The sequence below is a fragment of the Octopus sinensis genome, linkage group LG9, assembly GCF_006345805.1.
Source record: "Octopus sinensis linkage group LG9, ASM634580v1, whole genome shotgun sequence".
In the NCBI taxonomy this organism is placed as follows: Eukaryota; Metazoa; Mollusca; class Cephalopoda; order Octopoda; family Octopodidae; genus Octopus; species Octopus sinensis.
In genome coordinates this window covers 33,853,881-34,141,380 of record NC_043005.1, presented here as the reverse complement: position 1 = coordinate 34,141,380, position 287,500 = coordinate 33,853,881, and the positions used below count along the sequence as shown (strand labels likewise).

General features: G+C 37.3%; 5 protein-coding genes across 9 annotated transcripts in view; 3 read left to right on the top strand and 2 right to left on the bottom strand.

Moving 5' to 3' along the window:
• Window positions 1–78,259: 78,259 nt before the first annotated feature.
• Window positions 78,260–104,463, bottom strand: LOC115215854 (molybdopterin synthase catalytic subunit). 3 transcript variants are annotated; one of them, XM_036505889.1, is made up of 6 exons: window positions 104,351–104,463; window positions 95,472–95,596; window positions 91,013–91,120; window positions 83,596–83,746; window positions 81,304–81,427; window positions 78,260–78,431 (listed from the first exon to the last, which is right to left on the bottom strand). In XM_036505889.1, exons 3-6 carry the CDS (start codon window positions 91,110–91,112, stop codon window positions 78,342–78,344), a joined length of 465 nt encoding a protein of 154 aa, XP_036361782.1. In that variant the 5' UTR covers window positions 91,113–91,120; window positions 95,472–95,596; window positions 104,351–104,463; the 3' UTR covers window positions 78,260–78,341. The 3 variants fall into 3 exon arrangements, with proteins under 3 accessions (XP_036361782.1, XP_029641052.1, XP_036361784.1); XM_029785192.2 differs by lacking the exons at window positions 95,472–95,596; window positions 104,351–104,463 and adding an exon at window positions 93,621–93,750; XM_036505891.1 differs by lacking the exons at window positions 81,304–81,427; window positions 95,472–95,596; window positions 104,351–104,463 and adding an exon at window positions 93,621–93,750.
• A 16,450-nt stretch (window positions 104,464–120,913) lies between these two features.
• Window positions 120,914–199,634, top strand: LOC115215501. 2 transcript variants are annotated; one of them, XM_036505887.1, is made up of 28 exons: window positions 120,914–121,065; window positions 125,280–126,950; window positions 128,292–128,478; window positions 130,295–130,438; window positions 141,183–141,311; window positions 142,943–143,083; window positions 143,894–144,074; window positions 144,332–144,460; window positions 146,150–146,240; window positions 148,442–148,532; window positions 152,884–152,970; window positions 154,560–154,692; window positions 155,469–155,607; window positions 157,047–157,203; window positions 158,263–158,382; window positions 159,590–159,780; window positions 162,039–162,211; window positions 163,445–164,285; window positions 177,799–177,901; window positions 179,157–179,294; window positions 181,745–181,897; window positions 182,978–183,159; window positions 186,009–186,237; window positions 188,095–188,344; window positions 190,108–190,409; window positions 191,879–192,309; window positions 193,707–193,809; window positions 195,102–199,634. In XM_036505887.1, exons 2-28 carry the CDS (start codon window positions 125,461–125,463, stop codon window positions 195,153–195,155), a joined length of 6,369 nt encoding a protein of 2,122 aa, XP_036361780.1. In that variant the 5' UTR covers window positions 120,914–121,065; window positions 125,280–125,460; the 3' UTR covers window positions 195,156–199,634. The 2 variants fall into 2 exon arrangements, with proteins under 2 accessions (XP_036361780.1, XP_036361779.1); XM_036505886.1 differs by having other exon boundaries at window positions 154,560–154,698; window positions 188,095–188,343; window positions 190,110–190,409.
• An 8,691-nt stretch (window positions 199,635–208,325) lies between these two features.
• Window positions 208,326–223,739, bottom strand: LOC115215944 (FAST kinase domain-containing protein 5, mitochondrial-like). 2 transcript variants are annotated; one of them, XM_029785327.2, is made up of 7 exons: window positions 223,639–223,739; window positions 218,739–220,293; window positions 215,974–216,089; window positions 215,271–215,427; window positions 214,711–214,873; window positions 213,711–213,843; window positions 208,326–210,500 (listed from the first exon to the last, which is right to left on the bottom strand). In XM_029785327.2, exons 2-7 carry the CDS (start codon window positions 220,273–220,275, stop codon window positions 210,420–210,422), a joined length of 2,187 nt encoding a protein of 728 aa, XP_029641187.2. In that variant the 5' UTR covers window positions 220,276–220,293; window positions 223,639–223,739; the 3' UTR covers window positions 208,326–210,419. The 2 variants fall into 2 exon arrangements, with proteins under 2 accessions (XP_029641187.2, XP_036361781.1); XM_036505888.1 differs by lacking the exon at window positions 223,639–223,739 and adding an exon at window positions 221,212–221,726.
• Window positions 223,740–236,811: 13,072 nt separating this feature from the next.
• LOC118764690 lies at window positions 236,812–250,396 on the top strand. The gene is made up of 2 exons (XM_036505689.1): window positions 236,812–237,049; window positions 249,158–250,396. The coding sequence occupies exons 1-2, from the start codon at window positions 236,996–236,998 to the stop codon at window positions 249,932–249,934; spliced, it is 831 nt and encodes a 276-aa protein (XP_036361582.1). The 5' UTR covers window positions 236,812–236,995; the 3' UTR covers window positions 249,935–250,396.
• Window positions 250,397–274,776: 24,380 nt separating this feature from the next.
• LOC115215847 (ganglioside GM2 activator) overlaps window positions 274,777–287,500 on the top strand; it is a 27,034-nt gene continuing 14,310 nt past the window's right edge. The window contains exon 1 of the mRNA XM_029785185.2: window positions 274,777–275,357. Within this exon, the coding sequence (XP_029641045.1) occupies window positions 275,270–275,357 (88 nt within the window). The 5' untranslated portion in view covers window positions 274,777–275,269. The remainder of the gene's footprint in view (window positions 275,358–287,500) is intronic.

Here is a 287,500-nt window from a genome sequence, read left to right as displayed (position 1 = left end):
CATCAAAATTTCATGTCAATTTATGCCTTAAACAGGTGGTGAAGTGGTAGAAACATTAGCATGTGAGACAAAATGCTTAGCACTTTACATTCTGAGTTCAAATTCTGCAAAGGTTACTTTGACTTTCATCCTTCCAAGGTCCCAAAAAATAAAATATCAGTCAAGTACTGGAGTCAATGTAATCAAATTACCCCCTCCCCTCAAAATGCTGGCCTTGAGCCAAAACTAGAAAGAATTTATGTTCAAAATACCAGCTTAATTATGACAAAGTTATTTTCCTAAATTCTTCATTATTTTCAAAATTAATTGAAATAAAAGCAGTGTATTTCAAAAGAATTATGGCAGCAAAAGGGTTAATGTCCATATTTCACTAACTGCACCACCTCCCTTCCAACATCATTGCTCCTTAAAGAAACATTATATGAACTGTCCTTCATGGAGAAAAAGAAATGTTTTGCTGCCTGCAAAAGTAATAGATCTCTAAACTTTTCTATTCTGTCTTTACCTTAGCTACAAAGCTTTTTTTAAAGATCATATTCCATTACTTATTAGGTCACCTAGGTAACAGAAATTATCAACTCAGGAATTATCCAAATATTTGAAAGACTGTATTATTGTTTCTTACATATATATATATATATATATATATATATATATATATACACACACACATATCTCAAGATGTAGGGCATCGCAGAGGAAATGACAAGGGACATTGGGCCTCATAGAGAAAATGACAATGGACCGAGATGTCTGGCGATGTGAGGTTCTTGAAAAGACCCTGCCATATCAGCAAAACTGAGTTCTAGAAGCGTTGTGTGCCCCACCCACATTTAACAAAAAAAAATGTTTCACACACCCTACCACAATAAACCAAACTATATCTTTTCATCTCTTCTCTTCCTCACATTTCCACTTCATGCACTATGCTTACCTCCCACACCCCAATCCTGTCCTCTTGACTCTGTCTCACTGTATCATATCATTGCTGTCCACTACCCCACCCCCACCGAGCTGTATGTTCCATCCATATATAACAAGAAAACTTGTCACACATCCTACCCCAACAAACCAATCTACATCTCTTCTCTTCCTCACATTTCCTCCTCCATACACTATTCCTACCTCTCATTTTCCAATCCTATCCTCATGGTCCTATTTCTCTGTATCATAGCTATCCAGCAGCCCCCACCCAACACTATACATACCCAGATTTTCACCACTCACTTCCCCACCCCTCCGCACTCTATAATCCTGCTCCTTTCGCAATATCCTGTCACTTGTATTATGACCTCTGTCTTTACATTCTGAGTTCTGAGTGGAATTTGAACTCAGGACTGTATTATGACCTTTGAACCTCAAGAGTATGACCTGGACTTGCCACCGTCTATATCTCTCTCTTCCTTTACCCAACCATCCCATTTATATTCTGATCTCCGTGCATATATTTACAAATATATTAGTGGCCAGGTATTTCTCCTGCAGCTGTCTTACCAGAAATATAGCATCAGTGGTGCTTTTCCCTGGCACGAACCCAAACTGTATCTCATCTAATGACTGACTCTATCCCTAATTAGTTGGGCTATGACCCTCTCCATGACCTTCATTACTTGATCCAACAATTTGATACGTTTGTAAATATTTGTATCTAAAGCATCACCTTTACCTTTGTAGCAGTTGACTATGGTGCTGCTACACCAGACATTGGGTATGACTCTTTCATGTATCACCTGGTTGACTATATGGGTGACTAGGCTATAGCCAACACTGCCAGATATTTTGAGCATATCTGTAATGATTCCTGATGGGCCAGGGGCTTTCTCTGTCTTCATACCCTTAATTGCTTTATCTATCAAGGTACTGTCAATTCCAATAGCTGGTCCTTCTGTTGGGTCGGCATTCAGCAGACTCTCTTTCTCTTATATATATATATATCACATGCATGTACACACATATACTACATGCATGTACACATTCATACAAACATACATACATACATATATATATATGTGTGTGTGTGTTTGAGTGTGTGTGTGTGTGTGTGTGTGTGTGTGTATGCATGTATTTATGAGTGTGTACATATATATATATATATATATAATATATATATATATATATATATACATACACACACACACACACACATAAATCTACACCACAGTGCCTAAATATATTCACACCAATACCTATATATATATAGTTGTTACTCAGTCAATATTACACATAAAACTGGCAACAACATTGATTCCATACAATTATGATGCAATTTCTTTCCTTTGTTTACTCATTTTTTATTTCAAAGATAGCTTTCGTCTTGATTTTTCAGTTTTTTGTCTGGCTGAAGACTGCACAATCACGATAACAGGAATGATAAGATGGCAGATGAAGCTACATTACCAAACATACATTAATGGTTGTCTGTTCATACTGAGGTTATGATGGCAACTCACCATAATTTAAACATTCAAGAGCAGAAAATTTATACATTTCTTTTATTTTATGTTGCATTTCGAAACAATTGTATCATTAGCTATAGGTTTCCACAAAACATGAGTAATAAGGGATTATCTGTGAAACTTGGGTTGAACAAATACTACACAGGGTACTTTTTTATTTGAGCCCATCAGTGTTTCAGTTGACTTGTAAGGTGATGGATACAGTTATTTTCAGTCACCTTCTCTAATACCTATTCTGTCTAATATAATGCTTATTTATTCACAATATTTTGAATTATTCATGCATTATCTTTTTTTGTTGAGATTTTGATGATGTGCATGTATATTTTTAGTATGACATGTCCTCTATCTCCTGCTTGATCATCCTTTACTCTCATTCAATGCAGCAACTATGAGCTGGAAGAGGCCTCATGGCAGACTCTACACCAGATGGCTCGATATGATTGGGGAAGATCTCCAGAGGCTTGACATTGCCTTGGAGGATGCAGAGGAGCTGGCAAGAAACCACCAGTGATGGAGAGGACTGGTGGACCTGGTCAGCTCTATGCATGATGACACCTCTGGGACCACTAACTTGGAATGACCCCAGTTCCTTCAAGCAAAAGTATGAAGCCAGAAGCTAAGTCGTAGGGTAGGTGTGAGAGACTGAATACAGCCAGCTTGTACATAAAATTGGTATAATATTTGGGCCTGATATGGCTGGTTTAAATGCTGAAAGATTAAGCTTCCTTTCAGACTGCACCATCACTGCAATTATGGAGGCTTCTTTTCATCTATTCACATTCTATAAATACAGGTGTACCATAAGGTTTGGTTATGTTCATCACATGCTTCCATATTAATCACCTCCACTTTCTGTCACCTCCAACAACTCTCATTCATGTACACATAATAACACACTACACCAATCATTGGAAAACTATGAAATGTGGGACTTTCTAAATGGCATGCTGAACAGAAAATTACCTTGAATTTTTTTTTGTAATGCATCCCACCTGATGATGGGCCATATCTCAAGTGACTCACTCCTTGAAATATTTGGCCCCTTCCTGCTCTACACCCTCCACATACAACCCAGACACACACCACAAACTTACACCATCTCCATATCAGAGCTATTTCCCAATAAGAATAAAGCTAATCAACAATACCCCCCACCTCAACAAACTTATGGTTTTGTGTCCTTTCTTAGAAATCATTGCTGTATCATCCAGGACAAAGCTAAATTCAAGCTTGTATCTATAAACACTCTTGACCACTATTTAGTTATCTAATTTAGTTTATTGACCAAGGAATTAATGCATTGCATTCAAATTTACTGCATCAATTTTCATCATCATCATCATCATCATCATTATTATTATTATTATATTATTATTATTATTATTATTATTATTATTATTATTATTATTATTATTATTACTGTCTGTATTTCTAGATTGAGAAAATTGGTTTTGGCAAAATAATATATATGCATATCATTGAAGAAGGTGTTTTTTTTTTGTTGTTTTTACAGCTAGACTTCCTATTGCTAACCAGTCAATAAAGCTCAACAGCAGCAGTAGCAGCAGCAACCACAGCAGTGACAACATCAACATTTAATGTCCCTGTTCCATGCTGGCTTGGGTTGGACATTTTGACAGGATCTAATGAATCAATTGAGTTCATATAATTGTTTTAATTCGTAGTCAAACAGATCTATGCTTTTGCATATATAAGATAACCTTGTCTATTGTGACTTCACTTTTCTTAGATGACATAGGCTGATTTGAGAGAATTTGATTGCTGTTTCCTACAGGTTGATCCACCAGACTACAGTAATGCAGTGTAACAAAGTTTGATTTGAAGGTCATGTGATCAATACTCCCCCTCCTATCTTATCTATATGGAAGCACATAGGATCTATGTGCTTCAATATTAAAGTCATACATGGATGTATTGATATTAATATCTCATATTTCTTTTGTTCCAAATTATAGCACAGGGCTAGCATTTTTAAGGGGAGGTGGTTTAGTCAATTACAGTGACTTGATTCATCATTATCATCAACATCATCATCATCATTTAATATCTATGTTCCATGCTGGTATGGATTGGACACTTAGACAGAATTCAACTTGTCAGACGAACTTGTCACACTCCCATGTCTGCCTTGGCATGGTTTCTATGGCCGGATATTTTCCTAATGCCAACCACTTTACAGGGTATATTGGGTGCTTTTTTTCAACAGCATTGGCATTAATGAGGTTGCCAAATAATTTGAAAGACAAAGAAAAGATGTCACAACAGAGTGTGTGTGGGGGGGGGGCATGGTATCAAGGAATGTGGCATTATGTCAGGTGTTGTTATGCAAGAATATAAGAGGGTGATAGAGGGATAGGAGCAGACCTCTTGCTGTAGAGGAGATACAACGGATACCCCAGTTGGAAAGACAGAGAAAAAGTGGTGGTGACAGGATGTCATATGACCTACTTTTCTAAAATTATCTCAATAATTTTCATTATTATTATTATTCTTTGTACTTCTAGATTGGGGAAATTGGTTTTGGCAAAATAATATATTTGCATGTTATTGAAGAAAGTGCTTGTTTTGTTCATAATCACCCTTTTGTATCTTGAAGGTACCCCTTAAAGATACAAGGGGGTAGATATGAGGGTAATAGGAACAATGGAACAGCAGTGGTTGGTGAGTAAGTTCAATGAACTCCAAAAAGATGAAAGGCAAAGTTAACCTCCATGGGATTTGATTTCAGAATGTCGAGAGCCAACAGAAATGCTGCTAAGAATTTTGACCAGCATGCCACCTTCTGTCAGTATCTCACTCTGAGATCATACTTTGGCATTTCTCATATTGATATCAAACTTAGTCATATGAAAGTAAAATGATACTATGTAACACTTATACTTGTAAGAAATATATGAGACTTTGCATCCCTTTAGTTTTAATGTTGTGAATATTTAAATTATTAGTGTCAATTAAGAGTATGTTACTGTAGTCATTTTGAATACTTTAATTAGTATCTTAACTGAAAGTACATTACTGTAGTTATCATTCTTAACATTTTGTTTATTGAGTGGGAAAATGTTCGAATGAAATTTGGAAACAATTTGGTGAGCTGACAGAACCTTTAGAACATCAGTACTTTCTGAGTTCATATTTCACCAAGGTCAGCTTTTCCTTTCCTGTTTTCAGAGGCTATGAAACAAGTACCGGTCAAGCAATGAGGTCATTATAATCAATTATTCCCCTTCTAAAAACTGCTGGTCTTTTGCATTTCTGGGTGTCAGAAATTTTATTGATGTTATACTTCATTCAATTGGTAGTGAAAGCCTGGTCTTGTGCAGCAATGATCAGGCTTTTGGTGGTAAGCTTCAAACTGTCTGTGCATTCTCATTTCAAGGTCTTTTTTTCACTTATCTGGTTAAACTTTTCCTTGCCCATCATTTCATTTGCATTTACACCCATATCTTTCATGGCATATTGCAGCAGGTCTTCATCACTATTTATCAAATACTCCGCAATCATTCTCCTTTCACTCCTTATACAATGATCTATACTAATTAGTCCTCTACCACCATTCTTTTCTTTTCATATACTGTCTGTTTACATTTGCTTTAGGGTGTAACACCGCATGCAGTATCATCAGCTTTCTCGTCCTTCTATCCAGTGTTGATATTTCCTCCTTAGTCCATTTGAGGATGGACACACTATATCTGCCCACCGCAACTGCCCAGATATTTGTTGCGGTAATCAAATTTTTGGCATTCAGGTTGGATTTCAACACCATCTTCACCCTTTTTTGATACGCCTCACTGATCTTGACTTTCATTTCTTTGTGTAGAATGTCATCCAGATCCAAAAATCCCTAAATATCTTTGTCCACTACTGCCAGATCCACCCATTGTCTCTCCTGATGGTAACCGCAGTCCTCTGCAGGATGCTTTCTTCCCTCTTTTCATATTAAGTACTGAGCATTTGGTAATCCCAAATTCCATACTGATTCCCCTAGCACACTTCTGGACTGTTTTGGTTAAGGAATTTTTTTCAGACTTCCCAAACAATTTCAGGTCATCCATAAACAGAAGATGGTTCAATGATGGGCCTTTATTCCTACATCAGTAACCCATCTTAACTTTCCTAAGTGTCATTGTTAGGGTATTAGTGCAATTACAAATAGTAACAGAGAAAACGAGTCACCTTGGAAGATACCCCTTCTTATATTAACTTCTGCAAGGAATTCATTACTTGAATACAATTTAGTTTTCCACTCTTTCATTATCATTGTTGTTGTTGTTAAGGTAGAATCATTTGCACACAGGGAAAAATGTTTAGCAACATTTCCTCCCTCTCTAGGTTCTGGTTTCAAATACTGCCTGGACTGACTTAACCTTTCATCCTTACAGAGTCGATAAAATAAGTACCAGTTGAGCGCTGAGATCAATGTAATCAACTTAACCCTCACCCCCCAAAAATTGCTAGCCTTGTGCCATAATTTGAAACTATTGTTGTCATTAACAAACTGAGCAGTCTGTTTGGAAGAACTTTCACGCCAGGGCCAATTGATAATTTCCAAAGGTCCCTTACCTGGCAGTGCTACCGAGGAGCTCTGCCTGTTCGAGATAAACTCTACCGGCATGTAAGTGCCGTCAGCCGGGCCTACCCGAGGTGTTGCCAGGACGACGAAACCGCTCTGCACGCACTCGTCCAGTGCCCGAGTATTACTGAACTATGGGTTTATGTCGAACAGCTACTGTCACATATAGGATGGATCCGGCTATCAGCTGAATCCATAGTGAGGATTGCCACGCCGACCTCCTTTAACAAGAAGAGCAAGTCAGTTTTCCTGTGCCTAGTGGCTGTGGTGAAAGAGGTTGTATGGTGGACCCATTTGAAAGGTCTAAAGTCAGACACTTTCCTCTTTGGTCAAGGCCTCATCAACTTTTTCAAGTTTCACTTGAAAAGGAAGATGAGGTTAGAGAGGAGAGTGCTGTCTGATAGCAAGTTTTCTGAAAGGTGGGTGAATTGTGCAAGAATGGCCAGTATAAATGGACCAATTCTGAGGTTTCGCCTGTAATTGAAAAAGGTATTATAAAAGGAGAAAGGGGCTCTTTACCCACCTTTTGACCAGGCTCCCGTGGCTTTTATGGGTTTTTCCACGTGAAACCTTTTCTTTTTTTCGAAGCATCTCCTCTATTGGGAGTTTTATGTTGTTATATTTTCATTGTTATACTGCTTTTTACTCGTTTTTTTTCACAAATGGACAAAACCTTTTGTAACCTTTCGTCCTGTTTTGTCCCTTTATGTTTTCCAATCATATTTGTCAGCCATTGTGGCCAATAAAATGAATTAATTATTATTATTATTATTTTTATTTTTATTATTATTATTATTATTATTATTATTATTATTATTATTATTATTATTAGTGGTGGTGGTATTTTGTCTGCCACTACATTCTGAGTTTAAATTCTGTCAAGGTTAACTTTGCCTTTCATCTTTCCAGGGTCGATAAATTAAGTACCATGAAACATGGATGTTAAATAATGGTGATAATTCATTTGAAGCATCACAATGTTATAGCAAAACAGTGAGTTTTGCTATGTGATTTAGCAATAAAACAGACTTTGTGTATTACTTATTATTAACGCAATTTTGCTTTTCATTTTATTCCTCATTCACATTGCCATAAGGATTTATTAAAACTCACCATTTTGCTCATATATACATTAGTGGCTTTACCTATGTCTAGTCTGGTAGCAGCTATAGTGAGAGTGGCAAAAGAAACTTGATGAGAGGACTACGCTTAATGTCTCACTCCATTTATCCTTACTAGTCTGTTTCTGAATACAGTTTTTTCAGCCTGTGTGATACTAATGATATTGTTGTTTTTAGGTTTGTATACATGTTTGTTTGTCTGGGAGTGAGTAGTATGTTATAGTTAAAAGCTGCTTTGCCATTGTTATTGCTAATGATGATGATGAGGATAACAGGGAAGAGGGAGGGGAAAGGAGAGTCATGATGATGGTGGTGCTCATCATCATTGTCCTCATCACTGTCATCATCATCATCATCATCAACATTGCCATCATTATTATCACCAACACCAATACCACCACCACCACCACCACCAAATTTACCATCATCAACAACATTGCCATCATTATTATCACCAACAACAACACTACCACCATCATCACCATCATCATCATCATCAACAACATTGCCATCATTATTATCATCACCAACACCGCTACCACCACCACCACCACCACCACCATTGTTACCATCATCATCATCATCATCATCACTTGTACTATCCTCATTATCATTATCATACCATCACCACCATCTTCACCATGATTATAATGATGATGATCATCATCATCACCATCATCATCATCATCATCATCATCATCACTCATACTATCATCACCAATGCCGTCATGCAGTTCTCCCCAAAATTCTGTTAAAGGTAGTGGTAGCAATTTCAGGATGACAAAAGTATTACAGTGGTAATGATCCTTTCAGATTTCCAGTAAAGAGGAATTTTCAAGTCAACTGGATGATGTTGTTTTGTACAGTGGAGCAGTAGTGGTGTTCATCTGAGATGCTAATGTGAACCATAATGTTATGCATTAAGACCTTGTAAATAGCCCAAAGCAGCTTAGAGTTGAAACATTTCCTAGTTCTAAAGAAATAGATAAGGAAATACTGTTTTGCTATGGGATTTTGGGGATAGACTTAAAATAAGGACTTTCCAGAAAAGTCTTCTGGGATGGAAAGATCATGGTGATAAAAGAGTAATTTCTAAAGGCAGTATTCTGTAACTATAGTTCTAGAAGGTTCTTTCACTATCTTTTCATTATTTTCTTCTTCTTTATCTCTTCGACATTTCTACTTCCCACCCTTCCACAATTTTTATTCCAATATTTACCCAATCAACACAAGAACAGATTGTTAAGTTCTCTAATGTTCAAGATTTTTGTCAGTCCACTTATATATAGTAACTTAGAACTCTCTCTCTCTCTCTCTCTCTCTCTCACTCATTTTTCTATGTTTGCTTAATTTTACTGGCTCTCCTGCATGTTTGTTTCATTGTTTTTTTTTCCTCTTTTTAGATTATTCTTTAGAAATTGTTTTAAGCTTTCTCTGTTTCTCTTTTCCCTTTCCTCTCTCTCTCTCTCTCATTACATATTTACATATATTTATACATACATACATACATATATATATATATATATATATATATATATGTATATATATATATATATATATATATATATTATATATATATATATATATATGTAAGTTATGTATATATATATATATGTATACACACACACACAGATATTCATACATATATGTATACACATATATTACACACACACACACAAACACATATATAATTTCTAATTCTCTCTTTCAATATTCATTTGTCTATTTTCTTTCTGTCTTTTTTCCTTTCTTATCCTTTTTTGATCTCTACCTGACACACTTTCATTACTTTACACACTATTTCTTTTTCCCTCTCTCTCCTCTCTCCCTTCATTTCTGTATTCCTCTCTTTCTTTTTTCTTCGATATTCCCTCTCTCCTCTCCTGCACATTCTGTCTTTCTCTCCCTTGCTCTCTCTCTCTCTTTCTCACTCTCTCTCTTTCTCTATCCCTTACCCCTTCTCTCTCTCCCTCAACCTTCTATCTCACACTCTCTACCCTCTCACTCCTTTTTTACCCATCTTTCTCATTTCCAAGTCCATCTCTCTCACTCTTTTCCTCTTCTATAATCCCCTCTCTCTACATCCCTTCTCTCTCTATCCCATCTCTCACACTCTCTCTCACTCTCATTTCCCACTCATCTTCTCCCCTTTGATTTACTCTCTCTCTTTGTCTTTCACCAATTCCATCCAACCCGCCATCCTTCCTTCTTTCCTTCCTTTCTTCCTTCCTTTCTTCCTTCCATCCTTCCACCCCTCTTTCCTTCCTTCCATTCTTTCATAATTCGTCAGTGTTTCACTGTAATATAAAATAAGATGAATTAATATCAGTCTTTAAGCACAATACTGTCTCTGGCAATCCCATTTTGGTAGAGATGGCAGATCTGTTCTGTTGAAATGATTGTAGATCAATATCACACCTAATATATGCGTGTGTGTGTGTGTGTGTGTCTGTCTGTCTGTCTGTCTGTGCCTGTGTGTGGACACCTGAGACATTAGACCAAGATCTGATTTAGAATTGCTATATTCAAAATACCTTTCATTTGTCATTGAAGTATGACTTGCCTCGTTTAAATAATGTAATTAAAATTTTTTTTTTTTACTTTAGTGATACAGGAAGAAAGAACAATATACAAGAAAAACAAAGTAAATAGTAAAATACAAAAATGATGATGTTGATGATGATTATAATATTGCTGGTGATGGTTGTAGTGGTTGTGGCAATGGTTGTGGTGGTGGTGATGGCAGTGGTAGTGGTGGTGGTAGTGGTAGTGGTGGTGGCAGTGGTAGTGGCGGTGGCAGTGGTAATGGTGGTGGCAGAGGTAGTGGTGGTGGCAGTGGTAGTGGTAGTGACAGTGGTAGTGGTGGTGGTAAAGCAGCTGATAAGGAGTATGAGGAAGAGGGGAGGAAAGAAAATATAACCAACAAACCAGAATGTTAAAAGGAAGGCAGCAGCAGTAGCAGTGGTGGTAGCAAGGTGGCGGTAATGAGAATGGTGACTAGAGGAGAGTAATGGTGGTGGTGGTCGTCGTCGTTGTCGTTGTCGTCGTCGTTGTCATCGTCGTTGTCATTGTCATCGTCATCGTTGTCGTCATCATCGTCGTTGCCGTTGTCGTCATCGTCATTGTCATCATTGTTGTTGTCATCATCATCATTGTCGTCCGTCATTGTCGTGATAGTAGTAGTAGTGGTGGTGGTGGTGGTGGTGGTGGTGGTGGTGGTGTGTGGTGGTGGTGGTGGTGGTGGTGGTGGCAAGGTGGCAATAGTGGGAATGGACAGTGGGAGTTTTAGTAATGGTGGTGGTGGTGGGTGGGTGGTTGATGCTGGTACTGGTGTTGGTGGTGCTGGTTTGGCACTTGGAGGGATATCCAGTTGTAAAAACCAAGCCAAAACAGACTATGGAGCCAGGTGCAGCCTCTGGTTTTTCCAGTTCTTGTCAAGCTGTCCAACCCAAGCCAGCACAAAAACGGACGCTAAATGTTGATGACGACGACGATAATGATGATGATGAGGATGACGATGATGATGACGATGATGATGACAACTGCCCTACATTTGGGAAATAGAAAACAACGTCATCCTATTTGGCTGTATACAGATGGACATTGGCATTTGGCCATCAAAGACATTTGTGGACATATCAGAGAATGGAGTGGAAACAAGAACCTTGTTGATTGTATGCATACAACACAGAGCAGAGAGAAGTAGAAATACAGGGAGGCCATCTAACTGATGGCTGATGGGTGGCCTTAACTGTAATCTTTTGTTTCTATTGAAGTAATTTTAAAATAGCACTTTTAAATATTATTGAATGTGTAGGTGAGAGAAGATTGTCTCATATGTTCTTTTACTACTGTTAATAATTATTAATCATTAGTCATTATCGCTCATATTAATCATTATCACTCATATTAATCATTATCATCTTACATTGTTCAATGTAAGATTGTTCAATCTTAAAAGATAGACTGACAAGATTTAATCCATAATTCCGGCTTAAGCTGGTTCATGACATATGGGCATTTATTTTTGGATTGCATTAAAAATAAGCATGTCTGCAAGAATTAAAGAATTGTGCTGTCAAAAACATCCACTGACTGCAATAATAAAAAAGACACTGCACATTTTCCAGTTTCAATAGAAAAATTGATATGCTGTAGTTGCTTGTGACAGCATTTTATAAAAATAAATATGAATTTCTAAAATTTTATTTCTGCTTAACTATAAATAACAACAGTAAAATTATATTTATGGCATTTATTTAATATAATTATTAGATACATTTCATTTTATTGTTTTGTCATTTTTCCTTCCTATATTGTGCAATCTAACAAAAAAAATTAACAAAATAGGTTGAAATTATGATTTGGTTAAATTATAACTAACCTTGTGGAATAAGATCAAAGACATTTATATTATTATGACAGTCCTGACTAATTATCTGCTTTTTTATGTTGGGTCTAATGACTCATCAAACTGATTCCTTTGAGCACCCCATACAAATAACTACTCTGGCAGAGTTGGCCGTGTTTTGGTACAGCAATTTTGGTGCCACCTGTTAGGCACTGTTGATTCACAGCTGACTTATTTGACATCAGACATTTTAATGCTTCTCTCCTTTTAATCTCTCTCTCTCTCTCTCTCTCTCTCTCTCTCTCTCTCTCTCTCTCTCTCTCTCTCTCTCTCTCTCTCTCACTCACTCTGTTTATGCATGTGAGCATATTTCTCTATGAGTATGAAGGGAAAGTGCTGATGCCATTAAATTGTCATACTTCTCTCTCTCCCTCTCTTCTTATCTCTATCTGCATGCATGTATGTATGTATGTATGTATGTGTGTATGTGTGTGTATGTTAGTTTGCCACCAGAAATTACTGTCCCCAAAACTGGTTGAATGTCCAGTCAGCTGCACCCAATTGTCTCAATTTAACTCTGACTTAGAGAGAATTTCAAAGCCCTTTATTTTAATTTTTTTCTTTTTTGCCAGATATTTTTAAATACAAGCTATGATCTTCTTTCAACATCATGGTATAAGCAGATAGGAATGCTGAAATTCCATTTGACTTGAAACAGTTTGCGTATTCACTTTGCAATTAAATAGTGTAATTAGTCTTTATCCATTTATTCTTTTAGTCCATTGTGTCAAAAAACAAAAAAGAAAATGTAGCCAATGGACACAAATGTATGCACAAATTGTATTTTCAATGGTGGAGTACAATCAAATAACTTGATGAAAGCTTTTTTTGCCAGGAGTGATGGTGAAAAGAAAGTATTCCTTTTGAAGGCAACAAAAAAGAAAATGTCAAAGTGTGATATCATGAACATCTTCGATTTATTTGGAGAAGCAAACAATTAGGGAACCACCAACAACAACAGCAACAGCAACAATAAATTATTAAAGGTGAGAAAAACAATGAGAATAAAAATATAGCTGTGTGCAATTGTTGTTATTCCCGCAAACTTGAACATGAACCTAGCTCTTCGCTTTCAGCTATCTTGAAGAGACATCAATGTTTTGACTCTGGTGTTTTGGCGTAATTGAAGCCTATTCAGTGGTAGATTACTGAAAAGGCAACTACTACTACTACTACTGCTGCTGCTGTTGCTGCTGCTGCTTGTTTGTTTGTTTGTTGAGCGAAGTGGTCTTCGTCCTCTTGGGAGAAGTCCGAAACGTGGTCCTTTGCTATTCGTAAGACCCGCAGAAGAGAAAGCAGGTCAACCACCGACACCAAGAGCATCGACAGATGGCTGAATGTGCATCCAGGCTCAGCGGTTGCGTAGGAAGTTGGGGACAAGAAACAGGAAGAAAGAGTGAGAGAAAGCTGGAGCGAAAGAGTACAACAGGGGTCGCCACCACCCCCTGCCAGAGCCTCATGGAGCTTTAAGTGTTTTCACTCAATAAACACACACAACGCCCAGTCTGGGAATTGAAACCGCGATCTTCCGGCCACGAGTCCACTGCCCTAACCATTGGGCCATTGCGCCTCCACTTGCTGCTGCTGCTGCTATTGCCATCACCACCACCACTACCGTTGCTGCTGCTGCTACTGCTGCTGCATTGACAGAATTTTGATTCAACCAATGCTGTCTAAATGGAGGAGAGGTCAGACATTCTTAGTTAGTTCACCTTGTCTACATAACGTGACATACTGCTTATACTGTCTTCTTTTTCCAGCAACATGACTGATATCTGATAGCTGATCTACTTTCAAAACATAGGATGTGGTTTCTCTGAAGAAGAAAAACATTGAAAAGTTAGTGGCCCATCAAAATAATGACAACCATCATGAGTTATTTGTTTCTTGAGTTATTTGTTTCTTAGAAAGAAACTAAGTTCAAGTTTGTGTTCAAGGAGACATTGAGGATGATCTACAAAAGCAAATACATGAAAAATAAAAATGGAGAGATTTGCGGTGATATTTGCTGAATTCTACACATATTTAGCATCTCTCACTCTTCCATTCCATAGTCATATTGATGGCTGAACTTCACATGAAAACCTTAGAAATTCTCCATCATGTTTTCAATTATTAACAAAGTATAATTCAGTGATAAGAGACCATTAATTAAAGAATGTGTGAAAAATCAAGCCAGTGTTACCATTGAATTCTTTCTCCAGAAACCATGGCTTCACATGTGAAATTCTTGTTCCTCAGTTGTTCAGAGAAACAGATTCATACAGTATTTGGTTTGGTACTTGATTTAGTCTGTCATCTATCAACTGGTCTAAATAATTCAGTTTGTCAACATGAATTTTAAGAAATGAAAAGTGGAAGTTGAAGATTCCAGAGAAACCCTACCAAAGTACATGATGCAGTCTTTGAACTTGTTGGACCCTATCAAACTGTCCACCTATGAAGGCATGGAATATAGACATTAAATGAAAGTAATGATGGTGATGAGGAGGAGAATGATGATGATGATGATGACAACGATAACAACAATAATGATGGCAACGATAATAAGGAGATGGTGTTTAGAATTTTAATGAATTGTTGTTGTTGTTGTTGTTGCTGCTGCTGTTGTTGATGTTGTTGTTGACAGAGTTATGGTGATGTGAGTGGCATGTCAGGTTATCAACAAAGAATTCTCAACAAAAATTCAAAACCAGTGTGTATAACCTGTGATAATCAGAAACCACAGTCATTACCATTTTTTTTTTTTTTTTTTTCATATAATTGAAGCCATTTATAATTATGTCTCTGTTCACTCAACAATTTGGGGAGACAAATTGTGGCCAGAACTTACAATTTCTGTCAAATGTGACATCAAAATACAAGTGGAGTGGTAGTAAGTGTACACAAAAGAATTTTAGAAAATGGGATGACTATGAGGACTTTGAGAACGAAACATGATTGAAACAAGATGTAGTGCAGATAATATTCTGTAAAATATTCTTACACAGAAGTTGGTATCTTTGGAGAAATCTTTTATCATTTCTCAATCAATTGCAGAAACATCTTCAGGATCCAAAAATGAATTTTAGAGAAGCAATTCCTGATCTTGACTGTCTGAAAGCCAAATTGATAAAATCATATGCATAGTTCTGTCAAGAAGCACTGAAAATGGCTAAGAATCAATGTGAAACATGGGGATTGACTAATGAAAATAGAAAAATACATTGTAAATGAATGCAAAGTAAAAATATAGCTGATAGTAAAAATATAGCTGATGGTGGATTGACTGCTGAACAGGAAACTTGTCACATCATGAAGGATATTATTGATCACCTGATTACAAAAATAGCTGAAAGATTTTCTCATGAGATTTAGGTTCACAGTTTGGATTTTTACCAGATGTGAAAAACAATGTTTCAGGAAATTTTGATGATGAAAAATGTTTTAAGTTAGTAAAAAACTGACTAAGTGATATAACTGGACCAAAAGTGTACAGACAGACAAAAATCTGTAGACTGTAAATAAGTAGAAGAACATGAACCAATTTTCTTCAATCAAACAATGTAATTGATTTGCTGACATTTATTATTTCATGCAATAAAAATGTTTTACCAAATTTAAAATCTGCAATGCAGATTTTAGGGTTTTTGTAACCAGTTGTGAAAGAGTTCTTCAGCAAGCTGAATTAATTCTAACATGCAGGAAAGCTGCAATAAATCAAGAACGACTTAGTAACTTGATAATATTAACTATTGTAAAAGATATACTAAATGCTGTAAGTTCTGATAGTTTAATTAATGCATTTGCAATAGTAAATACACTGAAGGTGTATATCTGGTATAATCATAAATACTGGAATGTTACCAGTAGAAGGTCTGGTTAAGTAAATAATTAAGGTCTGCTCCAAAAAATGACAGCTATACACACCAAACACATGCACACACACACACACACACACACACACACACACACACCACACACACACACACACACACACACACACACCGTTGGACAGTCTTTTACTCATAAACGTCCAAAATTTTGAAGAGATATTTCATTCACACCAGTTAAAATCCAAAATTTCCAATACTCATAAGAACACATCTTATTGCCTCAATAACTAAAAATAAAATGTTAATAATGACTACAACAACAACAACAACAACAATAATAATAATAATAAATGCCCTGATGCAATACTAGGCAGTGGTTCTCATAGCTTCTGATCTTAATGGATTGGAAGTGTTATCATGTACATTGTTTTGTCTTGGTATAAAAAATAGGCTACAGCAAATATTCTGCTCAATACCACAGATTTGCTTGTCAGTTGTTTGACCTTATCCAGTTGAGCATGTCCCTTAGTGGCTGACGATATGGGTATCTCTGATCACGAGCAGAAGTAGTGGGGCAGCATCGTAGCCATGTGTTGAGAGGGATTCTTTGAGGTTTGGATAATTCCCCTCTGGAAACATGGGTGTTTCGTTCATCATCCTTAAACAAACCTTATTCAGGGACCTTCTGAGTAGGATGGCTACTCAACCAGACAAAAATTCTAACTGGGCCCTACCTGCAAGGTCATGCACTGTTTATCTTGATATAAGATCACCATGTCATGCACATGTGGTTGTGCTGCATGTGCCTGGTGTACCCTTATCAGACAGGTGTACCCTTATCAGATTGGGCTTCATATAATTGTACCCCAGTGTTACTTTGATGGCATGCACTGCTCTCTCACTCAATAATATTAATAATAGTAATAATGGTTTCAAATTTTGGCATAAATCCAGGAAGTTTGGGTGAGGATGCAAGTCAATTATAATGACCCCAGTGTTTAACTGATACTTATTTTATTGATCCTGAAGGGATGAAAAGCAAATTTGACCATGGTGGAATCTGAGCTCAAAACATAAAAACAGATAAACTATAATAATAATAATAATAATAATAATAATAATAATAATGATGATGATAACAATAATACACACTAATGCACATTACAATCCCTTCTGATGAAAACAGTGTCTAAAAGGAAGTGGATAAACTATCAAAGTATGTTGAGACTAAAATATTCAAGATGTGTGGCATGAGGATGTTAACTAGTAGTTGGAGCATTAAGCATGATTAAAAAATATGAAAACAAACATAGAAGCCATACCAGGACTTGCAACTATACACTGCCCAAAAATAGCACTGCTAAGAACAGACTGCATCTTACACAAGACACTATCAATTCAATAGTATATCTCTCGACTCACTGGTGTAGCTCAAATAGAACAATCTTCACGCACAGTAGAAACACCTTATATAACAAACATCACTTAATAATCTAGAATGACACAACTTGCATGACATATAATATACAAGGTTAAAACCCAATAAAATAACAAACTCACATTACACACACAACAGAATGCACAATAGATCTGTGATGATAATAATGATGATGGTGATTTCTGATTTTGGTACAAGACCAACAGTTTTGAAGGGAGGAGTAAGTTGATACCATCGACCCCAGCACTTGACTGATACTTTATTTCATTGACCCCATAATGATGAAATGCAAAGTTGACTTAGATGGAATTTGAACTCAAAATGTAAAAAATCCAAAACAAACACCACAAGACATTTGGTTTGTTACTTAAATGGTTCTACCAATAACAATAATTAGCAATGATGTTTCTGCTATCAATGATGATAGTGGGGGAGATGATGATGATGATGGTGGTGTATGGGGAGGCAGGGACAGGAGTGGGGAATATACATATGTATATTTATACATATACATACGTGTATATATATATATATATATATATATATATATATATATATATATATATATATATATATTAAACATAAAGTTAAAGTTAATGCTTACTGCTCTATTCTTTAAAGTGTGCTTCTTTTTCTGATATATGTTATTTTGACAATATATATATATATATATATATATATATATATATATATATGTATGTATGTATGTATGTATGTATGTATGTATGTATGTATGTATGTATGTATGTATGTGATAGCAGTGGTTTTACTGTTATTACTGGTTATGAGATTAATGCTGGTGGGTGTGGGGGTAGGTAGTGGAGGAGTGCTGCTGTAGGAAATGCAGATTCTTGTGATGGTAGTAGTGCTGATGGTGGTGGGGCAGGTACTACTACTACTGCTGCTGCTGCTGTTGCTACTAGTTTCTTTATTATGCAGGTCTTCTTGAAGAGACAAGGATCTACAGTAAAAAAACCCATTCAACCCTGTTAACACCAACCCACATGAGACCACCAACACTGAAGTGCGCTGAGTGCTTTTTATGTTGCACCAGCAGAACTGAAGTCACCAAGTAACTTGCAAGGCAAGAACCCTTCACGAAGTGGGAGTGCAATATTGAAACAGGTAGCTTTATGTCAGGTGTTGAGAGGGATGGGCACAGGTGTCTTATTGTAGTGGATACATATGACTACTCCAGCTGGAAATGGAAAAAGAATGGTGGATATGAGATATCAGGATTTACTCTCAAGGTACTAGATGGCAGATAAAGAGAGAATAGGGACTGACAATCAAGGATGGATGAGTGGGTCCTTATAGATTTCAGTAAGGAAACAATATACCAAGAAAACCATTTTTGACTTCATTTTTAACCCAGCCCAAGAATTCTAAGCCATATCTTTTATCTTTTACTTGTTTCAGTCATTAGACTGTGGTCATGCTGGGGCACCAACTTAAAGAATTTTTAGTCAAATGAACCGATTCAGTACTTAGATTTTTTTCTTTTTTTTAAGCTCAGCACTTATTCTATTGGTCTCTTTTGCTAAACTGCTAAGTTACAGGGATATAAACACATCAACTAGTTGTCAAGTGCTGGTGGAGAACGAATGCAGACACAAAGACACACACACACAACAGGCTTCTTTCAGTTTCTGTCTACCAAATCCACTCATAAGATTTTAGCTATAGTAAAAGACACTTACCCAAGGTGTCATGCAGTGGAACTGAACCAGAGCCATGTGATAGGAAAGATATTTCTTTCTCCACAAAACAACTCCTTTGTTTATTCTAAATATGACAACTGAAGATAACAAGGTAGCTATAATAATGGCTTTTGGAATGGTGGTGGTGGTGGTGAATGTCATGGTAGTACAATATGAAATGTTACAATATCAAATATATATACAAATATCATACACAAACGATCAATACAACATATGAAATGCAGACAATAGAATATAATAGAAATAAATAAACAGCCACTGAGTATTAATAAATAAATAAAATAAACATACATACATATATATCCTCATACATACATAGAGAAAATGAGACACATACACACAAATGTATATTCACACATATACATACGTGTATGTATATATATATATATATATATATATATATATATACAGCAGTCAGTTATAACTAAAGAAATTTTCTTACAGCAGTCAGTTATAAACAAACTTTTGGTCAGTTAGCATCTGAACCACACGACCTCATTTTCCTAAGTTTCATATCTACATCTTTATCTGTATATTTACCTTCCCTAAGATGTCATTAATTGATTTGAAAACTTTTATATTATTGGAAAACCTATATAAATTAGCTGAAGATTACTCAGCATCTTAAATCTGCTGTAATATTTACAGCTTTTAATAAAATGTTGTAGTATGAAACAATTATACGAAATTATCGGATTCATTCTTGTTGCTTATTTTTTGATTATATATATATATATATATATATATATTAAACATAAAGTTTTTGGCTACCCTGTGTGGCCACCAAATTGGACAGCCACTTCCTTAATATTGTATGTTCTTCAACTCCAGTGAACATATGTAAAGAAAGTGACTCACTCTGTGAGGTACACTCACTCCACACAACCCATTCTGTCACTTTTCGAAGCAGACAGAGGCTTTCAAATAAGTAGAAGAAAATCATAGACAGAAGTGGTGAATTGTGATCTTGGGATGATGTGACTCACAATAGTGCCAAAAGAAAAAAAGCGGCACAATGCAGGACTGGAGAAGACCCGTCACCTTTAACCAGATATAGAAAGGTGGACATAAAGAAGGAAATGATGATGATGATGACGATGTCGACAACAACAAAATTGATGATGATGATAATATTCATGAAGATGATGATGACAATTATGATAATGACAACAATGACAACAACAACAACAATGATGATGATGATGATATATGTATATAAAAGTCTATAGATTTTCTGTTTTAAATGTCAGGACATTTTCATTAATATTAGCTAACACATTATTGTTGAAAGATGAACTCACAAAAGATAAATTGGAAAATAAATAAATAAATAAATAAATAAATAAATAATGATAGCCACATCAATTCAGATTAAAGATGTCAAAATAGTTTTGTACAAATGACAATTTCAATTCACCTATTCTGGATATTAATAAAAGTCAATAATGCGCCATTGACTGAAGTATAAAAACCATATCACTTATTAACCATCTTTTATATTTTAGTCAGATTTGTGTATGACAAAACCATAGTTGATTTGATGGAGATGCTTTTGTCCTTGTTATTGCTTAACCATCAAGTTAGACCTGACTGAACAGGCACAAAATCAAAAGCAGTCTGTCAATGCCTGTTAGGTGGATTTTGCTTATGCTATAATTTGGTATATAAATGTCGAGTCATAACCCCACATTCCCATCAGGCTAAGATCTACATTGGTGGCACTTTTGATTTCAAGCATAGCTACCAGGCTTACCTGAGTTCTTTTTCAAATGGAACCTTTAAACTTTCTTAGCTACATACATACACCACTTCAAATCCCAGGACATTCTCAATACCTTGTCCTGCTTCATAGTTCATGAGGGTATCCCATACAATGCTAACTATTTCACTTGTAATTTATGTTGCAGGGAACCACCCATAGTTCTATACCATTATAATACTTCATTAGTCAGTAGGGACTCTGGTGTAATATTCTCATGTAAACATATGTTTTATTCCACATTTGTTCATTATAAAGTCTTTATAACGCCTGCTAATTGTGACTGGATCTCTCTTACTCTTTTACTTGTTTCAGTCATTTGACTGTGGCCATGCTGAAGCACAGCCTTTAGTCAACCAAATCGCTCCCAGGACTTATTCTTTGCAAGCCTAGTACTTATTCTATCAGTCTCTTTGCTGAACTGCTAAGTTACGAGGACTCTTCACTTTTTATTCAAATAAGTACCAATTTCACCTCTCCTTGTATCATACTCTCTTTCTCTCAACATACTTTTCTTTTCTGATACCCCCACCCCTACTCCTTTACCTCAAAACTTATCTCTTCCTGCCTCTTTGTCTGGTCAGCTGACATTCCTAACTGATTTATGATCTGCTTAACAGTATCCTTACCACTTGTGACATCCCCTTTCACTAGGATGAGTTTAACTCTATCTTCTTCCCTTCTTTCTTCTCTTTGTTTCTTCTATTCTATCCTTTTTCCTTTCTTATGTTCTAGAAGTTATCCTTCCTCCCCTTCCTCACCCTTAATCTCATTCTGCTTCCTCTCTCCCTTTACCCATCGCTATCACTACTATAAGAAGCACATTTGCCAATCTTCTTTTGATGAGGGGAGTTGGATTTATTGTTATATCTTCATGTGACTGATTACTAGTTACATACCCACAACGTTCTGTACATTTCATTTGCAATTTATGGTTATTATGATTATGAAACCCTGAACTTCCTAAAACAGCTGTTGAGTTAAGAAATTACATATTTTTTCATATTTCATTCTGTACTTTTATTCTTTATATTTAGTGTTCCATGTAAATATATTTATATCAAGCCTATCTCCATTGCTATCTCCATTGCTATCTCCATACCAGGTTGGTTTGGATCTCTCTTACAGCTGCTCTTGACGGTGTGGGCCTTACTTTTGATGAAAAATTTGGAGTTTCAGTTAAAATCCTTCTGAGAACTACCATGTATTTTCTATAGTGAGCGTACCCAGCTCTCGCCTATTTTCAGGATATGCATATATATATATATATATATATATATATATATATCAAAATAAGCAACAAGAATGACTCCGGTAATTTGGTACGATCGTTTTGTACTACATCATTTTATTAAATGTTGTAAGTATTACAACAGTTTTAAAATGCTGAGCACTCATCAGCCAGTTATAGAGGTTTTCCATTAATACAAAAATGTTCATATCAAGTGGCAACATTATAGAGAAGGTAGATACATAGATAAAGATGTGGATTTAAATTTCAAGAACATTCGAGGTATTGGAGCCCATCAACTGACTGACTAAGATTCAGTTGTTCCAGACTACTGTAAGGTTCTGAGAGGGAAGATCAAATGAAAGGAGACAATAAAGATTTTCTGATTATGGAAATGGGGTAAAGGGGATGTCATAGCTCCATATAAGGAATTTATGTAGAAGACAGCATTGTCACAACTAAATGCCAATTACTACTATTTGATGAACAGATTTGGTGTTAGGAGAACTAGATCAATGTCAAATGGTTACAATAACATTCACAGAGAATGCAGAGACCTTACAAGCCCTATGCACATCATCACAACAGTTGGTCTATAAGTTCCAAGTACTTTGACACGTTAGAATAAAGGAAAAAATATAAATCTAAAATTTATTCAAATTTGGAGAAAGAGACTATCACTTATTATGAGTAAGCCTAGTACTTATTAACTGAGGGGAAAAGCCTTATTAATCAAGTGAACATATTAGGGGTCAAAATATATACTAAGAGAGATGGAAGAGGGAAAATCAAAGAAGGAAGATATTCATAGAATTAGTAGAAGGCGATATATTTTATAATATGAAGAGAGGTAAATTATTCAAATTTCATTGATAGTGAGTTGATATTAATGAATTAAAATATAGGATCTATTGGAAATAAAATTTACTACCTGCGGATAAAAGTTAATTAGTTAGGTAAAAATATCTTAGGTTAATTATATATTAAGAAATGGGAGTGAGATAATCAAGATGAACCAAATAGTTTCCCTAGGGACATAGGATTAATACTACTTAGTATTGGAGAACATAATAAAAAAAAAAGAATTTAATTCTAAGTTTGCAATGAGGTTATTTAATCATTTATGGGTATTAACCTAAAACCAGTATGGTATATTCGTTTCTATTTGGTTAAATATATTTTGTAAAGATATCTTAGACTAATTATATATTAAGAAATGGAAGTGAGATAGTCAAGGTGAACTGAATAGTTTCTTTAGGAACATAGGATTCATACTATTTATTATTCCTACTATTTGGGATTCATACTATTTAGGATTCCAACTATTTAGATTCATACAGTTTAATTTTAGAAAAAAGAATTCAATTTTAAGTTTGCAGTGAAGTTATTTTAGTCATCTATAAATGTTAAATTGAAAGCTAGTATGGTATATTCCTTCTTATTTGGTTATAAAGAATTAAAATTTGAAAAATATAGGAATATTCACAAAATTATTATTTAAAGTATTTAAACGTTCGGGTCGTACGATGTATACAAGATACTCACAGCTCCAAACGGTTGTTCAACAGATTTGTATTACTCTGATGTTTCAAAATTTCATAAGTTTCCATACAACAAAGTTGACAACCATCCCTACTATTTCTATAAGGTTGCGCTCTTCTAACTATATCCCATTTTATGTTGAATTCTATATTATTTGCTTTTAGTTCCCAAATTTTACTAGATGATGTTGTGCAACCTGCCTTATGTCTGAGCCTAAAAGAGGAAAAATGATTGTTTAAACGTTTTTTAAAATCTACCCGGTTGTTCGGTACATTTTAAATATGCTAAATGTAGACCCCATATGGTCTGACCACTGAGAAAAGTTGTTCTCAAGAAAATTCAGCAAATGCCAGAACGTTAAGCAAGCAAGACAATTAAAAAGATATAATATATATATACTTATAAATCTCTGTATATACATCTATACATATACATCTGTATATATACATACATATACATACATATATATGTACCTATATATATATACACATATATACATGCATACATATATTCATACATATATATACATATATATATATACACACACATCTGCTACCTAAATGACCAAGATAGTAGTAGGGGTGGATGCTCAGAGAATGTTACCACTAGAATAAGAATAGCCTCGGCAAAGTTTAGGAAGCTTCTTCCCCTACTGGCGACAAAGGGTCTCTCGCTCAGAGTGAAAAGAAGATTGTACGATGCATGTTTGCAAACTGCCATGCTTCACACGGCAGTGAAACACATGGGCTGTGACTACGAAGGACATGCGTAGGCTCAAAAGAAATGAAGCTAGCATGATCCACTAGATGAGTAATGTCTGTGTCTATGCATGACAGAGGGTAAGCGCCCTGAGAGAAATGTTGGACATAAGAAGCATTGGATGTGGCATGCAGGAGAGACGTTTGCATTGGTATGGTCATGTACTACGGATGGATGAGGAGAGATGTGTGAAGAAGTACCACTCCCAAGCTGTTGAAGGAATCTGGGGTAGAGATAGACCCAGGAAGACATGGGACGAGGTGATCAAGCATGACCTTTGTACGTTGAGCCTCACAGAGGCAATGACGAAAGACCGAGACCTCTGGAGATATGCGGTGACTTCGAAGACCTGACAAATTAAGTGAGTTCATGGCTTGCAGGAAGGCCTGCTGCGCTTGAGGAGACCTATTGTGTCAAGTTCATCAACATCAAAATAAAAATCGTATGGATGTTGTAGTTGTGATACCCATGCCAGTGGCACGTAGGGCCTCACAGAGGAAATGACGAAGAACGAGACCTCTGAGATATGCTGTGACAGTGAAGACCCAACAAATGAAGTGAGTTCATGGCTCGCAGGATGGCCTGCTGTGCTAACCTTGGATCGTAGAGTGACCCACTGTTCTTGAGGAGACCTATTGAGTCAAGTATGTCAACACTAACATCAAAATAAAAATCAAATGGAAATTGTAGTTAAAATACCCATGCCGGTGACACATAAAAAGCACTGTCTGAACGTGACAGATGCCAGCGCCGCCTGACAGGCATCCGTGTCAGTGACAAGTAAAAGCACCAACCGAGTGTGGCCGTTTGCCAGCCTCCTCCGGCCCCCGTGCCAGTGGCACGTAAAAAATACCCACTACACTCACGGAGTGGTTGATGTTATGAAGGGCATGAAGCTGTAGAAACACTGCCAGATCAGACTAGAGCCTGGCGCAGCCTCCTGGCTTCCCAGATCCCGGTCGAACTGTCCAACCCATGCTAGCATGGAAAACGGACGTTAAACGATGATGATAATGATGATATACATATATATATACATACATATATACATATATATATATATATATATATATATATATATATATATATATACATACATACATACATATATACATACATATATACATATATATATATATATACATATAAATCTATATATATATATGTGTGTATATATATATATATAATATATATATATATATATATATATACATACATACATACATATATACATACATATATACATATATATATACATATAAATCTATATATATATATGTGTGTATATATATATATATAAATATATATGTATATATACATATATACATATAAATGTATACATATACATCTATACTTATACATATATATATACATTCATATATATGTGCAGATGTAAAATATATATATATGTATATACATATGTGTGTGTGTGTGTGTGTCTATGCATGTATATATGTGAGATGATAGTTTCAGTATTAAACTGAAAGTATTATCTCACATTACAATAGACATGTTATTGTTTCACTTTTGACACATAATACTGAAATAGTGTAAGAGATTGCTCCGGGCTCACAGTAGGCAAGAAGTTGAGAATTTTTTTGGCCTATGACACTGCATAGGCCCTAAGTAATGCATGTGTAAAATTTGAATGAAATCGGTTTGGTAGTTCTCAAGTTTTAGTGATGCACACATAGATACACAGACAGACAGACACACACACACACTCACACACACACACACATATACACACACACACACACACACGCATACACGTACATATGTATATATATATACTTAGTAGAATTTGAACCCAGAACATATAGATGGACAAGGTGTTGTTAAACATTTCACCTGGCATGCTAACGATTCTGCCAGCTTGCTGCCTTAATATTAATAATAATAATGATAATAGTAGTAGTACTACTACTACTACTACTAATAATAATAATAATAATAATAATAATAATAATAATAATAATAATAATAATAATAATAATAATAATAATAATAATAATAATAATAATAATAATAATAATAATAATAATGATAATGATAATAATAATAATAATCCTTTCTACTATAGGCATAAGGCCTGAGATTTCATGGGAGATTTCAACTAGTGCATAATTAGTACTTTTTTCATTAACCCCAAATGGATGACAGCCAAAGTCAACCTCGGCAGGGTTTGAATACAGAATGTAAGGACAGACGAAATGCTGCTAATCATTTTGCCAGCTTGCTGCCTTAATGCTGATAATAACAATAATAATTCTCTACTAAAGGTACAAAGCCTGAAATTTTGAGGGAGGGGACTAGTTGATGACATCAACCCCAGTGTAATAATTTCTTTTTAATCTAACATTCTGCTGGATATTTAGAATGACACAGTATTAAATAAAACATCAGTACTCTGTATCACCGGCTGCCACTGATAAGGTTTTCTAATGATATCAATCTATATAACATGTCACTAAAGACAGAAAAACTTAATTCATTTCTTCTGTAACTAACACCTTTTTTATCCTCAGACTGATTTGATTTCATCCTTGATGAAAATTTCTCAAAAATGATGACAACTTTGCATAGAACTCTGCACGGTTTTCCCATTTTCTTTTACTGCCAATCATTGTACTATCAATACTTATAGATAGATAAGGCATTATTTTGTAGCTTTCTGGTTTATATATCAACAACTTTTGTATCTTTATCTCCCATGTTTCCTTTTGTTTTTATTAATTTAATATCTACTGTTCACAAGTGACTGACGACCACCTTTTCCTATCATTGTCTTATCAAAATGTCATTAACAGCTCTGCCATGTTGTACAACAGCTGACCTTTACAAGTACACAACAATAACAACAGCAACAATGTATTTTTATTTCTATTATATCTTTCCTTTTTAGTATTTTTTTGGTTATTTTATATTATTTATACGCTTATATTTTCATTTTGACTCTATTCCATTTATGAAGAGCAGAATATAATTGTTACCATATAGCATCAAGGAATAGTTTCAGTAAACACTTTAGATGGTGGAAAATGGAATTATGTGTTAGCATAACTGAGTAGTCACTGCAATAGCACAAAGGGTACCCAGTCCAATGAATCCTTCAGTTGAATTTGTTTTATAAGTGTGGTGGGTGAGGTCAGGGTACATTGTTGTTTTATACATTAAGTAGTCAAAATAAATGTAATGAGGATCAATATCATAGTTATTGATCACTCAATGTTTTATAAATGGTAGAGGACAGTATTGTGAGGAAAAGCAGCAATTAGCAAGATTTTTAACTTTGTATCAAGTTTGGTTAGTTGTTAAACACGTCCCTGTCTGAAAGGTTAGAAATAATGAATGTATTTGGGAACAGATCAACGAAGTACTGGTGAACTTGTGTAAATGGAGTGTTGAGCAAAGTTAGTAACTGAAGTAAAATGAGAAATTTCCAATTTCATGATATTTTCTCCCTACCTGTTTCAAGCCATTACATTGCAAGTATTGCATCATCTTTGGGAGTAAAAATTGGCCAGCATAGTTGTTGTTGTTGAAGTTAAGAGAGTTTGAAACATAGTCAGGTGACAGATGCCTTTTTTTTTTTTTTTTCAAGAAATTTTCCCTTGACTTCAACTTGATTCCAATTAAGATTGCTAATAAAATATCTGGATAGTTTTTGGTGTTTAACAATCAATATTCTTTTCTCTATTGTATTCTAAGTAAATTTTTTCCCTGCACTAATGTCTACCTTGATAATTTTCAATTTTCAAAACATGATGTCTAAACTGGGGCAAAACAAGTAACAGCTAATTTTAATTTCTTCATTTTAACTGCATGGTGCATAAATATATCAGAAAGGGAGCCACTCCAGCAAATCATGAAGAATCTATATGTTGACATTTTACATGTAGCCAAGTTTGGTGAATTTCATATCATGTGCCATTTTTCCATGATCCTAGATATTTAAAAATTTTGCTGCATCTCTAATCTTTTTGAAGTCTAAGGATAAATATTGATGTGCATGAGTATTTTCCGGAATGTAATTCTGGAGAAATGAAGGAGCAAATTTAACTATCTTGGCTTACTCATTATACCCCAGCTAAATTTGTCTTTTATATTCTCAAAGAGAACGGAGATAATTTTCTGAAATAATGTTCTCAATATGTTACAGTGTTTTTAATACATTTGGAGAAGATCATTTGCTTCGCTGATATAGTTCTTGTAAGGTTGTGAACATTTGTAAAAAATGTATTTCTCCTCAAAGTCAAAAGTGTAGTAAATCTTACTCATTGTGCCCCACCTGACCTAAGTAAGCTGCTTTTAAGAGGGTGGTCTAAAGTCTCCCTTGGTTTATTACAGAATCTTGCATACCATTATACAATATATCTTGCATATTCAATCATGGAAATAATACAAGAAACTAACTTTAAAAATAACAGCGAGACTTTATTCCTCCGTTAAAGTGAACCAAATACGATCAGAGGGGTGAGCGATTTTCATGACAGCAAGTCATGTCGTTATTCACCAGAGCAAAATTAATATAATAGGGCACATGTAACTAATGACAATCTGAGCTGAATTGTCCAAATGATGGGTGAACTACAACCACCAGAATTCATGATGTTTATTTCTTGATTCACTGTACTGCTTTGCAGAGGAATAAAGTCTCACTGTTATTTTTAAAGTTTGTTTCTTATATTATTTCCACAAGTAAACATGCAGCATATAGTGTATAATGGTACAACTGTTATCATCATCATCATCATCATCATCATCGTTTAACGTCCGTTCTCCATGCTAGCATGGGTTAGACGGTTCGACCGGGGATCTGGGAAGCCAGAAGGCTGCACCAGGCTCCAGTCTTATCTGGCAATGTTTCTACAGCTGGATGCCCTTCCTAACGCCAACCACTCCGTGAGTGTAGTGGGTGCTTTTTACGTGCCACCTGCACAGGTGCCAGGCGAGGCTGGCAACAGCCACGGTCGGATTGGTGTATTTTATGTGCCACCGGCACGGAAGCCAGTCGAGGCGGTGCTGGCATCGGCCACGAGTCGGATAGTGCTTTTTACGTACCACCAGACCAGGGATCCTGGCTGGTTCAATTCGATTTCAATTTCGCTCGCCCCAACATGTCTTCGCAAGCAAAGGGGGTTGGCATGGGTGCCTGTCGTACGGTCGGATTGGTGTATTTTACGTGCCACTGGCACGGAAGCCAGTGGAGGCGGTGCTGGCATCGGCCACGAGTCGGATCAGTAGTATAAAACCAAGAGAGACTTTATACCACCCATTAAAGGCTAAAAGTACATAATCTTAGATACTTGTAACATTTTTATTATTCATTAAAAAAAATGAGTGCAATTTCCATCATCAGCCTGCAGAACTATATCAGAACTACATTTTGTCTTAAATAATCAGATGAAAATTTAAAAAACTTGAAGCGGTTGGAAGAAATTTATCAAAATCCCTAAAATCTAAAAATGTTTGTATCATCCTTTTCTCAATGTTTTGGTGTTTGAAGGTGCTGAGCTGACAGAAACGTTAGCACACTGGGTGAAATGCTTAGTGGTATTTCGTCTGTCTTTATGTTCTGAGTTCAAATCTCGCCGAGGTCGACTTTGCCTTTCATCATTTAGTGGGGGGGGGGCGATAAATTAAGTTCCAGTTGCATACTGGGGTCGATCTAATTGACTGGCCCCCTCCCCAAAAAATGTTGGACCTTGAGCCTAGAGCAGAAAAGAATGTTTTGGTGTTTGCAATTACTTTCACATCTGACAGTGTTTTCAGGTTCAGGTCCTAAGCAGTGAGTTGATGTTCTTGCTACACTTCCAAACTAGGGAGTTGTCAATCTGAGATTGTTCTTTGTCAGATTAGAAAAAGAAATCTAATTCATGATATCACAATTCGCAGAAAATTTCTAAGAAATATGACTGAGCAATGACTCTTCCAATTAATTTCAGACGAGTTTTTAGTTATTTATTTGCCCCTAATCTACAAATATATAATTGTTATTTTATATAGATCGGAGCTTTTCAAAGTTATAAAAGAAAAACAGATACTATCTTAACTAATGTGAAATTTCCAGGCTTTATTTAGCTTATTTAGTTACAACTAAGAATATCATATCATTGTATGTGTTATCACTATGGCCACAAGAAGGCAGAATCATTAAAGCATAGGAAAAAATGCTTCACACTATTTGTTCTGGGTCTGTACATTCTGAGTTCAAATCCCACCGGTTGTAGGGAACTAGTAATAATGGTACACCCATCCCACATGAAAATGGAATAATCCAATCACTCTAAATAAAGAGAAGTATGCAAAGTACAAGAGTACATAGTAGGGAGTCAGATATAGTCATGTCTTTACTGGTTTTACTAAGTATACTGTATACTGAAGTGGGTATTATGATAATCCAACATTAAAAGGATTATAACACCACCAAAGTTAACTTTGCTCTTTATTCTTCCAGTTAAGTGTTGAACCCATGGTAATGACTAGCTACCTTCTCACAAAAGTATTAACTTTATTCAAAATCAGAAACTATTATTGCAGTCGTGCATCCACATTGACTACTTCCAGATGTACCATTCAGTTCTGGTTGCAAGGGTGAAAACCCACACAGGTACACATTAAATAATAGTAATGTTAGATAGTAACAACTCTTAAAGGTTACTACGGTAAACACAAACATTAGAAATGTTGATTAAATCATGTAAGAAGGTATATCCATTTGTTTATATAAGTCAAAGCTGGTTAGAAAGTGGGGTAACACCTAGAGCAATTCAACCTTTAAACATTGGCATATTTTATTTTAGATTGATAAGTAATTGTGAATAATAGCATCATTAATTATAGGTTCTAATTAACCATTTACTGATTCACTGTGAAAAATATTACTGCATCCACTGAAGGACTTGAGCTGCAACCCTCACAGGATACTCTGTAAAGTCCTGATGCTTTACCAAACAAGCCATGAAGAACTACAACCACAAGATGGAAGTAACTAGACAGATATGATTTTGACTAAGTAGATGCAATCATAAAATTCGGATCGAAATGGCTTTCTGATATTAATGACATAGACACAATTTATAGATCTGTTATCAAGATAGATGTAGTTTTAAATGTCAACTTAATAGAAATGTCAACTGACAGCTTTTAAATAATAGCTAAATAGAAACTAAAGTGTTTGGATAAATTTAGTCAGTTTGACTGGTGCCAATATTTTCATGTTGGCTTTTAAAACATGACACTTTGGCATGAACCACTGAAAGTCTTTACATGGCTGCTTGACCTGAAAGTAACAGCAGCCATATCCTCTCTTATATTACAGCCTACATTTTTAAGAAAAGAGTAAAACATTGAATAATGGCACCCTAGATATACTCTATCTGAAAAAAAAGGTTTGGATGGCCACAACTGGAATATCATTAATCATAGATCTGCAGAATTAGGGCTGACTTGGAACTAAACAACAACAATAACCATTCAGACTACTTCCCTACTTGGTCACTTAGCTAATCTCATTTGACTGTTGTTGAATATCTGTCTATAACAAATGTTTGATTACTTACAAATCGCTGTCACTTTATCAAAAAAAGGAAACAGGGATTAATAGCAATGTGATATGTTGTACCAGTTGTAGTTTGATTTAGCAGATTATAGTTGTTGGGGGAAAACAACAAAGGACAAGCCCTCTATCATTGAAACAATTCAGTGACCCCTTAGTTAAAGCTTTTCAATAAAATATATTTTATGTAAAATAATGGAAGTTATAATATGGTGGAATTACAGGGAATTGATACTTAAGGAGAGAGAAGTTTATTTTTCTTATATTGAGAAATCATAGTCAAACAATGAAAAGAGCATACATATATTTCCATATAATTCTTTTATTTATTCTTGAAATAAAGTCTCTGATAGCCACGGATAGCACTATTTCATCCTCTTTCTAGACTCTTCAGGATAACATAACTCAAGATTTTTAAATTAGTTGATCTAAAGTCATTTAAAAATTAAAAATGATCTATTTCATTTTTCTTCTTCTTCTAACAGCGGGTAAAAGAAGGGAAGAGAGATAGAGATAGAGGGAAAAAAAAACATTTTGCATGTTTTAGAAATATCGTACATGTTTCCTTTTTTATTTGTTTGTTTTTAAATAGCCCCAATATAGATTTGCCTTGTGTAATAGTTCTTTGTATAGATACATTTAATTTTTTCCCTTTGGACACTTGCACAAGCCCTTTGTATGTTCTTCCTGGGTGCAAATAAAAAAATATCTGACTGCATTTTCTTGTTGTGTTATCCGTTGGGGTGATTTAGAACCAGTGTCTTTTTATCTCATCTTGCAATCACACTCTGCCATCTGTTTCTGTTTTATAGCATTTGAAATCCATCCAGCATTTTATAAACATGTGGTGGGATTATTGGGAATTGTTTCTTCGGGGGAGAGAATGGAAGTAATATTTATTCATTAGTGGAAATATCTTTTTTTATCTTTTATCTTTTACTTGCTCCAGTCATTAGACTGCAGCCATGCTAGCGAACTACTTTGAAGTCGAACGAATTGACCCCAGTACCTATTTTTGTTAAGCCTGGTTCTTATTCTATCGGTCTCTTTTGCTGAACTGCTAAGCTACAGGGAAGTAAACACACCAACACAAGCTGTCAAGTGGTAGTGGGGGACAAACACAAACACAAACACACACACACACACACACACACACACACACACACACACACACACACACACACAGAGCAAACACAATGGGTTAGGGTTAGGGATGGGGGCTTCTTTCAGTTTCTAACTACCAAATCCACTCACAAAGCTTTGGTCAGCCTGAGGCTATAGTAGAAGACACTTGCCCTGGGTGCCATGCAGACTGAACCTGGAACCAGAATTTGGATAACTTATTGAAAGGAAAAAAATTTAATTCCAACAATGCTTTAAAACAGGCCTTCCAAGATTTTATTGACTCAAGATTGCCAGGCTTTTATAGTTCTGGGCTGGACAAGCTACTGCTGAAATGGCAAAAGTATATTGACAATATGGGTGCATACTTTGATGAATAAAACTATTCCTTGTATTTATAAAACATTAGCAAACTTTTTTTCTTTTCTACAAATTTCATACTTCACAAGCTAATACTAAGAAGATATTTTAACTATTTTTTTGTTTTTTATGTGTGCACGGTAGACTCATTTTCATAAAATGTGCTCAGCAGTCCATGCTATATAAGAACAAATCCCGGCACTTTATGGGTTAATAATAAAATATTGAAAATAAATCAAATTCCACAGTTTGTTGGCATAAACTTGGGAAAAATTGCTTACAAGTATGTCAACAGTTTTACATGGAGGTCACATCATCTCATTATATCTCCTGCAGCAGAAATAACCAATACTTGATATGTCTCATATTATTTAATAACTTTGTTACCATTATCTAAATGAAAAGTTTTCCCAGAAAGATAAAATGAATGTTCAACTTTCACCTGCCTGTCAGCTACTTAAGATGTGTGAATGATGACAACAATGTGCACCACCCTGATGATTTGTTATGATTGTATAAAATATCACAACCAGAAATACAAGTTTTACATCTTGTATGGCAATTCTCTTGCCCAAATTATAAACAACTAGACAGTAGATCTGAAAGAAGATAATGATAAAATACAGGACTTCCATAATATAGTTTATTTATAAATTTATAGCCTCATACATTATTCCAGTATACTGCCACAATATTGTAGTTGCATACACATATTCATACATATTTTTCCCTACAAAACCACGTAAAGTTTATCTTTCTATAAGTGCATGAGAAAAAATACTAAATGTGTTTTTTTCCACAAAATGTATTTGTAAAATATTAGTGCATCTTAAACACTAACAAATACAGTAATTGATACAATGAGCTTTGTGGCATTTTAATGTCTGTTTTTCCATGCTCCCATGAACTTGACAGAGACTTATGTGAAGCAGGATTTTGCAGCAGGAAGCTCTTCCTGTCACAAACCTTCACCTGTTTTTCAAGAAAGAAATTTTATACTCCACAGGTCTTCAAAAGCATAGAGCTACCAATCATGTCAACATAAGCTCCACTTTGCTTTCATGGTGACAAGAAAAATCATTATACAATGGGCTTTTTTCATTCTCCATCTACAAAATCCATTCACAAGGCTTTTGTCTGTCCAGAATTACAGTAGAAGACACTTGCCCAGTGCCATGCTGCTGGGTTAAATTCAAAACCATCTGGTCAGGAAGCAAACTTCTTAACCACTCAATAGTGTGTGTGTGTGTGTGTGTGTGTGTGTGTGTGTGTGTGTCTGTGTGTCTGTGTGTCTGTGTGTCTGTGTGTCTGTGTGTCGTGCTTGTGTGCATGTCTTAAAATTTTTTATACTCTCTGAGCAACTCATAAATTCTTCAACTGCCATGGGGATCATTAAGACCAGTAAAGGAGGACATAAACCATACAAAAAGGCACTAACATACAAAGAAGTGTTCAAGAAATCTCTCAATACTCAAAGGAATGTAATTTCTTGTAAAGGTTGAGTTCCTATAGATTTGGATGTAAAACACCAACTTTCTATGACTGAAGATAATCTTAGTTCAGATCATAACAGGCAATATAAGAAATATCATAAAGACAGCAGTTTTGACTAACAGTCACATCTGTACATATTGATATCATATGCTAACAACCACTTGAAGTTTGTTATGTTCTTGCTTCAATTGGCTCTTTGAAAAGTAATGTTTGAAATCTACAGAAAGGATCATTGCCAAAAGACCCAACTCCCTGATTAGAATTACAGTATATTAGTAATGAATGGAAAACTATGGGAATTCCAGAATACCAGGATTTCCTTATTTATAACAATAGACTTGAGGTATCAGAGAGAATTATATATTCACAACTAACCAGGCACATGAATAGTTATCTCGCAATATTATCTGGTTTAGGAATGGCTCTTTTGCAACATCTCTGAGACTGTTTCAGCAATTACACATCATTCAAGTTTTCTTTGTATTATCTTTTGCAACATGTGTATCTGCTATTCTCTCTCTTCAAAATTAGAAGGAAGGATTCTTCAACAAAATACTGAATTACTATGATTATCTGAATCTGGGATTCAGTCCAGATTCCATCACTGTGATGACCAATTTTAAAGGCGCAATAACCAAATGCTATTTGTGCATTTCTGGGACCATATAACGCTGTTTCAACCATCTGTACAAAAGAACATGAAGAACAGTTCAAAGGTTAAGACTGACCACCACTGCATACATGACTGATTATCAAATGAAACATTTTGCAGTATGTTAGATAGCAAGGTTTTTCTATTCTAAGATAAGGTAACGGATGGGTTATCTAATGGGGAATATGCCTAATGTTGAAGGACTGAAGGGCTTTAATGGAATATTTCAGTAACTCCTATCTGCTCAACACATCATCATATCCATACAGCAGCTCTTCTTGATATGGTTGAGAAGGCTTCATCTTCCATTTCCACCACAGTTATGGACTGTTCATCAGACCACCACTGATGATGATATTCTCACCAACAGTCTACATGAGATCCACATTCTGTGAGTTTGAGTAAACTAACCACCAAAGTAGGTGGATGGTCAATGGAATTATTAGAAAGCGTCAGACTCTGGTATCAATAGCCCTGATTATGGGTTCTTGTGGTAAGCCTCCAAGAAAATGAGTCAAATATCCCACAAAGGAGTATCAATATTGTCTGAAGAATCTGTGTGAACAATGTGAATGAAAAGAATTTCTGACTGTCATGACACAATGAATTTTATACGAATCCTCACAGTTATTGGCTTTTTTTTTTTTTTTAAAGATGTGGTATGATATTTTTCTGGGTGTCAGATAAAATTCCTGGTGGTATTTTTCTCCAGCTCTTTATATTGTGTTCAAATCTCACCAAGGTCAACTTTGTCTTTCATCCTTTTAGGATTGATAAAATAAAATACCAGTCAATTACTAGGGTCAATGGTATCAACTGACTAACTCCCTTCAAAGCTGTTGATTTGTATCTAATTCAAAAGCCATTTATAATTGTGTAAATAACTTTGTTCTCTTATAAAATAGTGAGTTACAAATTGATAATGTCATTTTAAAGTCTGCTACAATACAACAACACTTAGAAATGTCTTCCATATTGTAATGTCATTCTTATATTCACCTTCACTGCTGATCGTGTTACCTAGGTAATGTAATTGTCTTACATTAATTACCTAGGTTCTTACAGCAATTATTGTCAGTAGTTGAAAGACTTCATTTCATAAAGTGCTCTTACTGCTAACTACAAAAATTTAATAATTCATAAATTAACTATTTCTTTTCTTTTTTTTTTTTTTGAAAATGTTAATTATTAATGTTTCTGGGATTTTTTTGATTTTTTTAATTGCCAACATATTTTGTCCCACTTCACATTTCAATAATAGGGTTTTGTGCTTATTTCCCTGGTGTGCTTTCTACATATGATCTCTACCAGGGTGGCAGCACTAAGTGGTGATGTGCATAAATCTGTAAGAAAGCCATTCACTGTGTTTTGAGAAAATTTTATGCTGTAGCTGTATCTCACTACACCATTTGTTTACGGTGAGAAATTTTATCCATGGCAAAACACAATGAATGGCTTTCTTACCGATTCAAATATGCCCCAAACATATTTGAACTTTCCTGTTAGTTTGCTTGTGATCACGCAACATCACTTTGTGAGTCCATTGTCACCTAAGTAACCAAAGGTATTGACTACTTCTAGGGAACCAGTGGAAATATCAGCAGAAAACCAGTGCTATTTGAAGAAAGACCAGCACACCAAGTTAGAAACATTCCTTTGTCACTTTCACCATCAGAAATACTGTGATTGGACTCAATGACAATATTGTTCACAAATGAAGAAACACATGAGTCTGCACATAAAAGAGTGGACCAAAAGTCATGCACCAAAACATTTGCCATTTTATTTATATTATACTAGCTGGCCCCATGCTGTCAAAAACGATGGCTAATTGTGGGTTTTTTTTATATATATAAATAAGGTACAAAACCAAGTTTTTAGTTTAATAATTCTTTTATTACCAAATTTTTTGTGAAAAATCTATCCACAGCTAACATCCCTCAACTGCTGGTTTCCTTCAAAAGAATTTTTAAGTGTTCCTTCCTTCTTGACCATGACTAAATACGGGAGCTGGCAAGTAAATACCAAATACACAGAGTTGAAATGCTGTTTGATTTTTCTTTTCAGCATTGAATGTTCCCCATCCCTCTTCCATTGCGCACACACACAAACATTCACATACATCCCCTTTTTCACTGTTTGATTTTTTTTTCACTGTAGAATTTCCATCATCCCACTACCAGTTTGTCATCAATCTTTCCTTCCTTATTCATCTACCACCCCTTCCTTTCTCATTCATATGCTGTGACTGTGAAAAACACAAGACTATTATTCTAGTAGATTATTATCATTGTTATTCATTTTGTCCATCATGGAGATGTATGTGTGTATTCATTATTATTCTATTTAGTATTAGAAAAATTGAAGCATGTCTTTGACAATTCTAGAATGTATTGGACTTATTGTGTGTGACTTTTGATCCACTTCGTATATGGACAAAATTTTTTGTAAAAGACAAACACTCGCTCACAATAAAAAAAAATTCTCTCCATAGATGAAAGGCTGCTGACTTGGGCTGATGCAGTGTTTGGTACCAGACTACCACAAGTGTTGCTGTCAGAACACAAAGAACCAGAACAGATAGGACCAAATATTATGCTTGACTCTCTAACAATTCTGCTAATTATGGCCCTGGGTTGGTATTCATACATTCACTTTGAAAGTAGACCTCAGCAGGATTTGATCTCAGAGCACAGAGGTTCAGAACAAATAATACAAGGCATTCTTTCTAACTCTACCACTTTACCACCTTATAAAGAAATAAATGAATTAATTAATTAATTTATTTGTTATCTTATTAATTAATTATTAGAAACCATTATTTAGTGACAGAATTAATATTGTAAATTGGTTATAGTTACTGTATCAGCAGAAAACCAGTGCTATTTAAAGAAAGACCAGCACACCAAATTAGAAACATTCCTTTGTATAATTACCATCAGTAAAATCCAATATCAAGTTGAGTAATTAGAACCCTGCAATAAGATTATCTACACTAATTAGATATTACAGAGTGTTTGAGCCAAATTTGATAGTTTATATAAAAGGAAAGCAAAGCACAATATCACACTCAAAAATGATATTTTAAAAACTTTTTAAGTATCAACTAGATAATGGCTGGAAGATAACATTTTACTAACTCAAATTAGATGCCTTCAGCTTCCACTACAGCCTGAAAATGGCTCTAGAACCTGACACATGCATTCTCATTGTATCCTTGGAAAAATCTTTGAACAGTCCCTTGATCTTGGCCACTAGCTTAGCCTTGGTGTAGCAGGCAGAGTGGCTGGTATCTTTCTCAACCATGCACCACACATAGTAATCCATGGGATTACAACCGGGGAATTAGGAGACCATAAATTAGGGCTGGTGAGGTCGTAGAAATTCTGTGATATCTACTTCTAACTCTTTCTGAAGGTATGGTAAAGAGCCAAATCCTGCTACCTCACATAAGGCTTTCCGGCAGCAACCCTCTCCAGCCAGTGTTTGATCACAGTGTTCAGCAGCTTCACATAATCATCTGAATAGAGCCTAAGGCCCTGTTCAAAGATGTGGAAATGAATTCTGGCATGCAGATGCAGTCAGAACACTTGTTGTGTCTCTTCCTGCTGGCCACAGCTTCATAGTCCCCATTGCAGTTGTCCATATCATGATTGCAGTCTTTACAGTGTTTACAGAGCATTGAGCAGCATTTCGATGTTCAATGTGAATCCTCATGCTACAAGTAGCTCTTTTTCAATATTCAGATGGTTTCCATTTCTCCATGTCAGCTAACTTTTTCTCAACTACAACTTTAATCATTATGCTCTGTTCCTGAAAAAAAAAAAAGGGACATAAAAGATCATCAAATTTAGCCCAAACATCCAGTAGAGTTAATGAGGAAATCAGTATTTATAAAGTGCTAAACTGTTTTTTTTTATAATTAGTTTCCTTTAAGCACTATCAGGCTGACTAATGATCACTGGTAAACTCCTTCTCAAGTGCTTTGTGATAATATATCCCTTCCCACAGATATATTTTTTACAAGACATCATTTTGTCTGCTAGATACAGACAAGTACACCACACATGCCTGGACACAGGATGTAAAGTCAGAATAAATTGAACGAAGCATTTTGTCTGCTGCTTTAACAGTTCAGTAAATTTATTGCATTCTGTGTTATCATTTCAGTTTTATTTGAAACAACTCAAGTGTCACAACAAAATATGTTTTGATAGGGCCATTGTTAGAAATACATGGGAATTTTATGTAGCTTATTAGAAATTTATACTTGCAGAAAGATAAACATTTACGTACATAAATAAATGCATTCATGCAAGCATGTATACAAACATAGATACATACATAGATACATAGATACATATATATATATATATATACACACACACACATACACACACACACACACACACACACATATATATATATATATATATATATATATATATATATATAATCTATCTATCTATCTGTCCATCTATCTCTCTATCTATAGATACATACATACATACATACATACATGCATGCATGCATGCATGCAGGCAGGCAGGCATAACTGTGTGGTTAAGTTAACTTCCCAGTCACAGACTTTCAGTTTCATTCTAACTGTGTAGCACTTTGAGCTACCAGTGCCCTAGGCTGACCAAAGCCTTGTGAGAGGATTTGGTAGACAGAAACTGAAAGAAATCCATTGTATGCACACGAGTGCACATATGTGTCTGTGTGTGTTTGCATGTGCGTGCATGTGTGTGCATGTGCATATATATGTGCATGCATCTACACATGCACATGTGCATACATGTACACATAAGTACATTTATAACAGGCTTTCTTGAGATTTCTGTTTACCAGGGTGCAATGGGATTGATCTTCAAACCTCATGGTTACAAAACCCTAAATAAATCAATAAATGAAATACTTAAAGCTTTTTTAATGCGAATAATTCCAAAATGAAAACGTTTCCTATTTACACATGTAAATGGGTTGATGGTGTTTAACCCTAGCTCAGCCCTGACCAAACAGGTTTGTGATAAATGGCACTCTAATCATGACCATCTGTCTTTTTATTTTTCTAAGACTACTTTAAACAATGTGTCCTTTTATATTGTTAAGATGTAATTTGAGGGAGATATGTTTGCTCTTTCAAGGAGAGTGAGTAACTATATAGAGGCTCCCTCATTGGTTTGAAATAGACAAAAGATTTTTTAGAGCATCTAGAAACTATCAGAGACAGATAAATACCATTATTAAAAACTTTCCAGTGGTAAAGCTCTTAGACAAGACAGCATTCACATAGAACTATATAAGCATGGTGTAAACAGCTTGTAAGAAAGCTGCACAAATTGATCTATTTGATCCAGGAAAATGAATGTGTTGTCCAACAGTTCAAAGATGTATCTGTAATGCACTTGCACAAAAACAAAGGAAAAATAATGTATGTGATAATCACAAGGGAATAAATTAGTTGTGCATAACTGACAAAATTCTTGTGAGGGTGATTCTTAACTGCATCAATAAGCAGGTAGTAAACATCATATATTCTAAAACCCAATGTGGATTTCTGGCTGAGAGAGGCACAATTGACATAATTTTTGCCCTTAGGCAAGTTTTTTAAAAATGCATATAAACAAAATACTGACTTGTATATAGTCTTTGTTAACTAGACCAAGGTTTTTGATATAGTGAATCATGAGGTGTTTGGCAAAATTTTACTAAAAGTTGGTCTTCCCAATAAAATGAAAAGAGTAATACTATCTTTGCATGAAGAAATGATGGTACCAGTGATATCTAATGGTCAATGTTCAGAGGCATTTTCTGCTTCCACAGGAACTAAAACAGAGCTGTGTTTTAGCCCTGGTACAAAATTCTTCCAATATGCTTTTAAGGATTACCATGAAGGTGTAAAATTTCAGTTTTGCACAGACAGAATTTTACTAAAACTAAATGGACAACACTTCAGATTGAAGAAAAAAAAACAAAGAAGTGACTGTACATGATTTTCTGCTTGTTGCTGATTGTGCTTTGATTTCTTATATATTTGAAGGAATTCAAGAAATAGTTGACAGGTTTACTGTAGCAGCCTGTGTATTTTGGCTGATTATTAGCATTAAGAAGATTGAAGTTTTACTCTAACCAAAGCCTAGGACAGAACATACTCAAGATTCAAATGCAATGATTGACAATAAGCCAGTCAAATAGGTCAAGTCATTTAAATATATCTTGGAAGTATAGTAAACTTCAAGAATACTCTTGATGGTGAAATCAATGTTAGAATATCTAAGGCTACAAGTGCTTTTGGAAAACTGTCCCATCATTTAAGGGATGAACATGGTGTCAGTCTGAAAACTAAAATAAATGTATATAAATCTTGAGCACACTTTTGTACTGGGCAGAAGCATGGACTCCCAACTACAGACATATAAAGAAACTTGAAACCTTTCACATATACTGTCTGCACAATATCTGAAATATAAAATGGCAAGATAAGATGTCAAATGTCAAAATTTAAGAAAAATGTGATATTTCCAGGATCAAAAACATAGTGTTGAGAATTCAGTACAGAAGGGCAAGACATGTTTGAATGTAAGTGGTCATATTCTAAAAATTCTTTTGCATGGTCAACAAGTAGAGGGCTTCTTCAGTCTACATCTACCAAATCCACTCACAAGGGTTTGGTCAGCCCAAGGCAGTGAGACTGAACTCAGCACAATGTAGTTGGAAAGCAAACTTCTTAATCACGTAGTCATGTCTCTTCCTATATACAATTACACCTTCTCCTACACTATGTGGCTGTTACTTTATTTCATTGACTTACTAAAGATAATGAAAGACAAAGGTAACTTTGGCAAGATTTGAACCCAGAATGCAAAAGCTACAAAATATATTTATCCAACTCTCTAATGATTCCACCAACTGACTTGCCTTTTTCATTCACTACTGAACCAAAAACCACATGTATGGAAATTGAAGAATGTATTTTGAGATGCTTGTCTTAAAAATACAAACATCAACGCAAAATAATATGCTTTATTTTTTTAAGACAATAAATCAACTAATTGTGGAAAATTGCTATTGTGATTTACAAAATTTTTTATGTGTCAATTTTTTATTTTTTTATTTTAATTAACTGTCCTGATTTTATTTCATATTAACTCCTAAGGGGATTGGCATCTAAATTCTTAAAGAACTTGATTGCTTTTGTCCTCTTCCCCATACAGCTCACATTGCTCTTGAAATAAACAAACACACACGCGATTCTCCTTAGAACTGTGCAAACACACACAGATACACATAATATTTCTTTGAAAGAGATGAGCAAATAATGAATATCTTTATAATCGCTGCTAATTTAGAAACATTTTTACACAACAACAATTTTCAATGTTTTGCTCATTTGCCTTATTCACATTGGAATTCAACAAACTTGCGATAAAATTTTAGGTTTTAATTCTGATTCTTAAAATAATCATTTTGCATTATTTGGTCCTGAATCTTCTTTCTTTATCTTTTTGTATTTTTAACATTTTTATTTCATTTAAAAAAATTTTTTTAAATTGCTTGCTTTGTTCTGGTTTAAGTAAAATTACAAGCTTCTGACAGATAGATTACACTGGGCAACAAAAAAATTTTATTTGTCTGATGCCTAAAATATTTCAAAGAATTTGTAAGTGATTTTGCCTGCTAAATTCAAAAATAACATCAGTTTGTCTCTACCAGGTCTAGTTTTCTGAAACAGACCTGATAGAGTAAGTATTTTATTCGTACACAAGGCATATAATATGAATCAATAAAGAGAGTGTAACACAAAACCAAACAAAACAAAACAAATAAAAATTCAAAATTGAAAATGCACATTGGCAAATATGTTTGGCAGAAAATTCAAGGAATAAATTTACGCTTCTTTGTGCACTGTGAATGTTAAGCAACAGGAGTATCTCGTTTTAAACACCAGCAATAGTCCTTGGTACTGAGTTTCCATCTCCTTGATGTCTTGATGGAATTGTTTGCCTTGTTCATTGCTAGTTTTCAGGAAAACGACCAAGATGACTAAAAAGATAATTCCCTTTGATGCTCATATTCGCTCCAATATCACAAAAAGTTGATACCAAGTTGGTAACAAAGTTTTTATAGTTTTCACTTTTGTGTTTCTCAAAGCTAACCAAGCTGATAATTCATTTTCACTCATCATTTTCATGAAATTTGTGTCCTTCAAGAGCTTACGGATCTGTGGTCCATCAAAAATCCCTGCTTTAAGTTTTTCAGTCGTCAAGTCTGGGAAATACACCGCAGATATACTTGAAGCACTTCCCATTTTTGTCAAGATCTTTGATGAATTGCTTGATCAATCCATGTTTGATGTGCAAAGGGAGGAAAATGATCTTATCTCGCTCAACTAAAAGTTCTTCCGATATATTGGCAGCTCTACATGGAGCCATATTTGTTTGAGGCAACCAGTCTTTCTTAACATAATGGTTTACTCGGTCTCTACTATCCCACATGCAAAGAAAGCATGGGTATTTTGTACAACCAGATTGCTGTCCCATGAGGAAATTCACCATCTTTAAGTCAACACAGATGACCCATTTATGATCATGATACAGTATCTTCTATAAAATCAACTTAATTTCTTCATATCTTACCTTCAGAGTTCTTGAGTGGCCAAGTGTGCAACAATACACATTTTAAACTATGCTTAGAGTTGTCTATAAAAAGACACCATTCCTCTGCTTTGTATTCCTCAATGCCAAGTTTATTAAGAAGCCCACTGACATCTCCTGCAGTAAACCAGCTCTTCCTCTTATGTGAAGAAAGAAAGAAACTCTTCATGCCGACTCTGATAAAAGGTTATACAGACATCATCCTCTAAAAGATTCTTCTCTTTCAGTCAGGAAGCCAACAGTTTTGCAGAGTTTTGGGGGAGGTTCAAGTCATGAACTAGATCACTCAACTCTATCTGGGAGAACTGCTGAGGTAAAGTCTCAACTGCAAAGTCTTGATCTCAGCGGTCATCTTCAGGTAATGAATCTTCTTTGGTTGAGGGTAAAGTTATCTGAGGCAAGACATTGAAGGCAGGAACAGGAAGCTCTTCACTGTGTGGAACCGGTCTAATAGCAAAGGCAAGATTAGAATAGACAAGCGTTTGTCATTTTTTTTCCAGTTATTACCCTTCAAATTTAGGTTACAAAAATAGCAGTCGCCACGTGATTATAAGGCTCAATAACTTAAAAACTAGATCTAATAGGTCAAAAAGAAGGTTATATTTGGATTCAGGAGACCGATTTTGTATAGGAATGACGTCTATTGTCTAAACACCAAACACCTTGTAGACCAGTGTTATAAACTGATTAAAAGATACACATTATTTTACAATTGTTGTTGTTGCTGCAGGTCAGTCTTGAACAAATAGACTTATGCCTGAAAAATGTGCCATCTATGACCATTCCATCTTTTACTGGAACATTACACATGTGGGTTTATATTATCTGGCTTCTCTTTCTCTTCTTTTAATAGTGGGGTGTCATCTGATGATGATTTTCTTGCTATTTCTAGCAGGTCAAGCAACTGTTTAAAGGCTGAACAATAAGTTAAGTTGGTGGAGCACCAAGAACAGAAGAACATTGTCCGGTGCCAATATCAGAAACCATTAGTTTACAGTAGACTGGCAGAAAGAAATTGTAAATGGTGATCAAAATGCCATATGGTAGATCAAACCCTTTATATTTCAAGTTCAAATTTAGCTCAGGTCACCCTCAATGTTTATTCCTCTGGAGTTACTGAAATAAATATCATTTTTGGTTTTTATCCTTGGATAGCAACTGTTATTTCCTATTTGCTTACCCTTAGAAAGTATGAAAAGTGGTTAATATTTCTATCAAACTTTGCTTTTGTTACATTTATTCAAAACCTAAACAATCCCTCTCAACATATTGACTGTTATGCTCCTGCTCATGATCAGAAAAACACATCGTCAACTACTAAGGGACATGCTCAAGTGGTTATGGTCAAGTAAGTGACAAGCAAATCTGTGGTTCTGAGCAGAATATTTTCTAAAACAATATTTCTGATTCAGCAATTCAGCACTGAATCTATCTGAAATGGAAAATAAATTAGTTTCAAAACATTAATGTCCAGATTACAAAAGCAAAATTTGAAGGTAATAGTAGTAATTTCTTCTGATTTCTAGATAGAATCAAATAAGAAACAACACTTACTGACCAAAGACAAAAATAAATTAATTAATTAAAATTTTGTTACACAGTGTAATTTGATTTTACATGGATATATAATGAGGTGTTTTTTTTTTAGTTATTGAATGGCTCACATGAAACTGCTGTTAAGTCAAACATAACATCTAAAAACTTTGCTTTTGTTAGATTACCTTCAACATTCACCTTCAGGTTGAAAGTTGATATGATTTATTTCCTGGGTTTATCAGCTTTCCACTCACTCCAAAAATCATAATCATGAGTTCAATAACCTGTGCTATGCTGTACTGATGTTGTTAAATGAAGTTTCTATATTTTGCATTGGGAACAATCTTACTAACTCACTGATTTCTGCACCATCATAACATCAAAATCACCCTCTTCACTCTTCCTAATCCAGGATGCATCCTCAGTTAAAGGGGTTGATCTTCATGCACACAATAATGATCATTAGATGGTATTCTATGAAACCCATTTGTTTTTTTCCACATTGTATAGCATTTCAGGGAAGGTCTTGGATTGGAGATGAGTGATAGTCAATAGAGGCTAGTATGCACCACTGGATGTGCAATGTAAGTGTACATGCATGATAGAGTGCTTGGATGATGAGAGAAAAGTTAGGTATAAGAGGAATTATATGCAGTCTGTAAGAGAGAAGACTGTGCTACCTTGGTCATGTGATGCAGATGTCAACAGCTCCATAAAGGAGTGCTGATCACTCAAAGTGGATGGAACTAATGGAAGAGGGCAATCTAGGAAGACATGAGATGAAGTACTGAAAGACGATCTCAGAACACTGAACCTCATGGAGGAGGGGACAAAGGACTGAGATATCTGGCACTTTGCTGTCCTCTAGAAGACCTGTCCTCCACAGCAGAAATGTTAATGCCTCTACCCCTGCTGAAGAGGATTGGCCTGCAAGAGACATGTGCCAGTGCCATGTAAAAAACACCAATGCAAGTGCCACATAAAATAACCAATGCTGGTGCCACATAACAGCACCAGAGCCTGGCCGATAACTGATGAGGAATTCGTGACCATGGTTTGTTCTCTGTGTGTCTGTGCATTCAGAGCATTTAGTATGTCTTTTTATCCCTTTGTTTATTACAATACATTTTGACTTCTGAAAATATTCACTTAATGCAACACACTCCTTATTTTGACCAATATATTTTGACCAATATAATTACCATCATCATTTATATATATATATATATTACGTGATCACATGACTGACCAGACCATCAGATGTTGCTACACATCGCTGGTCACAATGTGGTCGCATTGTTTTATCCTTCGAACGATGCCACCCCGCTGGGTAAGCGAGCAGGCCATATATATATATATACATATATATATATACACACACACACACACATATATATATATATATTATATATATATACATATATATATACATATATATATATATATATATTATATATATATATATAATATATATATATATATATATATATATATATATATATATAATATATATATATATATATATATATATATACATATATATACATAAATATACATATATTATACATATACATACAATTATATATATTACTGTTACGGAATCCTACCTGCCGTCGCTCAAACTCTTCGGGAAAAACCCAGGACCCTACCAAGTCGAGCGACAACGATTGACTGGCTCGATCGATCGGGGAAAGTTCACCACGGAAAGAGAGAATTCGGCGGGGAAGAATGGCAGCAGCGAAACTGGCGACCGGAGATACCAATCAGCAACAACAGTAGGAAGAGACACAAAGAGAGACGGCGGAAGGCAATTGGCTACATTTAACAACGGTTTATACAATTATACAGTTCATAGACAAATAAGTTCAGATCAAATCAAAACAACGATACATCAAATCAAAAGCATTTAAAGAAAACAACAAATCAATACATTATACAATGTTCAAATCACATTAATGTTCACGATACAGTTCAAAGTCATTCTCCTTCTTTTAAAGTCTCTTTAGCACTGTTCTTTCTTTTCGACAAGTCTTTTACTTAATTCACAATGTCCTTTATGATCTCTTTTTTCCAGCACATCAACTCTTTTACATTTCAACATCAATACAACAATTAACACATACCGTACAACAGCCAATGCCTTACACCGTAGTCTCTCTCTCCTAGTTCTGTAATATCATCTGTCTGTCTTCCTCTACGCTGTCACTGTCACTCTCTCGCCTGTCATCTCTCAGATTGTGTGTCTGTCTTTCTCAACTGGCCGCTTCCTTCGTAATCCCATCTGCCTTGTTACCACCTCAGTTTCTCTGGCCGACTGACTCACAGATTCACAGCTCCTGCTTTTTTATAGGGTAGTTTCCTTGACCCTTCCCTGACCGGGAAAAGGGTAGGGGTCTTTCCAAAAGCCATCACTCTTTCGTGAATCTGACAGAACAAAGGACAATAACTTTAGATTGTAGACTTCCAGACTACACCCCAAGCAAAGTAGGTCAAAGCAGTTGTTCATGGATTGACCTACTCGTATCATTACAGTTCTATATTTAAGAGATATGAAATTATGTACATTATTTACATTATTTATATTTGACGGATATTTGTCTTCATCTTGTTTGTTGTTAACACAATGTTTCAGCTGATATACCCTCCAGCCTTTATCAGGTGTCTTGGGGAAATTTTGAACTTGGGTTCTCATTCCTAAGGTATTTTTTGATGTTATTATTATTATTATTAAGGTCACTGCTTGGAATCAAACTCGGAATCTTGGGGTTAGTAGCCTGCGCTCTACGCTATATGGCATAGTGGTTAAGAGCACGGGCTACCAACCCCAAGATTCTGAGTTCAATTCCTGGCAGTGACCTTAATAATAATAATAATAATAACATCAAAAAATACCTTAGGAATGAGAAGCCAGGTTCAAAATTTCCCCAATACACCTGATGAAGGCTGGAGGGTATATCAGCCAAAACGTGTTAACAACAAACAAGATGAGGACAAATATCCGTCAAATATAAATAATGTAATTATATATATACCCACATTCTCAAATCCTGTCAAACTATCCAACTTATGGAATATGCAAGATAAATGATAAATGATGATGGTGATTATATATATATATATATATTTCTTTACTACCCACAAGGGGCTACACACAGAGAGGACAAACAAGGACCGACAAACGAATTACGTCGACCCCAGTGCGTAACTGGTACTTAATTTATCGACCCCGAAAGGATGAAAGGCAAAGTCGACCTCGGCGGAATTTGACATCAGGACGTATCGGCAGATGAAATACATCTACGCATTTCGCCCAGCGTGCTAACGTTTCTATACACACACACACAAGTGAGTGGACAAACAAAAGAAGGGTATTCAACAAATTTATTGGGAGTTACATATATGGATTAAAACAGTTTGATTCAAATTCGTTGGTACTTCAAGTTTCAAGCATGATGCTAGTCTTCAGCCATTTTGAATTCAAAATGGCCGAAGACTAGCATCAAGCCTGAAACTAGGAGTACCAATGAATTTTAATTAAATTGTTTTGATCCATGCATATATGTATGTGTGTGCATGTACACATGCATACACACATAATTTTACAAACACCTGACTTTCTTTAAATGACAAAAAAAATTTAAACATGCTCATACTACATACTCAGTCAAACACCCTCACATATACATACATATATATATATATATATATATATATATATATATATATATGCTGGGACCCCCTTCAGTCATGACTGACCATGGGATTGCACCTAGAAAGTTACCCTCACAGGCACAAGTCCGGGTGAGGTTGTTTATGGAAGACCAGCAGTCGCCCATGCATACTGGCCTCCTCTCTCCATGCCACCAGTGTTATCCAAGGGAAAGGCAAAGGCCAATACAGCTTGGCACCTGTGACGTCGTAACTCATTTCTACAGCTGAGTGAACTGGAGCAACATGAAATAAAGTGTCTTGCTCAAGAACACAACACGCAGCCCAGTCCGGGATTCAGATTCACAACCTCATGATCATAAGCTCGATACTCTAACCACTGAGTCATGCACCTTCACACACACACACACATATATATGTATGTGTGTGTGTGTGTGTGTGTATGTGTGTGTGTGTGTGTGTGTATACATGTACACACACTCACACACACTATGAAATGTCACCAGGACTGCTGGGGTAGTAGTCACGACTTCAGGATATATGCAGACAAAATTTCTTTGTTTTGTCCTTTCCTTTTTTTTTCTTGTGCTTTTTTCTGATTTCAGTCATTGGTAACAGCAATAGAAAGAATGACAAAAGTAGGATGAATAGCACATGATTTGAAACATGATAATGAAAACACTAGTTGTGGGAGAAGGGAAAGACAAAGTAGTGACTCTTGCTTTTCCTCTCTCTCTCTCTCTCTTTCACTCTCTCTCTCTTTCCCCTCTCTCTCCGTTTCACTCTCCCCCCCTCTCTCTCTCACTCCATGCCTACAGTCATCAATAATCATAAACCTCATACACTTACTGTCCCACCCACAACTTGGTACATTATTACATTAGTGGTCCTTCTGAAGACAACTGGTTAAGGCCATCCCTTATCTTCTCTCTATATCTTCCCAAACTTCTTGTTCCATTTAATTTCCTGGTTGTCACCAAATGCTCATGGCTTTTTCTTCTCATATGGTGTAAAATGAACAATGCTTGTCAGTTAAACTTTCTGGAAGTCTTTGCTCCCTATAGATATGTCAAACAGTGAGTCACCTTCCGTATTCACCCAGCAGGAATCATTGTGAACTAATATTGTCTTGGCTCTGTACAGAGACGATGGTCAGTGAATCTTAAGTTATATGAATAACAACTCCATGGACAAGTTCAGGAAGGATCTGACAGAGATCTTCTAAGAATTCAACCTATCTATAACAGTTACCATCACTCTTTTGAAGGTCAACTCTAGGCCTGAAGATGGACAAGTGCTACCCATACAAGAAAACTGTGTATATATACACACAAACTCCAACCATGTCCCAGCTATAATTAGAAACATAGTCACAGGCATAAATAGAAGAATCTTTAAACCATCAGTGGATAGAGAGAGATCTTCAACAAGATTGCATCCCTTGCTACCACCATCATTTATAACAAGGCATTAGTGAAGAGTGGATTCACTGAGAAGTCAGTATGTGTGTGTGTGAGAGAGAGAGTTTGTGCATAGATGTATGCATGCATGGGTGGGGAGGTCATCCCCACCACACACAAACCTGAAGAGAGTCAGAAAGAGAAATCAGATTATCATCATCGCCATTTAACATCCATTCTGCATGCTGGCATTGGTTGGATGGTTTGGCATAGTCTGTTATCTGTTTTAGCTTGGTTTCTACGGCTGGATGCCAACCACTGTACATAATGTACTGGGTGCTTTTTTTTCATGCACCAACATCAACAAGATCACCAAGCAGCTTGTAAGACAAGAGAAAGTCCCCTCAATTGGGGATAATAGTATTTAGGGAGGTAGCTCTGTTCCAGTTGAGAGACTAAAACAATAATGGAGGAATAGAGATAAGTGTCTTGCTGTAGATGAGATACAAGAATATCCAGTTGAAAATGAAGGCAGAAGGAGACTTAGAAAGAAAGATAGAGATAGAGAGAGTAGGAGAGATAGTGGTGGAAATGTGTTAGGATAGCCATCTACTCGCAATACCAGAGGGCGCACACTCTCCTACCCTGATGTAATCTCCAGGGATACAGGCATCCAGCAACAGGACCTCCGTAATGCTATGATGGACCGTGAAGTCTGGCGTAACATAGTAAATTCCATTGTCTCGACCACGGTCGAACAATGATGATGATGATAGGATAGACTCTCAAGGCAAGTGAGAGAGAATATAGGTGAAGTGATACAGAGAATTGGACTGAGTGAAGGGACAGAGGGGAAATTTTCACAAGAATGTGAGGAGATGGTTAGATAGAATAGAAGTGACTTTAATAATTGAAGGTGAGAGATATAGGAATGACTCAGGGGGAGATGGGGTTGTGTAAGATATCTGAGGGCACTGGGAGAGATAGGAGATGAAACAAGTGTAATGGATGGAGTCTAGCAGAGAGGAGAGAGTATGGCTGGAGGAAGATAATAAGGAATGGAAGTGATTATAAGGATAGAGTCTAACAGAGGGTAGAAATCATGGCAGAAGAAGAGGAATAGAAATAGTTCTGGAGAGTGGGAGAAAAGGGGAAGGTAGCAAAGAGTTGGGGTGGGGTGGGGTGGGGTGGGGTACATAGTATGTAAGTATTCTGCTCTCAGGTTATTACAGTAGCTGAATAATAGCAGATATAAAGAAAGGATGAGTGTAGGAAAGGAGATATAGAAGCTTGACAGAGCAGTGAGAATGGAGGTGGGGCAGAGCTTTGCAGGTACAAGCATTTACCAGTGTGGTCTTAGGATTTCAATTCTCAGGTAGTGGGTGAGTTTTCTCAAGTACAGCAAAGCACCAGATATCTTGATCCTTTGTCATTTCTTCCTTGAGGCTCAGCATCTTGAGATTAGCCTTAATACTTCGTCCCCATCTTCCTGGATGTCCCTCTTCCTCAAGTTCCATCTAATTTAAGTGATCAGCAGATCTTTATGCAACTGTCCTGGTCCATATGCATCACATGATCGAACCAACACAATCTTTCCTCCTTCACACTACAGCTAATTCCTCTTATGCCTAACTTTTCTCTCAATACACAAACACACAGTCTTTCGTGTACATTGACATTGCACATCCAATGGGGCATACTAGCTTCATTCCTTCTTTGTTTCTACATGTCTTCTGCATTTAGAGCCCATATCTCACTACCATCTAGCATTGCAGTTTGTACACAAACTTCAAACAAACTTCCTTTTTCTTGAAGTGAGAGACTTTTGAATACCAACAGGGGTAAAAGCTCTTTAAAATTTTTCCATCCCATTTTTATTCTAGCAATTATACTTTTGGAAACCCTATCGTCCTCCACAGCTAATTAGGTTACCTAGGCCACAGAAATCATCCCCAATCTCTAAAGAGCCTATGGGTCATACAAGAAAATTAGTTTTCCGTGTATCAGTAAACTTTGTGACTTCTGTGTATCTTCCACACATGAACACTACTTTCTCTGCTAACCTTCCAACTATTTCACTGCACCTCTTGTGTATCCATAACTTCCACTGGGTACACCAAATGGAGTTCTTACCTACACCTTTCCTACATATCAAGCAGGGCCATTTTCCTTAAGATAGATAGGGTCCTGATAGTGTCCTTGCTTACTAGGAACTTGGTCTTTGCTAAGTTAACTTTAAGACACTTTGATTTAAGGTTTTGCTTCACACCTGGAATGTCTTTACTAATTTACTAATTCTGTTACAGATTCTGCTATGAGAGTAAAATCATCAGCATTTAGTAATTTACATGGGCATCCAGTCTTAAACTCCTCTGTTATGGTCTGAAAGATAATGGTGAATAGGAGGGTGCTGAGAACCATGCCTTGATGAACACCTATACACTAAATTCATCACTGTACTCTTGGCTAACTCTTACCTTACTAACAGTACTCCTGTATATGGCTTGTACCACTTTCACAAGCCATTCTTCTATCTCCAGCTTCCTCTGAGACCACCATATCACAGAGCAAGTTACCCCATCAAAGGCTTTCTCCAGATCAACAAATACCAAGTATAACAGTTTATTCTTAGCTACATACTTTTCTTGTTGTTGCTTGACTATGAAAATAGCACCAGTAGTGCATCTCCCTGGCACAAAGCCAAACAACATTTCATCTAGCTTAATTGTGTTCCTAATCAATTGGGTTACAACTCTCTCCATAACTTTCATCACCTGTTCCAGCAATTTGATGTTTCTATAATTACTTTTATCTAAGGAATCTCCAATACCCTTGTAACAGCTGATTATAATGCTGCTACACAAGTCATTGGGGCTTACATCTTCCTGAATAACCTGATAAACAATATGGGTGACTAGACAGTATCCTACTCTACCAGATATTTTATACATCTCCATGGTAACTACTGATGGACTAGAGGCTTCCCATGTATTGTTATCGTTAATTGCCTTATCTACCATACTGTTATCAATTAGGATAGCTAGTCCCTCTGTTGAATTCACAAGGGAAAGACTCCTTTTCTCCCATTTATTCTCCACATTTAATAAACTTTCATAGTAGCTATTCCACACCTCTTTCATTTTAGAATCACTAAGTGCAAGCATACCATTATCCATTCCTACACACTTCTTTCCCACAATATCTTGATTCTCTTTGACACTGTTTATCAATACAGAACACCTTAAGTCACTGATCTTCATGCTGTAAGACTTTAGCAAACCTCTTCCTTTTTGTTCTACCCTTGCTAGATAAACCCATTACCTTGCTTCTCTTTTAGTTTCTGACATGGTTCTTTCCTACCCCAACTTTTCTACTCTTTCCAAACCTGTTTCTTCACTTTTATGTTTCTGTCAACCTCATTGTTAGACTACCATATCACCCTTGATCTGGCAGAAGCTTTGCTCCAACCACAAAGTTGGTCTGTCACCCTTGGTAGATTATCCTGTAAGAATTTACAGGTATCCTTTATGTCATATGTCTCTTCTTCCTTCTCATTAAATGTTTCATTTAGAACATCTCTAAACCTCTGCCCATTTGAAGGATCCTTGACCTTCCATGACCTCCTTTTCCATATTGGTTTGCATCTCTGGTCCTTCTAGCCCTATGTCCAAAATCTCTAACCATTAAACTATGTTGTGGTGCACATTCTCCACCAAGGTAAGACTACGTTTATGAGCAGCAGCCTGTCCTAGTTTCTGGTGAGAATGTAATCAATCTGGCTTGTGTGCTCTCCAGATTGATAAGTGATCAGTTGACTGCCAGGTTTCCTGGAGATAGCATTGCAGACCAGCAAGTCATTTACATCACAAAACTCCAGCAGCTTTGTTCCCTCTTCATTTCTAGAACCAAAGCTGTAATCTCCATGAACGCCCTGAAATCCATCAAAGTGCTTCCCAACATGACCATTGAAGTCACCTTTTGTTATTGAGTTAGTTTACAGAAGGGATTCATAGAAATGATCCTTCTGAACAACTGCCAGTCTGACATGTGGAGCATATGCGAAGATGTCACTATTACATTAAACAAGCCTATTCTTAGCTTAATAATCTTATTACACACTCTGACTACTTCAGTCACCTTATTGACTAATTTATCTGCTAGAAGAATACCTACACAACCTATCCATCACTGCAGCCCACACAGATTTTGTATCTGTGTTCTTTGCCCACAAGCAACCTAGCTGAGGCTCCTCTCCATTGTATTTCTTGCATCCAGTACACATCTACATACCTCTGCTCAAGGATTTCAACAACCTTGCAAGGCCTACCTTTCATTGTGTTAATGATGATTGTAGCAGCTCTAAGTTTGTAGAGCTAGGGAGTAGAGGGGGATAGTTTAAGGAGTTTTCAGCATCTGGAAAGAAATAATCTTCAATTGCTTACCTATGGCAGCAGGTCCTTGTGCATAGTGTAAACAGGTATTGGCTGCAGCAAGAATTACAATTTCCTTCACTCCCATAAATCCTTCATAGGTGTGCAATATTAGTGGGGGTGAATAAATACAATTGAGGAAATGGAAAGAAAACTCTTGATAGCCACCAAATAGCTTTTGGCAATGGAGAAAATGCTCCATTTAACCTAGAAGTTTCAACCAACATAACTTAGGGCTCCCTGACACTAATTAAAAACATTTCCCAAGAATCCATAAACATTATGAACTTTTCAACCCCCATAATGCCAAGGTCAGATACATCTACTTAGACAACATTACACATTACAATAGAAACATATGCATACCTGCACAGCCTCCAGTATTCACCCCCAACCTGTAACTGTCTAAATATTATCAACATCCCACTGGGAGGATCCTGTCTCTCAAGAATTGTGCTCTATAGAGTCACTTACACTACATGGGCATGATAGCCAATGACTTCAAGCGAAGGTAGACACAGCATATAACTCCTTCAGATGCAGGGATAGAGATACCTCTACCACCCTGTCCAGTTTTAAGTAGACTCCATGGCTATCAGAATGACTTCCTTAACATCAAAGAAATATCATTGATAGAACCACCCCATATTCATCTGAAACTTGTTATTACCAACTCTGCCTTTGCAGGAGATGACACATACTCCATCAACCTATATCAATCAACAGAAAGAATGAACTATTTCATTGTTGCCACCAGTGGTATGTCCTGTTAATGAACTTCAAGCCGCTGGTAACCGACAATCCAGTTATACCACCTTAGGCCTGGCTGTTCTATACACAATAGCATGGTACTTAACTCCTGCCACCTGTATAAACTAAATTAAATCCATGCTGACAATCCAACCTACTACCACTAAATATTAATCCAGCATTTTCAAATCTGGTTACACTCACAGAAAGGCTGTTGCTGCAAAAGATAATTAAAAAATATTTTTGTTGTTTTTGTAAAATCTCAGAAAATGATTAAAAATTCACATTTTTTATTAAATTATTTTGTTATATTTGTCTATCTATCCAACTGTAAACATTTTAAATATTTCACTAACTTTTTGTTATAACTTGGTAAAAGGGTACATATTTTGTCAAAAATTGCCAAATTTGTTCCCACAGTCTTCTCCACTAGCCTGGAACAACACCTCACACTGTCACATGTAGCATCTAATGCAGCAAACTGTGTCACTAAGTGAACTATACCACAGCTTCCAAACTTAGCAGTGACAACTACCTGCTAACATCCTGTCTGACCACATGGACCAAAATGCAAAGAAAATAATTGATGCAGCATCAATTATTGTTGTTTCTCCTGATTTGAGTTAACCAATAGAGGCCTAACTTCTTGAGACCATATTGAATTTGTCTCATCCTTTTACACTCTTTCTAGATGCCTGACATGCTAAATTCAATCTACAAGCCTACAAAACTTGAAGTTGCATAGGATGATGATGATGATTTAGTGTCACATAACTGGCACCCATGCTGGTGGCATGTAAAAAGTACCCTTCAAACATTGGGCCTCATAGAGGTGATGACAAGTGACCAAGACTGTTGGCTATATGCCATGCTTGAGAAGACCCATCAAGCCAAGTGAAATCGTTGTTGTAGCCAATGCCAGTGTCACGTAACTGGCACCCATGCTGGTGACATGTAAAAAGCACCCATTACACTCTTGGAATGGTTGGCATTAGGAAGGGCATCCAGCCATAGAAATTATGCCAAATCCGACTGGAACCTGGTGCAGCTCTCCAGTTTATCAATTCCAGTCAAACTGTCTAACCCATGCCAGCATGGAAAGCAGACGCTAAATGATGGTGATGACGATGAAGATCCACACACACACACACACACATATATGTATATATATGAAGGTGTATGCCTAGTGATTAGTGTGTTGTACTCACAATCGTGTGAACGTGGCTTCACTTCCTCTCACATTGCTCACGGTTCATCTCACATTGCTCTGCAATCACTTTGATACCTGATGCATGGTACACAGTACACTTGTTCAGGCAATGGCAATTTAATGGAGGGAGAGAGCTAAAGTACAGCACATACATATGATCACTATAAACAAATCATGTGTGCAGGTTGTTCAGCAAATTACAGAACCATCTTTCTTGGACTACAAGAGACTATATCATCATCATCATCATCATCATCATATATAGGTAGATAAGTAGGTAGATAGGTAGATATTAGGCAGGTATGCAGGCAATCAGGCAGGTAGGCAGGTATAAGAATCAGTGTAATAAACTTAACTACCATAATTAAATTTTAAATTATTCTTGCAAATCCAGTTTTATATCATAATTGATATTGGTGGTGGTGGTGGTGGTGGTGATTCTTGTTGATATTCATGTTGTTGTTTAGTCCATACCAATCCTAATCAGTAAACTTGTGGTTAAAGACATTCCAGTTATGACCATCCTTGTATATCTAGAACTACATTAAACCAATGTATTCTTCATTTTCTTTGATGGCAGATTGTGATTTGAAGAAGGTTTAGCTAGTACTAGTTGTTATGTTAGTGATATTAGAGTTCTTAGCTGTAGTGGTGGTGGTGGTGGTGGTGTTGGTTGTAGCAGGTGGTGGTTTCATTTCTGATGGTACCTATAATTGTAGGGTGGTGGCGGTGGTGGTGTTGATGGAGATTGCAGCGGTGACAGCAGCAATGGTGTTGGTGGTGGTGGTGACTGTAGTTGTAGTTGTTGTGGTGATTATAATTATGGTTAGAGTGCTTGGCAATGGCTGTTGCATTGACAACTGTGACAATATAGTTCTAAATAAGATTGTGGTGGTGGTGGTGGTGGTGGTGGTTTTGGTGGTGGTGACAGCAGTGGTGGTGAGAATGCTGATAATATTGGTGATAATGGTGGTGTTGGTGGTTAAGATTATGATGATGAGGAGGAAGAGGATCATGATACTAATGAAAAGAAGATGGTGTAGGTGGTGGTGCTTGTAGTAAAACAGCTGAAGATTTCTTTTTCTTTTTGGTGATTTGTTTCCTTTTTATTTCCTCCGCTCAGCCACCACCACCAACTGCAACCATCACCACATCCACTAACACAGCCATCACTACCTCAACCTATATCACAATTACCAATGGCACAAGCATCACCACAACTGCCACCACTGCCACCACACCACAACTGCCACCAAAACCACCACCACCACCATCAATGCAATCACCGAACTACTAACACCACAATCACCATCACTATAATCACTGTCATCATCACCCACTCCACCACCACCACCACAACTATCATCATCATCATCAATACCACAGCTACCATCATTATCATCACCATTTCCACCATTGCCATCATCACCAGCATCAGCACTACTTCCACCAATATTCTTAATCGTAACATAACCAGCTGCTTCTATTCAAATATTACCAAATGTCATCTTAATCTTATCAGTAACATGAACAAGAACAGCATGAATAACAGTTGCAATGATAACAACAGCAACAATGCCCCTTGGTCCTTTGATACAAACTTCCTGTTTTGAAATGATCTCAGTTAAAGCCTTCTATCAAAATTTCATGTTAATTTATTTTCCAAATACTATTAACTTAATAATTACAATTATTTTAGTAAATTCTTCATTATTTTCAAAATGAATTTAAGTAAAAACAGTATATTTTAACAAAAATATTGTAAGAAAAGTGTTAATGAATAAAAAGACAGGATGGTCATAGCTGGAATCATTTAATCTGAGACGGCAACAACAGCGATAGCAACAACACAAAAAAAAAAGAAAAACTAGAAGGAATTTTAAAATTTATATTTTTGTTGTTTTTTCTGTTTTTGTCACATTTTTATTATTTTACCTTTTTGTTTATTAGAATTATTTTTTTGAAATTACAGAAGATGATTTTGATAAACATCAAATTGAATTCAGTGAGCAGAGAAAATGTGTGGGAGAAAGAAAAAGAGAGGGTATGTGAGAATGGGAAAGAGAGGGCAGGTGTGAGGGAGAGAGCATATGAGAAGGAAAGAGGAAGTATGAGAGGAATAAAAAAAATAGAGAGCATAAGAAAAAGAAATGAAAGAGAGAGTATGTGTGAGAGAAAGGGAGGGATATGTGAAAGAAAGAAAGAGAGAGTGTATGAGAGAGAGAGGGCGTGTGAAAGAAAGAGATACTGTGTGTGAGGAACAGAGAAAGTGGAAGAGAAAAGGATGCATGTGAGAAAGAGAGAAGTGAGTGCATAAAGAAAAATGTAAAGAGATGTGAGTGAGAAAAAAGGGTGTGTGAAAGAAAGAATAAGGAAAAATTAAGAGTGACAGAGAGTGTGAGAGGGTGGATTTGTTTAGTTGTTTATTTCCATTATAAACACAATGAAATAAAAATAGCAAAGTCTGGCTGAAAATAAACAACTATAAACAGCTTAAAAATATAAATTGAGGATTTGATTTTTATTATCCTTATTCACTAAGAAAAATTCCTAATTTCTCTTTCATTCTATTTCTATTTCTTTCAATTTTTTTTTATCATATATGCTATTTTTATTAAATTTTATGAATTTATTTAAGGATGTAATTAAAACTGACATGATTAAAAGTTCATTATCAAAGATCAGTCCATTTTTTTAAAATACATGCAGCCACTAATTTAAAATTAAATAAAGAAGGATAAGCCTTATAGTAAGGGTACTTATCTAAGTATATCAATATATGTAACCAAAACACTGCTAGCTCTTCATTTTTCCACTAACCATCACATTCTTCCTCACGCCATCTTTTACACCAACCACATCTCTGAAGGAATGGAATAGATATAACAGATAAGGGTGGGGTTGTTTCTCAGCAAATGTCTTGCTTGCCTTCTGTATTGCTGTCAAACAATACTTTCTTCTGTGTGTAAGATGATGTGAATGTATGTTGATTGGTCTCAGAGTGGTCAACAAGGGAGCTTTTATACGGTCAATGAACTTGCACAAATAGACGCCAAATCTCTAAAAAACATAACTTACCTGCTTAACTCTTTCGTTATTTCTGATGAAATGCACTACCTTTGTTTCAATTAATTTTTAAAATAATGAAGAATTAAATAAAATAGCTCTGTCATTATTAAGATAGTATTTAGAACATAAATTAACAAGAAAGTTTGATGGAAGGTTTTAATTTAGATCACTTTAACCCTTTCGTTACCATATTGTTTTTGAGATGCTCTGTGTTTCTTTCAATTATTTTAAATATTATAAAGAATTTAGTAAAATAACTTACTTATCATTAAGCTAGTGTTAGGAACATAAATTGCAACTAAGGTTTGGTGGAAGATTTTAATGAAAAACTTATGAAAACAAGACATTAATACTACAGAGCCAGAGCCGGTTTGGGCCGAGTTGGTAACGAAAGGGTTAAAATGGGAATTTTTTGGGTTTTTTTTTTATCTCAGAAAGATTGGTTTCAAAAAGGTTATATATACTACTGGCACTCCATCAGTTATGACAAGTGTTCCAGTTGATCTGATCAACAGAACAGACAGCTCATGAAATTAATGTGCAAGTGAGTGAGCACTCCACAAACATACATACCCTTAATGTAGTTCTCAGGCAGATTCAGCATGGCGCAGAATGTGACAAGGCTGGCCTTTTGAAATACAGACACAACTCATTTTCGCCATCTGAGTGGGGTGGAACAATGTGAAATAAAGTGCCTGGCTCAAGGATACAATGCACTGCCAGGAATTGAACTCACTGATGTAAGGCCATAAGTGGAACACCCAAACCAGAGTATAATTTCTGATATACAAAAAATGGGATGGTCATGACTGAAACATCTTTTATAATAAGGATCTGTTCCTCTCCCTCTCTTCATGATGAAATTTGAAGTCTGAATTATGAAATCCTAAACTCTGTACAGAGTAAAGATATACTATTCTCTTGTCTTCTTCATGGTGGTTTCAAATCTTGGCATAAGGCCAGCAATTTCATGGGAGTGGGTAGGGTAATTATATCAACCCCAGAGTTTAACTGGTTGTTTTATCAACACTGAAAGAGTGAAAGACAGAGTCAACTTTGGCAAAATTTGAACTCAGGATGTAAAGACAGACAAAATACCACTAAACATTTTGCCAGTTATACTAATGATTTTACCAGCCCACGGCTCTTCTTGTCTTCTTCATATTAAAATCTATTTCATTTCAAGATGATATTTGATATTTTGCATGTTAAATTTCTAATGAAAACATGTTCTGATCTTTGGAAACATATCTCAGACCAGCTGCCAGTTCTAAAATTAAAGGAATAAAGAAAGCATTTCTCTTCTAGATTTCTGAAGAATTCATCATTATCATCATTTAATTATCCACTTCTCCATGCTTGCATGGTTTGGACTGAATTTATTGAAGTAGATTTTCTGTTTCCTCATGACCAGACATATTTTTCATGGAAGATTGGAAATGATTGACACTGCTTGTTTGACAGTAATGGCTCTTTACAACTATCATGCAATGTCAAGATAAGGAGACAATAAAACACATACACACATGCATGCACATGCACACACACACACACACACACACGTTTGTGTGTGTGTGTGTATGTGTGTATACATATATACAAAATCTGATCAATAAGTATTCAAACTGATGCTATAAAAACAAAACTACACCACATACAAATTTGGTATTTAATCTCCTTCAAAGTAGTCCCCTTCAGAGGCCACACACTTAATCCAGTGCTGTTTCCATTGATGGAAGCATTCCTGGAACTCTTTTTCTGGGATAATCAGCACTGCCTCGTCACATTCACTTCAATTTCATTGACATCCTGAAATTTTCTTCAAGTGGGATTTGATTTTTGGAAAGAGGGAAAAATCACAAGGGACAAGATCTGGGGAATACAGTGGTTGTCGGACCTGGGGTATGCTATGCCTAGCCAAAAATTGCAGCACAAGTTGTGCTGAATAGTACAAGTGCCACTCACCGGGCACATGCAATTGTGACCTTTTCTGATGAATAGCATCCTGCAAATACCACAAAACGTTGCAGTAGTACTCCTTATTTACTGTCTGACTAAAAGAAGCATACTCATGATGAACAATCACCTCATTTGTGCTTTCTTCAGTTTTGGGGTCATAGCCATAGACCCACAATTGTATGTGTGTTTGTATGTATGTATATACATACATACATGACAGGCTTGTTTTAATTTCTCTCTTCCAAATCCAGTTACGAGGCTTTGGTCAGACCAAGGCTAGAGTAAAAGACACTTGCCTATGGTGCCACACATGTTGTTGGGAAACAAATTTGTTGACTACACACCAACAGCCTGTTTAAATACCGAAATGAGAGTAAACGAAGCAAAACTAGGACTAAAGCAACAGTAATAAGATAATAATATTCCTCCATTTTAAACAGGTGTTAATCATTAAAATGATGCAAGTAAATCACTCTGTTTTCTATTTTAGCAGAGATTTTATCAAAGATGTTTTTAGAAGTGTCTTAATTATAGTTTTAGTTAAAAGTTTCTTTTATTCAGCCATAAAATTGCTTGACCCTGCTATCAGTTTTCTCTTCTTTTCTGAACTATTGTACCAGTTCACTAATTAAGACTGAAATATATTCTCTTCAAATGTTTGGCTAACAATGAAATATTTAGTGAATGTGTAACTAATTAGAAAATAATAGCTCTAAATTAAGCCTGAAGCCATAACCTAGCAGCTGAAATACCAATATTTTATTCATTCAAACATTCAACTATTTTGAGTTCCTGATCATATATATGAAATTCTAGACAAGAAAAGAAAGGTATTTTCCAAGAGAGTTAATAAAACATCTACAGCAGAAGCAAAACCATGGCCTAGAATACAGGAGCAGATGGCAGCCATCTGATACTTTAAGCATTTAGTAATTATATCATGAGACTTATATCAATTGTCTAATATTGAACATCACAATACAATAAGATCAGTGGAAAATATGTGTAGTTCTTAATATTCTCAAAGATATTTAGCTTTTTTTCTCTGATATTTCTTTTTCTCTACTCCTACTTATACTTCACTCTCACACACACAATATTCTTGTAACACTGTCCTCTCTAACATTTCCTCTTTGTTCCTCTTTGGAGCTTTGCATAGTTTTGCATAAACAGATGATGACCTATACATACATACATTTATGTTTATATATATATATGTGTGTGTGTGTGTGTGTGTGTATACATATATACACACATAGACACAGACACACAGACACACACAGACACACAAACACACACGCTCACACGAACAAGTGGCTGTGTGGTAAGTACCTTGCTGATGAACCACATGGTTCCAAGTTCAGTCCCACTGCATGGCACCTCGGGCAAGTGTCTTCTACTATAGCCTCGGGCCAACCAAAGCCTTGTGAGTGGATTTCGGAGACGGAAACTGAAAGAAGTACTGTCTCAAAAGTAATGACAGCTTTGAGAACGAGGAAAAAACTCCCCATCGAAACAAAACTCTGGAAGAAAACCAAAACTTTCAGATAGGGACCATTGGACTCTTACACAAATTGTTAGAAAGAATCACAAAAGTACAGCTCCCAAAATTACTGCAGAGCATAATGACCACCTCGAGAACCCAGTTTCCACAAAAACTGTTCGCCAGGAGCTGCACAAAGCCTGATTTCACAGGAGGGCTGCAATCAGAAAACCACTACTTTCAAAAACAAACATTGCAAAGCATTTAGAGTGGAGTAAAAACCTACAGAATCGATCCCTAGAGCAGTGGAAGAATGTCATTTTTTCGGACGAGTCATCCTTTACCTTATTTCTGACCACTGCCTGAGTATACATGTGGAGACAGCTAAAAGAAGCATTTGACCCAGACTACCTTCTTCTAACTGTTAAACATAGAGGAGGATCTGTGATGATCTGGGGGGAGGGGGCTATATCTTGTAAATCTGCCAGCCCAATAGTTTCCTTTCATGGCAGAATTAATAGTCAAGACTATTTAAGCATTTTATCTGATCAAATTCATCCTATGGTTGTGGAGCTGTTTCCGGAGGGAAACGCAATCTCTCAGGATGATAATGCACCAATTCACACAGCTAAAGTTGTTACTGAATGGCATAAAGAACATTCTAGTGAAGTTGAACATCTTATCTGGCCACCACAGTCCCCAGATCTCAATATTATTGAACATTTATGGTGCATTTTGGGAAAAGAAGTAAGGAGTCAATATCCTCCACCATCATCACTACAAGAACTGGAGACTGTTTTAGCTGAAGAATGGACAAAAATTCCTTTGGAAACAATTCAAACTTTGTGCAAGACCATACTTCGTACAATTCAAGCTGTAATTACTGCCTATGTCTGTCCTACCTCATATTAAAATAAATTTGTTTGAAATTTTAAGGTGTTTCCAAGCTGTCATTACTTTTGAGACTACTTCTTGATACCCCAAATATTCCGGCTGTTTTCATTACACTAGTGCCCACCATATGAGCACCAACAATTTGACCTCTTTGAAAGTCTGAGAGATCTGTCATTTTAATTAATTTTAATTTCTTTTTCTTGTAATATCTGAAAAGTAGCTGCAATTTTAGCAAAACATATTCAACAACACTAATAATAAATCAAAAAACATAAAAATAAACAAGCTTTTGACGGTTTTATAGATATTTCAAAATTACGATGCTATGATGCTAGGTGTTTCCATTATTTTGTCCAACCCCTGTACATCACATAAAGCTATAAATAATAGTATGTCAATATTGGGTTGAAAAACATAAATACCCACACACACGCACATACATTTATATATGCAAATATGTGTGTGTGTGTGTGTGTGTGTGTCTATGTATATGTATGTATGTATGTATGTATGTATGTATGTATGTATGCATGCATGCATGTATGTATGTATGTAATCTATAAAAATTTTAACTACACTTTAAGAAATATAAGGACTCTTGAATTTGTGATTGATTCTATATATAGCAACAGGTGTGGGCTGAAAATATGCACACTGACTGCTACAAAGTATTGGAACATCATGACAATTTGCAAAGTCATTAAGTATGAAATTAAGATTTATACGGCACCAGGCTTTGTTGTGTAGTTATCTCTGTTACGGATGAATTCTTCTCATTGCATATCCAGTTACCTTGACACAACTGAAAGAAAGTACCTGTGGATTGTCACATTTTATTGAGCTAAATCTAGCTACAGCCTTCTTATCAACAGCATATATCCTAGGATACAGGTTACTGCAACACAATACAGGACTCTACAAACTGTATGATAGCTACAGTTGATCAGAACTCGTAGCTATGCTATTGCTACTATATGGATGATGTCATTGTTCAAGCGACAGCAGTTACAATTGTGAACATGCTTTCTTTAAGTGTGATGCATTTAGCTATCGGCATGCAGAGGAAACTTTAGAAAACTGCAATCGGAGGCATTTCAACTGATGGAATGCAAACTTTGCCAAAAGTCACATGTGCAAACATTTTCTCTCATATTCTCCTTGAGAAATGTGAACTTGTGATTGGCTTGTTCAAACCCATTTTTGATTAACATCTCTGATGGGACCTGCAATCACAAAGGCCTGTATTTTTAAAAATGTACATGTATGTGCATATCTGCTTGTGTGTGTGTGTGTGTGTGTGTACACATGGATATAGATATAATATATACATACAGACATAGGCTTGGTAGAAACAAAACAGGATAAATAGAACTCAGTCCATGAGTATGTATATATTTTTATTATTTTGAATCAATAGAAATGTGGCTTGAGGGATAAGAGTTTCATGCAAGGTACTTATCGCATGCCATACATAAAACTCTCAGCCCTTGAGACACATCGTAACTTCTGCTGATTAAAAATAATAAAATATATGTGCGTGTGTATGTGTGTATTTGTATATAGATATATGCACACACAAACAAACCTATATACAGGCATACTTCAATTTACATTGTCCTAAGTTATATCTTGTTTGACCTTCCATTCTTTTTATAAGAAACTAATGGAAAAAGTGAACTTCGTGCTGGTCTCAGTGAACATTTTTAAAAGAATAAAAATTAAAAACACAACTGGAAATGAAAACTGAAGTGGAAAAAATCAAATAAATCAAATATGAAAATATTTACAGATCCTTTATTAAAACAGATATAAGCAAATCAATGTTTAAATATTTTATTTCATATTTTGTTGCTTTACCAACTAATGTCTTGGAACCAATTACCAATGTAAGTTTTAAATATATATATATATACATATATATATATATATATATATGGATTTCACTGAACTCTTCAGTTGATAAAAAGTCATTCCAATACACCATGACATTTGAACCGTTTTTAACTTTTTTGAATTTTCTGTTTTTTCTTACTCTGTTTTGTTTCCTTGTGTTCCTTTCTGTTGAAGAGTGTAGGCTCGAAACATAAAAGACTTTTTCACCTTCCTGAGCATCAAACTAATACACCTGCTTGTTGCTTATGCACCTTCTTCGTCTTTGATTTTCTGTAATTTTCAACTATGTGTGTGTGTGTGTGTGTGTGTGTGTGTGGAGGCGCAGTGGCCCAGTAGTTAGGGCAGTGGACTTGAGGTCGTAGAATTGCAGTTACAATTCCCAGATCGGGTATTGTGAGTGTTTTTTTTTAACATAAACACCTAAAGCTCCAAGGCTCTAGCAGAGGGTGGTGGTGAACCCTGCTGTACTCTTTCACCACAACTTTTTCTCACTCTTTCTGTTGTACCTGTATTTCAAAGGGTCAGCCTTGTCACACTCTGTGTTTCGTTGAATCTCCTTGAGAACTGCATTAAGGGTACACATGTCTGTGGAGTGCTCAGCCACTTGCACATTAATTTCACAAGCAGGCTACTCCATTGATTGGATTAACTGGAATCCTCATTGGCGCAACCAACAGAGTGCTACAACAGTATGTATGTATGTGTGTGTGTGTGTGTGTGTGTGTGTGTATGTATGTATGTATATATGTATGTATGTATGTATGTATGTATGTATGTATTGATGTATTGATGTAAGTATGTATCTATGTATGTATGTATGTATGTATGTGTGTATGTATGTATGTATGTATGTATGTATGTGGCATCAAGCCAGTTTGGTATAGTCCATGCAGCTCAAAGTTAGATGAATAAAAAGAAAATAAGTAATAAGGATATCCACATATCAGTGCATTACGGCCATTTCAAGCAGCTCCATTTAACCAATCAATAAAAACATTACATCAATTTGAAATAAACCACTCTCCTTCGATGCAGACAAACATATAGATTTCCAACATAAAGGATAAACCATTATTTTTTAGCAAAATTTTATCAGTACAAAAGACTAAAATAACTGCATTGTCTCAATTTGCTATTTTTGTGGCAGAATGAATTTAGGCGGCGAGCTGGCAGAATCGTTCGCATGCCGGGCGAAATGCTTTGCGGTATTTCGTCTGCCACTACATTCTCAGTTCAAATTCCGCTGAGGTCGACTTTGCCTTTCATCCTTTCAGGGTCAATTAAATAAGTACCAGTTATGCACTGGGGTCAATATAATCAACTTAATCCATTTGTCTGTCCTTGTTTGTCCTCTCTGTGTTTAGCCCCTTGTGGGTAGTTTAGAAATTGAATGAATTTAGGGAAAAAATGTATATTAAAAACCTACTACAATTAGGGTGGCAGACGAAAATAATGGGGGTCAAGAAAGAGGAATGGTGATATAGCTACATTTGTATTTATCTTTATCACATTCATAAGATTTAATGCAGCCAGTTGTCTACAACCCCTTAGAATTCTAAGGAGTTGTCTACAAAGATAATGGTTTATTCTTTATGTTGGAAATCTATACAGTCATCTGCGCCCAAGGAGAGCGGTTTATTTCAAACTGATGTGATGTTTTCATTGATGAATTAAATGGAGCCACATGAAACGACCATAATGCACTGATATCTGGACATCCTTGTTACTTATTTGCAATATATATATATATATATATATATAATATATATATATATATACATCATCCAAAATGTACAGTATTATATATATCCATCATGGCTGATTTTAACAATCGGTTTCTCACAAGGAATACAATTGAATGTTAGGTAACAATCTGATTATATAACCTTACGCTCATCAAAGTTCAATGATATTGAAGAGAATATGGTGACTGCTCTGATACATATATATATATATATATATATATTTGGAAAGACTGGAAGAATGGTGGTAGCAGGGAATTGTAACAGACTGCCAGAAGGGAAGCTAGGAGACAGGTTTATTTAGACAGAGGGGAAACAGATAAGAAAAAATTTGCCAATGTTCTGCACTGTGAGAACTGTGAGGATGAAAGACTTGAGGTATTTCGTGTTGCAAGACAGTGCGTGAGAGAGAATCGTGATGTTGTAGGAGAGAAATGTGTCCGTATGGATGATGGTTTTCTTACACTAAATGAGGCTGCAAAGAGAGAGGTTTGGAGATGCCACTATGAAAGATTGCTCAATAAAGAGAATGAATGGGAGAAAGAGAGTCTGCTGAATGTCGACCCAACAGAGGGACTAGCTATCCAAATTGACAGTACCTTGGTAGATAAAGCAATTAAGGGTACAAAGACAGGGAAAGCCCCCAGCCCATCAGGAATCACTGCAGAGATGCTTAAAATATCTGCCGGTGTCGGCTATAGCCTAGTCACCCGTATAGTTAACCAGGTGATACATGAAGGAGTCATACCCAATGACTGGTGTAGCAACACCATAGTCAGCTGCTACAAAGGTAAAGGTGATGCTTAAGATACAAATAATTACAGAGGTATCAAGTTGTTGGATCAGGTAATGAAGGTCACAGAGAGGGTCATAGCCCAACTAATTAGGAAGAGAGTCAGTCTAGATGAGATGCAGTTTGGGTTCGTGCTAGGGAAAAGCACCACTGATGCTATATTTCTGGTAAGACAGCTGCAGGAGAAATGCCTAGTGAAAGATAAACCCCTGTACCTGACTTTCATTGACATGGAGAAAGCTTTTGACAAGGACCCCCAATCCCTTATCTGGAAACTAAGGATAGATGAATGTTGTCAGTAAGGTGAGGGTTGGCAACGAGTACAGTGAAGAATTCCGTGTAGAGGTAGGGGTCCATCAAGGATCTGTCCTCAGTCCCCTTTTATTCATCATAGTTCTCAAAGCAATAACAGTGGAATTCAAGACAGTATACCCCTGGGAGCTCCTCTATGCTGATGACCTTGCTCTAATTGCTGAGTCACTATCAGAACTAGAGGAAAAGTTTCAGGTGTGGAAGCAAGGATTAGAATCGAAGGGCTTTAGAGTCAATCTAGCTAAAACCAAAGTCCTAATAAGTAGGAAGGTAGACAAATCACAAACACCTTCAAGTAGATGGCCCTGCTCGATCTGTAGAAAAGGTGTAGGTAGAAACTCTATAAGATGCACCAAGTGTAAGCTATGGACACATAAGAGGTGCAGCAATGTCAAAAGAAGGCTAACTAGGAAGATAGTTTTTGTATGTGGCAGATGCTCAGGAGCAATAAACACTTAAAATGCTCTGAGACCAACTTCTGCCACTTTCCAGGGAGAAAAACTAGAAATAGTTGATAGCTTCCGTTACCTAGGTGACCAAGTCAGTAGCGGAGACGGGTGTGCTGAAAGTGTAACTGCTAGAGTAAGAATAGCTTGGGCAAAGTTCAGAGAGCTCTTACCTCTACTGGTGACAAAAGGCCTCTCGCTCAGAGTAAAAGGCAGACTGTATGACGCGTGTGTATGAACAGCCATGCTACATGGTAGTGAAACATGGGCCGTTACTGCTGAGGATATGCGTAAGCTCGCAAGAAATGAAGCCAGTATGCTCCGCTGGATGTGTAATATCAGTGTGCATACACAACAGAGTGTAAACACCCTGAGAGAAAAGTTGGATTTAAGAAACATCAGATGTAGTGTACAAGAGAGACGACTGCACCGGTATGGTCATGTGTTGCGAATGAATGAGGACAGCTGTGTGAAAAAGTGTCACACCCTAACAGTCGAGGGAAACTGTGGAAGAGGTAGACCCAGGAAAACCTGGGATGAGGTGAAGTACGACCTTCGAACATTGGGCCTTACCGAGGCAATGACCAGGACCTTTGGAGATATGCTGTGCTTGAGAAGACCCAACAAGCCAAGTGAAACCATAGCCCATAGCCTATGCCAGTTGGTGTAATCAGCTCATTTATGAATACCCCTCATTCATTGGACAATAAACCTTGCTTGTGAAGACCTTTTGAGGCAAGTGAGATCAGAATCAAAATAGTTGACATGGCCATCCACAATACCGCCTGATTGGCACTCGTGCCAGTGGAACGTTAAAAACACATTCGAATGTGGGGTGTAACTGGCCCACTTATGAGTACCCCCTCATTCATTGGACAATGAACTTTGCTTGTGAAGACCTATTGAGGCAAGTGTAAACAAACCAAAATCACTGACATAGCTGATGACAGTACCGTCTGATTGGCACTTGTGCCAATGGAACATTAAAAGCACATCTCAGCAAGACCATTGCCAGGGCCACAGATTGGCTCCCCTGCCTGTGACATGTGAAAAGTATCATTCAAGCATGATCGTAGCAAGCGCCGCCTTACCGGTACTTGAAAAGCAACATTTGAGCGTAGTTGTTGCCAGTGTCGCTGGTCTGGCTCCCATGCAGGTAGCACGTAAAAACAACTTTTGAGTGTGAGCATGGTCATTGCCAGAACCGTCTGACTGGCCCTCATGCCAGTGGCATGTAAAAAGTACCCACTACACTCTCGGAATGGTTGGCATTAGGAAGGGCATCCAGCTGTAGAAACTTTGCCAGACCAGATTGAGCCTGGTGCAGCCTCTGGCTCACCAGTCCTCAGTCAAAGGATCTAACCCATGCTAGCATGGAAAGCAGATGTTAAACGATGATGATGATGATGATGATATATCCAAAATTAGAGAATGGAGTAACATATGTTTTATAGCTAGCGGAACCTGAGAAGTACTAATTATACAACAAACTACTCTTCAGGCCAAGGATACCTTGATTATTTATTTATTTATATATACATACATATGTAAATGTATACACATAAACATTTTTATATACACAATGACATACATATACATATGTTTGTGTGTATGTTATTTTGTACATGTATGTGTAAAACTATGTAATTCCTATTAGAAAATGAAATATGTGTGATAGTGAATAATAATACTAATAAATTTTCCAACTTCTTCTTATCATCATCATCATCATCATCGTTTAGCGTCCGCTTTCCATGCTAGCATGGGTTGGACAGTTCAACTGGGGTCTGGGAAGCCAGAAGGCTACACCAGGCCCAGTCTGATCTGGCAATGTTTCTACAGCTGGATGCCCTTCCTAACGCCAACCACTCCATGAGTGTAGTGGGTGCTTTTTACGTGCCACCGGCACAGGTGCCAGACGAGTCTGGCAAACGGCCACGATCGTATGGTGCTTTTTATGTGCCACCGGCACGGGGGCCAGGCGAGGCTATCAACGGCCACGAACGAATGGTGCTTTTTACGTGCCACCGATACGAGGCCAGTCGGGGCGGCGCTGGCAATGGCCACGGTCGGATGGTTCTCTTATGCGCCACCGGCACTGGTATCTCAGCGGCAATTTCCATTGATCGATTTCGATTCTGATTCTCACTTGCCTCAACAGGTCTTCACAAGTAGAGTTTTGTGTCCCAAGAAGGGAAGGTATGCATAAGTGGACTGGCTACATCCCGTGTAGAAGGCCATGGGTTATGGTCTCACTTGTCCTGCCGGGTCTTCTCACGCACAGCATACTTCCAGAGGTCTCGGTCTCTAGTCATTTCCTCAGTGAGACCTAAAGTTCGAAGGTCGTGCTTCACCACCTCATTCCAGGTTTTCCTGGGTCTGCCGCTTCCACAGGTTCCCTCAACCGCTAGGGTGTGGCACTTTTTCACACAACTATCTTCATCCATTCTCGCCACATGACCATACCAGCGCAGTCGTCTCTCTTGCACACCACATCTGATGCTTCTTAGGTCCAGCTTTTCTCTCAAGGTACTTACACTCTGTCAAGTATGAACACTGATATTACACATCCAGTGGAGCATACTGGCTTCATTTCTTGCGAGCTTATGCATATCCTCAGCAGTCACGGCCCATGTTTCACTGCCATGTAGCATGGCTGTTCGTACACACGCATCATACCGTCTGCCTTTTACTCTGAGCGAGAGATCTTTTGTCACCAGCAGAGGTAAGAGCTCTCTGAACTTTGCCCAAGCTATTCTTACTCTAGCAGTTACACTTTCAGCACACCCGCCCCCGCTACTGACTTGGTCACCTAGGTAACGGAAGCTATCAACTATTTCTAGTTTTTCTCCCTGGAAAGTGGCAGAAGTTGGTCTCAGAGCATTTTCAGTGTTTATTGCTCCTGAGCATCTGCCACATACAAAAACTATCTTCCTAGTTAGCCTTCCTTTGACATTGCTGCACCTCTTATGTGTCCATAGCTTACACTTGGTGCATCTTATAGAGTTTCTACCTACACTTTTTCTACAGATCGAGCAGGGCCATCTACCTGAAGGTGTTTGTGATTTGTCTACCTTCCTACTTATTAGGACTTTGATTTTAGCTAGATTGACTCTAAAGCCCTTCGATTCTAATCCTTGCTTCCACACCTGAAACTTCTCCTCCAGTTCTGATAGTGACTCAGCAATTAGAGCAAGGTCATCAGCATAGAGGAGCTCCCAGGGGTATACTGTCTTGAATTCCTCCGTTATTGCCTGGAGGACTATGATAAATAGGAGGGCGCTGAAGACTGAGCCTTGGTGGACCCCTACCTCTACTCGGAATTCTTCACTGTACTCGTTGCCAACCCTCACCTTACTAGCAGCGTCCCTGTACATGGCTCGCACAGCTCTCACTAACCATTCATCTATCCCTAGTTTCCTCATTGACTACCAGATAAGGGATCTGGGGACCCTGTTGAAGACTTTCTCCATGTCAACAAAAGTCAGGTACAGGGGCTTATCTTTGGCTAGGTATTTCTCCTGCAGCTGTCTTACCAGGAATATAGCATCAGTGGTACTTTTCCCTGGCACAAACCCAAACTGCATCTCATCTAAACTAACTCTCTCTCTCTAATTAGTTGGGCTATGACCCTCTCCGTAACCTTCATTACCTGATCCAACAGCTCGATACCTCTGTAATTATTTGTATCTAGGGCGTCACCTTTACCTTTGTAGCAGTTGACTAGTATACTGCTACACCAGTCATTGGGTATGACTCCTTCGTGTAACACCTGATTAACTATACGGGTGACTAGGCTATAGCTGACACTACCAGATATTTTGAGCATCTCTGCAGTGATTCCTGATGGGCCTGGGGCTTTCCCTGTCTTCATGCTTCTAATTGCCTTAACTACCAAGGAACTGTCAACTCGGATAGCTGGTCCCTCTGTTGGTCAACATTCAGCACAATAACTCTGTGAACAACATCTGGTGAGTAATGCAGAAGCTAGGGATAGATGAGCTGTTGATGAGAGCTGTATAAACCATGTACAGAGATGCTGTCAGTAAGGTGAAAGTCAGCAATGAGTATAGCAAAATATTTAGTGTACATATAAGAGTTTGCCAAGGATTGGTTCTCAGCCCACTCCTGTTTATCATAGTCCTCCAGGCCATCACAGATGTATTTAAAATTGGCTGCCCTTGGGTGCTCCTCTATGCCAATGACCTTGTTCTTATAGCTGAATCACTACCTGAACTAGAGGAAAAATTTCAGGTGTGAAAACATGGTCTAGAATCAAAGGACCTTAGAATTAATTTAACAAAGACCAAAGTCCTAGTAAATAGGAAAACAGACAAATCCCTGATCCCTTCAGGGAGATGGCCCTACTTGATATGTAGAAAAGGTGTTGATAGAAATTCCATACACTGTACTCAGTACAAGCTATGGGTACACAAGAGGTGCAGAGGTATCACGGGAAGATTAACAGAGAAAATAGTCTTTATATGTGGTAGACATGCAGGTACATTAAACATCAGGAAGGTACAGGAAACAGACTCCCTCATATGACTGGTGGAATCCCTAGAAGTAGTAGACAGTTTCTGTTACCTAGGTAGTTCTGAAAGTGTAGCTGCTAGAAGAATAGGCTGGGAAAAGTTCACAGAGCTGCTATCTTTATTGGTAGCAAAGGGCCTCTCACTCAGAGTGAAAAGTATATTGTATGATGTTTGTTTATGAACAACTATAGTACATGGCTGAGAGAAATGGGCTATGACTGCTAAGGATATGTAAAGGCTTGAAAGAAATGAAGCCATGTTCTGCTGATAGGTAATGTCAGTGTGCATGTATGATAGTGTGTATATGATTTAAGAGAATAATTGGGTATACAAGGCATCAGATGTAGTGTGCAAGAGAGAAGACTGCTTTTGTATGGTCATGTGATGCATATCGATGAGGATGGCTTCACTAAGAAGTACCAATCTCTAATTGTTGAGGGAACATGTAGAAGTGGGAGACCCAGGAAGATGAGGTACAAAGTGGTGAGAAAGGATCTTCAGATGTTGGGCCTCACAGAGATGACAAGGGACCAAGACTTCCGACAATTTGCTGTGCTTGAGGAGACACGTCAAGCTAAGTAAAATCGTGGCTGTCCATGCATGCTGGCATATCCTCTACATCCCTCTCTGAGCTGAGAGATTCTAGTCTTATGGGCACTGGTGCCATGTAAAAGCATCAGTGCTGGTGCCCTGTAAAAGTGCCTGTGCTGGTGCCATGTAAAAGCACCCATTCTGATGCCATGTAAAAGCATCTGTTCTGGTACCACATAAAAGCATCCAGGCCAGTGTTACATAAAAGTGCCTGCATTGGTGCCATGTAGAAGCGCCCATGCCAGTGTCACAAAAAGCACTCAGTACACTCTGTAAAGTGGTTGGTGCTAGGAAGGGCATCAAGCCACAGAAACATGCCAAAACAGACAAATGGAGCCAGGGCAGCTCTCCAGCTGGCCAACTCCTGTTAAAACATCCAACCCATGCCAGCATGAATAGATGTTAAAAAAAAGATGATATATATATGTATGCATAATTATTGATTTAATTTCCATGTTTCCATGCTTGCATGGGTTGGTAGGAATTTTGTTGAGACAGGTTTTCTATGGCCAGATACCCTTCCTATCACCAACTCTCACTTGTTTCCAGGCAAGGTAACATTTCCCCAAGATCAGAATCACACAATGTCAAGGCAAAAAGACAGTAACACACACACACAAATACATACACACACTCATATATACACATATACACACACACAGTGCTCCTTTTAGTTTCCATTTGCCAAAGGCTAGTAGAAGACACTTGCCCAAGGTTCCACACAGTAGGACAGAACTGAAAACAATGTGGTTGGGAAGAAAACTTCTCACAACACAGCCACTACAGCACCTATATATACATATGTGTATGTGGTTAAGAAGTTTGCTTGAGAACTTTGAGGGTTCTGTCTCCACCACATGAACATTATTCTGTATTACAGCTGCAGGACATCCTATACCTTCTGAGTGAAATTGATAGACAGAAACTGAAGAAACGTGTGCGTGTGTATGTATGTGACATGTGAGTCCAAGTGTTTGATTTCTCCTTGTCTTTAACCTGCTTAAATTCTGTAAACACAGTGTTGTATGCTTACAGTGAACCACAAAAGCACATCCAGGCTTCTTGACGTGTTGCACAATCTTTGTTTGGGCTTTTTTTGTTATTAAACAGACTGGGTAAAATATAACATTGTTTAGGAACAGGTGAAGGCTGGTAAAGAAAGTGCATCCGGCAGCAGAAAATCTTCCTGAATGAAGTCCCTCCGCCTCATGTGAAAATGGAAGAGTGGACATTAAAACGACGATGATGATGGTGTATGTATGTTGCGAGTGTGTGTACAAGTGTGAAGTCCGTATGGTATATATGCCCCAAGGGGAAACAACTCGTGAAAGGGAATAAACTCAATTGATGAATTCAGCCACTCAATTAAACAGAGATCACATATTAAATATTAGGGACTCAATATAATTGATACCCCCAACATGGATGCAGTCCAATAACTGAAAGCAGTAAAAAGCTAAAAGAATAAATTTTAGAAGATTTATGTGAGAAATACATTTTTAACTTAGAAAAAATATTTTGAATTTCTTTTTTTTTAATCAAAATGATTAGGTTAAAGTATGAGACTGATTTACAGTTCATTAGTTTGGATCATCTGTTACTGTTTTATGTTCCTGAGCAAGCAACAACGACTAAAGAACAAGTATTACTCATATTTCATAGCTGAATGATTAATAGTAGGAAGGGCAACTATTTATGAAGAAATATGGAGAGAAACAATAAAATATTATCATCATCACCATTTTAATGTCTACTTTTCCATGCTTTTGCTTTGGTCAGGCAGAGTTCAATGAAGTAGATTTTCTACAGTCAGATGCCCTCCCTGTTGCCAACCCTTACCTATTTCTAAGATAATATTTCCTCAAGGCAAAATGTTTTCATGGAAGATTGGTTATGAATAACATTTATATAACAATCACGCAATGTCAAGACCATGAGACACAAATATATAAACATATATACATACATATATATGTATGTGGCTGTGTGGTAAGAAGCTTACTTCCCAATCACATGGTTCTGGGTTCAGTCCCAGTGTCTTCTACTACAGCCTCAGACCGACCAAAGTCTTGTGAGTGGATTTGGTAGACAGTAACTGAAAGAACACCATTGTATATATGTGCGTGTGTGTGTGCCTTTGTATCTGTGTTTGTTGCCCACCACCACTTGACAACTAGTGTTGGTATGGTTATGTCCTTGTAATTTAGCAGTTTGGCAAAAGAGATGGATGGAATAAGTATTAGGCATTAAAAAAATGACTTGGAGTCAATCTGCTTGACTAAAACCATTCAAAGCAGTACTCTAGCATGGCCAAAGTCAAATGCCTGACACAAGTAAAAGATAAAAGATATATATATATAGAGAGAGAGAGAGATAGATAGATAGATAGATAGATAGATAGATAGATAGATAGATAGATATACTAGACTACCCATGACTCGTTGGGTCACCAATAGTTCAAGATACCCGAAAAAACGTATATCTTGGGAACCAATTAAAGTGAAACTTGTTTTACTCTGTATTCACATTTCAATGGTATAATGGTATTTTCCCATTATGCGCCAGTTTGGCTGTATTAAAATTACAGAGAAGCACGCAAGCAAGTAATCACAGAGTTTTAGTAGTATATAGATACACACACACACAACACGTTTCTTTCAGTCTACCAAATCCACCCACAAGCTTTTGGTTAACCCAGGGCTATAGTAAAAGACATTTGTCCAAGGTTCCACACAGTGGGACTGAACTTGAAACCATGTGGTTGAAAGCAAACTTCTTAACTATAGGGCCAGGCCTGCAGCTAGCAAAGAAGGAAAATAAAATATGATCAACTATTCAACTGAATAAAAAAAACTTTCAAATATTTATGTTGTTTTATTCCCTTTTAAAATATTGGATATTGTTTAGAAAAACTGTTTATCACTAAAAATAAATTGTTAGAGCATTTTGAAATTGCAACATCCTTCCTTCTTCCAAAAGTATTCTGTATTTTCTTTCCACTCAGGTGAACTGTTCCGATAAAGTTCCTGGAAAAAATTAAGAAATGTAAAGAATTCTATAAGCATATGAAATTAATAGCAGCCAAACTAATAGACACAATTAATTGCAATGATTCTTCCCCTACTCACATTTTACATTTATTTATTTATTATTTTTTTATACCATAATGACTAAGGTAAGCAGATATTAAACTTTACAATAAGTCATGTTTGCATTTATCAGTCTGAAGATGATTTATTCACAATAAAATAAATTAAATCACGAATTTGTAGTTACGTCGTTCACTTCACAACCATAGGTTTCAGGTTCAGTCTCACTATTCAGTAACTTGGGCAAGTGACCAGAAGCGTAGATTGGCCATCTTGACTAAGAAGTTCTTTGCACAACCACTTGATTTTGGGTTCAACCCTACTGCACTACACCTTAGGTACAGTCGTGACTGGATGGCTAAGAAATGCATGCCCAACTGATTTGGGGTTCAACCCCTTGATCAAGTATTTTCTGATACCGATCTGAGACAGCCAATGCCTTGTGAGTGAAAAGTAAATGGAGGGAGAGGGAGAGAGAGAGAGCGATTTTGCTTTTTTTTTAAAACTGCATTTCTCTGAAAATTTGCTGAGCTACAAAACATGGCTGTAGTGTTTTTAAACCTGTCAAAAAATTGTCTACAGCCTCAACACTTCAAAGACCCTTATTTAAAAAACAGGTTAGGATTAGAGACACAAAGGGCATCCTGCTGTTAAACAATACTTCAATAACATGTCATCTAACCCCATATTGGCATGGAAAATGGATGTAAAAACAAATGAATGAATATGCATTTAAACCTGTTTAAGTCATTTCAGCATTCAAGAATTCCTAAGCCATTCCTCTTTGTATGACACCTATTCAATCCATTAGGGTCACCAATTAAGACCCGAGCCAGTCTTAATAATCTTCCCTCTGACTGAGGAAATGACATACAGTTTACTCATCTTGTTATTTTCTCTGTTCCCTCTACTCCAATCACAAACCAACAAGAATTGAAAAGCATCTTCAGTCACTGAGAATGAGACCCATCTAGAAATTTAGCTTTCCTCTCCAGCTCGAAAACTCTTATTGGTCTAAAAGGGATTTGACCCTAAAACACAGAAGATACATTTATGAAATCCATAAACCACAGTAGAAGAACCCACATCAGAAAGCAGCCACCCTAATGTAAAATTGATACATATCAAGAAGTCTCTTAATCCTGCAAGTCAATCTAGTATCAGTGGCAATATGGATATTCCTAGGTAGCTTTCGGAGTGGATGAGGAAAGGAAGGGTATCATCATCATCATTTAACATCCATGTTCCATGCTAGCATGGGTGGGACAGTACAAGAGCCAGCCAGGCCAAAACCTGCACCGGACTTCTGTGACTGTTTTGGCAGGGCTTTTACAGCTAGATGCCCTTCCTAACACTAACCACTCAGCAGAGTGGACTTAGTGCTTTTAATATGGCACAAGCACAGGCGAGGTCAGTTTTATAAAGGTTCTTACAGCTGGTATCTAACTGTAAAACGTTTGGTAATTAACAGTGCAGCATAGCACATTAAATTGTAACACTAATTTCATGAATAAGACTAACAACTGTCATTAGTATTGCAAACATAGTATTTGTGGGGTGTTAGGTATGTTCAATCATAACTTTCAACAAATGTTTTCTTTCTCAGGCTCTTAATTTCAGGTTCAACACTACATGATGAAAATATTTGGTGGAATAGAAAAGGAGATATTAGAACAAAGATGAGTGCAAGAATGTTATGTATAAGAAATATAATGCAGAGGTGAGTGCGTATGTATTTTGTGTATAAGAAGTCAAATACAAATGTACTTCAACCACATTCCTCAAAGACGAAGTACAGATCTTCTGGATGGGTAAACTGAAGATACCAGAATAGGTGGCAGAATTATTAAACTGAGTAATAAGCAATATGATATATCTTTGTTGTTTTCTGATGTCCTACTAATAGGATTGTCTATATGAAGTAAAGAACTGGTTTTAATAGGCCTTTAATGCAACCTCCTTTCAGAATTGACAACAGCAAAAATAACCAGCAATTTAATAATCTTGTTGGTGTCAAGAGATTAGTCTTTGCAATTAGTAACAGTCTACATTATGAGAGACATGTAGTGGAGTAGGAGATTTTGGAAGAATGGGTAGGGGAGAGGATCAAGGTCTGCACAGGATAGAATTGGAAGCAAAATAGCCTGTAAAAAATTTCATAGATTTATGAACATTTAAGAAAAGCGTTTTATCAATATAATTTTCTCCCATCTGCAAATGGTTTATAAACCTCAGCCTAGTGATGCCCAATTCATAGCCTTAATAAATTCCTTGACCATCCTTGAAAACCCATAAAAATATATAATTACTAGTATAGTAACCAATATGTTGCTTTAAGATAGCCATAGGAATCTTCAACATAAGTGGCATTTAGGAAATAAAAGCCTTCAAAGATTCACTGATTACTCAATGGAATTTTAGTTCTTAGTCCTCTCCTTTTCATCATCCTTCAGGCTATAACAGAGAAATTCAAGACTGGCTGCCCCTGAGAACTGCTATATGCTAATGACCTTGCTATCATAGCAGATTCTGTATCAGAGCAAGAAAAGAAATTCCAGGTGTGGAAGCAAAACCTGAAATTGAAAGGGCTTAACACTAACTTAGCAAAGACTAAGGTCTTGGTAAGCAGGAAAACAGACAGGATCCTACTCACATCAAGTAAATGGCCCTGCTTGTTATGTAAGGAAAGAGTAGGCAGGTTGTGAAACATGAACAGAATACTGATCATTAGGTTGATCAAAACTTTACCAATATCTGTGCGTGCTTGCATGTATGTGCATGCATGCATGTGCATATGTGTATGTGTTACCTTTTTCCAAATAGGCACTACAGCCTTCAGTGTATTAATGGCATATTGAACTGCTTCAAGAGATTCCTTGCGGTGTTCTGAAGAGATGGCTATAATAACACTTGCTTCAGCAACAGGGACTTCACTGCAACAGGTGGGAAAGAATAAATATATTCATTAAATGGAAATGTTGAGTAGATTAATCCAGCAGTCTTAGTTGCAGCAAAGCTCAAGGAAAATAAAAATTATGTATTTAACTATTTTAAAATATTCAAAAATATTACCTAGACAGTATTTTATAGCAATATTTTTTTCTTTGAGTGTGTGTGTGTGTGTGTGTGTGTGTGTGTGTGGACAGACAGCAAGCCAGCCAGATAGACAGAAAATCTTCATCATCATCACCATTAAAATTCCATGTTCCACACCCACATACATACATATGACAGGCTTCTTTTAGTTTCCAGATTAGAATTTGCTGTCACCAATTATCATCAACACTATTGCTTACATTCTTATATAATTAAACTAAGGGAGATGAAATGGCAGGAAAACATAATGTCTTGTCATAAAGGAAAAGGAAATATTGTTAAACAACACACATACAAGGTAGTATCAAAAAGTTCCTGGACTAGTTATGTTTAATAAAAAATAACTTATTTACATAAGTTTTAACATTATCTCCTTCGGAATAGTCCCACCAGCAGGGGTGCCGGTCAGGTAGTACTGGCATCAGCCATGACAGCAATTTTACTTGACTCAATAGGTCTTCTCAAGCACAGCACATTTCCCGACGATTGAAGGGAACTCTTAAATGGGCCAGTTATGCAACACTGGCATATGCCATAGCTACGAACTCACTTAGCTTGCCAGGTCTTCTCAAACAGTATATTTCCAAAGGTCTCGGTTGTTTGTCATTGCTTCAGTGAGGCCCAACGTTCAAAGGTTGTGCTGCACCATCTCATCCCAGGTCTTCCTGGGTCTACCTCTTCCACAGGTAGAGATCAGCACTTCTTTACACAGCTGTCCTCATCTATATGTAACATGACCATACCAGTGCAGTTGTCTTTCTTGTACACCACACCTGATACTTCTTGTGTCCAACTTTTCTCTCAGGGCACTTACACTCTGCCATGTATGCACACTGACATTACACATCCAGCAGAGCATACTAACTTCATTTCTTTCAAGCCTACACATGTCCTCAGCAGTCACAGCCAATGTTTCACTACCATGTAGCATGGCTGTTCACACACATGCATCATACAATCTACCTTTCACTCTGAGCGAGAGGCCCTTTGTTACCAGCAGAGATAAGACCTATCTGAACTTTGCCTAGGCTATTTTTATTCTAGTAGCTACACTCTCAGAGCATCCACCTCCACTGCTGACTTGGTCACCTAGATAACGGAAGCTATCAACTACTTCTCGTTTTTCCTCTTGGCATGTGATGGAAGCTGCTCTCTGCAGAGTTTCAGTGTTTATTGCCCCTGTGCATCTGCCACACACAAAAATTATCTTCCCAGTTAACCATTCCTTGATATTGCTGCACCTCTTATGTATCCATAGCTTACACCAGGTACATCTTATGGCGTTTCTATCTACACCTTTCCTACAGATCGAGCTGGGCCAACTACCTGAAGTGATTTATGGTTTGTCTGCCTTCCTACTTACTAAGACTTAGGTTTTTGCTAGATTGACTCTAAGACCCTTTCATTCTAGACCTTGCTTCCACACTTGAAACTTCTCTAGATCTGGTAGTGACTCAGTTATTAGAACAAGGTCATTAGCATAAAGGAGTTCCTAGGTGTAGCCTGTTTAGAATTCCTCTGTTATTGCCTGGAAGACTATGATGAATAAGAGGAGGCTGAAGACTGATCCTTGCTTCTAACTTCTAACCTATGTTCCCGCTTCCTGGCTAGTGTGTCCACCAGATTGGTAGGTGAACAGGTGACTGGCAGGTTTCTTGAAGTTAACATTACAGATCATAAGATCATTTGCATCACAGAACTCCAGCAGCCTGGCTCCCTCCTCATTACAGGAGCCAAATCCGTACACCATGGAAGTTTGCTGGATGTTGTCACCAGCCACAAAGAGAAAGTCCCTGTTATTTGTTGATGAGGTAGTCTGCAAGAAGGTGTCATAAAAATGATCTTTCTGTTCATCATGTAGCCTTGGCTGAGGGGCATAAACTGAGATAATTGTTGCTAAACCATATTGCAGCACTAGTCTAAGCTTAAGTATTCTATCACAGATTCTGACAACTTACAAAACCCAGAAAAACAAACTTTAAATAATCAGGAAAATCATGCTTACCCTAATCTATGTACAAGAGCGATTTTTCCAACATTCCATTTGTTGCGTATATCTTGACAAATTTCAAACATTTTCTTTTTAGCCATTGTATGGTATGCTTCATACTGCAAGCTTAACACCTCTTTGCCATCAAAATGATCACGAGTGGTACCTGAAATGCAATAAAGTGAACTCTTTATTGGTACAAAAGGGTGTTAACTAATGGACTTAAAAATATTGGATCACTAGTCAGATGTTAGGGAAAATATTTTTTTTTATATATATATATGAATATATAATATATTTCTTTGCTACCCACAAGGGTCTACACACAGAGAGGACAAACAAGGACAGACACACGGATTAAGTCGCTTACATAGACCCCAGTGCGAAACTGGTACTTTATTTATCGACCCCGAAAGGATGAAAGGCAAAGTAGACCTCAGCGGAATTTGAACTCAGAACATAACAACAGACGAAATACTGCTAAGCATTTCGCCCGGCACGCTAACGTTTCTGCCAGCTCGCCGCCTTCCTTATGAATATATAATAGCTGATATAAAGGTTATTGATTGGTTGATTTCTCCAGTCATGATTTAACTCATATGGGGAGAGAGGGGGGGAAAAGGAAGTGAAGGAGAAATAGAGAGAGTAAACATAAGAGGTACAGGATGAGTGAGAGAAAGAATTAGAGACAGAGGAAAGGATGAGAGGGGGTAAATGACAGAGTAGTTGTAGTTAGGGTTATAAAAATGAGAACTTTATTATAATTAAATTTTAAGGTAATAAATACTGTCTTAATTAGTATTCTTTTCATCATTTTATATAATTTGATAAAAGTTAAATTATAGTTGAGAGTATATACCATATTTCCTGATATTTCCCATAGTTGCAAAAGTATTCTTCCAAAGTTACCAGCAATATGACAGACAGGTGTGTGTGTGTGTGTGTGTATCATGATGATGAATGACACATACACTGTTAAATCTTTTACTTGTTTCAATGATTGGGTTACAATCATGCTGGGGCACCACTATGAAGGGTTTAGTCAATGAAATTGATTCCAGTACTTACTTTTAAAGTGTGATACTTATTCTATTGATCTCATCTTGCAGAACCGCTAAGTTATGGGGATGTAAAGAAACTAACACTAGTTGTCAGGTGGTGAGAGACAAACACACATGCATATCATTATCATCATCATCATCATTTTAATATCCATTTCCTATGCTTGTGTGGGTTAGACAAGACCATGTTCCCGAAGCCAACTCCCATCTATTTTCAAGTGAGGTAATAACCATCCCAGTTAAGTTTGTGATAGAAAGATGAGTGACAGACGGTTAAAAGTAAGGATATAAGTGAATGCAGTGGCTGGCTTACAGGTATGGAGGCATGGTCAATGTTGAATGTCAGTAGAGGTAAGGGAATGTGAAGGAACTAGGGATAGGTCAGGGAGGAAGAAGTAGCAATACAAAAAGGAGGAGGGGAGAGCAGTATTGTAATAGAACTGTAAAAAGGAGAAAGAGGGAGATGATGTGAAGTGTGGGGTAGAGAGGGGGGAGCACAGTGACAGGGATGGAGATTAGAGGTATAATGGGTGAATACAGTGGGTGATAAACAAAAAGCTAGGTGTCATTAATAATTGATATGAGATGCTGCTCAATAGTGATAGGGAATGATACTGAGAATACAGGGGTGGATGCTGAGAAGATGAACTGTGGGGATGGCTTAAGTGCAAGGCTTTATCAAAACAATATACTTTTAGGACTTCATTTCTGCCAAGATGGATGGGTCTTCTCATGTACAGCAACTTGTCGATCATCTCAATAGTTTATCATCACTTCAACATCTTAAAGTTGGTCTTCACTATTTTGTCTTGTATCTCCCATCTACATTAATATAGTGGACATAAAAACAATGATGATGTAGGACCTCCATCAGTCATTGTTTATTATGCATCTACATATGTATGTGCAAGCCTGGGTAAAACATTTTTGAGAAAATGAAGCGATTACCCAGACATGTAAGTTTCTCCACCTCTAGGCTACCAATGTTTATCCAAGGGAAAGGTCACTGATTTCAACTCTTCCAACTTGACACCAATGTTTTCACAGTTGTTGTCAGAACACAAAGAGCCAAAAAAAAAATCATGCAAGGTAGCCTATCCAATCTTCTAAGTTTTATTAATCCATTGCTCTGGATAAATACATTTTTTATTGACTCCATAAAGATGAAAGAAAATGTTGAGGCCTTTGGTTGGATTTGAGGCTTTTGGTGGGGGGGTTAGAACAAATACTATGAAGTATCACTTTAGTGTCCACTTTTCTATGCCTGCATGGATTTGAAAGATCCTTTTCCAAAACAACATCTTGCCGTTTGTTAGGTTTTGTTGTCATCTCCTTTGTCAGATTGTTCAAAGTATTTGGGCTGCCATTGGTCAGTTTGGGTGTTTTAACTATCTTAGTACTAGCAGTTGTTTCATTGTAAACTCCTAATGGTAAGATAGATGGGATATTTGTGTCAGTTAGTCAACATAGAGTATGACATTTTAGCAACAGCAATCCTTTCACTATGCTCCATGTAGTAGAGGAGATATGATGTCAGCATTTTACTACTGCATACTCCACATGATAGAACAGGATGCTGTTATCAGTCAACATTCTGTAGGGTGAACATTTCAACAACAGTTACCACAGGGTTTGGTGATGTCAAGTTACATGAGTCTGTATGACCAAGTGTGGTTGCTGGATGATAGTTGACAGCAGGTACTATATATCCTGCCCATAGGACATGGGCCAGCTAGGATTACAATATGTGTGTGTGGGGAGAGAGAAAGAGTGATACAATAAGACTGTAACATGTCCTCATTTAACACTGTAACTACAAAATATTACACTCGCTCCTCACTGCATGATATAATTTAATTTTTTGATCAATTTATATTTCAAATTACTCTCCCTTAACCTCTTTACTGAATTGTCATTAACGCTAATAATTTTTATTTTCATATGGTGCAATTTCACTTGATTAAACAGTCTTTTTGCTTGTGAGAAAGAATCTTCAGACCCTGGGCCTCACTGAGGAAATGACAAGGAAAAAAGAGATGTGGCACTTCGCTGTACTTAATAAGACATGTCAAACTAAGTAAAACTGTTGTCTTGCACATATATAGGCTTGTCCTTTCAGGTGCTGGTGCCACATAAAAAGCACCTGTGCCAGTGCTGTGTAAACATACTTGTGCCAGCACTATGTAAATGCACACGTGCCAGAGACACGTAAAAAGCACCCAACACACTCTATTAAGTGGTTGGCATTAGGAAAGATATCCACCTGTAGAAACCATGCCACAACAGACAATCGGAGTCTGGCCAGCTCAATGTCAAACTGTCCAACTCATGCCAACATGGAAAGCAGACATTAACCCTTTGGCATTCAGACTACTCTGCCAAATGCAATGATTATTAGCAATATCAGAGGAAGGTTAACATGGAAAATAGCTTTTGTATGTGGAAGATGAACAGGTACAATAAACACCAAAAATTGTCAATGGAGCAAGCTAGAGATAGTAGATAGCTTCTGTTACCTAGGTGACCAAGTTAGTAGCAGAGATGGATGCTCCAAGAGTATAGCTATGAGAATAAGATTAGGCTAAGCAAAGTTCAGAGAGCTCCTACCTCTGCTAGCAACAAAGGGATTCTCTCTCTCAGAGTGAAAGGCAGATTGTATGATGCCTATGTGTGAACAGCTATGCTATATGGCAGTGAAACATGGGCTGTGACAGCTGAGAACATGTGTAGGCTTGAAAGAAATGCAGCTAGTATGCTCCACTGGATGTGTAATGTCAGTGTGTATGTTCAACAGAGTGCAAGCATTTTCAGAGAAAAGTTGGGCATAAGAGGCCTCAAATTTAGTATGCAAGAGAGACGACTGTGCTGGTATGGTCATGTCATTCATGTGGACGAAGACAGCTGTGTAAAGAAGTGCCAAATTCTAACAGCAGAGGGAACCTGGGGTAGAGGTAGATCCAGGAAGACATGGGACAAGGTGAAGAAGCATGATCTTTGAACTTTGGTCCTCACAGAGACAATGACTATAACCAAGACCTTTGGTGATATGCTGTGCTTGAAAAGACCCATCAGGCCAAGTGAAATTGTAGTTGTGGCTGATGCTGGTGTCATGTAACTGGCACCCATGCAGGTGGCATGTAAAGAGCACCTTTCATGCATTGGGCCTCATTGAGGCAAAGTGGCTGAGCTCCTTTCAAGTGTTGGGCCTCATGGAGGCAATGACCAAAACCTTTGGCATTATGTCATGCTTGAGAAAAAGAGCCATCAAGCTGAGCAAAATCGCAGTAATGGCAGATACTGGTGTCACACAAATGGCACTTATGCTGGTGGCACATAAAAACACCCATTACACTCTCAGAGTGATTGGTGTTAGGGTGGGCATCCAGCCATAGAAACCATGCAAAATCAGACTGGAGTTTGGTGCAGCCTTCCAGCTTGCCAACCCTGGTGAAGCTGTCGAACCAATGCCAGCATGGACATTAAATGATGATGATGATGATTATAGAATAGGCATGTCAGGTACCCTTCCTATCATCAACCCATACCTGCTTCCAAGTAAGGCATTAATTCCTTATAACTAGACATGTTTTCACAGAAGATCAGAAACAAAGGACACCACTTTCATGATAGTGACATTCATTTACAACAAGCATGCAATGTCAAGGTAAAGTGACAATCTCTCTCTCTGTCACACACACACATACATATTACATACATAATATGCTTTACAAAGAACTTATATATATATATATTTATATATATATTCCTATGCAACCGCATGCATGCACACACACACACACCTAAATCTCTCTTGAAATAGCAGGTAACAGCTACTACTAAATATTCATATACAACATTTATTTATTCCATGCTTTCCATATTCCTTAGAAGATCATTCTACTTCATCTCATTAGTATTCTAGGAAACTTCTGATAAGTTACAATTCTGCTGCCTTTCATTGTTTCTAAGAAAATCAGCACCATACTCGACATCATATGTACACATCTCTCATTTCCTCCTCTTGTCTTCTAGCACAGTCTGTCATGTTGCATTGCACAAAATATTATTCTATGTGATATCACACAAGTGTTCTGCTCTTTAAACTGTTGTCTGTCTTTTGTGAGCAATGCAAAAAATAATAATAATAAAAATTTGCAGAACTTGTACTATTTCTTTGTTGTTGTAATGTTTGTTCATTTCTTATCATTCCTATTAAGCATTACAAAATTATTTAGCAAGCTGTAATGGATGGTTTTTTTTTCCTCTTGTATGTTCTAATATTCAATGAAGATTCTTTAATATTAGCAGACATATTTTATCGTGGTCATTTGTTGCAGATTTGAAGGAGGAGATTATAAATTACTTGTCTGTAAAAATGACAAAGCAGATCTTCTTCTACTGTACTGTGTTCTTTGTTTAGCAGAAAATTCCAGATGGCACCAATATTTTGAGTGAATCAAGTTATGATCATAATTATTCTCATCATGTCAACACAAACAATGATAACACACCTCTCACCAACACTATCATCTTCCTATATACAACCACCACCATCCCCATCTCAATAGATTCTTGACCATTTCCACCAAGTAGTACCACCTCCTGTGGGCAGTTGAAAATTTTATACAAGTACTAGGAGACAAGTTGGATGGTAGGGGAGTGGGACATAGACGCAACTGTACAGTTTTTTAAGTCTTTCTTTCTTATTTAAATGTAAACTCTAAGCCTATCGCCATACAACCATCATCATCACCACCATTTAACATCCGTTTTCCAGGGTGGCATGGGTTGGATAGTTTGATAGGGGCTGACAAGTCAGAAGACTGCACCAGGTTTCATTGTCTATTTTGGCATGGTTTTTACTGCTGGATGCCCTTCCTAATGCCATTCACCTTACAGAGGGGTCTAAGTGCTTTTTACATGGTACCAGTACCCGCAAGATCTGTTTTGGCATGGTTTTTTTTTCAGTTGGATGCCCTTCATAATACCAACCACTTTTCAAAGTGGCCTGGGTGCTTTTTATTTGGCACCAGCACTGGCAAGGTCTGCTTTGACATGGTTTTTACAGCTGGATACCCTTCTAAATGCCAACTACTTTACAGTGTGGACCAGCACTGGTGGGGTCACCAAGTAACTTGCAAGACAAAGAACCTTCAAGAGTGGAAGGAGTACTGGAGGAGGTGGCCTTGTGCCAGGTGATGAGAGGTTAGAGTATGTTAGAGGAACAGAAACAGATGTCTTGCTGTAGAGGAGATACCAAATCAAAGGAAGAGAAAAAGTGAGAGTGTGATCAAGAATGACAGTGTGAGAGTGCAAGAGAGAAAAAGGGTGAGAGCAAAAGAAAGATGGTGGTGGTGTGCCAGGGTATACCCTCAAGGTACAGGGATCAGAATATAAATGCTTGCATGGATCAGATGTAATTCACTGCAGCAGATTTTCTATGGCCAGATGCCCTTCTTGTCATCAGCCCTCACCTGTTTCCAAGCAAACGATGTTTGTTTACAGCAATCAGGTGATGTCAAGACAAGAAAACACATCCACATACATATATGTGCAGGTGTGGCTGCGTTATTAAGAGGTTTGCTTTCCAGTCACATAGTTTCAGGTTCGGCCCCACTGCATGGCACTTTTGCAGATGCCTCAAGTCAACCAAAGCCTTGTGAGCTGATTTAGTAGATGGAAACTAAAGGAATCATGTCATGTGTGTGTATGTGTGTGTGTGAGAGAGTGAATGTGTATGTTTGTGTCTCATTCTCATGATATCACATGACAGTTTAAACAATTATCACTGTCATTCATCTCCAATAGTCTGCAAGAACATGTCTGACCATGAGAAAAATATTTCCCTGCTTGGAAATAAGTGATGGTTGGTGAGGGAGAGGGTATCTAGCCGTAAAAGATCATCATTATCATCATTTAACGTCCGATGATGATCTTTTATGGCCAGATACCCTTTCTCTCACCATCCATCACCTATTTCCAACTGCCTCAATTAACACTGTCCAACCCATAGACATTAAAATGATAATTATATATATATATAAACACACATAAATTATGACATTTTTTTCACTTTCTATCCTTCATTTCTTTTCTCCATTTTTTTTTCTCTCCTCTCTTTTCCTTTCCTTTCCTTGTACAATGTGGCCGGAGCTGGTCTCTCACACCTTATCATGCATTATCTTGTAATTTGAGATTTCAAAGATGTGATTATTTCTTTTTAAAATTATACTGTAAGGTAGATATGAGAGGCTGGATCAGGCCAGTTTTAACATAAAACAGGTATAATATTTTAGCTCAATATCACTGGTTTAAATGCTAAAGGTTTAAACATGAATGACTAATTAATGTCATACACTAAAAACTCTTACCAATAAATAGTGATACAGCACCACAATTTGGTAAAGTGACAGATTTTGAAACGTCCTCAACATTCAATTTCTCATTAGATAATTCCACGATGTCAGTCATTGCAGAAACTAATAAAGAAAATATAACAAAAACCAGATAAAGTTAACAAAAAATAAAACCTATCAAAATGTTTAAATAATCATCATTTATTTTGTCTATGCAATCAGTTTAAAGATTTCTGGTCATCTTCCTTTTCTGAAACTACATCAAAGTTTTACGATCTTTTAACAGAAACTGAAAGAAGCCTGTTGTATATATCTATTTAGAAGTGTATGTGTGTGTGTGAGAGAGAGAGGGGGGAGAGAGAATGTGTATGGTTATATCTCTTTGTGTTGACATCACATGATAGTTGTAAATGAGTTTCACTGTCAAACACACACATCATTCATTTCTGATATTCTGCAAGAACATGTTTGACGAAGGGCAATATTACCTAACTCAGAAACAGGTGAGGGCTGGTGACAGAAAGGACATACAACTAGAGAAAAAATGCCTCAATCTACTCCATCCAACCCATGCAAGCATGGAGAAGTGGACATTAAAATGATGATGATGAAATCATCAAGTGAGTCTCTATGTAGTAGTGTGATCTACTAGAAGTAAAAGCCAAATTCCCTTCCTATAACAGCCTACCACTTTAAAAAGAGAAAAGACACATTTGACAGTGTAGTCTTAAATATACCAACAGAACTGATCTGGAACTAAACAACTAAACAACCAACACCTTTTAAAACATTTATTAACAGATTTCTGCAGAAACATAGCTAGTGAGGTTGGGGTTCTGCCCCAGGTAACACTTTTATGGGGATAGTATTTCGGGGTCTGTTGTATAAGACTGTATAGGGGGCAGGACAAGAGTTGGAGGGCATAGCATATCCAAGGACTACCCAAGGCAGTACACAATCTAGCTATGCCTTCATTGCTGGACAAGACAAGACCATCAATGAACTGTTTCTCAGTGTCAGATTTGCATTCTGAAATTCTGCTTCTCTTGAGCAGCTTGTGACAGACAAAATTCATTCAAGATGTCAAAATATTTCCATTAGTTACAACAGGCTCCATCAACATAAGGGTACTCTTTGTTTTATTGAAACTTATAGGTGCAGGTATGGCAGTGTGGTAAGAAGTTTGCTTCTCAACTACATGGTTTCAAGTTCAGACACACAGTGTAGCACCTTGGCAAGTGTCTCCAACTATAGCCCCAGGCCGACCAAAGCCTTGTGAATGGATTCAATACACAGAAACTGAAAGAAGTATTTCGTATGGCTTAGCTGTTAGGGTGTTGCACTCACAATCTAGCGATCGTGAGTTCAATTCCTAGACCGGGTGGTGCATTGTGTTCTTGACCAAAACACTTCATCTTGCATTGCTCTGCAATCACTTTGCACCTGATGTGCGGCACACAGTGCATCTGTTCAGACAACATTGATTTGATAGTGAGAGTGAGCTAATGTGCAGCACAAACATTTGATCACTATAAACATATCATTTGTGCATGTCATTCAGCAGAAACTGAATGCTCATACATTGTCTTCAATGGGAGAGTCCATCATATATACATATAGTGGGGGAGGGGTCATTGTGTCTGGGTTTGTTTCCCACTACTGCTCGACAACTGGTGTTGTTGTGTTAACATCTCTGTAACTTAGAAGTTCAGCAAAAGAGATTAATAAAATAAGTACCAGACTTATGATACTGGTTAATGCAATGATCTTGTTCTTTTAGGAGATATCATCATCATTTAATGTCCATATTCCATGCTGGTTTGCAATTGGTGGTTTGACAGGATCCAATGAGTACAAAAACTGTATCATGCTCAATTATCTATTTGGGTATGGTTTCTATCGCTGGATACACTTCCTAATTCCAACCGCTTTACAACATACTGGCTGCTTTTTTCATAACACTGGCACCAGTGATGTTTGCATGACTATGGACATTGAGGGGGATGTTTTATACTATGAGGTGAAGAATTAAGGGAAGGAACCTGAGCAGAACAGGTCTACTTGTTGTAGAGAAGTGACAAGTCAATTCACATTTTAGAAGTGAAGAAAGGAATGATTGAGATGGAGCTAGGACTTTTAATGGTAAGACATATAACTAATTTAGAGTGATGACACAGAACATGGGTTTTACATAATGGGAATTGATGTCGAAATCATTTGGATGATGATGATGATGATATTGATAAAAATTTGATTAAAACAAAAACAATTGTTTTATGAAAAAAACAAACTTCTTTTTAACCCTTTGCCCATCTTGTGTATCACCTGTGATACACAGGGCATATTTCTCTGACATCCATGCATCATACATGATTATAAATTTCCAGTTTTTTAAACCACCTGATCAACTTGTTTTTTATGATAGGAAAGTTTTATATTACCCAGAACATATGAAACGAGGACTAACTAAAAATCTGAAAACAAGTATGGACTTTTAGGACAAATGCTTTGGACAGGCAAAGTGTTAAAGGGTGTCTCAAATACTGAATATATTAAATTACTCATTGGATTATCAAACATGTTAAACTACTCATAGGATTATCCAATAGATTAAGGTACTCACTGGATTATCCACCACTGATTGGAGGAATTATTGCAATTTCATCTCCATTTGATAAACATATGGTTTCATCTTCAGACAAATATTCCTCATTCAAAGCAATTATCATGGACTGTTTCAGAGGCTTTAAACTAGAAAAGAAGAAATAAACAATATCAACACTTTAATGGTAGTAAACTAGTTTTGAAGTAGATTTTAAATAGCTGCGTAATCATATTTATCGGTATTTCTCAGTATGGTGGCAAATTGACAGTTATTAAAGTGTTAGCTACAAAGCCTTGCAGAAATGATTCACTGTACCCAGAGTTCAAATCCTACCAGTTCAACTTTGCCTTTTCATCCTTGATAAAACTGCAATTATTTTCCATCTATAAGTCATGCCTTGCTTTGTAAAATGTTTAATTTATTTAATTTGCTATGTCATGCTGATGATTTTTAATAAGAATGAAATAGTGTTATGCAGGAGTACTCATAAGAAGAAATCTTAAGATCTTCATAAGAGAAAAACAAAAAAAAAGTGATTATCTCCATTACAGAAACTAGCCACCAGGGCATACATACCACATGTTAAAAATGGATTGGCAGGCTGTAAGAATATTGGGCCAAATGCTTTGTAGTAGTTATTCTAGCTCTTTGCATTCTGAGTTCAAATCCCACCATAACTTACTAAGGTGATAGATTTAAACAGTTTCCCAGCTTGACAACATCACCACCTGAGACCTTAAATTATCTCAGTAGAGTTCACCCTATTGTAAGCATTTGGACCAGGTTTCTGAGGATACTCTCTCCCTCCCATTGATCTCTGAGGCCTTATAAAGGGTCATGGGCACTGTTTTCTCTCTTGATTATAAAAAAAAAAATTATTTTATCTCATTCGTATATTTATTTATTTCATGTTTTATCCCTTGTGCTATCTCTACAATAGTAGCTGATGTAAATGTCAGTTGGTTGGTCCCTCCAGTCATATAAAGGTAGGTGGAGAGAAAGAGTAAGAGATACAGAGAGAAAATTAAAATAAGAGAGGTACAATGCGTACACAACTAAGCTTGGTGGCAGGCAATGAGTTAAGGAATGTGACATACAGTGAGAGAAAAACAATCATAGAGACAGAGGAGGAAGAGGAGGTCAGGTCAGGTATGGAGGCATGCGCTGTTGGCATTTGCTTGGATCATCCTAGGCAACCCTCCAAGCAGTGTCCCAGTCAGTCCCCATCTCTGTGAAATTCATCCTCACCTGTTGTGACCATATGGAATGAGACTAATCAACATGAGCTGTCTGAGGAGCAGTAACCAATGTAATAGTGGCAGAAAAGAGAGAGAGAGAAAGATGATACAGCAGGTTTATGATCCAGAGGATGGATTGTGATGGTGGATAACTTTATATAAGTTAAAACCAGAGGGTAGGCTTATTGTGGATGAAGTTCTAGGATGGCTGAATGTAAAGTAGCAGCACTGTCCAAAAAGTGAGAAAAGTCCTTCATTGTCGATCTCATCTGAACTTTGTATAGGGTTACCATTCGTTACTGAAGTATTTTCTGACACTGAAAAGGCTAGTTAGTTTTTGTGAAGTAATCCAAAAGATGAGAGACAACTAGAATCTAGTGTGCAGCAATGAACTGTATCTTTCATGATACTCATTTTCAGCTAGATGAACTGAGATGTTGCGAACTGTGTTTTAGTTTGAAATAAAGTATAGCACTGCATGTGACAGTTATGAACTGTAACTTCTTCAATATGAACTTAAGTTACCAATCCATTCTAAAGTAACAAGACAGAATGACAAATTAACGTTGATTATGAGAAAGTAAAAGTGACATTTGATATTGTAGTTAAGTACCTCACTTGTTCACTTTACCTTGGAAAAGTCTCCAATAAAAAGGAAGTTAGTTGGTCAGTAGTGACAGATCTCGATGTGATACTGATTTCACTTCTATTTTCTCCAACTAATTCACGGCTTTTGGCAAAGAACAGCACATTTACCTGGAATTGGAAAGACAGAAAAAACAGGAACTGTAGTACAAATGGGAGGTAAGTGAGATTTCAGCAACATAATGCTGTCACCTCGACTGAAATCATTTATTTAAACCAGTGATTCTCAACCGTGGCCCATATAAGATTACGTGCAATAAATTGGGTATATTTTAACAATACACAAAATATTTTAACATTTTTAAAATACAATTCCCAATAATATTTAATTATAAAAGTAAAATAGAATTTTTTAAAGGGGAGGGGGGTCCAGTTGAGAAAAATAGGAATCAAAGGGGCCATAGGTAAAAAATTCATTAGAACCACCAATTTAAACCATATTTAAAAAGGTCTGTTATCAGTTTTTCTGTCCTTCTACTACCCAGATTCAGTTCAAGCAAAATAAGCACATGGCTCTATATTGAATGGAGCAGAAATGGTCGACAGATTTAGGAGATTAATTTGTGAAACATTCATTTGGAAAGAGATGTTTTGTGTCTAGAGGGGTGGTCATTTTTGGTAGAGAAGGATTGTGAGATCCCTGGATTTCTAATTATTTGCTTTTTCTTCCGAAACACAAAAAGGACATATCCTTTTCTAAAACTATTTTTCATTTGATTTTCCAAAGGAAGATGTGGTTTCTATGTTAAAAAAATGAACAACCCCTGAGAATACAATGTTTGTTAATATTACCAATGAAATGAAACTGGCAATATTATTTGTCTAACAATGATGTATTTCTTAATAATTTGTTTTTGTGTTCAGTTTTTCCAAAGGTATTAACAACAAAATGGAAAAAGAAAAAGCAGCCACTAAGTACTACAGCTGAATGGAACAAAATCCTGAAATACCGAAATCTGTTGGCCAATTACATTTCCATCCTGTAACGTTTGAGACATTTGGTGGAGTCAGACCACTAACTGCGAGATTCCAGTTTTCACTGGCAACTCACCTAGCAGAGGTAACTGGTGACACTCATGAAGGCACTAGGCTGTTCCAGCACATTACACTCGCCATCACCCATAGCAATGCTGCAAGCATGCTGGCCTGCCTCAATAGCCATTAGAGACATTTCCCAGTGCTTGCAACTTTTCAACTCATTTGTTTTGGTTTGTTTTTTGATTCACTCAATATAAACACCTTGACCAGGGAACAAAAGAAAATGCACCAGCCTGCTGGGTGTTAACAAGTATGTAGAAAATGAATATGAGAAAAAAAAAATGAGCTAACGAGCCTGACGGGTTGAGAGGGGACTTTCGAAAAATTCACATCTAATTTTTCCATCATTCCTCCCAGTAAAATGGATATGTATTAATTTCTTTTTAGAAAATCCCACATTTTTGGTTATGGTGGAACTGATTCTGAACAAAAAATGTTCAAATATCACATTTTCGAGATTTCAATATCTATATATATAAAACTGAGAATGTGTGTCTGTCTGTCTGTGTGTTTCCCTAAAACTTGAGAACTACACGACCAATTTCATTCAAATTTTACACCTGCATTACTTAGGGTCCATGTAGTTTCATGGGCAAAAACAAAATGTTCAACTTCTTGCCTAGAGTAAGCCCATAGCAAATCATATCTTCTCCACTATTTCAGTATTACGTGTTAAAAGTGAAACAAAAACATTTCTCTATTTTATGTCAGATACTTTCACTTAAACAATAAAAATTAGAGATAATAATAACAATTGAATTATATGTAGTAAGTAATAATTAAAATCAAACTAAAGTATAATATAATCGTAACATAACAAAAGTAAAAATAGCAATTGGTATAAAATTGCATCAATGATTTGAACTTGAATAAGTGGCTTCACATGAATGGGAATAAATTAAAAATAAAATTAGTGTGCAGAAATAGAATAGTCCTACAATTCCAGTCTGTTATATATTTTCAGTATTTTTATCACTAGCGATATCAAGATATAACTTTGTATTTTGTATTTTATGTGTAGATGTATATATATATATATATAGAGATGTACTTGTAATATGTACACATATACACATATATACATGCACTAGCACTATGACCCGGCAAAGACGGGTCATAATGCTAGTATATATATTGGTCAGTATTTCTAAACTCATAGTTATTTCGATCTTGAAAGGATGGACTTGGTGCAAACATAACTGTATCTATTATTATTATTATTATTATTATTATTATTAATATTAATAGTAATTTTTATTGACTTTTATAGCTTTATAATTTTATGAACTGAACCATGGTTTTAATTATTATTTTTCATCTCCCTATGTGTTAGTTTTTTTTAAAAACTATTAGCCAAATATGTATAATATCGGTGCTTATTAATATTAATATATACACTGATATATATTTTGTTTTATTTTGTTCTGTTTACCTTCCATTATTGTACCAATGAGTATTATATTATATAAGTGTAGCATTATGAAGTTTATGTATAAGTTTTTATATTTTACATTTTTATATTTTTATATTTATATGTATATGGTTAAATAATCTTTTTCACAATTATAACAAATTTAATTCTCTGAAGAGGCCGTGGGGCATCCTTGTTAATGCCTCATTTATACCTGCCTTTATGGCTTATAGGTTAAATGAGGTATGACTGCCCTCACTGCCGAAACAGCTGTCAGATTTGATTTAATTACATATATTTGAAATTTTATACTTATATCTCTTTGTCTATTTACTCTTACTGTATATTTTGTATAATGCCTTTGCTGATATGTAATGGTGTATTAAAGTATTGATTGGGTATCATCTGATAGTTGATGTTTTATTGATTTAAGTATGTTTCTCCATTCTCTAATTTTGTAGTATATATATATATATATATATATATATATATATATATATATATATATATATATATATATATATATATATATACATAGATACATATACATCTGTATATAACATATACATCTGTATATAAACATATACAGAGTGATTCAAAAGTCACCATACATAAAAACAAATTATTTCTTTATCAGAATCAGTTTACAAAAAGTTTTTTTTTTATTTAACTGTTTCTTATAAAACAATAAATTTTTCCTACATATGGCAACTTTTCAAACAGCCAGTATATATATGTATATATATACACACATACACACACATACATACACACATACATATATATATATATATTATATATATATATATATATATATATATACATATACACATATATATATATACATATACACATATATATATATATACATATACACATATATATATATATACATATACACATATATATATATACATACACATACATATATATACATATACACATACATATATATATATAAAAAAGGAAATGAAGAAAATGCTGACAAAATAATTTAAGTAATTTAAGTAATTTAATTAGGTGAAAGTTCTTTTTACCGGTTGCGCATTTGTTATGCTTATCAAAAGATGTTTTTTTTAAGAGAGATAGAGTTACTTTCTGATAGATTTTTTCCTCTTATCTGATAAGAGGAAAAAATCTATCAGAAAGTAACTCTATCTCTCTTAAAAAAAACATCTTTTGATAAGCATAACAAATGCGCAACCGGTAAAAAGAACTTTCACCTAATTAAATTACTTAAATTACTTAAATTATTTTGTCAGCATTTTCTTCATTCCTTTTTTATATATCATAACTCGTGTTCCACATCTCCTTTTTTAAATATATATATATATATACATATACACATATATATATATACATATACACATACATAATATATATATATATATATATATATATATATATATATATATATATATATACATATATATATATATATATATACATATACACATATATATCATCATCATCGTTTAATGTCCACTTTCCATGCTAGCATGGGTTGGACGATTTGACTGAGGACTGGCGAACCAATCTTGATCTGGCAGAGTTTCTACAGCTGGATGCCCTTCCTAACGTCAACCACTCCGAGAGTGTAGTGGGTGCTTTTACGTGCCACTAGCATGGGTACTGGCAATGACCTTGCTCGATGTTTTTTCACGTGCCACCGGCACAGTGTGGCGAGGCTTGTAACAATCACACTCAAATGGTGCCTTTTACGTGTCACCGGCACAGAAGCCAGTTAGCTGCTCTGGCAACGATCACGCTCGAATGGTGCTCTTCATGCCCCACTAGCACAGGGCACAAGTGCCAGTAAGGCGACGCTGGTAACGATCACACTCGAATGGTGCCTTTTACGTGCCACTGACACGGAAGCCAGTTAGCCGCTCTATCAACGATCACGCTCAGATGAAGCTCTTAGTACTCCATACCACGGATGCCAGTCATCAAATTTGATTTTGATTTCACTTGCCTCAACAGGTCTTTGCAAGCAGAGTTTTGTGTCCAAAGAAGGAAAGGTACACATAAGTGGGCTGGTTACACCCCCAGCATATGCCACGAGGTTATGGTCTCATTTGCTTGCCAGGTCTTCTCAAGCACAGCATATTTCCAAAAGTCTCGGTCACTAGTCATTGCCTCGGTGAGGCCTAATGTTCGAAGGTCGTGCTTCACCACTTCACCCCAAGTCTTCCTGGGTCTACCTTTTCCACAGGTTCTCTCAACCACTAGGGTGCGGCACTTTTTGACACAGCTATCCTCATCCATTCTCGCCACATGACCATACCAGTGAAGTTGTCTCACTTGCATACCACATCTGGTGCTTCTTAAATCCAACTTTTCTCTCAAGGTACTTACATTCTGTCGAGTATGCACACTGACATTACACATCCATCAGATCATACTGGCTTCATTCCTTGCAAGCTTACGCATATCCTCAGCAGTCACAGCCCATGTAGCATGGCTGTTCGTACACAAGCGTCATACAGTCTACCTTTTACTCTGAGCGAGAGGCCCTTTGTCACCAGCAGAGGTAAGAGCTCTCTGAACTTTGCCCAGGCTATTCTTATTCTAGCAGTTACACTTTCAGTGCACCCTCCCCTGCCACTGACTAGGTCACTTAGGTAACGGAAGCTATCAACTACTTCTAGTTTTTCTCCCTGGAATGTGGCGGAAGTTGTTCTCTGCACATTTTTCAGTGTTTATTGCTCCAGAGAATCTGCCACAGACAAAAACTATCTTCCCAGTTAGCCTTCCTTTGATATTGCTGCACCTCTTATGTGTCCATAGCTTACACTGGGTACATCTTACAGAGTTTCTACCTACGCCTTTTCTACAGATCAAGCAGGGCCATCTACCTGAAGGGATTTGTGGTTTGCCTGCCTTCCTACTTATTAGGACTTTGGTTTTAGCTAGGTTGACTCTAAGGTCCTTTGATTCTAATCCTTGTTTCCACACCAGAAACTTCTGCTCGAGTTCTGATAGTGACTCAGCAATTAGAGCAAGGTTGTCAGCATAGAGGAGCCCCCAGGGGAATCCTGTCTTGAATTCCTCTGTTATTGCCTGGAGGACTATGATAAATAGGAGAGGGCTAAGCACTGAACCTTGGTGGACCCCTACCCGGAATTCTTCAATGTACTCGTTGCCAACCCTCACCTTGCTGACAGCGTCTCTGTACATGGCTTGCACAGCTCTCACTAACCATTCATCTATCCCTAGTTTCCTCATTGACCACCAGATAAGGGATCAGGGGACTCTGTCAAAGGCTTTCTCCATGTCAACAAAAGCCAGGTACAGAGGTTTATCCTTGGCTAGGTATTTCTCCTGCAGCTGTCTTACCAAAAATATAGTATCAGTGGTACTTTTCCCTGGCACGAACCCAAACTGCATCTCATCTAAACTGACTTTCTCCCTAATTAGTTGAGTTATGACCCTCTCTGTAACCTTCATTACCTGATATAACAACTTGATACCTCTGTAATTATTTGTATCTAAAGCATCACCTTTTCCTTTGTAGCAGTTGACTATAGTGCTGCTACACCAGTCATTGGGTATGACTCCTTTGTGTATCACCTAGTTAACAATACGGGTGACTAGGCTGTAGCCAACACTGCCAGATATTTTGAGCATCTCTGCAGTGATTCCTGATGGGTCAGGGTCTTTACCTGTCTTCATACTCTTAATTGCTTAACCTACCAAGGTACTGTCAACTCAGATAGCTGGTCCCTATTAGGTCAACATAGGGTAGACTCTCTTTTTCCCATTCATTTTCTTTATTCAGTAACCTTTCATAGTAGCGTCTCCAAACCTCTCTCTTTGCAGCCTCGTTTAGTGCAAGTGAACCATCATCCATGCGAACACATTTCTCTCCTACAACATCACGATTCTCTCTCACACACTGTCTTTTAACACAAAATACCTCATGTCTTTGGTCCTCACGGTGCAAAACATTGGCAAATTTTTTCTTATCTGCTTCCCCTCTGGCTAAAAAAGTATCCTTCCAAAGTTGATTAGTACTGTTCAAACAGGATTCCTATCTAACAGATACATTGGGGACAACCTAAGATTGATATATGATCTGATGAACTACACAGAATCAAATGACATACTGGAAATGTTTTTAATAGATTTTGAGAAAGCATTCGATTCTGTTTCATGGTCATTTATAAACAAGACACTAGCTTTTTTTGGCTTTGGTGATGACATGATGACATGATGGTTCAATATTCTGTACAATGGTGCTAGATGTTGCCTGTTAATTAACGGTACATTGTCTCCTTGGTTCCCTGATGAGTGGGGATGTAGACAGGGCAATCCTCTCTCTTGATATATTTTTATCCTATGCGTTGAGGTCTTGGCTGGTCTAATAAGAAAAACACCAAGATATTAAAAGAATTACAGTGGATGATGGAGAATATCTGTTAACGCAATATGCTGACGATTCAGAGTTCATTTTAGATGGTTCACAAGAGTCTTTAGAAGCTACAGTAGACACCTTGAATTTCTTTTGATATATCCAGGCTTAAAATTAACTATGATAAGTCCCAGGTGATATGGATAGGTTCAAGAAGGAGTAGTGTAAGCCAGATACTTACCTAATTTAAATATAAAAGGGAACCCAAGTCACTTCAAGTTTCTAGGTGTAATATTTTCAATAGATTTAAAGGACATGGCCAAAAAGAATTTTGCAAATAAATTATTTGAAATTCAGGTAATAATTAATTGAAGGATGAAAAGAATAATTACACCAATGAGTAGAATTGCAGTTATAAAATCACTACTCATTTCAAAATTGAACTACCTCTTCCTTACTCTACCAAATCCACAGGGTAAATTTCTTCAGGAACTAAACAAAATATTATTTAAATTTCTCTGGAGTGGAAAATCGGAAAAATTAAGAGAGTTTTTGCTTGTAAGCCTGGTAAAGAAGGTGGACTTGGTATGGTAGAAGCTTTTGTTTACATCAACTCTTTAAAACTATCCTGGCTGAGAAAGTTGATGGACATTCACTATGAATCCATATTGAAACTCTTATGCCATGCTTCCTCCACAAAACTGAAAAATTTAGTTGTATTTGGTAATGTTTTTCTGAGCAAACTAGCTAACACTATCAGGAATTATTTTTGGCATGATTTATTTCTGCCTTTGACAAGTTTATAAATAAGATGGAGCCTAATTCATTTGATGAATTCATAACAGAACAAATTTACTTTAATAGAAACTTAAGGGTCGGAAAAGAGACACTCTTCTTACCTGCATGGTTTGAGAGAGGTGTTAGCAAGATTTGTGACTTTATCAATTTACATGGATCTTACCCTACCCTGGAAGAATTCCAGAATTTACTTAAACTAGATACAAATTTTCTCCAATATAATGGGCTTATCAGGGCGATTAAAAGCTACCAAACAAAGTTTAAAATAAGCAAACATTCTGAGGATAATACAGCTATCCAAAAGCTCATGTCTGTTAGGAAAGGTGCCAAACGATACTACTATGCTTTAAACAATGTTGAGACTTGTTTAATATTCAAACATAAATGGAAAGTGTATACTTGGTGAACTGGAATGGGGAAAAAATATTTTTACTACCTATAAAGACAACAACAGATACTAGGTTACGATGGTTCCAGTTTAGAATTAGACACAATATTTTAGCAACTAATTCTCTAAGGTGCAAGAGTGGCTGTGTGGTAAGTAGCTTGCTTACATACCACAAGGTTCCAGGTTCAGTCGCAGTGCGTGGCACCTTGGGCAAGTGTCTTCTACTATAGCCTCGGGCTGACCAAAGCCTTGTGAGTGGATTTGGTAGACAGAAACTGAAAGAAGCCTGTCATATATATGTATATATATATATGTGTGTGTGTGTGTTTGTGTGTCTGTGTTTATCCCTCCAACATTGCTTGACAACCGATGGTGGTGTGTTTACGTCCCCATAACTTAGCAGTTCGGCAAAAGAGACCGATACAATAAGTACTAGGCTTCTAAAGAATAAATGTGACTGAAACAAGTAAAAGAGTATTATTCAAGATTAAACTGGCTGAAAGCAACCTGTGCACTTTTTGTTAACGTGAAGTAGAGATGGTGTCACACATTTTCTGGTATTGTGAATGTGTACGAGTCTTCTGGCAATGCTTCTTAGATTTGCTGTATGAAAAGTGCATACATGTTCGCAACATGAAACTTGACCCACAGCTAATTCTATTCAGACTGAGAAAAAACACATATACCGATGGCATCTTTGACTTGCTAATTTTATTACCACATTTTTTTATATAAAAGCTAAGTGGCAAAAAACACTCAACTTCCAACATTTTAGAAAGCTTTGTGCATGACAGATATCTAATTGAAAAAAAAAAAAATAACAGATCATATAATGAAAACAAGCAAGATGAATTTTATAAAAAATGGAGGCTCTACCTTGAGTTGGTAAACACATGGTAGTCCTCTAGTGTTACTTCTTGTAGAACTGTATTAAGATTTTATGAGTGATTGACAATTGAGTGTGTGGTCTATTTTATTTTCTATTTATTTATTTTTTATTCATCCTGTTCTCTCTCTTTTTGTTTTTTTTTATTTTATTTATTAGTATTTTTTCTTTCTTTCTCTTTTTCTTAAAAAAGAAAGAAGTCCTGTTCTCCATTTGTTTTATACAAAACTTCACAGTCCCCTGGCTGTGCTGTTTCATATTATCATCATCATCATCGTTTAATGTCCGCTTTCCATGCTAGCATGGGTTGGACGGTTCAACTGGGGCCTGGGAAGCCCGAAGGCTGCACCAGGCCAGTCAGATCTGGCAGTGTTTCTACAGCTGGATGCCCTTCCTAACGCCAACCACTCCGTGAGTGTAGTGAGTGCTTTTTATGTGCCACCGACACAGGTGCCAGAGGAGGCTGGCGAATGGCCACGCTCGGATGGTGTTTTTTATGTGCCACTAACAGGGAAAATTGAAAATAAAAAGTTAATTTATATCATCATCATTTAACATCCGTTTTCCATGCCAGCATGGGTTGGACAGTTCGACTGTGGTCTGGGAAGCCAGGAGGCTGCACCAGGCTCCAGTCTGATCGGGCAGTGTTTCTACAGCTGGATGCCCTTCCTAACACTAACCACTCCATGAGTGTAGCGGGTGCTTTTTATGTGCCACCGGCATAGGGGTCAGAGGAGGCTGGCAACGTCCACAATCAGTTGGTGTTTTTTACATGCCACCGGTACAGACGCCAGTCAAGGCAGCGCTAGCATCGGCCACATTCAGATGGTGCTTTTTACGTGGTTTCACAACTACAATTTCCATTTGATTTTTATTTTGATGTTGATGGACTTGACTTAACAGGTCTCCTCAATCACAGCAGGTCATCCCATGATCCAAGGTAAGCACAGCAGGTCGTCTGCAAGCCACGAACTCACTTCATTTGTCGGGTCTTCGAAGTCACAGCATCTCTCCAGAAGTCTCGGTCGTTCGTCATTGCCTCTGTGAGGCCCAACATTCGAAGGTCATGCTTGACCACCTCATCCCATGTCTTCCAGGGTCTACTTCTACTCCGGATTCCTTCAACTGTTTGGGAGTGGCACTTCTTCACACATCTCTCCTCATCCATCCGTAGTACATGACCATACCAACGCAAACGTCTCTCCTGCATACCACATCCGATACTTCTTATGTCCAACATTTCTCTCAGGGCGCTTACCTTCTGTCGTGCTTGCACACTGACATTACACATCCAGCGGACCAAGCTAGCTTTCGAGCCTACGCATGTCTTCCGCAGTCATGGCCTATATGCATAGATATTTATATATCTATATATTTATATATATAAAGGTCAATATAAAAATTGGATGCAAGAGCACTTTGTACAACGAATTTTCAACCTGTTGGGGATGTTTCGTAATACCTCACAAAGTTGTCAACAAACTGTCATCTGGATCAGCTGTTTTGTTCGCTAAATTCCGTAAGAATTTTTATTTATCTACGTTTGTTTTTAAGTGAAAGAGAGGAGAAAGTGAAAGATGTATGAACGCGTATATGAAATGGGCCTGTTTGTGTGTGTGTGTGTGTGTGAGAGACAGAGAGGGAGAGTGTTTCACTTACATGAAAACACACGTTCACGCACAAACACACACGCACATACAAAGAGATGTATGCATATGTATTCATGTATGTACGTATACTCTCTTTTACTTGTTTCAGTCATTTGATTGCGGCCATGCTAGAGCACTGCCTTTAGTCAAGCAAATCGACCCCAGGATTTATTCTTTGGAAGCCTAGTACTTATTCTATCGGTCTCTTTTTTGCCGAACGTAAACACACCAGCATCGGTTGTCAAGCGATGTTGGGGGACAAACACAGACACACACACATATACATATATACGACGGGCTTCTTTCAGTTTCCGTCTACCAAATCCACTCACAAGGCTTTGGTCGGCCCGAGGCTATAGTAGAAGACACTTGCCCAAGGTGCCACGCAGTGGGAATGAACCCAGAACCATGTGGTTGGTAAGCAAGCTACTTACCACACAGCCACTCCAGCGCCTACATAACAACGCACCTTTTCACTTACTCTTTCTCACACGCCCATTTCATATACACGTACATACATCTTTCAAAAGGAAATTTTAATTTTTTACGGAAATTAAAGATCCCAGATGACAGTTCTCCAAGTCAAAACGAAAGATCGCCCCAATGTCTTTCTCGTTTTAAGGTAGCAGGGGTAGGGAAAGATATGCGGGAGAATTAGCAAGTGAAGCTGCTGCGTGGAGATACCTCGTTTGTTCAAATGACTCCTGGCCTGGCAATGTTACAGAGGAGCTTTACCGGTTCGAGATAAGCTCTTTAGACAAGGGTGTGCGCCTTCGCCGGTTTGTGCAAGATGCGAGCAGAACAGGTTCTGCACGCGATTGTGCAATGCCCCAAGGTGACTGAGCTCTGGGATTATGTCGAATACCTGCTATCGCATTCGAGAAGAGTACAACTGTCGAGCGAATCTGTAATTAAGATAGTTCCGCCGACCTCCCTGAATAGGGAGGAGCGAGCCGGTTTTCTCTCGGTAGTTGCTGTTGCGAAAGAGGTAGTATGGAATACGAGAGTGAAAGGAATTGCAACAGGCATGTTCATCTCCAGTCTCGAGTTAATCGACTTTTTCGTTTTCCACATGAAACGGAAAATAAGGCTGGAGAAGAAATGCCTGTCGCAAAGTGTGTTTCGTAAAAGATGGAAATATATAGCACGTATGTTGCGAGTGAAAGAACCTGTTCAAATGAGAATATAAAAGGGAGAAAGCAAAGTCTTCAGTGTATGTAGTTTGTGGGGTCGGCCGTGTCCTCCGCTTAATTTCTCGTAAATCACTCATTCTCATTTAATTGTATATATTGTAATTGTTTGTTTATTCATACGTTTCGTCTCATTCGATACCCAGACCCCAATGTTTGTTTTGTCTGTCCTCGTATCGTCCCCTCTTTTTCTCGACCTTATGGTTAATAAAGAAATTAGTATTTCAGGATCTGTGAACGCGTGACCTCTAACGCAACTTACATTTGTTTACAATAACACACACACAATAAGGCAGCAGTCATCAATTAATAACCAGTCTTGTATATATGTTAGGATTATTTTTATTATTAAAGACATACTATTGTTACAAAATATCCTTGTGGTGTTTGTTTCGACTGGCATAGTTTCGGTTGTACGACATGCGAAACTTCGCCGTTTCGACTTTTTACTTTCTGAAGTCACATCCCGCCGGTGTCAACTTTTGTCACAGACGTCACAAATATTTTTTCGGATTCGTACATTTGCGATAACTTTGCCATTCACCCATCTGGGTGTCGAAAGGGCCCGTCAAAGGCCATGATCGACTAACATACACCCCTCAAAATTACTGGCCTTGTGCTTATGCCAGAAACAAGAATTACTATCATAAATATTTTTCAAATTATATATTTTTCATTTTCCCATTATTTGTCATATTATTATTCGTTGTAAACACTCAAAAAAGAAATCCGCAAAGAATGAGATAGGTTATGAGACAGAAGATGTAACATAACTGTATACTAGTCAACGCGACAGTGGAAATGTTCGGAGTTAGGATCAACCTCTCCTCCAAAGTCCCATACATAACGGGGAAGAAATGCGGAGTAAAAGTAAAGTATAAGAACTAAAATTGAGGTTTTCATAGAATCGCAGTTTCCGCCTTATGAAATCTGAGAATGCTTAAAAAATAAGAAAGCAAAAAAACTACTTTTCTGTCGTGAGATTCGAAGGACATCTGTTGTAAAACACCGCCAGGGGAATGTTAAACATACCTTCACTAGGTCTTCTTTTTCTGCAAATGAGTAGTCCATTCAAAGTTTCATGTATGGAAGCACGTGTATTTCATTTCGCCATTTTAGCACGTGATTTAGCTAACCTAAACACTGCGAAGCTATTAGCCAGCTGTTTGTCACCACATCTCTCAATTACTTTGTCTCGTCGTCACGCATTTTTATTTATTTTTTTGTCTTTGTCGATATAATTGTGTACACAATATAATCCGATAGTAATCATACTTATACTTAAGTAAACATACTTAAACTAAATCAATTCTTAATGAACTCAGTTGCGTACATAACGTAACTGGCATTTGAACAATTAAATAGTTGGGCGGAGGTAAAAGCAATGGACCGCACATCCTTTGGGATTTTTGTTTTTTACAGGAACCCACTATGTCTAGTGCGGAGATTCCGAATCTGCAAAAAAAAATCTGCATTTCAAAATTTAAATCCCCCTTCCCTCATCTAAATTTCTTAAATTTTCACTTTTTTAAAAAAGTTTTGGGGTGGGGGTGGGGCAAAATATGTAGAAAAATACAGAGATTATGATTCAGAAAAAACAATTTTGTAAAATTTCAATTTTTCAAAGCAAAAAATAGATTAAATAAACACCCCCTCCCCTTCGTCCTATCACAAGAAGTGAAACTAAAGCGTTCTCTCTACTAATGTTTTCCTGACGAACCATAGCCCAACATGTGGTCAACGTAAAAATTAGATTTTATGTACACACAACTAAACGATATTAATTTTTTTTTTCTCTTTTGGTAATTCGTATTTACAAAGTTGATCCTCGGTTTGGCTGTTGTTTCTAGCTTGTCAGATTTCCAGTTGGAGCGGATTTAAATTTTGAAACTCTTTCTTTGGTAAATCGTGTTAAAATTTTGAAAACGTGTTTCTAGCATGTCAGGTTTGCTGTTTAGATACTTTTTGCGTCTGCTATTTTATAACTCTATGGAACATTAGTAGAGATAGCACTTTAATTTCACTTCTTGTCATAGGACGAAGGGAGGGGGTTACTCTCTCTTTTACTTGTTTCAGTCATTTGACTGCGGCCATACTGGAGCACCGCCTTTAGTCGAGCAAATCGACCCCGGGACTTATTCTTTGTAAGCCCAGTACTTATTCTATCGGGCTCTTTTGCCGAACCGCTAAGTGACGGGGACGTAAACACATCAGCATCGGTTGTCAAGCAATGCTAGAGGGACAAACACAGACACACAAACATACACACACACACACACACACACACATATATATATATATATATATATATATATACGACGGGCTTCTTTCAGTTTCCGTCTACCAAATCCTTGGTAGGCTTTGGTCGGCCCGAGGCTATAGCAGAAGACACTTGCCCAAGATGCCACGCAGTGGGACTGAACCCGGAACCATGTGGTTGGTTAGCAAGCTACTTACCACACAGCCACTCTTGCGCCTTTATTATTTTTTTCTTTTGAAAAATTGAACTTTTACAATTTTTTTTTCACAATCATAATCTCCGTATTTTTCTGCGTATTTCGGCAAAAGAAATTTTTTTTAAAAGTGAAAGTTTAGGAAAATGGTGAGGGTGTAGGGGGAATTAAAATTTTGAAATGCAGATTTTTTTTGCAGAAAAAAAAAATCCCTAAGGGGGGGGGGGTCAATTGTTGTAGGGTGATCGTGTAGAATAGCGTCGGAAATTATCTAGTTCTTCAAAACTAATTTCATTCGATGTAAGAACTTTTTATGGGGCCAATGCCCTCCCGGGATCTTTTCGGTTTGAACGGCAGTTTTTTCTAGTGGTGTTATATGAAATTGTCACCCATAATTATGACCCTAGTATCGATATATTGCATTTCAATCTGTTTTAGGGTTAGGGTGGGGGGAAGGGTATCATTTTTTTCTTCACAAATGTAAATAGACCCAATCTGTTTCTTAAACGAGAGACATATTCATACGGCACAGAATGTTTTTACCACAATAGACGTCAGTGATTGGTTGAAACTGCAGAAATTGAAGAAAAAAACAACACATATCTTACAAACTATAGAATTTTCTCAATAAAGCCAAGAGAAAAATATGTTTTATAAACACATTCTACCAGTATACGAAGTTTAACATTTTTTAGTTACCTAGAAATTATGTTAAAAACTGCCGTTCAAACCGAAAAGATCCCACATATATATATATAGTTACGAGGAAAAAACTTGGATCTTGTGACTTTTCCGAAGTCCTCTCCCCCACCCTTTGGAAAAGTTTTTTCCCACAAATTACTTTATAATCGTAATGTATTTCTATAAAATTTCATTAAAAATAACCCATTTTCCTAAAAGTTCCCAACCAAAACGAGGTTAACGGTTACTACATTTGTTTTCAATGAAGTTAAAAAAAGTGGATCTTTACCTTTTGACCTACAGATTTAAAAAATAATTTTTTGTAACTAAATACTTTCAAACTTCGGACACTAGTAGAATGTGTCATATAAAATATCTTTTTCTCTTAGCATTTTTGAGAAAAATTTATATTTACGAAGTTATTTCACGTACAAGTTATCGTATTTCGGTAATTTCAACCAATGACGTGTATTCAGCTGAATAAAATTACTGCTGTTGTTTGTCAACAAGAACTTCCGGCGGTGTATATTTCGTTTGTCATTGTTATTTATGAAAACCCTAACCCTAACCCTAGCCCTAAAACCGTAACCGTAACCCTAACCCTAAAACCTTAAAACCACTAAAAACGCACGAACGATGTCATAAATAACAGTGACAAATGAAAAATACACCGCTGATAGTTGTAGACAAACAACGGCAATAATTTTATCCAGCTGAATACACGTCATTGATTGGTTGAAATTACCGAAATACAAGAACTTTGACGTGAAATAACTTCGTAAATATAAGTTTTTCTCAAAAATGCTTTTATATGACACATTCTACCTGTGTCCGAAGTTTGAAAGTGTTTAGTTACAAAAAATTATTTTTAAAATCAGTATGTCAAAAGGTAAAGATCCGGTTTTGATGTTAAAGCCATCCTCCCTAACGAACTCATCGAAGAAACAAAGAGGAAAATAGTAACATATAAGACAATGATAATAATAGACAAGGCATACAAAGAACAAATCGAGAAGTGTCTACAACCCATCTGTCAAGACATCGAGTTATTGACCAGAGGGAGAAGATGCGTCACAGTAGTGGTGTACTTCAAAAATGAGGAAATGGCTATAAAACACTCGCTCCAACCAATAAGAACCAATGAAGTCATTTTATTACCAACTTATATGGGTAGGAGAACATCAAAAGTACTTATTGAGGAAATCCCACCAGAAATAAATTACATCTGGATTATCTCAGCCCTTCTAATGGGGCTTGAGGATAAAATCAAGATGATTGAAGCTTCCAGAATGCAACAACAGAACTGGCGGGGCCAAGAGCTAGAGACCATAGTCCAAGCGTCCCCCCACCCCCAGACGTTAGAAGAAATTGCAGAGAACATTCACATCGGAGAAACCACCTTGCGGGTAATGGTGGAGGGCAGGAAACCCAGATGCTACGAATGTGGAGAAAAAAGTCACATTCGGGTAAACTGCTCCACCCCCAAGGAGAAAGGAGAAGAAAAAAAGAACTAAAGACCAACCAGCAGAACTCCGGCACTGATGGTGTTCAACAAGCCGGGGGAAAGGACGGCTGGTCGGTAGTAAGAACCAAAAAAAGGGAAAATAATAACAACCAATCTAACCCTACAACAACCAAAAGAAAAACTCAGAACACTAAAAAAAATTACCTCACCCCACCACTATTCCCCCCAAAAGTCAACAATATCAGATTCCTCCCCATCCTATTCCCCCCTCGGCAATGAGTCCCCCCTTTGCCCCTCTAGTTCGGATTTCCCCCCTTTCTCAGATATCACCCCTCACCCGCCAAGCCTAGGCTATCTGTCCTCGATATCAAGTCCAAGAAAATCTAACGAATATAAGGAAATACTGGCTGCAATAAACAATGATAACGAACAATTAAAAAAAAAGGTTAAAGCTAATACCAACGGCGTCAATTTACAAGCATCACCACAAATCTCCAGAAAATATTGCCATTTATAAAATAGATAAATGAACTATCGCGTCTTAAAAAACTACCACCGAACTGACATGGGTCCTTCGAGACTTGATTTTAACGAGTTAGTGTACGAGGACCTATGTCAGAATATTACCCCCACGAACCAGTGAAAAAGAGAGTACCACTGACTAAGGTAAGTCCATGTCAAGCATTCACGTTGGATGTATAAATGTGCGTTGCCTGACGTCTAGTTGGAAGCAAGGACGCCTCCTAAATGACGTCAGGTCACGGGATTTAGATGTTACTACAGAAGTTTGAAGGGGCCAAAAGATCTGCTCCCGCTGTTTGACGGTTACGAGAGTTTCATCTCTCCGTGCTGTCGTCATAGCGGGAGCGGGGTGTTGGTCCTATTAAAAAGAGAAAAAGTTGATTTTTGCAGATCCAGAAGGTAGGCTGGTCGTCATTGACTTGACGTTCAGCCGTTGTAAGACTATCAAACCGGTTGCAATTTATGCACCTCAAGATACGGGGCAAACTGAGTATTATCGGAACCTAGAGAAGTTTCTCGGTACATCACATCCCTTAGTTGTGCTAGGAGACAATAACACAATCTGCGATTCACGCGTAGATTATGTTGGATCGTGTGTTAATAGGAGAAGTAATGCTTGCTTCCAGGATCTACTAAGACGTTTTGAGCTGATAGATCCATACAGACTGAAATTTCCGAATGCTCCATTGTGGACATGGGCAAATAGCGATGGATCTTCTAGGTCTTATCTAGATAGCGTATTAATTAGAAAAGTAGATAAGAAGATAGCTAGGTGTCCACAGTTTTATCCAGTCAGCTACAGTGATCACAAGATGGTCACCTGTATGCTCGACATAGATAAGTTATATAGAGGTCCCGGCTACTGGAAACTTAATACATCCCTTTTGGCGATTAAGGTGTACAGAGACCGGATTAAGATGATAATATTAAAAAGAAACCGGGTTTCTGAGAAAAAATTAATTTTTTTAGATCCAGAAGGTAGGCTGGTCGTCGTGGTAAGATTATCAGACTGGTTGCAATTTATGCACCCGCTGAAAACGGACAAAGTGAGTATTTTCGGAACCTGGAGAAGTTTCTCGGTACATCACATTCTTTAGTTGTGCTAGAAGACTATAACACAATCTGCGACGCACGTGTATGTTGACTCGTGTTCTGATAGAAGAGGTAATCTTTGCTTCCTGGAACTGCTATGAGCTAGCAGATCCTTATAGGCTGGAATTTCCGAACGCTCCATGGTCAAACAGCGACGAATCTTCCAAGTCATACCGAGATAGGGTGTTAATTAGAAAAGCAGATAAGGATATTGCTAGGTGTCCACAGTTTTCCCCGGTCAGATACAGTGATCATAAAATGATCACCTGTACGCTCGATATAGATAAGTTATATAATAGAGGATCCGGCTACTGGAAACTTAATACGTCCCTTTTGGCGATTGAGGAGTACAGGGACAGGATTAAGTTATTGATTCAGAAGGCATTAACAGGATCTGTTATTAATAACAAATGGTGGTATGCCCTCAAGTGAGCCATTAAATATGAGTCTATTAGATATAGCATAGGTTTAGTGGTTAGAGAGACTAGGAAGGAATTAGCATGAACTAAGGACTTAGAAGAAGCAATGGAATCTGGCTCTGCAGCTCAGGTGACGGCCAAGTGACTGTCGTTAAACCAGCATATGGGTTGAATTGTCAGAGTTAAGATTCGTGCATTAGGTTGTGAAGGAATCAAGGCCAAACCCTAACCCTAAGCCCAACGTGGCAACGATGGTACAATTTGATCTTTGACGAACCAATGAGGTTAGTTGATAAACGAGCCCGAGATGTGTGAGGTCTTTCAGGACCACTTCGCCCAGCTTTTCGGGGGGAGGGCGACAGTAGGAAGAACCTAACGGACTTCCTCGACTGGCTGTCGCACCTCTCGGGGCAGGACGCGGAGTGTTATGAAGTGCCGATCACGCTTGCAGAGGTAATTGAGGCTATAGCGGATAGGGCGCCGGGACTGGATGGTCTACCCTATGAACTGTATAAGAGTATGCCAGACTTGTTCGGGCACCTGCTGGCGAATGTCTATGCGAACTGGCAGCAGGAAGCGTTCTTTCCCAGATCTGTGCGCCGGGAAGTGGTGATGCTTATCAGAAAGGACCCGAACAAGGGGGATTGCATTGATAATTTTCGGTCCATCACTCTGCTAAACACAGAGTTGAAGATTTTGGCCAAAGTGTTATCGAAAAGATTGGCGCGTGTCGCGGATGGCTTGATCAGGAAGGCAGAGACATGTGCCGTTCCCGGTAGAACCATTCAGGATAATCCCCATCTTCTACGGTACACTGTAGAGGGGTTTAATAATGATTCTGGCAAGGGAGGGGCGGTAGTCCATTTAGACCAATCAAAGGCTTTTCATAGGGTAGACCATCATTACCTGGTGTCCATTCTAGCACAGTTTTGGCCTCGGTCTTGCCTTCTTCAGGTGGATCATTGAAATTGATCACATCGTCGACTCAGTAGTTCGTGACAATTCATACGTTAAATCTGACCTCATATCAGATTGTACTGTCCCCTCTGTGTTGCCCCCTTGTGGGAAATACAAAACTTGCAAAATGTTTAGCGACATTTCGTCCGTTCTTACATACTGAATTCAAATTTCGCCGCGATCAGCTTTGCCTTTCCTCATTTCGGAGTCGATAAAATAAGAACCAATTGAGCACTGAGGTTGATGTAATCGACTTAGCCCCTCCATCGAAACTGCTGGCCTTTTGCCAAAATTTGAAACCAGAAGGCTGTGAGCTGACAGAACCGTTGGCACGCTGCACAAAAGGTTTTTACGTTCTGAATTCAAATTCCACTCGAGATCGACTTTGCCTTTCATCCTTTCGGTGCGTGTGTGTGTATAACTAATACACCTGTCTTCGTCCTTTTTGTTTTTCTATAAATTTCAACTATATATATATATATATATATATATATATATATATGAATAGCCGCCCGCTATGGTACAGTAAAGGTCGGGGTTGTATGTCTATCTCATCTATTGTTTTTCATACGGATGGTGTCCAAGTATTTAGCATCATTTATTTATTTTTTTATAATATGCTCTCAGGAAATACAGGAACATCACAGCATTCTAATAACACATTTCCAATAATATAGATGTTTTGTTGTTGTTTTTTTTTTGTATATGTATATAAAAGAAAATATTTATTTCACGCAAGAATAACATTAGTAGAAATATAATTACAAACTAATCAAATATTGGAATTAATTAAATCAACTAGAATACTCCCGAAATTTGTGACTGTGTGTTTATTTTAGGAACTATCTAAAATTATTCAGTTTGTCACAACTTCTGTTCGAATGTTATGCTTTCGAAGGGAAATAACCTTATCTTCCCCTTTTATCTGTTGCCGTAAAGGAGGCGGGAAAGTGAAGTGTTAATGGTGGGCGGGTGGTTTATTTTAACTATCGAACGAAATCGGAGACATTATCACCATTTTTGAACAGAAAGAAATCATTTTATGGAGATTATAAATTTATACATCAAAATAGAAATAAGAACATACAAAAGGCGGAATTTCCACGGGTTAGGCGAATTATTAACAGCTGAGGAGGGCAGCAGGTGTAGTGGAGCGCCTGAAAAATGCATTTCGCTAATTAGTTTCTATTGTTATACACCTTGAGTTCAAATTTCATTTTACTTTTTATGCTTCAGAAGTTGGTAAAATAAGTAACACTCAACTATTGCAGTCGGTTTGATTGTGGGACGGTGCTACTACTATATACATCTCAGACTGTATCTATAATGAGTGGTATTAGGTTGTTCACTAACACAATCCAACCTCTGACCTACGAACGTGCTCTGTCCAAAAAAAGTGTATATAATTCTCATTTGAATAACTAACAAGATGTGACAAACATGAATAACATTATTTTGTGTTTATTTTCATACCACAATGACCTCCTGCAGTTAGGTCATTAGTTAGCCGTGTTCAAGTGGTAATTAACGAAACAGTGTGACGGTTTATTTCATTCTTTTCGTCAGGTTGAATATAGTTTCTTCATTTTGGATTTTTTTAAATATATATTAAATTATATCCTGAATTAATTATCTGTTGAAATAAAGTGAGAATTTCGCACTTTTACTAATTTCATTTTTACATAGCATTTCACAGAAGTTTTTTTACCGCGTCAAATATGCTAATAATTTGACTATTATTATCCTTTGACTGTATTGGTCATGAACATTGCTACGATTCATCGTTAATATTTTCACTTCTGTAAAATAAAGAAAGCCGGTTTAGGAAGAGAAAGAGAGAGAAGCGTGCAATAAAATTTTTATTTTTTATTCGTATTATTTATGTTCTGATTTCAAATTCCGTCGAGATTATTCTTTTAGAAGTCGATAAATTAAGTAGCAGTCAAGTACCGTGGTTAGATTTTATTTATAGATCATACACGATAAATGTATGATTTTTGCTTATGTTAAAAATATTGCTATTTTGAAATATGGAACAAACTAGCCAGAACGGGATTTTACATCTGAATGCAGCAAAACCCATTTAACCGTGATTACTAACTAACATACCGCCTGATGAGTCTGGAAAGGGCAAATTACCGTGTTAAATGAAATTTAGATGATTTCAAAAGCTTTTAAACTTGCGCGACATCATGGCGAAGAAAGGACAATTATATGGATATTATGTTTATTTGCTTTTGTTGTTCCTTTTTTCGTTAATAAAAAATGGGGAGTAGCAAGAACTTTTCCCCTTAATACTTTTCAGGTGGTTAGTATTTGTCAGTTTGAGAACCACAGTGTTAATAGACGTTGTCGTACATGTACGATAAAACGATAAACGTCGCTCTTTACAAGCCTGGCCAGGCCCGGTTTCCCGGGAGTATGTGTTCCCCCCAGCTGGACGGAACGCCAGTCCATTGCAGCGTTACTCAAGAAACAAGAGACTAGGAGAAAGTTGTGGCGAAAGGGTACAACAGGGGTTGCCACCACCCCCTGCCAGAGCCTCGTGGAGCTATTAAATGTTTTTGCTCAATAAACACACACAACGCCCGGTCTGGGAATCGAAACCGCGATCCTCCGACCTCGAGTTCGCTGCCCTAACCACTGGGCCATTGCGCCTCCATACATGTAATAAATTTGTAGATGAAAAATAAGGATTATGTAGTGCTCATGTCTTTCTCAAAGGATTTACAGTTGTAAGCAAATGAAATGGTTACAAACCGTGATCTAAAGCGAGCAAATAGTTTACTGAGAAATCCCTTCTACACTCAACTTGTATAATTTATTTACGTGAAATAAAGTTTGTGATTTGACGTGAGGAGAAAAGGTAAACAGCGTTTCCATATATTGCAATTTACAAATAACTGCAGTACCAATAAACCGGTATTTTTGTTTGCTACACAGGCACACCATATGATTTGATTTGTTGCGAATTGTCAGAAACTGTAGCACTTGAGTTACATGCTTCATTGCATTTATTTTCTGAGTTCATATCTGCCCAATTTTGCATGCATTCTGTCCCTCTATGGATGATGACATAAGCGCCATGCATGTATTTGAGTTAATCTAATCGGCTACATCTCCATTTAGCTCACTGGTTGTGCGTTGAATGTGGAAGTAACAAGAAACTACAACAATAACGTTCTAAGTTCCAATCAAATGTGTGTGAGAAGCTCCAAAAACACACAGCTGTTGAACATTTATTAATAAGTAACAACCCCGGCACATCAGATTTGCAGTGCTTCGGTAAGGTTTAGAAATCTGTGAAATCTTACAGTATTAAGTATTATGTCAATGCAGTATGGCAAATTGAGCAGGTTCCATTTAGTTTGCTCTCCAATCATTGATTTGTCTGCAGATTTTGTAATTATTGTAACAAAGATAATCAAATAATTACAGGTTTAGTCTGAAGATTTGAGATAGACGATAAGAGCTTGCAGTCATATAGACCTTTCTTCGCTGTGATGGCGGACAAAGTTTAAAACGATCTTGATTTTATTAAACATGAAATTTTGTCTACCTTTCTTCAATCTTTACGAGATACCCCACCCCTTTATAAGAAATACTAACTTATAGTCTTGAGGCGACTCAGGGAAATGGAGAAACATGCCAGAGTTGCTTTGCAGTAAGATCCATAATTCGATCGAACTAGAGCCACGAGTCATTGATTTGCTACCCAATAAGTCAATGACTTTTCCCCCCTCTATATTGTAGTTTTAATTTGTAATCATACAACAGCTTCTACAGTCCGTAAACTGGGCGGGTAGGCGAGTATTTAGGAAAAAAGAGAGACAACGTAATAAAGAATAACTGTTGCATGATGATTTTTGTGTAATGTCGCAATTTGTTCAGAAGATGAATATAAAATATTGTACTTGTGAAAGCTAGAATCTGAGCTAAGCACGATATCTTTTCAGAGAAATGATTAATGTAAGCTTGTTAGGTTCATGTATTTGACAATAGTATTAACATTCGAAACTAGAAATGTTCGCTAGTTTACTTTTATTTTAAAGCGCATTTTAATTACGGTAAATAATTTCATTACAGAAAGAATGGAAAGGATCAAAACTATCAAATCATTTCTAACGGCTACAAGGTGGCATTTTGCCAGGAACCGTCTTTGTAATTCATAAGTCTTTTTTTTTTTTTACTGAGCTTTAAATATATAATTTACTTTCAGCCATTACAAGTTGTTCGTTACTCAAGATGAAACGAACAAGCAAAGTTTTTTAATGAATCAAAAAGGAATAAAAGCATATTAGATAATGCTTTCAGATCAAAATTCAAATATGATACCTAATACCCAGTTAAATTCTAAAATCTATAAATATTTCTGTATCTCATGAATTGGTAAATTGCTTCAATTCTCTATTGCACTGACAATGGCGATATTCCAACTTTTACACCAACTCTATAACTAAACGAACAAGGGGTTCATCGCAGCCAATTAATTACCATTAAACTTAGTTTATTAATATTATTTGTTTAAATTATTTTACAGGAGGAAATTGGAATATATATATATATATATATGTGTGTGCTAGAGGTTAGACAGTCATGTAAAAGAAATATACTATTGGAAGTATACCTATTTATATCCAAATGCTTAATGTTGCAAGGCAATAGTACAATTGAATAATAAGTATAAGTGGAGGTAAACAAAAGTTTATCCAGATCTATTTATTAATTAGTCATAGGAATAAATAAATACATCTCTCTTTCTCTCTATATATATCTGTAGGAGTTACAAAGCTGTGGGAAGGTTTTGGAATATTACTAAATTATGTATTGGGAGAGTAAAATTTTGGTGACATTATGGATTATGTTCAAGTTACGTTATAGAAATTATTATTTATAATTAACTAAATGCATGTCATCGTTTCTTGTGGAACACGTTTCGTAGACAACTTTACATGCATAAAACTTCAAATATAATTTTTTAAAAAACTGTTATTTAATCTGAAACCAGCAAATCAGCTGAAGAAGAGCGATGAAGTTGATATAATTCAATAGACAGTCAATAATACTGATTTCTGATTTGTGAACATGTCCTATATCTAATGGCTATAAACAAAACAGTTTTACGCTCAGTTTTATGACAAATTATACTGAATCAATATGGTTAATTTCAAAAACCAAAATTTTCTGTTGATTTATTATGTTACAAACCTAAATTTTTGTTCGTTTAAAACATTAAAAATCAAAATTAAGTTTTAGCTTTGGCAACGAAACTAACAAGAAACCAGAAAAAAAAAACTTGTTGGCGGCCATATTGTACGCATGTATTTTCTTCCTGTCCATTGGGTGACGTGCAAAATAAAAATCTGCACAGGAGTCTTGCATTAAAAATATTGAGAAATAACCCAGATAGATGGTTTCTCTTGAATACATATAACTGAAGAACTCTAGAAAAATCTTTTTTGTTTTTTTTGTCTTATAAAATATTTAATTTATGGATAGGTGATAATTATTTTGACTGTGCAGTTTAAAATTTAGTTTATATTTTGCAATATTGTATTAAATTTTAGTTAATTCTTTCTATTTTTAATTATCTTGACATATTTCAATAAATTTTAATAAACACACATACATATGTGTGTATATATATATATGATGATGATGAATTGATCCGTGTAATAAGGTTCAACAAAGAGTACTCATTTGGCAAGAGTAAAATATTTTATACAATCACCTCACATGCACAAATAAGTTTACAAATTGCGCATAGAATAAATGAATGCAGTATGACTTAATCACCCAATGGAACTTGTAAGGTTTAATAGATAAGAATATAAAGTTCTTGCATTTCTCTGCGAACATGAATTGCTCAAAACTTGTACCCGTCACATAATGACTTAACTTCTTTTTTATATCTGATAAAATGTGTATAAAAATACATTTGAAAAAGTACTATATTCATAATATATTCCATTTAAAAAATAAATAAACAGAAGACAGAACCGCTTCCTTAGCTTTTCAATCCTTTTGCAATATTTAATATTCGATGTACGAATCTAAGAGAAATAATTCACTCTTTTTGTTAATAGGAATATATTTACACAGAGAACATAGCAATGGCGGTTACCGGTTAGCACCGGGATGTTTACTTAGCCTCATTCTGAAAGTGTGGCGGCAGTAGAATAACAGGAAAATGGTGGATACCAAAAACAAGCGAAATTCTTTAATATTTATTTATTCTCTGAAAATTTGACTACATTTTGGATCTACAGGTATATAGGTAAATATCCGAACTAAATATATCCAATGTGTGCTAAGTTTGATGATAACCCGTAACGTTTTGAGACCAGCATATATCGTTGTTTTCACTTGTCAGTGAAAACTGGCCCCTTCTAACACAGGGCGATGAAAATAGCACCTATCTTGCTTTATTATATTTTAATTTGCATGGGGATCAGATTGTCGTTATAGCTTTATTAAGTGGTAGAATGCTTTTAGGATTTTTCACGATCAAAATTACCTTTTCGTTTCCCCTGTGATTCAGCTTGTGATAGATAATGTGAGGTAGAAGCTCGTTCGCTTTTCTCTGCAAAGCAACTATCTTTTGCTTTGCATGCATTTATGCATTTTCTCTGCAACTATCGAACTTCTCTCTGAAAGATGCATTATGGTTGATATTCGTCTGCTGGCGATCATATTTATTTCCGAATTTCAGCAAGTTAGGTTTAGAACATGATTGAGATCAGTATATTTTTTAAACACGGGTTTTATTCCATCATGAAATTATATATATATATATATATATATATATATATATATACATGTGCATGTTCGATGTGTTGTTTTTAAAGGGTTAAGTGTGGACTGGAGTATTGTGTTTGAATATTTAATATTGCTTATATTGAGAATTATTTCAAGTATTTAATCAAAAAGTAAATTCACCAAGATACAATAGCATTTATGGTGACAATTATGGTCTCTTAAATATTGTGGACAATAAAGACTTATCAAATTAGTTTATCATTGCCATACAGAAAGGTCCTGTAGTACTATATTCACGTATTTTATCAAGAACATTACATATATAGTGGTCGGTTATAAAATAACAACTATTCAAAGTTGTCTGTTAGATAATGCGTATATTATATGTGTTTGTAGTGATTCTTATTTTCAACTGAAGGGGTTTGGCTGTTGTTCAAATTTAACCTAGTAATCAGCTATTACCCCACAAGTTTAGCAGATTTCAGCACCCATCGCACAGTTGATATTTTCTTCAAACATAATACCGTATTTATATGTTTTTGTAGTTGTAATATTTTCGTTTTGTTTTTTAATTTCTTCCGTTATGGACAGTATCGTTGTATAGATTAAAATTATTTGAATGTTTTATCTTATTTATTATTTTTTTGCAGGAAATTGGTCACATGCGAAGTTTATCTCAGCATCATAAGTTTCTTGTCATCAATTGTCATACAGTAGCAGTTGCCTTCGTTGTTGTTAATGCTACAATAATTATTTCTTACTGGAACAAAACCTTAAATTCATAATAATGGAGTACATTGAATTATGGGGTCTAACTTTTTTTTTTTCCACATAAAAATATTAGCTACTATTTAAGTGAATGCTTCTGCTATTTGAAATTGTCATAACATCTGTTCTGTTCGTCTTAGCACCTTCGTTATGAAAGTGAAATTAAAATGTTTCAAAGAAGCTAATTTTTCTGAATTGCTCTCTTTAACAGTGTCGCTGACAATTTATTTCCATCAAATAATAATCCTCTCTACAATAAGCATAATGCCTGCAATTTTGGAAGAGGGGTCTTTTTGATTACACCGACTCTGAAAGGATGAAAAGCAGAGTTTGAACTCAAAACATAAAGATCCGAAAGAAATGTCGCTAAGCATTGCATCCGACACGCTAACGATTCTGCTAGCCTTTACTACTACTACTACTAATGATGATAATAATAATAATAATCCTACTATACGTATAGGACCTGAAACTTTGTAGGGAGTGATCTAGTTGATTACACCGACTTCAGTGCTTGACTGGTATTTATTTAAACGAGCCTGAAAGAATTGAAAGACAAAGTCAACTTTGGTAGAATTTGAACTCAGAATGTAAAGGCAGAAGAAATGCTGCTAAGCATTATGTTCGATGCACTAACGGTTCTATCAGCTTTCAATAATAATAATAATGCAGTTGCAAAATTATTTGTTTTCTATTTTGTCCATTTATGGAACATTTTAATATCATCATAAATGTAATACATTTATGTCAACCAAAAACTAACGCTGCTCTACTTGCTCTCTTACCCAATTCCTGTCAATGCTCTTTAATGTACAATTAAATCAAAATATCAACTAATAACAAAGTTTAATGCTTTAGTGACCAAATCAAATATTATTATTACCATGACAACCAAATTTCCAGAAATGTCTACAAACTGTCACATGTTTAGGCTGTCACATTGCACTCCACTGGTCCTAACACTGCATGATGAGGTGTGCAGTAGAGTTCCACACCATACTGCAGCACAACTTTTAACCAACTCTGTCCTCAGTCTCCTTGCACACATGACTGATTGGAACATTCAACATTACTGATTTGTCACATTTGGAACATGGTCATAAATTTCTATAGAAGTGGTTATAGTCAATTGATTTAAGTATGACTGGTATTTTATTGACTTTGGATTGCTTAACCTCTCTGTTTTGTAGCTAGCAACACAGTAGGTAGTAACAAGTAATGAGAAAGCTGATTCAGATGATTGATGGTGGTAATTGGTGCATAATTGGATGGCTGACAAAGTTTGTCATGGCAGCATGTGATGTGAGAATGGACTGTAGGGTACTTACTGAGTCTTCAACTTCACTGCCTTACTTACTGTATATTGTCAAAAAGAAAATTACTTTTGTATTCTAGAATGTATCCTATCAGAAGGAATCTATTATTGCTTTAAATAGTTGAATGTTTCATGAGAATATTTGTCTAAGATCTTTTTGAAATTCCACTTCCCAGTTTTCTGGTCCACTTCTGTTTTGTAGAGGCTATCCGCTACCATTTTAAAGTACTTCATCATCATCACCATTATTTCAACATCCACTTCTCCATACTTACATGGGTCAGATGAAAGTATATTGAGGCAGATTTTCTGTGGTCAGATGCCCTTCCTATAGGCAGCCTTCATCTGTTTCCAAGCAAAATAATATTTCCCTCCAGCCAGACATTTTTGCAGAATTTTAGAACAGAATGACACTGCTTGTGATGACAGTGACATTCATTTACAATAAACACACAATGTCAAGACAAGGTGATACAAACACACACATACATAGGATGGGGTTCTTTCAGTTTCCATCAAGCAAATTCACTCACAAAACTTTAGTTGGCCTACGGCTTTAGTAGAAGACACTGATCAAAAGTGCCTTGCTGTGGGACTCCTAAAACCATGTAGTTGGGAAGCAAACTTGTTAACCACACAGCCATGCATTCTGAGATCAGTTGTGTTCAGTCTGTCCACCAAGTTTACATTACTCAACCAATGTTTCTCAAAGAAGAAGGTATGGATCATATTGTGGTCAGTAATTCTTTCTTCTCAGTTCATATAAGACTCCTGCCTTCTTTGTTGCAGTGTACATCTGTTGGTGTTTGTGAGTACATCTGCTGAGAATTGGAGATGTCAACAAGAATGTTGAACCTTCCACAACCACTGGAAATATTAGCATCACAGAGATCTCCAAATGATCCATGTAACCAGATGCCCTCTGGCTACCATTGAAGGAATCGGTAGGAATTAGTGAGTAAAGTGTAATATAGTGAATGAAGTTTCATTAACCATATACCATTATCATCGTTTTAATGTCCATTTTTCCATGCTGACAGATGAAACTTATTGAGGCAGTTTTTCTATAGCTGGCAGCTCTTTCTGTTAACACTGCTTACCTGTTTTCAAGTCAGATAATATTTTCCCTAAGCCTTCAAACAATGAACAGCTCAATGACTGGACATGTTTTCATGCCAGGTTGTAAACACTGATACTGTTTGTGTAGACACTGATCTTGTTTTTATATAGCCCACTAGCAACTTCAAGACAAGGGGAAAACAGAAGCACACACACACATATGACAGGTATTTTACAATTTCTGTCTTCCAATTTCCTTCACAGTAGATGACATCTGCCCTCTGGCACACACTGTGAATTAACCCTAAACCACATAGTTACAAAGCAAACTTCTAGTTTGCTTTTCGACCACATGGTTTTTGCTTGAAGCAAACCCAGTTACAAGGATTGATCACGACTGGATTGGCCATAATAGTAAGAACAGACATTTGTGGGCTTCTTTAGGTTCTAAGCTTTTTACATATACAATTAAATACTAGCAGGAAAATCTAATAATAGTTGATTATTAAATTGATGATTTTAAATAAATAGATTTTTAGATATTTCCTTTGTTGTAATCATTTTTATTTATTTATTTTTTCTCTTTTCAGCTTCAAGAACTAAAGATCTCAAATATCAACTTATCATTTATCCAACCTTTTTTCAATGAGTTTTCAAAGATGCATGGAAATTGGAAGACAGAACTTTTGACTTTAAAGGGCATTTTTACAATTGTTTAAATTATGTTTTGGTTTAAATTCTTGCAATGATTCGGAAGAAATATTTAATGAAATGCCAGAATTTTTCTCTCCAATTGAATATAAAAAGAAAAGGAGAAATCTCTCATTTTCTCAAAGAAGTCATTACTATTGGCCTTATAGAGAAATGAAAGCTCGTAAAAACACTTTGGCATTTCATAAATCTTGTCGTATATTTAAAGCTAAGTCAGTGTTGAAACTGAAAAAATTTCTCTCTAGCAATACCTGTTTGAAAGAACACAGAACAGTGCCCAACAGTATGGATGAGAAAGAAGTTGATTTTGTGGTGATCAAGTCTTGTGAAGATCATGGTAAAGATAAATTAGTCAAGAAGGTTGATGTCTGTTCTCCTCGTGAAGATGATTATGAGAATGGCAGTGACAGTGCTGAGAAATTACTTGTCACTGCAGCAGAACAAGTAGAGAAATCTCCCAAAATCTTATCGGCAACAAAAAAGATAACAGAAATGCACTCAGTTAGTGCCAGTGTAGAAAGTGATTCTGTGGTTGATACTGCAGTTGTTGACATTGAAGCAGAAGTAAATAAGACAGAAGAGAGTTGTGACCAGTCAGCTGTAGAATGCCAGGTTGCCATTATTGATGCTGAACCAGTTGAGTTGTTAAATGAAGCTGAAAAGAAAGAGATTTCATCTGAAGTAGAGAACAAAATAATTGAGGCTAATCTTGATAATCAATCTAATTTTCACAGTAATCCCAAAGAAGATGGTAAAGTTAGTGAGGTATCTTTTCATCAGAAAAACTTAGAAAATATTACTGGTACTATAGAAAACAATATATTTCCCCATACACTTGAAAACCAGGATAAAAATGGTGTTAGGGAACTTCCAATGGATTATAGCAATGAAAACCAAATTAATCAAGTAAAAAATTATTCGTCTAAAAATCATTCTTCTGCAGCCAATCATGGATCTATTGTTGTAGATAAGGAAAAATCAAAGTCTAGTTCCAGCAGAACTTGTAGGAGAGTGAGCAAAAAATCTGACTTTGCTAGCAACAATCAACAAAGGCAGCAACCAGAGGTAAAAGCAAAGAATGAAAATAACCAAATTTTTTTAGCTAGAACTGATTGTGTTGCAGAGAACTCTGCAAGTGGCAATGACACTTGTCTTTCTTCAAGAAGTGTCATTGTTACTCCTCCAAAGACACCCCCTTCCAAATCCACATCCAAACCTTTGAGAAACAGAACTAAGTATTTGCAGTGTCAAAAGAAAAGTTTTAAATTAAAAGATTCAGTTTTATCAAAACCTAGCTTGTCTGTGATAAAAAAGCCAACATTCTCAGATTCTAGTGGAATGTCTAACAAAACTTTTGCTACTAACAAGTCTGGTCAGTTGGACTGTGTCCAAAGCCAGCCAGATTTTCAGTTCATCAGTGATGAACTGAATTTTCTAAATTCAGAAAGTGGGAAGTTAGCAACCCAGCTTCACAAATCGGACAAACAGAAGAGACTAGAAAGAAAGAGGAAAGGATCTTTCATTCGTAGTATTTTGAAGAAAAATTTAGGGTAAGTATGTTAAATGGTAATTCATTATGTGCACAGAGAGTAGAAGTAATTAAAATGATGTACACATTCATTCTTGATACATTCTTCAATGATGAAATTGAACAGGAATTAGCATATTCTGGTTCGAATTTGCTGCACTGTATTAAGAATGAATATGTACATCATTAGGCGGTGCTTCAGCATGGTCGCAGTCAAATGACTGAAACAAGTAAAAGAATAAAAGATTCATTATTTTATATAAATCATCATTTGATGTCTACCTTCCATGCTGGCCAAAATAGAAGCTGCTGTGTCTATTTTGGCATGATTTTTATGGCTAGATGCCTTCTTAACACCTACCACCCTGCAGAGTGGACCGAGTGATTTTTACGTGGCACTAGCACAGGTGAGGTCAGTTTTGGCATGGTTTTTACAGCTGGATGCCCTTCCAAATGCCAACCACTTCACAGTGTGGACTGGATGCTTTTTACATGGCACCAGCACTGGCAGGGTCACCAAGTAATTTGCAAGACAAGGAATTGTGAAAGGTGAGGGGGCATTGGTGGAAGTGATCTTGTGTCAGATGATGAAATGTTAGGGTGTAACAGAGAGAGAGGCAGAAACGGGTGTCTTGCTATAGAGCAGATACATGGTAAAATTAATAAAGATCCAATTTATTTCTTGTACATGCTACTAAACTTCTGTGAAATGTATGTACAATTGTCCCATTGTTGGAATTTTGTTAATACTTTGGCAACATACCTGATGCTAAATGCCTACCATTTGCCCCTGTTTTGTTGAAGAGCATGAATGACTGGATTGAATGATACCAGACAACCAAATGAGAATTTGGTGGTTCATATCATGGCACTGTAAATAAGATTTATTTAGGTTGTTGATTATCTCAGACATAGACAATTTCCTCATGTTTCATCTGAATAATTTAACAAACTGCATGAATTTCTAGTTTCCATTCCTTTCACGAGAGACATAACTTTCACTCTCCTTGTCTCTTTCTCATCTCTCTTCTCTTAAGTTTCCTGGCTATTTAGAACTTTACTCATGGGATTGACTCTCTCTCTCTGGAAGAAATGACTTGTTGGTTTTGGAGAGGGTTACGCTTTGCTAGGCTTAGATGCCTAAGGCATGTTGTATGTCACAGGCCTTACGATTCCATCAAAATTTGATGCTAGCAAGGCAACAGAGCTAAACAACAACTATTTATGTCAATGTGTTGTATTTCATCCAACTCCAGCTGATACTGGAATAAGTAAACTATTGTTGAAAATGTGAAAGAAAAAGAAATTAAGTGCAATATTCTTAAGAGTTTAATGATATAAAATTTCTTTTTTTAAATTTTAGTGCCAAAAGAAGTAAAAAGTCTGAAAGAACAACAAACCCTCCTCCTGAGAAGTCAGATACAGAATCTTCTGAATTAGATTTGGAAATTGATTCAAGTTCTGACTTTGAATTTGAGATGGATCGGAGGCTAGAAGAGAATGCTCGCAAGAACAACCTCAGTGTAATGAATGTCAAAAGTATACTTCATGTAAGTAATGTCAAAAGTTGTATGGTGATGATTGCTGTATGGCAATAAGTTCCCAAGTCTCTATGGTGTTTACTGTGCTATGACAGTAAATTCTCTACAATTTACTTTCATTTCTCAGTTATAACTATTTCACTTTATATCTTTATGTCTATGTAACCAACATCTCTAAGCTACAGTTATGCTTGGGTAGGGCTAACAGGCTATATAACAACAGCTGACATCAACAGTCTAGTTAGGCAATGTGTGTGTGTATGTATATGGTGTGTGTATATATATATATATATATATATATATATTATATATATATATATATATATATATATATATATTAATGTCTGTTTTCCATGCTGGCATGGATTGGATGATTTGTCAGAAGTTGATAAGCCAGAGGACTGCGTCAAGCTCCAATGTCTGTTTTGGCTTGGTGCCCTTCCTAATGGCAATCACTTTACAGAGTGTACATGACCCATACAAACCCTAGCTTGTAAAGGTCTTGTTGCTTTTTCCTTGTAGTCTCTTACCTCTTCAACCTCAGGCCAGAGCCACTAGCTATCTAAGGCTCTGGTCTGAGGTTGAATAAGTGAGAGACTACCATATGGGGAAAAAGCAACATGATCTGTGTAAACATGGATTTATGCCAAAAGTTTAATTCACTTGTATTTTATCACTATCAACACAAAAGTTCTAGAATCTTTACTGAAACTGTTTAACAGTAAAATTTGCTTATTTCCTTTGAAATTTGCCACCCCAGGCATAAGTCAGCCAGTATTGATCAGTTGGGTTATATTCATGTTAGGCATTAATGCCTTTTATGAGATACATTAGTTTATGGTTCTAGACTGGGAAAATCTGAGAGCTATAGTTCAAATTTCAGTCAGATTTTTGCTACACAACTATACCTGCACCTATAAGCCAAGCCTATGCCTATTAGTCATACAAATTCTTGTCAATATTATAAATGTTTGTGAGGGTGGCAAGCAGTCAGAACTGTTATCATGCTGGGCAAAATGCTTAGCGGCATATCATCCTTCTATATGTTCTACCAAGGTTGACTTTGCCTTTCATCCTTTCGGGGTTGATAAAATAAGTTCAAGTTGAGCACTGGGGTTGATGTAACCAACTTATCTCCTCCCCTCAAACCAGTATTATAAACGTTTGTTAAGGTAGCAAGCTGGCAGAACTGGTAGTACACTTGACAAAATGCTTAGCAGCATTTTATCCTTCTTTACATTCTGTGTTAAGATTCCACTGATGTTGACATGCTTTTCATCCTTTCAGGTTGATAAAATAAGTACCAGTTGGTTGAGCACTTAGGTTTATTATGTAATTGACTTACCCCCAACCTGAAATTACTGCCCTTGTACCAAAATTTGAAACCAATATTATAAATGTTTGTGGATTGTCATCATCAGTGTATCATTTCTATTAAACAGTTATTGATTGTGTTGATATAGTCTGTTCACAATTGTTGTCAGGATCTGTTTATCTAGATTTGTGTCTACAAACTCACTCTGTCACTCATTTTCAATAAGTTCTACACATACATAGTTCATATTTACTGTAATTTATCTTCTTAATTCTTTTGTAATTATCATAGAGCATTAGGAAAATGCCTTGCAGTAAATGTTTTAGCTTATTGTTCAGAGTTGAAATCCTGCAGTGGTCAACTTTACCTTTCATCCTCTCAAGGTCAATAAAATAAATTAACAGCCAAATACTAGGGTTAATTTTATCAACTATCTCCTTCCTTCCTAATTGCCCACGTTGTGCCTAAATTAGAAACAATTATTAATATTTTAAACTTTTGTAATTTCAGACTGTGATTACTAATGAACATGTCATGGCTATGATGAACAATACTTTGAAATCAGCTGGAGAAGTTGAAGGTGAATTTATAGAAGCTGTCTATGAACCAAAGATGACTCGTTCTAAAATTAAAGAAGTTCTAGAAAAATCTGATGTAAGTATTAACAACAACTTAAGTAAAAAGTTTTGTATCTCTCTTGCAGAGAGATACAGCTTATAAAACACATTTAGTGTTTTTCTTGTTGATATACACCATATATATTTTGTGACCCCCTTTGGTCATTGATGACCATGGGATTGCACCTAGAAAGTTACCCTTCGAGGCAAGGTTGTTTATGGAAGACCAGCAGTTGCCCATGCATACCAGCCTCCCCTCTCCATGCCACCGATGTTATCTAAGGGAAAGGCAAAGGCTGATACAGCTTGGCTGAGCACTCCACAGACACGTGTACTCTTAAAATAGTTCTCGGGGAGATTCAGCATGACACAGAGTGTGACAAGGTTGACCCTTTGAAATACAGGTACAACAGAAACAGGAAGAAAGAGTAAGAGAAAGTTGTGGTGAAAGAGTACAGCAGGGTTCACCACCACCCCTGCCGAAGTCTCATGGAGCTTTGGGTGTTTTGCTCAATAAACACTCACAATGCCCGGTTTGGGAATCAAAGCTGCGATCCTATGACCGCGAGTCTGCTGCCCGAACCACTGGGCCATTGCGCCTCCACACCATATATATATATATATATATATATATATAGGTGCACATGTAGCTGTGTGGTAAGAAGTTTGCTTTCTAACCATATGGTTCTGGGTCCACTCCTACTGTGTGACACCTTGGCCATGTGTCTTCTACTATAGCCTTGGGCAAACCAAAGCCCTGTGAGTGGATTTGGTAGACGGAAACTGAAAGAAGTCTGTCTTGTATGTGTGTGTCTTTGTTTGTCCCCCATCACCGCTTGATAACCAGTGTTGGTGTGTTTATGTCCCTATAACTTAGTTCAGTAAAGAGAGCAATAGAATGATTACTGCTGTTGATTAGTTCAACTAAAATTTCCCAAGATGGTGCTGTAGGTTATTAATTTCGTCAACAGTTACTCTTATTCATCCCCACTGAATTGTGCCAAGGTGCATTTTGTAGCATGCAAGCATCTCTATAGTCTTTCAGAAATTCTGTTAATGAGCTTTTCATTGGTCCACAAAATGGACAACAGTTCCTCAGAGTGCAGTCTGCATCTTCTGGAAAGGACATTGTATGCTTGTGCATGTTTTATTAGAGACCAAGTGAGATCATATTTGATCTTATCCACCTTAAGTTACCACACAAAATCAGCCAAAGATGTGAAGTGTCTCTTGTTGATTTTATTGATATGGAAACATGGTTTCAATATTGGTTCTTGAATGAATCAGGCGTTGCACCAATGTAAATGTATGGCCCTCCTCTTGTGTGTATGGTGCACTTATATACAACATTGGTACTCCTACAGAGGTTTGTCAATAGACACTTTTTTTTTTTCTGCATGAGCATTTAGTTGCATTTGTGGCTCTTCTGATTTCATTTTCTGATACTGTTACTATGTAGGGTATATCTCTATTTTCGTTACTTTTCTGATGTGGCCGCAGCAGGTGCTTATTCTGATTGGTATTACTTTTCTTCAGATTTTGTTCTATATAATTGCTATTCTTTCTATTCATTGACCCAGCAGTAGTTTCCCTGTCATATGCTAGGAGCCCAGTTGGTAGGTTATTCGATGCTTGGTTCATTTTTCTATTATTAATGCAGTGTATGTGTTGTTCTAAGTCAGTGGAGTTTGTGTATCATACCTTCACAGTGTATCTATTAAAGATAGTATGGTATCTATTTGATTTTGGGAAACATTTATCTAAAACTGCAAAAGATTCCATAGCAGATTTTGTTGAAACACATGAACTGTAAATTATATATGAAGATGATGATGATATATATATCTGTATATAAACCAAAGTTTTAGTAAGTAGGAAAGTGGACAAATCACAATTCCCTTCAGGTAGATGGCCCTGCTTGACTGTAGAAAAGCCATAGGTAGAAACTCCGTAATATATACCTGTTGCAAGCTATGGACATGTAAGAGGTGCAGCAATAGCAGAGGAAAGTTAACTGAGAAAATAGTATTTTGTATGTGGAAGGTGCACAAGTACAATAAACACTAAAAGTGTACAGAAAATAGACACCATCAAATGCCAGTGGGGTAAGCTAGAGGTAGTTGATATCTTCCGTTAACTAAATCAGTAGTGGAGGTGGCTGCTCCAAGAGTGTAACTGTGAGAATAAGAATAGGCTGGGTGAAGTTCAGAGAGCTCCTACCTCTGTTGGCAACAAAGGGCCTCTCCCTCAGAGTGAAAGACAGACTGTGTGTGAACAGCTATGCTATACAGCAGTGAAATGGGTTGTGATGGCTGAGGACAAGCATAGGCTTGAAAGAAATGAAGCTAGCATGCTTAGCTGGATGTGCAATGTCTGTGCATGCACAACAGATTGTAAGCATCTTGAGAGAAAAGTTGGGCATCAGATGTGGTGTGCAAGAGAGATAGCTGTGCTGGTATAGTCGTGCGATGCATATGGGCAAGGATAGCTGTGTGAAGTGCCAATCTCTGACTGTAGGGGGAACCTGTGAAGGGATAGACCCAAGAAGACATGGAACGAGGTAGTGAAGCATGATCTTTGAACGTTGGGCCTCACAGAGGCAATGACTAGTGACTAACACCTTTGGTGATATGCTGTGTTTGAGAAGACTCGTTAAGCAAAGTGAAATCATCATTGTGGTCAATGCCAGTGTCACGTAACTGGCACGTAAAAAGCAAATTTTGAGCGTTGGGCCTCATGGAAGCTATGTGGCCAATGCTGGTGTCGAGTAACTAGCACCTGTGCTGGTAATATTCTGTGCTTCAGTAGAAAATCCATCAAGCCAAGTGAAATTCTAGTTGTGGCAGATACTGGTGTCATGCAACTGGCACCTGTGCTGGTGGCACATAAAAGCACCCATTATACTCTAGGAGTGGTTGGTGTTAGGAAGGGCATCCAGCTGCAGAAACCATGTCTAATCTGACTGGAGTCTGGTGCAGCCCCTCAGCTTATCACCTCTGGTGAAACTGTCCAGTCCATGCCAGCATGAACAATGGTTGTTATATGATGATATTTATATATGTATGTATATATATATATCTATATCATCATCATCATCATCGTTTAACGTCCGTTCTCCATGCTAGCATGGGTTGGACGGTTCGACCGGGGATCTGGGAAGTCAGAAGGCTGCACCAGGCTCCAGTCTAATCTGGCAATGTTTCTACAGCTGGATGCCCTTCCTAACGCCAACCACTCCGTGAGTGTAGTGGGTGCTTTTTACGTGCCACCTGCACAGGTGCCAGGTGAGGCTGGCAACGGCCACAGTCGGATTGGTGTATTTTATGTGCCACCGGCACGGAAGCCAGTCGAGGCGGTGCTGGCATCGGCCACGAGTCGGATAGTGCTTTTTACGTACCACCAGACCAGGGATCCTGGCTGGTTCAATTCGATTTCGATTTCGCTTGCCCCAACATGTCTTCGCAAGCAGAGGGGGTTGGCATATATATATATATATATATATATATGTGTGTGTGTGTGTAAACTTAAGTTTACACAAATACCCTATTGTCACTCATTCATTCATTCATCTATTTACTTTTGTTGCATCGTCAATTAGTCATTTCTCTAATTTTGTCACAGATTGGCTGACTGAATTTTCTAAGATTTAAAAATTCTATCTACTATTAATTTGCTACTTCATTAAAGTTATGTTTCGCAAAAACACCAAAACAATTATTTCTCTCCCCCTCGTGTTCTATCCTAACACCGGCATTGTCTCTCTCTCTCACTCCCCCTGTTTCGATAACCACTTGCTTCTCCAATCACAACCCTAACCCTCCTCCACCATTCCACTCTATATAAACTTGCTCTCTCGGATTCCTACTACATTTCAATAACCCTGCCAAAAGAATACAGATCCAGCCAGATGTTGTTGTTCAGATAAGGAATCTTGTTTTTTTTTTCAATTCAGTACATCTTTCACCTCTATTTCAGTGCAGAGCATAATCCCCTCTTAGTTCTGTAAACATAGTTTGCGTCATCCGTCTTATAAAACAAACCTAAGTTCACATGAATACCCTATCGTCACTCATTCATTTATCCATTTACTTTTGTTGCATCGTGAATTAGTCATTTCTCTAATTTTGTCACAGATTAGCTAACCGAATTTTCTAAAATTTAAAAATTCTATCTACTATTAATTAATATGCTATTCTTAATACCGGTATTGCTGTTTCGCGGTGCGCCTGCCCTCCCACTCCCACCACCAATTCCGGAAGTTCCTATCCTCTGACATCCTTCGGTTGTCTCCCATAAACACTTCTAAAGGTTTAATGCCATCCCCACGCCTACTTAGGGCCTATCTCCTATATAAGGTTGTGATCATATAGCGCATAAAAATGATGGTGTAGTGTATGCAGTTTGAAGGCTGTTGTTCATTTATGAATTCTGCCAAATGCGAGCTTCCTTTTCAGGTACATAACGCTGCTGTCCTCCATCCCAGGGTCACACGGGCCCACACCTCCCACACTTTTGGGGTTAGCACACTCAACGGTAGGTCTGGTGAGATTGTTGAGATGCTTGAACAGAGACATGTAGATTTGTGCTGCATCCAAGAAGTAAGGTGGAGAGGAGGTTCTGCTAGGCTCCTCACAGGCAAAGAACATAGATACAAGAACATCTGGGCAGGGAACACTGATGGAGTCAGAGGTGTGGGTATACTTCTTGCAGAGAAATGGGTTGATAAGGTAATCGAGGTAGTCAGAGTCTGCGATAGAATACTTAAGATTAGATTAGTGCTACATTGTTGGTTAGCAAGCATTATCTCGGCCTATACCCCTCAGCTGGGGCTACCTGATGGAGAGAAAGACCGATTTTATGACACTCACTTGCTGACTACCTCGTTGATGAATGACAGGGACCTTCTCTTTGTGGCTGGTGATTTCAATGGACATGTTGGATAACATGCAGGAGGCTTCCATGGCATACATGGAGGCTATGGTTTTGGTTCCTGCAGTAATGAGGGAACCAGGCTGCTGGAATTCTGTGATGCAAATGATCTTATGGTTTGCAATACTAACTTTAGGAAACCTGCCAGTCACCTAGTCACCTACCTGTCTTGTAGTCACACTAGTCAAATTCACTACATTCTTTCCAGGAAAAGGGAAAGGTGGCTACTTATAAATGCCAAAGCCTTTACAGGCAAAGCATGTACTTTATAACATAGACTAGTAGTTAGCGACTTCAGGATCAGGGCTAAATGGATGCCCAGAAGACGACCAGCATGGAGAAGAAGGGTCTGAAAGCTTAAAATTCCTGCTAATGGACAGAGATTCAGAGACATATTACTCAAAGCTTTTTACGAAATAGAAGGGGATATAACATTACATGATGTGGAAATCAACTGGAGGTTTCTACGGGACAACCTGCAGCCACGGACCAGATATGGATGGTGCAAAGTCCCCTCTTGACCCAAGATAACGTGGTGGTGGAACAGTGTTGTTGACAGAGCCATTAGGGAAAAGAAACAGGCTTAGAAGGACTGGAAGAACAGTGGTAGCTGGGAATGGTACCAGACTGCCAGAAGGGAAGCTAGGAGACAGGTTTATTTAGCCAGAGGGGAAGCAGATGAGAAAAAATTTGCCAATGTTCTGTGCTGTGAGCACCAAAGACTTGAGGTATTTCGTGTTGCAAGACAGTGTGTGAGAGAGAATTGAGATGTCATAGGAGAGAAATGTGTCCGCATGGATGATGGTTCACTTGCATTAAACGAGGCTGCAAAGAAAGAGGTATGGAGACGCCACTATGAAAGGTTGCTAAATAAAGAGAATGAATGGGAGAAAGAGAGTCTGCTGAATGCTGGCCTAACAGAGGACCAGCTATCCTAATTGACAGTGCCTTGGTAGATAAAGCAATTAAGGGTATGAAAACAGGGCAATCCTCCAGCTCATCAGGAATCACTGCAGAGATGCTCAAAATATCTGGCAGTGTTGGCTATAGCCTAGTCACCTGTATAGTCAACCAGGTGATACATGAAGGAGTCATACCCAGTGACTGGTGTAGCAACACCATGGTCAACTGCTACAAAGTTCAAGGTGGCACATTAGATACAAATAATTACAGAGGTATCAAGCTGTTGGATCAGGTAATGAAAGTCACAGAGAGGGTTGTTATTTATCATAGTCCTCCAGGCAATAACAGAGGAATTCAAGACAGGATGCCCCAGGGAGCTCCTCTATGCTGATGACCTTGCTCTAATTGCTGACTCACTATCAGAACTAGAGGAGAAGTTTCAGGTGTAGAAGCAAGGATTAGAATCAAAGGGCCTTAGAGTCAACCTAGCTAACACTAAAGTCTTAATAAGCAGGAAGGCTGACAAACCACAAATCCCTTCAGGTAGATGACTCTTCTTGATCTGTAGAAAAGGTAGAAACTTTATAAGATGTACCCAGTGTAAGCTATGGACACATAAGAGGTGCAGCAATATCAAAGGAAGGCTAATACAGTTCTATATTTAAGAGATGAGGAATTATGTACATTATTTACAATTGACGGATATTTGTCCTCTTCTTGTTTGTTGTTAACACCACATTTCAGCTGATATACCCTCCAGCCTTCATCAGGTGCCTTGGGGAAATTTCGAACCTGGATTCTCATTCCTAACCACTGCGCCATATGCCAGGCATATGGTGTAGTGGTTAAGAGTGCAGGATACTAACCCCATGATTCCGAGTTTGATTCTAGGCAGTGACCCGAATAATAATAATAACAGCAATATCAAAAATTACCTTAGGAATGAGAACCCAGGTTCGAAATTTCCTTAAGATGAAGGCTGAAGGCTATATCAGCTGAAACGTGTTAACAACAAACAAGATAAGGACAAGTAGCTGTCAATTGTAAATAAAGGAACGCTAACTGGGTTTTTGTATGTGGCAGATGCTCAGGAGCAAGAAACACTGAAAATGTGCTGAGAACTACTTCTGCCACATTTCAGGAAGAAAAACTGCAAGTAGTTGACAGTTTCCGTTACCGAGGTGACCAAATCTGTTGCAGGGATGGATGCTCTGAAAGTGTAGCTGCCAGAATAAGAATAGCCTGGGTAAAGTTCAGAGAGCACCTAACTCTGCTGGTGACAAAGGGCCTCTCACTCAGAGTAAAAGGTAGACTGTATGACGCATGTGTATGTACAGCCATGGTATATGGCAGTAAAACATGGGCCATGACTGTTGAGGACATGCGTAAACTTGCAAGGAATGAAGCCAGTATGCTCCGTTGGATATGTAATGTCAGTGTGCATACTCGACAGAGTGTAAGTGCCTTGAGAGAAAAGTTGGACCTAAGAAGCATCAGATGTGGTGTGCAAGAGAGATGACTGAGCTGGTATGGTCATGTGGTGAGAATGGATGAGGATAGCAGTTGAGGGAATCTGTAGAAGAGGTAGACCCAGGAAGACCTGGGATGAAGTGGTGAAGCACGATCTTCGAACATTAGGCCTCACCGAGGCAATGACTAGTGACCGAGACCTTTGGAAATATGCTGTGCTTAAGAAGACCTGGCAAGCCACGTGAGACCATAACCTGTGGCCTATGCCAGTGGTGTAACCAGCCCATTTATGCATACCTTTTTTTCATTGGACACAAAACTCTGCTTGCGAAGACTTGTTGAGGCAAGTGACATTGAAATCAAATTCGCTGATGTGTCCGATGACAGCACTGCCTGACTGGCCTTCCTGCTGGTGGCACATAAAAGCACCCACTACACTCTCGGAGTGGTTGGCGTTAGGAAGGGCATCCAGCTGTAGAAACTGCTTGATCAGATTGGAGCCTGGTGCAGCCATCTGACTGAGAAGATTCACGAAGACAGGGAAAGCAAGGATATGAAGGAAGGGAAAGCACCTGGTCCATCAGGAATCACTGCTGAGATGCTTAAAATATCGGGCAGTGTGGGTTATGTCACCTGCATCGTAAATCAAGTAGTTCAAGAAGGATTCATACTCAATGACTGGTCTAGCAGCACCATAGTCAACTGCTACAAGGGTAAAGGTGATGCCTTAGATAGAAATAAGTATAAGGGTATCAAATTATTGGATCAGGTGATGAGAGTTACAGAGAGGGTCATAGCCCAACTAATTAGGGAGAGAGTTTGCCTAGATGAGATGCAGTTTGGCTTTGTGCCAGGCAGAAGCACCACTGATTCTATATTTCTAGTAAGGCAACTGCAGGAGAAATATCTAGCCAAAGATAAACCTTTGTACTTGGCTTTTGTTGACTTGGAGAAAGCCTTTGACAGGGTCCCCCGATCCCTTATCTGGTGGTCGATGCGGAAACTGGGGATGGATGAGTGCTTGGTAAGAGCTGTACAAGGATGCTGTCAGTAAGATGAGGGTTGGAAACAAGTATAGTGAAGAATTCTGAGTAGAAGTAGGGGTTCACCAGGGATCAGTCCTCAGCCCCCTCCTATTTATCATAGTCCTCCAGGCAATAACAGAGGAATTCAAGACATGCTGCTCCTGGGAACTCCTCTATACTGATGACCTTGCCTTAATAGCCGAGTCACTGCCAGAACTAGAGACGAAGTTTAGGGTGTGGAAGCAAGGTGTAGAATCAAAGGGCCTTAGGGTCAACCTAGCAAAAACCAAAGTCTTAATAAGTAGGAAAGCTGTCAAACCACAATCCCCTTCAGGTAGATGGCCCTGCTTGATCTGTAAAAATGGTTTGAGTAGAAACTCCATATGATGTACCCGGTGTAAGCTATAGACCCATAAAAGGTACAGCAATGTCATAGGAAGGTTAACCGGGAAAATAGTTTTTGCATGCGGCAGATTCACAGGGGCAATAAACATTGAAAATGTACAGACAAGAGATTCCATCACATGCCACGGGGAAGAAACTAGAAGTAGTTAACAGTTTCTGCTACCGAGGCAACCAAGTCTATAGTGGAGGTGGCTGCTCTGAGAGTGTAGCAGCTAGAATAAAAATAGCCTGGGCAAAGTTCAGGGAGCTCCTAACTGTGCTGGCAACTAAGGGCCTCTCGCTCAGGACGAAAGGTAGACTGTATGATGCATGTGTGCGAACTGCCATGCTACACGGCAGTGAGACGTGCCATGACTACTGAGGACATGCGTAGGCTAGAAAGAAACGAAGCTAGTATGATCCATTGGATGTGTAATGTCAGTGTGTATACACAACAGTGTAAGCGCCCCGAAAGAAAAGTTGGGCATAAGAAGCATCAAATGTGGTGTGGAAGGGAGATGACTATGCTGGTATGGTCATGTATTATGTATGGATGAGGATAGCCATGTGACAAAGTGCCACTTCCCAACTGTGGAGGGAAAATGTAGAAGTAGATCCAGGAAAACATGGGGCAAGGTGGTGAAGCATGACCTTCGAACATGGGGCCTCACAGAGGCAATGACTGGAGACCAAGGCATTTGGAGGTATGCTGTGATTGAGAAGACCCGGCAACTAAAGTGAGATTGCAGTCATGCATGTCTGGCCCAGTTAAGACTCCTTCTCCCAGTCATTTTCCACATTTAATAACCTTTCATAATGGCATCTCCATGCATCCTTCTTCTCTGAGTCACTAAGTGCAAGCATACCATTATCCATTCGCATGCATTTCTCATCTACCACATCTCTATTATATTAGTTATTTAAAGGGCACAGTGTATGTCTTTAAGTGATACTAATAGTTTCATATGTTGAGAAATACTCAAACATAATCTTCAGGCACAAACCACATATCATAACAAACAAAACAAATTGAATAATAGAAGAAATGTGAAAAAAAAACAAAAAAAAACTGAAAAGGCAGCATATAGAAAATGCAGGAAGTGAAAACATGGAAAATGGAAAATTAAAACAAAACCTTAAATGTAAAAAGTAAAAAGGTAAGAGAGCTATCCTCCTTAGACCTTAAATTATAAGGCTGGAAAGATATCAACAAGTTAGTCAGGAACAGGTGGAATTTTCCAATTCTTCAAAATATATTTATACATATACTTGCAACCACTGAAAATTTTTGACCAAGACTTCAGTAGAGAGTTAGATCTGAACAGGATCTGTGCTCTTTCAGCTAAACAAAGCCTACATTTATTCAATCCATTAATATAAGGTGTGAATTTCTCAATTACTTTCCACTTCTTTCAAAGAACAGTGTATTTTGTTTCTGTCCTGTTTGTCGTTTGTTACGTTATCACTTATGTTACCTTTGATTTATATATATATATATATGCACACACACACTATACTTTTTTCTTAAGGCTGCTGCGTATTTTTTATTGACCTAATTTCATGTAGAAGGGATTGGTTAACCTGAAACTATTGCAAAAGATATTTACCTCAGGATGCTACACTGTGGGATAGGACCTAGAACCTTGTAGTTGTAAATCAAAATTTTTATCCACATGGCTATACCTTCAAAACAATTTATGTGCTGGTCATTACTTCAAAATTCTACAGTCCATTCACAAGTTTTCCATAAGTCTATTGAACATGTATGTCTCAAATTACCCTATTTCTCTGGGACATCCTGCACCTTTTTATGTTTTAATGTTCTGACATTTACCTTGCTTTGTTAAAGATATTTTTAAACACACTCTTGAAAGACAGTTAAATGAATTTCCTAATGAATTGAGTAAAAAAATTCACCTTAATTACAAATGAAAATAAAATAATGTTAAGCATTTATGTTTTATATATTTTACTTGGACATTAAATTATACTGTTTTTTGTTTTCTCTATTTTGTATTTTCCTTTATAACCTCTGGAATATTAATATTTTGTCAAATATTTATTTTTCAGGGAATGATGACTCCATGGCCATTGCCCTCCAACAAAATATCAGAAAGTAAAGTAAGTATCTTGGATATCCCTTTCAATGAAGATGAAGAAGATGATGACTACAACCCAGAAAAAGATACCACGGCAGAGGTGAGTACTTTATTGTTTGTTAGAAATATTCTTGCTGCTTGGTTTATATATTTAAGGAATTGGCAGTTGTGAAGTTTATATATTTGAGGAATTTAACCTCTCATCTTCTAGCTTTGCTTGAGATATGTGGTCTTGCAAGCTTCATGGGGACCTCACTAGTGCTGGTAGCACAAAAAAGCACCCAATACATACTGTATGTAAAGTGGTTGGCATTACAAAAGGCATTCAGCCATAGACACCATGCCAAAATCAACTGAAGCAACTCCCATAATCTGTTGTTCACTGGTAAATGTATGTTGTTGAAGGCCAGCTATTAAGATAACAAATTTTCACTGTATCATCTATAGGAATTTTTTCCCTCGTGTTCTCTGTATCATCATTACTGTCTTCATTCTTATCCATATTCAACACCATTTCACTAATTTCCCCATCACTCAAGGAATGCATAACAGGTGCATCATTGTCAATGTTTAGCATTTCTTCAATGTCTGCTTCTTCTAGCTTGCTTACAATTTCGCATGATGAAAATAAGTTACGAGTTTTGATATCATCTTCACCTCATTGGTGACATGAAATCCTCTGAACTCATTATCTATAAGGTCGGTTTCATCAAACATTGTTATTGGCCAAGTCCTGTGCCAAGCATTTCTTACTGTTGATTTATCAACATCATTCCAAGCATTCGCAACAGTGTTGATAGCATCCTTGACAATGAACTCTTTCAGTTAGTCTTGCATTCTTATTCCTTTGTTGACTGCATCAAGCATACAGTTCATAAAAGGATTTTTACAGTTGCTCTTCATGGAGTATAAAATTCCATGATCACAAGGCTATAAAATAGATGTCTCATTGGGAAGCAGAGAAGATGTCCAGGAACAATAGAATTTTACAGTTTTCTTCCAGTCCAGCTTACTTGCAATGAGCTTTTGCCCCTAGTACAAAGTAGTTATTGAACTAGTCAGAAAATATTTCTCAGGTTACCCCTGTTTTCTTGTTTGCGTAATAATGCACAGGTAAATTAACTAGGCCTTTCAGACATCTTGGATGTTGGCTTTTTCCAATGACCTCCAACTTCACCTTGTGTGTGCCTGCTGCATTAACACATCCAAGAATAATTAACCTTTCCTTAGCATCCTTAAAACCTGCTGGTGCTGTCTCATCTGTTGTTGTTAAGGTTTTTTTTCTTGGAATGTAGTGCCAATACAAAGTTGTTTCATCAGCATTGTTAATTTGTTCAGAAGAAAGCTGTTTGTGCATGACCCCTCTTATGACACGCTCCAGCCTCCACAGAAAAGTTGTTTTGTGGAGCTTCTCGGACTTTAGATTTCCGGATAAAAGATTGTGTACCTGTATCATATTTGGGTAGTTGCGATGTTTATTCTTTTCCTCTAGGAGTATTGGTGGTGTAAATGCACTACTTGCAACTGAAAATCAAAATGGTCTCATGATCTGTATTGGTTAACAAACTGTTGTTATTCCTTGCTGACAGGAATATTGTCATCACTAACCTCACCTCTTCTTCTAGATATCATAGAGTATTATAAAATAGCTGACTACTCTAACTACCTTCCTATTGTTTGTGAAAACTTGTACCTCTTTTGAATTAGTTTTTTTCTTTTTTTTTTCTGTAGATTGAAAGTGATGATGACACCGAAAGTTTAAATTCCTCGTTAACATGTTCTCCTAACTTGCATCTCATGAAATCATCCATGACAACATTGACCGAAAATTGCAAACAATCTTTGACTGAGACAGATGATGAAGATAAGAAGGTTAGTAATGATTCTGGACGAATACTTTTACCTAAGAGACAATACCTGAGTTTTTTGATGTGATTTTTCATTGGTATAACATTTTTGAATAGTACAATCATTCCCAGCAGGATTTGAACTCAGAAAGATTAGGTACTACTGAACTACGAAAACATTTATCCAGTTCCTCTCTCTTTTGTCTCTATTAACTCCATTGTTATTGTTAGATAAGTATTGATGATATTGTTTGCTCAGATTGAATGTTTTCATAACCTTATGAATATAATATAGTTATCTACAGTCATATTTAACATATTGGTTTATGTTTGGACAGGGAAAAGCAATATGCTACACAAATTGTCTCAAGAGAAGACTGTAAATAAGACTATACATTACTATATTTCATTCAGTGCTGCTTAATGCACCTTTAATTTATGAATATAGTAAACAGGAGTTGATTTAACTAACCATGACCCCAGCCAGTGTCTTCTGTTGTAGCTTAAGGTTAACTTGAGCCTTGTGTGTGAAACTGTGTAGATGGAAACAGAAGCTCATCAATTGAACTGTACATGCATTTCAGAGATGCATCCTTCTCTCTCTCGCTCTCTCTATGTGAATATACAGCCACTTACACAATAGGTAGACCCTTTGATCAAGCATTTTAACATTCCGTTATTGAAACCAACAAGGACATCCATCATATATGCACATCATTTAACTTGGGGCTTATGTCTTATTCAAGACAATGAAATCATTGAATGTACTTCTTCGTTGGCAGCAATTCGTGCTCTCCTGTTGTACTCTAATCACTTACGATCTTGTTTATCACAGGACGACGTGTCTGAAGAGACTATTGCCCGTCGAACTCGTTCAAAACTACCTTTGCATGACACATCTCTGACTGAGTTAGAGGCTCATTTTGTTGCTCCTGACATTACTGAAGACATGTATGACACAGAGTGCAATGACAAAGATTGGAAAGACTTTTTAAAATCACTCACCAAAAGTCAAGGTCAGTCAATTAATCTCTGTTTCTTTCTCTTTCATTTACTCTTCATTACATTCTCTTTCCTTTTCATTCTTTCTTTCTTCATATCGTCATCTTTCCTTCCCTTTCTTTTTACAGTGGTTCCTTTCCCACTTTAATCACATTCTTTTTTTACCATTATTCTACCTTTATATTTTTCTCTGTCTTTGTTCATATTTTTTCCTTTTATAATCTCTCTCTCTCTCTCTGCCATTCTTTCTCACTTTTGTTCATCATTACAGATGTAGAAGACCCTAGTGAAGCCCTTGATGATGATGCCAATGACCCAGAATATAATTACTTAGCTGAAGCTGAGAATGAACTGCCAGATGATGAAGACTTTAGAAATGATCGGTTGGTGCGTGTGTCAAGTAAGTTATCTTAACCCTTTTGATACTAACCTGGCCACAGGCAGCTGAAAATTTTTGGGTTTAAATGACCAACCTGGCCGTCGCCGGCCAAGTGTACCCATTGTTATTTAAATGTGAATTTGAACACAAATTTCATTAGTACATTCGTGAAAACACGTGATTTCACTTTGTAAATAGTTGAGTTATAGTATCTGACATTGTCTGACATGATATCTGAATTCAGTGAATTTTGGGAGATTTTTTTCCACATTTTTTCTGCGTCGATTTTTTTCAACTTTGAAAATGAATAAGAGTTTCATGCTATCAAGCAGTGATTCCGAATTTGAGAGTTTTTCAATGGAACATATGAAGAATTTGAGAAAAAGAATGAGTGAAGTACAAAAGCACATGGTGTATGAGATTGAATCAGATATTTCTGTATCTGAAACTGAAAGCAGTGATTCTGAAGAAACTGAAAATGGCGATAGTGACAGTGAGGACGATTTTACACCTGAATTTTTATTAACAGTTTTTCTGAGGAGATAGGGTCTACTCAGTCTTTCTCAGGAAGCAAAACCGTTAGACTACTGGAGGAGTCAATATTTTTCATCCTGTTCCTTGTACTGAATAAAGTTACTTAACTCAAAGATATTTAACTCAGTGGATCAGCTCTACTCCCTGGAAAACAGGGAATGACATGGAATGGTGATACAGTTCATTACAAAATGTCAGGTTGTACGGTCGATGTCGTCGTCTACTAGAGTTATCTGGTGTTGCCTGGGTACCAACTATTTGGAACATTTTTTAACATTTTTTTTTGTTTGACAGATTTTGTGATTCAAAGTAATAATAACTTAGTGATTATGAGTAAATTATTTAATGGTTAAAATGTAACCTTCATTTCCTTCCCTATCTATATGTTATCTCACTGAATCTGCAGAAATTCAATCTGAATGTCAAGCTATCAATCCATCTCAGAGATGGGGAAGAAGTGGAGTAGTAAATGTTTTGGATTCTATTACTTTTGTTTGGATTAAACAATAACGACTAAAACAATTATATATAAAATGTATATAACACTCACGTGCATGCACACACACACACATACACAAAAATCATTCACCTCTTCAACAAGACACCTGCTCCTGTCCCTCTATCATACTTTCATATTTCTTAGTACTATACTCTCCTCATGGGTTTTATTTTGTCTTGTGATTATTTGGCACCATGAAAAAAGTACTCAGTACACTCAGTAAAGTGGTTGGTGTTAAAGGCATCCAGCTGTAGGAATCGTGCTAAAGCAGTTATTGGAGCTTGGCACAGCTCTCTAGCTCATCACTTCATGCTGAACTGTCCAACACATTGTCAGTATGGAAAAAGAGACACTAACCCTTTATCATTTAAACTGACCGTATCCAGCCTTAATATTTTACTTCCTTTATGTTCAAAACAAGCCAGGTCCAGCTTCTTACACCTATCCCATAATATTCCCAAAGTAAAGAATCACATCACAGAAATTTCACAGCTATGAGATAATGCATGATTAATTCTAAATAGTGTGAATAAATAAGCATTACATTTGATTGTAAAATCTGAATACTAAAGAGTTAAAGGAAGGTGATGATATGAAAGATTAGAAAAGTCAGTAATACAAGTTGTTCTTTTTTGGCTGGTATCATTATACCAAAGTTCTGTTGTTTTTCCTTGCAGAGAAAGAGCTGCATGGTCTGTTGGATGAATTGTTTAATGAGGATGCAAACGAAGAAGAAGAAACTATGTTACAACCAAATATTTTGACTGGGTTTGTTGTATTAATTTGTTTTTTACAATTCACAGATTCCTATTTTTGTGTAAATGAGATTGTCATCTCATGTTGAAATATCAATCAATCTCTTTCTCCAAATTGGGCGAGCTTCTCACTCAAAAGTATATGTTGAACATATATTTCAATGAAACTGACGTGGTTGAGAACACTCATAAACACTGAGAGTTTATTGAATCTGTATGTACTGTATTTGATGGCATATAAGTTATGTTTTTTCCTCAAAAAACTCACTCTGGGTCCTAAATACAAAGTCTGGTTTATATTATTTGCTTTAAGGCATTAAAAACTTTTTTTCTGGATATGTGCTGTTGAAATTTGGCTGCATTTAATTTAGCCATACATCTTTTATGCCATCAGATACAGTATTACTGGGGAAAGAATGAGCTCCTTTTCTGTTTTTGCTACTTTTCTCTGTATGGAACAAACATTTTTTAAATTGGATTAAATCTCTGAAGATACTTGAATAGAGCAAGTATGGGAAAGTAGTGACTCTAGAGCAAGTATATATATAAGTGGAGACACTAGAAAATTTTTGGGTAGATGGCTTTCAAAAAACATGGGTGTCTTTGGCAGACATAAACAAACAGAACTTCAGATGTGTTAAATGGTTAAAAGTAGTTAACAATACAGATAGCTATGAAATGTGGTAGAGCTCAGATGACTCACAAGAATTAGTCAATAGTTTCTGTTACCCAGGTTATTTAAATAGAACTGCATTGGTAATTGCTAAGGCATTGATTGTTTCAGCAGTAAGGAATGAGCTGTAAAAAGTTTCTTTGTGAAAAAGGCAGTTATATGAAGCTTGTGCAAAAAATGTGGTGTTGAATGGTAGTGAGATATAGGCATCAAGTATGGGAGATGTGCAGAAACTAGGGTAAAATGAATTAAATATGATCTGTTAAAAGTGTAACATCACTTTGTATGAGAGGTAAAGCTGAGAGGGTAGTTGGATATTAAATAAATGAATTTTAAGTGTGCAGGAGAAATACAGTATACAGATGTACTGGCAATAGAAATGCTGTGACGATAGAGAAGATTTGTTTGACCAAAGAAGCATGGAGTGAGAGAGTGAGGTCAGACTCCAAAAACGAAATGATACAAAATTGCAGTGATTGGTAATTTTCTATCCTGGAGATCTGTCCAACTCTGCCAATATGAAAAAGAGGACATTAAAACAAATTCCATTCTTATTTCACAGTTGAATGGTTCATGGTAGGCAAGGAAATTTACTGTAAAAAGCAGTTGTTTCTACAAATAAATCCCCTCCACCTGTGTAAGCATGTATGAATAGGTGTGAAACTAAAAATATGGGATGGGATACCTTTGTCAATGTAATTTTTGAGATATGTTTACATTCATTTTTCCATTGATCAGTGGTTCTTGAACATTTTTAACTTATGGGATTCCTTTGATTACTATTTTATTCTAGTGGATCTCCATAACCATTTGATGTTTTAAAAACTAGTTTTATAGATACTTTTAAAATTCCTATTTTGTTTTTCACATGTTCTCATGTTCACCCAGCAAGAAACATGTTGGACTGTGTTAAACATTAGAGAAAAAAACCTAGCTGTTTCTTGCAATAGATACCTCTAAAGCAAATTTTTCTATGGATCCTTAAAATAATACTGTGGAGCCCCAAATTACTATTTTACTTGTGTATACCCACCAAAATCTTCTGGACCCTGGTTGAGAACATTGGAATAGGTGTTTGATTGTGTTTGTATGATGTCACTTCATAGGTTGGTCAAATGTCTACTGCTCCAGGTAACATATGACAATATCAGTGATCTAAAGGTAAGTAGACTAGACAAAACCACTTCAACTATCCAGTTGTTGCCTACAACTCAGTGTGACTAATTATAAATGGGTTTTGTGAAGGTCTCATGTTGAGACATTGGTGTGACTTAATTCATCTCTTCATTTAATACTATCACCACCACCCCATGGTCCTTGGATGCCTTTAGAGGAGTCCTTTCTTTTGTAAGTATTTGGATCCGGGTCTCTAGTTTGAAAATAACTCTCCTTCCCTCTCAGCCCCCACTAGTCTTGATGGGCCAATAAAGTGTTATGATTACTGTCCTTCCCTCCTGGCTAATAGATTAAAGAATAACATCTAGGAAATACAATCTTGATCCTGTTGGTTTATTGTGTTTTTCTTTTTTCTTTTATTTCAGGACTGATATTTGTAAATTTGGTCAACCATCAAATGTAGATATCACTGTTACACCTGAGCAGACTTTGATTATTGCGGAACATATGAAACAGGTACATATCCAACAAACATTTTATTGTGATAGGTTGCTATATTGTGAATCTGATTCTTCTCCAACACAATATTAAATCGAGACTATATATATATTTACATTTTCCATTAAAAAAAAAATGTCAGTTTTATAAGGTCCTTTACTCAACCATCCCATTTATATTCTGATCCCCATTCTTTGTTAGTGTGCTTGGCATTTTGCCACCATCTCTATCCTGCTGTCTCCCACTCTCTCTCCTTCTCTCAGATTGGGGTAACCATGTATTTCCTTTGCAGTAGTGTACTTGTTTCTGTCTTCATTCCTGATCTCTCTCTCTCTGGCCGGGTAACTTTGTACTTCCTCTACAGCAAGACACCCATATCTGTCTCACTATAACCTTTTCATCACACAACACAAGATCACCTCCTCAAATGTCTTCTCCCCTCTTGAAAGCTTCATTTCTTTGTCTTGCAAATACTTGGTGACCCTCTCAGTGCAGGTGCCACTTAAAAGTACCCAGTCCACACTGTAAAGTGGTTGCTGTTCATAAGGGCATCCAGCTGTAAAAACTTTGCCAAAAATGAACTTGCCTGTGCTTGTGCCATGTAAGAAACACTACTCACCTCACCTGTGCTTGTGCCACATGAAAAGCTCTAAGCCCACTCTGCTGAGTGGTTGGTGTTAGGAAGGGCATCCAGCTGTAAAAATCCTGCCAAAACAGTCACAGAAGTCTTGTGCTGGCTTCTGCCTGGACAGCTCTTGTGAAACTGTCCCATCCATGCTAGCATGGAAGGTGGACATTAAACGATGATGAATCATTTCACCCTCTCTTACATACTCTTGAAACCTTGACCTGCCTACACTTCCTGTTTTCCTGTCTTCATTCACTTCTACTCACCTCTATTTTGAGAATCCATCCTGACATCTTCACTGTTATTATCTCTTCTTAACTTCACCCTGCTCATCATCACCCTCTCTTGTAAAATATGAGTAACCTTGTAGCATCTCTACAGTAAGAAACCTGTTCTGTCTTGGACCCTTCTTTCATACTGATTCCTTATCCCATAGCATAAAGCCAACTCTTTATCTACTGTAGCCCTACTCAACTGAAGGGGATCTTAGTCTTGTTGGTTTGCATGGCCACCTCATAAATGCTGATGTCATAACTCAGTACTCTCTGTCAAGTGGTTGGAATTAGGAAGGGCATTCAGCCATAGAAACCATCCCAAAGTAGACAGTGGAGCACAATGCAGTCCTATGATGTTGAGAATTGAATAGTATAATGATTATAGCAGTTATTGTCACCTGTATCAGGTGATTATCTTGAATAGTTCAACTATCTTAGAAACAGGTATTTGATCACTGATCCTGTTTATTTGATCTTGAGGAAAATATTTAATGACTTATTAACTGATACATAGAATTCTACTTGTTGATTACAGAAGTTGATTTAAACTGATACATTTGTACATTATTATTATTATTAATAACATATCTGTCTTTATGTTCTGAGTTCAGTTTCTGTCGAGGTTGACTTTGCCTTTCATCCTTTCAGGGTTGATAAAATACTAACCAGTTGAACACTGGGGTTGGTGTAATCAACTTACTCCCTCTCCATAACTTACTGACCTTGTGCCCAAATTTGAAACCAATATTAATTACATATGGTGATTTAAAAAGATGTATTAGAATATATATCTCTTATTATAAAAGGCAGATTTTATCTGCCTCCCTTTGGGAGTTATACAAATCTACAATATAGGATTTCTTCAATTACAATTTACCTTGCATTTTTAAGAGTACAATGCATCGCGTCATGCCAGGTCCAGTTTTTAAAATTTAAACTCCAGTTAAGCAAAATTTACAGAAAACTCACATTCTGGTGTGTGTGTCAAATGCTTTTCTTAGTCTGGTTTACAGCACACGCAAACGCACACACACAGTGGGCAACGAATAAAATGAAAGTAATTGACTTACTGTAGTGAGTGATTCTTTCACTCTGCCTCCCACTTCCTCTTTCCACACAGACACGCAAATATATAAATAAAATTGTAAGCTAACGTGCGTGTGTGTGAGTGGGTGTGTGTGGGTGTGCGCGTGTGTGTGTGTGTGAGGGTGCGTGTGTGTGTGTGTGTGCGTGTGCGTGAGTGTGTGACAGGAAAGTTTTTTTACGACGAATATAACACCTATATCCAAGTAGCAGAAAGATAAGACAGTAAGGTGTGATTTGAGGGAGATTTGGCTGCTATTTCTACCATGTCTAGCTGCCATGTAGGGGTCTCCCTCATAGGCTCATACATACATATATACATAGATAAGACAGTAAGGTGTGATTTGGGGGAAATTTGGCTGCTATTTCTACCAGGTCTAGCTGCCATGTAGGGGTCTCCCTCATAGGCTCATACATACATATATACATAGATAAGACAGTAAGGTGTGATTTGGGGGAATTTGGCTGCTATTTCTACCAGGTCTAGCTGCCATGTAGGGGTCTCCCTCATAGGCTCATACATACATATATACATAGATAAGACAGTAAGGTGTGATTCAGGGGAAATTTGGCTGCTATTTCTACCAGGTCTAGCTGCCATGTAGGGGTCTCCCTCATAGGCTCATACATACATATATACATAGATAAGACAGTAGGTGTGATTTGGGGGAATTTGGCTGCTATTTCTACCAGGTCTAGCTGCCATGTAGGGGTCTCCCTCATAGGCTCATACATACATATATACATAGATAAGACAGTAAGGTGTGATTTGGGGGAAATTTGGCTGCTATTTCTACCAGGTCTAGCTGCCATGTAGGGGTCTCCCTCATAGGCTCATACATACATATATACATAGATAAGACAGTAAGGTGTGATTCAGGGGAAATTTGGCTGCTTTTTCTACCAGGTCTAGCTACCATGTAGAGGTCCCCCTCATCTCTCTATATATAAACGGCAGTTTGTCTGTGTGTGTTTCTGTGTGTCTGTCAGGTTGTACCCTCACCCTGACCACGGCTTTCAACCGATTCTGATGAAACTTGACACACACATAGCCCAATGTCATAATTCAAAACTAACGCAGCGAAAATTTTGAAAAGTTCCCCCAGTTCTGAAAAAAATCGATAAATTCGACATGGAGTCGAGAATCAGAAACACAAACCACAGACTGTCTAGGGGACGCAACTCGACCTTTTTAACTAAAAAAAATTTACCATCATTTTTTTTCCATTTTTTTGGCTATAACTCTCTAAAAATGCTTTATAGTTATTTCCCTTACAAACCCGAGCAACGCCGGGCGATACTGCTAGTTTATATATATTAATTAGACATGGTTTATTCATACTGATATATTGAATTGTTCATTGATTTAAACTGATACAGTAAATCATACATATACCATGTGTGGTGATTTAAACTAAAAGCAGTATAAAGAAAGAACGGCATCAGTATCCACCTATGTCTTTGTAATTGCACAATTTGCTAGAAGCAGCAGCCAAGTCTCCCCCATCTTTACACTCTTCTATCTTAAAAATGGAAAATACATTGGGCAATGTAATACTTGTGTTATATGTAAAAGGTATGATGGCCTCAGTTGGAATACTTTGACCCTAGGTTTGCTCAATCAGGGCAGACCTGAAATTAAATAATAAACAAGGCTCCTCATTAAAAAGCTAACAGAAAAAAAAACAACAACAAATGTCCCCTCATTGATGATATCATTACATAATTCTCATTGCCTCATTTCTAAATATTTTACTGTTTCTGGTGCCTTGCTGTACTCAAGAAGACGACTCATCCTCCACAGCAAAAGTTTTAAGGCTGCTTTCCCTGATGAATAGGATTGGTCTGCAAGAGCCTTGTATCAGTGCCACATAAAAAGCACTTGTGTTGGTACCACGTTAAAGCGCTTGTGTTGGTGCCAGTTTAAAAGCACCCAGTACACACTATAAAGTGGTTGGCATTAGGAAGGGTATTCAGCTGTAGAAACCAAGCCAAATCAGACTGGAACCTGGTGAGGCTTTTCTGTTTGCCAGCTCTGGTCAAACCATCCGACTCATGCCAGCATAGAAAAACAGATGTTAAAGGATGCTGGTGATATTTGATAGCATAACAGACAAATGGGCATATTAGATGCATCCCAATTTCAGCAGTGCATATTTAGGGAAAAAGTTTTCAGTGTATTAAAGCATGTAATATAGGCCCAACTTTGCATGTAGAATGTTGGATGATTTTCTTTTTCTGATATATTTTAGGAAAACAAGTGTGTCTTATGTGCCATCAAAGTTTTACAAAACTTATATGTATTATTCTAAAAGTTTTACAAAATTTATAGCCATGTGTTTGTTAATCGATAATTTTAAATTCTATTTTCATTTTGTTTCAGCACACCCAACTTCTTTGTCAGCTGGCACTGTTAACCCATGGCCAAGAGGATTATATTAATGAAAGCAATCAATGCATTAAATTTTTGGTAAGTTTATTTCACTGTTTTGCTGAATGGCAGACTCATGTAGAATCTATGTGAATGGCTTCCAACTGTTTCTTAATAAGTATTCCTTTCTGTGTCTCAGAAATAATGCTTATCCTGCAAGACTATAAATGTTCTACTTTATAATCATTTACTGACTACAAGTAGTCATCATTATTATTATCATTTAGCATCTACTTTTCCATGTTGAGGCAGATTTTCTATGGCTGGATGCCCTTCCTTTTCCCAATTCACACCTGTTCCAGGCAAGTAATATTTCTCATAGTCAGACATGTTATGGAAAACTGGAAATGAATACCATAGCTTGTATGATAGTGAAGCTCATTTATAACCATTATGTGTTGTCATGGTGAGGGTACATACATTTACATATATGACTGGCTTCTTTCAGTTTTTGTTACTAAGTCCACTCACAAGGCTGTGGCTGGCCCAGGGCTATAGTAGAAAACACTTGGTCAAGGTGACATGCAATGGGACTGAATCCAAGACCACTTGAAATGGCATCCAATTCTTCCTCAAATTACATAATATCATCTTAGGGAAGAAAGAAACCATTGGATAATTTATTCTTTGATACACTATGTTGGAAACATGATAAAGATGGTTATGGCTAGAATACCTTTGATCAAAAACCTCCTTGATTAGGAAGAGCTGACTTATGTTTACACAGTTGCTGCTGCCAATCTGTTACTTTAGTGGAGTATCAATATGTTTTTATTTATCTTTTCTTTGATTCTAATATATACTTATTTCTTTATTGCCCACAAGGGGCTAAACACAGTGGGGACAAACAAGGGCAGACAAAGGGATTAAGTCAATTACATCGACACAAGTGCGTAACTGGTACTTAATTTATCGACGATGAAAGGCAAAATCGACCTTGGAGGAATTTGAACTCAGAACGTAACGGCAGACGAAATGCCGCTAAGCATTTTGTCTGGCGTGCTAACGATTCTGCCAGCTTACCGCCTTATATATATATCTCCTCCGATGGATAGGCCTCTTGATCAAGGCAGGTATCTGCATTAGTTGGGGCAATTTATGACGATGAAGTTTTTGTTTTTCCCTTTGGTGCATAGATCTAAAATTTTTTCATAGCTTATTGCTGATGCTTTGTGAGGGTATTTCCAACTCTGTTGCACTAATGAAATTCCTCACACACACGCACATACTCAGCATGAGTGAGATATATATATATATATATATACATACACACAAACATACATACACACATATACACACAAAGAGTGAAAGAGAGTGTGGTGAATATATATAGAGATGGGGGGAAAGTTTACAATAAGAAAAACATAAATGGAAGAGATAAACAAATAGAGAGAGTGAGATCTTTTCTGTTGCTGTTACAGAAATTTTAAAATTAAATGCAAATTTTCAAATTTGGTATATTGATGTGCTTTTTCATGATGAATCCGATTTTGTGATTCATTTCATCAAAATAATCACTGTTCAAGAGCTAAAAATCATTGGCATCAGTTTCCTTCTCCTTAATATTAATTTTACAAATGATAAGTAATCCAATCCATTTCTTTTCTTTTTATTTTTCTCGTTTTCAGCAAGAATTAAAAATGTTTGGTAATCAGAGCCCAGCAAAAGACAAGTCAGTGTTCCTTGCTAGCAACTTGGAAGGATCCTTAAAAGTCCTAGAGGAATTTCAACCAAGTGTGAAGAAGGAGCATTTTTGTAAAAGTAATGTTAAATACAAAATTTGTGAATGTGTGTCTGGGTTTGTTTGGATGTGGTAGTGTGGATATTATATGTGTGCATGCTTATATGTTGTGTAACAGTTGGATATGTATTGATGCATCTATAAGTTCAAATATATATATATATATATATATATATATATATATAGAATATGCTGTTTGAAGGTTATTTATGTGATATGGTCCCTAATTGGTTCATTTTCTTATATTAGAAATTGTTTTCCTTGATAACCTCTTTACTAATGATATCTCAAGATAACAGAAAAATCTATATCTTTCAGTGTAGTATTGTCTTTTAATATAGTTGGGATCAGTTGAATATTGTAATCATCCAATGGAAAATAAAACAAAATATATTTGGGTAATAATCTCCAGATGACAATAACATTAGATGTGGCAGAGTAACATTAAGATCTCTTAATGACATCTGTTGGTCTAATATATAGTCATAGATTTAGAAATAAGCAAAACAAATGACTTTGTCATGGGACTATCAAATTAATTCCTGAATTTTGATGTGATATTAAACATTCATTTATAATATTATTATTTAAAAGTATCCAATATTTTAATGTCTAATATTCGGTTTATAATCAACATAAATATACACTGTGTTATCTGTGTTTTTATCTCTGCTCACTTTTAATTTCCCTTGCTCAAACTTGACATTTAATCACTAAAAGATTCTTCACCTTGTCTAAGTAATTTATAAAAATTGTTTTAGAATTACCCTTATGTTCTTTCAATTTCTGTTTGTAGGTTTATCTGAAGACCTAAAAAAGTTATTTGTGGCAAAGTCAGATATTTTCCTGTGTTCGCCATTGTTGCCAATATGTAGCTCCATCACTAAGGTTAAGCTCAGGAATCTTAAACATACCTTTTCTCCTGCTCAAGACAAGTAAGTAGTGGTGATTTTAATTTGTGTGTGTGTCTGTGGATTCTGATCTAATGTTTGTGTATCTAATTAAACAAGCATGCATTGGTACAACAAGATATATAAGAGTGGATATTCCTGAAACTCATGGTCAATTTTCCTTACTTCATCTCTGGCTTTCAAGTGTAGACACTGTTCCTTACAAGAAAATGCCAGCTGTTTTCCACCCAAGATACTTATTATCTATTTACTTATCTCTTTACCTTACATCACTCAGTCTGTTTGATCTCTGCTGTTCCACTTTATACATCAACAGTTTCTCACTTTTGACAAATTCAATGAAAGCAATGTTGTTGATTTTGATATTAACAAAGTTTTCAATGGTATTTGATCTAGGGACTAGTAAAGTTGATTGCCCATACAATAAAATTTGGTTTGTGTTAGCATGCATCAGCTGGCTGTATCTGACCCACATTCTTCCATCTCTGGTAAAATATCTTTTGTGACTGTTATTTTTCTCACATTCTACCTCAGCAACTGTCACGAGTTATTTCTAACCACCAAATTCTTTATTATGTTATATCAGTGTTCTTTCAGGTTTACATTATGTTACACTAAACAGATTCCATGAACCCCTTCCCATGTATTAGGGACAGTGCAGTTACTGTATACAAAGGCATTTTTGACTATGTCAAAATAAAACAAAATATAAAAAAACCAGCAACACTTATCTCATTAACACACTACAACCATTGTGCTGGTGTCTCGAAATAAGTTTCAGTACATACTGTAAAGTGGTTCACATTAGAAAGGGCATCCAGCTATAGAAACTATGCTAAAGTAGACATCGAGGCTCAAGACAGTACTTCAGCTTAGATCTTATCAAACCAGCCAACCCATGCCAGCATGGAATGTGAATGTTAAATTATGATGATGATAATGATGTGCTGTGTCTCCTTACTGTTTCTCTCTCTACTTTTCTAAAGTAAAATACTCCATGTTTCCTGCATCCAAACTGATCTGATGCATCCGGCTAATTTTCTTGTCATCTTCATAGTTTGTCAACCACCTCATACTTAATACAGTTCTTTCCTGCCTTACATCTCTCTCTCTCTCTCTCTCTCTCTGCTCACACAATCCTCATTCCCCCAGACATCAACTTACAGATGTTTAAGCTGGACATTGTGGAGAGGTGGAGGCTTCAAGCATTACAGGTGCTTCCCGTCCTCCTCAAATCAAATTCTCTAATCAATATCTATTGATTATTAATGTTCAGTGACTTGATCAGTTCATTACTCAGTGGCAACTGTGTACGTCTGCCTGAACAACCTCAGCTATTTCAATGTCTTGATTTACCATCATTTCTTCACACCCGTTATTAATGTCTCACAATGAGATAACTTCATGTTCATGAATTTACTAATTCCCCTTTTTTTTTTTGGCTTTTATTTTATTTATTGTAGTCTTTTAGCTTTGGGCTTTGAACAGTTCCGTCATGTGAATTCATTTAAAAGGTGTATGTACATCAGACAGTTATTATTACCCTGCCGAACTGAAAAGCAAATCCGGGCACGGCTAAAAAACCTTCGTTCCAAAAGAGCTGTTGATAACCCTATCAAGGTAAGTTCTTTGATAACAGATTTACATAAGATTGTGAAATAGTAGAGAGAGAGAAAAGAAAGACTGAAAAATAAGATTTTTTTGTCTTTTAAATAGTTTACTGGTTAAGACCTTTAGAAAAAGCATAGTTGAATGCAGTTATAGGTTACTGTATTGAATTTTGATCTTAATTGTGATTATGCACATGAAAAAAAATTGTGTCCCTGGGTTCTTTGTACAAAATCTGGTACAAGGAATAATTGAATCTGTGTTGTTTTGATAACAGTTACCAGCATTGTAAGGGAGTTTTGTGTATCCTTCTTGAATCTCAAAAAACTTTTAATCATCTAAATGTGTTTCTCAAATGACATCATTTGGAACAAAAATTGTCAGGGTAAATGGGTTTATGCTGACCTTTAAAGTGCCGGGACAAATTTATCACAGAATGAATTCTCTAAAGTCTTTAGAGAATAAAAAGCTAAAAGTTTTACATTTTATTGGTGACATTCAAATGGATGCACGGTGTCACAACTCAGACTGTCCAAGTACAAAATTAGAACTAGTTTTGATGCTACAAGAAATATTTCACAGAAACAATTCTGTCAGAAGATTCTGCTATTCTTTAGAATAGATTTCAATCAAATTGTCATCAATATTGACAAAAGACCAGAAGAAGAATGTGTTCATTGATTTAATGTTCCTGAGTTTTAAAGAAAGTGGCAATTATTTTGGTTGATGAAGAACATGGCCAACATGATATTTTGAAGTGTTGTGACAGCGATGTTATCATCATCGTCATTGCCATCATCAGATTCATAAATAAAACTCCTCATTCATGCGATGCTTTGCAATATATCTTGCTTTTTGTCAACAAAGAAGATTGGTATCACTTTAGTACTCTTTAGTTTGATGGAATCCCTTTCAAAAGAAATTATATCCTGTATTGATTATGCTTATTGATTGATGATTTGAAGCAGTTGGTTCCCTAATGAAATATCTTAGTCTGTTTTAGTCCTGTATAGTGTATAGCTTTGTGTAAACTCTGTTGGCGTATTTAATTATGTATTTCATGGTTTACAGGTTGTTGCACAAACTATGAAACTACCTGATGACTTTCCCACTGCGACACTGAGTCAAGCTCAAGGCTTCTTATCTCCCAAGGGAAGTTCACCTCACCCAGATGCTCCAAGCTGGTACAAGGTAAGTTGGATTAATTGAATGCTTTTTAACAATACTTTTCTGTAAATATTAGGAATAGATCTCAGACTAGTGTAATACATGGTAGGGGACAGAACAGTTTATAAAATGAAGTGACCTTATGATGAGTAAGTCTCCCGCCTAAGAAAAGCTGCCAGTTGCAAGTGTCAGTCATCCAGTTGAACCAACTATGTTTCACAGTACCTAGATTTAGTTTCAGTTTACATGCCACCGGCACTGGTAACACATCTGCAATTTCCATTGATCGATTTCCATTGAGGATCAGAATCGAAATCGATCAATGGAAATCGATCAATGGAAATTGCAGATGTGTTACCAGTGCCGGTGGCATGTAAGAGAACCTTCCGTTTCACGACCGTTGCCAGCACCGCCCCGTTTCGTGTCCGTTGCCAGCCTCGCCTGGCCTTCGTGCCGGTGGTACATAAAAAGCACCATCCGTTCGTGGCCGTTTGCCAGCTCTGTCTGGCACCTGTGCAGGTGGCACGTAAAAAGCACTCACTACACTCTCGGAGTGGTTGGCGTTAGGAAGGGCATCCAGCCGTAGAAACACTGCCAGATTTGACTGGGCCTGATGAAGCCTTCTGGCTTCACAGACCTCAGTAGAACCGTCCAACCCATGCTAGCATGGAAAACGGACGCTAAACGACGATGATGATGATGATGATGATTTTGTCTGCTAGTTTAATTCATTCATTCACAATATGTCTGCTTGTCTATGTTAGCATGGGTTGAATGAAATTCTGTTGAGGCATTGATTTATAACCAGAAGCCTTTCCTTTTGTTAACTCTCACCTGTTTTTCAAGTAAAGGAGTTTTCATTCCATTTACTTTTGCAAACAACAAAAGTACTGGAAGTACTGGCTGATATGTTGACCAGGAAATAACAACTGCTGCTGTCTTTAGGTTGGCAATTTTCTTTTTTTTTTTTTTTGTCTTTTCTTTTATGGAATCATCCCAAGGTTTTAGTGGAAGATATTTACATAAGGTGCCATGCAGTAGAACTGAACCTGAAACCAGGTAATTGCCAAGAGAACATCTTACATATGGCTTTGGTACATTGCACTGAGAAGGAACCTGAAATCATGTGGAAGTTTGTGGTGTGACATTTAATATTAGACTGTGTAATTACCATTTGATGGACATGTCTATGAAGTGAGTTTCTATTTTTCCCTGTCTTGTTATTCTACAGTTGATAATTGATCCTCCGTCCGAAAAGACCTCGCTGCTAACACGGAAAGCTACAAAACCCAACAGCCGTCGGAAGCAAGTTAAGAGTAAAAAACTAATTGAAAGTAATCTACAAACATCAAAGGAGAAATTGGTCCTCTCGTCACCTCCTACTCTTGCAATAACTAGCGTTAACTTGGTACCAACTGATGCGTGAGTATTCAATCTGACAATATGCTTATATCTTATAAATCTTTGATGTATACAACTACTACATATCAATATTCTAACAATTCTTTCATCAGTTCTTTTGATTTTGGACAAAGTGTGCCTGGTTGCATGATGCAAAACCATCTGTTTAAAAGTGTTTTTATTTTAACCTTCAATCCTAATTTTATGTAAAAATGTTATGTTCCAAACATTAGCTTAATGATGGAGAGGTTAGTCTACACAATTAGTAGAAATATAACTATGATGATAAAACTATTATATCTGTAAATGATGTTGCATTTAACTTTTACAAAGTTTACATCTTCTTTATGCCACTGTTTACTATGTGTGGCCAATTCTAATTGTCAGCTCTTCTATTAGTATTTGAGAATATCAAATCTGCAAGGAGGACACTACAATAAATTGGTTTAAACTCAGTGTTTCACTAGAATTAATGAAAAGAGAATTTAAAAGTTTTCAAGATCTGATTTCACAATTTTGAAGCCCTGAACTAGTTGACCATATAACATTTAACCTATTTTCTATTTTCACAAACTCAGTTTATGTCGGTTTAAATGTTTATTTATCAAGTGGTTTCCCACTAACTCACCCATCCATTCACCCTCTCTAATCCCCTGTCAACTTCACTATATACATCTCCATATAACTTGGGTTGAGTTAGCCATGGTTCTCTTCTAATGCAAGACACCTTTTTCTATCTCTCAATGTTATTCGCTCTACCACTAGTTGAGGGGGTCTTTTCCTGCAAGTTACTTGGTGACCTCACTGCTGCTAATGCCATGTAAAAAGCACCCAGTGCACTCTGTGAAGTGGTTGGTGTTAGGAAGGGCATCAAGCTGTAGAAACTATGCCAAATCAGACAGCAGAGCTTGGTACAGTCTTCTGACTTGCCAGTTCTTGTCAAACCGTCCTTCCCTGCCAGCATAGAAAACAAACATGAAATGATGATGGTATAAATAATTCTTCATGTCCCTTTTATCATTGCATTGTGTTCTTTAGTGAGGCATTTAACAGTACTTCTTTACTTTTTTTAATAAGTAAAGGGTCTACCAGACAGCAGACCCTGGTTCCACAGGGTTTATTTTTAACCTGGCCTGACAATGTCCTCTGGTTCCACAATACTAGACTGTCAGTTTTTCCTTTTCTGTTTTTTCCACCCACTAATCCTGAGAGAGATATGGAAGTAAAGTCCTCACACACCTCTTCCATAGGGTCCTATCAGATGCAATTATTATTACACTTTCCAGTTGGATTTCCTGCTTTGATTAACTGAGACTATGAATATTATCTAACCATCTTGTTCTTCAACCCCCTAGTCACCTGCCAATTGGCTTGGCTTGAAGAATCCATCTTGTGATTATTTCTTGCAACATTCTATTCACATATCCGTAGAACCAGCACTGTTTTATATTAATGCAGAGACCTGGAGTGACTCCCTGATCCCTGAGCTAAAGTCTGTCAAGTTATGTTACTACAGAGATCCTTCATAGGAACTCCATTTTGCTTGCTTGTATTTGCTGTTTTATGCTGCTTATATTTAAATGTCTTCAGTCTTAATTTTATGTCAGAACTTTTTGTTATACTTTAAACATCAGTTTTAAGATGAGTTGTTTTATTGAATCTTTCAAAAGTCTTGATTATTTTCAAAATTAATTAAACATACGAGCAGTACTTTTCATTAGAAATTATTCATTAATGGTTTAAAATATTGTAACTAATTAAGAAATCCTTAAAGTGATAATGTATGTATCATGGAACCTTGACCAGATACTGAAGAACAGATATTGTCGATGAATAGCAGTGTCAGCAAAGAAATTTATTTGTATTTTCTTGATCTGATAGAATAAGCATTTAAATTGCCATTAACCCTTTAGCATTTAAACTGGCCACATGTGGCCTAAATGCTCTACCTGTTTCATATTCAAACTGGCCAGATCTGGCCTCTCACACTTACCCTACAAATTCATCCTAAAGATAAACTATCACATCACTGAAACCTCAATGCTAGGTGATAATGTATGATTAATTCAAAACAGTATGTATGAATAAGCATTACGTTTGATAGAGTAATCTGAATGCTAAAGAGTTAAATCACACTTGATGTTGTGAAAATCAAAAAAATTCACATTAGATTGTAGTTAGATCGTATCTGGAAAAATTGTGATGAGGTTGACTTGGTGACAAACAAGAAGAAGAAATGTCTAATAATGAAATTATCTTTTATTTTGATCCACTTTTAGCCAAGAAATTTCTCAGAATGTTCACCTGATGTGTGGAGGGACAACATCAGAAGTTATACTCTCAGATTTCCGTCCAGGTCAGCTGTCCTCTAGTGCCACCACTCCATCAAAGTTAGCTTCACCATTGGTCAGTTTTGAACAAAAGGATTCTTCACCAAATCCAGACAAATCAGGTGATCATCATTTATGGTTTAACGTCCCATGATCCAGGCTGAGATGGGTTCAGTCAGTTAATTTATGTTTGTACTTCGTTTTTGGGAAGGATGAAGTGATTAGTGGGGCAAGTATTTCCACTATTGAATGATTATCCCTTTAGCCATTTAACTGTGTAGAAGGAGGGTGTCTGTTGTTACTCTGGCAGATGGAGGAAATCTTAGGAAGTTATGTCACAAATTTTTAACTACTGTTCTTGTTAGTAGTCCTTAAAAACACCTTTGTTAATGGAGCCATTTTGTGGTTGTTAGAAGCAGCAGCCACATCTCTCTCAAGTTATGTAGAAAAAGGACAATATTGTCTGGAGTACACAATGCTTAGATAGAAAAAAATGATGGGTTGATCCCAGCTGAAATACCTTTAATCATAGGTCTCAATCAGGTTTGATCTGGTGCTATAAAAAAAACAACCTTTATTCATGTGTCTTGGTCAGTTTTGGACCTATTGCTAGAATTAGATTGTTTTTACATCCCTATTACAGTTATTTGCCTTATTCTTTGGCCTTCATCTCTTTCAATCACCTTTTTGTTAAGTGCTCCACTATCATGCTACTACTACAACCATAGCATGTGTCATGTGGGTGTTTTGTGTGTCAGTGAGGGTGGTTGTGTGCTGTCATTCTGTTTGCACTGGTAATACATGTTAACTGGGACCTCTACAATTCCAGGCTAAATGTACCAAGTACTCTGTGGTGGTCTGCCGTCAGAGATATCAGCAGTTTGTGATCATCAAAAGCTCCACCCCATTTCACCCCCAGCTATGGATTAAATAACCTCTTTGCTTTGTGAGTGTTTGAGATAACATAAAGCCATTATAGAAGTATCAGAGTAGATCCCTGACACAAATGTCTCAGTGTTACATCTGAGTTTGACAATTTTCCCAGTAACTCTTACAACCAAAACTAGTACCAGACATACTACCTTCCTCTCCTCAGATCACTACTTCATACATGGACAACCCAATGCCTTATAAACTTTTCTTTCCTCTCTTGTTTTTTTTTTTGTTTTCTCTTACCCCAGTGAAGACACTCTTTCTGTTAGCTTCTAATACTGACTGACAGTGGCCACTATTGCTGACAATCACAGTAACTAAAGATAGTTTGTGTTGTGATAGAACTACAATAAATGTGATAATTGTAGTGGTGATAATAATGGTACCATTTTATCTTCAACTTTTTATTTTCTTCTCTTCAGAATCACCAGACCATGTTGCCAGTAGTTCTATCGATGTTATAGCCACAGTAGCCAGCCAGTTATTGTCAAATAGTAACTCTATTGTTAGTGCCAGAAACTCTGCTTTCATATCTGAAGCCTTAGCCAAGCAAAAAGAACTCCAGAAGACCCCAACCAAAAACCTGCTTCCTGTCTACGAAACTGTACAGTCAAAAGGACTTCCTTCAAGCAATAAATCTGCTGTTTTTAAGCACCTTGCACCCAAACCCCAACAGATTTCTCCACCTGGTTGTCGGCAGATATCTCTGTGTTTGGAGAAAAAGCGCAACAGTCCTCGCAGGCAAAAGTTGCAACAAAAGGCACGTCTTATTTGTCCGAAAGGAGTTTTGATAAAACCTCACTTCTCACCCACCAGCATGGCAGCTTATGGACTCCGGAAGCGAGCAAAACGGTCACCACGAATGACTACAAGGAATACTGAACCTCAAACCATTCTGCCTAAAAATGTTACCCAATCTCCAGGTCTTGAGAATGCATGTTGTAACCTCAGTACAAAGCGGTTAAAGGAAGTGTTGCCACTGAACCAAAGATCTTCAGTTTCTCTTAGACATTCAACAAATACTCTAACCAAAAATTTGAATGATTCCGGCAGCAGCGTTAAGAAAGATGACTGGTCGGGTCCAAAGACAGTAGAAAAATCTCCTGCTGCGCCTACCAGTCAAACAGAAGACACTGATACAGCCGGTACTGCTAGCAGTGGGATAACCAGCGGGAGTTGTTGCCAGTCGGAGAATGAAAACTGTCTCTTGGAGAATGGTGATAGCCATATTGCAGATTTGATGGCGGCTAGCAGCACAATCGGGTAAGATTTCTTGACTTTGTTGTTCCTCTCCAGGAAAATTTGTGTAAAATGTCTTCTTTTCAAGAGAATAATTTATTCAGACTGTTCACACCTCTCTCACACTATCTCTCACACCTCTCTCACAATATAAGAAATGATATTTTAAATGAGAGTTTTAGATTTATATATATATATACAAATTTATATGTATATATATATGTCAAGATTAATCAGCTGAAATTGCGAGGATGATCCGGTTCTTGACTGAAGATTGAAGGCTTCGAATGTCCTGTCCATGTTTTTTGTATTGTCTCCTAAATGTTTTCCATTCTTGTCCCAATATATATATATATACATATATATATATATATATATATATAGCGGCGTACGTACCCTCACTCTTATATATATATATATATATATATATATATATATATATATATATATTTAATTCCAAGTGAGTTAGAGGTTGTAAATCCAACCAACTAAGGGATAATATCTATCCAATATACTGCTGGTAGAATACCCAATTATTAATACACAAGTGTTTTTCCATTGCATGGCAATTACATTACCAAGTGTAATAAATGAGTGAGGGTAAAAAGTTATTTTACCCTTAATTTATACAGCAATAAGAAAATGGATAAGATCAAGAGGTGGTATTCATCAACTGTTAGACATTATATTATCTCTATTTATTTATTTAAAAAAAAAAACAATTATAACAATATACTTACATGTATAACATATTATGCTTTACATATATGAAATATAAAATACCGGTAATTATTGAAATATATAATGTAGAGCATAGAAAGTAGGATAATATCTAATAGCTGTTTCAGCCAAGAGGCCATAGTACCCTCTTCTACTTTTATCCTCCAGTGAACTGAAGTATTTGGTAGATAATAAAGTATTTGGGTGTGTCTCTGGGCTTCGTCAGAGAGTTTAGAAAGTTCATAAGGTTAAGTTATAAATACAAATACATACATATATATATACTTTTACATATACATAAATATACATAAACACATATACATATATTTAAATATATATGCATATGTATATGCATACAAAGGAATCAATTATTATTATTATTATTAGGTGTATTATATTATTCTTATTAGATAAAGTATAAACAGAGGTAGGAGAAAGTTATTAAAAGAGAAATAATAGTGCAATTTACAAAATCAATATATCTTAAGATTATTGTAGTTATGTAGGAATGAAAAGGTATATATATATATATTATATTAAATTAGAGACAAGACCACTATTATGCAAATCAAACAAAGAAAGACTTAAGCCAATACATAAAATAATTTATATATGCATACCTTCCCTTCTTGGAACACAAAACTCTACTTGTGAAGACCTGTTGAGGCAAGTGAGAATCAGAATCGAAATCGATCAATGGAAATTGCAGCTGAGATACCAGTGCCGGTGGCACGTAAGAGAACCATCCGAACGTGGCCGTTGCCAGCGTCGCCCCGACTGGCCTCGTGCCGGTGGCACGTAAAAAGCACCATCCGTTTGTGGCCATTGCCAGCCTCACCTGGCCCCCGTGCCGGTGGCACATAAAAAGCACCATCCGATCGTGGCCATTTGCCAGACTCGTCTGGCACCTGTGCCGGTGGCACATAAAAAGCACCCACTACACTCATGGAGTGGTTGGCGTTAGGAAGGGCATCCAGCCGTAGAAACATTGCCCGATCAGACTGGGCCTGGTGCAGCTTTCTGGCTTCCCAGTCCCCAGTTGAACCGTCCAACCCATGCTAGCATGGAAAGCGGATGCTAAACGATGATGATGATGATGATATATATACATACAAACAAACCCATAGATATATACGTATTACATGTGTTGAGAAGGGAGTATTATTGGAGCAGTTCATATTATTCTTTTTATATAATTATAATAATTATACACAAACATACATATATTTATATAAACATGTGATATGTTTTCTATTGAGGGCTTTAGACAATAGTCCACAATAAGTGGGTTAGAGTTTATATTAATACCTGTGATATTAGTTGGTACTACAAGTCATGTATTTCCAGGTATTAATCAATATACTTTATTATTTTCCGTTACTTTTTCTTTATTGAGTAGCTGAAATCTTGCAGGAAGTGGGAAAGGGCTTTTGGTCAGTCCCGTAATCTAATTGGTCATCTATTGTTTTAAAATGCCATGACTTTGTTATGGTTGGTTAATGGATAACCGATTACAAAAAACAAATTAGGCATATATATATATATATATATATAATATATATATATATATATAAAAATGTATATAAATAAAACAAAAACAAAATGTAGATGAATTCATATACATGTATGTATATTGTTATAATTGTCTTTTTAAAAAATAAATAAATAGTCATAATATAATGTCTAAAAGTTGATGAATAGCACCTCGATCCCCTCCATTTTCTTATTGCTGTATATATGTATTTAAATATATATATATATATATATATATATATATATATATATATATATATATATATATATATACAGGGGTTGGACAAAATAATGGAAACACCTAGCGTCATAGCATCATAATTTTGAAATATCTATAAAACCATCAAAATGCTTGTTTATTTTTATGGTTTTTTTTTATTTATTATTAGTGCTGATTAATATGTTTTGCTAAAATTGCTGTTTCTTTTCAGATATCAGAAAAAGGTAATTAAAATTCATTAAAATGACAGATCTATCGAACTTTCTGAGAGATCAAATTGTTGGTGCTTGTATGGCAGGCACTAGTGTAATGAAAACAGCTGAAATGTTTTGTGTATCAAGAAGTAGTCTCAAAAGTAATAACAGCCTTTGAGAAAGAGGAAAAATCTCCTTGTTGAAACAAAACTACAGAAGAAAACCAAAACTTCCAGATAGGGACCGTTGGACTCTTATGCAAATTGTTAGAAAGGATCACAAAAGTACAGCTCCCAAAATTACTGCAGAGCTTAATGACCAGCTCGAGAGCCCAGTTTCCACAAAAACTGTTTGCTGGGAGCCACACAAAGCCGGATTTCATGGCAGGGCTGCAGTCAGAAGACCACTACTTCCAAAAACAAACGTTGCAAAGCATTTAGAGTGGAGTAAAAACCTACAGAATTGGTCCCTAGAGCAGTGGAAGAATGTTATTTTCTCAGACGAGTCATCCTTTACCTTATTTCAACCACCGGCCAAGTATACGTGTGGAGACAGCGAAAAGAAGCACTTGACTCAGACTGCCTTCTTCCAACTGTGAAACATAGAGGAGGATCTGTGATGATCTGGAGGGAGCTATATCTTGGAAATCCGCTGGCCTAATGGTTTTCCTTCATGGCAGAATTAATAGTTAAGACTATTTAAGCATTTTATCTGATCAAATTCATCCTATGGTTACAGAACTGTTTCTGGAGGGAAACGCAATCTTTCAGGATGATAATGCACCAATTCACACAGCTTAACCCTTTCGTTACTGTATTTATTTTGAGATGTTCTATGTTTCTTTCAATTACTTTAAATATAACAAAGAATTTAGTAAAATAACTTAGTTACCATTCAGCTTGTATTAAGAACATAAATTGTGACTAAGGTTTGGTGGAAGATTTTAATTTAAAACTTATGGAAACAAGACATTTGTACAACAGAGACAGAGCCGGTTTCAGTCGGGTTGGTAACAAAAGGGTTAAGTTGTTACTGAATGGCACAAGGAACATTCTAGTGAAGTTGAACATCTTATTTGGCCACCACAGTCCCCAGATCTCAATATTATTGAACATTTATGGTGCATTTTGGGAAAAGAAGTAAGGAGTCAATATCCTCCACCATCATCACTACAAGAACTGGAGACTATTTTAGCTGAAGAATGGACAAAAATTCCTTTGGAAACAATTCAGAGTTTGTACGAATCTATACCTTGTAGAATTCAAGCTGTAATTACTGCCAAAGGCTGCCCTATTCCATATTAAAATAAATTTGTTTGAAATTTTAAGGTGTTTCCATTATTTTGTCCAACTCCTGTATATATTTATAATTATAATGAAGGCTACAAAGAAAGTACCAGCATTGCTAGAAATAGGAACTGAAATAACTGAAAACCACTTTTATTACTTATACATGCTGGTGAATGCAAACGAGCAAAGTAAAAAATGCCAACTTGCCATTAGCAACTGCAAATCGCAAATGAGTTAAAGATGTACTTGTATCATATTTTCAGATTTTCAGTTGCTAATGGTAAGTTGGCATTTTTTACTTTGCCCGTTTGCATTCACCAGCATGTATAAGTGATAAAAGTGGTTTTCAGTTATTTCAATTCCTATTTCTAGCAATGGTGGTACTTTCTTTGTAGCCTTCATTCATCATCATCATTTAGCGTCTGCTTTCCATGGTAGCATGGGTTGGACGGTTCAACTGGGGTCTGGGAAGCCAGAAGGCTGCACCAGGCCCAGTCTGATCTGGCAATGTTTCTACGGCTGGATGCCCTTCCTAACACCATTTTATTTAATAATAATATCCTTTATATATATATATATATATATATATATATACACTCTTTACTCTCTTTTACTTGTTTCAGTCATTTGACTGCGGCCATGCTGGAGCACCGCCTTTAATCGAGCAACTCGACCCTGAACTTATTCTTTTGTGAGCCCAGTACTTATTCTATCGGTCTCTTTTGCCGAACCGCTAAGTTACGGGGACATAAACACACCAGCATCGGTTGTCAAGCAATGCTAGAGGGACAAACACAGACACACAAACACACACACGCATACATATATACGACGGGCTTCTTTCAGTTTCCGTCTACCAAATCCACTCACAAGGCTTTGATCGGCCCAAGGCTATAGTAGAAGACACTTGCCCAAGGTGCCACGCAGTGGGACTGAACCCGGAACCATGTGGTTGGTAGACAGGCTACTTACCACACATCCACTCCTGCGCCTATGGTCCCTAGAGCAGTGGAAAAATGTTATTTTCTCAGACGAGTCATCCTTAACCTTATTTCAATCACCGGCCAGGTATACGTGTGGAGACAGCGAAAAGAAGCACTTGACCTTCGCATTCACCAGCATGTATAAGTGATAAAAGTGGTTTTCAGTTATATATATATATCATTATATTTTATTTCATTAACTTTGATCATTTTGAAAAGTTCCACTGAATTCTACTGGTCAATATACATATGGTGAGATGCATAATGTTTAGCCCTGAGAAAGTAATACTCATTGATAAAGACTAAGTGTTTCTTCACAAGGTTCAAAATCATATGATATGAGTACATCTTTAACTCATTTGTGGTTTTCAATCGCTAATGGTAAGTTGGCATTTTTGTATGTATGTGTGTGTATATATATATATATATATATATATATATATATATATATTATACACACATACAAAAGATACCAATGTGTGTGTGTGTACATATGTTTATCATCATCATTTAACATCCGTTGTCCCTGCTGGCATATGTATATGCAAAAATTATTAAAAAATATTTTTTTTCCCAGTGGTCAGCATGTGTAATTAATAGTCAGAAGACATAAATATTTTTATATAATAGTGTATAAGATTTTAAAGAAGAATCTTTTTGTGGTATGGGTCTTGACTGCCCTTTCTAGCATGTAAGAAATCCGCATGGTGGATTCCTCTCCATGTATAAAATCTTATGCACTATTTTATATATATATGTGTGTGTGTGTGTGTGTGTGTATCTATATATATATATATCATCATCATCATCCTTTAACATCCATTGTCCATGCTGGCATGGGTTGAGCAGTTTGACTGGGGCTGAAAGGCTGTACCAGACTCCAGTCTGATTTGGCAAGGTTTCTACATCTGGATGCCCTTCCTAATGCCAACCACTCCAAGATTGTAATGGGTTCTTTTACATGCCACTGGCACAGGTGCCATTTGTGTGACACCAGTATCTGCCACGACTGTGATTTTGCTCAGTTTGATGGGTCTTCTCAAGCACGACATTATGCCAAAAGTCTTGATCATTGCCTCCGTGAAGCCCAACACTTGAGCCAAAGGTTTCAGTCATTGTCTCTATAAAGCCTAATAACTACCAGTCCTATTCCAGTAATATCTAATTCAGGCCATAGCCTAATGAAAACAGAACACTGAACACACACTGTAGATAAGACTGGCTAAAAAAACATATATCGTTGCAAAACAAGTTACTGCAGGTTTTATAGATAGGAAAAGAATTAACCATCATACACACACGCGCGATAGACTGAATGACAAATAACACGTAGTTGTAAGTCCAAGTTGTAACATCCCTTTCTCTCCTAGTCAGTATTATATGTCTGACCCTGATAGTGGTCAACATGTTTTGATATACACTCTGATTGTTGCAGTGTAGGGTTGTTTGTTGTTTCTCTTTCATCCAAACTGTCGCTTTCACCCGTTGAGGTTGACCCAGCTTCCTCGTTTACTTCCATTTGATCATTTGTTGTATTCGTTACTCAAGATCAAATGTGATCCGAATGTCTGCACACAACTTGACCACTTGGTAAGAGCAAATTCATTGAACTTCCAAAAATGTCAACTACTGTTGCTGGTTGCCATGGGGAAGTCGAGTATAGACAGCATCAGATGCTTTCAAGTGTGGTCCTTCCTTGTTCTTTGCATTCATTCAGGTTAGTTTTTCTTCAATATTTTTGTGCGATGACAAGAATAAAAGAGGCTGAATCTTGTTTGCAGATTGTGACCAAACAATAACTCAGCTGGAGACTTGCCTGTAGATTCAGTTGGGGTTGTGCGATAGGCAAAAAGTAAATGATGCAGTTTAGTCTGGAGGTTTCTGGTACTTTGCTGTTTCAATCCATTCTTTACCGTCTGAACAGCTCGTTCTGCTAGGCCGTTTAAAGATGGATTATATGATGCTGTTCTTATGTGACGTATCCCATTCTCTCTCGAAAATGTTTGGATAACCTCACTTGTGAAAGGAGTGCCATTATCTGAACAAATTGTTTCTGGAATTCCGAATGTAGAAAATGGTGAGTGTAGTCAGGCTACTGTAGATTCTGCTGTAGCATGTACCACTGGATGTACATCTATCCATTTCGAATGTGCATCAATAATCAATAAGCACATCATACCATTTAAGAGGACCAAAATAATCAATGCTTTGGTTTTTCTAGCCACTTCCAGGGATGTACAGGTCCTGGTGTGTTTTGTTGACAAATGTCGCATCTTCTGCACATCTGCTCAATATCAGCATCTAGACTGGGTGACTCACAGTAACTTCGAGATAATGCTTTCATTCGATTTGTGCCTGGATGAGCATCATGCAACTCATTAAGCAATTTTTGTCTTTATTTAAAGAGTACAATTATACGATGACTCCAAAATATGCCACCCTTGTGCAAACTAAGTTCATCTTTACGCTGTAAAAACAGTATTAATTCTAAACTTGTTTTGGACAGCCACCCTCTTAAAAGATAATGTTTGACACTGGACAGTATTTGACCTTTGTTAGTCAAAGTATATCCTGTCCTTGGATAGCTATGCCACTAAAATGTTGCATTATGTATACCAGTTCCGCTGGTTGTTCAATTTCATGTAACAAAGAAGTCAAGGGTAAACGACTCAATACATCAGCAGTAACATTCTTAGGTGCAGGAACGTAATGCACACTATAACTATAAGCGCTTAACATCAAAGCCCATCTCTACATTCTAGGTGTACACATTAGCTGAATACCCTGCTCTTCTCCAAGTAGTGCAATCAAAGGTTTTATGATCAGTATAAATTTCAAAATGATGACTCCAAACATATTGATGGAATTGCTTGACACTAAATAAAACTTCAATTGCTTCTTTGTCCAACTGAGAATAGTTCTTTTCAGCTGGTAACAGAGTACAGACGGCGAGCTGGCAGAAACGTTAGCACGCCGGGTGAAATGCGTAGCCATATCTTGTCTGTCGTTATGTTCCGAGTTCAAATTCTGCCGAGGTCGACTTTGCCTTTCGTCCTATCGGGGTCGATAAATTAAGTACCAGTTACGTACTGGAGTCGATGTAATTGACTTAATCTGTTTGTCTGTCCTTGTTTGTCCCCTCTGTGTTTAGCCCCTTGTGGGTAGTAAAGAAATATAACAGAGTACATGAGACAAAAGCTATAGGATGAACAGTACTGTATCATTCATTCAATGACAAAGGGTTGCACCTAGCCCTGATGGAGATGCATCACTTTGTAACATCAAGCATTTATGCAGGTCATAATGCAGGTGTACAGATGAACTAGTAAGTAACTTCTTAGCTGTAGCAAATGCTTTCTGATGTTCAAACATTCCACCCACAAAGGGAATCTTTATGCAATAAGGCATATAAGGGTGTCAGCATTGTTGAAATATTTGGTAAAAAATGATGATAATGTCATAACATTCCTACAGATGATCTTAACTGACTATTGTTTTTAGGTTCTGGTGCATTTAAAATAGGCTGTACTTTATGACTCCTAATTTGCAAACCATCTTTATTTAGGCGTTGACCAAGATAATAAACAGAATCACAAAAAAACTCACATTTGTTCTTCTGTTTTAATCTGCTTTTGTGAAGATGATTGAGTATGATGGATAATGTATGAAGATGTTCATTACTGGAATGCCTGGTGATTAGTAAATCATCTAGGTATGCACTAGCCCAGGGTACATCTTAAACAATGTTGTTGATAATGCGTTGAAGAATTCCTGGGTCTGAATTAATTCCAAATGGTAATCTAGTGAATTGAAACAACCCAGTATGGGTAGCAATCGTAGTGCAAGCACGAGAATTGTCATCAAGTTCAATCTGGGAATATGCATAACTGATATCAATTTCTGTGAACTTTGGCCTCCCACTGGAGTCGCATACAAATCTTCTGTTTTAGGTAACAGGTACTTGTCTAAAACAGCTGACTGATTGACTGTAAGTTTATAATCTCCGCAAATGCACACTGAGCCATCCAGTTTCATCACCGGTACAATGGGAGCTGCCCAATCAAAGTATTGAACTGGAACAATAAACACCTTCTGAGTGTAAATGTTGTAATTTGGCTTCCACTTTTGGCTGCAAAGCGTATGGAAGTGTTCAAGCTTTACAGGTTTGGATGATTTCCAGTGGTCACATATACATCACCATGTTGCACATTTACATTGCAAACTACAATTATTGGGATTTCTTGCCCGATATATGTTTTTAAAATTGAATAGTTTGTAGAAAGTGGTGGTAAGCAGCTGACAGAACGAGTGGTAACAATAGAGACTAAAGTGCCCACGTCAATTTCCATGCATACTAACTGACCTTAAGTTATCACATCGACAACATATGAAGGTGGTTAGACTGTAGTGTTAACAGTAGTGTTTAAAAGGGAATTTAAAGCGAAATCTTGACCTTGGTTTTCCAGATTTGTTTTTATCGTTAGCACCAAATGTTTTTATGAAGATAAAACTCTGTGTTCATTGTACTTTGTATGACAAACTCTGGCAAGATATCCCGTTTTACCACGTAAATGACAAACGGTTTGTTGATGCTGGCACTCAGATGGAAAATAATGTTTAAATCCACAATAATAACAAGTAAACTGTTTTTCTGTAAGATTTGATGGCCGAGTTTTTGTAGATGTAATAGATTGTACACCATCTGCCCTCCATTAGTATAGAAAATTTAGTTAGCTGATGTGAAATGTTTTTGCTTTGATGAACTATAGCACAGGCTCCTTCCCAAGTAAGCTTTAATTCTTCTTCCAAAAGCAATTTAGAATGGGCAGTCTCGTCACATATACCGGAAAGCAGACATTGCAAAGCTATTTCGTTTTTGAACATTTTTGGAGGAATCAGATTGTATTCACACTCAGGTGGAGGTTTCTACCGGACAACCTGCTGAGGGCCACTGACCAGATCTGTGGATGGTGCAAAGTTTCCTCTCAACCCAAGATAACATGGTGATGGAACAATGTTGTTGACAGGGTCATTAGGGGAAAGAAACGGGCTGGGGAGGACTGGAAGAACAGTGGTAGCAGGGAATTGTATCAGAATTCTAGAAGGGAAGCTAGGAGACAGGTTTATTTAGCCTGAGGGGAAGCAGATAAGAAAAAATTTGCCAGTGTTCTGTGCTGGGAGGACCAAAGACTTGAGGTATTTCGTGTTGCAAGACAGTGAGAAAATCATGATGTTGTAGGAGAGAAATGTGTTCGCATGGATGATGGTTCACTTACATTAAACAAGGCTGCAAAGAGAGAGGTTTGGAGATGCCACTATGAAAGGTTGCTAAATAAAGAGAATGAATGGGAGAAAGAGAGTCTGCTGAATGCTGGCCTAACAGAGGGACCAGCTATCCTAATTGGCAGTGCCTTGGTAGATAAAACAATTAAGGGTATGAAGACAGGGCGAGCCCCCCAGCTCATCAGGAATCACCGCAGAGATGCTCAAAATATCTGGCGGTGTTGGCTATAGCCTAGTCACTCGTATAGTTAACCAGGTGATATATGAAGGAGTCATATCCAATGACTGGTGTAGCTGCAGCATAGTCAACTGCTACAAAGGTAAAGGTGACACATTAGATACAAATAATTACAGACGTATCAAGTTGTTGGATCAGGTAATGAAGGTCATGGAGAAGGTCATAGCCCAACTAATTAGGGAGAGAGTCAATTTAGATGAGATGCAGTTTGGGTTCGTGCCAGGGAAAAGCACCACTGATGCTGTATTTCTGGTAAGACAGCTGCAGGAGAAATACCTAGCCAAAGATAAGCCCCTCTACCTGGCTTTCATTGACATGGAGAAAGCCTTTGATAGGGTGCCCTGATCCCTTATCTGGTGGTCAATGAGGAAACTAGGGATAGATGAATGGTTAGTGAGAGCTGTGCAAACCATGTACAGGAATGCTGTCAGTAAGGTGAGGGTTCGCAATGAGTACAATGAAGAATTATGTGTAGAGATAGAGGTCCACCAAGGATCTGCCCTCAGATCCCTCTTATTCATCATAGTCTTCCAGGCAATAACAGGGGAATTCAAAACAGGCTACCCTTGGGAACTCCTCTATGCTGATGACCTTGTTCTAATAACTGAGTCACTACCAGATCTAGAGAAGTTTCAAGTGTGGAAGCAAGGTCTAGAATCAAAGGGCCTTAGAGTCAATCTAGCTAAAACCAAAGTCTTAATAAATAGGAAGGCAGACAAACCACAAATCCCTTCAGGTAGATGGCCCTGCTTGATCTGTAAAAAAGGCATAGGTAGAAACTCCATAAGATGTACCCAGTGTAAGCTATGGATACATAAGAGGTGCAGCAATATCAAAGGGAGGCTAACTGGGAAGATGGTTTTTGTATGTGGCAAATGCTCAGGTGCTATAAACACTGACAATGTTGATAGCTTCCATTACTTTGGGGACCAAGTCAGTAACAGGGGTAGATGCTCTGAAAGTGTAACTGCTAGAATAAGAATAGCCTGGGCAAAGTTCAGAGAGGTACTGCCTCTGCTGGTGACAAAGGGCCTCTCGCTCAGAGTAAAAGCTAGATTGTATGATGCATATGTACAAACAGCCATGCTATATGGCAGTGAAACATGGGCTGTGACTGCTGAGGACATGCATAAGCTTGCAAGGAATGAAGCCAGTATACTCTGATGGATGTGTAATATCAGTATGCATACAAGACAGAGTGTAAGCGCCCTGAGAGAAAAGTTGGATTTAAGAAGCATCAGATGTGGTGTGCATGAGAGATGACTGCGCTGGTATGGTCATATGGCAAGAATGGATGAGGACAGCTGTGTGAAAAAGTGTCACACCCTAGCAGTTGAGAGAACCTGTGGAAGATGTAGACCCAGCAAGACCTGGGATGAGGTGGTGAAGCACAACCTTCGAACATTGGGCCTTACCGAGGTAATGGCCAGTGACTGAGATCTTTGGAGATATGCTGTGCTTGAGAAGACCCGACAAAGCAAGTGTGACCATAGCCTGTGGCCTATGCCAGCAGGTGTAACCAGCCCACTTATGAATACCCCTCATTCATTAGACAATAAACTTTGCTTGCGAAAACCTATTGAGGCAAGTGAAATCAAAATCGCTGACATGGCCGATGACAGTACTTGGACAATAAACTTTGCTTGCAAAGACCTATTGAGGCAAGTGAAATCAAATCAAAATCGCTGACGTGGCCAATGGCAGTACCAGCTGATTATGCCAGAATTAATAGTCAAGACTATTTAAGTATTTTATCTGATCAAATTCATCCTATGGTTGCGGAACTGTTTCCCTGAGGGAAACGCAATCTTTCAGATGGTAATGCACCAATTCACACAGCTAATATTGTTACTGAATGGCACAAGGAACATTCTAGTGAAGTTGAACATCTTATCTGGCCACCACAGTTCCCAGATCTCAATATTATTGAATAGTTATGGTGCATTTCAGAAAGACAAGTAAGGAGTCGATATCCTCCACCATCATCACTACAAGAACTGGAGACTGTTTTAGCTGAAGAATGGACAAAAATTCCTTTGGAAACAATTCATACTTTGTATGAGTCCATACCTTGTAGAATTCAAGCTGTAATTACTGCCAAAGGCTGCCCTATTCCATATTAAAATAAATTTGTTTGAAATTTTAAGGTGTTTCCATTATTTTGTCCAACCCCTGTATATATGTATAATTATAATGAAGGCTTCAAAGAAAATACCAGCATTGCTGGAAATAGGAATTGAAATAACTGAAAACCACTTTTATCACTTATACATGCTGGTGAATGCGAAAATGCAACGTAAAATATGTCAACCTACATAAAACAGATAGCATATTGTGGCTAGATATGGCCGATTTAAATGCTAAAGGGTTACACTATATAGCACATCATATGTCAAATGTATTACAAGGAGGTAATTAAATTTAAAAGCACTCTTTTGGTTCGGTGGCAAGATATCAAAAAATTTTTTTGAAATTTCTTGCTTCTGTTCAATATACTAGCATAATTTTTTTCAAATGTGCTGACTTATTTCCATAGTATTTCCACAGGTTCTGCTAATCTCAATCAATCCTTTACTTAGTTGAGGTGGCTTTTCCTGCTTTTTCTTGTCTTGCAAGTTACTAGGTAATCCCCACCAGTGTTGGTGGCACATGCAAAGTGGTGGGCATCCAGTTGTAGAATCCATGCCAAAGCAGACATTAGAGCTCATTGTGGCCCTGTGACTTGTTGAATTGTATCAAACCATCCACCCCATGCGAGGATGGAAAACAGATCTTAAATAATGATGATGATATCTATTATAATTCCTTCACATCATGTATGATTGTTACTGTATCTCTCACTATTTTTATCTTTCTCTTTTTTACATTTTAATTATTTCCTTTACCTTCGCATTTCTTTGTTATTCTTCTCTTTCACTATGGCCTATTCTTGTCTCTCTCACCTCCTCTTTCCAGACCACCTGTATATTTTCAGTCTATCCTTTTTTTTTCTCCCAAACTAAGGATTAAAATAACCTTAGAAATTCTGTCCTTTCTCAAATATTTTCATTTTTTCACCTTCTTTATTTATATTTCAGCTGTCATCAGAAAAGGAGTAAAGATACACGAACCAAAGCACAGAAACGGAATGACATCAAACTTGCGATGTTGGCACCAAATTTAATTGAAAAAGACCCTCGGGTGAGTTATTAAACTGTGTGATGCTGGAAATGCCAGTTTAAAATAGTATTCCTATTATTACATTGAATTCTGATTCTCTTCTAATCTTGATGATTCTATCTTTTTCCAAAATTAATTGCAGCATCCATTTTCAACATATGTGTGATTAAGAAGCTTGGAAGCGTGAAAAAGTGGACATTAAATTCTCTCTCTCTCTCTCTCCGTCATACCTTATGTGATGACATTGATGTCCTGCAGGATCTGTTCTTAGTTTCCTGTAATTTATTGTATGCATTAATGAAATACATGCCAACTTGAAGCATGTGTTAAATTACTGTGTTAAAATATGCAGACATTAACTTGTACATTGAAATAAAAAGGAATGCTTCCTTTATGTTACAGATCTAAGTGTATCTTAGTTGTTTGCTGGGCATAGACTTGACTGTTTACCAAGTGTAGCTATTCTTGTTTGCTGAGTGTAACAGTGGCTGTCGTAAAGCTTGTAATTCTAAACAAAAGCTATGATTGTCAAAGCTATATTCACATTAACAGTCAACTTCAGATGCTGGTCAGACAAACAAATTCTGCTCTTAAATTATATATCATTGTTTAGTTTGACTTCCGTGTATAAAAAGAATTGTAAAAATTCAAATTTTCCACAAAATCTCCCCATTAAGACACACACACTGAGGAAATATTTTAGTAGAATAACACCAAGTTGTAGATGTATACTGTATAGTCACTACACCTGTTAGAAATAGAATCAAATCTCAACTATCTTACATCTTAATATTTTAAAAAAGAAAGCATTCAGTGAACAACATAATCTTGAATTTACAGGAAGGAGGGTCATGACTGGAATGTCTTTTATCAAAAGTCTGCTTGATCAGGACTGACCTTGGGTTAAACAATAGCACTGCCTGTATTTGAGACTGTCATTCCTTGTATATTACTGTAATATGTATAAGGCGGCAAGCTAGCAGAATCGTTAGCACAATGGACGAAATGCTTAGTCGTATTTTGCCCATCACTATGTTCTGAGTTCAAATTCTGCTGAGGTCGACTTTACCTTTCATCCCTTTGGAGTCGATAAATTAAGTACCAGTTGAATACTGGGGTTGATGTAATCGACTATCCCCCTCCTCCAAATTTCAGGCCTTGTGCCTATGATAGAAAGTATTATTGTAATATGTATGTGTTTTGTAAAATGTAGGGTGAAATCATTTTTTGATCCTTATAACCCTGTACAATATATGTATTGTTGTCTTTGTTTCAGAGAGATCACCGAGACACCATTTTTGCTTTGGCTTATCTGAATAAGGTCAAAGAAACTTTGAAAACTGACATAGAGCGCTATGAACAATTCCTCAGAATTTTGTTTGAATTTGGCAAGAGTGATTATTCACCTGTTGTAGTAAGCCCTGTTTTCACTCATTATTGAAAAACCTAATAACTAAACTGTCTTCACCAACAATTTAATACAACTACTATATATTGAGCTTGACTTGAGATGTATACCTTTGCGTGTGTCTATATATATATATATATACCGGAGTAAACACATAAATGTGAAACAAGGTGGAAAAAAGTGTACTCAAATACCAGTGGTAGAGTAATATGCTTTATTTTACTCTGAGTTTCTCGTTGCCGTTCATCAGACAGTTTTTGCAAAAACTGTCTGATGAACGGCAACGAGAAACTCAGAGTAACAGATTTTGTTGAATTTTCTGCTGCTTAAAATAAAGTATATATATATATATATATATATATATAATGTGTGTGTGTGTGTGTGTGTGTGTGTCTCCATATGTATTTCATCATCACCATTTTTTATCATCTATTTTTCCCTGTTTGCATGGATCACACGAGACCATGTTGGAGCAGAGTTTTCTACAGCAGGAGATCCTTCCTGTTGCCAACTCCCACCTGTTTTCATATTGGGCTTCAAGCAAATAACATCTTTAGTGAAGCCATTATTTACAACCAGTGAGTGAAATGCATGTGTAGGTGAGAAGGAAATATGAAATCACACACACACACACACACATGTATGATGTGTATGTATGTATATGTGAAGGCATGTGTATCTCCCAATGATGAAAAACTAGCCAAGTGATTAAAGGAGTGGTCTATCAGCTCAAGGTTTGTAAGTGTCATATCCACTGCATTCATCTGTTGGTGTCTCAATAGTCTTTGGTTAATTGAGTTCTTGGGAATGGATAATAGATCTAATGGTTATTTTTCTTGAACTAACATGACAAGTGTATGTTCTGTATGGTCAGTTTTTTTGGGGGGAGTAATTAAATACACACACTATTTATTTGATCTTCATTTTAGTTTTTATTCATATTACTCTTAGTTTATGCATCTGTCAAAGTCCTTTCATCACATACCCTATGATTTCATTAGTGACTCTCTGTCCTGTATGTCTCCTCTTATCCTGCTTATATTTATTTATTTATTCTTTAACAAGAATACTAATGATAGTGTCTTTGAAGTTTTGGCAAGCTAAGCCATTATCAGACTGTAAATCATTTAAGTTTACCTTGACTTTGTGCAATCCAAATAACCCTCACCACCTATCTATATTCTTTTGTGAACCCTTAAATGCCAATCTCCTAAAAGCTAACATACCAACAAAACACACCTAACTACTGAGGTTAAAACACTGGAATGAATTCTAGGATTTAATATTCACATTCTCAAAACAAAAGGTAAACATCCCTTTAATATGTAAATAAAACTTACAACAACTAAACCATGTAACAGTTCTGCTGACTAACAACCTTACTAGATTCTTTTGTGAAACTCTTTGACCTGAAGATGATACACCTAAACATTCAAAGCTATACATGCATGAATAAATTCTAATTATGAGCAATTTCCCAGAGTTAATCAATAAAAATTATCCATACTATCTTATCACCACATGATTATACTGTTACTCTTCATTCCCTCTTTATCTACTGCTTCTTATCTACTCCTCCCTGACCCACTCCTATTTCCTTTTACCTGTAGCCCCAAACTGAAATTTGCCATTAACTCAATTCCACCCATGTTCATTACTCTATGCATTCACCCCTATCCCTACCTCTATCTTTCTCTAACCCTAACCTCTGACTATCTTTCTCTTTTTACACTCTCACAAACCTACCTACCTATTCACCCTTCCTTGTTCCTCTGTCCATATCCACTCTTAAAAACACCTTCTTATATCTTGAGTGTATGCCCTGATACCTCATCACCATCATCTTTTCTTAGTTTCCTGCTGGGGTAGATATCTCTCCTACAGCAAGACACCTGTTTCTGTTCCTCCATCATACTTCAGCCTTTTAACACCAAACATAAAACACTTCTCTACTGCACTCCTTCATTAAGAGGGGATCTTGTTTTGCAAGTTACTTGATGACTTCACTAGTGCTGGTGCCATGAAAAAAAACACCCAGTATGTTCTGTAAGTGGCTGATGTTAGGGCATCTAACCATAGAAACCATACCAAAGCAGACACTGGAGCTCAACATAGTCCTCTGGCTTGTTGGTTTCTGTCCATCCCATATGAGCACAAAACATGAATGTTGAATGATAGTGATTTTGTATGTGTGTGTGTGTATATATATATATAAAAAATTTAAATTATTTTTGATGGAATATGTTAACCATTGATAGTCTGGATATATGTTCCTAGCAAGTTAACTCTATTACTGGAACTATTTTGTGTCATTTGCATTGATAACAGTTTTAGGAAAAGTATGAACATCACAAAATCCTGTCCCTCTATTCACTTGAAAAATTCTCTGCCCTCAGCATATATAAGAACCTATGATATTTTGCCAAAACTTAGTAAATTCATCTTCTCTTTTGCAGCTGTACAAAAGCCTGTCATATTTAATGAAGGACTATCCTGAACTTGTACATGACTTTGCAGCGTTCCTCTCTCCAGAACATGCTCTCCTCTGTGGCTGTTACAAAACTACAGTAGACTTTCTTAGGGCTCGCAACTTCTTACGTAAAATTGAGGTAATTCTCTTTCATCCTCACCATCTTCACTTTATTTTCTTTTGTCTTCACATTTCAACTTTTTGTCATTTTTTTCCCCCCTACTTCCATTTCACTTTTCCATTTCTCCTCAAAATTCTCTTTGATATAAACAATTTTATTAGGTGCTATTTTTCATCTCTTATGGAAAATGTTGCAACTATATGGGGCAGTGACATAAGAAGTTTGTTTTTCATTATTTCATTTGAAAATGTTCTTATTTAAAAAAAATTCTTATCAATTTTTTGACTCTTTCTTTGATACTTTGCCACTCTCTTATAATTTAGCATAAGCTGGAAATGTTACACCAGTTACATATAAACAGACTAACTTTGTTTACATACATATATTATATATTTATGATTTGAAGTGAGTGGGAAGTGGGGTATAGATCATATGATGAGGACGAACCAGTACAGTCTCTCATGTATTGTCCTAGAGAAGGATGTGTAAGTTAGGATGTACAAATGAGAAAAAAAGCATTATTCAGTAGTTGTATAATTCATTTATATTAATATTTTTTTTAAATTTGGATCTTATAATATCCACATGTGGCCCAAGAAGGTCCAGTTATATTTTCAGTCAACTCTAACTATATCATGAATAATGATGTGAGATTTCAGAAAGTCAATACTAACATAGTATTGAGTGTTATCAACATAATATACTAGGTACATAAGTAGGTCTGTAGGTAGATAGATGATAGTTAGATATGTAGGGAGGTAGATAGATAGATAGATTGATTGATTACCCCTTCAATACTGCCTATGTAGATTTTCTCAAGAATCAGTATTTCAGAAAAATCTACAATTTGTTCAAACTGTTTTCAAAATAATTGTGGAATTTCCATGGGTACGACTAGTATTAATAATACCGATATAATATTTTAATAGCAGCGACATAATATATTGATATTTTACTTTACCACTTCAAACTCTGTATTGTACTGATAATTAATTAGAATGCTGGGGTGGCTTACATGATAGAAATGTGATATAGCTTTAATATATTTGAAACACTCTCTAAGTTTTAGATTGTTTACTGTTGTTATTGTTTCTGCAGATTATTTTTGAGAAACATCCTAGTCAGTACCTAAAGGTTCTAAGAATCTTTGCGGAATGGCAGAGGAAGGTGACGCACAAGGAAGAAGAACTTCATGAAATGTTACTGCCAATGTTTAAGGGACAAGATGAACTTTTGGCCGAATTCTCAGGGTTATTTGGATTTCAACCACCTCCAGAAAGGTTTGTATGTTCTCTCTAATTGGTTTCATTTTGTCAAATGATTTTAAAGAAGTAGGCCATAGCTACTTGCAGGCTGCATCTAATGGGGTAGTAGATTTGCAAGAAATAGCAGCCAAATTGCCTTCAGTTTATGTCTTGTCATTTTAGGAAAAGTCATTTTGGTCCTTGGGAGCAGATAGAATAATCAACTCCTTTGGTAATTTTTCTTATTAATCTGAGTTGACCAGTAGTTAAACAATAACAAAAACAACAATTTATATACAAGTATTTGTTTTATCACCATCAAATAGATAAATAATACAATCAAGCTTGATAGAATTTTAACTGTGAACATGGAGGAATAAAATGAAATAATTGAAGCTATTTAATGTAACACTGGAAACATGGACAAACAAGATGAAATAACAGAAGACATTCATTGTAATGTAATACAAACTAAGGCTGCAAGCAGGTAGAATTGGTAGCACAGTGGGCAAAATGTGTAGCAGCATTTTATCTGACTTTATGTTCTGAGTTCAAATGCTGCTAGGGTCAACCTTGTTTTTATCCTTTCAAGGGTGATAAAATAATTACAAGTTGAACCCTGGGGTCGTCGATGGAATTGACTCGACTTATCCCCTCCCCTGAAATTGCTGGCTTTGTGCCAAAATTTGAAATCATTATTTCTACTGACTTTCCATCTTCGTCATTTTCTCCCCTCCCTCTACTACACTTTCATCCCAAATCACTCTATTAACCCTCACCCATGATTTTGTTTCCTTCACCCACTCATCTTGGTTCTTCTGCTATTGTATTCCCTGATATTCACTGTGTCAATTATATTGTGTTGAGTAAATGGAGACATTGCAACATAGTCTAAGGCAACCTTACTACTTCTGGCTCCACAATATACAGGGACCCAGTGCACTTAGTAAAGTAGTTGGGAAACAAGTGGAGACAATGCAGGGTTGAGAAGACCTTTAATCTAGTCTTAGACCTGATAACTGCTTTAGTACTGTGGCTTGAGTATAATTTGTGAAGTGGTTGGTGTTTAGAACAGAATCTGAACTATGGCCATCAACTCCAAAGTGAAAGCTACAAGTGTGGCTTGGTCTTTTGACCATTTTTAAGGCAACAATAATTCCAAATAAGAACTGACACAGACCATGGCAGGCTTTCCAGTGGTAGTGGCCTTTCAGACCTATCATCACCACTCTCTCTCTTTCCAGCTCCATCTTTGATTACTCCCATCCTCTCTTCTAAAATGCAAGTAGTCATTTAGACCCTCTATAAGAAACCTATTCTTGTCTGGCTCCTTTTCTCATGCTTTAACTCTTTATCTCCTACTATAAAGTCATCTCTTTCAGGGTTTGTAGTTTTGCAAACTGCATGACTACCTCACTAGTGAGGGTCGCATGAAAATAACACCCAGTGTATGCTAGAAAGTGGTTGACATTAGGTAGGGTATCCAGCCATAAAACTCATGCCAAAGTAGACAGTGAAACCTGATGCAGTCTAGTTCTTAGTTTCAATAATTCCATCATCATCGTCATTTAACGTCCATTTTTTATCCTGGCATGGTTTGGACAGTTCGACATGAGCTGACATGGTGGAGACATGAGAAGACTACACCCAACCCCTGTTGCCTGTATTTTGATAAAGATCAACAACCTGAATATCAATACAATCTCATGTTACTTAGTTAATCTCAGTATCATCATTTTTTATAATGTGTGCTTTCCCATGCCTGCATGTAGGACAGCCAATAGTTTGTTAGGGTAGCGCTTTCTATGGCTAGATGTCCTTCCTGTCACCAACCCCGCCTGTTGCCAAAGTAATATTCTTCGAGTCTATGAAACAATCTGGATGTGTTAATGTAAACAACTGGAAACAAATGCCATCAAAACAAGCATCTTTACTTGTGAAGATCCTGCAACATCTCAAGACATCTCCAGAAGCCTGGACCTGCTTTCAGAGTGGACTTAAGCAAATGACATCATTAGCAAAGCCATTGTTTATGAACCAGTAAATGAACACGTGTAGACTTGAGAAATGCAAACTCGCTCTCCAAACATATACACATACATATATTTCTCTTTGTGTGTGTGTACACATATCACTGGTTAGTGTCCTCCTTCCATGCTGGCACAAGTTGGATGATTTGACTGGAGCTGGCATGGTTTCTATGTCTGGAAGCCCTTCCCAATTCCAACCATTTTACTGTATGTACCCTGTGCTTTTCACATGGCACCAACAGCAGTGAATCTACCAAATAATTGGTAAGGCATGGCTTCAAACATCTTACAAGGCTGCTGCCATGAGCAAAACACAAATTTACGAGTGGTTTTCATGCTTTAGGAGTGGTCACTTGTTGGTTGAGGACCAACCTTGTTCAGGGTAACCATTGACCTCCTGAATGAATGAAAACATCATGAAAATTCATGAACTGATCTTGGAGGACCATCATCGAACAATTAATCTTGTTAATATGACTGGTATGTCCTGAAGCTCCTGCCAACAAATTTTGTGTGAGGAATCGTGAATGAAAAGAGTTGCAGCAAAATTTGTACCTTGCTTGCGCATGGAAGATCGAAAACAGTCACGACTGAATGAGTGTCATGAACTGAAAGAACAGCTGGAAGTTGATCTGGACCTTTTTTTTGAAGGTCATCACTGGTGATGAAAGCTAGTGCTTTGGAATTTGCAGATGTTGAAGAGGTGAAGAAAAAATACAATGGAGGCATTAAAAGGCATTTTGCAAGTGTTCTAGTACTGTACTCCCTCATGTGTTGTTATATATATGTGTGTATATATATATATTTTCACACACACATATATTTATTGTTTATATCTATTTTAATGTTTTATAGTCAACCTGAAGACTTTGAAGAAGTCACTCTTGAAGGTGGAGAGTCTGAGATGAAGAATAAGTTAATGGGTTATGAGGATGTTGAGTTACCTGATGCTGCTAACCAGTATGGAATGCCAGGTTGTCCATGTCAGTGTCACAAAGACAAAGAGAAATTACCCACCGATGGATTAAATAAAAAGAAAACAAAGAGTAAACGAATGTCACATTGTTCTCTTTGTGGTTTGACAGTAAGTTTATTGAATCATTTCACAACTAATCTGTTTATTAATTCTTCCAGTAGCTACACTCATCTTTCATTTTATCCAGGAGTAAGGAGCAGTTCAATGAGTAAAATTTGAGAATTGAGACTCATTTCATAAAACAACTATTGTCATTAACCAGGGGTCAGCTTTCCAAGACTTTTCAATTCCTTCTGTTTGATATTTAATTTATACAATCTTGTTTTCAGTCTATTCTTTGCTGTCATCACCACAAATGTCTTTGACACCTTCTCTTGCTCTTTTCCCCTCAATACATCCTGTCAAGATAGTTTTGGCTAACAAACTGTAGTGCGTTGTAAGTCCACAATATGATATCATTGTGGATTTGATTCGCAACAATATGTATCTTTGCACTTTCAGATTTTCTTGTATTGCAGTGTTTGTTACTCAGTCTTCCCAGCTTGTTCTGCTCAATCTAAATAGAAAAAAAGCAACCCTTAACCTTCTTTTATTGATTGATACATTAAAGCAGTGTCTCAAACACAAAACTTGATGAATGGTTCTTTTTGAAAGCTGGTAGTAGAATTTCTTTCTCAAAACTACTCTAATTAAATCTAAAATCTGTAATATAAAAATACATTTCATTTAACTATTATCACATGAAAGAGTTGTAATTTGAATGATATAATTGCTAAATACTCATTATTTTAAAACCCATCAAGCCAAGTGAGATTGTAGTCATGGCTGATGGCAGTGTCGTGTAACTGGCATGTAAAAATCACCCCTCAGACGTTGGATGATGTGCTGTGCTTCAGAAGACCTGTCAAGCCAAGTGAAATTGTTGCTATGGCTGATGCCAGTGCTGGTTCACTTGCACCCGTACCAGTGATAAGTAAAAAGCATTGTTCAGGCACATGGCCAATGCCAGTGTCATACCAGTGGTGTGTAAAAAGCACCCACTACACTCTTGAAGTGGTTGGTGTAACGAAGGGCATCCAGCCGCAGAAACCATGCCAAACCAGGTTGGAACCTAGTGTAGCTCCCCATCTCACTAGTTTTCAGCCAAACTGTCTGACTCATACCAGCATAGAAATTGGACGTTAAATGATGATGATGATGATAAGAAGATACTAATTTTGTCCAATTTGTCCTCCTTTTTCTTTTGTTTATATTTTGTGTAGTTATTAGTATTTGCCATTATTATATGGATCACTAGAATTGCTATAAACAAAAGTACAACAATGGGTTTTGATGATGGATTGGGTTTAGTTTCTCCTGAATAGTTTTGAAATGAAATATTTAAAAAGTTTTTATTACATTCTCTTCCTGGAAATCACTTTCATTATTGCTATCTAACATACACTAAGTTATACTGAATCATCAGTTTACACTCCTCATTTGTATTATACCAAATGCATTTCTTTTAAAAAATATCATTGAAATCTTAGGTTATTATTCATTATTAAATCTAAATATAATAATAATACAATAACCATACAATAACCATCAGAACATCACAACAAATACCTAAGGCACACAGAGCTGCGCTCGGTAGTGAAGTGAAAGCACGCTATAAAAATAAAACTACTGAATAATGATAATAATAATAATGAAATCTTTTGTAAGGGTAGATTTTTATTGAAATAAAGAATTAAAAATGGATTTGGGAAAATCCATAGAATTTAAGGAGCACAAATTTCATTTTCTTAAAGTATCTGACAGTATACAGTTGTTTGTTTAGTGACACCATGTTATCACTAATACTATAACATTTACATTGATGCTGGATCTTTCTCTTGATGTTTTGTTTGTCTCTAGCAGCTCTATGTTATGCTTTGAGTATGTGTGTGCATTTATATAAAAATACACAAATCTCTTTTTCAGGTCAAAGATGGTAAATTGTATTTTAAGACAACTGGAAAACTGAAACATGTACGTGCCAAAATCTCAGAGCCATTTCATCTAAGTGACCCTGACAAAGAATCTAAACCTGAAGAACCTCTGATTCTGTTAGGAGATACAAAGCTTGACCACAAGGATCATTCTGCAGATGTTTGCAAAGATGAAAATAATTTGTCTGTCAGATCTCCAGCTTCATCAAATTTATTAACAAAGCACAATTCTCCAAACAAAGTAAGCAAACCTTCATAAAATGTTTAATTGTTTTAATATTTAAAAAAAATATATTTTAGGTCTGCTCACTCTTCACTCTTTTACTTGTTTCAGTCATTTGACTGTAGCCATGCTGGAGCACTGCCTTTTAGTCGAGCAAATCGACCCCAGGACTTATTCTTTGTAAGCCTAGTACTTATTCTATCGGTCTCTTTTGCCGAACCACTAAGTTACGGGAACATAAACACACCAGCATTGGTTGTCAAGCAATGTTGCAGGGGATAAACACAGACACAAACATATACACACACACATACATATACATATATATGACGGGCTTCTTTCAGTTTCTGTCTATCAAATCTACTCATAAAACTTTGGTCGGCCTGAGGCTATAGTAGAAGATACTTGCCCAAGGTGCCACGCAGTAGAACTGAACCATGTGGTTCGTAAGCAAGCTACTTACCACACAGCCTGTGTATTCTGTAGTGAGAAATAGGGTTAATTTTTGGAGAGCTCCTTAAAGAAACGGGTAAATTAAACCAAAAGTTGTCAATTCAGAATATTAAGACATAACTAATAAACTTGTTATCTGATGAAATTTGTAAGTTTGCTCCAGCACCCTGTCACTACTATTTTTACATTCTTTCCAGATACTCCCACTCACCTTTATATAATGTGGAGTAGCCTTGTATCTCCTCAATAGCAAGACACCTTTATGTGTCTCTTTATCATACTTCAGCTTCTCAGGACCTGGCATAAAGCCACATACCCCTCCTAAATAATTCCTCCCCCACCCTAGTCATGGGGAGCTTTTTTCCATTTCCCTTTTTCTGCTCTGCAACTTGGTGACTTCAGTAATACTGATGGCCTGAGAAACAGCATCCACTACATACTGTAAAGGAGTTGATGTTAGGAAGGGCATCCAACTGTAGAAACTATGCCAAAGTTAGCCTTGCCACTTGACATGGCTCTGTGGCTCACCAGAATGGAAAATTGATGTATGAGGGTGAAGAGGAGTTTGTCTGCAGTAGAGAGAGTTCTGATGTTTTGGCAAAGCTCATCTTCTTCCAAATAATCATTATTTTCTTCAAATTGTTTTTGTTTCTTTGTTGTCATCTAGCACCTTATATTTTTGATAATCTTATCTTTATTTCTGTAAACTAGCAGATATTTGACTCTATTTTGTGGATACCATGCCTGCACCTATTATATATATATATATACATACATACATACGTACATACATACATACATCATACATACATACATACATACATACATCATACATACATACATACATACATACATACATCATACATGCATACATACATACATACATACCAGCGGTTTTTTTACTTGTTAAGGACATAGGAACTAGAATATGGGTTTGTTTTTCAGTCTGAGACATTAATAGTTAAATATTTTCTGGTATTATTAAAGACCACATATTAATAAGAGTGGGTTTTAGACAACTAGAGTGATTATAATGCAGTGTTTGAAATTAAAGTATGAGATGACAATGTTGGCAGTGGTATATCATTGAAGTGAAGACTGGAAGGGCATCCAGTTGTAGAATCCATAAGGATGTCTTAATTTGAAATTAGAATGTAGGCAGACGGATGTTATAACAAGTGTTATGGGTTATTTTATGTTATATTGTAACAATGTTATATGTTATATAGAAATCATGATTCATTTTCTTTATTTAAGATTGATCTTATATGTAACTTTGTTGATTTTTATTTAGTGATATTCTCTTAACACAACAAATATTTACATTGCAGATGTCTTCAAGCACCAATGGTTCTTCTGTTGCAGTACTGACGTCTGAAGCTCAGAATATGAAATCTCATGAAAATAATAAAGTTGAGAGTTCACCAAATACAGCAAAGTCTGTGTGTGTGGATAAACCTGTAGTGCTTTCAAACTTTCATGAAGCAGTTCCTAAAATCTCAAATCCAACAAGCAATGATATTCTAGCTAAAGCCTGGGAACAAGCCTGCAGGAGTCCAACCGATAGTGTTGAACCAGATGATAGTTTACAAGATTTACTTCATATTCCTGTCAATCAAAACCAACCAAAGGTCAGACATTACATTCCATTATATGATGGAACTTTTACTGAACTTTTTCATTGATTGATTTTCATTAGTAACTTGTTAGGATAATTAAAATTGTTTAATACATGCAATTTTATTGTTTGATGTCTCACTAATTACTTTAATAAGTTGTGTCTATGATTTATTATGTATTTTAGCTGTTTCTGCCTATACACATATATGAACATGCTTCCAATATATTCCAGTAAACTGAATTTGTTTATATATACAAAATTTCCATTGCTTTAACATCTGTTTGCATGTCATATGGAATTCTTTGAAGTAGAATTTCTTCAGCAGTCTGATGCCTTTCCTCTTGCCAGTGTCTCTGTTGTTACCAAGCAAAGTAATATTTCCTCCAAGGCTGGATGTGTTTATACGAGGGGCTGAAAACAAGAGACACTGTTTGTATGTTGGTGACACAAATTTGTAACTAGCATGTAATATCAAGGCAAAAGGGCACAAATCTCTGTCTACCCTCCACTTCCCATACACACAGTGGTTTTCTTTCAGTTTCCATCTAGCAAATCCACTCAAGGTTTGGTCAACCTGGAGTTGTAGTAGAAGATTCTTGCCCCAAGGTACCATGCAGTTGGATTTATATATATATATAAGTGGAGGCGCAATGGCCCAGTGGTTAGGGTAGCGGACTCGCGGTCGTAGGATCGCGGTTTCGATTCCCAGACCAGGCGTTGTATGTGTTTATTGAGCGAAAACACCTAAAAGCTCCACGAGGCTCCGGCAGGGGGTGATGATCCCTGCTGTACTCTTTCACCACTCTTTCTCTCACTCTTTCTTCTGTTGGCCTGCTCGCTTAGCCGGCAGGGTGGCATCATTCGAAGACTAAAACAATGCGAACGTATTGTGACCAGCGATGTGTAGCAACATCTGATGGTCTGGTTGGTCACGTGGTCACACACACACACACATATATATATATATATATATATACACATATATATATATATATATATATATATATATATAGTTCTATATATCACCTTGGGCAAATGTCTTCTATAGCCCTGGGCTGACCAGTGCTTTGTGAGTGGATTTTGCTGTTGGAAATTAAAAGAGGCCTATTGTTTTAAGTGTGTGTGTGTATCTTTGTTTACATTCATACATCTCAGAGTATTGTGAGCTGAAGCAGTGTTGTCATTTCTTCTGTCAACAAATTGGCTTGTTATAAAACAATACTTAAATAATAATTGTCGAACCTATACTAGCATGGAAATATGGACATAAAACAAATGCAGACAACTCAACAACATTTCTTTGAATTTTATCATTTTCAAGAACAAAATTCTTAAAAGACTATTTCACAAATTTCAACTAACTGATGAATTGGAGCAGGGATTTAACACAACCTCTCTCTCTCTTTCTCTCTTTTTTTTTTTTTGCTTGAGAAATTACTCTTAAGAATTGGTACTTTAATTCCATTATTTTTGTTTCAGACTGTTGTATCTGAAGTTGGTCCTCGTATGTCAACAGATTTTCTTCTTCCTTCCCAACCAAATCTTTCAGCAATACCAGCTGTGATTACTTCAACATCTGTCACCCATCAGTTACCTGTCACTAATCTGACGGTCGTTCCTTTGTCCACAATCACTGTTCCACCTCAACTCAACCAAATAACACTGCCAACATTCAGTCATCTCATACCTAATTTCAATCACCACAATGGAACACTACTCTCTAAGAGCAAGCCATGGCAGTTGTCTAAAGTGGAGAGGCGTGGTGCTATTGACAATTTGCTCAATTCGGCTGTTCTTAGTAAAAAACACTTGCAAGTAATAACACCAAACTCAAATGACTATGCTAACCAACAAGCCATCTCGAACCAATTATTTTCAGAAGGAACCAATAATTCTAACAGATGGACAAAGTGAGTACTCTTCACTGCTTTTATAAGATGTAGGTGTGGTTAAGTTTACTTCCTAAACTCTTGCTGTTTGATTCAGTCCCACTTTGTGGCATATTCTACCATAGCCCTGGTCTAACCAAAGCATTGTGAGTGGATTTGGTAGATGAAAACTGAAAGAAGCATCTGCACTCATGCATTGTATTTCATTTAATATTTCTCTTTCTATTCCCACATTATAAATACTACTAGTGGGACCTGTGGAAATTCCACAGAACGAAAAAGATTAAGAGAAGCTATTTAAGAAAGAAAGGATGATCTGCATTTTTATTTTCATAAGTTATTTCACTTCTAGTCACAATAATATATTGTGACTAAGTACTTTATATTTCTCTATTTCTTTTCAATAAACTTTTTAACCATATAATTTCCCTTTTCATGTCTTTAATATTTCTCATTTCTCTTTACCTCTTACTTCCACTAAATACAAGTGACAGCCTAATGCATCAACTGGCTATCTGCTCTCTCATTCACTCTCACATTTCCTCTTCTCTCTTGCTCCACTTTCTCATCCTCTCTAACAAACTAAAATGTAAAGTGTGAATGAACAGGTAGGATATTATTGATTTAGTTCAATAAAATAAAAATTCTTTTCACTATCAACACACCACCATCACCATCACTAAAGTTTTTAGTAACAAAGCTCAGTTTGTTTCATTTCAGTCCAGCTGTTTGTATGTATCTACATTTTCTTGCTGTCAATGATCTCTATTCTAACAATACAAATACTATCTATCTCTGTCTCTTAATGTAACTGCTTTCCTGTCTGTCTGTCTCTATCTCTCTTTCTTTGACCTCACCACCAGAACATCACCCTCTGCTAAATATTGTATCCTAAACATATCTCTTTCTCTTTACCTTTCCTGCCCCACCCTACAGCACATCATTAACACTTCTCTCTCTTCACCTCTCCCTTCAATTAACAACGTAACACATTTCGCCTTATTATACATCTTTCTCTACTTCTTCACTTCTTTCTTCTATGCTCATATTCCTCCCTCTCTCTCACTTTTACTCCACCTCCACAACTAAAGTATAATGGGTGAACAAACCAGTGGATTATCATATAGATTGCAATAACAAATTTTCTTATTAAAAATCATAATTGCTCCTCACAGGCAAAGTAAATCAGAAAGGTAATATGTTGGGCTTAGCATGTTTAATGAAAAAAGAAGACAGAACCCTGCTACCACCAGGGCAACAGAAATAGCTATACCATTTGGTGGACAAAGTATGAAAGTATGGAGGAAGAATTAGAGGTGGAATGACCAGCAGGCTGAGACAGTCTGAACTTCTGTGTATAGAACCTTGTGATGTACAAAGTTGTAAAAAAAACTATTGTTTTATTTTCTTCCCTTCAGATGGATGGACAAGATGATTCTTGATAGTGTAAGGAAAGATGGAGTTAATGCTCAAGTATTTGAAAAACTTTCTTGTAAGATAAATGGCCGAACGCCAAAACAAGTGAGTGTTTTTGTATATTTAAATTTTGGTTGGGTTAGTCCTGATCCAGCAAACTTTTTAATCAAAATAACTAGTTCAAGTTGTAGCCATTCTACCTTTTATTCAGAACATGGTGTACCTAGAACTGCATTAACTAATATATCATTGTCCTTTTGAGATAATAGAATGTGATTTGATGAAGATTTAGCTGCTTTTTCTACCAGCTCAAGTAACCATGTAGAGGTGCCCTCATTGGCTTACATGCTGGTGGTGGTAACTTCTCTGGGGTTAACAGAATAACTATCAGTAAATTGGAGTAAATTTAATCAACTATGCCCTTCTCTTAAATTTCAGGCCTTGTCTTTACATCTGAAATAATAATAATTATTATCATTATAATTGTCATTGTATTGGTTTCAGGCAGAGAGTTGGCAAAATTGTTGAAGTGTTGAACAAAATGCATTGCTTAATTTCTTCCAACACTTTACATCCTGAATTAAAATCCTGCTGAGGTTGACTTTGCCTTTCATTCCTCTGGAATTGATGGTATCAAATTACTTCCTCCTCTCTAAATTGCTTACCTTACACCTAAATTAGAGCCAACCATGAAATAGATCATTAGAGCAGCAAATTAGTAGAAATGCTAAAGCAAGGGTGGGGAAACTTTTTAGTGCGGTGGGCAAAAATTTCCAATGTAAAAGGTTGGTGGGCAGACCAGAAGTTCTAACTCTTATATCTGTGTAAATCTTGTATATATCTGTGTGTAATTCTATATAAATAAAGATGAGTTTAACACATTAAATTATTGCATAACATTTTCATTAACGCTGCCACTGAATTTAGGACATTTATATTACTTATGCGGTATTCTGTATTTTTCAGCTAGAGTGTAGTTGGGTCTCAAGGGGATGGTACAAACCTAGCAATGTGTGTTCTGTAGTGAAAACAATGGCAATTACTGGATGATTTCTGTTTGAGTGTAACTGTTTTAAGTTGTAGTGGAAAAGCAACCTATGTCGCAAATAGGCATATGAATATTGTATAAATTTTATAACTGAAACGTTTATATATTTTGTACATACCAGTATATCAGCCTGCAGGCAGGGGCTTCCCACCCCTGTGCTAGAGCATCACACAAAAATGTCTAGCATTATATTTTCAACTCTTCACATTCTGGTTTCAAATCCTGCTGAAGTTATCTTTTCATCAATTGGGGTCAGTTTAATCCAGTAATTTGCCCCCACCTCCCAAATTGTAGCTTTATGCCATTGATGGAGATGTTTATTAAATTTTTTTCTTTGTTTTTGTTGTAGATTAAAGACAGATACTCAGAGTTGCTGCAGCTTCTTGAACAAATGAAACAGTAGAGAACAGACTTACTGAACACAATGTTCCTTCTTCCATCAACTGTTGATGTTGGAATAACAGAAGTGACAAACTAACAATCAGTATCACCTACATACATACTGTCATCTCTGTAGGGGTGTGTTTATACATTACCAGCAGAGTGTATAGAAAAATGTGTGATAATGGATATTGTTAATATTATGCAATATTGTAAACAGTGGGGTTTTGGCAGAATCAATAGAATGGCAGACATAAAGATACTTTACAGTATTTGTTCTGGCTCTTTATGGTTTCAGTTCAAATTCCACCAAGGTTGACTTTGCCTTCCATCTTTCCAGGGTTGGTAAAATAAAGTACCAGTTAAGTCCTGGGTTTGATCTACTTGGCTACCCCTATCTACTCACATGTTTGAGGCCTTGCACCTATGTAAGAAATGACTGGAGTGTGTATTGTGTGTATGTGTGTGTGTAATGTATATGAGCATGGCTGCATGGATATGGAATTTGGTTTGTAAGGACATGGTTTCAAGTTCTATCTCACTGCATGGCATCTTGGCCAAATGTCTTCTGTAGCCTCGGGTTAATCAGTGGCTCATGAGTAGATATGGTAAATGGAAACTGTATGGAAACCCATTATATGTGTTTCTGTGACTGTTTGCATTCCTTGCTTTCGGCTGAAATCATTTGAGTAAACTGTTGATGTTCCCTGCTAACAAATTGTTCTATTACTCCACATTCTTGGAAATGTAGGATAAAAACATCTCTTATTTGAAAAACAGGCCAGGGTTAGCAACAAGAAGAGCATCTGATTGTAAAAGCCTCTTTACTAAGTTTTCATCCAACCTATTCTAACATGGGAAAATAGACTTAAAATGAACAAACAACTGAATACATGTATATGTGTCTCTCTATTTTGGTTGATAGCCATGGAGCCAAGTGTTCAGTTCCACACTGCCAATTACTTACATAATGTGCTAATTGCCATTTTTATAATTATTCTGCTGAAAATTACATGTAAACATGGTCAGCTCCAAACTGTGTGAAAGTAGTGGGATGGAATTGATAGCCTAAGGTCACCACAAATAGAAATATTAACCTGACTTGACACATCTACCACAAAAATGTATCAGGGTTTTATTTTAACAAAAGAAAGAAACTCATATACAAACCTACTGTGTATATATTGAGACGTTATTTGTTACTTATATATGTGCTATTGCAACTGCTAAATTCAGTAGCTTCTTATTGTTGCAAATAATGGTTGCTCAATCTACTGTAGTTCATTAAATCAATGCTAAATGTCTCTCATCCACCTGCAAGTTTGTAGATGAACTACTGGCTTTGTTCACCAGGAACAGCAATCGGTTTGGTTAATATTCTACAAATACTGGTTCACCTTCCACTCATTAACTGGTTAATTTGTTTATTCATTGTCAGATTCACTGCTCACTTTGTTTAACAAGATGATTTACATGTTCATTCTACACAACAGCTGGTTAATTTGTACATCTTGTATAGTGATCAGTTAACTTGTTTATCTTGTACAGCAATTCTGGTTAGGTTTGTACAGTGTTAACTAGTTGACGTTTTATGATAACTGGTTAACTGGTACATCTTGTATGACAGGTTATCTCATTAATCTTGTATAGCATCTGATGAACAACCCACTCTGTACAGAACACAGCCCTTTATTTCCCCTTACACCTCCTCAACTCAAGAGATTAATCAGAAAACACCATTTGTTTATAAGCAGATTAATTCATCCATTTTTTTTTTATGTAAGGAGACAAATTGAAGCATGAACCAACAGTTAACTATGTATATAAATACATATATATAAATGCAAATGGGTTGACTACCAGAGTGAGAGGTTTTCATTTTAACACTGTTGGTTGTCATGTATTCACAGATGTTGGTCAAGGAGGGAGCAGAAGAGAAGACCCTGCCTCCATAATGCATTCACCTGTTTGTAATGTAGACCCTACACACCAGGTATGACTGACACCAAAAAACTAACGATGAGTAATTTCTATAATACCACTTGGATTATTTATTTAGTTTTAGTAGATGCCATTTTGACATTAGTGAGTCTCTTATCTATTTACAGCCAGTTAAAAAACATTAATAAATCACCAAGAAAGAAAACAGCTTAACATCATCTTTATTTTTTTTTAAATCTCTTGTATATTGAATCTAATTTATACTTTTTATCACCTCGTTTTGACAGTTTTTTTTTTTTTTAAAGAATCTTTTAATCTAATTCAAATGTTGACATTTGCGACCTGTTAATGTGTCCAAAAACATAGATAAATTAGGTTCTCCCCTTTTAACACTTCAACAAACTGTCATCTCCATAAACACACAAATCATTAACACTACATTCCCTGATATTTCTGTTCGATAAATAATTGTTGGCCTCATGTTTTATTAAAGTCATTTCAATTTTTTTCCAGACTTATAAAAAATATTATGAAGAAAGAGGAAACAAGTCCTCTCCTTGTCTTAAGTACCACCTCCTCAATTTTGTTGTAAAGTTTATTTATCATAGTTGTGAATTGAACGTTCAAGGCCTAAGCATGAATTTCCATGTTAGTTTTTGCAGTGAGTCCTAGTGGTAAAACTCATCTACTTTCTTCTCTGTCTCTCTCTCACTTGTGTGTGTGTTTATTGTCTCCTTGTCTTGACACTGTGCACTAATTGTAAATAACACCACTGTCAGGTAGTGCTGATTGTGTATAGTCTTGTGAGAAAATATGTCCAGACAAGGAGAAAATATTGCCTTAGTTGAAAACAGATGAGAGTTGGTGGGCATTGTAGAAAATCGCCTCAATAAACATTGACCCATGCAAGTGTGGAAAAGGATACATTAAAACAATAATGTATATTTACATGAGGGTCCACACACCAGTGTGCACCTGTGTAACAGGCATACACCCAGACTGTGCAGATATGAATTTATAATTTATTTTTCATATTTTCTCTCTGTGGAAGAACCTAGTGGTTAAGTTGTTGAACTCCAAATCTTCAGGATCAGGCAACATGTTGTTTCTTGAGTAAGGCAGATGATTTAATGTTGATCCAGTCTATTGAGCTCAAAATGAGTACCAGCTTGTTGGAGGCAGCCTGTTTCCCTCTTACATAGTCACCTAAATGAATTTGTGAAAGTGTGATATAAGATACCAAATCATATTCATAAGTGACTGCTTAGCTATTCTGCTATTAGTGGCAGCCCCATGAATCATACTTAATGATTACTCTTCCTCGAGTATAACCTGTATCCTAGTTTTTAAAAGAGCGTTTAGAAATTAAAAAAAAAATGTAAAACCAATTATGATAAGAAAAACAATAACATAGACAAAAATTTAAATACTTTTATTATAACAGTGACAGATTGTGTTTTGTTTCTGGAGTCTGGCTGATATACTTGAGGAAATAGAACTATTAGTTATGAGACATGTAATTACAATTTGATATCTGCTAGATTTGTAACTGCTTATGTCTTTAAAGTCAGGTCAGAACCTGGTATTTGTGATGGGACAAAAAAAATATTGAAAGTTAACCAGCTGTATAGCATTCAAGCAACTAAGTTTAATAAAGCATGAAATTTAAGAATTAAATTTAAAGAACTAAGGAAAAGGTAACTTAAAGAGTACAAAAAGGATTGTGTATGTAGCTATAAATGCAAAGCATTTTAGTAAAAGTGAAATCTGTTAGCCGACTACTTAACATCTAGAATAACACTTATATATATAATCTATATTAAAACTGGTGAAGTTAAATCAGAGAATGTATTCTACTATGACTGAGGTGAGTTTTTCTTTTAGTTTCTGAAATTATGTGATACCTTTTCTCTCTCTGATCTGTACGAAGGAAAGATGACACAACCACTTAGGAATCATTGCAATGAGGAACATAACTAAAATGGAATAACTAGTTTTCAAAATATGTCATAGATTTTTGGACTAAAACAATATAGGGCAAAGTTTGAATTGTAGCTCTAGTGAAGTCACCACCATTTATTCCATGTGTTTGAATGTTTATAATTTTGGCTTTGCATGAAATTTTAGTCAACAATAGCTAATATAATTAATATATTTGCTCACTCTGGTTTCATTGTTAAGCTGTAAAAAGTTTACTAAGAAACCATTAAACACTTAACTGCCATCAAACCTACCAAACAATCAATCAATCAATCATTTTTTTTACACATTGATTCTTGAAATTAAAATATTTTTTTAGAAAATCAGTAAACAAACAAAAAATTAAGTGAATCCTTTATAAAAAAACTTTGTGCAATCGTTCTCTCAACTACAGTTTATCACCAAGGGATTTTGTAAATAACAGTGTTGCCTCCTTTTCTGGATGAAAGACAACAAAAATTAAAACAAAAAAAAAAGTCCCCAATATCTCTGTCTGAAGTTTTATTTTTGCCAGGAATATTGGGTTGGCTGTAATTGAGTTCACATTATGTAAAATATTAAAAGCTGTTGTATCTTTTCATCATTTGTTGTTATTTTTTATTATAATTAAATATCTTGTATACCTTTAATGCTCTTGATACTAACCCACCCAAAATTGCCCTCATTTTATGATATACACCTCTTGTTTTAAAGGGGTTTAAATTAAAACCTTCCATCAAAATTTCATGTTGATTTATACCTCAAAAACCAGCTTAATAATGACAGTCATTTTACTAAATTCTTCATTATTTGCAAATGCAATAGAAACAAAGACATTGTATTTCAAGAGATATGTGGTAAGAAAGGGTTAATAAAGTCCACAATGTTGCAGATAGTGGAGCCAGGTCTCAAACCCAAGAAAAAACTTCCTCCTGCCAGTCCCAAAGAGTCTTAAAAGAGATGGTCAGTGCTACCATTCTAAGACAGTTCTTTAATCATTGCCTGAACCTTTCATTGTCAACAGACAAGCTCATCTTGGTGATTTCAATGTCAAAGAGACTGAAGGAAAGACATCCTGTAGGAAAACAAGGTACCAGAAATTGCAATACAAACCTGCGCAGACCATGAGGTGTTCATTACCAACACAGTTGGTTTAAAACTACATGGATGCATCCATGCTCAAAGTATTGGCATGCGCTCGACTACATCATCATGAGAAGCAGATGATTGTTGACTCCAAATTTCTCTTCAGTGTGAATCACCTGTCCACTTAAAGTGTCAATCAAGAAGAAAGTTTCATACATCAAAACTTAAAGACCAAATAGAAAAATTCAAAGGATACATCAAAGACCAGCTGGCAAACAGTTATCTGAAATGATGAGTGGATAACAACTTGAAACATCATCCAAGAAGCTGCAGAGAACACCACTGGCTTCACAAAAAGAAAGAGCCAGGATTGGTTCAACAAAAACAATGAAAATATCTCAAAATTCATCACTGTTAAAAGATGTGCTAATCTGCCCCTTGAACAAGGGATAGATGAGCATCTAATTTCTCAAACGGAAAAGAGGTAACACAAGATCTCAAATGGGTCTGTCAAAACCAGAACCAGAGAGATTGAAACCAACTAGTGGATAGAAAAGGTTATTTCGCTCCAAAGATATGCAGATGCAAAAGACATTAAAAATTTCTAAGCCTGTATCAAAGAACTATATAACCCAACCTGTGCTACAAAGACTATGAATCTTGTTAATAGCATGCAGAAGTCAGAACAACATGGCATTACATCATGGAGAACATCAGAGGAAATGAGGAGGACAAATGACTATGACAAAAAACCTCCACCAACCATAAGATGTGACCTGTAAACGAGGAAGCACAAATGAATAAAGAAATGAAAATGAGGAGGAATCAACTCGCAAAGCTTTGGTTGGCCTGGGGCTATAGTAGAAGACACTTGCCCAAGGTGTGAAACTGGGACTGAACTCTTAATTATATAAATTATATTAATAAAAAGAAGCGGATTCAGTTTTAAAAGAACAACACAATAGGGAGACCAATTTCTATTATGGCCTATTGATGATCAGCCTTTTATAAGCTCAGCACATTAGTCTGTAATGATTGGTCATCTTACCTATCATGTGAGTTTTGAACATTGGTTGAATACATTCTCAAACAACCAATCTGTATGTGCTTTGGAGTCTACCCAAATCTATGGTTCTGATCCTAAATACGGATGCATAAAAGGCAATGGATGCACCTTATTCCATCCTAAACTGTGCCAAACTTCTGTCTCACAAAGGATGTGCCTGAACCCAGAATGCAACCACCACCATCTGAAGGGCACAAAACGATCACAGAATAAATATAAACAGGAACAGAGGAAATCTAGGACAACAACAAGAACAAAATACAACCACGTTTCCCCTCCTACAATCAAACAACGTAGACAGAACCATGAAAAAGCACCAAATAACGCCAACATGAAATATGTATCCTCTGACCAAGTGGCAAACCAAACAAGTAACTCTTTTTTACTGACATACCTAGAAAATATGAAGGCCGACCTAAGCCAGGAGATCCAGCGAGCTATCACCAACCATCTATGCAAATCACAAGGACCACTCACCTATTACCAACTTCCCTTACCTCGACATTCCTGTTAAATGTACGTGGCATCAACCCATCAATTATTGCCCAAAAATGGAAGATCCCATATATAGAGAGTTGGCTTGCCGAAATGGCACATTGCTTCCCTTTCTTTATCCTACCGAGACTCACACCTGAACAACACCCATATGGACGCAGAGGTGAAAATAAAAGATTTCACCATTGTTCGTGCGGATCGCACAGACCGAAATAAGGGAGGGACAGCCATCTTTATCCATGACTCCTTTTCACTTGATGCCAAGGACATATTTTCCAATGGCTACTGTGAATCGGTATCACTATACAACAAAGCCAAGGACATAACCATTGTTGGTCTTTACAGGCCTCCCCAGGCACCTCTAAAGAAGAGTGTCTTAGCAAAGTCAAGTCCTTTCTTCGGAAGTACCACTCCGGAAACATACTAGTGATGGGTGATTTTAACCTCCCTCATGTGAACTGGCCCACAAATACTCTGAAGTTAGGCAAGTGCTCTACATCAGATAGAGCAGCAGCAGAACTGCTCTTTAATCTGATGGATGAGTATTTCCTGACTCAGCTAGTGCTTGAACCAACGAGACAGAATAAAACGATCTTGGATTTGGTTTGACCAATCACTCTAGCTACGTTCACAGTATTTCAGTCGAAAAAACTCTCCTCTCAGACCACAACATGGTACTCTGCAATCTTAATTCCCGACATATAAAAACCAAACCAGCCAATCCCACTCCATGGCACCCATTTGACAACATAAACTTCCACAAAGCGGACTGGGGAACAATCAGAAAGGATCTGTCTTCCATCGACTGGTCTTTTACTCTCAATTCCTCTCATATTGAGACCGCGTGGCAGCACTCTGAAAACATTGTCACCTATACATGCTCTAAACACGCTCCCAAGAAATCTGCTAACACAAACAGAAACCGGCTCCCTAAAAGAAAAAAACACTCATCAGGCGCATCAAAAGACTCAACAAAAAATCAACCAATTAAAATATTCCCACACACAACATCCACATTCAACACAATGAAAAGACTAGAGCTGGAAAAACTTCATCTGCAGACCAATATGAAAACCTCCATTGAAAATCAAAGAGCTGTGGAGGAACAATGGGTAATCAAAAACATCAAACAGAACCCAAAAGTGTTCTATTCTTATGCAAATAAGCATAGAACCACTGTCTCACCCACTGGGCCATTGATTGATGATAACGGCATTCCCCAACACGATGCTAAAGAAATGGCAGAAATACTGCAGAAACAATACTGCTCTGTCTTTAGTGTTCCCACTGATATTGACGTAAGGGAAACGAACGAAGTTGACTCCCAACACAAAATCTCAGACATAACCTTCACTGCCACCGACATCGTAACAGCAATAAATGAGGTCAAACATTACTCTGCTGTAGGCCCTGATAGATTTCCCGCTAGTCTCCTGAAGGAATGTAGATACCAACTTGCAGTCCCTCTGACCAACCTCTGGAGAAATTCGTTAGACGCAGGTTATATACCAAAACAGTTTCTATCCCAGTCGGTCATCCCGGTTTCAACAGGGAAATAGATCCCTCGCAGTCAACTATCGCCCAATCTCACTCACCTCCCACATCATTAAGTGTTTGAAAGAGTGTTAAGATCAAGGATAGCTGACTTCCTGGAGACCCACAAACTCCTAAATGCAAATCAGCATGGCTTTCGCTGTGGCAGGGACTGTCTAACACAGCTCTTACACCACATTGAAGATGTACTCAAAGCCTTGGGAACAGGTTCGAACTCTGACGTCATATATCTTGACTTCAGTAAAGCGTTCGAAAGGGTAGACCATAACATCCTACTCTCAAAATTGGCAAACGTTGGAATCCGTGGAAAAGTTCTACACTGGATTAAGTATTTCTTGGCGAATAGAACACAACATGTTGTAGTTGATGGAGTCCACTCAAACCCAGCAAAAGTCACCAGCGGTGTTCCCCAGGGAACTGTTTTGGGTCCGCTACTCTTCATAATTTACGTAAACGACCTTTCCAGTGTCGTACATTACTGCAAGGTGAAAATATTTGCTGATGACACTAAGCTCCAGCAAATCGTCAATGACGATCTCAGTTGGAGTGCACACATCAACAAGAAGGTCGATATAGCTCGTAGGATGAGTTCCTGGATCTTAAGAACTTTCTGGTCAGAGAACAAGGTGTCATCATACCACTTTTTCCTCCTTTGTATGGCCACACCTTGAATACTGCTGCCCACTGTGGTCTCCTCACACAAGACAAAAACATCTCCAGAATTGAGTCACCCCAGAGGGCACTCACTAAACAAATTGAAGGCATGGCTGCTCTCGATTATTGGGATCGCCTTAAAGCCTTGAAACTTTACTCCCTCCAGCGTCGCCGTGAGCGGTACATCATTTGTACGATGTGGAAAATATACCGCCAACTTTGCCCAAACGACCTAAACATTAGCTTCAAGGTTCATCCAAGACTTGGACCACGGGCTATACATCCCCTGCCCAATTCAAGATCACAACATACATGTACACTGCAACATAATTTCTTTTCCTCAATAGGCCCTGCCCTATTTAACATTGTCCCGAGGGAGATCAAAGAGGAAAAGGATCCCATCAACTTTAAACAAAGTCTGGATAGATTCCTTCAAAGAATACCAGATAAGCCACCCATAATTGGATACAACTCACCCAACAAGAACTCACTACTTGAACAAAACTGGATACAACTCACTACTTGAACAAAACTTGACTTAAACAGGATTCGAATAATCCTATCAGGTGGTGCTATTAAGTTAGACATGGCCTGGACCAATCTTTGGTCGAAACATATCTAAGTTTATCTAAGTTTACCCTCTTTCTACCAATTGGTATAACAAATCATCTATGAGGATTTTCATGAAGGTGAGTCATGTTATTTTCCTGCCGTTATTCACCAGAACAAAATTAATATAATGGAGCACATGTAATCAATGACAGTCTGAGCTGGATTATCTGTGGTGTTAGTAAGTGTTCTGGGCTGTGATGGAGCTATGTGGTGTTGGTGGAGGAGATTGCAGATGAGGTGGACAGAAGAGTGACAGGGGCATACGTGGGCAGGAAGCACGTGTGGTCAGATCCAACAAAGACAGCAGAGCGACAAGACATGTTGAATTTGTGAGAGTGACCGCTGATTTCACCGAGGTAAGGCCTTTTGTATTTCTTTCTCCCGTTGCTTCTTTTTCTGTTGTCCTTTTCCTCCATCACACTACATTATCCAAACAAGGGACGAACTATACAACCACCAGAATTCACGATGTTTTATTTAACAGATGAATAAAGTCTCACTGTTATTTTTAAAGTTCATTTCTTGTATTATTTCCATGAGTGAACACACAACACACAACATTAATAAACACAAAATTCTTGTCTATCCCTCCAACCGGGACCCCTTTATTTCAGTCTACATTTGCTCTACATAGACATATTATACCTTTTTGGAATCAGCATGATCCTGAGACTGAAAATCTGCTCTTCATTTGGTTCTTGAACATCCAGCATTGGGATCAGATCAGGATGAAGATTTGTTACATGCTAACAGTTGAAAATTCAAATTTTAAAAGAACTCAAAAAATTTATGAACTTACAAGCTTTTCATTTAAACTGAATTGAAAGTAATACCAAAACCTTGTGAATTTAAAAAATATTTTCAATTCAGTTCACTTAAAACTAGATCCAAATTAGAGTGAGAGGTTTCATGTTTGTGAGACTTTGAAGTTCTGCAGAGTTTCTAAATTGAAGCACTCGGAAAGAAATATTGAAGAACTCTAGTTTTTATCCCAAAACTTCTACTGAAATTGGACTTTTAGCCTGAATTGGATTTTTAACCAGATTGGACTTTTAGCCTGAATCAGAGTTAAAGTGAAGTTTTGAAGTTCCATAGAGTAAATTGAGGAATTTAACCTTATTTCTTCTTATTATAGAAAATTCCTTGGAAAAGCACAAAGACCACAATTCTTAGGAAAGGGGAAAGAAGAGCAGAAGAGAAGTCAGAGGAGGCACAAGCAAAGAGAGAAGCAGATGCAGCAAGGAAGATGACAAGGGCTGCAGATGACAGTAAGATTTTGTCAAGGAGAGAAGTAGATGCACATAAGGAAGAGAAAATCTAGAGCTGCACGAGATGAAAGTCAGGCTTTATCAAAGAAAGGCAGACGCTGCAAATCATAGAAGAGCAAAATCTTTAGAAACACCTGATCAAAGACATTCCAGATATGTTAGTGGTAATCACAATCATGCCAAAAGGAGTGGAGCTTCTGTTTTGAGCCTGTCCAAGCTGGCTTTTCAGTACAACTGTGACAGTGACTATTCAACTCATCTCAAGATATCTACTGGATCAATGACCATTCAGTGTGAGCACTGCAATGTCCTCAAATTGAAAAAAATGAATCTAAAGGAATGTATTGCAGTAAAGGCAAAATACACCAGGGAGACCTATCAGTTCCTCCAGGGCCATTGTTATCACTTCTAGATGGGAATTCAGCTGAATCATTACATCAGAAGTTACAACAACTGTTTTGCAATGAATTCATTTGGAGCCAAAGATGCTACTCTGCCTGAATGGAAAACAAACTGCAGAATTCAGAGCCAAGTTTATCACAGGAATGGATCTCTTTGGCCACTTCCAAATGAACTCAAGCAGTTTCTCCAAATCTACTTCATTAAAAATTATCAGGAGCAGCAGAGGCAAGAAGAAATATTTCCCAGGAATTAAAGTTGAGTATCATTCTGGATCTTCAAGACTTGTTACATCAAGAAAATCCACAGAGTTCAAGTCAGCAATGCAAAGAGCAGGTTCTGAGGGCTAAGTAATAATTAGGACAGACAAAACTCCTTCTGGAGAACATGAAAGAAAATTTAATGCTCTAACAACAAGTGAAGTCACCATTCGCATTGTTGGGCAAGACTTTGACAAAAATAGGGACATAGTTCTCCAGAAACAGGATGGAACATTTCAAAAGGTTGCAGAGATTCATAGATCCTATGATGCTCTACAGTATCCATTGATTTTTTGCAAGGAACAGATAGGTACCACTTACTCTAAAAATAAACTGACCCAAACACTGGATTGCAGACAAGCAAGAAGATATATGTTCAGGACTTTTATGCATACAAAATCATGCTGAGGCAAAACAACTTTAACCATCTGCTCAGATTTGGTCAATTGTTAAATCAGTTCTTTGTTGACATGTATGCCAAAATTGAATCTGAAAGGCTTCTTTTTATCAAGATGAATAAAAAAAAAAAGCTGAACTGAGGACTACATCCATCACAGAGATGCAATACAAAATGATGGACATGCTCACAATGCAGGACAAATAGTGATTCTTCTATCTTCATTTGCTGGTGGTCCAAGATAGATGCATGAGAAGCATTGGTGGGCTAATCTGCTAACAGCTAATTAGTGAAGCTAACTTTTCATTTAGCGGATTAATGGACCAATTAGTTTCCATTAGTGGACCAATTAGCTTCCATTAAATTTAGTTCCTCTGACTTTAAGTTTGCTAATAAAATTCATACATTTGTTCTTGTTTGTTGTGGGCGTGTCTCAAAGAGTCTGTCAGGCATGCTATTGGCTGACTATGTGTACATGTGACAAGACGTGATTGGCCAATGCAGCAGCAGCTCGCTGAACAGCATTGTGTAATTCTGCAGTTTTGAGTTCACTTATGACATTGTCACACTACAATCTTACAGTGTCAGTGACAGCAGTGTACGTTATTGGCTTATCAAGTTGCCACTTAACATTATGGAAGGTGAAGACGTTTTTGTTCAGTTTGAGACTGAAGGGTCTGTTGAGGAGTGTGCAATAGCTGTGGGTGAGGCAGAGGTCCTCAGGTTGAGAGCCAGGAGTTTCAAAACCTGTGGCCCCAGCTGGAGGACTACTTTGTCCTTATGTCAAGGGATAAGAGGAACGCCAAAATTCTGTACTTCTGGTGCTTCATGTGCCAGCCCAAGGAGACTACCATTAAGGGACAAGCAGCAAGCCCTACAACTTGAAGTCACATGTCAAGAGGAAACACTCAGTGCATGCCATCCAGTTTGAGAAGAGGATCAAGGCTGGCTCTTCCTGTGGGAAACACAGGCAATTTTCTGGTAAGAGTGCCAGTAGCCAGTCGTCGCAGTCATGTGCAAAAAAAGCATACCAGCCCAGCATTGGTGAGGCATTTGCCTAAACTGCTGGTAATAGTGTCCATTAGTCTGTGGTGGACAGAAGGATTGTAGACCTGTTTGTTGACAACATGCTACTGCTGCATGTAGTGAAACCCCCCCACCTTTGACGGCCTGATCAAGACACTGAACCCTAGCAAGATGTTGATGTCTTGCTGCATTCTGGGCAGGATGATCTTGGCCAGCCATAAACAGCTGGAGGAGTATCTTACAAGGTATTTATAAATTAAAATTATACAAGTTTATTAAATTATCATTATAGTGTACTTCATATTTTCTTAATTTAATTTAATTTAATTATTTATTAAATAATTATTCTCTTAATTAATGTAATAAAATGTATAGTGGCTTATTGAAATAAATGTCATAATATATAATATACGGTATATATATATTCCACTCATGATTAAGTCTGCACAGCCAAAACAACAGTCTCTAATGAAATAATGAATAAACGAACCTTAAGATCTGAACTTATCAAATTCTGACCATCATTCCATCCCCTATCTCGGTTATTCATCCCTCCACCCCAATGCATATATGGACAGATTGCATGCTGTGATTGACTAAGGGAGAAAGAAGGAGTGAAGGTGGGGAGGATATCAGGTTGTCTGTTTCCCTTCATTTATCACTGCTACTTGTGACTTTCCTTCTATCACTGACCCTCAAGATGAAGCTCTTCGACAGAGATTCATATGTACTATTAACAATAAAGCTGTCTAGATCAGCTGGAAGAGGACTTCGCTAACTTCGGATATCCTCACACACTGGTCACAGATAATGCATCAACTTCCCTTTCTGAAGAATTTCAGAATTGGTGCAAAGAATGTGGGATCACACACCTGACAGGTACACCATACCATCTAACTATTAATGGAGCAACAGAACATTTGGTGCATTCAAGCAAGTACTGAGAAAAGTTTTCTGTGCTCCCAAAACAAGTTCTTCAAGAGTTTTTGATGCAGTACCAGAGAACGCGGACATCCTGTGGACTCTCTCCAAGCAAACTCTTGATGTCCCAGCAGATTCAGACTAGGATTCACTCTCTGCTGCCCTCTCTTGCACACATAGCTCAGGGCAAGCAATCAAAGGTATCACCAAAGGAAGAGATGACAACAGACTCAGGAGGTGTTGCCAAGGTAACCAAACAGTACAACACTGGTGATCCTGTATATGCACTGTACTATGGACCTCACCGATGGGTAGCAGCAGTTGGCATGAAGTCTTTGGGTACTCACTGTTTCAACAAGAAGGTTTTTCCTTATGGCCCAGTATGGAGATGACACTGGGAACAACTATGTCTGTACAATGCTTCTGCAGAGGACTGCGAACCTGGTGGTGATATCATAAAGGCTATCCTTCCCAGCACTAGCTGGTGGGGGGAGGTCAAGGGGATAGTAGAAAGCCTGAGTGTATGACAGTTTTTCCCATTCCATGGTGGTAGGTCCCTCATCTGGGATGTCACATGCTGTGACACCTTCTCCAGCAGCAACTTAGTGTGTTCAGCTACCAGTCCAGGCTCTGCTGCTTGTCATATTAAGAAAAGCAAACTATTACAGTACTGGTTGCTGACAGGTTTATAGACAATCCTGTGACAATGGAGACTTCCAGCATCCTTAGCCCCTGCACCACATCCCTGTTGATTGCTATCCGCAATTGTGAGTCCTGTGAGTCAGAGTGGCTATTCCAGCACATCACCCTAGCCATCCTCTGAGGCAACACTTTTTCCATTTTATCTGCTTGGACCATCAGGTGGTCTGAATTACAGGAAATTGAGAGAATGTAAGAATTTTGCAGCTTACTACACAAACAATAAAATTTTGAGATGATAACAATCAAACTTATAATAGTTAGAAATCTATCAGTTACTGAATACAAAAAAAATGCAATTACACTGTAAATTTGTAGTAAAAAATAGATGCATTGGACAGTGTTAAACAAGACTATCACTCAAGAATAGTCCATCTGACAGGTTTATGTACAACTTCAACCACAAAGATTGGCCTGATCCAAGGCTGGAGTGAAAGATATTTGTCTAAGGATCTGTATGGTGAAATAGAACCTACAACTAAGTGATCGCAAAACAAGCTTTGTCCATCTTAGCCACTCTAACTCTCACATTTTCCCAAACAGATGCAGGGATATTTCCAAAGCTATGTCTTCAGTCCACTTTAATTTATAATTAATGTAATGTTACTACCATTAAATGTGTATAAGTGTGGGTTTCCATACTTGTAATTAGAAGTAAATAACACATATAACAATATAATATTCTGAACTGTAACAATTGGGTTAAATAAAATTTAGAAAACAGTTACCACATTTTTTTTCATTACATGTTACATAACCTTGGAATTGTTTTTAATGAAGAATTATTTCCAGTTTGGTGGAAAACAAATGTTTAATGACTGGCTACTCACCCAATCACTGAATTGTAAACAGATTAGGAATTTTAACTTACAATGTTCAAAGAAACAGATTTTTTTTGAGGGGGCTCTTTCCAGGTGAAAGAAAGTTTGTAGAACCTATTTCTTGGTATTTAGTGAGTCAGTTCTGAAAATGCTGTTGTTAGTTTCCTATACACTTTATCTTTGCCTTCACAGATTTCAAAGAAGGGAACCTAGGGATAGAAAATAAATAACTGTTTAATCAAAAGAAAGTGGAGATTTAATTTGTATTGATGTACGAGGAGAATTTAATGAGAAGTAATGTCATTAATACTGATCTCTAAGCTATGTATACTTATCTTCCTGATTTTACCAGCATGGAAGGTGGATATTAAATGACGATATGCCAGTGGGTGTAACCAGCTCACTTATGAATACCCCTCATTCATTGAACAATAAACTTGCGAAGACCTATTGAGGCAAGTGAAATCAAAATCAAAATTGCTGACGTGGCCGATGATAGTACCGCCTGATTGGCACTCATGCCAGTGGAACATTAAAAGCACATCTGAACATGGGGTGTAACCAGCCCACTTATGAGTACCCCTCATTCATTGGACAATAAACTTTGCTTGTGAAGACCTATTGAGGCAAGTGAAATCAAATCAAAATTGCTGACGTGATCAATGACAGTACCATCTGATTGGCACTCGTGCCAATGGAACGTTAAAAGCACATCTGAGTGTGATTGTTGCCAGGGCCACAGATTGGCTCCCGTGCCAGTGGCACATAAAAAACATCATTCGAGCACGGTCGTTGCCAGTGCCGCCGGGCTGGCTCCCATGCAGGTAGCACGTAAAAAACACCTTTTGAGCATAGTCGTTGCCAGAACTGCATGACTGGCCCCCATGCCAGTGGCATGTAGAAGCACCCACTACACTCTCAGAGTGGTTGGCATCAGGAAGAGCATCCAGCTGTAGAAACTTTGCCAGATCAGATTGAGCATGATGCAGCCTTCTGGCTCACCAGTTCTCAGTCAACTGTACAACCCATGCCAGCATGGAAAGCGGACGTTAAACGACGATGATGATGGTAATGATGATGATTTATTCTTTTGGTCACAACCTAAAGGTCTTGGGCATAGATCAACAGAGACACCAAAATTGAAATAAAAGAAGCAAATTTGACTCTTTCACTTCCCTTCTTCTGGTGACTGAAGCAGGAAAATTATTGTACTGGTATCAGTAGTCCTTGCATCAATTCAACTTCCTGGTTTCTCTCACTCATGAAAATGGTTCCAAGACACTCGAACTTCTCCACCTGCTTCACTGTAGCTCCATTAACATGCAAAATGCACTGGATAGGCTTTCTTGAGAGGACCAATGTCTAAGCCTATGCAACAGTGATTTCCACTCTTGCTGTACAATACCCAGCAGTAAACCTATTTAGTGAATCTATTTGAAGATTAACTCCTGTCAATTTAACTAATATCATGTTGTCTGCAAATATCAGTCAACTAATCTCACACCCATCACTTCCTCCTTGGCTGCAAATATTAATCCAATTTATAGATAGGTAAAATTAGTAACAGAATTAATTGGATCAATTATACATTCTTATCTGACAAAGAAGGTCTTTTGTAGACAATCATCATCCTCATTATCGTTTAACGTCCGTTTTCCGTGCTAGCACAGGTTGGACGGTTCGACCGGGGTCTGAGAAGCCAGGGGCTGCACAAGGCTCCAGTCTGATCCGGCAGTGTTTCTACAGCTCGATGCCCTTCCTAACGCCAACCACTCCGCGAGTGTAGTGGGTGCTTTTCACGTGCCACCTGCACAGGTGCCAGGGGAGTCCGGAATTGGCCACGATCGGTTGGTGCTTTTAACGTTCCACCGGCATGGAAGCCAGCCATGTTCAGATGGTGCTTTTTATGTGCCACCGGCACTGAAGCCAGTCGAGGCGGCGCTGGCATCAGCCACGTTTTGATGGTGCTTTTTATGTGCCACCGGCACAGAAGCCAGTCGAGGCGGCACTGGCAATGGCCACATTCAGATGGTGCTTTTTATGTGCCACCGGCACAGGTATCACAACTACTATTTCCATTGATATTTATTTCGATGTTCATGTACTTGACTCAACAGGTCTCTTCAAGCACAGCAGGATGTTCTGGAATCCAAGGTACTTTGAATGGGCAGGGGCTATGTGGAACTGGTGCAGGAGGCAGCCTGGGTCTTTGCAGTCACAGCATATCTCCAGAGATCTCGGTCCTTTGCCATTGCCTCAGTGAAGCCCAATGCTCTGAGGTCATACTTGACTACCTCATCCCATGTCTTCCTGGGTCTATCTCTCCCCCTGATACCTTCAACTGTTTGGGAGTGGCACTTCTTCACACATCTCTCCTCATCCATCCGCAGTACATGACCATACCATCACAAGCGTCGCTCTTGCACACCACATCTGATGCTTCTTATGTCCAGCATTTCTCTCAGGGTGCTTACCCTCTGTCGTGCACGCACATTGATATTACACATCCAGCGGATCATGCTAGCTTCATTCCTTTCAAGTCTACGCATGTCCTCTGCAGTCACAGCCCATGTTTCACTACCGTGAAGCATGGAAGTTCGCACACATGCGTCATACAATCTACCTTTCACTTTGAGCGAGAGACCCTTTGTCGCCAGTAGGGGTAGGAGCTTTCTGAACTTTGCCCAGGCTATTCGTATTCTAGTAGTGACACTCTCTGAGCATCCACTTCCACTACTAACTTGGTCACCCAGGTAGCAGAAACTATCAACTACTTCTAGTTTCTCCCCCTGGAGTGTGATGGAATCTGTTTTCTGAGTATCTGTGGTGTCTATTGTCCCTGTGCATCTGCCGCACATGAAAGCTATCTTATCAGTTAATTTCCCTTTGATGTTGCTGCACCTCTTATGTGTCCATAGCTTACACTGGGTGCATCTTATGGAGTTTCTACCTACACCTTTCCTTCAGATCGAGCAGGGCCACCTGCCCGAGGGGGTGTGTGCTGAGTTCGCCTTTCTGCTTACTATAACTTTGGTCTTTGCTACATTTACTCTAAGGCCCTTTGATTCTAACCCTTGCTTCCATGTCATCATAAAACAACTTATTAAATCAGAATGAACAATTTTGTTCCTTACAAGTTGTACTTCATCTCTTATCTCTTCCTTGTTGCCTGTCTATCAGTTGATATTTCCATACCATAAAAATATTAATTTCTGTCTCAGGCACAAGGCTACAAATACTGAGAGAGAGAACAATCATGACAGTCCTTGATGGGTTCTTATTTTATGAAAACACTTTGAAATGCAAGTTGGTCTTGGTAGGATTTGAAACCAGAACATAAATTACTAAAATGAAATACCACAAAACATTTTGTCCAAAGGTCAACCAATTCTGCTAATAAATGCCAGTTCAAAACTTACCTCAATAACTTTGAAACCTTTTTTCTTCAACTGGCGAATTCTAGCTTTGTGAAGGCCTGTCAGAACATAGGATACTTCGTTGTTACTGTGAAACCGACAAAAGGCATTTGGGCCCAACACTAAGAGAGCCACTCTGCAAATAAATACAATATTCATTAAGTTGACTGAGCTATGGAATTAGTAAACTCTAAAATAAAATGATATTAAGAAATCAACTTCCTATTTACACATCCTGTTCTCCTGTCAGCACTCACTTATACTCACCTTTTTAGAATCCACCTCGACACCTCACCACCACTATTTTATCTCTGTTTCCACTTTTACCCTGGTCACTAATATAAGTAGCCAAGTAGCTCCTCTACAGAAAGAAACCGGTTTTGTTCTGGCCTCTACTTTCATACTTTAACCTCTCACCCCTTAGTATAAGTCCTACTCAGTCAAATGGGATCTTAATGTTGCAGGCTGCATGATGACCTTAGTAGTGTTGGTACTACAAAAAAAAAAAAAAGGTACCTAGTACATACTGTAAAGTGGTTGGCATTAGAAAGGGCAGCCAGCCATAGAAATGATGCCAAAACATATATTGGAGCAAAATATGGTCTTTGAACTGATCAGATTTTGTCAAACCATCCATCTCATGCTACCATGAAACATGGACATTAAGTGATGATGATGATGATGAACACTAATGATGTCTAAATTAGGTACAAGACCAAAAATTTTGAGGGGAGGGATTCATTAAATAAATTAGCCCCAGTATTTGATTGATATTTATTAACCTAAGAATTGGAACTAAAGGGCTTAAAGAGCTGGAACAAAAGTAGCTAAACATTTTAGCTGACACTGCCAAATCACAGCCTTCTTTAATCTTTTACTTGCTTCAGTCATTGGATTATGGCCATGCTGGGGAACCACATTTGAATTGGTGCTCCAGCAAGGCCATAATTACGATGAATGCAATAATAATAATAATAAAATGAGATGACAAAGAATCTTGTACCTTTGAACAGAAGAAGAAGACCCAACCATCTGCAGAAGGAGGCTGTTCAGAGCTGTTGTGGTTTTATTTCGGTCATTATTTTTATTAACGGAGTTAAAACCATTTAAAACCCTCTGATTGAGAGGTAGAAGTTTGCCATCATGACCAATCTGCATCTCTATGTCTGAAAACACACAAAACATTTCAGTATTAATCACAATTTGTTGTATTTTCCCCACAGTAGTTTGCTCCAAGGGTACCTTAACCTTTTAGCCAGCAAATTACTCTGTCAAATGTGAGGTTTGTTTATTCACTTTGTTTTGAATTAATCATGCATTATCTAGTAGCTTTGAGATTTCAATGCTGTAATTGTTTGCTTTTAGAACGACAATGTAGAGTAGGCATGAGAGGCCAGATATGGTCAGTATAAACCTAAAACAGGTAGAGTATTTGGGCTTGGCATGGCCAGTTTGAATACTAAGGGATTAAAATATCTTCAACTTTAGGACTCTGTAAAACATGCTCATAAAAAAAAGAATATCAAAAGCTAAAAAGAAATAAAGTAGTGAAGGTATGCTTACCTGCAGTTTGAAAATGAGGCAAGAAGCAAACGATTTGGTACTTCTCGTTATCATTAATTAGAGTATCAAGTTGTCTAAGAAACTTTAAAAGTAGACTTTCTCGGTGTGACAAATCTGGAGATTTCAGATCAGGCAGTTTACAAAACACCTCATGATTCTGAAAAATTCATTAAGGCTTAGAATTAATTACTATCATAAGAGAATAATTTCATAATCAAAAACAGAGACACAATAGCTGTGATGTCAAGGTGCAAGGTGCCCTGAGAAAGACAAAAGTTGGGTTCCACACCTGCCCTTTTAGAAAGGACTACCAAACTCTTGTGTTGTTTAGCCCTAGAACAGCCTGAACTAAGCAGGCCTATGATCAAAGACGTTCCAGCCATGACTGATCCATCTTATTTTCAAACATTATATCACATATATATAACATATTTTCCATTTTAAGATAATAAATAGGGTGTGATTTGAAAGGAATTTAACTGTTATTTCTTGAAGGTTGAACAACTACAGAGGCTCTTTTGGTTGCCTGAGCATCCAGTAGAATAAACAGTTGCTCTGATACTTATGCAAAGAGAGAAAATGGATATAAAAGAGTAAAAAACTGAATAGATAAATATACAGATACTGACAAAACTTAGTAGCAAACATACTGTAAAAAGTCTAACACATTGAAGAATAAAATGTAGCAGATTATTGGTCTTACCCTTGATAAAGTGCTGAGAAAATTGTCTGGCAGAAGCGGTCCTGTATAGTTGGGCCGTTCTAGTTTGACACTTTCACTTAAATGAAACAGTTCACGGCGTAAGTCAAGTCTTTGTGCTGAGAAAGTACAAAAGATACTCTTGTAGAGCAGTGAGACAACAAGCACAAACGTATCAACATTGCAAGCTAATGAGAGAGTCTCTATATCAGGAAATTGGGAGAACCTTATTAATACTGATGGCAAGAAGGAAATGTGTACAAAAGGGGGACAGTGGGGGACCACATTGATAGTGAGAGAAATAATAAATCCTTACAAATTCATAGTTAAGTAACTTATATATCAATTTAATGTTTTGGTTCTCAGGCTTAAGTCATTTTTTGCATGTGTTATTGAGATAACAGATTTAACTTTGAATGCAGCCACATTTTGCCTATCAGTATGCATTCCTACTCTCTGCCTATGTGGCTGCTTGACTTGCTAGAAATAGTAACCAAATCTGCCACAAATCACAACACGCTACCATCTTAAATAAAGGATACATTAGATAATGTAATCCCTGAAGTCGATAAAGATTAGATGGTCATGTTTAGAATATCTTAGACTAGCAGAGATGCCTGGCCTTGCTCGGGATTAAAATGGCATAGTTTTTTTATTGCTTTACTTGTTTCAGTCACGTGACTGCAGCCATGCTGGGGCACCTCTGTTGGTCGAACAAATCGACCACAGGATTTATTCTTTGTAAGCCTAGTATTTATTCTATCAGTGTCTTTTGCTGAATTGATAAGTTATGGAAATGTAAAAACAGCAACATCAATTATCAAGCAATGGTGGGGGTACAAACACAGACACACACACAAATATACACATATATACAACAGTCTTCTTTCAGTTTCCATGTATGAAATCCACTCACAAGGCTTTGATTGGCTCGAGGCTATAATATATATATATATATATATATATATATATATATATATACATATATACATATATATATATATATATATCATATATATATATACATATATATATATATATATACATATATATATATACACACACACACATATATCCCTCTAGACCCAGGAAAACCTGGGACGAGGTGGTGAAGCACGACCTTCGAACATTAGGCCTCACTGAGGCAATGACTAGTGACCGAGACCTTTGGAAATATGCTGTGCGTGAGAAGACCCGGCAGGACAAGTGAGTCCATCCCATGTCTTTTGCCAGCCCACTTATGCAAGCTTTCCTTCCTTGGACACGCGAAGACCTGTTGAGGCAAGTGAAATCGAAATTGAATTTGAAATCAAACCTCATCTGACGACTGGCACCCATGCCAACCTCCCTTCATTGGACACTAAACTCTGCTTGCGAAGACCTGTTGGGGCAAGTGAAATTGGAATCAAAATTGAACAAATCCTATGACTGGCACCCAGCAGTTGCCGCTGGACTGACTCCTGTGCAGGTGGCAAGTAAAGAAACACCGTTTCGACCCTGTGCTTGAGGAGACCTATTGAGTCAAGTACATCATTATCAAAAATCAATGGAAATTGTAGTTGTGCTCCCTGTGCCGGTGGCATGTAAAAAGCACCCACTACACTCACAGAGTGGTTGACGTTAGGAAGGGCATCCAGCTGTAGAAACACTGCCAGATCAGAATGGAGCCTGGTGCAGCCTTCTGGCTTCCCAGATCCCGGTTGCTAACATGGAAAACGGACGTTAAACGATGATGATGATACACATATATATATACATAAATATATAGACACACACATGCTAGCATGGGTTGGACGGTTCAACTGGGGTCTGGCAAGCCCAAAGGCTGCACCAGGCCAGTCAGATCTGGCAGTGTTTCTACAGCTGGATGCCCTTCCTAACGCCAACCACTCCGAGAGTGTAGTGGGTGATTTTATGTGCCACCGACACAGGTGCCAGACGAGGCTGGCAGACGGCCATGTGTGTGTCTATATATTTATGTATATATATATGTGTATCATCATCATCGTTTAACGTCCGTTTTCCATGTTAGCGACCGGAATCTGGGAAGCCAGAAGGCTGCACCAGGCTCCATTCTGATCTGGCAGTGTTTCTACAGCTGGATGCCCTTCCTAACGTCAACCACTCTGTGAGTGTAGTGGGTGCTTTTTACGTGCCACCGGCACTGAAGCCAGTCAAGGCAGCACTGGCATCAGCCACGTTCGTATGATATATATTACTCTTTTACTTGTTTCAGTCATTTGGGTGTTGCCATGCTGGAGTACCACCTTTTAGTTGAAGAAATCGACCCCTGGACTTATTCTTTGTAAGCTTGGTACTTATTCTATCGATATTTTCTGCCAAAGCGCTAAGTTATGGGGACGTAAACACACCAACATTAGTATCTAAGCAATGGAGGGGGGGGGGACAAACATGACACTTTCTATCAACCAACTCCACTCACAAGGCTTTGTTTGGCTCAAGGCGATAGTAGAAGACATTTGTCCAAGGTGTCATGTAGTGGGAGTGAACCAAAAATCATACCATCAGGAAGTAAACTTCTTAATCACAGAACCATGTTTGTGCTGTTAATTTCATTTAATTATGCTTTGTTTGTTCATGTGACAAATTCGTTTGCAAATTAGTTTTTTCAACAACCCATCAGACAACTTAACAAACAGAAAATTTCTAAAAGACATTTCTTTTACCTGGAACTAATTTACAAACCTCAAAAACACAAATAGCAAATATAAAAAGGTAAATATGACAAAAATGAAAGGATTCCTTACTTTTTCTTAAATCATGGATTTGTTCCAGCATTTTAGGTTGGAAGATGAAGTCAATGAGTTGGAAGGGGTAAAGATCTAGAAATGTCATGGCAACTAAAATATTTAACAAACATTGAGGGTGTTGTAAAATTTCATTCTTTCGCTTTCCAGACTCCAGTTCCTGTAGTATCTTATCCCAAAACTCAGGAACTGGTCCTAAAACTGGTTCAAGATTGGCTACAGAAAAGCAGATTTTTGTGATATCTTTCAATCTGTACTTGAAAAACTCTTCAAAATTAAGTCGATTTTTTACATTTGCTAAAAATTCATCACTGACAAAATGAATGTTATGGAAAAAAAGTATGATGTGCATGAATGTTGAGTAAGTGTATTGATGGAGGTGTTTAGAGATGGGATTTATCAGGGCATCCAGCTCATTGAATAATGGCAACATAGTTCTATCTACAGCCTTTGAACAAGATATTTGGAAACCTTTAAATATTGAAGCTACAGTTAATGAATCAGCTTGCGCAAGACTTTCATTAAGCTTTTTTGCAGAGGCTTCAAGAAAATCTGAGTTACGTATTTGTTTTTTGGTTTTGAAAAATCCGAGACAAATAATTGCAGTTTCTTCAATAGAGAGACTTTCTGAAATTGAAGGTAGACATTGAAGTATTTGAACAGTAATTTCCAGAGGCATTTTGCGGGCAAGATTGGCATAGAACAAACTAAGAACTATTTCATGCTTATTTAATAACCGGTCTTCAATAATTCCAAAAAATGTATGTTTGAACTTACATGCTCTATAATAATAGAGTAAAAAAAAGAAATCATTTGCTTGAAAAAATTGCTTTAAAGTAAAATCTTTTGAGCGTAACACACATTGGTCATCAATGACTTTAGCCATTTGGACACCAATCTTTTGTTGTTGCTTTGTTGAGCTGGACCGGAATTCCAAATGAATTATAATGTTCATGTAGTGAAATAATTGCTCAGTATTCCATTTTGGCAGTTGGTCAATCAGAAGTCGACAAATTTCAAGAAATATTTCATTTGTGAATAACTTATGACGCTTTTCTGCTGAGAATTTTGATAAATCGTGGAATTTATCAAGGATCTGTGTTGGAGAATATGTCTGAAAGTTATGAAGAAAATCGTTCAAGTCTGTAGCTTGGTTTTGACTACAATGTTTGATATATACTCGAGGTAAAAAGAATGACTGATATTCTTGATTATGAGATAAATAATTATAAAAATGCTCATTTTCAGTTTCTTGACGTTGAAAAACTGGGGTATATTTATCTTCTTGGAGGGAAGAATAACTTTTTTTCAAGAACTGAACTTTTTGATTTTTTCCTTGGACCAAATTGTTTTGATTCTGATAAAATGGTAAGTACTGATGGAGGGAAGATATTTGAAAGCCAACGGATTTCTTTAGTTGGTTCTGAAATTCTTTGAAACACAAAGTAGAAACAGACGATGATTTGTAAAGAAGGCCAAGGAATTGCAAGGAAACTCTTTTGGAACATTTTTGGCAAATAGTTTTTAGAAGTATCATGTTCTTTGAGATAAGTATCTGCAGAGAAAATTAAAAAAATAAATATAAGACTGATTTCTTTATCTCAAGGTCAACATTCAAAAGTTAGCTTAGTTAACTGAATAGGAGTATCATAGCATCTATAAATAGTTTAAACTACATTTCTTAATCTCTTTCAGCAGTCAGAGAAGATATTTTGTTCTTACAATGAGATGTACAATATGCACCTAAATGGCACTAGCCTTGAAGAACACTTCCTTCATGAGTACCACCCTGAAGGAGAGATGACCTAGACTGAGTATCTACAAAGTAATTATAATTCTAAGTAAAAGGAAATTAGTTTCTATTTAATTTTTTTTTCTGATAAACTTACTAAGCACCAATTGTTTTAATCAGTCACTAAAGTAATGGAATATTTATAGTACTCCATTATAAATGGAGTATCCCATTTATAAGATGTAATAAGATATCCTCATGATTCTAGCTATAGTGGAATTGGACTAAATAGAGGTACTGGCAGCATATGGCATATGGGTGAACATTAACCTTGAGAATATCTCAGTTTTGTCTTTTAGGCCCAGGACCATTTTTGAATTACTATTTTGGCAGAAAAGTAGGTAAGTGTTACCATTGATGGTTGACCAGTATGGCAGCATACTTCAAAGTAGAAAATGCAAATTTTTTTTGATTCCTGGTTGAAACAATTTCACTTTATTTACACTACAAATGACCTCAAGAAGGTCATTAATACCACCATCCATTGTTTGTGCCCTAGTTGACACCATTTGTATAATAGAAACACTCATTTACAACTATCTCATGATGTCAAGACAAGGAGACACAAACACACACATATATATATATAAATATATGTATATGACAGTCTTTTCTGTTTTTGTCTACCAAATCCACTCATGAGGCTTTAGTCAACCTGGAACTGTAGTTGAAGAGACTTACCCAAGGTGTCATGCAGTGGGACTGAACCTGAAACCATGTAGTTAGAAGCAAACTTCTTAACTGCAAGTGACATCTACACCTAAAAACAATATCTTTACAAACTGAAGGTACAGCACAGTTTCAAATCCAAGAGGAAATACTACAACACCCAAATAGCTTGATGTTTAATCTCAGGTCAGTCTTGATGAAAGGTATTCCAACTGTGACGTTCCTATCTTATTTCAGACATGGTGCATCCTAGGACCATATTATAGAATGGGGCCTTACTTTTTAAGGATGTAATTGGAAGGAAATTTGGTTGTTATATTTAGTAAGTTGATAGACCACATAGAGGACAAACCAGCCTCTCAGAAATTTAGACTTGAAATTTGACAGCAAAAAGTATCAGAGCCAGTTATTCAATATAAATAATTCAATAAATTATTGCTGATCAATGGATTTTATCATTTGCTTTGCTCTATCCTACTGACTCTGCTTCTTCATAACTTTTTCAAAAATGCTTATTTTTTAACGAAATTTTCCAGAGATACATTTTTGATGGTGTAGATGATGATTATATTCTGGTATAATCATAATCTACACTATCAGGAATATGTTTGTAGAAAATTTTATAAAAAAATATTCATTTTTCAGAAAGTTATGACGGAACAAAGTCACGGGAGAACGCCTTACTTTTGATACCAACTCACCTAAGACCACCTCAAGTTCTAAATTAATTAAAACAAAAACAAATATAATAGCAATAATATTAATAAACCACAGAAACTAAACACTATACATAAATAAACTGATACTGCAATATGTAAAGATGAGACTGCTATTTTTAGCACTTTGAAGCGTATGCAGAGGCACTGTCAGTAGAAGCATTCAAATAATTAAACCTCAGGTCAACTCTGATGCAGAAACCTATAATTAAAGACATTCCAGCAGTAACTATCTAGTTGGTTAGGATTTGTAGTATTACATTATATGACAATTTCTAAATAACGTGTGGTAATATCTCTAAACTTCACTTTTTTGTAGAAACTGGAGTCTAAGACACAAGGTGTTGATAAACACCTGAAACCATTTTGAGCATTAAGGGTGCTTAATTATTAATGAACTAATTCTAAAACTCACTAATTTCCAGTGAAATATCAATGTCGTAACTAGTATTCACCAAACATATATTTCACATTAAATATTCCAACTAATGACTGAATTTTTATTGCTCTTTATTAATTTTTGTTAAGTATTTTCATAAAATTTTAAAATATTTCTTATTAAAACAGCAATGACACAAAAGAATGAATGAATTGTATTTATATTAAGAAATTTTTTATTAATTATATTTTTGGATTATATTTTAGAAATTTCCATGATGTGGGTCTATAAGTTACACAAGTCTGCATTTTTAGATTAAGTAAATAATGATTGTCTATTTATAGGTGATTCTAAATTATTTTTTGTTAATATTGATTTCAAATGTGTATTTAGTTTTTGCTTATCATGTACAGATTTTTTATTATTATTTTAGAAGATCAGTTATATTTTGTTTCTGCTTAATGACAACATACCTGCCACAAATGTAGCAGAATATGTTCGGATTGTTCACGCACTTACGTCTATATGTAAACATTTTAAGTGGAGTTTATATGTAAATATCATCAACAACTGATGTACACAGCTTTTCAAAGTCACGTCGTCTGTAATTAGATGACTGTTTAATAGACTTTATTTTGGCTGCTATACCTTTACTAATATTAGATAAGCATTGGTTTATTAGCAATCTATTTTGTTGAGCAAAATAAATCAGGTAATCACCGTTATCTGTTTGATACGATAATACATAAAATAAAATAAAGCTTCACAACAGAAAAAGTAGACGTGATGGAGAAAAACTAATAACAGCTCTGAAATCAACGTAAAAAAATTTCTAGAAAAAGTTATGTAGACATTTAAACAGAAAATCACGCAGACTTGTTATCAACAATCCTGTGAAGAGGTCAATAGCATAAGTTTGCCTACTGCCTCCCGGTCTAGTGTGTTTTTTATATTTTGGTGTTTAGCTAGTATTATAATTTAACACATACGTTTAATAAAAGATACACAAAAATACTATTAACACACAGCTAATATAATAAACATTAATCGGGTGTTAGACACCACAGGTAATGCTATGCTGGAGAATTGCCGTATTATTATTAAGATAAAACAAAATCTTTATAAAAGAAATATAAAAGGCTTCTAATTTTATGAAAAGAATAATAATGTAGAATTCTTAATTTTAAGCTATTTTTCTATTCCACTTTAAGAGGATATCGTGTTTAAAAAAGTTATTTTATTATGCTGCACTCACAAGTCACACACTATAAAATACTGCTATAACTTAAAAACAACTCTAGAATAATCCAAATTACTAAAAACTGTGAGAGAAATTATAGTTACCAATTTTCAATAATGAATTTTAAAAGTCATAATAACAGTCATAAAATATACTGAAGTAAAAGACGGACGAAGGTAAATACCAAAACATTGCATTTCGGACATTTAAAGTAACACAGTAACACGTGGTACGTTGTGACTTATGTCCCTTTACATGATTGTTTAGCAGTGTGTAACTCTAGTGAGCCCAGAATGAGAGAATGTGTGCTGTTTTTGTGATAATCATAGAGTTTCCGAAAATTTCTAAGGATTTGTGTATTATGAATACAAACGATTATGATTCTGCAAATATTTTTTAAAATTACAATTTATTTCATTTGAGGCATTTGGTGCTGAATTGAAATTTTTCTATCTTTCTTCCTCATTTTCTTTTTCTCTCCCCTTTCTTTCTTTTTTTTCGTTCATGTTTGTGTTTTCGGTTTTGGATTTGTATCTTAATGTGATTTTATATTATATATGTATCATATACATACTTGTTATATATGTAATAAAATAATTGGTACTTTTTGGCTATCTCACTCTCATTAAAAAATTGGGTTATCTCCCTCAACTAAAAAATTGTTAAACCCTCAATAAAAAATGAAAAAATTAATAAACATGATAAGTGAAAAGATTAGACATTGACTCGGATAATATTTTTATAACAAATCATACAAAACTGAAAAAAATTAATAAACGGGAAAACTGAAAAAATTAAACATCTCATTGAATCTGATAATATTTTATATTCCGATCTGGATCATAATGTAAGAGTTATTAATAATATTATGAATGATAATAATGATAACATTAATGGTATTGACAACGATAATGATGCTAACTTTAATGACACTTTAGAAATTATTATGAAGTAATATAATGTACTATTGACTATGTATATTTGCATCTAGGTACTAATTTGTGTATGTTTATTATCACAATATTAAGTAAAAAAACTGAGACATTGGGTGTGGAACACGTATATATGTTTACTAATTTATATTATTTATTTATATCATTATGTAAATGTATATTTTCATATGTATAAGAGTGTGAGTATATGCACTCATATGTATATGTATATGTTGTATTGTGGGTATGCACCCACACCCATGTGGGTATATATGTAGACTGAGTTATATTACATAATCTCCGAAGAGGCCTTGTGATATTTTTGTAAATGTCTCATTTATATCTATATATTGACCAACCATAAAGGGCTAATATTGGTAAAATGAGACATACTTATCGACATGGCCAAAACAGCTGTAAGATGTAATTTATACTTATATTTATATTTACTTGTATTTATATTCTCTTTTATATATATTCTACTTATTATACAACATTACTCTTTTATGTACACTTTTTTATGTACATTCCTTTATGTACACTGATTTGTTCTGCTTTTTATATTTAACCCTACAGTCTCTTATGTAGTGGTTTAATAAAGTATGTGATTGAGTATTATCTAGTAATTGATATTTGATTTAGATGTATTTCTCCATTTTCTTATCTTGTATTAGTAATTTGTGGTAAATCATTTTACCTTTGCCCATATAATACAGTAAATGAATTGACATTTATGTATTAACTTTGTTGGGTACTTCACTAGCAGTATATTGGATATATGTTATCCCATAGAGGGTTGCATTTACAACCCCTATCTCAATTTGTATATATATATATATATATAATATATATATATATATATATCGTTTGTATATATATATATCGTTTGTATATATATATCGTTTGTATATATATAATATATATCGTTTGTATATATATATATATATATATATATATATATATATATATATATATATATATCGTTTGTATATATATATATATATATATATATACTATATATATATATATACTTTGATACTTTGATAGGTTTCGGCCATTATTGGCCCAGGCCATGTCTAACTTAATAGCACCACCTGGTGCTATATATATATCGTTTATATATATATATATATATATATATCGTTATATATATATATCGTTTGTAATATATATATATCGTTTGTATATATATATATATATCTATATATAATATATATAATCGTTTGTATATATATATATATATATATATATATCGTTTGTATATATATATATATATATATCGTTTGTATATATATATATATATATATATATATCGTTTATATATATTATATATATATATATATATATATCGTTTGTATATATATATATATATACATATATATATATCGTTTGTATATATATATATATATATATATCGTTTGTATATATATATATATATATATATATATATTATCGTTTGTATAATATATATATATATATCGTTTGTATATATATATATATATATCGTTTGTATATATATATATATATATATATATATCGTTTGTATATATATATATATATATATATATATATATATAATATATATATATATATCGTTTGTATATATATATATATATATATATATATATATATATATCGTTTGTATATATATATATATATATATATATATATATATATATATCGTTTGTATATATATATATATATATATATATATATATATATCCTTTGTATATATAATATATATATATTATATATATCGTTTGTATATATATATATATATATATATCTTTTGTATATATATATATATATATATATATATATCTTTTGTATATATATATATATTATATATCTTTTGGTATATATATATATATATATATAATATTATATCTTTTGTATATATATATATATATATATATATATCTTTTGTATATATATATATATATATATATCTTTTGTATATATATATATATATATATATTATATATATATATATATATATATAATAATAATAAATATAAGAGAGTGGTCACTATGTGGCTCACTCTAGCACTAGTAAATCCAAAAGGTTTCAACCACAAAAATACATGTTTCCCATGAAAGTCAGTACGATTGTTAGCTCACACGAACAGGGCAAATAAAAAATAACAAAAATACAGATTATTTTGGGACAATTGTTTCGCTATTAATGAATTAAATGTAATTTTACTTACAAAAAACTCACTTGTAGCTCCTCAGCCAAAACTATCTGGATGAAATCCACTCAATCACACGCCAGATTTTACCATAACGATAAATACACGTGTGGTTCAATTGATTAGTGTTGAATAGGTATACTATTAAATTAGTATCTAATTCTCTCACCCTTATTAATTAATTATAATTATGCTACATTTATTTCTAAATGTAGTATTTGTTTCCGTGAAAGTTTGGCGCGTTGTTGGTAGGGGCATTTGAATTATAACGTCGGATGTAATCAATTGAACCACACGTGTATTAATCGTTATGGTAAAATCTGGCGTGTGATTGAGTGGATTTCATCCAGATAGTTTTGGCTGAGGAGCTACAAGTGAGTTTTTTGTAAGTAAAATTACATTTAATTCATTAATAGCGAAACAATTGTCCCAAAATAATCTGTATTTTTGTTATTTTTTATTTGCCCTGTTCGTGTGAGCTAACAATCGTACTGACTTTCATGGGAAACATGTATTTTTGTGGTTGAAACATTTTGGATTTACTAGTGCTAGAGTGAGCCACATAGTGACCACTCTCTTATATTTATTTTTGTATAAAATATTATAATATATTATAAAATATTATAATAATCCAGGTTTCTCGGGGCACTGGGCCACTTGGTGTTGAATAGGTATACTATTAAATTAGTATCTAATTCTCTCACCCTTATTAATTAATTATATATATATATATATATATATATATATCGTTTGTATATATATATATATATATATATATATATAATATATATATATATATATATCGTTTGTATATATATATATATCGTTTGTATATATATATATATATATCTATATATATATATATATATATATATATATTAAATTAGAGGATGTGTAAACCTCATGAAGGAATGGCTTCATCCAAGGAAATACTAGTTTAATACCTAGTATTTTGGGAGAATGAGTTTCCTTAAAATAATAGGTATATATAAAAGCATATAGTTTATATTCATTTAAAAGAAGAAAAGAAAATGGAGATTAGGAAGTTAATAATTGTTTATTATTAATAACAAATTGGTCATCTTCACTTACAGCCGTTTCAATTAATACTCAACATTAAATTTACATTTATGTGACAGAAGCACAATATCACCAAAGGGGAAAGATGTGCATTTGGATGTTATATGTGTGCTTATGAATTCATTTTAGTAGACTCAATGAATTCATAAGTACACATAGAACATTCATAGAACACATACATTTTTTCCTCTGATGATATTATGTTCGTTTCACATAAATGTGAATTTAATGTTTATTGAGCATTAATTGAAACGGCTGTAAGTGAAGATGACCATTTACAGTTAATAAACAATTATTAACTTCTTGGATTATTATGTTTGCATTGCATTGAGATTTTCAATGGGATATTCAACCAGTACTATTTTTACATTACGAATGGTTATGGTCGCTACTGCATCGCGGGTTTTTATGTCTTTGATCCGAGGATTATTCTCCCGACGGATCTCATTGTATAGTGTCTTGGCATCTACCTCATGTCTCATTGTTGAATATTTTCAGACGGCTGCTTATGATGAGTGTGATATCTTCGGTGTTAACTACACAAATATTGCAACGGTTACCATATTTCGCTTTTTACTCGCGTCGATGTCCCATTTGTGCATCAGGAATTTGGTATATATTTCCTGTTCCCGGATTACAAACATATACCCTTCACAGTCAGAGTTAGTGATACGGTTGTTGGTCCAAATTAGACTACTTTAATTATCAATGTTGCTGTCATCCTGAAGCTTTCTGCTAACCATGCATTATTTTCTGCATCTTTTCATAATGATGATATACTGCTGTAGAGCTGTGCAACTTCTTTGAGTATGTATTCGAAGTTATCAGATAGGGAATATTTCTCGAGAAGCTGCTTTCCAAGTCTCATGTGGACGGACTTAGTCGATGGATGCACTTCCGAAGGGAGTTATTCTTTTACTTGTTTTGGTCATTTGATTGTGGTCATGCTCGACCACCACCTTTAGTCGAACAAATTAAGGATCTAGACTTTTTCATTCGCAAAATAAGCATATTTTTTAAAAAGGAAGTAAAAAAAATCTGAAAATGGGCTATAATAATGTAGTCTTCCAGTCTCATTGCTTTGAAGGTACGATGTTGTGGAGAAAAAAATTAGAGGAAAAAGTTTCAGAGGTTTAAAAATCGTAAAAAACTATTTATAGCCAATAGCGAGACAGAAATTTTCTGCGTTTAGCGGAGCGGTATCAACTTTAAGGTTGTACCCTGTGAAATTTGTAGTTTAGCGTCTGACTTCGTCACTGTATGTTTCTAAATAAGCAGAAATACCTAATTTCATTGTAGGTTTCTAAATAAACAGAAATACCTTATAAAATCAACAGGTATCATCTTACTGTTTCTTTTGTCTCTTCATTGTGTGTGTATATGTGAAAAGAGGGCGTCTGTCTCCAAAACTCCAAAGTTGAGTAACGTTTTCATGCTTGGATTTGTAAAGTACGATAAGAATAACACTGGTCAACAAAGAATTTGTCCCAAGTAAAAGAATACATATATCTTATACGTTTATGCAAGCAGAATTAAAAAATAATGTCAAATTATCTGTATCACCCACAGTTTCTCCGTTCTACGATATAGCTCTCAATTCCTGTCAAGTGGGCTAAATTTCAGTTAAGGTGTTGAAATATTCCTAATTAAAATTTTTATGAATAGAATTATCCTAGTGAAATTATAAATCCAGCTATCTGAGTCAACGAGTGCCAAAAATATATGAAATGAAAAATATATAAAATAATAACACACACAGAAAAAGTACAGATAAATACGTAATATAAATTTCTTTACAACCCACAAGGGGCTAAACACAGAGGGGACGAACAAGGACAGACGAATGGATTAAGTCGATTACATCGACCCCAGTGCGTAACTGGTACTTAATTTATCGACCCCGAAAGGATGAAAGGCAAAGTCAACCTCGGCGGAATTTGAACTCAGAATGTAACGGCAGACGAAATACGAATTTCTTTATTGCCCACCGGGGGCCAAACATAGATATGGACAGTATAACTGATGGGATCAGTGAATCGATATGATTTTACATAAATATGACTTTAAAAATAAAATACAATACATAAAAAATCGAATGGAATACACAGTACAGAAACAATACAAATGAAGCGATGATTAAGTTACGCTCCGATCCCACAAGCCCCGATCTACCGCTGATACCTTTTTATTTTTCCTTTTTTTCCCGTCTATTCACACGGTTCCTTGCACGCACAACACTCGTGCAACATGCTTCCATCTCTTTTGGAACGTACACCTGTTCTCCAGCCACAGTTTCCTTTTCAAATGAAAAGAAAAAAAGATCGTAAATTGTGACCAGAGATAAAGTTGCCTGTCTTAATTCCTTTTATCCTAGTCTTCCATACTGCCTCTTTTGCTATTGCTACAACCGTGAGAAAACAATTCTTACCTTCGTTCGTTAGAACTCCCGGTGGGTCAATTTTTATAATTGACTCAGTCGACAGTCGTACTCTTCCTTCGCCGGACAACAGGTGTTCAGCATAAGCCCACATTTCAGTTATCTCCGGACACTGAACAATAGCGTGAGGGACGGTTTCCCTGTCCCCTCAGGATCTTGGACAGGTCGGCGACTGACGTTTACCATGTCTTGCGAGCTTATCCCAAACGGGCAAGGCACCTCTGTAGCATTGCCAGGTTACGGACTTTTGGAATGTACGATGAAACAAGCTGTCCAGTTGAATAAATCCGAGACCTAGAGTCGACCCCAGGCCATCGTCGCATTCAGACTCTACCAACCCACTATATAAAATTCGTGTGGAACCCCCACCGCTGGCGTTGCCCGAGCGCCGGAACAGCAAGAGGGCCTTACGGCACTCTTTATGCCACTCACTCGACCTAGGTCTACGAGAACACCAGGCTTCCTGTTCGCAAAAACTCTTGAACTCAGGGAACATTTGTCTGGCTAGCGGAGACCACGCCCGTTCACTATCCAGGAGAATCCAGAGATGCCTCAACCTCAACGCATGTCTGCGCATCATTAACCAAGGCATCCCTAAACCTCCCTTTAAAGGCTTTTGACAGCAGACAGAGCGTTTCACAAGAGGCGACCTGCTCTTCCACAAAAAGCGAAAGAACTGTCTCTCCAACCTGATCAACCACGAATCCGGACAGGGCACGACGGTCAGGCGGTAGGTAATGACCGATGCGGTAAACACATTGGCCACCTCCGCCCTTCCTTTCAGGGATAGCCACCGCCAAGACCAGGTCTTGACTACTGCAGCCACCCTGCTCAATACCTCCGTCCAGTTCTTCTCTATCTGGAGGCCTGGTCCAAACCAGACTCCCAGCAACTTAACCGGTCCCTCCGTCCAGCGCCCAACAACGCTGTCTGAAGGCATCGACTTGCCAACCCAGGTGCCGAGCTGCAAGCCGACCGACTTTTCCCGGTTAATCTTTGCTCCTGCTACCTCCTCGTAAGCCTCAATAGTCTTACCTACTTCACGTAGGCGTGCTACTGTGGTTACACTGATAGTGATATCATCCGCGAAAGCCGTAACAAACTCCTCTAGTCCTGGTTCTCTCGGGATGCCACTCAACCTTCGCAGTAATGGCTCGAGAGCCATCACATACAAAAGTAGTGAAAGCGGACATCCTTAACGAACCGAGCGTTTGATGCAGAACGGCTTCGAAAGGAAACCATTCACCCGAACTATCGAGTCAATGTTGTGGTACAAAGCGATAAACCACCTGACGAAGCCAAGACCCAGGCCAAACCGCGCAAGTACAGTCGCTAGGTATCGATGGTCAACCCTATCAAAAGCTTTAGACTGGTCCAAATGCATCAATGCCCCACCTTTGCCAGATTTATTACCAACCCTCTCTATGGTATAGCGAATAAGATGGTTCTGCCTGGGATGGCACATGTCTGTGCCTCCCCGACTATACCATTTGCGACACGCGCCAACCTTTTTGCTAGAACATTGGCCAAAATCTTCACTTCTGCGTTTAACAGAGTGATGGGCCTGAAATTCTCTAGAACGTCCCCCTTGTCCGGGTCCTTTCTGACCAACGTCACTACTCCCCGGCGCACAGATCTGGGGATAAACCCATTCTGTTTCCAGTTCGCGTACACGTCAATCAGTAGTTGCCCGAACAAGTCTGGCATACATTTATACAGCTCGTACGGAAGACCATCAAGTCCCGGTGACTTACCCGCTTTACAATCAGCCAAAGCCTCCATCACCTCCTCAGGTGTGATTGGCCCTTCGCAAGACACTGCATCCGACCCCGAGAGGCACGGCAGCCCGGCAAGAAAGTCCTCGAGGGCTCTCCCACCACCAGGACCGCCGTCACCCCCGAACAGCTGGGCGAAGTACTCCCGAAAGACCTCACACATTTTCTCGGGTTCGTTTACCAAGATACCATTTTGATTCGTCAAAGACCGAATAGAGGAACTATTTCCTTGCCGAGCTTCCACCACTCGGGCCCATCCAGCGGCCTTGATTCCTTCACTTCCCATTGCACGTAACTTAGCTCTGGCAATACTTCCCATGTGGTGGGCTTCGCTTGGTCTGTATTACCAGTCCTCCAGGCTTCTTCTAGTTCCTTAACTAGACCATCTCCTATTTTACGTCCCTTCTTAGCTAAACTTATGTTAAACCTAATAGACTCATATTTGATGGCTCTTTTTAGGGCGTACCACCATTTGTTATTAATGATGGTACCTGTTAATGCCCTCTGTATTAACATCTTGATCCGCTTTCTGTACTCCTCAATCGCCAAAAGAGACGTATTGAGTTTCCAGTAGCCAGATCCCTGTCTATGCAACTTATCTACCGTCAGTTTACAGGTAACCATCTTGTGGTCACTGTAGCTGACTAGAAAAAACTGTGGACACTCAACTATGGACTTATCTTTTTCTCTAATTAAAATCCTATCTAGATATGTTCTGGTAGACCCGTTACTATTTGACCACGTCCACTGTGGAGTGTTCGGGTGCTCCAACCTATATGGATCTGCTAGCTGAAATTGACTTAGCAGATCACGAAAGCCTGGGTTACATTTTCTGTTCATGTTCGAGCTCGAGCCAACACAATCTGTGTGTGCTGCACATATTGTATTAGAGTCTCCTAATACTACTAGTGAATGCGACGTGGCTAGGAACTTTCCCAGGTCACGAAAATATTCAGTTTGCGGGCCAATAATGTTTGGTGCGTAAATAGCGACCAGCCTGATTGTCTTGCCACAACTGAATGTCAAGTCGAGAACGACCAGCCTGCCTTCTGGGTCAGAAAAAAACAACTTTTTCTCGGCTACCCGGTTTCTTTTTAGTAGGACCCCCCCCACCTCCCGCCCGACTCGGAGAAACATATTTCTCGTAGCCGTTCAGGAGGGGGAGCAGATCTCTTGGCCCCTTCATCCAGGTTTCCGTTGCAACAATTACATCCAAATTTCTCGACCTGATGTCATTTAGAAAGCGTCCTTGCTTCCAGTTTGACAACAGGCCACGAACATTTATACAACCAATGTGAATAGACATGACTTACCTGTTTAATCAGGATTGTCGGGTGGAGGAGGACCCTCCACCTTTTTTTGATCCAGGGTCGGAGGTGGACGGTCTTGGGAAATAGATTTGTCAAAATCCCGTCTCACCACCGACACAGAATTATCAGGTGGAGGGGAATCTCCACCTTTTCCTTTTTTCGCGGGATCGGGGCTGGTAATCCATGAAATATCGACTTGTTAAAATCTAATCTCAATGAAGATACTGTCTTTCTGTATTTGTTTTGTAAAATTCTATGAGTCTTATTTGAGACTTCATATATGTCGTAATTGATAAATTCCTCTGAAAAGTTATCTATTTTTTTTACAGTCTTTGTCAGTTGAATGTCTCTCATGAGCTCAGTATCTTTAGTGTATACGGCTATTATGCCTTTTTCTTCTTTTTCTCTTCTGGCAGTCTTTTTTGGTCGTTGTTCTGTAGTAGTCGCCGCTCTCGGCTGAGTTGCTGGTTGTATTTTCCTTTTGTTTGTTGTTTTTTCTCATCTGTTTCTTCTTTTTCCTCTTTGTCTTTTTTCTCCTCTTCCTCCTTTTCTTCATTTTCCTTGCAGTTCCTTCGAATGTGGCCTAATTGACCACATGTTTAGTCCCGTCGAGAAATCTGCACGTACAGAATTTTATTATTCTTCTTTTTAACATACACTGTTGGAGAAGCCCAATGTGAGTACTCGATCTTTTCAATTATTCCCATTTTTTCCAGTCTGTTTAATTCCTTATTCACTCGTTCCAGTGCTGCAAACGGTACATTACGTTTGGGTTTGAAAACTAATAATGAATTTTCTTTTACCTGATATTTGGCTTTAAATTTATTGCATCGACCCAACTCACCCGAAAAAACATCAGTGAACAACCTTTTCATTTCCTTTTTAAAAAGATTTCTGACTCTGTATTACATTTTTACAAAAATTATTTATGGGTAAATCCCATAAATCGAACAGTTCCAAAAAGGTTGTTTGTATTTTTTAATACATAAGCTTTCGCTTTTATAGTCTTACTTCGAAATATAACGTTATAAATAATTTCGCCTTTAAAAATTAATTTAGTTCCTGAGACTCCACATACAACCATCGAGGTTATCTGTATTGTAGGTTTCCCGATTTTTTCCCATGTTTTCATTAATTAAAGTAATGTCGCTACCTGTAGCTAACTGTAATTTGACATTTGTATTATTAATTTTTATGTATACAAATTTCCTTTGAGTCTCGTTTGTATTTTTTGTCACCGATAAACTGTTTATATGATTTTCTTTTCTGTTGAACCATTTTCTAGGTTTTGTTTTACAGTGTGATCTTTTATGACCTATCTTACCACACTTGAAGCATTTTTTTATTTTTATACGGACAGTTGAATCTGTAGTGTTATTCTCCACATCCAAAACATGGGTTAATTTTCTGCTTTCCATAACTTACTTACGGTCGCACCAATTGTATATGTGAGCAGTTTCTTACTTCAATTTGTTCCATATCGTGCCTTCCGTTTATTATTCTCTGGCACTCCTCAAATATTTCTTGTAGTGTTAACTTGTGATTCTGCCCTTATTTAGTTAGAATTCGGTTCGAATTTCCGCGTCTTTGTTTGCCGTTAAACCTTGCACGAAAATTAAACATTTAAATATGGCTGGTGTTAATCCATTAATTTCAAATCTCTTGCATTCCCTACTAACGATTGCAGCGTCCTCTTTTTTTGTAATGTTCATGCATTTCCAACACGTATTAAATAAAGAGCTTTTCTCGCTGAAAACTTTTGATAGAGTAGCAACAGTTTTTTCAAAACAGACTTCACCCGGTCTCTTTGATATTTTTCTTGCTCGTGCCAACTTTCTCAACAAAAGTCGGGTTTATTTTTCGTCTTTAAAAATGTTCTCATACCTTTTAAAGTAAGCAGGAAAGGTAGTACTCTCATCTGAATTATATGCGAATTCTCTGCTGGAGTTTGCGACCGTATCAGGGGTGAACGAACATGATGTATTTTTTGTTTTGTTGAATAGCAGTTGTATTAACAGTTGCTGTTGCTTCGGCAATTCCAACAACTGCTTCTGTTGTTGACGTTGTTGCTTCAACCTTCCACCTCTTATATATACTTCCTTCTCGCCTTTTCTCTCGTCCCATTTTAGTTCCTTATGCTATGTGGGCAGTGTCTGATGATTGCGTTGGGATACCAGATGCGTTATAAAACACTGTTTGGCATGTTCTCAGCACATAAAACTAATAGTAGCACAAAAAAAAACATATATTGTTCTTATTAAATAATATTTATTTCTCACCAGATGGAGTACTTTTTTATTGATCTTAACACTACGGAACAGTGCACTACACTCACACACACACACACACGACAGGTTCTTTCAGTTTCCATTTACTAAATCTCCACTCACAAGGCTTTGGTCGGCTAGAGGCCATAGTAGAAGATCATTGCCCAAGGCGCCACGTAGTGGAACTAAACCCGGAACCATGTGGTTGGGAAGCAAACCTATTACCACACAGCAATGTTCTTTCTTGTTTAGTTTGTTTCAGCGTCACGATCAAGTCTATGTTGAAGTAAAGCCTTCATAATTGACTGCTCTGTTGCATTCTTTTGTCTTTACGAATATCCATGTGTCCAATAGTTTTCTTGTGTTTTCTGTGTACCTGCCATCGCTGGTTGGTGGACGTTACTAACCTTTGGATATGGAGTGTGAGTCAAGCACGAACCAGCATGTCTAGAATTATGTGTTCTACGTCGACGTGCAACAAATATCTGTGAGGTGGTTTTATATGTAATCATTAATGGAGCTCTTATCTTGTGCATATTTGGTGTATAAATTTGATAATAGTTTGTAAGGTAGATATATTTGTCGGAGGGGGAATATTTTCAATCGCATCTGCCTTCGACGGTTCTGCTCGACGACCATTTTTATCAATGATTTGTTCTAATGAGTTGACATCAATTCATTTCACTTCTTTCTTTCTTTCTTTCTTTATACCAAAATTTTTTTAATGCATTTATGACGTCATAAGATTTCTCTTTTAGAGATTGCTAATATATTCAACGACGCTTAATTCTCATAATTAATAACTACTACTTCTTGTTGTTGCAGCAACAGTAGTAATTTCGTGCTATTTCTTTGGTAACTTTTGAAGTTCATTGATGTAACTTGTGGAGGTTCCCTTCATGCACCGCTTGAAAATTAGAAAATCTGGCTTCCTTTTAGAAAATTAATTTAATCAGCAGACTTTTGTATTTCGAGATCTTTACAGATATATATTACACGCACACACGCACACACACGTATATTCCTAGGTTCTAACCTGGGAAAGAAAAAGAGAACAGGTTTTTATACATAAAACCAGACGATGCCAGCTGTTTTGAAAGCCGCACAAACTGAAGCGACTCCTAGAAGTTCTGTTGACGACTCGAAAAGTGTTTCAAGGGAAAACATTTTCAGACAGGGATATGACATAGATTTAAAGAAAGTCTTTTTGTTTAACGCAAAGAAATTATTAGGTGCAACTGACGTGAAAGCAATTGTCCCACAAAATGATAGCCAACTATCTACGGAAGGAAAGAAAAAGAAAACCAAAGGAAAAACGAGAAAAACTAAAAAAGAACAAAATCTTTTAGACTTTCAGAACGCAGTCAAGTCGTATCTGTCGGATGAGAATAAGTTACAAGCTTTGACTTTACAATTCATTTCCTGGTCACTGTACAAAACAAGCCGAATAGTTCCCTTGTTTTATGTTATGACGAAAAATGGTGCTTATCCAATTACACGCAAACAGTTCATTTATGGAATGGTACGGTATTTAATATGTCTTCCTTTTTTCATCCATCCCTACTGTAACTTTTCTCTGTCATCTGTCGTACTCGAAACATCATCTTCTGTATGGCAAAATCAGTAGAACGTAGGACACACTGCCATGTTACGTTCTTTTACAGGATGTTTTCTGTTGCTATTAGTTTTCACTTCTTTTAATTTTGTTCCAATTGGTTTCAAATTTGATGTACTGGTGTAATTTTTTATGCTAACTATGGAAATGAAATTCATTTTTGTAATAAATTAATAAATAAAAAGTTAATAGCTTTTAAAATTTGCAAATTTGGGGTAATTTTAGCCAATCGAAAGCCATAGACATATAGGTGTTTATTCCCCAGTAACAAACCAAAGTATAGTTTGCATAAATTACTACAATCACGCGTATTGTCTTTACCTGTCAATTTTCTTTGATAAGCGCCTATTTTCTGAAGATTTATACTATCTCATTTTTGTAATTTTCACCTGTGCTCTTTTTTTTCTTTTTTTTTTGAAAAACAAACAGATATTTTCGAGGGCTGTCCTCATTTTCATAATTTTTGAACCATGTATTTTTCTGGACCTTTCCAACTAAGAATGTCCGCAGCCATCTCGTTTAACCTTCCGAATATGATGGAGAAGTTGAAAATCGAGGAGGATGCGGTTTCTTACTTGCAAGAACTGGGGACGAGCCACTGCACAGCTGCTGATTACAACAGCTATGTTCGTGAAATGTGTGTGGAGGACCTGCTCTATAACCCAGTTCAGATAGGCGATCCTGGGAAAATTATTGAGATAGATGAAACACTCTTCTGAAGACATAAATGCAACCGAGGAAGGAAGCTTGCTACCTGAGCAGTGGGTTTTCGGAGGAGTGTGTTGTAAACCAGGCATGCTTTTCTTTATGCGGTGCCATGTCTCATAGTCGCGACAGTAGAGGATACATACGTCAGTCGGTTCTTCAGGCAACCGCAATTTTCAGTAACTTGTGGAGGGTATTTTTACCTTTTTATATTGTTTACATGCCTGTTTCAACATTTCACATGACTTTGTTCATTAAAATTTCAAGATTTCTTAGAGTCAGCGTGAAAAATTACATCTATATACCCGATTTGAAAATGTTCACTTTATTTTAAAATTTAAAAACTGTGACAGCAACAGAAAAGATCCTTTTTATGATCTAAGTTCAAATTATACCGAAGTCGACTTTGTTTTATATCCTTCCAGTATCGATAAAATAAGTATTGATACTGATTAAGGCGTCTTTACCTCTATTATAAAAATAGTGTGGTATTTTGTCAGTGCAAGAAATCCCTATATTTTAAGAATGAGAAAATAAAATGCTGTGATGTATATGCTTTCCCAAGAGCATTAGCGGCTTCAATAAAATATATGAAATGAAATAATAAAATCTGAAGCCATTTTGCGGTTGTGATATGCCTGTAGTTATAACTTCTTACTCTGTGATGCTACCTACCATTATAACATCATTTTTTTTTTCATATTTACGCATTCTGGGCCACAGACTAGCGGATTGGGACATTGTGCTGTTCAAAACTCCTCTTCCAAGGGAGGCAGTGATGTTCTTCAAACGTATAAAGGTGTAACAGTTGAAACAGATTTGTAAACAATACAATGTTGATGTTGTGGTCAGCAGTTGTGACAGATGATGTCGAAGTCGGCTGGTGTGATGATAATTATTTGTTGTTATTATTGCACGTTGTATCGGGAGAAATTGTTTAGTAACGATAAAGTATTTAGTTGAAGTCGACGGTAACCGACTGTAGCGGGAGGAATTGATTTGTAAATATTGTTATGATAAGTCGGAGGCAGCGAGTTGTGACGATAAGAGTTTGTTATTAAAAACGGCAAGTTGTAAAATGTGTAAGATGAACAATGCATGAAGTTTTATGGAAATGTTTATTTACCGTTACGTTACAATACCTTGCCTCGACGGGCAGGTTGATAAATCCAAAAGCATGCGAAAGTTAGATGCGGTAGAATGTTTGAGTTTGGGTTCTCTTCATTGTTTAGTAGTAATTGTGGAGACAGACAGAATGATGTTGTAAGAGAACAGAATTCGAGCTAGTGAGAGTGAGAGAGTGTGGGACGTTGTCTGAAGTTGCTGGTAGGAATTTTTATTTCTCTCTCTGACCATTATATCCTAGCAGTCCTTTCCTTACTAATTGAATCGTCATGAACTGCCTCGTTCAGTTGCCGACAAGTTACTAACTCTTTTTTGCTTGGGGTGTGTTTGCTTATATAAAGATCCAGAAGGCTAGATATACATTGAGAACAATAGATTTAGTTGGTGGTCTTGTTATCTATTCTAGCTTTTGGTGAGGTAGAAGAGGTTAGAAAGGGTCAAGTGGTGAAGACATTGCTTCGGCCTAGCTAAAGGCATCTGGAAAATGTAAAACTGCTGTCTGAGAAAAACCATTGTTCTACCGTGGGAAAAGTTTTGTGGTAGTCTTAATTTAAAATTGGCTATGGTGGATCGAATCCACTTCATGCATACAAGATTCGCTACAAAGGAAACAGGATGTTGATTCCGTTCACTTAAAACACGATGTCACAATTCCAGCTCCTTAGCAACTTCTTGCACAAGGTAACGTGTTGCGAGCCTCTACTTCGTCTCTTGACCTGCTCTAAATAGTAGCCAAATCTCCCTAAATTACAACTTACTATTTTACAAATAGGAAGTACACTTTGGATAATATTGTCTTAAATACAGTTTTTCTGGAACTAAAGGGCAGTATGGTTATTTCTAGAACAGCAACTTCTAAATTAAACAATAGTATGTGTAACGTCTGCAACAAGATATGATTCTAAGAGCCACCACAAGACAGGAATATCCCCCATAGATATAAACCTTCTGAGTTATTGGTGAGTGGGATCTTTTCACTTTGATCGGCAGATTTAGAAAATAATATTTTGTAAACTAAACACTTTTAAACTTCGTATACTGGTAGAATGTGTCACATTAAACATCTTTTTCTCTTGGCGTTCTTGAGAAAATTCTGTAGTTTGTAAGATATTTGTTGTTAAATTTCTCGTATTTCGGCAATTTCAACCAATCAACGACGTCTATTGAGGTGAATACAATTACTGCTGTTGTTTGTCAACAACAACTTCCGGCTGTGTATATTTTGATTGTCACTGTTATTTATGACATATTTCATATCAGTTACGTTCGTATGAATAAATGATTATCGTTATTAAACCTTTATTAATAAACACATATTCTAAGTTCACAACATATGCAGTTTTAATTTCCCTCTCTATTGCACAGATACACACAATGTGTGTATATATGCCAATATGTAGATTGCACATGAGAAAGTAAGGAGGGATATCAGGAAGGGCATAGCTATTACACTTCCAGAAGAGAAGGGTCTTCCTTTGATTCTGACATGCAATGTCTGTGCAAGACCCTGCCTCAGTAAAGCTGAACTCATGAGTCATCTTCGTAGTCATAAAACGAGACAGATGAGTGACAACCTGGCCACTGGTGGTTAGGGCGTTGGGCTCACGAATATACCGTTTGTAGTCATGTTATAATTAACCTGTTAAATGATCGATAGTAATAGTAAGTTAAGAAGAAACAATTAGCTTCAACAATATTAATAACAGTAAACATTTTAATATGTGCATAATGTAGAATTTATTTTATGTATGTTAGGTGGGTGAATTGAGAATAATGGAATAGTCAAAAGATATGAGCTGAAACGTTTCTTACGCATAAATCAGAACAGAGTTGATGTTTACAATAAGAATATTCTCTAAAAAGACGGTTGAAGGATGAAAATTATTTTATTAAACGTGGGTCTAAAGACACGTTGCCTTCGGCCGCAATAAGAAAGGTCCCTCGAGATAGATGAAATTTATATCAGAGATGTTTTGCCCAATGCACAAACTGCAGAAGCTACTCAAAAGTTTTGCAAGCTGTTTAAGATCTATTGCAATGCTGGAAACCCTTCTGTATCGTCAGTAGGTATCTCAGGGTCACAAGCTATTATATCGCACGTTCAGATGACCTCTACTCAACTCCTCGACGTCTAGACTTCTCCCTCTATATCTACTGAAGTGTTCCATTTTCAGTCTCTTTTCAATCATAGTCATCTTGAGGTTGTTTCAGCTGCGGAGCATATTTCCTTGATGGCTTTCTTCGGTTGTTTTAGCTCCAACTCTATCTTCTGCAAGACATAGCGCACTGATCTTAGATGGAAATCCGCAACAGCCGACTTCAGTGGGGATGAGGCCACATGCCAACCCTTGATAAGGACCTTGTCGACAAAGTCCTGATATTTCGATTTCGTTACCTGATGAGAAATGTTGAGACTGCCCTCCCAGGGCACTGTGAGTTCGACTACGATGATTATTTTTGTATTCCTGGAGAGCAGGACCATATCTGCTCGAGGGGATATTACCACTGCCTCCTTTGAGAAGAAAAATCTGACCCTTAGATTCACTCGCATCTCTCAGTTTGAGGCTGAGCACAAAATAGAAAAAGGGCCCCCTTCCTTTACTTTCATCTTGGGAGCTTTGTTACCTTCCTTTAGGAATTTCATACGCTTTGGTGGTAGTGGTTGGTATTTATTGAGCCTGTCCCTTTGCAGATCAGCCCACTTGGTAATTTCTGCAAGAAACTTGTCACGTCTTAACTTGTATAGGCCTTCTCCTAGTGCCCAAGAGTATCTGGTAAAAATGTAGTTCAGGGTGCAGAGTTGCTTCGCACTACCTGCAAGATGGTTTTTAAAAAAATTTGCCCCATATTTTAAGGTTATTTGGGGTTGGCAACAGGCCAGTGATAACACGAAGGAAAAAGGACAATCTTCCCTGGCCAGTGCTCCAGAGTTCTTTCCACAGTAGGTGCTCAAGTTCCTAGTTCCATTACTTCCATTTACCCTGGTGGACAAGCTCTCCTGCTTTCAACTGTCGGTCTTCCTCAGTTAAGTCACGGACCCTTTGCACTATGGGCTTTCTCTTGCCTCTGGTATTGTTGTTTTCTCACTTCTTGGTACTGTAATTGCCAAGTCCCAGCCGTCCTTAACAGATTACTCCAACATTCACCTGATACTTCCTGTATATATTTGCTTCCTACACAGCTTCTTGGGGTTTCCATTTTCTGCCAAAACTTTATGGTCTTGTTGGTGTGTCTGACTTTCTCATCCTCAAGCAGGAGCTATGTGGTGGTTGCTCTTGTCTTTGAGGTGTTGAATTCCTCCAGCACTGATGAAATTGGTATGCGAAGCTTAGAAGTCTTGCTATACAGATTGAGCTGAAATTTGGGGGAATGCGAACACGAACTTACTGCACAACTTTTCCATTACCTCTACCCAAGTCATGGGAAAACCATAAAGCAAAAATAGTCGCTGAAATTTGAGTCTGATGCTATATTGGAAGCGCCATACTTTGAACCATCTAAGTAGCTAGCTTTTATCAACTGCTTTTAGCCAGTTGCCTAGTTGGGTTTCGGTGTCTTCAAAAATTGTAATATCCTTAAATGTATGATCGTAACTTTTCCCAAGGCACGGACTACTTTTTCTTGGATTGTCGTAATTTCAGAGTTCTGAATGTTGAAGGTATCATTTGTCAGTTTTCTTTATGGATATTCGGGTCTCGAAATTTCACTGGGTTGAACTTCAGGCGTGACAATGTCCGCCGTGTCCCTTCTATTCTTGGTGTCATGACCGTTACGTCGTCTATAAACACCCTGCAAACCGGATTTCCCGTGCTTCAGTCAATTTCGGAACCTCTCAACTGCTGCCATCCTACCTTTAAGCAGTAGATTCATGGCCACCGGAAACGGCACTATGGAAATTATGCACCCTGCCATAATACCTTTTTCCAATGGCTACTATTTAGTGGTGAAATTTCTCACGATGAATCTCATCCTCAGTGAATCCATGAGGGACATTATGAGTCTGATTACCTCTGTAGGTACTTGGTAGTATTCCAATGCACTTTAGAGAAGCTGGTGCGGCACACTTGGGTACACCTTAAAAATATCCAACCATACAACGGAGAGTGAGTTCTTGTTCCTCTTTACTTCCTTAATGACATGTGCGGCGAGCTGGCAGAATCGTTATCGCGCCGGGCGATATACTTAGCGGTATTTCATCTGCCGTTACGTTCTGAGTTCAAATTCCGCTGAGGTAGGCTTTGCCTTTCATCCTTTCGGGGTCGACTAAATAAGCACCAGTTACGCACTGGGGTCGATGTAATCGACTTAATCTCTTTGTCTGTCCTTGTTTGCCCCCTCTATGTTTAGCCCCTTGTGGGTAATAAAGAAATAACTTCCTTAATGACATGGCTGCTCGCTGATGTGTGTTCGAGATATACAGAGTAGCTTGGGACCCGTTCTTTCTGGACACTCGTGTCAATGTACTCGTTGGCAATGATAGCCCAAAACGATCTTCCCTTCAGAGTCCAAAAGAGAGACCTCTCGAAGCTGATCAAATCTTTCTGAGTTTTCTTTTGGGACAAGACAACCCTCATGTTTTTATAAGCTCGTTAAAATGTTTTTGTATATCAATGACAGTAAGGTACTAGATGTAAAAGTAAATAAATAAATGAATAAAGAACAGATGGAGAAGATTCCAATATATGGATTAGTCTGATTTGGGTTAAAAAACAATAAGGGTGGATGGCTGAAACCTTATATGGATGTAACCGAAATTCGAACTCAGAATAACGAATGAAAGTTAATATTGTACAACATTGTTGTTGTTGTTTTTGCTACTCTCCAAGTCAGTTGTGATCTATCAGACCAATATTCAAAGACAGTCTAACTGTGACCATTTTATCTTTTATCTCATCAGTTTATAATGTGTCCTTCATCGTTATAAAGATTGTGGAGAACTACGGGAGTATCAGATCTCCACTAAACGAGTCAACGGCGAAGTCTTTACGATGTATCTTGACCTGCTTCAAATAACTGTTAAATTCCCTCAAATCACTCCTTAAAACAAGAAGTATACATTGGATAATCTAACCCTACATATACAGAAAGACGGAATAGTCACAATTGGATTGCTTTTGATCATAGATTTGCATCGTCAGGAATGACTTAAGGTTAAACAACAACAACAGCGTCAACAACACCATTTAAAAAGAGAATAATCTTAAGTTACCAAGTGATCTCGGAGCAACTCACTATGTGAGGGGATACCAATATAGGAATCAGTAGAAGCAATGAAAGGAACGGCTTGAAGAAAGAAGGAATTGTATGAAACAGAATTCTTAATTTACCTGTCGCTTTCAGTGCCCAATGCTCAGGAAATAGTAGAACACTTCCAGTAGAACACTCATGTTTCCTGGAGTTAGTCACATTCCAGCAAGGCCATAATTTAAAATGGGTTAGGTATACTGCTGGCACACTTATGACCTTCCTTACGAAAATATTTAGCGAACACCTTTCGGCGACAGATAACTATGTACACTGTACAATTGTTCCATCTAGAACACATGCATGTACGAGACAATGACAAGAGAGAGATTATTGGGTGAATCTTAACGGTATTTTACCCACTAGCTAATTCAGAGGAGCATAAACTGTGTAGCAGTTGTAGAAGATACTGAGAGCTGATACAGCACATAAGTGTGAAGAGGGCTCTAGCTTGTTGGCGAGTGAAAGTTTTATCAAGCGCGTTATTCATGAGAAAGAAAGCTATTTGTGGTTGTTGTGTTATCCCAAGTCGTCCCGGATCAATCTTAAGTATTCATTATTGATCAAACCAAGAAAAGCCCATCTCATTATTTTCAAAATCAAGAATAGAATATTCCGTGTTACATTATTCAATTAATTTTTTTTTAAAGCTGTAGCGTGTGGTTTCAGGGAGATTTTACTGCTTCTTTTAGTAGATTGAGCGACCAGGTCGAGGGCATCTAGTCGGAATATCTATATTTGTATAAAGAGTGCATGTTGGCACTGATGAAGGTGACGGGTTTTTTAAATTTTAATTGAAGGATGATTTCAGTAGTGAATAAGTTGCGTGCGGATATTTCCGGCGTGTGTAAGACTGTCGAGGAGTGAAGGGTGATATGATTTACAAGAGTTTTTAGGGTTAAAAGTGATGATGTAAAAGTCGTTAATGAAACGTGGGAAAGACATAACTGAGCTCGAAGATGCACCAGAAATTGATAAAATGTAAGAGAAGAATTTTGACGACACATGGGAAAGGGGCAGTCCGACAGGGAACTTGTGATTCAAGGGATGAGCAATGACGGAGCCTACAGGGGGTGACTTAACCGAGAGATGCAGGATCAATATTTTTCTCGGTGATGGCAGTTGCAGGACGTCCACACCACGGATCATCTTCAAGACTCACCCTTCTTTTCCTAAATTCAGCTGCCCGCTATTGATGATAAGGCTACAGTGTAACCCCTTATGTAGCAACTATGTCAACATGAATGTCCTTGGGGGCTAAACCCTTGTTCTGCAGGTAATTGACAACACCGCGATGCCAAATTTTGTCCATTTTCCAGTCGCTATTAGTTACTTTTGAAGTGTTCTTTGAACAGTCAGATGTCAGTTTGCCTGGAAAGAACAATGCAGTTATTAATAATTATTAATCATATTAATAATTATTATTATAAGCGTAGGAGTGGCTGTGTGGTAAGTAGCTTGTTTACCAACCACATGGTTCCGGGTTCTGTCCCACTGCGTGGCACCTTGGCAAGTATCTTCTACTATATCCTCGGGTCGACCAAAGCCTTGTGAGTGGATTTGGTAGGTGGAAACTGAAAGAAGCCCGTCGTATATATGTATATATATGTGTGTGTGCATATGTTTGTGTGTCTGTGTCTTCCCCCCCCCCCCCAACATCGCTTGACAACCGATGCTGGTGTGTTTACGTCACCGTCACTTAGCGGTTCGGCAAAAGAGACCGATAGAATAAGAACTAGGCTTACAAAGAATAAGTCCTGGGGTTGATTTGCTCGACTAAAGGTGGTGCCCCACCATGGCCACAGTCAAATGACTGAAACAAGTAAAAGAGCAAAATAGTATAAGTACTAAAATTGATGCATGCAAGATTTCACAGCTCTACCATCATTCCTTCATTGTCAGTCTATCAATTTTTCATCCCACCCTTGTATTCTTATTAGTTTATGATTGTATCATTTGATATATTAGAAGGGAGGATTTGAGGTCAGTTTTTGGTAGAAGCAGAGACATTTTCTTTCTGTGAGATATTGTTTTGTGCGATTGCTAGTCGAAAGAGCTAGCAGGGAGAGAAATGTTGAAGAGTTGTATTGTTTGAGAATTAGGGACTTGTTTTGTTGAAGAGAAAAAGTTTCGGTGAGTTTAAAGAAGCATTTCTTGGTAGGTGTCTCCCTTATTTTGGAATTGTTGGGGATATTGTTTGAAAAGAAACCCGTTATTCTAAGTTATGAAGAAAAAGCTTGGCAATTACAGAATGAGATGATTACAAGCAAATAAAAAAAATTAATAGTTAAGTTAATTCTTATTTTTCGATTACAATGCTTGAAAGAGTTAAAACGTAGAAATGAAATATGAAAAGAAAGATGGGATTCTTTGAGATGGAATTAAAAGTGAATAGGAATGTTACTGGTTTACTCTTACAAGAATATTGTTAACAGAACTGTGTGGGTTTAGTGAGAGACGCAGAAAATTTGTGAAACATTTCCACCATGTTTAACAAGGACAGCGGGTAACAGAGAATGAGATGAGTTTAGATGCTATGATAGTGTTTCCAATGGGCTTAGTTAACCTCATGACAATGTTTTTTTTGTTTTTTTTTTTTGTTTTTCTATCAAGCAACAAGTTTGCATTGACGGCTGGGATCAGCAATTAGTGCACGATAATGTTTAAGTGTATCTCGTTTACTAGTTTACTTGTTTCAGTCATTTGACTGCGGCCATGCTGGGGCACCGCCTTTAGTCGAGCAAATCGACCCCGGGACTTATTCTTTGTAAGCCCAGTACTTATTCTATCAGTCTCTTTTGCCGAACCGCTAAGTGACGGGGACGTAAACACACCAGCATCGGTTGTCAAGCAATCCTAGGGGGACAAACACACACACACAAACACACACACACACACATATATACATATATATACATATATACGACAAGCTTCTTTCAGTTTCCGTCTACCAAATCCACTCACAAGGCATTGGTCGGCCCGGGGCTATAGCAGAAGACACTTGCCCAAGATGCCACGCAGTGGGACTGAACCCGGAACCATGTGGTTGGTTAGCAAGCTACTTACCAGACAGCCACTCTTGCGCCGCCTTTATCAGTTTACGGCAGTGATTCATTCGGTTGCCTGCGTGCGGCAACGGTAATCGCACCGATTGAGGTCAACACTCAATGCGAGATAACGTTCGGCGTATATTTTCGTTAACTGCTTTAGTGTAAGTACTGTTTATTTACCTAAACTACATCTCTGTGCAGGATGCTCATGCGGTATTATTGCTGAATAAGATCACTCGACAGCACAAGTGAGATCAACTTCATGTATTTACAATCACGTGAATTCAAAAATTGACTTAAGTGTGGTAGAGTTCAAAACAGGGTAGCATATCACATTGTAAATAATGGTATCTAGTTTCCTTACGTTTCCCTTTTGCTTTACATACTGTGTCTCTTTGAAGCATTGTCTTCAACGACAAACACGACAAACAAGTTTTCATTCAACGACAACACGACGTCAGTTGACGCTAGAGTAGACGCTGGAAGATCCAATCTGCCCTGACCATTGTAGGTTCTGCCAGTTGACTGGTATACTTTATAAACCTTGACTCTAAAGCAGGCATGTTTGGTCGGGTTGTATTGTCTGAATTGGAGCCTTCCCTTGAATTTCCATAAACTCTCGTCCGCACAAATGTCCTGTGTTGGGACATACACCGTTCTGAAATATTCAGCCACTTCGTCAACGACAGGACTATTTTGTGCAGTCTGTCATCCTGCCCCTCGCCTAAGTTGAAATGTAGATTTCAAAGAAGCGCCAAAAATCGATCACGTGGCATCATTTCCGGAAAATATCGACGTGGCTGGATTCCGATTCCAATATGATGCCAGGGTCGGTTTCTTCACGATGCCCATCAGTATCAGCAGGGCAAGCAGAACTTTGATTTGTCCCTTGTGGTTGGAAGCCAATCACCACCATGCCCAGGTCTGACATGCTGGGGATGGTTTTCAACATGGTCATTCATTTCGTCTGCTGTATATTGGAACATTTCATCCGTCAAAAACTCGTGGAAGATTTCCAATGGTGAACCTCTATGTTCAAGGTTAGCCTTTATGCAAGGCGTACCAGTGAACCCATGCCGTCGGACGAAATTGTGTCTCACTCGCCACACGACATTCTGTTGTCCAGAGCCATTCACTTTATGCCCACCTGTACCTTTGATTCACCGGAATATCAGCATTGCTATCGGAATCATCTGATTCTGGACTAGGAAAATATTCACTCTCCGACTCATCAGCCAAATCGGAAGAAACAACTGGTGAAGTGGTGGAGCTTGGTGTAGCTTGGCGCGACGAAACAGGATGCGACGACAAAGTTGACAGAGCCGGAGTGGCAAGACCAGCCTGTTGGGTTGTAAATATTTACATGAAACATCTAATCGGCCTATCAATTGGCTGGTGAAACCGGTACTCACTCAGGCGGCGTATAATTACATCGACCGATTTAAAGCATGTATATTGGGTGCGTAAATTTACGTCAACCGTTTTAAAAGGGTTAACATAATTGAATCAATAAATCGACAAAGGACACGAGTGAAAAGGTTATTGAGTTGTAGGGACTGTCATATAAGAAAAATAGTTTAAATATTATTTTCGTGTGAAATAGTTAAATTATATTGCTGTTGCTGTTTATCCCCAAGTGGATCTGAGTAAAGGTATTCCACCCACGACAATCCCATCACTTTTCAGGCATTGTGTATCCTGGTCAACATTATTCAATACATCCTTCTTTTTTAAAGATAGAGTGATATGATAGAGTTGGTTGCTATTTCTAGAGTGTCAAGTGATCACGTAAAGAACTCGTTCCCCGGTATTCAAAGAAAATCGATGCGATGTCTATTGATTAATTATTAGTGTATTCCTGATCTAATTACTTTTTTCATTTATCGTCAAGGTGGATGCTTTAGCTCCGTTCAGTGTGTTGCAGTTGAACGTGTTGTCCAAATGGTTGAGTACCACGAAAAATGGTATCATTACCCTGGAAAATCTAGCCTATAGACTGGGTTTTATAGACGAAGTCACAGAATGTTCGTGTGGATATAAATCTCAAGTTTCCTTTCAAGGAGTTGCTTCTGATACGCTTCAACCAAAGACATCGCAGCCCAGATTAAGCTTTACAGAAACAATATTTCATTTAGGAAAGAAGGACAAAAAATTCAATGTAACCAGACTTTATAATTGGGTCTCAAATAAAAAGGAGGGCACTGAGAAATTAAAGAATAAAATAAAGACTTTCATGTCAGCAAGAACAAAGGAAACACACTCTGTTCCCTTTGACATTACGGGAAGATTTCAAGAGAATCGATATGTTGAACTTCATGTATATTTTGCAACTTTCGATTTTATCGAAGTAGCAGATTTCCATTTAACCATGTTACTTCCCAGTAGCACGATGGTCTTCACTGTTTTAGATCTAATACAACAGCACACAGAAATACAGTCAGATGCATTTTCTCTCTTTATTACGTTCAATAAGTTCCGAAAAAACAGACATCCACTACCCAAAATGTCAACCTTAAAAGAATGCGGATACCCTGGTTATTGTAAGAAACACCCACAGAAAGTCTTGCTTTTCTATGATTGCAACATACGGTTTAGAAATAATTTTATTTATGCCTTAGATAAGTATTACACAATAAACAAAGAAAAACAAACCACTGAAACTGAATAATTAAAAATAAGAAGAGTTCAAGTTTAGAAAAATATCACTTAGCAAAATCAAATTAAACAAAATATTGATACAAATTTTGGGCCACAACGTTCAAAGTGAAATTTTGAATTTTAACAATGAACAACATAACAAGGCTACACAATTTGGAGAACAGCAAAGTCAATTGAAACTACCCCACTACTTGACTTATAATTTATTCTTGCAACCCAGAAAGGATGTAAAATGATATCAAATCTCGGCGGAATTCGAACTCTCAACGTACAAGAATGTAACTAAACTCCGCTGTTCTATCGATTGTGCCACCCTTACGAGGGAAAAAAAACCAAAAACAAAAAAATGAAGTTTGCCCGAATTATTGGAACATTTTTGGGTTAATATCATTGAAAAGAAAAGAAAATCAAATACGTTGAACCCACAATAAAATTTCTAAAGATTTGAATCAATAAAGATGAGACAAACTGCCTAAAATTTCATTGATTGAGAAAGAACGTGTGTATGTGGTTGTGTTTGTGTGTGTGTGATGTGTGTGTGTGTGTGTGTGTGTGTTGGGTGCTATTTTTCATTCAAAAGTTCCGTATCCGATTGTAGCGTTGTACTTAATATCTTTGGTGAGCACACATCAATCAGAAAAGGTCGGTGGATTTACAATTGGTGAGACAAGTCCATGCTAACCAAAGTCTATCACTTGACCAAGGATCCAACCAAAATCGTCAACATTCTCTTCTCGTGTCCTCAATTTCCGTAGATTTTCAAATGATTTACATCTTATTTTCCTGAGTTTATTACATTTCAGTGGCAACCGAGTCAGCAGATGTCATGCCATTGTATTGGTTTGCATGTATTTATTGATTTCTCTTCCGCTGTTAAGAGAGTGTGGTTGGGGACATTAATTCTTAAATTAAAATTCGATGTAAAAAATTTCAGACACCTTTAAGACCCAACATTATGACCCGTTAAAGAAGCTGTACAAATAAGCTAATCCCATATACACAATATAAGTGTGCCCGCGCATGTACACACACATACAGAGAGAGAGAGAGAGAGAGAGAGAGAAGAGAGAGAAAGAGAGAGAGAGAAATTCTCGAATGCAGGATGGCTGTGAAGACAGCTTAGAAACTTTTCAGAGTCATCCTGCATTCGTGAATTCCCTTATTTTTTGTAGAATATCAAACTCACAATATATTACACAATATATATATGTAACGGCAATGCAGTTCGTTGTTTGCCATTTGTAAGATGTGAAAGATGAAAGAAGAACAGTTATTGAACTCATGAAGAGATATTTATTTACTGTTACTTTGTATATATCCAAAACCACGACGGGTTGATATGTATAACTAATAAATGGAAAAGCATGCGAGGTAAAAAGAGTTAATTTCAGCCGGTATGTGTGTACACGATCTCATAGTAGCTTCTAGAAAGAGATATGGTAATGCTACAGAGAAAAGAGAGTTAAATGTAACTGTTGTCACTCACAGAAAAAATATTGTTTTGCCGTGAGAAAAGTGCTGCTGAACTGTTAAGTGAAACTTAGCTATCGAGGATCGAATCCACGCTATGCCTGCATGAAACCACTGCATCACTCCCCCCTCCAGAGAGGTTCTGAGAAAAGGAAACATCGAGGAAGAGAAAGAAATGCATGGCTGAGGAAAACTCTTGCATATCAGGAGAGAGGATCATTAAAATGCATATGGGACAGATATTTATTCAAGTGAGTCTGAATAGCGGTGTCGCTTTGCGTACCAAAATGTGCGCAGTCAGTGACTGGGCAGTACGGAAAATGAGTTAACATGTGCGAGCGCGTGGGGGCATATACTCGAGTGCAGGTGCACGTATTAAAATACACTGTAAAATAAGCTCAGGTGAGCGAGTGAGTGTATTCTCAATCTATGATATCGAAGATCTTCCTGCAGGATTGCAGTGTGTGAAATACTTTGAAGGTTTCTCGGAAGTGAAATATTATCTGGTGCTGTTGTCGTGGGTAATTGCTGAGGTTAGCAAGAACGACAGCGTAGCATGCTGGAGTGATGCGCGAGACAGGTAATTTTCTCAATTCATTACGTGACCAAACAGAGGCCTAACAGAGGAAAATTATGTCTAACATGAGCGCAGAGTGCATATGGACATCTGACGTGCATTAAGTCAGGAAAGGAGCACAGACGTGTTGAAAAACCGGCAGTAGATGCATAATAGAGTTGCGCGTGTGTGTGCAAATGCTGAGGTAGTATGCTAATGCAGTGATTACAAATACAGTGTTGAATATGCCAGTGATTAAGGCAGTGTTGGATACGTCAGCTGATGCATGAGGTATTAAATGCCTTGGAATGTGCACGAGCAAAAGTATGACATGCTGGCGTGTTGTAAGAGACAAACAACTTTATGTATACGTGACTTACAGAGATGAATTGTGTCTACAAAGGCGCAGGAAGAATGAAAAACAAGCAAAAAAAAAAAAGGCATAGTGTGGTGCAAGAATGTGACAGTCTTAGCATGCAGGTACATGTATGAACGTTGTGTGGCGCAATAAAAGAAATGAACATTACAAAAATGAGTAAACTAAAGGTGGCAAACTTAGCTGAAAATAGTGTCCTTTCTTAAAAGTCTATTGCTGAAAGTGGAAAAAAATGTGCATGCAAAGAAAAATAATTGTTGAGAATCTATATGAGAGTCTTATATACGTACAAAAGTTCGTAGACAATGAAGGGTCTGTACGTCGGGATGAGACGAAAAGCGTGTGTGTGCCAAAATGTTGCATGTGCGGGCTTCCGTATTTTCCTCCAGTTAGTTTCTTAGGTGGCAAACTTAGCTGTCAAAATGTTGCGCTTATAGGCTTTCATGGTCGGCGAATTCCTTGTGCATCGGCAGTGTGGCATTGTTGTGAAATGCATCGCAGATTGCATCGTAGTATTGTGCTTTCTGTTTGCATGTACTGTAGCAAGTGGAACGAGGGTGCATCTTGGTGGTGATAAAGGTTGCCATTACTTTCCTCTGGTTTAGCGACTGTTGATATGAAGACTGAAGTTCTTTAGTTCGAAGTCAGTAAAATGCAGTGGCATGTAGCATTAGAAAGTAGCAATTGTTTTTAGACGGGGGCAACAGTGTAATCGATAGATGTGGCAATTGTTCATGCAAAGGTGAAGGTGAAGACTAAGGCGAAAGCTGCAATTCTTTAACACGGGGTCACCAATGTAATCGACGCCTGTTATGGTGGAACGTCGGGTAGGCTAGTGTAATAGTATAACACAGTTCGTAAAGCATGCAAGGTAAAGAAAGTTAATTTCAGCCGGTATGTGTGTACATTATCATAGTAGTATATATAGAGAGATATGGTAATTCTACAGAGAAAAGAAAGTGAGTTCGTGAAAGTGAGAGTAGTGTGACGAAATAACTGCTTCGTTGGTGAGTTACCATAGTTGTCCTTTTGTACCTTTTCCTTGAGAGACGGCGTTTTGTTCAGCCGGTCAGCCAGACTCGGTTCTCCCTAACTTTTGCTTACGGAGTTCTTGTTTTTATAACTATCCAAAACCAACCAGAAGGATAGACATATTGTTGAGAACGACAGATTTCGTTGGCGGTCAGTTAACTGGCTTTTGGTGGCCTAGAAGAGGTTAGAAGGGGCAAGTGGCAAAGACATTATACTTAGCGAAGGCATATGGTAAATGTAACTGCTGTCACTCACAGAAAAAATTATTGTTTTACCGCGAGAAAAGTCCTGTTGAACTGTTAAGTGAAATTTGGCTATCGAGGATCGAATCCACGCTATGCTTGCGTGAAGCCACTACACACACACGAATTAAAAACATGATAAATGTACAAACAAACGGGAAACAGACACAGATGGTCACCAAGTCCTCATCAGTTATCAGTCAGCAGTTTTGCACTTAAGCGATATATATATATATATATATATATATAGATATATATATATATATATATATATATATATATATATATATATATAATATATATATATATATAAAATAGAAATATTAAAATTACTAAGTCTCTCTAAAAGAGATTACGGCAGCGTTACTGGAAATTAATTGTTATCGCCATATTAATATGGCAGTCTTATAGATATAAGACTAATAGGTATCTTAAGGCGATGGCCTCATGGAGCTAATCAGCGACAGCTTTTAGTCTTATATCTATAAGACTGCCATATTAATATGGCGATAACAATATATATATATATATATATATATATATATATATATATATATATATATATATACATAGTGTTTGCTCCATCTTCTCGGTACTTGTATCGCAGAGTGGTCCCGGTTTGCACACACGCGCAGACGCGCGTCCGCGCTAGCCAGACGTAGGCAGTCGATCCTACGAACTGATTGGCGCATGCACGATATATACGATATATACTTGTATCGCACGTCCCCGATTCGCGCGCGCGAATCGGGGACGTGCGATACAAGTATATATCGTATATATACAAGTATATATCGTATACATGTATTTATCGATACAAGTATATATCGTATATATCGTGCATGCGCCAGTCAGCTCGTAGGATCGACTGCCTACGTCTGGCTAGCACGGACGCGCGTCTGCGCGTGTGCGCAAACCGGGACCACTCTGCGATACAAGTACCCATCTTCTCTTGTGTTCCCTTGTTATCAATGGTATTTCTGACGTTCCGTCCATGACTTCTCGGACAACTATTCAGTTCCGCTGCTTTGTAACTGTGTGCTTCCAAGTGGTAAGATTTGCATACGTCGCCGCTCTTCCACCGCGTTAAGATTTTAAGTAAATGGAATGACAAATAACAAATGAGGTCACTCCAAATGGACATCTGTACGTTATTGGATTATAGTGATAAACTCTCGTACTACAGGTGCACCACCCTGAGTTTCGGTGAATAGTATCTGGGGATACGCCGAAGCGAGATGACCGGGCATAACTTTAAACTGCATCAAGTAACGGGATCCTAATACGGGAGTTCCTGTGTTTTGAGGTGTGTGCAACGACTTCCTAGCTACTATTGTTCCCAAGCCTACTCTAATCCGGAGTAGTAGTGCCTGCCAGGGTACCAGCAATGGGCTAATTAGCATGTTCATAAAAACTACCGGGAGTTGTTATGTAATCATCACAACAAACATGAACAATCAACGTTGCCCATTGTCTCCCTTGATACAAGGACATTCAGTAAGTTTCCCGCCACAACAAATACCTTGTACAACAACAGCAGTCTAATAAAGTATCTCGTATCGTTAACACGTTTTTTCAGTCTCTCTCATTTTCTTAATCTTTCATACTAAGTACTCAATACTTCCTTTAATACTCAATACATTATATATATATATAACAACAATATGGTGTCAGAATACTAAAAGAACCCAAAATACAGAAACCAAAAGAAAAAAAGAAGTTGAAATCATACTTCAAAGACGAAATGGAAAATTTACCGCATCCAAAAGACCTAGACTTTAATCAAGAAAATCTAGCCGTAGCATGGAAAAAGTGGAAAAAAGAATTCAATCTCTTTTTGATAGCAACAGAAAGTGACATAAAGCCAGACAAAGTAAAAACTTCAATGTTTTTAACTTGCATCGGTTCCAAAGGCCGAGACATCCATTCCACTCTGGATTTCGATTCACCCGACGAAGAAATGAACCTTCAAACAGTAATCGAAAAATTCGATGCATATTGTGAACCCAGGAAAAACATAACTTTCCTGAGACACAAATTCTTCACATGTGGACAAGCGGAACATCAAAAATTCGATGAGTACGTGGTAGAGTTGCGCCAAAAGGCACAACAGTGCGAATTCGGCAACCTCACAGACAGTCTCACCAGAGATATTCTGATATGTGGAATCAGAGACATGAGATTAAGAGAAAGATTGTTGAGAGAACCAAATTTAGACTTACGAAAAACAATTCAAGCAGGTCAGAGTGTAGAGCAAACATGACTCCAATCAAGGATGCTAAATGCCACATCCGAAACAAGAGATAACGGAATCTCGAGGGTATATAGTCAACACGACAGAAAAGGCGCCAAAACTCAAATAACTCGCCATATGCAATCCAGACATCAAAACGAACAAGGCGGAAGTGACAGAAAGCCCGCGAAGTTTCAAGCGCCAAGTCAACACTACGTCACTAACTGTCACTATTGTGGTTATAATCACAAAAGAAAGAAATGCCCAGTATTCCACAAGACATGTGAAAAATGCGAGAAACAAGGACACTATGCAAAAATGTGCAAATCAAGAAAATGTGTACATAAAGTAGAGATACATACCGACGATGAATCAGATGACGATACACATGCACTCGAAATGATCACTGCAAATAATTCCCGCGTGCACAAAATCGAAAAATTCAAGACTCCAAAAGACATTTGGACGGTCGAACTAAAAGTGAACAACTCGAATGTAACATTCAAAATTGATACTGGAGCAGACGTAACCGTATTGCCATTCAGAGAATATAGAAATATAATTCCAAAACCACAACTGCAAAAAACCTCAACTCGATTATCAGCTTACAATAACACAGCTATAAAAGTGCTAGGAAAATGCACAGCAGTCATTAAATACAAAGAATTATCAAAACAAATAAAATTCATTGTTGCAAAAACAAACTCGCACGCAGTTATAGATGCAAAGACAGCTAAAGATCTGAACCTAATTCAGAGAATTTCAAAAATATACTCATCGAACACAAACGACATAATAGAAAAATATGAAGACTGTTTCGGAGAAATCGGCACTTTGTCAATAACACATCATATCACAGTGGATCCACAAATAACTCCTGTAATTCATCCACCAAGATCGGTTCCTTTTTCTATAAAAGAAAAACTCAACAAAGAATTAAAAAGAATGACAGAATTAGGTATCATAAAACCTGTTAGTGAACCTACAGACTGGGTAAATTCCCTAGTCGTCGTTGAAAAAGCCAACGGAAAACTCCGACTCTGTTTAGACCCCAAGAATCTAAACAAAGCCATAAAAAGGCAACATTTCAAACTCCCTACAGCGGAGGACATTTTTGCACAAATGCATAACCCTAAATATTTTTCGAAACTCGATGCAACTAATGGATACTGGCAAATTCCAGTTGACGAAGAAAGCACCCATCTGTTAACGTTCAACACACCTTTTGGAAGGTATCGCTTCACACGACTACCCTTTGGAATTCACAGCGCCAGTGAAGTTTTCCAAAAAGAAATTGCAAAAATAATAGAGGGCATAGAAGGAGCAAAAAATTCACAGGATGACATCATAATCTGGTCCAGCACTTTAGAAGAACACACAAATAGACTACAACAAGTTTTCGATCGAATCCGAAAGCACGGATTAAAGTTAAATAAATCAAAGTGTATCTTCTATGAATCACAAATCACGTACCTTGGGTATCTATTAACCAGCGAAGGGATAAAACAAGATCCAACCAAAGTACAAGCAATCATTCACATGCCACTGCCAACAAGTAAAAAAGAATTACAAAGATTCCTAGGTATGACAAATTACCTATGTAAATTTTTATCAAATTACTCCGAAGTTACAGCACCATTACGCCAGCTTCTACAGAGTGACACGTTATGGTCATTCGACAAACCACAAATCGAAGCAATAAAAAAGATAAAAGAAATGATTACCAGAAAACCAGTGCTACAATTTTATAATCCAGATCTACCAATAAAAATAACTACAGATGCTAGTAAGCATGGGCTCGGAGCGATACTTGAGCAGAAACACAACGAAAGATGGCTACCTGTTTCGTTTGCATCTCGTGCAACAACTCAAGCAAACTACTGTCCGATAGAGAGCGAAGCTCTCAGTATAGTTTTCGCATGCAAGAAATTTCATCAGTTTATATACGGAACTCATTTCAGAATCGAAAATGACCATAAACCGTTGAAGCAAATATTCAAAAAATCGATCACTAAATGTCCCCCAGAATCCAAAGATTTCTACTAACATTACAAAGATACGATTTTGACCTAAACCACATACCTGGTAAAGAATCAATTGTTGCAGATACCCTATCACGTGCATACCTTGAGCAAAATACTCCAGAAGTATCAGACGAAGATATGAAATCGCACATACATGCAGTAATAAAAAATTACCCCATAACCGACACTAAATTAAACGAGTATAAAGAAGCCACTGCAGACGACCCGTCACTACAGACACTCATCACATATACAAGAACAGAATGGCCCCCAAAAGACAAAATACCAATAAACATCAAACCATTCGTCTCCGTTCGTGATGAAAGATCAATCGTCAATGGTCTCGTTCTAAAAGGTTCAAGAATAATTGTACCTAAGTCATTACGTAGAGAAGCTCTACAGGAAATACATACCGGACACATGGGTATCGAAAAATGCATAGAGAGAGCGAAGGAATGTATATACTGGCCTGGCATTAACGCTCAAATCAAAGACATGATTAACACATGCTCATACTGCATCGACTACAAAAACCAACAATCAGCCGAACCACTAATAAATCATGAAATACCTACTACACCATGGACCAAAGTGGGTACAGACGTATTTCACCTGTCTGGAAATTCGTATGTCACAATTATTGACTATACAACAAGATTTTTTGATCTACACGAAATAAATGATTGCCAGTCAAAAACCGTAATCAAAAAATTAAAAGAAACTTTTGCTAAATTCGGAATTCCACAAACAGTTGTAAGTGACAACGGTCCAGAATTCAATTCGGCTGAATTCAAAAAATTTGCAAAAAATTTGCATTTTCATCACACGAAGACAAGCCCGCATTATCATCAAGCGAATGGCATGGTTGAGAGAAATATACAGACAATAAAAAAAGACGCTAAAAAAGGCATTCAAAAGTGGCGAAGAACCTCAGTTAGCGCTCTTAGCATTACGCACGACTAAATTACAAAATGGTGCACCATCCCCTGCAAATCAAATAATGAATAGAACATTGCGAACAAATCTCCCAAACATACTTAGTAATAACAGAGGAAGGTAATACAGTCAAACGAAATAGACAACATATTCTTAAAACAAACGAACACGTTCGCATAACAGAAGAATTAGATTATGAAAATATATTTCCAAAGTCAACAAACACGCATGAAAAAACAAAAACAGCACAACTACAGAATTCAACACTACAAAATAATAAAACCACAAAAAGTGGACGACGAATAATTATTCCCTGTAGATACAGATAAAAAAAATAAATAAATAAATTTAAAAAAAAAAAGGAAGATGTTATGTAATCATCACAACAAACATGAACAATCAACGTTGCCCATTGTCTCCCTTGATACAAGGACATTCGGTAAGTTTCCCGCCACAACAAATACCTTGTACAACAACGGCAGTCTAATAAAGTATCTCGTATCGTTAACACGTTTTTTCAGTCTCTCTCATTTTCTTAATCTTTCATACTAAGTACTCAATACTTCCTTTAATACTCAATACATTATATATATATAACAACAGGAGTGAGGGATTCCCTAGTTGTTATACTTTCAGGAGAGGGAAACTCTGATGAAAAAAACCTACGGTTTCACGTGAATACTTGTTATGTGTATGTGTTTGTATACACATATATGCACATAAACACACATACACGCACACAAACTCTCTCTCTCTTTCACACACACTCTCTCTCTCTTTTTCACACACACAACACACACACACACACACACACACACACACACTCTCTCTCTCTCTCTCACACACACACACACACACACACACACTCTCTCTCTCTTTCACACACACACACACAGACAGTGGTGGGAGAGAGCGCGAAGGAAAGAAAGAGAGAGCGAAAGAGGGAGAGAAAGAGAAAGAAAGAATTGGTAAATCCTTTCAAAAGTGAACGGATAGCGTCTCTCATGCGGATAAAAGGTTTTCAAAACGGATCCGTTTCTTTGCTAAGAAACTTCAAAAACTTCACGCTCACTTTTCATGGTACTTCTTATTGTACCACCACCACCACCGCCGCCGACACTGCCAGCAACAGGAGCAGCAGCAGCAGGAGGAGGAGGAGGTAGTACCAAATGCATTTTGCGAGAATTCTATGTACTCAGTTTTTCAGTTTCGATCCCTCACATCTCCATTTCGATATGTTTCCTCTTTTCTTTAGTTAAATCTTTCGGCATTTACACGTTACACTCTCTCGAACACTAGTGAAGGTTAAGAAACGCAATCAAAACTACTGGTGTTGGAGACTGAAGAAGTAGTTCTTGTCTCGTGAAGAGGTAGACCAGTTTTTGTTAATTCGACAGCGTGTGGTCGCTAGCGGCAGAAGCAATGGTGGCAGAAGTTCATAATCTCCGTGAAGTCTAGTATTTTTGTTGTATTTTACAAATTTCACAAGTTCTAATTGTATGCAGCTCATCTTGGGCAAGTGTCTTCTGCTATAGCCTCGGGCCGACCAATGCCTTGTGAGTGGATTTGGTAGACGGAAACTGAAAGAAGCCTGTCGTATATATGTATATATATATATATATATATGTATGTGTGTGTATGTTTGTGTGTCTGTGTTTGTCCCCCTAGCATTGCTTGACAACCGATGCTGGTGTGTTTACGTCCCCGTCACTTAGCGGTTCAGCAAAAGGAGACCGATAGAATAAGTACTGGGCTTAGATAGAATAAGTCCCAGGGTCGAGTTGCTCGATTAAAGGCGGTGCTCCAGCATGGCCGCAGTCAAATGACTGAAACAAGTAAAAGAGTAAAGAGTAAAAAGAGTATGTTCACTGTGTGCTGGAGTGCATGATATTATTTCTTTACATACGTGTGTTGGTCATGTGATTGGGCTGTTGAAGGATGGCCAATCTTTGTTCAACTCCATTACATGTTTTTGAGTTATCTGTGACGAAGACATCGACTGTTCTGATTCCGACGACTGGTTAACCATTTTAGACACTGACATCGCAAACAATGAGTCTTACACACACAGACACAGACACACACACACACACACACACACACACACACACACACACACACACGCATCCACACACATACGCACACACACACACATATACGCACGCACGCACACACACACGCACATACACACACGCACACACGCACGCACGCACACTCACACACACACACACGCACACACACATTCGCCCGCACACACACACACACACACGCGCACACACACACGCACGCACGCACACACACACACACACGCACACACATACGCACGCACACACACATACGCACACACACACACGCACACACATACGCACGCACACACATACGCACGCACGCACACACACACACACACACACACGCACGCACGCACACACACACACACACACACACACACGATATCTGTTAGACAGCTGATGATGCATGTGTACGCTTCATGTGTTTGTTGCGAACCGTTTATGCTTTGTTTTCTCGCGGTTCTAAGTTGTCCTTTATTGAAATTCTAATTCTTGTAGGGTTTTAAATTCATTTAGGGTTTTCTAATTTATGAATATTTTGTTGCATAAATATGTATGTTTGTGTGTGTGTGTATTATGAGTGTGTACATGCGTATGTGTGTACTATGTGTGTATATGTGTGTATTATGTGTGTGCGTGAGAGAGAGAGAGAGAAGAGAAAAGTTATGAAGGGGAAAGGAAACAGAAAACCATTGCATTTGGATTCAAAGTGACCCTACATTTTTTCATATAAACAAGGTAAAAGTTAGCATTTAGATTCAAAGACATTCTACTTTTCTGACACCGAATTGAAGTGGAACATGGACGGAGATGTTTAATAAAAGACACAAATTAGGGCATTTTTTGACATAAAGAGGTCACTGGATGGTGGAGTAGTTGTTCTCTGTATACTACGCTGCATTTAAAAACAATATATTACAGGTCACTCACCCCATACCTTAATTATTACTATAATATGTCTATGGGAATTCCTGTCGGTCTGTCTGTTTGTATGTCTGTCTGTCTGTATGTTTGAGTGTGTGTTTACATTTCACCGTCCCATCCACGACCTCTCCTGCCGACCCCCGTCTCACATCTTTTATCCTTTTCTCTCTTTTTTCTCTTTTCCTAATTTCTTTTCTACAGTGTGCTTATGTGCGGGTACACACACACACACACACCACACACACACACACACACACACACACACACGCAACTTTTATCTTTTACTAATATTAGTCCTTATACTGCGGCCATGCTGGGACACTACTCTTACTCTTTACTCTTTACTCTTTTACTTGTTTCAGTCATTTAACTGCGGCCTTGCTGAAGCACCGCCTTTAGTCGAGCAAATCGACCCCGGGACTTATTCTTTGTAAGCCTAGTTCTTATTCTATCGGTCTCTTTTGCCGAACCGCTAAGTGACGGGGACATAAACACACCAGCATCGGTTGTCAAGCAATGCATGAGGGACAAACACACACACACACACACACACACATATATATATATATATATACATATATACGACAGGCTTCTTTCAGTTTCCGTCTACCAAATCCACTCACAAGGCTTTGGTCGGCCCGAGGCTATAGCAGAAGACACTTGCCCAAGATGCCATGCAGTGGGACTGAACCCGGAACCATGTGGTTGGTTAGCAAGCTTCTTACCACACAGCCACTCCTGCGCCTACCTTGAAAAATCTTTAGTTGAATGAATCGACCTCAGTACTTCATAAATTTATATGTATATCCCTATCTCATTTTCATTTTCATATAGTTTTCCTACACTCTCTCCCATTCCCATTTTTTGCACTTTCTTTTTCCTCCCATCTTTTCTCATCCCCACCAGGCTCCTAACATTTCACTCGTTTTTTCTGTTTTCCTTTTTCTCTAAACCACTTTTCCTCTTTCTCACTTCTATACTTTTCTTCTGTTGAAAGACTAACGCCCGAAAGGTCACGACTCTTCCCTTCCTTTTAAGAATTAAACCAATACAGTCATTTTTAAAGCTTGTGCCTACTGAGTTGTCTTTTTTATTGTTCATTGCGTTTTCTGTCTGTCTGTCTGTCTCTCTCTCTCTCTCTCTCTCTCTCTCTCTCTCTCTGTGCACGTATGCATATTTCTTTTTTAATTATGTAGGTTCTTCCTTCAAGTAGGAATAAATATACTCACACATACTGTAAGTTGGCTACAGTACCTTATAGTATTCGTCTTTGCATTTTGACCCCCAAATCCTGCCTTAACATTCTTTTGAGATGAACAACGAAGTATTAGTACTGAGGGTGAGTTGTTGTTGTTGTTGTTGTTCTTCTTCTTCTTCTTCTTCTTCTTCTGCCTGTGTCTCCAACTCCCCGTTCCCCTCTCCTCCCCTTTCTTCCTCTTCTTCATCTCTTCTTCCGGAGAAGGAGGAATGGGAGGAGGAGAAAGTGAACAGGGGGTTGGAGACGCAGGCGGAATAGAAGAAGGAGGAGGGGGAGGAGGAGAATGTGAAGATAATATTCTGGGTAAATATTATTACTAGTATTTTGTTATATTTCGGAATGGTCATTTTGCCAGTTTAGTATTATTATTACTATATTATTATTATTATTATTATTATTATTATTGTTATTATTATTATTATTATTATTATTAATATTATTATTATTATTATTACTACTACATAAAATAGATGAATCATCAGCCAACTATGAAAATATACAAAAGCAGCAAGGCACGGTAAAATAAACTGACAATCAAGGTATTTTCAGTAAGCTCACCTGCATATTGGGGTTATAATAACAGACAATATTACAGAAATTGGTAACGCAAAAGTCTGTAGACTATATCTGACCAATTACATTTCATCTACATCATGAGAGTGGATGTGGAGGTGTCGTTAACAAATTCACCTTGCAACTAAAAGATTGCGGGATCGATTCTACATCGTGACTTTGGGTGTGAAGGTTGATAGACGGAGACAGTGCAGAGGTCTGACAGTGCGGGTTACTCTTGTTTTGGGGTGGTAAGTCTTTCTTGAGTAACAGACATTAAACTGCATCTGGTATTGAAGCTCTGACTTTGGAGTTCAAGAATCTTTGAGAGAACAGTGTTACTTCTTAGTCACCCGAGTCTGTTCAAGGGCACCAGTTTTGCGTCAAACTATAGAAGATGGCATAATTAAATCTCAGAATGAGATCGAAACAGTAATCGCTCGATAATGTAAAGTATAGAAGCCATCTTATCATGGCTAACCACATTGGGGAGGGGGGTGTTACTGTAGCTTTATAGCCCCAAGAGATCTTCGTCTCTAGCTGGCTAGACACAATATCTGTGTCCTTGGAGTATTTGCAAAGGGAGGCCATCCCTTCCTCGCAAGCCTGAGTGATACGCTCGAACTAGTTTCGGGATTTTTGTCCCTCGTCAACGGGCGGTAACCACCAGGTAGCGATGAAATTTTCTTTATTATGATCAATAGATCTAACATAGAATGGATACATTACAGGACAAAACAGTTACAAAAATGCTATGCGAGTTCGAATGAAATTTAAAAAATTACAAAATTAAAATTTTATGTCACTTGAACGAAAACTTGGCTTACTTTGCCTTGAAACGAAACCTTGGCTTACTTTTGCCTTTATCACGAGAACTTTTAGTGCGTATGTTTTCTTTTCATTTCTTTTTTTTTTATTATTAATTCTTTATTTTAAACAGTTATGTACAGTGAAAGGTAATGGGAGGTACCAGTTTCAATTTTGAACCCGGCAGCCTATAAATCCCAGCAGCTGATTTTTCCTTTCCTCGATGATTAAGCTGGGTTACTCTCACCCACCTTTCTCATCACATCCTTCCAACGTTCCATATACTCTTTCTGTGGCAGGCTCCTCTTCTCCAACCCCATCTTGCTCTTCAGATGATATCCGAAGTATTTTAACAAACCGGGGCCAGAGATAAAGGACCCTTTCACTAGACCTTCCACTCTAGTTCTCCATACACACTCTTTCAATACTGCCACCGTACAGTAAAAACAAGCCTTACCTTCCTTTGAGAGTCCAGTTGGCGGTATCATCTTAATCATAGATCCAGCCGACAGCTGTACTCGTCCCAGATGCGACAACACGTGTTCCACGTAACTTATCAAGCCTGACAGCTCCCGACATTGTACAAAAGCGTGTTGAACGGTTTCATCGTCCAACCCACATCTTGGACACGTCGGTGGCACTGACATTCCGTGCCTGGATAACTTCTCGCGAACAGGTAATGCATTCCTATAGCACTGCCAGGTCAGGGATTTTTGGTAATTATCCAAATACCCCGGCCTGAAAGTCTTCTTAAACAGGTTGGAGAGTTGATCCTCATCGAACCCCAGAGCCCTTCCTAGGACGTCGTCATTTTTTCCTCCTACCAGCCCTTTATAGAACACCGAGGTGGTATTCCCGCTGCCGGCCTTACCCATCTTGTGGATCAGCCAGAGTGCCTGTCGGCACTCCTTCTGCCATAAAGTCAGTTTACGTCCTTTAATGAGACCGGGTGTAAATCCCTCCATAGAGGCCGGTCGCGGGAAGAATTCCTCTGCCAGCGAACTCCACACCTTATCATCCTCCAGGTAACACCAGAGGTGTCTCAGCCTCAACGCATGCTTGCGCATCATTAGCCAAGGCATCCCCAGTCCACCCTTTAGCGGTTCCTGGCAACACACGGAGCGTCTCACAAGTGGCTTTCCTCCTTTCCACAAAAAGCGGAAAAGAAGTCGTTCCAACTTGTTTAACCACGAATCGGGGCAAGGCACGACGGTCAGGCGGTAGGTGACGACAGAGGCTATAAACATCTGTGCCACCTCCGCCCTCCCTTTCAAGGAAAGATGCCTTCCGGACCACTTCCGTACTATGGCATCCACCTTGCTCGTTACCTCGCTCCAATTCTTCTCCGTCTGGGAGTCTGGACCAAACCATACTCCGAGCAATTTAACAGGACCATCCGTCCAGTGTCCAACAACACTGGACGGTATCTGCTTGTTCCTCCAGGTGCCGAGGCGCAAACCGATGGACTTGTCCCTGTTAACTTTTGCCCCTGCCACCGCTTCGTATCTATGGAGAGCACCTACTACCCGAGGTAGCTGTGTTCCGTTGGACACGATGAGGGTGACGTCATCCGCATAGGCAGAAACAGACTTACCGCATCCGATTTCATTAGGGTTGCCTCCCAACTTCTCCAGCTTCCGCAGCAATGGCTCAAGAGCCAAAACATACAGGAGCGGGGACAAGGGGCACCTTGTCGAACTGAACGCTTGATCGAAAACGGCTCCGTTAGGTAACCGTTTATCTGGACTGTGGACTTGATGCCGCTGTACATAGCTGAGATCCACCCGCAGAAGCCAGGGCCCAGCCCAGCCGCTTCGAGAACCGCCGCCAAGTACCGATGGTCCACCCTATCAAACGCTTTACTTTGGTCTAAATGGACCAATGCCCCTCCTTTGCCGTCTAATTTCCCGACCCTATCTATAGTGTAGCGGAGAAGGTGAAGATTATCCTGGATCGACCTGCCTGGGATTGCACATGTCTGTGCCTTCCCGACAAGTTTCTTCACGACAGCCGTCAACCTTTTTGCTAACACCTTGGCCAAAATCTTAAACTCTACATTAAGTAGAGTTATGGGCCTGTAATTACTAATACTGTCCCCCTTGCTCGGGTCTTTCTGGACCAGCGTCACAACTCCCCGACTCACAGAGCTGGGAATCCTCCCATTCTGTTGCCAGTTTGCATAGACGCTTGCCAGTATGTCCCCGAACAAGTCCGGCATACAACAATAAAATTCATAGGGTAGACCATCCAATCCCGGTGACTTTTCCCCGGCGCACTCGGCCATAACCCCTCTTACCTCCGCGGGATAGATCGATCCTTCACAGCACTCCGCCTCACCTGCCGAGAGCCGAGGCCCACCAGCTAGGAAGTCCTTTAAGGTCTCCCCACGCTCGAGCGGGCCACCGCCCCCAAACAGCCGTGCGAAATGCTGGTGAAGGACCTTCTGCATCTCCTCCTGTCCATAGATCTTGCGGTCCTGCTCGTCAGTTAAGGACATAATACAGGACTTTTTGCCCTTCTGACTCTCCTCACGACGGGCCCATCCGGCAACGTTAATACCTTCTCGTTTTCCTGCACGTAACTTAGCTCTGACTCTACACCCCTCGTGCTTGGCGTTGAGGTGACGGTACAATACCGCTCTCGCTGCCAACACTCCGGATGCACAGCCAGATTCCATAGCCTCGTCTAAGTTCTTAACTAATTCTAATTCGCCCTCTATTCTAGTCCTATCTAAACTTAGCTGCTTGCTAAATCTAATGGACTCCAAACGGATGGCTCTTTTGAGGCGAGCCACCATCTATTATTAATGATGGTGCCACATAATGCCCTCTGTACTAATTCCTTAATCCGGGTACGGAAAGCTTCACAGGTCAAAATAGACTTGTTCATCTTCCAGTACCCGGGACCTTGTCTATGGCATTTCTACATGTACCTCACACGTTACAAGTTTGTGATCCGTGTAAGGCACAACAGAGAATTGTGGACAGCTAACACTATTCCTATCTCGTTCCTTAACAAATACTCTATGTACGATCTGAGTGAGCCGTCGTTATTACTCCACGTCCACTGTGGAACGTTCGGCTCATCCAGTCGAAAACGGTCTACTAGATTAAAGCTCGCTAGTAGAGCCTTGAGGCCAGGATTCCCCTTCCTATCGCTCGAGCCTACACCATCCACCCGCGCATCGAGAATGGTGTTGAAATCCCCTACCAAGACTACCGTTTTGGACGTCACTAGAAAGTGCTCCAGTTCCCGATAAAAACCGGTCTGCCCACGTCCGTTAGGAGCGTAGACAGCCACCAACCTGAAGGACTGCTTACTCACGTGCGTCACATCTAGGACAACCAGCCTACCTTCTGGGTCCAAAAAGACAGTACTTACCTGTAAGTCCAAGTTCTTCCTGAAAAGAACTGCCACGCCTGCACCTCCCCCTCGGCTAGGAGAAATAAATTTCTCGTAACCATTGAGAAGTGGTGAGAACGCTTGGGGTCCCTTCATCTTGGACTCGGTAACAATAGCTACTTCGATTCTATGTGAAATGAGGTCGTCACGAAAACAAGCCTGTTTCCATTTCGATCCCATTCCACGCGCATTTATACAACCTAACTTAATCATCGAGAAAAAAGAAAATTATTTACTCACGGTTGCGAGAGGGAGCCTGACAGATTCTTTCTGCCTGTCTCCCCCCCACTCGCCGTTGCTGCTGGGTGTTTCACCGGCGTTGCCACCGGGCTCTGGGTTGGTGTGGCTGCCGGGCTAACGGGTAATTTCCCAGTTGTCACCTCCTGGGTGACATCCTTAATGAAGCCGGCTTTTACGTGGCTTTGTAAGGTTTTGTCTTTCCATCCTTCTTCGCCGACCCTTCCATATCGCCACTCCGCTTCCTTCTCGGTCGCTTTGTAGCACCTGATCAGCGTACTTGCTTTCACCCATGTTTCTACTCTCACGTTCTTTGTGGTGTATGCAATAATTTTTTCGTTGGTTTAAACCCTTTTACAGTTGGGGGTGGGGTTTGTTAAAGTGCTGGCCTATAAGTGTAGTACCGCCGGGGTGGGATTGGAGAATATTTTTAATTTGTTCGTCTGCGTTGTTTTTTTTTTTGATACGGGGGGGAGTCAGGGGTGATGGATTTTTTCCTTTGTGGACACGTTCGTAAATTCCATGTCTTCTTGTTTATTTGTTTTTGTTGCATTATTTTCCTCATCCTTTCCTTCTCATTTTGCATTTCGTTCTTGTCTTCCTTTTTGGAGTTCGACCTGTTATTTTTTCCTCCTTGTTTTCGCCAGCCGTTACTTTTTTCTCCACTTTGCTGCTTTCTGCGTTCTTCACAGCGTTTTGTGGGGGGGCGTTGCCCGCATTATTTTTTTTTTTGTGCAAACGGAGCGAACGTGGCCCTTTTGCCCGCACTTAAAACATCTGGGCCTGCGTCCTTCCACCGAAACTCGTATGGAGTGCCCCTCCCCCACGAAGACTCTGTCTGGTAGGCTTTCCAACGTCGCATTTTCCGCCTGGATTATCATCTCCAGCTGCTGGCCTCTCCAGTGTTTTGCAATTTTTCTCTTCATACTTAAAATTGTCAATTTTGATTCAACATCAAAAATGACCGCTGTTGCCGCCCACATCACGTCGTAGCCCGTTGGTATATCTTCTAGGGTCACTTTTGCGGTTCTGCATCCTAAATATAAGGGTAGCAGTATTATACTCTCGTTTTTCAACGTTTGTGTCGAAATTTGCCTTGCTACTTCCGCCGTTTCAAAATGCGCCTCCACTGTAGCGCTTCTTGCACCTCGGTTGACATGACTAACTTTACTCCATATTGGAGCCATACACTTTTCGACCATTTCGTTTTTCACGTCGGTCATTCGTTTTTCCTTGATATTGTACACCCTGTAGGTGACCATTTTTTCCTTTATTGCTTGTATAGTTTCGGGGGGCGGTACCAATCGTGTTTCTTCACCACTTTTTTGCACCAGCGATCTAAACTTGAATAATCTTTCCATTGATACCTCCATTTCTTCGACTTCGCCACCTACGGCGTCTGAAAAACTGGGTTTTGTCTGTGTTTCCTTTTGTTTAACAGTTGTTTACTTTCTCCCATCTCGGGAAAGTCTTTTTTTTGAACTTAAGTCTAATTCCATATTAGACAACACAAACTTGTCACAAATGACAAGAGAATTTTTTTTTTTTCCAAAAATAACCTATACAGGTTAAGAGTTCATACAAAACAGCACACAGAAATTTTCTACCCCGAAGGGCGAAAATTACTGGGTCAAAAACAGTTCAACAATGATATTACTTGTAACACGACAGAGTAGACAAACGGAAACGAACTCACACAACGATTTGCAGCAACAGAAAAATATTGGTATACGCCGAGGAAAAATTCAAAAAACACCAGGTCGCGATGAAAGAGAAGGCTCCTTTTCAAATAGATATAAGTTTTTCTAATGGCATCTGCCACTGATCTCGAAAAACGAACAGTAAGCATAATTAAATCTCAGAATGAGATTGAAACAGTAATCGCTCGATAATGTAAAGTATAGAAGCCATCTTATCATGGCTAACCACATTGGGGAGGGGGGTGTTACTGTAGCTTTATAGCCCCAAGAGATCTTCGTCTCTAGCTGGCTAGACACAATATCTGTGTCCTTGGAGTATGGTTCTATAGCTAAAGCATATAGAACTGAAAGATGACCCTTAGACTTGTGTCAGACAGGCCCACGGGTGAGTGGACATGTCCTGATGTTACACGAAACAGCCCTCCTGTCTCCCAAGGTATCAAAAGGGTCTACGTCTTAAGAGAAAGCAATAAACTAGCTGAGTAGGCTACAAAGAAAATGAGTGAAGACAACGAGAAATCACTGTCGTATCTTTCCCAAGGAAAGTATGAATCTTCTGCATTTAATTTGGAGGCTCGTGATTGTTCATGTCCGTAGACATGACATATGAATAGGGGTTGTAATCCGTCTCCCGATAAAACACCCTCTCCTACCTAACAGTGAACGCTTCAACGGTGTTCGCTCTATTGAAAGCGACCGGAACTGGTGCACAGTCTGAGTTTCACATCTGAGTATAACTTTAATCTTTCCTCTCACATGTCATAAGCTATTCTGAAAAGAGACATGGACGCAAACTTTTTTCCACTGACCAATACATTAAAAACATCAAGATGACCACATGTTATATCTAACAACTAGAGGGTTGTCTGTCATATGGCAGGTAACTCTGGGCGTATACTTTTGCCACCATGGGCAATGTCAGGAAATATGGCATACATACAATAATTATAATTTAACTTTTATCAAATTTCTTGGAGCTTATATAAAATAATGAAATAAGGAATACTATTTTTTTTAAAGGAAAACATTTACTACCTTAAAATAAATATAATAAAATAAAATTATTTGTTTATAATATGTTATTATTTTTCTAGATTATATAAATATAATTACAATCTACTCCATCGAAAGCCTACCATTGCAAAATCTCATTAAAACTCAGCAAATTGCTGGACATCCATTTTGCACCTCTGATGTTTACTCCCTCTGTAGACTACTCCCTCTCTCTCCCACTCTCTCAATACAATGTAAAACGTGACTGGAGAATCAATCAACATTAATTGGATGTTATTAAATAGAGATTATATTTGGTGTGAGTGATTTCAAGTTTAGTTATGTGAGCTGGAGGACAAGCGAAGTTGATTGCATGGCAATTATTGTCCTATTTGTTGAACAAAGATGTGTAGGGAGTAAGATAAGTTATTTCAGTTAACATTGAACATATTTAATACATTATGCGATGAAGAAATAATTATATGATGAAGAAAGTACAATATTCGTCAATGACTACGGTAAGCATGGAAGTCAATCCACGTACATGTTTCAGCATTATGATAACGTCGTTAGCGAAACGGAAACTTTGCCATACTCGTCAAAGGAAAGTCACTAAGTAAATATACATGATTTGAGATTGACTGGTGTAGAATATCTGACTTGTTAAAGCAATAAATAACTCAGAGATATTATCTACCAAAAAAGGAAAATAGTTAAGATACTGTTAAGATATCTAATGTAAAGCAAAACTTTTGAGGAAAAAGTGAAAAAGCACCAGAAATACACAACTGGATACATGTAATTAGTCTAGGTTCAAAATAGTTTACTGATGGATTATATTTAATTTCTTCCGTGTTTAAAATACCGAGTATGTAACATCCAACCCAAATCTATTTCTGTCAATATGTCTCCCTTATATACCAGTTTCCTCCTACCCTGGGTTAAAAAAAACTTCGCCTTAAATCACAGTTTGTTAATCTCCTTATTCTAGGTATGTTCTCTACGAAAAACTAACCCCCTTACCAGTAACATGTAGCTGTGAGCTGATTTCTTTCACCTCACCAATGTCCAGAGAAAATACTTGAACGCCATAACTCTCCGCATTCATCAGTCCTACGTAGTGGCTCGATCTGATAGAGATAGTAGCCAAATGACCCTCAGACTATACACTTGCATTCTGTATATCATACTTAAACGCAGATATACTGTAAAATGCCTAGAAATTGCGATATTCGTCTCGAGAAAGCATCTCGTTTCGACGTACGGTGTTATAAAAAACACAAACATACATCCGTAGCAGAGGAAAAATGTCAAGTAGGACGGTGTATTTTCTAGAGCATTAAGAGGCGAAATTGGCCCGACCCCCTCGGAAACGACTTTCGAGGATACCGTTCATGGAATCAATGTAGGTTTGGTATGATGTGTATTGATTGTACTCGGATGAATATGTTAATATGAGAAACGTTAAGGAAGAAAGAATAATTGGGGTGGGGGCGGGCGTGGGAGCAGGTGTTGTTGAACTTGATGACATTGTTAGTCAGTGAGTTTTTGAGTGTGGGTGACAGAATTGAACCTTGATATACACCAGTGTTGCTACATGTGGAAGTGTGAAGTTATCTCGTCTTTTCTTTCAGAATCGCCTATAATTAACGGGAAATGACTTTTCCTGTTTTTTTTATTTTCCTAAGAGAAAAATTAAAATTACAAATTAGTTTTTTTTTGTTTTTTTTTGTGTTTTTGTTTTTGCGTATATCATTCAGTATGCCAAACCTTAGCACATTTATATCATTAATCGGTCCGTTTGTAATGGAAATGAGTCATGGATTAACATACTGGCGATGAACATAAGTTCCAAGTATTTCAAAAAACAAATGTTCGAGAAAAGATTAGATGACTGTCTTAGCTGCTTATATGTATGCGCGCACGAGTACACACATGCATTCACATACACAAATACACACCCATGCGCACAAACGCAAACACGCACGCGTACAGACATGTACACAAGCATACACACTGCTCTGCACGCATACGCACTAATACACACTCACATACATATATACAAACATACACGCATACTCATAAACACCCACACGCACATTACGCACGTACATACACACACTCACTGTCTGTCTGTCTGACTGTTTGTCTATCTGTCTGTCTATCTGTCTGTCTGTCTGTCTGTGTGTGTCTCTCTCTCTCTCACACACACACACACACACACACACACACACACACACACACACACATACACAACCAAGCACGCTCGCACACACGCACACATGCACACACATTTCGTGATCGGGATGGTGATGTTTAGAAATGGCGGGGTTGACACAAAAGTTTGGTGAAATAAAGAAGAGGGAATCGGTTAATCCCTTAAAGAACCCTGTGGATTAGTGACAATGAAACAAAGGTACTGCTTGGAATGTAAACATTTACAAATTCCTGTGTCCCTTTTGATGTTTAACTCCAGATTTTATTTTTTTTTGCATGAGAAAGGCAATACACATCTCCTCCGCCTACTTACCCAGGAAATTTGTTCAGTGATTGACGCCATGCTCTGTCTGGGACTAAGACATGACCGAGTCCATTAAACTGCAAACAGGGACCATAGGGTAGGAATAATTCACCGTTGTAAGCAGCGGTAGCATCGTAGAACTTGCAGGTATTTTATGAGTTTCTAGGGAAAAGCTGAAGTTGCACTATGGATATGGATTGGCGACAATGGTCTTCACCACACTAACTTACCCTAAATATCCATTGGATTAGGAAATTCTCGACCGACATCACCGTCGCCACCTCCACCACACCACTGCCACCACCATCATCACAACCTCTAGTAATGGTTACCCCATCACCACTGTCGCCATCACCATCACTACAATATGCGTGCGTGTGTGTGTGTGTGTGTGTGTGTGTGTGTGTGTGTGTGTCCTAGGGTTAACAATCTTTTGGAACAAGGTTCGGCCAGTTACAATACAGGAATAAAGGATTCAAAGTGCCAAGTCTGAGTTTCATGTTTTATCAGAAACTACGAATCCGACAAAATACATATCGTTTCGCTCATAGGGCACTAAATTAAGTGAAGGCTCAAAATTGTATGCATGCAGGCATGCATGCATACATACATGCATACATACATACATACATACATGTATATATATATATGTTTCCGACGAAGAGCTCCGCTCGAAACGTTAAACCCTCCTTCTTTCCTTTTTTCCTGAGCGTCCAATAATACTATATTTGTTCCACGTCCTTGCGTTGTTGTGTTTTTTTGTGCTTTCTTGTTTGGATTAACTTTTATATATATATATATATATATATATATATATATATATACAGAGAGATGAGATCCAGAGATGCTCAATATAGAAAAAACTTAGTAGCGCTCAAATGATTTGAACTTACACTCGTTACAATCGTTACCAAGGACTAAGTCCGCGGAGGTAATGAGTGGCTTATAAGGGGAAACCAGGTGAGCAGCTATGGAGATAATGATGCAAAGTAACAAATAAAACTAAAGGGTTAATGTGCATATGGGGTGGGGAACGGTCCCCTTGCTCCCCTATCAGCTGCGCTACTGCCTTCCATAGAATCCCTTTAGTGAGCGAGTGGTGTTCCAATGCTTTTGTTACCATACAATAACTACCGTATTTGATACCAAACATCCTCCCTCCAACACGCACATCTAGGTAAGCAAACTATTCTGCTTCTACGACTTTGAAACTGAGATGAGATAATACTTTAAAGATTTATTACATCACGTTTTGTTTGCTTTTCCCTATTATCACTCCCGCCTCACTTCCTCTGGCTGGGTGTGTGTTTGTGTGTGGTGTGTGTGTGTGTGTGTGTGCGCGCGCGCACACACACATATTACACAATGCACACTTCTAGTTGGGTTTATATATATATACAACACACTTCTTTACCTCACCCCCTGCTGCTGTTTTCTCATTCAAGAGATATATAACCCCATTCTCCCCCACACCACACACACACATAATACGTACTTCCAAACGAGACGCCTTACTTTGTGCAGGCGCCAATTTTAGAATCAGGCATTACCTTTGGGACACGCTGTACACGGATATACATCCACACATACGTATAGATGTGTGTGTGTGTGTGCATGTGTGATTGAGTGCGTAGAGTAACACCTATCTACACACCCATATACACACACACATACGCGCACAACAACACCAACAATGATGACCTTTTAGCTCATATATAATTAGTGTAATTTTTGGTAATAAGACACTTTTACTGGCAACAGATGGTCAGGAACATCTACTGATAAACACTACTGTCTCTCTATCTCTACCTCTCTCTATCTGTAGCTATCTATCTCCCTCTATACACATTTGTATATAAATTGATATATATATATATCACATTCAGTATTTGTGACGGCAACACCGGCAACAGTCATTTGAAGAGATTTCCCCAATCAGAAACTCTTATACATACAAAAACAGACAAAGAATAAACAAACACATCGAAAAGAGAAACAACAAACACAGTGGCCATGTACGTTGTCCAGTTACTTTGTATGTTTTGTGCGGTCTGTGTTTGTTTATCCAGAGATGTTCAGTTTGAATGGTCTTACTGTAATGGTAAGTTATTATTTCACATTTACATTCTTTAAAGAAATTCTCTCCACGCTTAGTTTTCTGTTATAATTCTTTTTACATCTAAGAGGAATGTTAAATATATCAACTCTATGCTAGAATACTTAGAGCGTCGATATAAAATGCGTTAGGTTATTTCTTCTTGCTCTTTACGTTCAAGAGTTCAAATTTCACCTAGGCCAACTTTGCTTTTCATCCTTTCAGGGTCAATAAAATAAAGTACAATTCATGTACTAGATCACTATAATTAACCAGCCCCCTCTCCCTGATACGCCTGGCATAGTGCTAAAATTTGCAGAGAGATGCTGTTGCCGTTTTCGTGTGTTTATCGAAAGGTGATTGAGTATGGCAAGACAGATGAAAGTGAATGGGTCTACTATGAGTATGCTTTTCTTTGTAGGAGGAAAGAAATTGGAAGAAGGTCCTTCTGACACCTTGAAGAGGGCAAAGAAAGCGAGGACGTTTTGTGTGAGGATTTCCCTAAATTATCCAAGATGGACTGCCCTGCTATTAGGGATTCTATTCATTTAATTTTTCTTTCATTTTCCCCCCTTAATTCTATTTTTATATCATGTGTTATATCGTTATTGATCAATGTAAAACATTACTTTTTTGAGTGTTGTATTTCGTCTTTAGACCTTTGTGGAGCCGAACAAAATGCATAGCGACCCTTCGACTGTCTTTACGTTCTAAGTTACAATTTCTCTGAGGTCGACTTTGCCTTTTATCCTTTCGGAGCACTACGGTCAATGTAATCGGCTATTCACTCCTCACCTCCACATTGAGCCTATAGTAGAAAGGATTATTATTACTGAGTGAGAGAGCAGTGCATGCCATTAAAGTGACGCTGGAGTAAAATATACAAAGCCCAGTATACCCATCATGACTACCCGTCTGATAAGGGTACACCAGGCACATGCATCACAACCGACAAGGTGATCTCATATCAAGATTAACAGCGTATGACCTTGCAGGTGTGGCCCAGTAAGAATTTTCTTCAGGTCGAGTAGCCCATTCCGCTCAAAAAGTCTCTGAATAAGGGTTGTTTAAGGATATTGAATGAAAGACTCATGTTTCCAGAGGTGAATTTGCTGTAGCTCATCTTTTATACCAAGACAAAACACTGCCTGGTATTGTATCAGGTCATCCTGGTACTGCATCAGGGCACCCCGGTACTGCATCAGAGCATCCTGGTATAATAATAATAATAATAATAATAATAATAATAATAATAATAATAATTCTTGTTGTTGTTGTTATTGTTGTTATTATTATTATTAAGGTGGCGAGCTGGCAGAATCGTTAGCACGCAAGACAAAACGCTTAGCAGTATTTCGCCTGTCACTACGTTTGAGTTCAAATTCGGCCGAGGTTGACTTTGCCTTTCATCCTTTCGGGGTCGTTGAAGTAAGTACCAGTTGAACACTGGGTCGTTGTAATTGACTCATCTCCAAGCTGCCCGAATCGTTAGTACGCAGGACGAAATGCTTAGCGGTATTTCACCTGTCGTTACGTTCTGAGTTCAAATTCTCATCCTTTCGCGATCGATAAATTAAGTACCACAGAAACACTCAGGCCGATGTAATCGACTTTCCCCCTCCCCCCAAATTGCTGCCCCTGTGGCAAAATTTGAAACCATTATTATTATTATTATTATTATTATTATTCAGGCGGTGAGCTAGTAAAATCGTAAGCGCGTCGGACGAAATACTTAGTGGTATTTCGTCTGCCGCTACGTTCTGAGTTCAAATTTCGCCGAGGTCGACTTTGCTTTTCATCCTTTAGGGGTCGATTAAATAAGTACCAGTTACGCACTGGGGTCGATATAATCGACTTAATCCGTTTGTCTGTCTTTGTTTTCCCCCTCTGTGTGTAGCCCCTTGTGGCCAGTAAAGAAATAGATATTTCGTCTGATGCTACGTTCTGAGTTCAAATTCCGCTGAGGTCGACTTTTCCTTTTCACCCTTTCGGGGTCGATAAATTAAGTAGCAGTTGAACATTGTGGTCGATGTAATCGATACTTCCTCTCCCGCAAAATGGCTGTCTTTATGAAAAAATTTGAAACCATTATATTATTATTATTATTATTATTATTATTATTATTATTATTATTATTATTTTCATTAGCACCTTCTTTCAATTCCGTTTCCATTTCTTGCCGAGTGTCTTACTGATACCTAGGGCAGAGAAATATACTGTATATATTGGTAGGCCATTAAAATATACACACCGGATTATTCATTTAGAAAGTCATGTCATAGAGAAAAAGGGGAAGACAGAGAGAAAAAGGAAAAATAAAAAATAAAAAATAAAAAAGTAAACAAATAAAATAAAGTGGGTAAAAAAGGAAAGAAAATTCAGAGCCTCAATGCACTTCTCACAACGAGTGACGTACCAGTTAGGACAATCTTTTGCACTTCCTGCATGGATGGTAAGCCAGGGATCATTCTTAAATAATTTTCAGTTTCTGTTTTTGATCATTCCAAGTGCTCCTACAATCACTGGTATTGTAAACGTCTTGAGATGCCACACCTTTCCAATTTCGATTATATCTACAGGAGCTAAAGCCTTACATCCAGAGATTAGGTGGTCCTTTGTTTATATCCCATCGTTGCAGTATCGGCACTTTTGGCGTACACCATTTTTCATCTTATTGGCTCGATAGTTCCGGGTCAATAAGCTCTGGTCTTGGGCAGCCAAGATAAAGCCTTCACTCTCTGCCTTTAGCCCTGTGCTTCGTAGCCACCGATAAGTGTCTTTTGTGTCTATCGGGAATTTGTACTGTCTGTCAAGTCACAACAAGGACTTCAGACAGACATTACTTTACGCAATATGCGTGCAGTTCCAAACAATGCCGATTTTTGCAATGCACCTAGATTATAAGCTATTTCTAAAGTTTCCAGATGTTTCTTCAGGTTGGGTGGTATTGAACCCAATGGTCCGATGGCAATAGGGACAACCTTTATGTTGTCACATCTTAGCGATCTCAATTCTCAGGTTTCTACATTTATCAATCTTTTTCGTTCATAATATGTTGATTTCCTGGCACTGCCACGTCGATTGTTAGGCATACTTGTCTGCCCCTCCTAAAGGTTACTATATCTGGCCTTCGGTGCTCTGACACCTTGTCTGTCTGGATATTATTATCATTATTGTTGTTGTTATTATTATCATTGAGTGAGAGAGAGAGCAATGCATGTCATCAAAGTGACGCTGAGGTACAAATATACGAAGCCCAATATACTCATCATGACTACTTTTCTGATAAGGGTATACCAGGCACATGCATCACAATTATATTTGCGCGACATGATGACTTGATATTAAGACAAACAACGCATGACCTTGCAGGTGGGGCCCAGTTAGAACACTTTTCTGCCCTGGCACATCAATCTGTTCAATATCATCTCTGTTCTCTTAGTGGGGTATAGCGGTGCAGTCTTGTGGTTACCGGGGCTCATCAAGACTTGGAAGTTCAAGCAGACCCAACCAAATTTTGGCCTCCTCGACCACTGTATGCTCCTAATGCTGCGTAAATGGTGACGACAACCCAAGAGTCAACGTCCTTCTTTCTCCTTCAGATTCTTAGTCTTAAAAACAAGGAATACATCACTATATGCCTTGCTCTAGTCAATTAATTTCTTGCAGTTACTTTTACGGGGCACGTAGAAACCGTCTCCATTAAAAAAATAACGAAAAATAACGCTAGGTCAACTTCCTTCTTTTGCCTGGATAAATTTGTTGGGCAAGGTAGTACTAATTTTTGTGACATACCTTTGCCTGTTCTTTCTTCTTTCTTTTCAAGTTACAATACATGCAAAAAATAGAATGTCGTTCTTGTTATTATAGTTTTAATGTTTCCGTCATGTAATAATAATAATAATAATAATAATAATAATAATAATAATAATAATGATCCTTTCTACTATAGGCAGAAGGTCTGAAATTTGGGGGAAGGGAGTAAGTCGATTACATCGAACCCAGTGCGTAACTGGTACTTGTTTCATCGACCCCGAAAGGATGAAAGGCAAAGTCGACCTCGGCAGAATTTGAACTCAGAACATAAAGACGGACGAAATGCCGCTAAGCATTTCGCCCGGCGTGTTAACGGTTCAGCCAGCTCGTCACCTTAATAATAATAATAATAATAATAATAATAATAATAATAATAATATATCCGAAGGCCGGATATAATAACCTTTAGGAGGGACAAACAAGAGTGCCTAATAATCTATATGGCAGTGCCAGGAGATTAACATATTATCATGAACGAAAGGGAAAAGATTGATAAATATGGAGACCTGAGAATTGAGATCGCTAAGATGTGGCAGCTACGAGAGTCAAGCATAAAAGTTATTCCTATTGTCATCGGATCATTGTGTTCAATACCACCCAACCTGAGGAAACATCGGGAAACTTTAAAAATACCTTACAATTTAGGTGTATTGCAAAAATCGGAATTACTTGAAACTGCACGCATATTGCGTAAAGTAATGTCTGTCTGAGGTCCTTGTTGTGACTTGACAGACAGTACAAGCCCCCGATAGGCATAATATCTTCAATCAACGACATCACGCTATTGGATACTGTGCAACGTCTTCATAATAATAATAATAATAATAATAATAATAATAATAATAATAATAATACTCCGTACATGCCGAAAAAACTATAAAACCGGATAAAAAAAGTGTTTATTAATTGACATGAGTATTCCTTGCGATCATAATATAGCGGTGAAAGAATTTGACAAGACCAGTAAATATAAAGACTTGCTAATAGAATTTGAAAAAAATGTGGCATCTCAAGGTGACTATAGTACTAGTGATTGTAGGATCTCTAGGAATGAGAAAAATAGGTACTGAAACCTATTTGAAAATGATACCAAGCTTACCATCCCTACAGGGTGGGGAAAAAGGCGTGTTAACTGGAACGACTCATGTACTGAGAAGAGCATTATCGCTGTGAAAACAACATCCATTCCTGAATTTATTTATTAATTTTTTAAATACATATTTTACCTGTGAATTTGCGTGTGTAATCTGGGAATGCATACAATGAGTTTCTCTGCCCTAGGTGTACGGAAAACACTCGGTGAGAAATGGAAGAAAAGTTAAAGAAATAAGGAAAAAACAACAACAATAACAACAACAGCAGCAGCAATATCAATAATAATAATAATAATAATAATAACAACCACAACAAAAAAACAACATAATAACAACAAAAAAACTGTTTTCATTCTTTAAGGAAGCTGACAAATACAAACAAGAAGTCATACTACCTAACAACTATGAAGAAAAAGAAGAAACAACAAAAGCTGTAAAACAAATGAAATCCAAACTAAAACTAGAACAGCAACGGATCACGATAAAACGATAGCAAGAAAAGCCCCTTCATGGCAAATACCGGATTAAACTAAACGCAAAAGAAATAGACAAAGCAAAATCCCAACAATGGCTGAGAAGCTCAGGACTCAAAGCAGAGACTGAAGGGTCTTTAATTGCAGTACAAAGCCTCCTTCCGAGAAATTAAAAAAGCATATTGTGAAAAGAAACATAACAAGTAACTGCAAATCAAGCCAAGGAATTCTGGAGTGGATTATGGGGAAACAATGTGCTGCATAAAAGGGATGCAATGTGGAGAGGAAATATCAAGACAAATTTACAAGGAGGAAAGGAACAAAGGAATATTGTTATAAGCACGGTTGATGGGAAAGAACAAGTGGGTAAAGTGCCTAACTCGAAAGCATCCGGACCAGATGGGATTCATAGCTTTTGGCTGAAGAGATGTCACGCGGTGCATGAATGAGCCCAATTGAATGAGTGTGTCTAGAAAGGAACAGTCTCCGCGTGGATAGTGACTGGGAGGATAACACTTATAATGAAAGATAGAAGAAAGGGGAATATTGTGGGAAGCTATCGTCCCATAGCATGCCTAAACATAATCGGGAAGATAATCACTGGAATATGTGCGGCAAAGACATATACTTTCCTGGTACAGAAAGAAATACTACCAAGGGAACAAATTCTCAGGGTACCAAGGATCACCTGGTCATCAATAAAACAGTTGAGGTATTGTAAAAAAACATCATACAAACATATCTATGGCTTGGATTGACATTAAGAAGGCATATGATATGATGCCTCATTCTTGGATCGTTGAATGCCTGTAGATGTTTGGTGTTGCTGACAACATCACAAATTTTCTGATGCATGGCATGAAAGAGTCGAAAACCAAATTGTACTCAAGTAATGTATTCCTTGGAGAAGTTAATACTAATGTTCTCTCCGTTACTATTTGTAATTGCACTAATACTCATAACAATGACACTTAGGAAAGTTAAGATGGGTTACCGATATGGGAAGAAAGGCCCATCATTGAACGATCTTCTGTTTATGGATGCCCTGAAATTGTGTGGGAAATCTAGAAAGCAGATAGATTCCTTAACCAAAACAGTCCAGAAGTGTGGTAGGGACATCGGTATCGAATCTGGGACTACCAAATGCTCAGTACTTAATATGAAAAGAGGGAAGAAAGCAGCCTACAGAGGATTGCGGTTACCATCAGGAGAGGCCATGGGATTTTGGGATCTGGATGTCATTCTACACAGAGAAATGAAAGTCAAGGTCAGCGAAGCATATAAAAAAAGGGTGAAGATGGTGTTGAAATCCAACCTGAATGCCAAAAATTTGATTACCACAATGAATAACTGGGTAGTTGCGGTGGTCAGATATAGTGCGTCCATCCTCAAATAGACTAAGGAGAAAATTCCAATACTAGATAGAAGGTCAAGAAAGTTGATGTCGCTGCATGGGGCGCTACACCCTAAAGCAAACGTAAACAGGCTGTATATGAAAAGAAAGAATGGTGGCAGAGAACTAATTAGTATAGCCCACTGTATAAGGAGTGAAAGGAGAACACTTACCGAGTGTTTGATTAAATAGTGATGATGACCTGCTGGAATATGCCGCGAAAGATATGAGTATAAATTCAGATGAAATGATGGGCAAGGAAGAGCTTAACCAAAGAGCTGAGGAGAAGAGAAAAGAAAACCATCTTGAAATGAGAATGCACGGACAGTTTAAAGGAATACGCAGGACTTTAAGGATAATACAGCAATGTGAGCATGGCTTGAGCGAGGTGATTTGAAGCGTACCACCGAAAGCCTGATCATTGCTGCACATGACCAGGCTCCCACTACCAAGTCAGTGAAGTATAACATCTATAAAACTTCTGGCACCCAGAAATGCAAACTCTGTGGGAAGAGTGTGGAAAATGTGACCCACTTGGTAAGTGGATGTGAGAGCCTTGCACAAAAAGAATACAAACGCCACCACGATAAAGTGTGTGTGTATCTTCATTAGCTCTTATGTCGATCATACCAATATGAAGTAACAGAGAAGAGGTTTGAGCATGTACCAAGTAAAGTTATGCAGGAGGATGGAAAGGTAACGATACTCTGGGACTATGATTTCAGACGGACCGTGTAATGGAACACCGTTGGATAACAGAGACAAATAATGTCAGATCATTGATGTAGTCATACTAAATTACATGAATGTTGTGAGTAAAGAGGTTGAAAAAAATCACTAAGTACTCAGAATTGAAAGTGGAGATGACAAGACTGTATGGAATGCGAGAGGGTAATGTAAAAGTCGTGACTTGACAAATGACTAAAGACTCCGGTGCATTTTTACCTACACTGTGTTACGAAGGGATAATAATAATAATAATAATAATAATAATAATAATAATAATAATAATTACCGGAAGGTCCTGGGACTAGATGGAGTTCAAGGGTACTGAATCAAAAGATTTGGTGAATGTCATGTACGAATAGCTGCACAACTCCACACCTTGTTAAATGCAGACCAAGTAACACCAGAGTGGTTGACAATGAATAGGACAGTACTGCGCTTGAAAAACATCGAAAATGGCAATACGGTAGGCAATTACAGGCCGATATCCTGCTTGCTGCTTATGTGGAAATTATTGACTGGAATAGTCGCAGAGTCAATGAACGGACATCTAGAAAAAATGGAGTCCTGCCACATGAGCATAAGGGTTGTAAGTGTAAGTGCAAAGGTACCAAAGATCAACTCCTGTTAGAAAAACTGTACTTAGTGACTTCAAGAGGAGAAAAACTAACTTAGTCATGCCATGGATCGATTATCGTAAGGCGTACAATATGATCCTAAATTCTTCGATTATGGAACGTATGAACATATTTGGTATTGCATCGAATGTTGAGCGATTGCTTGGAAAAAGTATGGCAAAGTGGAGGACGGAACTGACAACATATGGAAGAAGTTTAGGGACAATAGAAATCAGGAGAGGCATCTTCCAAGAGGACTGCTTATCCGCATGATCTTTCTACCGTGCATGATACCACTAACACTGATTCTGAGGAAAGCAAAGGCTGGGTATGTATTCAAAAGCAGCCAACAAAAAGTCAACCACTTGTTATTCGCGGATGACCTCAAACTTTATGGTAAAGATGAATCCCAAGTCAGGTCCCTCGTTGATACGGTGTATACTTTCAGTGCTGATATCAGAATTGAGTTCAGACTGAAAAAGTTTGATGTGTTAGTCTTGAAGAGAAGCAAAATGAAATGTATGGACGGGCTAGCGATACCGTCGGGGGAGGTTATGAAGCAGATAGAAGAGACGAGCTATAAGTACTTGGGTATTTTAGAAATGGATAAATAGATTGAGAAAAAAATGACAGAAAAATTTAAGGTGTCGTATTTGTGCAGACTGAGACTGATCCTTAAGTCGAAATTAAACGGACAGAATAAGATTGGAGCTATCAACACCTGGGCGGTTTCGTTCCTCAGATGTAGAGCAGGGGTAATCGCATGGACAGTAGACGAACTAAACAGCTTAAACAGAAAGTCAAGGAAATTGCTGACTAGATATGGGATACTCCACCCAAATAATGACACAGACAGACTGTATGTACCAAGAAAAAGAAGGGGAAGAAGACTGATTGGATGTGAACACAGCATTAGAGCAGAAGAAAACAACATATGTAAAAAATTCCACAGAACCATTATTATTGGAAGTAAGAAAGTCAGGCTTGTGTAGGATGGAAGATTGCAAAGATAAAGCACTGTACAAGCAATTGAGAATGAATGAAACTGAAAATAGGTGGATAAAAAAGAATGCATGGACAATTTCATAGGGATGTTGAAGATCAGACAGACAGAGAAAAAAGATGGCTATGGATGACTAAAAGTGATTTAAAACCGGAAACGGAGGCTCTAATCTGTGCTGCCCAAGAGCAAGCACTAAAAACCAATTACATCAAATACAGAAGTGGCAACACATTAGAAATTTAGAATTTGTGGATAAAATGGTGAAACCGTATAGCATATTACCAGTCAATGTACGTCACTAGCCCAGAAAGAATATAAGAGATACCATGACAATATAGCAAGAATTGTCCATTGAATACTTTGCCACAAGTATGGACTTGACAGAGCAAAAAAGTGACACGAACAGAAACCCGAAGTCATCAACGAAAATAATAATGCAAAAATCCTGTGGGATTTTATGATTCAGTGCGACCATGAAATAGAGAATAGGAAACCAGACATAGTATTAATTGAGAAAGAAAGCAAACGATACTGGATCATAGATATAGCATGCCCAGCTGACATCGAGGTATGCGATAAGGAAGAAAGAAAAGTCGATAGATATGACAGGATATCTTAGGAGGTTGAGCAGTTGTGGTCGATGAAAAAGGTTGTGTTCAACTCGTACTTTATTTTATCGACCCCGGAAGGATGAAAGGCATAGTAGAGTCTGATTTCGAAGTGACGCCGCTTAGGATTTATACCTGACGCTCAACCGATACTGTCAATCCAAAATCTTTAATAACAACGATTCTACATGTTACTTAGGATTTTTAATTGGGTGTAGAAATGGGCAGTCGTGTCTTTCATATATTTATCAAAGGAATCGGCGGCAGAATTCAAGAAAATTGACTGTAATTCCTCGGTTCTTGTGTCAAGAAAAACAAATACTTTAAAGTGTTCCAACATTGAAATATCAATTCGTTCGACATTGCACTTTTGTTTTTTGCATTTTTAAAAACTTTCTTCCTATTCGCACTTTCTCAATCATTCTTGATAAGATAATTTCTTTTCTAACAATAAATGTGAGAAGATCTTCATCTGTCCAATATTGTTTATGTACTGTTTTACTATCTACTCCAGTTCATCTAACCTCAATACAAAGGATATGGGAAATACAGTTGCTGACGAAATTGACGAAGATCATTACAAAATAGTTTGCAGTGTTTAGCTACACATTTTTATGTTCTGAGTTCAAATACCACCAAGGTCGACCTTATCTTCATTACTTATAGGATCGATAAAATAAATATCTGCTAACGTCGTGGGGCGCTGAAAGCGAATCATCCCTCTGCTGATATGTGTTACCTTGTGTCTCTATTGGAAACTAATATATATATATTATAATGGAAGAGGCCGGTTTATGGGGTTACTCTGGGTTTCCCATCCATGAGGGGCTTGGCCTTAGCGCGTATCGTGAGAACCCAAAACTGGTAGCCTAAGACCTCTTCAAAATATGGAGGGACAAATGCCTCACTGGGAAGGTAAACAATAGATTATTATCTCCTTTGCCATTGGCCATCGAGTTTCAGGCCGCGCTGCCATTTTGCTGTGACCAAAACTAACGAAGGTAAACGATTGTCTCCCTTCGGCTTTGGCTATCGGCTTCCGGTTTTGCCGTCACCTTGCGGAATCTTCCGGCTGTGCCGTCACCTAGCAGGAATCTCCTAAAATGCAAACATGGTCCGAAAATTTCCGTTTTGGAGTTAAGGATGCTCTCTGGTATGAGTGAGTCTTTCAGGATTCTCGTGCGTTCAGCAATGCATAACTTGTAACGTTTCGTCCCGTTGATCCTCGAAAACCCAGGCTCCTACATCAACGTGACGAAACGTTGCACGGTCGGTGTACAGTCAGTAGCCGAAAGCTTCTACCGTGCAAAAATCTGTGAAATTTTTTCACGGCAAAAATAATCGCTAGAGTCTCTTTTTCGATTTGACTATAATTTTTCTCTGCGGATATCAGAGAACATGAGGCATGAACCACCACCTTCATATTACTATCTTTATATTTATGCAGCATTATTGCTCCTATTCCGTACTCAGATGCGTCTGAAGCTACAACAATCTCTGTTGTAGGATCGAAGTGAGCTAATGACAAAACAAATATTAATATTTAAAAAATTTTGTCAAACGCTTTTTGATAATTTTCTGACCAATTCCATTTCATATCTTTTTTCAGCAAACTATTCAGTGGAACCCTAATGTTATGCATATTTAGATATAATTTTGGTAATAATTTGCCAGTCCTAGAAATGCTTGTAATGTCCCTATATTAGTCGGAGGAGGCATATTTTTTATTGCGTCGTCGTCCATTTTTGTCAATGATTTGTCCTAAATATTTTATTTCCCGTAAGAAAAATTCACACTTTTTTAATTGAAGGTTTTATAACGTGATTTCTGTATATGTTGACTTAGTGTCGTGCCACTTGATGTATTCCCAAATACTCTGCCAACAACTATAACGAATCCAAAACAACTCTCAACGAACTATAACAACTACTCAACAATTTCCTGCGACTCCACAAACCCACGAACGACACTGTCGCTCTCAGTCAAACACGCTGCTACTTGTACGAGTTCGGCTACTCCATTTTCACTGGAGGTGTCATGATACTCGCCATAACACAAGGTAAAGCCGTAATCCTTAATTTTTTCAAATACATACTTTACGTGCTCGACGTGTTGATCCCTGGATTCGCTTTAATGAGTATATTACCCAGATATGGAATTGCAAATTCACAGTCCGCTGACATTGCATCCGTAATCTGTTGAAAAATCGCTGGTGCGACTTTTAAACCAAATGGTAACCTGTTGTACTTATACAGTCCTTTATATGTGTTAACTGTTAAGTACTTCGAGTATTCATCGTCAACTCTAATTTGTAGGAACGCGTCAGAGAGATCCAATTTAGAGAATAACTTTCCACCGTTTAACTTCACAAAAATATCCTCCCGTGTGGGTATACAATAGTGGTACGTTTAAGACATTC

Excerpts from the sequence above, each read along its gene's own strand:
- LOC115215501 (XM_036505886.1), top strand. The coding sequence starts at position 125,461 with ATGCCAGAATTTTTCTCTCCAATTGAATATAAAAAGAAAAGGAGAAAT. Across the intron at positions 146,241-148,441 it reads CAACCAAATATTTTGACTGG|GACTGATATTTGTAAATTTG; the intron begins GTTTGTTGTATT and ends CTTTTATTTCAG. Across the intron at positions 177,902-179,156 it reads TAATTGAAAAAGACCCTCGG|AGAGATCACCGAGACACCAT; the intron begins GTGAGTTATTAA and ends TCTTTGTTTCAG.
- LOC115215944 (XM_036505888.1), bottom strand. Across the intron at positions 216,090-218,738 it reads AATCCATGATTTAAGAAAAA|CACAAAGACTTGACTTACGC; the intron begins GTAAGGAATCCT and ends GTACTTTCTCAG. Across the intron at positions 214,874-215,270 it reads GCCTCATTTTCAAACTGCAG|ACATAGAGATGCAGATTGGT; the intron begins GTAAGCATACCT and ends GTGTGTTTTCAG.
- LOC115215854 (XM_036505889.1), bottom strand. The coding sequence starts at position 91,112 with ATGACTGACATCGTGGAATTATCTAATGAGAAATTGAATGTTGAGGAC. Across the intron at positions 83,747-91,012 it reads TGCTGTATCACTATTTATTG|GTACCACTCGTGATCATTTT; the intron begins GTAAGAGTTTTT and ends ATTGCATTTCAG. Across the intron at positions 78,432-81,303 it reads TAGTGCCTATTTGGAAAAAG|GAACTTTATCGGAACAGTTC; the intron begins GTAACACATACA and ends AATTTTTTCCAG.
- LOC118764690 (XM_036505689.1), top strand. The coding sequence starts at position 236,996 with ATGACGAAAAATGGTGCTTATCCAATTACACGCAAACAGTTCATTTAT. Across the intron at positions 237,050-249,157 it reads AACAGTTCATTTATGGAATG|GTGGATGCTTTAGCTCCGTT; the intron begins GTACGGTATTTA and ends TTTATCGTCAAG.